Consider the following 288,358-nt stretch of genomic DNA (forward strand, 5'->3'; position numbering starts at 1 on the left):
GCAACATTACTGTGCTGTTAAAAGATCAGTAGTTTAAAAGTCATACAGTTTTTGGAACAATATGAGGGTGAATAAATGATGACAGAGTTTTCATTTAAGAAGCCAAAATATTTACCTTCAAATCACTATTATTCAAATATCTAGCCAGAAACGTGTAGCTTACCAGGGTTCAAACTGTCACTTTATTATGACATTAGTCAACGTATTATGGTCGGTTTTGTCTTACAAAAGTTGGTTTACGCTAATGCTACCTATAGCACCCCATGTGGCAATGCTGAGAATGCCGTGCTTAGCGTTTTAAGTGTTCATTGCATCCTTCTAACACATTTTAGCAAGCTGCGACGAGTGAAATCAAAGCATTTGCATTCATTTACTTGCGTAGAGTATGGTTTAGAGCTTTTTTTTTTTTTTTTTTTTTTGTGTGGACGTGATTTTGAACCTTTTAAATTAGTTTTATGCTCCAAGGGAAGGAAACTCCTTATAACCTCAGATTTCAAGCCACGGTAACTCATATTATAGAAATATAGTATTAATATGACCCTTATAGGCTTCTTTTTATGTTGTTGCTAGTTAACCCAGGACTTTCTTCAGAGAAAGACCTTAGCAAGTCCAACAATTTGTAAACACATTTTTATGAACTTAAAATTACGATAAACCTTTAAACAAAATTTGGATTTGTAACGGACTTTTACACAAAGACAAATACAGGGACACGTCGCCTTGCTCAAGGGCAGAACGGTGAGAGATTATCTTACTTATTCAACACTGACTCAACCTATAATCTTTGTTGTACCAGCCCACATCCTTAACTGCTAAGTTATCACCACCCACTGTCCCGGCCTTGACTGACCACTGTCTTCCTCACACTTTTAGTCAAGTTGTAAAGCGGCATCATAACATCTTGGTTTTACAAAGGATTTTTGGAGTGGAAAAGCAAGCAATAAGACTAAACCAATAGTATTGTTCTGTAAATAGGTCTAATTTTGTGCTCATGTAAAATGTACTACAATCACTAACATTGATTCACCACCCATGAAAAACGGGGGTTGGCGTACGTTTGGATTGGGTTTCTTATGTTTCTTTGGTGAGAGAGAAAAAGGTCGCTCAGTATGAAACCTAATAGGAAGTAACCCGCATCTTTAACAGTAACTTAGCCCCTTTTGAAATAACTTCCATGTATTCCTGTTCACCCTCCTACCTCCTTAGTAGTGATTATTACTCTCTTTCTCCCTCAAACTACTAGGAGACTACTACTACTACCACTACTATTATTACTATTACTACTACTGTTCTACTACAGTAATTTCTTCTTTGCCCCTGAAGCAAGGCTTAGCGACTCCTGAAAGTTCTTTTTTAATTATTTTTTTCTATCTCTTCCTTTTTCCGTCCGCTTCTCACATGCTGTTTTTGAAACAAGCACAAGATCTTTTGTGACATGCTATGTGCTTATGTACGTTAATAAAAGACTTTAAAATCCTTCAGAAAATTGTGGACTTGTGTACGTTTTTTTTTTTTTTATCTGCAACAAAACAGACACAGAAATGTTGAAACGCTGTCATAACTTTAGACTTTGTACCTCAGTTTTATTAATCAGATATCAGGCATTCACTGGCCCTGTTTGTGTATTGTGTATATTTTTAGAAAACAAACCAAAATACTGTACATAGCAGCTATGAAATAGTACAGCTCCGACTGTAGCGTGGCCGCACACACAAGCACACTTTGCATGCTACATGAACATTGCATGAAACACTTTCACAGTTTGCCATTCACAGATCATGTGACGGAGAAAGAAAGTGTGCTATAGAGAATTTGGAGTGTAAATTTGGTGTCAAATGGGGACAAAACTGAGTCTAAATTGAGACTCTTACCACATCAAAAGAGATTCACACACAAAACCCCTTTTGATTGATAGATCAGAGCCTTTTTATGATGGCTTTCGTTGAAAATGGCACAAACGGGGTACATTTGGTACATAATACGTCTCATATATGCTAATTTGCAAACCACAATCCACTTATCATAGTGGATGTGAGAAGGCTGTGTACCAGAGCAGTGACGGTACTGCTCACTTCATCTATGCAAACAGATTCACACGGCTCTTCTACGGTCTCTTAGCAACACATTGCTGGCAGAGTGAAGACAGTTTACATCTCTGTCTTTAGCTTCTGTTGTGATATAACTGAATATAGAGAGTAAAAGCAGATACAGTCATTTTAAACAGCAATATTCTCCCAAAATGATCATCAAACCTTTCCCTTAGATTAATTTAAGTATTTTGGGGCTGTAGCCATTTTTGAATGCTGTAGTGTAACCTAGCAGGATGTTTTTGAAATGACAGTAAAGTGCTGTAAATTTAATTGATTGTCTCTACAATATTGTATTTTGGTCTGTGCAAAAATATGAATATTTCACCTGAACTGATGCCATTTTTTAACAGAACATTTACAGGGCATTATTTTTTATTTCAAATAAATATGGTGTACTTTGGCCTTGAAATTGTACTCAAGGTAAACTTTCACTGTCAAATTTTTGGAGTAAGATTTCCAATATTCAACACAGACACATTATTTCATCTTTGTAGGGATGAAATTTGAAAAGTAATCAATATATCCTTCATTTAATTGCATTATGTAATTTAGTCAGGACAGGTTATAAATGAAGCAGGGAACAATGCCTTGTACACCAAGTTTTTATGGCGTGAGTTGTGGGATGTATGATTCCTTTATGCTTTTGTTATTTTCGGGCGGTCTAGTAATGGCTGCGCAATTAAAAATAATGAACCAAAGACATCACTATGATGTAGTAAAAGCATTGTGCTTGAATGTGTGCCCACATATGCCGCTAATTGCTTTTTCACATTTCCAAAATGGAGCTCATTTTAATCAAATGTCATTTGAAAGCATCCAGCACATGCATGAAAGCAGAGTTTTATGCCAGGAAGCTGACAAAGACAGCCATTAGATGGATTGAGGTAGAATCGTTTTAAGGGCATGGAAAACATACATAATAGAAATGATGGCAATAAAAGGAAAAAATTAAATGAAGCATTTTCACAATGTGGCAATCACTACGTTGATGACAAAAAAAAGCCTAGCAAAAGGGATTCAGTCGGTCTAACTCTGAGAAGCACCAGTTTATAAATGGAGTTTGTTGAATAAATGCCAGAAATCCCACATGTGGCTGCAACAACAGCAGGGAGTAACGTGGCCAACATGGTGATGCGTGAAAATGTTGACAAATCCTATTCGCAGGTCATTACAAACAAGGTCCTATCTTCAATCTGACGAGCACTTTAGGACGATGGATGAAAAAAAAAAATCATTCTTCATACAGAGATTGAGAATCGGTAAAAAAGAGAATAATAATATTGACATGAAATAAAAGGCAGTTCCTCAATGTACCCGCATGGTCTAATGCATTAAAGGGGTCATGAACTGAGAAATCAAAATTCTCTTGATCTTTTAACATATAAGAGGTCATTGTACTATAAAAACATCCCGTAAGTTTCAGAACTCAAACCTTTCTTGTTACTCTAAAAACAGCTTATATTGAAAACAGTCTGCCAAAATGACAGCTTGTGGAATGTGCCACTTTATTACGTAATAGTGTGGCTAAACACAGCCTCTGCAGAGGAAGATCAACGCCTGCTTCTACATCGCTTCCTGTTTTGCTCCACCCACCAATTGCGCATATAGCTTAAATAACGAGAGAGACAAACACAGGTCTATGCAGAAACCAAACGATAAAGATACTCCGAAGAAAACAAGACGCTGTGCAGTGCCAAGCTGTGGAAAAACACAGTCTTTGCATTGCCTTCCTTCTGATCCTAACGTTTGAAAAGAGTGGATGAACTTTAGTTTTAATGAAGTTCCAGGCCGTGTCAGTAAGAACTTGGTCCTTTGTTCACTTCATTTTACCATGGATTTGTTTACAAAAAAAGTACAATTCGACGTGGGATTTTCAGAAAGATTGAAACTAAAAGACCATGCTGTGCCGACTTTATTGGATTCGACAGTAATGTCTCACCACACAAGTGTGAGTATCTGTTTTCATTACCTGGTCACTATTGCTTTGTCTGAGGTCATTTGATATGTATTGAGTAAATATTTATGCATTTTTTTACCTAAATCACACCAGCGTTCATCTATGAAGGATGTACTGTCAAACATACATAACTGTCAATCATAGCAGTGGGTGTTTACTTACGAATCTACACATAAAAACATGACAGAAAATAGCCTATTAACTTCTAAATTATGATGTTTTTTATATAAAAATCTTGAGGGACCTCAGAGAACAGTGCAAAAAAAAAAAAAAAGGCAACTCATGACCCCTTTAAGCTGTGAGAGACAACTTTTTTTTTTCCAATGGGCATTACAGACATGTTTCAAAAACCGCAATTCTTTAGCCAACTTCCTTTTGAGGATTTGTGATTACTTTGAAGCTTTTCCATCCACCCCCAAAGTTCAGTCTCCTTCTCGAGAAAAGAACTGGCAGAAAATCCAGAAAGAGATGCCAGGTATTGTTTCCCAGTTTATGAAACATTTTTGTACAGCTGAGCAGCATTGTGTAGCTACAGTACGGACCAACCACTGTCATTTCACCATGTCGCACTTCTGTATTTTACCCCGTGTCTCAAAGGCAGGGTTTGAAATGTCATTTGTATTATATCAGTGAGCCGCAGATGAGAAAGGAAGAAGAGATGATGTGAGGGGCGAGGTGTTGGTGGGCTGCAGACAGCTCCCGGGAGCCATGGCAACAGCAGTCACATAATAGCTGCTGCTCTGCATCAGGCGGAGATGCCACGGAGAGCGAGGAGGAGGACAAGAGAGAAAAGCGAGTATGATGGATCTGCAAATGAACCCCTGAACAAAGCTGAATCATCCTGAACTGATGGGGCCCCCAAAAGACAGAGTTCAAAATGCCTCTGGTAGACTCTTCAGACCACAAATGACTCTGCATTGTGAGTGTTCATCTCAGAAAGTGGTCCGGAGGTCTATTTTTGTGGCCTCATACTGCTGTGCTCCGACCCAAAAGGGGAAAGGCTGTGGGCAAACCATAGTGTTGATCAAGACCACGGAGTCCCCGCAAGCCCAAGTCTGTGTGAGTCCGGCCCTCACGAGGCATGGTGGCGATGGCAGAGGCCTGAGGCTCGACAGGCAGGTTGTTGTGGTTAAGGTCCATGGTGGACAGGAGGTGCCCAAGTGAGTCCCAGCGTCTAGCCGAAGGTAGGCGTATGAGGGAGGAGTAGCCACGTTCTGGAAACACGGTCACGGGGGCCATCTTGCTGGTCTCGGACTCCTGGTGCTCCCTGGAGGACCTGGATGAAGGTTTGGTGTAAGTTCCTCCCCTGGGGTCCGCCAGAACCTCACTGTAAGGGGGCGGTGGGTCCTCCATCAATACAGCCTCTTCGTAGCAGGGAGGTTTTCCAAAGACATCTGTGTCTGCTGAGAAAAACAAATGGTTCACTAAACAACAGGAAGTACACTGCAAGCTGCACCAAATCTACAAGGTTTTAGTGACAAAGTCCTTCACATTTACGCTTATAAGAACTATTGCCTCTGACCCCAAGATATTGTGGCCCTTTCTTTTTCCAAGTCAGCCCAGACATCATTACATATATGCAATCACACAACTTATCAGATAAAAAACCTCTTCATGAAGTTACCAGAGGACATTAGACAACATAAATGAGGACTCTGTATATTTTATCAGGAGAGGGTAGAAGAACTGAAGCTTTTATCATTTCCTCCAAGGTCACCTCTCAGTCCTAGATGAAAGCTAGGATAGATTTTCTCCTGTGGAGGGAAGTGATAAACCAGCATATTGAGGTCAGAGATAAGAATGTGTTTGGCTGTGACTAGGCAGTGTTTCCCCCCCTATCAGCTGTGCTTTTGCCAGAATAGAAGATGAAAGCCAACCGAAAAAAAAAAAAAATCTTTAGAGTCCTAGGGGCTAGCAGTGCCATGTGGAAGCACTTAGCTTATAGGCTCTTCTTAATTATCATGTGTTCTGATATAGGACAGCAGCAAATGGAGGTGGTGCTTCTTAAACTGCACTTGCAAACCCAATTTGCACAGAAAACTAAATTTTGACATTTTCTGAAGACAATAGGCCTTATTTATCAATCTAACGTAGAAACGAGTGCAGATCCATGCACACAAATCAACTTATGACAGAGTTCACGTGTGATTCATGAAACATTTGTATGCCGCCAATCTCATCATACGAATGATCGCACGTTGATAAATGTGGTGGCAGAAAACAATCGTCATTTGAATATCACACCCCTAAAAACACCCCGGTTTAGAAGCCTCACCCCTAGAGTTTACGACATGGAGAAATGAAACCCCGGCCAAAAGGAGGAAGTAATCTCATTAAAGAGAAACTGATCTTTCTCCAAAAACACCCGTTAACCTTGTAATTGCAAAGAATTAGGCTACATTAATTTATGTAATTTTATAATATTATTATATTATATTTTATAATATTAAAATACTGGTAAATGCACATTATAGCCAATTTAGTTCCCCTCACTCTACAACAAATATTTAAAATTTAACGGTATTTAGAAAAGAACAAGAATGAAAATTAAGTAGTTATAAAATGATATATTAAACTATAAAATATAGTGGCATTCATATTTGTAACATTCATATTCATATTTGTAACATTTGGTTGCTAAACTATTATTCATTATGTAGCCTAAATAAGGCTTTATACTTCACTCATGTTCTAATATCTGCGGAAAATACTTTGCATGGTCAAAAATGTTTGTTGGGCGCTGCACATTGATCTTTACAGCGGGCCTTGTAAAATAAAATTTATGTTTGGTTGACTGCATTTTAGTTTGATGACGAATGGCTGAAATGTCAGGCAACATTAGAACTAATGTTGTTTGTGTGTGTGTGAAGTAGGCTACCTGTGCGATCAGATGGATTAAATCAAATAAAGATATAAAGAAAAGAAATACAATGCATTAAGAGTGTCACAAAAACGAGTGTAGCCAATACTTGTTGCAGTTTTTTCCTTTTTGTTTATGTTAATTATATTAGGCATATAACCTATTATATATTTCGTGTAGTCCGATTTATTTTATGGACTTAAAGGGATAGTTCACCCAAAAATGAAAATTAGCCAAATATTTACTCACCCTCAGGTCATCCTAGGCGTGTCTGTCATTCCTCTTTCAGATGAACACATTCGGAGTTATATTCAACTTTGTCCTGTCTGTTCCAATCTATATAATTGCAGTGAATGGTGCCCCTGTTTCTGAATCCGAAAAAAAAGTACCCATCCATCGCAAAACTACTCCACACGGCTCTGGGGTGTTAATAAAGGACTTCTGAAGCGAAACGATGTGTTAGTTTAAGAAAAATGTTGATTCTTAAAACTTTATAAACCGTTTAGTCCAGCTTCCTTCTCTCGAGCAGGCGCGGTCCCGACAAGGCGGTTGAGAGTATGACGTAGGCGCAGCGAAATGTGCAATGTAAGCTCCAGGGAGAAGCGAGCAAAAATCCCAGTCTCCTCTTGCCTTATATCGAAATACTCCGACATTTTTCACTTGAATCTTCGTTTTAATAGTTAGTGACAGGTGTTTTGTTTTCCTTTCCCCTCTGTGCTTCCGTGTTGGTCACTCTCTCCCAGAAGCTTACTCTCGCGAGACTACGCGCTTCTCCCTGGAGCTTACATTGCGCATTTCGCGGCGCCTACATCATACTCTCAACCGCCTCGTCGGGACCGCGCCTGCTCGAGAGACGGGAAGCTGGACTAAACTGATTATAAAGTTTGAAGAATCTAAATTTTTCTTATATTAATGCATCATTTTGCTTCAGAAGTCCTTTATTAACACCTCAGAGCCGTGTGGAGTAGTTTTGCGATGGATGGATACTTTTTTTTCGGATTCAGAAACAGGGGCACCATTCACTGCAATTATACAGATTGGAACAGACAGGACGATGTTGAATATAACTCCGAATGTGTTCATCTGAAAGAGGAATGTCAGACATGCCTAGGATGACCTGAGGGTGAGTAAATATTTAGCAAATTTTCATTTTTGGGTGAACTATCCCTTTAATCTATGTTTTTCTCCTTGCACAGAAGCACTGCAGGTGCGTGATGCGACGATGTGTGAATCCTCATGGTCTGTGGTTTACGCTGCTATTCACGCATATAAAGCTAAAGCCCTGAATAAAACAAAAAAACAAAAGACATTCTAATCTTACTGGTCAGTGATCGACTAATGAGCTTCGGTTGCCGGTCAGGAAAATAACCTAAATGAACAAAATGTTGTCACTCTACAGTTCTCCACCAGATTTATATGCTGCACGCAAGTTCAGGCTAAAAAAACTTGCGTACACGAGCTGAGACCAGGCGTGAGATTTGAGCGTAGCCACCACTCACGTCCATATTGATAAATTCCAAGTTTTGCGTTGAAACGACCGTACGCCCACTTTTCTGTCATACGTTCGTTTCGTAAGTGAGGCCCACTGTGAATGGTGCTTGCCCATGCAAAACTCTATGCAAAAATGCATAAAAAGTTTCTGAGTGGTTGTTAGAGTATTGATAGGGTGTTCTGGATAGATAACACATTGCTATGTTGTTAGTAGGGAATTTTAGATGGCTTCATTGCTAAAGTTTGCTGGGTTGTCAAAAGAGCCTAAAGGGTGGAATACATTTTTGCCCAGATTTAGAGTTTGGATGTATCAATTCTAGCTGCCAAAAGTCAAAGTCAGTCTGCAGATTTTGGTCAATTAGTCAAATTTTGACAGATTTCACAGAAAATTGTATTATGGGCACAGCCTTTTTTAGCTTCAGACTCCTTGAAGTCAGAGAATATCAAACATGAGCCGATTTTAGAACATACATTGTTTTCATTTGTCATGTGTCTCCTAGCAACAAGGCACATTTCTACAGTATGTCAGTTTGTTGTGTTCAGAACGACTTGAAAGTATGTGTGATCCAGAGTACTTTAGTGTATGATGCCTAGTTGTTGTTTTTTGGTAGCCATTTACAAAGTCAGCGAGAGTTTCATATCTAGTGTTTTAGATGATGTTCAGAAGTTGTGTAGTGAATTCTAGCCTTTTTAGTCTCAATCATATTCTGATTCCTAAATATGGCCATTCATACATTCTTCAAACCATTTGTCCCATGTAGGGTAGATATGGCCAGGCCAGGCGAAAAGTCTAAGCGACGCAATTTGAAATAACATTCATACTCAAAGCACAAACAGAGCAGAGTTAGTTACAAATGTGTGTCACTACTAACTAAACAATAGGTCAGTTCCAGACACTCTATAGTGTTCTAACTTGCTTATAGACGGTTTCAACGGCAACAACATAAACAAACGTTACTGCGCATGCGCGCTTTTGTGGCCCTAACTTAACATCCGGTAGACATCCAAATACAATCAGTAACAACAGCTAAGTCCCTCTAGAGTAGATTATGTTTTGATAACAAGCAAAATATGCTTGCTGCGTAAATCAGACGGACTGAGATGCAGCGATAACTACTTGGACGGACTTTTTAAAAATGCAAATTTATTCTCTGCCAGCAGGAGGCACTTTAAAGCAGGAGAACTAGAGGTTTCCCCGGAAACGGCTGTTGGGCTGTAGTTACACAAAGCAGCGCTGAGCTTACAAACGCTGCTTTATCAGGCATATAACATGCAACATTTTCTAAAGACAGTGTTCCTTCAGAAATACAGTGATATAAAAACACCTGCGCCTCGTTTTGATTTTTAAATGTGCATTACATGCTCATGTTTATTCAACGAAGCCATTTGGAAAATCGGTCAGTTTTTATATCGTGGCGGGTCGCCACAAATAAATAAAAGTATGTGAAACATCCCACAGCACAACAACCTGACTTTAACTTTAACTGTGTTTGTAGCCGGCGCCACTAACAAGCCCGATAAACAAACACAGACCGGAAGTTAACTTCGGTCCAGGCGCGTGCGCCTGATGAAACCGTCTATAACATTAACAAAAACTGCATTTATCTTTAATTCTCAAGGACAATGTTACAGCAGAGAGGTCCTAGAGGTGACTTGGAGTTTATTCATATACAGTATTAATTATATTCTTTGGGGAAAATTTACTTATCATAGATGGTGGTTTGAAGGTATAATATTATTTCAAATTTCTTTATTAGATTTTCTGCATGGAATATCAACTCAACAAATTGAGGGGGGGGGGACAGAGGTAAAAATAAAAAATACAGTTAATTAATTAATTAATAAAGCATGAATAAAAAAAGGGGCGCCACACCTTGTCAAAGGTCTTTAAAGAACTGTGAGTGACAGTCTAATTTTTTTCCAATTTAATACAAGTAAACACTTCTTTAAGCCATGTATCAAAGGAAGGGGGTGAGACGTGCTTCCACTTTAAAAGGATGAGATGTCTTGCTAGTAAAGTAGTAAAGGCTAAAGCCTTTTGGACCGTTACTGAAAGGTTCAAATCTACTGCCAACCCAAAAATGGCCAAAAGTGGATTTGTATCAATATCTATGTCAAATGCATCTTTCAAAGTGCTCAAGAATAAGCTCCCAGTGTTCATCAGATAACTCAAATCCCAAACTCTCTTCCCAAGCACCTCTGGCCTGATTTGCAGAGCCTGAATTAATATTGTGAATCAGATTATAAATGACAGAAATACAATGTTTTGAGTGTGGTTCAAGCTTTAAGAAGTCATCCAATGGAGATTCAGGGGGACGATTTGGAAAATGAGGGAATAGTTTTTGCACAAAATGCCTGACTTGAAAGAAACTAAATAAGTGAGAATTAGGAAAATCTAATCTTTTAGAAAGGTTATTAAAGGATGACAAAATACCACTCTTATAGAGATCATCAATGGTCTTTATGCCCTTATCGAACCATAACCATAACGCCTCATCCATAATGGACGGTGCAAAACAGTGTTTTTTACAAATCGGAGAAAGGATAGAAGATGCAAACCAGTGTGCTTCCTAAATTGAGTCCATATCTTAACTGAGTGGGATTCAACTAAATTTGAACTAAAATTGGCAGGTAAAGGTAATTGAGAGGATATAACAGAGTTCAGAGAGAGGCGTGCTGGGTAAGCCCAACAAGGGAGTTCAGAATTTATATTGTTCCTCCAAGGTATAATATTATACCTAATATTAAAACAGTATAATAAAAATCACTGCAGATTCTTTAAAACTTTAGATTAAAACAAATACAATTTTCTCGTACTGTGCCCAAGGCGTCACAGGGGACATAATGAGCCTGTTGTTGTAAAGTGATACAAAGTCTCTTTAAAGAGCACAATTCTTTCTGACTCTTACTCTTTTCTGAGCTGACTTATTACTCAGACCTTGTTTTTTATGTGTGGTCATCCATCCTGTGTGTTTGGCACAGGTTTAAAGGGACATTCTTCACCCATGGCCAGGGATCCACCAACATTGGCAGTCTGCCTGTCTGCCAAAGCACATGATTAGCCCAGCTCTAATGCTGCTAGCTCAATGCTGTACTCGTCTGCCTACACAACACCCACACAAGACTCACTGTTACCATGTCATACATGAAAGAATGCAGCTCAGCCTGCCCTCACTGTGTGAGGTGTTTTGAGTGGTACAGCTCAAGATGTATGATCGTTGTCACTTGAAACACAACATGCTTAATGTATTAATAAAGGGTAATAAAGGTGTAGCATCCTGTGTTTGGTTATTGGATTTTGCTGACTGCTATATAAAAGATGATAATACTAAATTGTATTGGAAAGGTCGCCAAGTTCATTTTGACAAGTTTAAATGGATTTTAGGTTTGAAGGTTGTAAAGGCATTATGTACTTTAAATGCTTTAACATCTAGCCTATATAGCATTATCGTTAAATAGGAATTTTAATCAGATTATGTCTGATTATTAAGACACATGGAGCATTAAAGTTAAAACAGGCTAAGGGACTGTGCCGAGTTTAGTGGATGTAGCTTAAAATCTCTAGTAGGGGTAAGAGTCAAAAAGGTGAAATTTATTTTAAATAGTACTGTCAAACGACTAATTGCGATTAAACGCATCCAAAATAAAAGTTTTTGTTTACATAATATATGTGTGTGTACTGTGTATATTTATTATTTATATACAAATACACACACATACAATGTATATTTTGAAAATATTTACATATTCATATAATGTATATTATATATAAATATATTTCATATATAAACATAACATTTTTCTTAAATATATACATGCATGTATGTGTATTTACATATACGTAATGAATATACACAGTACACACACATATATTATGTAAACAAAAACTTTTATTTTGGATGCGATTAATCACAATTAATTGTTTGACAGCACTAATTAAAAAAAAAAAAAAAAAAAAACTGTAACCTCAAAATCTTCACAAGTCAACATGATTACAAATGTATTCTCACAGATTCATTACTATGAGACATTACATATTAGAAGGAAAGGGTGTAAGAACAAAATGATAATTGGCCAAGGGCACATTACAGTGTAAGAGAATTTACAACTAATCCGTAACCAGAAGCTGGTTGACATGTTGAAACATTTGTCATATCAAAGGCCTAGTCCTATTTTGAGTTGTATTTACCTATATCCTGCTACAGGTTAATTTTGTCAATATACCTAAGTCACAAACCTCAAATATTGATTTCATGTAATCTTTAGGGAATGGCTTATTGAAAATGTTCTTCTGAACCACATCTTCTGAAAATATGGTTGGACGAATGTAGTTCTTAATTTTAATAGTCCCCATATCTCTGACTGCGGACAAAAATGCATTGGATGCTTGCGCTTGTTTAAACATCCTACCTTCAGGGACAGTCCAGTTTGCCTGAGGGAGAGTGTGTGTTACAGGCAGCTGTGGAGACATCATTTGAATGGGTGGGCAGAACTGAGGGGGCTCCCTGGGAGGATATCCCCCTCCAGTGCACTCCAGAGGCTCCATCTCCAGCGCCCGCAGGCACTGTTCCCTCAGCCTCTCTTCACGCCGTCGCTTCAGCTTGCGCTGGGCGAAGCTGCAAAAGCAGCAAAGCATGACAATGAGAGCCCAGATCAGCCAGAATCCGGCAAAGCACGCCAGAAACGTATAGGTGCCCTGCGACATCACCATGATTATCACCTTGAGGTTTGGGCCCTCCAGGATCCAGTGGGAAAATTTTAAGTCTGATTATGTTGTTGAGTTCACTCACCAAGTCTCATAACTACCATATTTCTACAAATCCTGTAGTTTAAAACCATTAAGAGTCTATCCAAGTGTTTGCTGAGCTCATTTTCTCAAAGTTAACCAGAGGTCAGTTTGAATTGTGTTCCATGAAAATGCAAGATGTCCGATATAATGCAAAAGGGAAACTGAAGAGGCACTTTCCGACGGTCTGCCAAGGCCTCTTTTACAAGAAGAAATGAATATCTGCAGATGCTCTTTTCCTGACAGCTGGTGCAATGAGGGAATGCTAAAGTCTCACAGTGCCTGGGTCTCCTCCTGTGTTGTGATCCTCCGCTGAGCAGATCAGGGCTCTTCAGATCTCCAGAGGACATCGGCAGTCACGCTGCTCAACAAAGGGAAAGAACATAGAAGGGGGCAACCGTCATAAGTTATGAACTTGTCATATTTTCAAAACACAGACCTTTAATATTTCACACACAATGACCCATTTCATAATTAACCTCAGCTGTTCAAGCACAACTCGCACAATGACTTTAGGGGGTAAGTATCAGTTTCGTACATTGAGAGAGTGGGAGTACACATAGTTTTCCAGAAAGATTGTGAGGAAACAGTGTTAACAGCATGAAGTTTCATTTACTGATGTATTTTGAGACACTTTCAACATGGCACCTCTCCGTCTGTTAATGATAGCTGATTTTGTCAATAAGATTAAGACAACTTATACAACCAGCTCTGATCTTGTCAAATGATCTATTAAAGCTTTTTCCCCACACGCATTTACATCTCTATCCAAATAAGATCTTGGTGACCTTGAGGAAATAGATTAAATCTTTGTCCTGCTTCATTGGCATTTTCTTTTTGGTGTTCCTACTGCATGTGGTCATCCATTTCTGACTGCATCAACATACTGCTTTAAAATTGATTCAGTTATGTCATCTTTGGAGGACATAAAAGATTACATGAAAGAACAACTACCAGAGCTGAATTACACTGGAGACAAGTATCGGTTGATAAATAATGGTTGATTCCTAAAATGTTACCTATGGAACCCCCATTTCCTGATTTAGTGTCCGTTATGTTTAACATAACTACATACCTTGGTAGGCATTCAGTTTAGAGGAATGGTCAGAGAACTCTATTAAACACAGGGGTTTTTTTTGTTTTGTTTTTTTACATGAATGAGGAGGAGGCTGTCATCGCCTCTTACTTAAAGAAGAAATGTGATTCTGCCTAACATCAATAATGTCCCCCATTATCACAATGTCATTGATATAAACGAATAATGCATTGCATATATTGTATCTTTAAAAATAGGCTACATAAAAAATAAATAAATAAATACTAGAACCTTCACTATTTGATTAAAATTGTATAATGTTTTATGATATAACCGAAGACATTTCACAAAAAAATAAGAGGACTGTGGTGTAAATTTATTTAATTACAGCATTGAAACAGCGTATTTAATGTTTGGTAAGCTATATCTCCAGTCCTTACAATACATGAACAAATACATAAATAAACAATCCAATGATGCCCGTCGTTTAATATGCATGCAATGATGTGCAGTCTCTCAGGTGGGTGATATTTGTGGAAAAAAATGTGCACAATTGGAAATGACAGATGAACACAGTATTATATATTACGAACAGTAGGGGTAAAAATAAAAAATAAATCAAGAACATGAAAATGTTAACTTATAAACGTCTGCATCACCACTGAGCTTTTATTAGGCGTATACTACATTGTCTTTTTCATAATATCTTTAATACCTTAACCACCTATAGATTACATGGTCGTAATTTTAAACAAATACATATGCCTCTAAGCTCGTACTTACATGATAAGCGTCTTCCAGTCACGACGAGTTCATTTTCAGACGCGTGACACCGTTTCAATGGACTGGACGTGACTCAATCCAAATAAAGTTGCGGTAGTTGTCAGTGGCACAGAATGTTAACAGCAGACTTGTTCGTAGACGAGTGTGTTCTTTCGTGTCTTCACTCATGTTTACATGGATAAACGAAAGCGTTTCGAGTTCCGCGTCATTCCTCGAGGTCGTGATGCGCGCGGTGGTTAATGGACACCTGTAATTGACGCGCGCGCGTCATGAAACACCCAGATTGGCACTCCGCGCGCGATGCGCCGCTGCTGTCACGAGGACTCTGTGTATCAAATTGAGAATAACGGTTCTCCAAACAAACTGACATGATCGCTCCTCCTTTTTAACTGTTTGTAGAACAAAGCGATCGAAGTGGCACGATTTTGTCTGAATAGGCTTGTTTGTTGTGTGTTTAATGAGATCAGTAATCTCTTCGGTTGTTGGTGGTGTGACTATTTAAGGTGTAGGCTACTTAATTATTTTTAAACATTAAATTTCACATGGACGGTTGACCTTTAAAATACATTAATATAAATGAATACAAATACATTCATGTAAGATAAAGACATAGGCCTATGTTTCAGTAACCAAAAACTTTAGGAATATGGAAGATGTGCAAGAACATTCTGCAAAGGAATTAACCATGCCAAGAGCATTCTGGATTGGAAAGAACATTTTCAAGAGCATCCTGCATAAGAGAGAATATGTTCAAGAACATTTTACCTGGGAGAGCATGTTTATGTTGTTCATGTATAGGAGAGAACATGCTCAAGAACATTTTGCATAGGAGAGAGCATGCTCAAGAACATTCTGAATAGGAGAGAACATGCTCAAGAACATTTTGCATAGAAGTGAGCATGGTCAATAACATTCTGTACAAGAAAGAACTTGCATAAGAACATTCTTTATAGAAGAGAACATGCTCAAGAACATTTTGCATAGGAAAGAACATGCTTAAGAACAATTTGCATATAGAAAGCAAAAGCATGCTCAAGAACATTCTTTTTAGGAAAAAATATGCTCGTAAACATTCTGAGACCATTCTGTATAGAAAAGAACGTGCTCAAGGACATTTTGCAGAGACGAGAGCTTGCTAAGTAACATTCTGTATTGGAGAGAATATGCTTAAAACATTTTGAAAAAGATAGAATTATGCTCAAAACATGCTGTGTTTCCCAACCCTGTTCCTGGAGGCACCCCAACAGTATACATTTTGGATTTCTCCCTTGACTGACCCATCCATTTCAGGTCTTGCAGTTTCTACTAATGAACTAATAAGTTTATTCGGGTGTGTTTGATTAGAAATAGTTTGGACGTTAGTGATGGAGTGCCTCCAGGAACAGGATTGGGAAACATTGCTGTATAGATTGCAACAGCAGCCTTTGTTCCTTAAGTATTTTTCCCATTGGGGTTTTATAAATCTCAGAGGTGAATCACAACGTTCTACAATGTGAATCACAATCACTAAATTCCTGCTGACTGACAATGGACACTCCATTAGTACCATGCACAAAAATGCTGTTTGATTGGCTGTGTTATTTACCTGAGAGCAATGTCTGTGTTTAATTTTAGATCTAGTCTCTCTACACACGCTTCTCACTTTATTTAAATAATTCTGGCATGCTGTGGACACCATCAATGCCTGTTCATTTTTGAAAGTCTTGGGCGAAACCTCCTTGAAGCAGTCTTTGTTTTCATTCTGAACAAAAGCCTCTCTCCTTGCTGGCTCTGTGGACGAATAAAAGACATCAGAGTCTGGTTTTGCCTTTTATTTTCAGGCATCACATACACATACATTCTGTGTAAGGCAGTTTAGAGACATCAACCTTGAGCTATGAGTGGTTTCTTTAGAGAGCAGAAACATGGAAACATTTTCATAGCCAAACAATTAATCCTAGACATTTTATCACTTCACCAGCATATCTCTGTTCTGTCCTTGGATGTCTTCCTTGTGTTAAAGATGCAGTATTTTACAGATTGCACTAGTAACCAAATCATGAGGCGTGTTCCATTTAACTGTAAGTGTCCTGCAAAGTGGACTTCATGGGATATTCTGCTGTATCGTGAGATGTCAATCTAAAGGGGGCAAACATGCTCAGTTTGAAGGCACTGCAAATGGCATAAGGAATATGGGAACATCAATACATCACTTCACGGAAGGTGGAGTGGGAAAACTCACCAATGATTTTGCATCTCTCTATCACTTAAAGAAATTTGAATAAAATAAAGGCAGTGAAAATTCATTAAGGCTCCAGTGTACCAGTGCATATTCAAGTTTTTCAAATATGACATTTTATATTAATTATATTAATACAAATGTATATAATAGAAATATACATGGATATATTATATACATGTTTATTACATGAATTTATAGTAATTTGTATTGTATTTATTTTCAGAAGTATATATCATCATAGCTTAAACTCCTCTAATATGGTCATTCAGTGCCTAATATGAATACAATATCACTTTGTATGTTATCTGAACAGTTTTTATTTTCTTTTTCTTTTCAAATCTGTCAAACAGTGTCTCAAGACTTGGATAAAACAACTCAGATTATTTTTACAATGTCTTTATGTACTTTTTAAAGCACGCAAATGTTAATCATGAAAATGTTACAAAAATGAATGGAAGTCTTATGGATTTGGAATGACATGAGGGTGAGTAAATAAGGACAGAATTTGGTCCCACTTTATATTAGGTGGCCTTAACTACAATAAACTTACATTTAAATTAATTATTTGGTACAATGCACTTATTGTGTACATACATGTTTTTACATTGTACTTATATTTTTAAAAATACCTATATGTAGTTACATCTGTAATTAATTTCTGTAATTACATTTACATTTATAATTACACTGTTGACCCATTCCTCACACCTTAACACACCCTTAAACTTACCCACACCACTTAACCTGGTCCTAACCTTACCCATATCCCACCTCAAAGCAGCAAAAGTGTTTTGCAATACAATATGAACACAATAAGTAAGTACATTGTACTTATTTTTTGATGTAAGTACATAGTAGTTAAGGCCACCTAATATAAAGTGTGACCCAGAATTTTCATATTTTGGGTGAACTAACCCTTTAAACAGATAATAATTAACCATTTCATGGATCATATAAATATACAGTATAGGTTTCTAATTACTATGTGATGTATAGAGAGAGAGAGAGAGAGAGAGAGAGAGAGGAATATATACACATATAAAGGACTTACTTGTATATAACATAGTGGTAGAGGTTTCATTTACCACACACTATTTACTCACCAGGGCTTAAAGTTTGAGTCATTTTCTTGCATTATCCCACAGGAGAAAGGCAATGTCGTTCATTCTGAATGGGGTAAGTGATTTAGAAAAAAATGACACCATGATCTCGAAGGAGGCAAAAGGTCACTCTTTCTGATTGGCTGACCTCTTTCTGCCTCGTGTGGTGTGCCCTCAATGACAGGAATTGACCCACAGACGCTCTGTGACGGATCCCATGCCAGCAGACTTAGAGTGTGACACAATTCACCCTTCCTCACAATACAGATACAATCAGTGACACACTGACTCACACACTTGAGACAACAAGAGTCATTGTCCAATGAGTAATAGCAAAAATTTCATTGTCACAAAGGCCTGCTTGCGTTTTTCTCTCTCTGCTTTGGCAATATTCACAGAAATTTAGTATGAGCGTAGTCTTGAGATCAGTGTGAAAAGTAAGCCTGCCACACATTACAGTAGCACTTCACACTGATTTAGACAGTGTGTCTTAACCTTGATTCCTTGGGAGACAAAATGGTTTAATTCTCTTAGAAAGAAGCACATTATTAACTTGTCGAGTAAAATTTGTTAATGATCATTAAGAATTGTAGAGAGTTTCAAATTTTGTCCATTAGTAGATGGGTTATTTTTTGGTCTATAATTTACAAAGGTGACAATAACTGACACAGTTTTCTCTAGTTCTTCATTAATTTGACCTATAATGTAACCTGAGTAACAAAGGATCTTATTTTACATGGTTTATTAATACATGGCAAAATTTTGTGGGATTTTTGTGGGAACTATGATACTTATTTTCAGGCTTTTTTAATGAATAGAAAGTTCAAAAGGACATCATTTATTTGAAATAGAAATCTGTTGTATAACCCGAATTCCGGAAATGTTGGGACGTTTTTTAAATTTGAATAAAATGAAAAGGCATGGTTGCCTTGAACTGAGCAAGATTATCCCCCCTCCCCACTCCCCCCCTGACCTGAACTCACACTTGCACTAAACATTTCGGGCCGGAGCACGCTTACATCATGTGTGAGCTAATGGAGAACCCCACTTTTGCTAATATTCTACCTAACAAATTTGTAATTTATGCCGTGCTTTGATTTTCACTTGTAAGTACAGGTGCTGGTCATATAATTAGAATATCATCAAAAAGTTGATTTATTTCACTAATTCCATTCAAAAAGTGAAACTTGTATATTATATTCATTCATTACACACAGACTGATATATTTCAAATGTTTATTTCTTTTAATTTTGATGATTAGAGCTTACAGCTCATGAAAGTCAAAAATCAGTATCTCAAAATATTAGAATATTACTTAAGACCAATACAAAGAAAGGATTTTTAGAAATCTTGGCCAACTGAAAAGTATGAAAATGAAAAGTATGAGCATGTACAGCACTCAATACTTAGTTGGGGCTCCTTTTGCCTGAATTACTGCAGCAATGCGGCGTGGCATGGAGTCGATCAGTCTGTGGCACTGCTCAGGTGTTATGAGAGCCCAGGTTGTTCTGATAGTGGCCTTCAGCTCTTCTGCATTGTTGGGTCTGGTGTCTCTCATCTTCCTCTTGACAATACCCCACAGATTCTCTATGGGGTTCAGGTCAGGCGAGTTTGCTGGCCAATCAAGCACCGTAACACCATGGTCATTGAACCAGCTTTTGGTACCTTTGGCAGTGTGGGCAGGTGCCAAGTCCTGCTGAAAAATGAAATCAGCATCTCCATAAAGCTTGTCAACAGAAGGAAGCATGAAGTGCTCTAAAATTTCCTGGTAGATGGCTGCGTTGACTGTGGACTTCAGAAAACACAGTGGACCAACACCAGCAGATGACATGGCAGCCCAAATCATCACAGACTGTAGAAACTTCACACTGGACTTCAAGCAACATGGATTCTGTGCCTCTCCACTCTTCCTTCAGACTCTGGGACCTTGATTTCCAAATGAAATGCAAAATTTACTTTCATCTGAAAAGAGGACTTTGGACCACTGAGCAACAGTCCAGTTATTTTTCTCCACAGCCCAGTTAAGATGCTTCTGACGTTGTCTCTGCTTCAGAAGTGGCTTGGTAGCCCTTTTCCTGAAGACGTCTGAGCGTGGTGACTCTTGATGCACTGACTCCAGCTTCAGTTCTCTCCTTGTGAAGCCCTCCCAAGTCTTTGAATTGGCTTTGCTTGATTGTATTCTCAAGCTTGCGGTCATCCCTGTTGCTTGTGCACCTTTTCCTACCCAAATTCTTCCTTCCAGTCAACTTTGCATTTAATATGATTTGATACAGCACTCTGTAAACAGCCACACCTGTCAGTAATGACCTTCTGTGACTTACCCTCTTTGTGGAGGGTGTCAATGTTCGTCTTCTGGATCATTGCCAAGTCAGCAGTCTTCTCCATTATTGTGGTTTCAAAGAACAAGCGATACCCAGAATTTATACTGTAGGGATGGTCATTTATTCAAACTCAAATGTAAATATTCTAATATTTTGAGATACTGATTTTTGACTTTCATGAGCTGTAAGCTCTAATCATCAAAATTAAAAGAAATAAACATTTGAAATATATCAGTCTGTGTGTAATGAATGAATATAATATACAAGTTTCACTTTTTGAATGGAATTAGTGAAATAAATCAACTTTTTGATGATATTCTAATTATATGACCAGCACCTGTATCAGAGAATTATTACGGAGGCAGCTGACGTTAATGAAAGAATTTGCAGCTTTAAATTGCACACTACAATTCCAGTTCATCAATAAGGTGAGAACCAGACCCATTATAAACGTAAATATACTTGATTGAATTAAATTAATTAAAAAGTGTAATAGTATATGATGATAGTAGCGCACACAAAATAGTATCTGTTCCGTGCTCCGGCGCGTTTAGCGCTCACACTACATGCGTACTGCGCCCGAGCCCAACCGAATCACGTTCTGGCCCACCTCTTCCAATCGGGCCAGGGCCGGCTAAACGAACCGCGCCCGAGCGCGGCACGGAGCGATCACACTAGTCAAACGAACCAGGCTTTGGGGGTCAATTGTGCTCAGGCACGGTTCAAAACGCCTAGTGTGAGTACACCCTAAAAGACTTTCAAATCACATGAACCAATATTTTATTTATTACACAATAGAACATAGAGAACATAAATGTTTAAACAGAGAAATTTTACACTTTTATCCACTAAATGAGCTCATTTAAATTTTGATGCCTGCTACAGGTCTCAAAAAAGTTGTCACGGGGGCAACAAAGGGGTGATAAAGCAAGAAATTTTGAAAAGATTCAGCTTGGAGAACATCTAGCAACTAAAGTTAATTGACATCAAGTCTGTAACATGATTAGCTATAAAAGGGATGTCTTAGAGAGGCAGAGTCTCTCAGAAGTAAAGATGGGCAGAGGTTCTCCAATCTGTGAAAGAATGCGTAAAAAGATTGTGGAGTACGTCAAATTGCAAAGGCTTTGCAAATCTCATCATCTACAGTGCATAACATCATCAAAGATTCAGAGAAACTGGAGAAATCTCTGTGCGTAAGGGACAAGGCCGAAGACCTTATTGGATGCCCGTGGTCTTCGGGCCCTCAGACGACACTGCATCACTCTGCACACATTCTGTCATTGACATTACTAAATGGGCCCAGGAATACTTCCAGAAACCACTGTCGGTCAACACAATCCGCCATGACATCTGCAGATGCCAACTAAAGCTTTATCATGCAAAAAGGAAGCCATATGTGAACATGATCCAGAAGTGCCGTCGTGTCCTGTGGGCCAAGGCTCGTTTAAAATGGACTGTATCAAAGTGGAAAAGTGTTGTATGGTCAGACGAGTCCAAATTTGACATTCTTGTTGGAAATCACGGACGGCGTGTCCTCCGTGCTAAAGAGGAGGGAGACCTTCCAGCGTGTCACCAGCGTTCAGTTCAAAAGCCAGCATCTCTGATGGTATAGGGGTACATACGTGCATACGGTATGGGCAGCTTGCATGTTTTGGAAGGCACTATGAATGCTGAAAGGTATATAAAGGTTTTAGAGCAACATATGCTCCCCTCCAGACAACGTGTATTTCAGCAGGACAATGCAAAACCACATACTGCAGCTATTACCACAGCATGGCTTCGTAGTAGAAGAGTCCGGGAGCTGAATTGGCCTGCCTGCAGTCCAGATCTTTCACCTATAGAGAACATTTGGCACATCATTAAACGAAAAATACGTCAAAGATGACCACGAACTCTTCAGTAGCTGGAAACCTATACCAGGCAAGAACGGGACCAAATTCCAACACCAAAACTCCAGAAACTCATAACCTCGATGCCCAGACGTCTTCAAACTCTTTTGAAAAGAAGAGGAGATTCTACACCATGGTAAACATGCCCCCGGCCGTCCCAACTATTTTGAGACCTGTAGCAGGCAACAAATTTGAAATGAGCTCATTTTGTGCATAAAATTGTAACATTTCTCAGTTTAAACATTTGTCATGTTATCTATGTTCTATTGTGAATCAAATTTTGGCTCATGTGATTTGAAAGTCTTTTAGTTTTCATTTTATTCAAATTTAAAAAACGTCCTAACATTTCCGGAATTCGGGTTGTAAAAAATGTCTTTAATGTCATTTTTGGTCAATTTAATGCATTACTGCTGAATAAAAGCAAAAAAAATAAAATAAAAAAATTGATACACACATACATACAATCTAAACAACTAGGGCACAAAGTAATGTATTAAAAAAGGTGTGTTTTTTTTCTCCCAGGAGTTTTACTGTATTTTGAATGCTTCCTATGTTTCCCTTCCCCCAAAATCTATTGTCTTTGTACTAAAAATATTTGCGTAATCTGTTTGATAATTCAGAGTATTTTTTTGAAAGTGCATTTTTACCCACTGCTCGATTCAAGATTACTTGCAGATACTGGTAGTCTTGAGGTGTTCACTGTTTGCTTCAGTTCATGCCTACAGGCCTACAGACTTTGTGCTACAAAATGCAGGATTTCCTCTGTTTCAGCCATTCAGTTGCAGACTTGTGTTTAGATCTTTGTGTGCAGATCTTTGTTGTTCTAGATGACCCACTTTCTTTTAAGCTTTATCTTACAGATGGATACCGTAATACTCTTCAAGTACAATCTACAATTCCCTAGTGACAACAAACCACCCAGTTCCCAATTAAAGGTGGTGTTTAATTTGTCTTGTCTATTCAAAGTACATCCAGATGCCATGAAGAACATAGCCCAGGATGGCAGAAAGTCTGTGTTTTTAAGAGAAAGATCTCACAACTGATTTATTTTTATTTATTTATTGAATTTATCTACTTTATGAAGCTGATTATCACATAAGGTCATATTGTTCTTTGAACAAAGATCGAACTCTGTATCAACATGTTTAATGAAGCCACAATAAAGTTTCTTTTGCTTTTTTGTTTTGTCTGACTTTTATGTGTTTTATAATTGTGCTCACATTTAAGGACAAACTAATCACAACATCACTCCTGGAAACGATCTGTTCCATGAACATCATTATCATTTTTTCATCTGTTCTTTCAAATTTGAATTTCAACATACAGCGAGATAATTAGGCTATTACTTATTGGCTAGCATAATGCTAGCCAATAAGCTTGCTAAATTAGCATTTTTGTTCACATAATTAATGTAGCAGACACTTTTATCCAAAGCAACTTACAAATGAAGAGCACAAGGAATTTACCACAAAGCCAATAGGCATGTTAGCTTAGCTAGCACTGCTACAAAAGAATAACTAGAAAATCTATTTTGATGATCTAGACGACAATATTGTGGATGATTATAATTTACTTTTTGAACAGGCATTATAAGTGGCTACTTCTTGGAGTTCAAATGGCATAAGATTTCAGGGGAAAATTCCAAGTGGCATCCATTCCTAACGTCATTAGATCCTTAAACATGTAGTTCACAACTCAGATGCTTTTCCAATAGTTGTCCCACAGTACTTCATGTTCACTAGTACAACCTTGGTTAGGTACAGCAGAAATGCTTTTCAAATCTCTCATCGTCAACAATCCCCCCTCCCTCTGCGTTCTCGCTAAAGGCCCTCGAGCCAGATGCCATGTCTACACCTCACAGACGGTGTGTGATGGACTCAGTTTCACTCTTCTCCAAATGTTAAAAAATCCAGAAGAGTCTATTTGCAGCATTATTTATTTCTTTTAAATCCCTCTTAAAAATCGTTGCCCAGCAACAGAGGGAAAGAGTGGAGAGGAGAGCGAGGAGCAAGGGAACGTGGACGTGCATGGATGGTTTGCAGCCATGAGCAGCCTCAACCCAACAGGAGATGGTCTAGCAGAAAATGGCACTCACGATTTGAGCTGTGTGTAATGAGGCTGAACTGAGACTAGCGTGCTGCATAATAAAAGTGACATTACCTTTCATTAGGATTGGATATCAAGGTATTGAGTGATCAGATGAAGCCCATCTGCTGTTTATCTACCCATCTGACGTAAAAAAAGAAGGGTATCAAAAATTTAGAGACACCATTACTATCAGGCACTCGATTAGTGTGCAGTATATGGAAGCAGAATAATGACAATAGTTTTTGAAACATAAAGCATGCTGAATTCCACAAATCGAAAAAAAGATGCATTGCAATTAACAGTGCTTGCATTTTAATGCCTTGTATTTCCAGGGCTTGCATTTTTAGGTCCTGAAATTTAACACAGTTGTTTATTTAAGCTGTGAATACACATTTTCATAATTAAAAATTCAACAATTCATATTCACCTTCCAGAATTCACTTCCAAAATATTCAATCTGTTTAAAAATACAATGTATAATATTCGACAGGCAAATTTCGATCACTTATTTCACTTTCCAAATTCACTGCCACAAATTCAGTGGTTAAAATTCGGCAGAAAATTATGCGTTGCACATCCGGAACCGCAGGAATAGCAGTAGAGCACCGATGCATGATCTCCAGCTGCTGTCAGCCGCTCACCAGCAGGTGGCACAAGCGGCTGTTGATGAAGGCCATATGTGGATCAAGTCATTCATTTACAAAAAACTGATTTGCAGAAATGGAGCAAGCCCTAGAAGTTTTGATTATCGGGGCCATCATAAACATGTGGAAACGCTGATTGTGTGTATGTTTAATTCAACATCTTTGCTGTTTCCCGTAGCCTAAGCCTACATATAAGCAGCTTTCTCTACCACAACGGAGATTATAATGCTCTTTTACCCAATGCTGAAGTACAGAACTAACATTACATCTGAGGAAGACATATATTGCTTTCGGTTGTTTAGTTTCTGTAACTTTGTATCATGGCTTGTGTGACACTGTGCTGTAACACTGGGGTTCCCCTCATACGTCACACTCCAGGATTCCCCGACGACGCATAACCTGCCTCAATGAACTAATACAGTGATAAGACCTCAGATCTCAGAATACACTTTATTGATGATTATGCAAACTATATCGACAGTTAAGCAGATGTAGAATATGAACGAACGCGCAAGGTTTCACGCTGTTTCCCTCAGAAATCGGTTAAAGAAAACATTTCGCGGCTCAGTAGTGCACTAACACAATGACAGCTATAAGACTTGTTTGAGATGCGCCTCGCCTGAAATGTAGGCGGCTGCAGTGAGGGGAGGAGTGAAATAAGTGCAGTCAAGACGGACAGTTCTGCCCGCTCGAAGTAGAACAGATACCAACGAGATCAAAGGCGGATATCGCGTATTCTCACTCATGTGCTGTGCTGCTAATAAATGTGATATAATTTCAGTTCTGTTACTTTTATATAAATATAAATACGATGAACAAGACACCCAAAATGCTTGCTATTTAATACGAAAGGCATATTTATCATCCATTTCTACTTTAATATAAACATGTATTTTAGATTTTTATAGAAATATGACAACAATCACATATCTCACACAGAGATCGCACAGTCATAGTGTTTGGGAATATTCAAGCATAATTTAAATACACAATCACATGAAATCAGATTGGTATCAGGAAATCAGGCATGCATCTCGCGATGATCGGTTCTGTGTAGATTTTGCTCATCTCCAACAAGCCGAAAAGACCAAACTTAGGTCTTACTGATGATGCAAACAGATGAGGATTATGAATGCAAGTGGAACTCGCACGTTAAACATTTCCCATAAAGAAAACACTTAACGTGGTTTGTTGCCTGAGTGATAATAAATGTTTAAATTCAGCATCTAATTAATAAAATATATTACTGTATATTATGTAGGCCTACATTTAAGCAGATGATCCCAGAATATGAGCCCACAACCAACAAGTTTCACCAAACCATTTTTTCTCCCATAGAAAACCAAGCGCTATAGTTTTAGGTTTGATATTCGCCTAGGCTGCTTTAGGGACCGTCTGCAAATGTACCTCACAGTACAAAACGAAGTAATAATTTATTAAATTATTTACATTTAATTATTAAATTCCAATAATTTATTCAAATTAATGTTTAATGCTGACTAAGTATATATTGCCGATAACTCGCATTAGACAATAATTTCCCCAAGTATTTTTTAAGAAAAAAATTACAGTAATTCACCAAAATGTTACTAGTGACCAGACTGACTTAATACAGTTGAAATTTTGCCAATATCTTCCTCACTGTACATACAGTATATAATTATTCTTAAGAAATTACTGTAATTCACAAAGTTTTTTTTTTTTTAAATGAAGACAAAAACGTTCATTTTCTGGTTGTCATACACATTAAGTTACAATTTTCATATGCTCAAGCAGAACGTTAATGTTATCTTGTGCTTTAGCAAGGTATATCTGGCTAAAACTAGCTAAAGTAAACCCTCCTTTGAGTTACCCACCGTATTTATTTTTTAATATTTTATAAATCCCTCCATTGAATATTTAATTCCCATTTGGTGGCCTTTTGTGTCCAAAATTGTGCAAAAACATTGTGGGACATGGTTTTCACACTGTAGCTGTCATTGTAAGAAGTGAGCAACTCCGTTTGTTTTTCTGAGAGAGCAACAGTAACTAAAGGGGGCGGGGGTTACCGATAGGTCAGTTGTGAATTGTACATACAGTAAGGGAGATACTGGCAAAATTTCACAACTTACTGCAACCTGTGGAACATGAAAAACCCTTTTGGTGAATTACTGTAGTTTTTAAAACAATATATTTGTGTACTGTACATACCATAAGGGAGAAATTGGGAAAATCTAACCTGTAGTAAGTCAGTTTTGTATCTAGCAACGTACTACAACCGTTGGAACATGAAAAAAACCCTTTCCAGGTATCTTTTATAAGTAAATAATTGTGTACTGTACATAGTTATTGGAATACACAGGTAGATGGAACACCTGCTAAGCATCACTGCCAGTCGCACCTCCTCCGGTGCCCACGGGTCAGCTACAGGGTCATCAGCCAGGAACCACCATTCACCAACGTTTCGCTCCTTTAATCCTGGAACGTCTCCTGGTGGCGGAGCAGTGACAGGGACGTCTCCCTGTCACCTCCTGCAGCTGATGGATGTTAACCTCTGTGGCTGTTGTCGGGGTTAGTTGTTCTTTCCCCAGCTCTTGTCTTTCCTCCTCAGCCAGAGCCAAAAGCTCTCCTTCTCTGCCTCTTCCGCTAGCTCTTTGGTTGCCTTCTTTAGACTCCCTCCGGTCACTCCTACCTCCCTCAGCAGGCGTGTGGTTGACAGCCCCACGAAGCCTCTGCATCCAACCTCCACTGGATGGATGGTGGTCTTCCAGCCAGCCTCCCAGCACTCGGCAGCCAGCTCTAAGTACTTAGCCTTTTTGCGTTCGTGGACGGCCTCCATCCCCCCCTCCGCTGGTATTGTGAGCTCAATGAGCAACACGGATTTTGCCTTGCTGGACCACACCACTATGTCAGGGCGGAGAGATGTAGTAGTTATCTCGACCGGGAAACGGAGCTGCCTGCCAAGGTCGACTCTCATGTTCCACTCCTGGTCAGGGGAAAACGGCCTAAGTATTTCCCTTGGTCTGATGTTTCTTCTCCCCCCGCCTTCCGTAACAAAGCTGATGTAGTTGTGGTTCTCTGCTGATGGTACCCCTTTGCTGCCCCTCTAGTACTTCGGCTAGCTTTCTCAGGACCTGGTCGTGGCGCCATCTATAGCGTCCCTGGGAGAGCGCGATTTTACAGCCTGACAAGATGTGCTGTAGGCTCACGTTAGGGGTATTGCAGAGTGTACAGCCTTCCTCACTCCCGAACCACTGGTGAAGGTTCCGAGGACAGGGAAGCGTATCGTAGGTTGAGCGAATGAGGAAGCTGAGCCTTGCCTGCGGAATCTTCCACAGGTCTGACCAGGTGATGTTTCGGTTGACAACTCCCTCCCAGGTTGTCCAACTTCCCTGTCGACCCTGCGACACGGCTTTGATCCTGTAGCGCTCTTCCTCCATTTTTGTCACCTCCGCTACCACCATCTCCTTCCTCTCTTTGTTGTTAGCCTTGGACCAGAAGAGTGGTGCTTCTCCCCACCCTAGCCCTGCTCTTCCTTTCTGGACTCTGCCGACAATCTCTTGATGTTGTAAACGACTGACAGCTTGGTCAACCTCAGCTTGGGCATTCCACTTCCGGCCTGTCAGAACCTTAGGGTTCGCGTTCCTTACAGCCTGGTCCGCGGACTCTCTCAACTCGAGAACAAGTCTGGTCTTTTCCTGTTTGTATCCCAAACTGATGGATTGGAGCGGCAGCTGGAGGGTGTTCCTTCCGAAGAGGCCCGTTTCAGAGAGGCACCGTGGCAGCCCCAACCACTTTCGGATGAATGCATTGGCTTTTCCATCCATCTTACTTGCGGCGGACGAGGGGATCTCACTCATTTTCAGTGGCCACATCACCCTCCTGTAGAGCGTAAATTGATAGCACCAGACCTTATACTTCCCTGGGAGTTGGCTTTGATCGATCTTTACCAGGCCTTCTGAGAGCTGTTTCATCACGGTTCTCCCCATCTGCTTGTCCGTAAGTTCTGCCGTGTACTGCCTCCCCAGGCTTTGGATGGGTTGCTCAGAGAGGAGAGGGATTTTCTCTCCCCCCACAGCGAAAAAGGTGCTCTCGTTTCTATCTCCTCTTCTGAGAGACAGGCTCCGTGATTTTGATGGCTTTATCTTCATTCGTGCCCACGACATCAACTCGTCCATCCTTTTCAGCAGTCTTGATGTGCATGCTGCTGTCTGAAGGAGGCTGGTGACGTCGTCCATGTATGTCCTCAGTGGGGGTAATCTCTGCCCAGATGGTAGTTTAATCCCTCCAACCATCTGTCTTGCTCCGACAAGGATTACCTCAAAGGCTGACAAGAACAGGATGGGCGAGATGGCACAACCCATGGCAATTCCTACTTCTAGCTGTTGCCACCCGGTGGTAAACTCTTGGAGGGCAAAGCACATCTGTAGGTCATTGAAGTAGGATGCCACAATGTTCTTTATGCAGGAGGGCATATGGAAGAACTCCATGGCGTAGTTTATCAGCTGGTGTGGGACTGAACCATATGCATTAGCAAGATCGAGCCAGATGACGTGCAGGTCTGTCTTTTCCCGCTTGGCCTTCTGGATCTGGTCCCAGATCATTGTAGCGTGCTCTACGCACCCTGAAAAGCCTGGGACTCCCGCCTTCTGGCATGTGGTGTCAATGTAGCCATTCTTAAGCAGGTAGGTGGTCATCCTTCTGGCCAGCACTGAGAAGAAGATTTTTCCTTCTAAGTTCAGCAGGGCGATGTTTCTGAACTGGCTGATGTCTTTGGAGTTCTCTTCCTTGGGGATGAAAACCGCCACAGCTCTTTGCCACTCAGATGGAATGATCTGCTTTTTCCAGGCAGTTCTCATGAGGTACCATAGCAGCTCTAGTACCTTGGGGCAGTTCTTATAGAGCTTGTAGGGGATTCTATTGGGGCCTGGTGCTGATGAAAACCTTGCCTTCTGCACAACTTGCCTAACTTCGCTGAGCTTAGGGGGCGTGATGTTAAACACAACAGTCGGAGGTGCGGGCTTAGGAATGTACCCTGGTGCTCCTAATGGGACGTTCCTTATTGGATCGCTGTACTGTTCTCTGACGTGCTGCTCCAGTTGCTCTCTGGTGGTTCCGAGCTTCCCACTCTTCTTGTCCTCCAGCAGCTGTCTGGCATGCTTAAAGGGATCTGTGAAGAAGCAGGCTCGTTCTTTCTGTTTCCGTTTGCTACGCTTGCGGATACGTTCTGCCCTGCGAAGCCTGGACAGTCTTTGCCTGACCTCCTCCCACAAGGCTTTCAGACCCTCTTTCTCTGCCAGCGTTGCCTTCCTCCAGCTCTTTCGTAGATGTCGGCGCCTTCGCACTAATTGGTCAATTTCCTTTTCCTTCCTTCCCTTCTCTCTTTGGGTGGTCCTCTGGATGGAGGTCACTTCGCCCAACCTGTTCTTGCAGGCCTGATATAGGATGTCCCCAAACTGGTTGAGCTTGTATTCCGCTCCTCCTCGCAAAGCTCCCTCCAGCATCTTGGTCAGGTCGGTGTCCAGTGTTTGCCATGCCTCTGTCTCACTTGATTTTGGCCATTTGAGCTCACTTCTTCTACTTGGTTTCTTTGTCTCTGCTTTTGGCTCTGCCCTGTGTGATTTGGTGGCGCCTGGGTCTTGGTATCCACGTGGGGGCTCTCCCTCCACCAATGGGCCTTCTTCCTCTGTACCATACTTGCCTTCTGCAACGTTGGGTCCATTGTGGTTTTCGACCTGGCTTTCGGTCCCTCTTGTCTCACCTGCTACGGCAGTGCAAGGTTGCTGTTGGCCCTTCTGCCCACACTTCCGCTTCCCTTGGTAGATTCGCAACCCACGGAACGTGGTAACTTTTTCCCATCCGCATCCACACTTCCAGAGGGTCCTCTCTTCGTTTCCTGGAGTTCTGGTGTTAATTTCTTTGTCCGCTTTCTCCGGTTTACATTTGCAGCAACAATACACCTAAGCGGTTTTGAACTCATTTTTTATGTCGATATAAAGTGGTTGCTTACTGTTAAAACTATTCGTGGTATTGATATCTTTGTAGGACTGTCGACTCTATAGATCAGTGGTAAGGGAAAGCAACGAAAATGCAGTGCGTTGTTCTTCTGACCTCATTTGCATGCCTGTATATAGTTCGCATAATCATCAATAAAGTGTATTCTGAGATCTGAGGTCTTATATCACTGTATTAGTTCACTGAGGCACGTTATGCGTCGTCGGGGAATCCTGGAGTGTGACGTATGAGGGGAACCCCAGTATTATAGCACAGCGTCACACAAGCCATGATACACAGTTAAAGAAACTAAACAACCGAAAGCAATATATGTCTTCCTCAGATGTAATGTTAGTTCTGTACTTCAGCATTGGGTAAAAGAGCATTATAATCTCAGTTGTGGTCAGTGATGGGAATAACGGCGTTATAAATAAACGGCGTTACTAACGGCGTTATTTTTTTCAGTAAGGAGTAATCGGACGAATTACTGATTCCCCCGTTACAACGCCGTTACCGTTACTGACAATAAAATGTAGCGTTACTATATTATATTATTAGAATTACATTTTTCAGTTCATCTGAATGGATGCGCGGTGTAGCTGTATTTGACATACTATAAACTCTAGTGTGAAGGCGCACAACTCGCCGTCGCTTTCTCTCACATACACGCACGCAAAGAAAGATACAGAGCAAGAGAGTCTTTCATAACATGCAGAATTGACGCGCTACATGTAAACGATATTCTTTGTTGTATTTTTCTGTCAAAATAACGGAGTTCCTTTGGAATTCTTTTAAGAACTGCCGGTTTCTCTGGTAGTGGGCGGAACTAATGCGCAAACCACAATCTCATTGGCTGGCGCTCACCTATTATTGTCCCTGTTTTGATTTCAGCAAATTAATTCGAGCGAACGCAGACAATGTGATTAATATTCATAAACCCAGCAGCTCATTAATCCTTAATGCGTTTTATATTGATGACAAATATGCATTCATACTTGGTTATTCTAATTACTAAAGTTCTATCATCATATAATATTAAATTATCATAATATTATATTATAAGGCTTGACTGACTGATACTAAGTGTCAGTAGATAAATAGTGTAGATTAATGTGCAATGTTTTATAATAATAATTTATTCTTTTTAGTGTCCATTTCATTAATTTAACATATTTAATATTGGGGACATCCAAAGTTATTTGACATTTGAATTTTTTTTTTAAAGTAACACAATAGTTACTTTCTCTGGTAATTAGTTACTTTTAAAATGATGTAACTCAGTTACTAACTCAGTTACTATTTGTGAGAAGTAACTAGTAACTATAACTAATTACTTTTTTAAAGTAACGTGCCCAACACTGGTTGTGGTAGAGAAAGCTGCTTACATGTAGGCTTAGGCTACGGGAAACAGTGAAGATGTTGAATTAAACATACAAACAATCAGCGTTTCCACATAAGTTTATGATGGCCCCGATAATCAAAACATCTACTTAGCGCTTGCTCCATTTCTGCGAATCAGTTTTTGTAAATGAATGACTTGATCCACATATGGCCTTCATCAACAGCCGTGTGCGCCACCTGCTGGTGAGCGGCTGACATCAGCTGGAGATCATGCATCGGTGCTCTACTGCCATTCCTGCGGTTCCCGGATGTGCAACGTTGAATTTTCTGCCGAATTTTAACCACTGAATTTGTGGCAGTGAATTTGGAAAGTGAAATAAAGTGACCGAAATTTGCCTGTCGAATATTATACATCATATTTTTAAACAGATTGAATATTTTGGAAGTGAATTCTGGAAGGTGAATATGAATTGTTTAATTTTTAATTATGAAAATGTGTATTCACAGCTTAAATAAACAACTGTGTTAAATTTCAAGACCTAAAAATGCAAGCCCTGGAAATACAAGGCATTAAAATGCAAGCACTGTTAATTGCAATACATCTTTTTTTCGATTTGTGGAATTCAGCATGCTTTATGTTTCAAAAACTATTGTCATTATTCTGCTTCCATAGCAGTAGTGGCCCACTAAAGAGTCCAATTTGGTTCGGTCTGTCTGTTGCTCTCATTTTCTAGGATAGTTAGGATAGTTTTCTAAAATGAAAAATCTGTCATCATTTAGTTATGGTTCTAAACCTTCATGAGTTTCTTTGTTTTGTGGAACAAAAAAGGAGATATTTTGAGGAATGATGTGACCCTTCGGCGGCAATGCACGCATAATCCTTCGCTCTGCTCACTTTATCAGAAATTGTATATATCTTGTCAGTAATTTTTGAACCACTCTTTATTTAGCTCACTATGAGTACCCCAGCAGTCAAGGACAGCCGGAAAAAAGAGAGTGAACAATCGCCAATAAAGAAAAAATTCAATGATTCCACCATCTCCAGAGAGGATCGCGACGCTGTTATAGCTAACAGTATCAAGCTAGCGCTTAAAGAGCAACAAAGTACTCTCGATTCGGTAGTGGCTTCGACTGTAAGAGAAGCAATACACTCTGCACTGACCCCAGCACTCCGTGATCTACATTTGGATACACAAACGACCAACGATTCTGTAAATGAGCTAAAAGCAGAAGTTGAAAAGCTAGCCATCGCAGCGAAACAGACACTTGACCGGGTCGATTCCATTCAAGCAGCTGCACATAAGAATAGGAGGACAGTCACAAACATAAGAAATCAGCTGGAGCAACTCACCGTAAAAATTACGGACATTGAAGATAGGAGCAGGAGAAATAACATATGACTGGTGTTGCCGGAGGGGGCGGAAGGCTCCTATACAGCTGGCTTCCTCAGAGCTAATATTTCCAAGTGGATCCCTTCACTGAAAGGCTGTGACATCAAGATTGACCGGGCCCATCGCATGTATGACGGAAGGAAAAACTCAGATCAGCCGCATGCTCTCATCTTCCGTGTACTAAGATGGCATGACAGATCGGCGATCCTGAAGGGTGCTCGGCAGGCATATCCGGTGAAATATATGCAGGACAATGTCACGCTACTATTTTTTTCCCGACTTTAGTCCAGCCACAACTACCAAGAGAAAGAGCTTTAATCCAGTCTTGAAGAAGATGACAGCACTTGGTCTCCAGCCCTTCCTCACCTATCCGGCGGTAATTAAACTACGGCACAAAGGTGAGCAGATGATGTTCGACTCTCCTCAAAAGGCGGAGAATTTTGTTACTTCACTGTCACTGAAGAAGTATTCTGCAGCGCTACAAAGCAGCGGGAAGGCATCGGCTACCGTCTCCATCCTCTCAGCTCAACGAGGGAAAACTAACGATGAGGTCTGTGGTGATCCTGGTGATGCCCTGAAGAGGACAATAACAAGGTGGCCATGAACACTTATTAATTTCTTTTTGGAATCTTGCTCCTGCCCTGTACGTTCGTCCGCTGATTGGTAAATAATAATGATTTATTTTCTTTATTATTATTATTATTATTCTTTGGGCTGATGGAGAGCAGGTTCAATTACTACACTTTTGGCTCAGTGGGCCTTTTGGGGACATGTCTTGCGTTGAAGTGGACTGGTCATGCATCAACATTTGTTTCTGTTGTTTATGCAGACCTACACTCTCGGTAATGTGCGGTCTGCTTTGGTTTTTATACACAGTTGTTTGTCGTTCCTTGTTCTTGTTTTTTTTTTCTATGCCCTTCAACAGACATCAATACTTTTATTTATTTTGCTTGTCATTGAAAAGGATTATGCATCTAGGTGGATTGGTATCTAGGATACATACTAATGTTTACATGTCACTGGCAGTATGGCATTGCTTTTGTTTCTTTTCACTTAAGACAGAATGTTGTGAATATCTTACCATTGAATGTGAATGGCCTAAATTCTCCTATTAAGCGTACCCGGATGTTAGAATATTTGCACCGTAAATCAATTTCCTGTGCCCTGATACAAGAGTCTCATTTAAAACAATGCGATGTGGCACGTTTTCAAAACAAGTATTACAAACTGGCAGCCTTCTCTTGTGCTCCTAATAAAACTAAGGGGGTGCTTATCTTAGTCGATAGGAAGTTACATTTAACTATTGATCATACCGGGAATGATGATGAAGGTAGATTTGTTTTTATATGCTGTAAAATACATAATGACAGGTTAGCACTGGTCTCCATTTACTGCCCGAATGAGGCAGACAGTGCATCTTTCACAAATATTTCCAATATATTATTGAGCAGATTGATTGTCCTTTAGTGATGGGTGGTGATTTTAATGCAGTTTTAAATCCTGCACTGGATAAATCTCACCCTGATACTACAGCTAACCCATCCTCTAAGTTATTGAATAAATTTATCACTGAACTTAATGTAATCGATCTTTGGAGAATCCAGAATACTACATCTAAGGACTTCACTTTTTTTTCTTAAAAGGGTGGAACGCCTGATGGGAGGACCTTTCAAAATTTTGAACAACACATCCTTATGGCACAACTTTAATTTTTTATGTTGAAATCAGCCATTTTTCCAGCCCTCTTGGTCTACATTGGGCAGAAACACATGCGGTGACTTGTATGATAACCAGGGACTCTGCTCATTTCAAGAACTAAGAACTAAGTTTTGTTTACCAGCATCATCATATTTTGTCTTTTTTCAGTTATGTTCTGCTCTCAAGGCCTATGGAGTTCCCTGGGCATCCCCTATTTCCTCTCATCCTATATGGGATTGGATCGCACCACCCTCTGGTCGGCCATCTATTTCTTTAATATATAGTAAACTTAATGATGACAGTGCAAAGTCTCTTTCTATTAAATCTATCTGGAATCGTGAATTAACAGATTCTGATTTATCGGTCGACTGGGAGAGGGTGTAGTCTAATCTAAGCTTAATTTCTAATAACTTGGCTCATCATCTTATCCATTTCAAAGTCATCCATAGACCATACATAACTCCTTACAAGAGGTTTAAACTGAAACTGCAATCGACTTTACATCACTAATACTGGAAGATTTGAACGAAATTCGGATCAGTTCTTAAAGACGAGCTTTGATGTTGCCTTGTCTAAATGTGTACAACAGTTTTAACATTTTGTTCTTTAAAGGATAAGTAATATCAAGAGTGCTGTTGTTCCATTGTTATTGTGCTATTTCAGACGAGCCCGGTCTCATGAAAATGTGTATAAATAGTACTCCAAATAAAACCAGAAAATTGTGGTATTGATACGCAAAAATTGACTTTGGCATGCATATGATACATACGTATTTGACGTGCATATAATACTGCATATGATACACAGTTTTCGCGTACAATATGATATGCATCTACCCCACAACCCTAATTCTACCCTTTGCGTATCATATGCACGCCAAAGTCAATTTCTGGGTATAAACAGTACGCCAAATCGAAACATAAACTCGTGCTATTGATACGCACTTTCATGAGATCGGGTTATTCAGACCAACAACAACAACGACAACAACAACACAATTGCGAGGGTCATATTGACTTAATGAAAAAGTAAAAAAACAAAAAAAAAACAAGGATTTAATATCGCAACTTACACAATATTGTGAGTTATTTTTGTTTTTCCTCCACCATAGGAAATAGTTCCAAACAAATTCAAAACAGAATTGTGCAAGAACTGAACAGTTCATTGAAATGACTCACTCATCAAGCCCTTCTGGTGTATTGATGTAACCTGCAGAAATTGTCACTGAAAATAACCAGACTGACAGTCTGTCTCAAACACACAAACACAGGCAGCGCAGTGATATAAACAGTGAAGGTCTCAGTGCTCTTGGAATGCTGTTCAGAACTGGAACTTAAAGGTCAGACCAGAACCTTTTAGATATGAACTTTTGATATGCCAAGACGGTGCAAACATATTAATATCAAAGAGAGAAAGTGCAATGCACAATACGGCAGAATAAGTCTTGTCTTCTAAATAAAACATCCAGTCATCAATTGGTAAAATCGTCGCATCACTGCCGCTGCCAGAATCTCCGGTTTGCCATAGAAACAGTCCGTTTCCTAAGACGCGAGGTTAGAAGTACACATGCGTATTGGCTGCAGTCTGAAATACGTTTTAACACTATTTGAGCATTAAAAAACAACATTTAAGGGCAGTTCATGACTCATTTTGTAAATTAAATATATCACTTAAATGTGAGTGTGGCAAGCAGTTTTTGAGATTTCTGGATTTCTCCATTTAAGCAGATGTGACTTAGTCTTGGATGCCTGAAATGAAGTGAACAGACTTTCCTTGGGGATAAGAACAGCTGGAAGTTTAACTCGGGCAGCTGACACGTGTGTAATAAAAGTTGCATGCTTGTCCAGTGTCTGCCATTTCTTATTTCCAGAAGTTAGGAATCAATAAACTGTCTTTGCATTTGTTAAAAAATAGAGTTGCATATGTTTTAACCCACTTGCATTGACATATCTCTTAACCCAGTTGCGTTCACATTTTCCTTTACCTTTTTTTTTGTCTGAATAAATTTGCTAATGTCAGACAAATAAGATGGCGTTAATGGTACAGCAGCTTGGACATTGCTAAGTGAAGACAGATAGATTTTGAATGAATTCAAATATGAAGTAAATTGAAGAGCTACACAAAAACTAACCAAATAAAAATTTATTGAAGTTGAATACTACTGCAGAAAAAAGGAAAACAAACAAAATTCTGTTTGATACACAGAAGACCTGCATGAGAGGCCATGCGCAAATGTACAGGCTTCACAGGCCAGAGACAGACAGCAGAAACTCAACAGAGGGAAAATGAGCATCAGTGCTTTGACAAGAAAAAAACATTTACTCAACAAACTCCTTCACTGTCATCACCATCATCATCAATACAAATTTACACCAAAGTCTATAAGCAACATTCCAAGTGGCATGTCTTTTATGCAACTTAAAATGGACAAATTTAAACCAGAAACCTGACATTACTTTATCAGTAAGGCTGTGTACGAATATTAAGCAAATAAAAACATACACAACGATGGCAGTAACCTGAGTGAGAATCAACTATTGAATTCAGCAAAAAATTAGTATTCAATGTGCAATCCAGAAACCTTTTTTTTTTTTTTTTTTTTGTATCACATACAAATAAGGCTTCAAGAACAGGGACAAACAGGTACAAGACAAGTTTTCATCGCAAAAAAAAAAAACACATTCTTCTGGCCTTAAATGAAAGGGCTATCGATTTCTACATACATATTATGCAAAAGAAAAGAAAAACGGCTGCTTCAAAATAATACAGATGTGTTAAAATCTGTTTTACAAAATTACAATTAAGTCACTATCAGCAAAACAACTCAATAGTAAGTGAACATAACAATGGCACATTGACAAATTAAACCTCCTTTTGAAATAAGAATGGCCAGATCCTCCAGTTATACACCATTCTTTACTCATATTAGCACATTATACACAGTTACAAAAAAATATTTGATTCTATAGCCCTCAATGGCATGTTGTTTGCTAATGGAACATGATGCTTAAACTGGCACCATACACTTTGAGGCTTATACGATGTAGGAATAATCTCACATGTTTATACTCTTAAAAAAAACAAAAAACAACAGAAGTACTAATATGACAGAGTTCATATCACAGGGTCTGTTTTTATTTTTGACAACTGAAATTAATTAATAACACTGACAAAGTTGGCTGGAAGTTTGCCATTTTCATTTTGACACAGACCTCTAAAGCACTGGCATGTCTACTTCTCAGTACAAGTCTTGTTTTGTAAGAAATTTTGAGTTTAGCTCCACCACTGCCTTGAGGTAAACATGAAATCTATGATATTGAAATGACTGACTTAAATGGCATTCACTAGTGGTTATGGTAAAAAACATGGGCACATGCAGTGCAGGTAAAAGCGCACATACACTCAGACATACAGCATTTAGGCACACGTACTGTACATACACAGTTATAAATTCGCAAACAGAAAATATCAGTGCATTGCACAAAAGAAACAAAAAATGTTCAACTGTGACAGAAATGATCACTTCACAGTGTTAAAAGCCTGGCTCAGGAAAACATAGAGTCAGACTAAGTTCCGTCTCGCTCTAGATTCAAAATGTTATCATTTTATACACATGTATATAGTAGTTATACTTAGAAAATCCATTATTGCTAAATAAACAAAATTAAAAACAAAAAACTAAATCAAATTTACAACTGTACAGTGCGGTAGAGTCTGGAATGTATTTAGTTTATCCAAGAGAATTAACGTAAACTGCAGATGGATGAGAAATGTGTTGACAGTCAAGGAGCCACCATTAGCTGATGGTGCTTCCATGGACTTCCTGTTTTACAGACCCTTGAGTTGGCAGGTCACCGATGTTACGCATTCAGCTAGGCTTCAATACAAAGTCCCAAAGCTTTTGCGAGTTACTACGATGTCCAACATAAGAATTCACAAGTTTTGGAACAATTTGTTTTTTTACATCCACAGGGCACAGCAATATTTGAGGTAAAACGACAGCAAAGAAAAGAGTAAGTGTGTGCACAAAATGCTAAGCTAACTCAAAAATATGTCCTTTGAATAAAAATCCCTAATGAGGAGTACCTTAATACTTCAAAAGGCACCTTCTATGAAGATGGAGGACAAAAATTGAACTGGTTTGGTCTTAAGTGCATCAATCAAGATCGAATGTACAACAAAGTTCCCAAGACATCATGTTTCCAAACAAATGAAAATGTAAAGAGCTTATTGTGATTGCAGGGGATACATAACACAAAACAAAACAAAACACAAAACATTTCTTTTTGGCAAATTAATTTTTGTTTGTCCTATATATATAAAAAAAGCAGCAATTAAATTATACATAGCCCATTAAAATTGCGCACATCTGCTTTTAAAACATTAAATAACATTTCTAATGTCTATTAGCACGTTGAACTGTTAAGCGATGATGACGTGTTGAGCATCATTTGAGTATTACGCCCGTTTCACACTGGATGCATAAGCAGAGCGATAGCAGAGCGAAAGCTGCGCATATGAAGAGCGGAAACAGCACGTGCTCATTATGCTTTCACACCGACATCTGAAAATCAAGAATGGGCAAGACGAGTGTCGTCAATTGTTTTGCCTGTTTTAGGTGGACTCCTCTGACCACGCTTGTCACATGCTTATAATGGGCAGCATACTCTATATGGTATGTGTGGGTCATCACAGCAAATATAGTTTATAGTAAAATGAATCTTAAACTTAAAGGGTTAATTCACCTAAAAATGAAAATTCTGTCATTAATCACTTACCCTCATGTCGTTCCGAACACAAATGAAGACATTTTTAATGAAATCTGAGAGCTCTCTGACCCTGCATAGACCGCAAGGATATTACCACGATCAAGGCACAGAAACATAGTAAGGACATCGGTAAAATAGTCCATGTGACATCAGTGGTTCAACCGTAATTTTACGAAGCTACAAGAATACTTTTTGCGCGCAAAGAAAACAATAACATAATTTATTCAGCAATTTTTCTCCCCAAGTTACCGTCTTCCATCATTTTGTAGAGTACCCCAGAACGTAATCAATGTAATCAGCATTGTTTACATTCAGTAGAAAGCGCACACATGCTGAATTATTTTACCGATGTCCTTACTACGTTTGTGTGTCTTGATCGTGGTAATATCCTTGCTGTCTATGGAGGGTCAGAGAGCTCAGATTTCATCAAAATATCTTAATTTGTGTTCCGAAGATGAATGAAGGTCTTATGGGTTTGGAACGACATGAGGGTGAGTAATTAATGACAGAATTTTCATTTTTTGGGTGAACTAACTAACCATTTAAGCTATACCTCTAATCATTTAATCATTTAAACATGCTTTGAGGTTTGGGCAAACAAACTCCTTGCATTTTCAGGGATTTAATTTCCCCCCTCCGCAGTGCTGCAAGTCATTTGATGACTGTGTGAAACACAGTAGACATCACTTTTATAATTTTATGGTAAATTTGTTCATTTTTCATGTCGTGAACATGCATATTTTGGCCAAAAATACTCTGTGAGCAGTGAAGCAAATATTTGCGGCACTGCTGCATCTGCTCTGCTACGCATTGCAGCATCGCCTCAGCGTCCAGTGTGAATGTTCAAATCTGTTAACATGAGCGCCAAGAAAATATATGCGCTGCTTACGCTCTGCTTACGTGTGCAGTGTGAAACAGGCCTTAATTAAAGTCTTCCGGTCTTCAGAGCTGGAATGACAAATTACTGTCATGTTGTTACAGTCATGTTGTGAAATATATCATAAATGGAAAATAATGCCTCATGATTCTCATTTTGTAACGTATGGGCCACACAGGACTATAATCAGGATGTTTTTCCTAATTATCCAGAGAAGAATTAGCAGGAAGACGCACTGAAGACTTTACAGATGAGTGTCGCATATTTATAACATGGTACAACTGTCTGCAGTTGTTATTGTACATATATGCACTTTAGTCACGTCTATTTGGTTTTCTAGGTATCTCTAGCTAAGTAACCTTACACATTTGAAACTTCTGGTAGAGAATTTACGATGTTAAAATTTCCCTCGGTTTTATAGTTCTATTTTAAAATTCCATTAATGCACATTTATCACTGTTTTATACAAATGATGTCATTTGATTGTCGAGATTACCATAAGAAAATAAAATTCAAAATATAAATATAAAAATATCTGCAAAAGCAAATTTCCTTTGTTCCCCGCGTCTAAAACAAATATTCAGAGTGCATACTGTACATGTGTGTGAAATCGTACAAGAACAAAAAAAGAAAAAAGCGCAAAGAGGCTGCAAGACATATTGACGAAAATGTACAGGATCGGTTGGGTCAACCGGGTTTGAGACTTGAGCAGTGTTGAACGATCTGTCCTTTCCATACGTCACACATGATAAAGGACAATAACTGGGACCCTTTTTTCTGTCCTTTTCATTTCGATGACTTTAAATAAGATACACTGCATGGCTATATAGTGAAAATATACATTCCAATGTTTATATAGAGCTATCTTAAAAATACAAATGTGCAAAAACTGTAAACAAATGAGATCCTCAGTGGTGTAGGGGAGGAGCCAGGCCACGCCTTCACAGCCGTGTGGGCTCCTCCTCACTGTCGCTGCAATTTCCACAGCAGTCCTGCGGGGGCAGCATAGACACATGCATAGTCAAACACAGACATTTTCACATACCATTAAAAGTATCATCAAATCAAAATGTATAAAACACACAGTCAGCCTAGCATTAACAGAAAATAATGTTTTGGTAGTGGGTCTTAAATTTATTTATTTATTTTTTGAAAAAAAAAAGCACAAAGCCTTCAATGTCCAGCCCAAACTTCCTGTTTTGATAGGAAATATTTCAACACAACAAAATAGCATTCGTCAAACCATTACATGATGTTTCTACAGTTTCACAATGACAGGCATACTTTTTTATCTGTAATAGAAATTTGTGTTTACATTTACGTTCCAATTAAAGAGTGCCTCAAAGTGTTCCAAATAAAACTGAGAAGCAAGGCAAAAAGCTCTAAATAGTTATACATTAGTAATCAGAGTATATTACACTAATCATTTCATGTATCTGACTAAGGCCCAATCCTTACCCCTACATTTAGTTTTGCATATTCACGTGAAGGGGTAGGGGTGTCTTGAATCTCTTTTGGTTGGAGGCGTAGGGGTAGGGGAAGGGCCAGATACCCTTTAAAAAGAACATTTTTCGGGACCACAATTCAAAAGAAGAGGTATGAGAATTATCTCAGCATAAACCGGCTACATTGGCAACATGGCTGCCCGAGAGAACAAAAAGACCAATAAATGTAATCATTTTTGCCATTAATAAATATTTTAATGGAAAGTAATCATTTGTTTCATGTTACATTCAATTGTGTGTTCATATTTACGGTCATGTCATTCAAAGAAATGTTTGCAAAAAAACGCTAAAGATGGCTAACTTTAAATCATTACACAGTAAATTTCCCGGTGTTAAATCAACCAGTTCCCATATGTACACCAAGCAGTGTTGATTTAACACTGGGGAATTTACTGTGTACTGACTGCATGATTGTGCCACAATATATTTTCATGTCTGATCAGGGTGAGAACCACTATAGACATTGAGGGGGGCTAGTATTCCACAATAATTAGAAATCGCTAAACCTTTTTCTCAAATATGGTCAATTCGAGAGAGAGAGATGAAAGTTGTGTGTACACACGTCTGTGCGTCTCTCTTTACAATGAGTCAGTTTACTTCAAAACCAGCAATTTTATCCTCTCGTTGCTGCGTATCCTCGCAGGGCAGCATTAACAAGTTTCTTTGCTCCGAAATGTGTGAGCTGTGCAATTTCCAATATTTGTGCGTGTGTGTATCAGCAAGCAGCGCATTAATATAGAATGGTAATTAAAGGCTTTAATGCACACCAGTATAGGTGTGTGTCTTGTAGAAGCTAGACGATGTATGATGACGTGTAACTGTATAGTAGTGGTGTTCCATTTCTTAGGGGAATATTTTCACCCCTACCCCTTCACACTCTGTTTCAAGGGACAAGGGGAAGGGGTAGGCATAGGGGTAGGTGAAGGGATATATAATAGAATTGGGATTGGGCCTAATTATACAGCAGGAAGAGGGGGAAGAAAACCTGCACACTGATATTTTATTTCATTACAAGAATCGCCTGCAAAGCCATATACGATTTCAGTATCAAACAGGATACAAAAAGCTTCAGATACACTTTGGCTGAGCTGAACCAGATGCTGACAACCTCATTTACTAATGGAACAAACAATAATGCCTTGGAGAAAAAAGACTGCATATAAATAATAGAAGGATGTGAGGAAATCTCACCTGCCGGCCGAAGAGTCTCTGCAGTAAGCCCTGTTTGGGTGGGGGTGAGGGTTGACCTCTCCAGTCCAGGTCAGGGGGCACAGTGCCATCCAAATTCAAGATGTTAAGTTCTTTAAAGCACTCTGTCTCTATCATCTGAATGGATCAATGAAATAACACACTCAGAATTAAAGTCAAACTAATATAGGGAGAAATGGTTCTTGTTGTCACAGGGGCAAGTTGTGACCAGGTCCTAGTATAAACTACTGTACAAAGGTCCTAGTAACTACTTTGAAAACCCTCATAAATTAGCATTTTTATGAATTCTGTCCATTGCTGTGATTGTAAACCAAGATCAAAACGATTAAAAACAATTTTGTTATCAGAAAATAAACATATGAGATGAAAAACTAAATTTAAACTTGGATTACTAACTGAAATACAACTAAAACTAAAATAAAAATGATGACAACTATTCAGATGCATTTGTAAAAAAACAAAAAGTACAACAAAATTACAAAAACTAAAATTAAAATGAAAGCCGAAAATATAAAAATAAAAGTATTTAAATAATATTAAAATAACAAATTCTAACTAAAATGACAATGTTCCTATCACCCTTATTCATATTAAAAGTAATTGGTAACACTTTACAATAAGGTTCATTAGTTAACTACATTAGTTAACATTAACAAAGATTAATAAACGCTGTATAAGTGCAGTTCATTATTAGTTCATGTTAATTTCAACATTTAATAATACATTATTAAAATCTTGTTAACATTAGGTAATGCACTGTGAACTAACATGAACTAACAATGAACATCTGTATTTTTATTAACTAACGTTAGCGAAGATTAGTAAATACAGTAACAAATGTATTGCTCATGGTTAGTTCATGTTAGTTAATACATTAACTAATGTTTAACTAATGAACCTTATTGTAAAGTGTTACCAAGTAATTTATAATGTTAAGTTAGATATACATTTACCTCACATTCTAATATCTTGAAACTATGAATGAAATGTAACTGACACAAAATTACTGTTTTATTGTTTCAGTTTTTTAAACCTTTGAGCTGGTAAATACACATTTAGGGCTAGATTTACTAAACTGGGCAAACTAGTGTTAGAGTACAATTCCATAAAAGCGCTGATGGGAGGGGAAAATTATGCGGGTTGTTTACTAACAATGCACAAACTAAAGAACACAGACGCAGCCAGATCATTTTCATAATGACCAGCACAATCTACCAAGAGCAGTGCAAATTACCGCCTACTTTAAGACATGCTTTTTTGGGGCGTTAAATAATGGCGCAAATACCAGTAATTTGACAAGCGCAAACGTAAGTAAATCACGTTGCATGATTCATTTTAATACTCTCCTCCCATAAATTTCACATCTGAAAGGGAAACTCCTAGAAATGCATATTCAATAAGGTTAGGTACAAAAATAACTGTCCACGCCTTTTCAGCGCTAATTCTTCATTGCGCATCTTTAGTAAATCCTGACAGTACTATTTTAACACCAAAAGACGGATTGCGCTGGCGCAAGCTGTTAGTAAATCTGGCCCTTAGACAGTAGTCTTTCAGCCATTGTGTTGCTTCTCATGCTGATTTCTAGGTGTTCCTGTTCATTTTATTTTGCAAGAATGCATCTAATGTAAAGGTAAGAAACACATCAGATCAGGGTCAGGTTAACCTAAAACCAGACAAATTATACAAGGCAGTTAATTTCATAATGGCAACATTGCATGCATGTCAAGAAAAAATATCCCATATTTGCATTGATAATGTGTGCAAGCAGACTTCAGTCAAAGTCAACGTTAATTTCCGTTTTATTGCATGCTGGTCATAAATCGTCAGTCAGGGTTCAGGGTAAAACATTTACTGAGGTTATTCTGGGTAGTGATCTGACCTCATTTTGCCAGGGGATGGGAACGCTTCCAGTGGATACTTTGCTGTAGAAGGAGTCGTCTTTGGGCTCCAGCTCCACCCCTTTCACTGTGGAGAACTGTTCGATGTCCAACACATCCTTACAGTAGATTGCCTGAGGCTGAGACAGACATAAAAGCATGTCATGCTATGCACCTGGTGCTTTCATAAGACAAGAAGCGATGTCTGATTCATGAACAAATCACATTTACACAAATGTGTTTTATCAATAAATGTAAATCCAAGGAAAAGAGCGACTCGTACATTATTAAAAATGTCTATGTTCCAAGACATGAATGGGTTTGGAACAACATGAGGAAATTATTTTAACAGTGAACAAGCAATAGTAATAACAACAGTAGCTGTGGTTGATATTCCCAATAAAATTAGCTCAAATTAGAGTCTCAGAAGATACTTACATCTGGAATAAAGGGTGCTTCGAGCATGCCTGCTGCAAGCCGCTTGAAGTTGATGGAACGAAAAATAGGGTGGGCTTTCACCTCTGTGGCTCCGTCCCCCTGACAGCCAGGCCTCTCATTAGGGTCTTTGGCTAGCAGCTAAGAAAAATAAAATAAAATGCACACTTGCTGAAATAAATCATCTTTAACACCTGTTTGACAACTGTTAAGATGTTCAAAATTGTTTTTATTTATTTGTTTAATACCATATTAACATCATAAGCTTTAATACAGACAAAATTAAAAAACACAATTTATAATTAAGCCTCTTACAACAACAACACATAACAACTATATAAAATCTTTCCTTTCCACACAAGTGATTTCCAAGATGGCAGCCGAGCCACACCTATGTGTGGATCTCGGTGTTTTTTCGTGATGTTTTATGTCTTTTAAACTCAAATGAGTATACTCTCGAGAAACATGTCATTATTGTCTATACTGGGATTATTTTAATAGCGGATAAGGCTGAATTTTGAACTTAAAATCTGTACATTGACCACCTGATAGCCCTACTTGCTAGCCACCACCTGGATGCTCTACTAGCGGCCTGCAGCTAATCACCTGCATGATCTATTGCTAGCCTGCTGTTGGAACTACTGCTGTTAGCCTGCTGTCAGCTGCTTGCTAGTCGCCTCTTGGATGCTCTGTTGCTACCCTGCTACTGGTGGCTCTGCTGCTACCCTGCTGTTGATAGCTTTGCTTTATAGCCTGCTGCTGGTAGCTTTGCCTGCTAGCTACCACCTGGATGCTTTGTTGCTAGCCCCGCTAGCTAGCCACTACCTGGATTCTTTTGCTGCTGGCCCCACTAGCTAGCCACCACCTAGATGCTCTGCTGCTAGCTCCACCAGCTAGCCACCACCTGGATGCTCTGCTGCTAGCCCCACTAGCTAGCCACCACCTGGATGCTCTGCTGCTAGCCCCACCAGCTAGCCACTATCTGGGTGCTTTGCTGCTAGCTCCACTAGATAGCCACCACCTGGATGCCCTGCTGCTAGCCCCACTAGCTAGCCACCACCTGGATGCTAGCCCCACTAGCTAGCTACTACCTGGATTCCCTGCTGCTAGTCCCACTAGCTAGCCACCACCTGGATTCCCTGCTGCTAGTTTTTGTTACTGATAGCTCTACTTCTAGCTTGCTATCTTGCTTGCTAGCTATCACCTGGAAGCCTGCTAGCCTTCATCCTATAGCCCTGACCTTTTGATTCCAGGCTACTGTTCACCCGTTAGGACTGTCTTCAACTAAACCTGGTAACGTGACATCATGCATTTGTTTATACTCTTTATACTTTTACAGTCTAGCCCTATACCAGATGAATTTAACATGCCTAAAATGAGAAGTAGTATACTGATACAGTTAAATTATGGTCATTTCTCAATTTCATCTACAAGCCATTATGAGATGTACCGCCAGAAATTCAACCTGTGTAACCAACAAAATTGTTCACAAATTAACAATATCTTGTATCTTCAGAACTTATTATTGTTAAATGATCATTTTACTGTCTCAGATTACTCCTTTTCTCAGTTTATAGAGGACAGTGGTAATGATAAATATTACCCAGTCAAACAAAAACTACGTTGTTTGATTATGCTTTTATTGATGTTATCTGGTAATGTTCAGCCCAATCCTGGTCCTGTTCTTGGTCTTCTTAATACTTTGCAATCCTTAGCCACTCCTTCAGATTTTAAAAGCAGACATGGCCTTGGTTTTATACATTTGAATGTTAGAAGCCTAGTTCCTAAAATGGATATGGTTAGAATCTGGGCTAATACAACCAATGCTGATATTATTATTATCTCTGAAACCTGGCTTAAAAATCTGTATCTGATGAACTTATTTCTATTGAAGGCTTTAAAGTTTATAGAACTGATCGGGTTGGCAAAGGAGGTGGGGTTGCCATATATGTGAAATCTAAGTTTATAAGCTCGGTAACCCGGTCACTAACTATAGCTAAACAGTTTGAAATTCTGACCGTGAAAGTGAATATTTCAAAAGATGCTGATATTACAGTAGTTGGGTGCTATAGACCTCCATCTGCTTTAAAGGATGCTTTCCAATCTATATCCGAAATATTATATGAAATTAATGTCTCTGAATTTATTCTTATGGGTGATATGAATTGGGATTGGCTGTCTGGGAACTCTGATTGTTTTAAAGACCTATGTAATGACTTAAATTTAGCGCAACTTATAAATGAACCAACAAGAATAAATCCCAAAGCAGAAATAAAATCTAGTCTCTTAGATCTAATTGTAACAAACTCAGTTCATAAATATACCTCAACTGCCGTATTTTGTAATGACGTCAGTGACCACTGTGCAGTTGCGTGTGTAAGAAATACTAAAATCCATAAAGTAAAACCGCGCATGATCCTAAAAAGACATTTTAAAAGTTTTGAACAACAGGCTTTTCTGCATGATCTGTATCATAGTGAACTTAGCAGGGTGTCTTTGTTCTCGGATGCTGAAATGGCATGGGATTTTTCACTCAAATTTTATTTCTATTGTAAATAAATATGTACCAATCAAAAAGTTTAGGATCAGTGGTAAGGACAATTACTGGTTTTCAGACAGCCTATCAGAGCTAATCTGTTTGAGAAATAAAATGTGGGCACAGGCCAGATTTTCCGACTCTTCTGCTGATTGGACTGCATTTAGAACTATAAGAAATAAGTGTACTTTGATGATTAGAAAGTCCAAATCTGAGTTTTTTTTAAAGTCAACCACAGAAAACTTAAACAATCCTTTAAAGTTTTGGAAATCAATTAAATCTTTGTCCGGTGCACGTGTGACCTCAAACTTCCCAGAACAGATTCGTATTGGTTCAGATGAAATAAAAGACAAAGCAGTCATAGTCAATCAGTTCAATAAACATTTTATTCATGCTGGATTTATATTTAATCAAATCGTAAATAAATCTGTCCCATGTCCTGCTATGTCAGTATCTGAAAATGTAAATCGGGAATTGTTTAATTTTAAACCGATTTCAGTTTTAGAAGTTCATAAAGCCCTTAGAGACATTGATCACAAAAAGTCAGCAGGTACAGATAATCTGGATCCCTTTCTGTTAAAAGTGGCAGCTGATATTATTGCTGAGCCCATAGCGCATATTTTTAATTTGAGTCTTCTTTCTAACTCCATTCCTAAAAGTTGGAAAGCAGCCTATGTTCTCCCTTTACATAAAGGTGGAGACCCATCAGAATTGAATAATTACCGTCCAATATCAAAACTTTCTGTTTTGTCAAAGATCTTGGAATCATTTGTGAATGTACAGTTAAAACAGTATTTGACTGATAAAAACATTTTAAATAATTTTCAGTCAGGGTTCAGGAGTGGCCATAGCACTATTACTGCTGCTACATTAGTAACAAATGATATTATTGGGGCCTTAGATAAGAAGCAACATTCTGCTGCATTATTTGTTGATCTTTCTAAGGCATTTGATTCGGTTGATCATGGATTGTTATTGATCAAACTACGTTCAGTTGGTTTAAGTGAGAAGGCTGTTGCATGGTTCCAGAATTATTTTGTAGATCGTACTCAATGTGTTTATGCTGAAGGTTGTAAATCTGATTTTCTTGAGATAACTAAAGGTGTCCCTCAAGGATCAATTTTGGGACCCATTCTGTTTTCCATTTTTATAAATGATTTGGATAGAGATGTTCAAGCCAAATTACATTTATATGCTGATGATACAGTGGTTTACACCCAGGCTTCCACCATTTCAGTAGCAATGCAGGAACTTCAGACTGCATTTCAGGCATTGCAATACACATTATTGAGTCTAAAACTGGCCTTAAATACACAGAAAACAAAGTTTATGGTCTTCTCAAAAGCTCGAGCACAGCTACTCGACAATTGTGGCCTTTTGTCATTAGATGGGAAATCAATTGAAAGAGTATCTTCATACAAGTACTTGGGGATATGGTTAGATGATAAGCTTTCCTTTAATGAACATATTACTGCTTTAGTTAAGAAACTTAAAGTTAAGCTCGGCTTCTATTACAGAAATAAATCTTGCTTTACCTTTAGTGCTAAGAAGAAACTTGTGGAAGTTACTTTTCTGCCTGTAATTGATTATGGAGATGTATTGTACATGCATGCTGCATTTTCCATCCTGCGTCATGTTGATTCAGTTTACCATGCATCACTACGATTCATAACAAATACAAAGTCCCTTACCCATCACTGCATTCTTTATGATTTAGTTGGTTGGACATCACTTAAAATTCGTAGACAACAGCACTGGTATATCTTTATTTATAAAGCTATACTTGGCAAACTTCCACTGTACCTCTGTAACCTCCTCTCTGTTTGCTCTGGTACTTATCAGCTACGTTCCTCAAAGTGGTTGCTTTTAATGTCCCACGAGTTACAACTGAATTGGGAAAAACTGCTTTTTCTTATTTAGCACCTTGGGGGTGGAATAATTTGCAAAAAAAGTTAAAGTTAGAAACCCTTATGTCCATAAATGAATTTATAACTACTGTAAAGAGTGTTGTGATGGAGACATGTTCTTGTTTTTCTTGAGAGTTTTCATTGTGTTTTATATTTTTTTTATTTTTAATATTTTTGCATTTCTTTTATTGTGAAAATGTAATTTTGTGTTTGTCATGTATGCATTGTTGTGATTTGGCTGCTACCTTGGCCAGGTCTCTCTTGTAAAAGAGATTTTGAATCTCAATGGGACCTCCTGGTTAAATAAAGGTATAAATAAATAAAAAAAAAAAGAAAATTCCATCGTCATCTGCTAAAAGAATGTAAGGAAGAATGTAACCAAAAAGTTTCAGTTCCTATTGACTTCCATTGTATGGACAAAAATGATATGTTCACCTGACACGAGGGGGAGGAAATTATGACAGAATTTTCATTTTTGCATAAACTATTCCATTAAGATGTTCAAAATGAGTTCTGCAAGCATCTCAGAACAATACAACCAACTAAAAATTTAACATTCCTGATGTTTCCATTTTGCACATTTCAAAGATGACCTTGACAGAAAAAAATGCTATTATTTATTATTTAGATCAGTAAATTGGCATAACTTGTAATTAATAATTGGATTAGATAATGAATAATTGTTTGGATACTAACCATTTTACAGAGTGATTTGGCATCCTCTGTGAACTTGCTGGAATATTCTTCCTCCACCTCTTTCACTAGCCGCTCCACTTCCTCTCGCTTGATTTTTTTCTTGCGCTGCTGAAAGGGTGATTGGCCCTCGATCATCTCATAGAGAAGACAGCCGAGAGCCCACCAGTCTGGACTGAACGTGTAACGCTCATTCTTCACTACCTCTGGGGCTGATTGGGCATAAACATATTCAGGTTACAATGATTGTTCCAGCTGCTGCTGATATTGTTTAGATGTTATTAAAGGCAAATACATACCCATGTACCCCACAGTTCCCACCCGTCCTTTGATTGTCTGACCTTCTGGTACATGCACAGCCAGGCCAAGGTCTGATATACGTATATGACCTGAGGTGAAACATCACAGCTTTGTTAAATTACTTCTTCCATAAGCAAGCTTAAATGATATTTGTCAGTGGTTAGTTTTACTAATAACTTAAGTTAACTTTTAAAAGCAACCTTTTTTTGTAATTTCATATGCCAAAATCATATATTTGAATTATCTTCTTTTGAAAGATTTTAATTAAATGTAAGGGTTCCCACACTTCGATCATTTAATTTCTATGATTTTTCCATGATTTCTTCAGTGGTTTGACAACCTGATAATGATTTATTACTATAATTCTGCTGAAATCAAACTTGATGATGAAATATATTCATTTATATTACAAATATTTGTAAAATTCCCTGCTATTTCTAGGTTTCCATGAATGTGGGAACCCTGCAGCATGTCCTGTAATTAATTTGATTAAAATTAATTTCAATCTAACTAGTAACTAGTTCAATAAATTGACACATATAGCTGACTGTATGTTATAAATGTGGATGTTGAATTTTATGGCTCAAAAACAATATTATGTACTCTACCCCCTCTTGTGGCAAACATAAGTGCTACAGTTTAGAATGTGACATTCCATGTGACACTGCTTTTCTTTAAAGGGATAGTTTACCCAAAAATGAAAATTCTGACATTAATTACGCACCCTCATATCGTTCATATCGTTGCTGTCTATGGGAAGTCAGAGAGCTCTCGGATTTCATGAAAAATATCTTAATTTGTGTTCTGAAGATGAAAGAGGGTCTTACGGGTTTGGAACGTCATGAGGGTGAGTAATTAATGACAGAATTTTCATTTTTGGATGAACTAACCCTTTAAGAATTTTTTTTAACCATTGTCATACCAATTAGTACATACAGTAACCAGTAAATTTCATAAGCAATCACAAAGAAAACTTGCTGCTAACCATGATCGTCCAGTAGTATATTTTCTGGCTTCAAATCCCTGACAGAACATGAACAAAGAAAGCAGGTCAGTCAACAATCAACAATCAAAATTACACAAAAATAACATTTGTAGTAGCATTTGAATAAAATCAATACTTTGGTCCCACTTTATATTAGGTGGCCTTAACTACTATGTACTTACATATAAATTAATCATTTGATACAATGCATTTATTGTGTACATACATGTTTTTACATTGTACTTATAGGTATTTTTAAAAAATATATGTAGTTACATCTGTAATTATATTTATAATTACACTGTTGACCCATCCCTTACACCTTAACCCACCCTTAAACCTACCCAGACCACCAAACCTGTCCCTATAACCTTACCCATATCCCACCTCAATAGCAGCAATAGTGTTTTGCAATACAATAAGTACATTGTATTTTTTTTTTTTATGTAAGTACATAGTAGTTAAGGCCACCTAATATAAAGTGTGACCAATACTTTAAATTATCAGTATTTTTTTGTTGTTGTTGTGAACAATCCCTTGTAAACCACAATTCAGTCTGAATCTTTTCACCTGTATACTATCCTCTCACGATGGAGGTCTTCTAACCCGCAGCAGATCTCAGCAGCATAAAACACGGCTCTTCTCGTCAAAACCTGCCTCTCCCATGTGGTAGATATGGAACTTCAGGTCCCCTCCGTTCATCAGCGTGAGCACCAAACACAGGGCATCTTTCGTCTCGTATGCATATGCGAGACTCACCTCCATGGGAAAACAGAAAGGTACATTGGTTCAGTTACAAAACAGATTTCCCATATTTGATACAGCCTGTGTGGGAAAGTGTCTAAAAATGGAGGATAAATTAAGAAAAAATCCAGAGAATAACCGCCAAACAAAACAACTCAAAATAGCGTGCTCGAGGTCAGGCCTTTGGATACACAAACCCCAAATACAAAGTTATTATTCAATCAAAATAGGGGTTACTATCAGATATTAAGGTTTTGAAAGACTGTTGGACATCATCTTTTTCGGTTACTGTTTTTTAAATAAAATGTAGGATTCTGAATGTAAACATTAAATAGAAACAACAGTAAAACTACAATCTCTCTACATCATATATTCATGCCTTAATTTGTCTAAATTTGAAGATCCAGAATGAGCACTCAGATCTCCTGTAATCCCACAGTAAATGACAAAAAGCAAGGGCCTCTGTGAGCTAATCAGCCCAAAAACAGAAGTCAGAACTACAGCGACTTCACTTTTTTTTTTTTTGTAGAAAACATGTGCGGAAGAGATAGAAAGATAATGTTACACTCCAAAACACATGCAAGATCAAGTGAAATAAGGACTTCAGATGCTTACAACAAACCGACTGTTGACTTTCTCCAGAATCTGCTTCTCATTCAACGCCATGGACTCTCCTTTCCTCTTTTTGATGCGTTTCTTCTCCAGCTTTTTGCAGGCGTACATCTTCCCTGTGGCCCGCACCTGGCATGCACAGACCTTGGGTGCAAAAATAAATAAATAAATAAAAGCACAGTGGGAGAATTGGGGGGGATTTATTTCTAACTTTCTTACATGAAACTAATTTATTTTAATTGTCATACAAATGTGATGAGGCTAGTTCATGCTTTTTTGGGGGATAGAGGGAAGTGATTTTTGATCAGTTTGGTAATTGTTTTTGGTTTGTTGGAATTCATTATCTTGCCTTAAAAATGAATAAATACATATATATATTTTACACTGTGATATTTTTATTATAATTACACAATTATTTTTGTTGCAATTCTTATTTTCAATGTTAATCAGGATAAAAAAAAGCACTATAATTCAATAATGAAAAAAAAAAAAAACATTATGAAAAAATATTGAGAAAATCATAGAACTAATGCAAAAAAATAGCTTATATGACTCTGATATGTTCCCTAAAGGGATTGATCTAAAAGGACCTTCCACAGGGCAGCGGAGAGTAATAAAAATACTCTCGATGCGATTAGCTATCTGGTAGGGAAATCAGAATTGGAGACTTGCATTCTCTATATCTGCCAACATTGAATGGCAATGTGTATGATAATCTGAAGGATTTATGTCTGATAGCGTAACAAAAATAGGATATTAGCCTTATGAACCCTGGAGTAGACAGATAGCGTTTGATTTAGTGGCATTCCAGATAATAACTAATAACGCCTCAATATGTTTCTGCCATAAACAGAGCGATGCTTAATCATTTCAGACTCACCTCGCCAAAGCCTCCCTTTCCCAAAACCCTATACTGACGGAATGTGTTTTTTGTGACTGGCTGTCTGTCGAGGAGAGGAAGAGAATAATAAACAAAAGTTACATTTCATAAGAACGAACATGACCCTGTCTTATTTAATTATAACATACTTTAACAGTAGAATAACTTCCTGTTGCCTTCACAAGAATCTCAAGAGACACTGACGCACAATGTTAAAACGCATGGTTTTAATCTAATTAAGACCTTTTTTTGCGTATTCAGTAGATGGCTAGTGTACTACACTTAATGTGTACATGAGAGTGAAAGTATTTGTTCCGGCATATCATATTCTTCTCTGTAAAAGGTCTAGATGGGAATTGTCCAGGCCTGGCTTAGACTTTCAGTCAGAGGACATTTTTATGACTAAAAGTAAATAAATAGCAAGTTCAGAGTTCACATCTGGTTTGTATAAGCTTAGCTTCATAAATAAATCATGGCACCCAAAGGAATAATTACACTCTACTTGGCGGTGAAGAAAAACTTCTTAGCTACATACAATTTCTCTCATTTAACATGCTTATGAGAGTTCAGAACTACAGAAAATCACTGAGTTCGTACATTATAAAGAAAACCAAAAAGTTCAAAATGCATTCAGGCGCTGTTTATACCTCTCGAGCCATTTCCACTGTAAGAAGCGACTGTAGTACATACTATCGAGGTAGTCTGCGAAGGGGGCCATGCTCAGGAAGTCATGGATCAGTCTACAAGAAAGAAAACATTGAGATAAAGTGTTACTGCACAGTGAAAAAACCTAACGCTCACATACTGATTTAATTAATCGATTTGCATGAAAATGCTCAATTTTGTTTCACTCTTCAAAAATGTTGTCCTGATGCCATGTGTTTGTCAGACAGCGGCAGTGTAGGAGTATCTACTAGTGCCATCTAATGGGATAATAAGAGTGTTTCCTGTCTAAAAGACTCACTTGGTGCACTCCATGAAGAGCTCTTTACATGCCTCCTGTTGCAAGCGTTCTGCACACTTAGTCACCATCTCCTCTGTTACCTCAGGGACATAGTCCTCTGACTGCAAATGGAAGAATTAGAACATGAAAATATCCTTTAAACACAAATAAATGCTTACATGCTCATGAATTATGCTATGAACAAAGCAAAAAGGAAATAAAAAACAACTGCATTTAAATTATGATATACGACACATTACATAGTTATCTTTATAACAAACTCTAAAATGACCAGCTGATTTAGGTCTTTCCTGTGTTTCTCATCTCAGTACCTTCAGGTTGAGGTACTTGTCTTGGAGCTCCTGTCCACACTCCTTCCTCTTCTCATCTGGCGCTACTTCATACTCCGCCTGAAATGATGGAGAACAATTAGCTGTAATATTTGTGATATCTACATTCTTCATTATTTATTAACTTGTGATGACTTTACATTATTATCATTCAGTAAAGGCTCAATTTCAGTTCAGCTTTGTTTTAGTTTACAGAGTGCTCTATGTCCTATCTGTAACTGCACAAAACAAAACAAAACAAAACAGCCATATTGTACATTTCACAGTCAATCCAAAATCATGACAAAGCTGTATAGATGACTGGATTTCAAACCATTTAGTCGATTTCAGCATAATTTTATAACTTCTTAATGTTCTGAAGAATATAATGATCCATCAAAAGCAAATGAAATCACTAGCAAAACTACATTTTTCACTGTATCACAAACATTACGTTACATAACCTATATGAGGGAACATTTCTACAAAGCCTTATTTTCTGATCTGCAACACTGAAGGCTTTACCACCTGACTAAAATGCATACCAATCAATTACTCGTCTTGATCATTTTCAAACATGCAACTGACTGTGGTCTCAGTCTATGAAAAACATGCAAATATTGAAGGAGGGACCAGATTTTGACTTGGGCCAGGTGCAACCACTGTAGCAATCACATAGCAATGTGCTGGTAACCACCCACAACACCCTAGAACTGTGGCAGAGGCATGCACCACTCATATTTGCTTCAGAATGCATGTACAATCTGGAGTAAGCTGTAGTCTGCATTCCATATCTGAAATGGCATGTCACGTCAAAATATTTACAAATAGAAGATTTGCCTTAAAATGCAGGATTTTGAAGGGCAGAACTGGCCACAAATTAGCAGTTTGCGATGCTTTTTTGTTTGAATGTGATTTTATCACCAAGGACAAGAAATTCAGACATTTCTTATAAGTTAGACTTGCTAGTGGGCATTCACTTGAGGAAGCAGTGTTGCAGATGCGACCCCAAAATTCCTGTACAGAGTTGGGACATCCAACTTCTGAATAGGGTGAAGGCAGAGAAACAAATGGAGGCAGGCAATACTTTTATAAACTGTATTAGAGGCTAAATGAATGCCAGAAGAAATCTATGAGCGCTTCGATTCAAAAGACATTTGCAAATAGGTTGTGTGGATCACTCCGCTGTGGCGACCCCTGATAAAGGGAGCAAGCCGAAAGGAAGGGAGAGAGCTTGAGAGTCCACTTGACCGAAAGTTCACTTTCTTTATTATGTCAGTGCTTGTTGACTATGTACATGCATTTTATGCCTTTAACATTTGGTTTTCTGTAATATTTGAATTTGAATTTGATTTAAAAATGTAATTTAATTTAATGGACTACCAGTTAAGAACCACTGATTTAGAGTGACATAATGCCGATATACAGGTAAGAAAATTTATGTAATTTGCAGTGACTGAGATTTACACAAAATTGTTGAAATGAAATAACTGCTTATTTTAAACTTTATTAAATTTTCACTTTCTTCACTGGGTCAGTGCTATACCTTAATTTTGACTATGTATGCATTTTATGCCTTACAAACTGAAACATTTGTTTTTCTATGATATTTGGTTATGAATTCTGCTGGTCAACTTTAAAATTTTACTAGCTTGGCCCATTCACACCAAGAACGATAAGCATATAAATATTTGTAACGATATCTTTGTTAGTGCCCACACTTACAGACAATAACGTTCTGTTTATTACAAAAGCTCGCTTCAGTTATGGCATCTGTTGCTTTAAATGAACAAGCTCTTTCCTGTCAGATGGATTCTGAGTGACTGTTATTATTTTTATCGTTCATGAGCTGGAAAAAAAAAAATGTTCTAAAAGTGATTCCAACAATATTGTTCCTCTGTGTCCTTATCATTATATTTGTGTTGTAGACTTCCCTATTCTCATAGAATAAAAATTATTATTAAAGTTACAGTTATCGCCCTTGGTGTGAACAGCTTTTAAGGGCTATTTCTAAAGCCAGAGCTGTTCCATTCAATTAGAAACAGTTACACTTTATTTTAAGATGTCCTTGTTGCAGTGTAATTATACATTTAAGTACTGAGTAATATTAATTAACTACATGTACTTACTATATGGTTAGGGCAAGGATTCGGGTTTAGCTTAGGGTTACTTGCATGTAATTATGCACAATTAATTGTTATTATTATAGTGAGTACATGTAAAATCTTTAACAAGGACACCTTAAAATAAAGTGTTACCTTAGAAACTTTTTAAATCATTTTAAAAACCTTCACAAGTCTACATAAGCCCACCTAAACACCACATTGACCTAACAGGGTAACAGTGTCAAGGTAATTCCTATAGTTTGGAAATTGCTCTAGAACTACCCTCAACTTGCTAGTTTCACTATATCCAAGGCGGGTTGTTCTTAAAGAGAAGAAACAAACATGTTTTGTCTTTAAAGTGAAGAATAATTAGTGGTCTGCTTCTCACCACAGAATCCAAAAATTTGACACAGCGCCTCAACTCCGGCCTGGTGTCGCAGAACTGCCGGAATAGCAAGCATCCGATTGGCTGCCTCTCACAAAGGCTGTTGTAGTCTTTCTCTGTGGAAATACAGCAACATGAAACACAGTGACTAAGGGCTTTGGAAAGGTGGAGTTAAGCATGCACACACTCTCTCACACACACACACACACAAATGAGTAAATATCATTTGAGACAATCGATGAATACAATAAAAATCAATAGCACTTTCCTTTCTTCTTCTCGCTTTGGAAAGGAAACTGAAGAGACAAAACCATTAGTTGACCACAACGAAATGGACAATACCATCGACAACATCCTAAAAATATTAAAGACACACCACTAGATTGGTAAAGCTGTTCCTTTTAAGCCAAATTCAAAGAAAATGCACAGTAATTGCGTACAGATTAGTGGGCAACCCGAGTTTTGCAATGGCAGATACTGATATCTAGAACAGCAGATTTGCTTGAGATTCACTGAACATGACGTCGTGACCCAGCACAGTACCAAAACCGTGAAGCATAACCTAAGTGAACAAAAATGTCCATAAATATCAAACACTGAAATGTATTCATATTCTCATAAAGTACACAAGGCTCAGCAATATTCAGAAATGATTGAGAACTGAGAAATAATTGAGCAGTAAGCATTGAGAATATGCTCAGTATGCCAAAGTTTTATTGTTTGCATAAATATAATTTTAATTTAAGTAAAAAATAATTTTACTTTCATTTAATTAGAAATTGAATACAATTATTTTAATAAAATAGTAATAATAATAAATATATCAAATTTAAATTTACCACCACTTAAGAACCACTGATCTAGTAATTTAAGTTCAGAGTGACTGAGATTTACACAAAATTGCTGAAATGAGTGATCAGTTTCAAATACAAATTACTCAATAAACAAAACAAAACAGAAATTCAGCCAAACAGACACGATTACCAGTAAATAAACTCAAAATGGCCAAGATTAATTGTCCTGATTGACGTAGAGCTCTGTATAACAACGTGCAGTAAACGGTAAAACTGTTTTCACAACAAACCAGTGTGTTTATTATTAAGACGATACATAAATAATATCATAAGACACACAAATTTTCAATATCAAGCAGCAAAAAATAGCTGGACGCGGATGAGACCGGAAGCTAGACCCATAGAATTTACAAATGGCCACGCCTATTTTTATGGCAAGAAAAAGGTGGATAGCCTAATGTGCAATTAATTCAGCCTTGCAGGAACGTAGCTGGTGAGCCACACACCTGATAGACTGGTTGAAATGAGTGTGATTATGAAGAGAGAATGCACTGAAGTGAACAGAGTGGGAAGACAGTGGCCAGTGGCTGAGATTTGCATTTGCTGCTCAGGTATATGCAAAGAGACAGTAGGATTTACACAGAGGCAACTGGGAGTGTGTGGACCTGCAGCGATATAGAGGCAGTGTGTAGGAGGCTGGTATTGATAGCAATGCCGCATAAATACATGGAGAGCTTACAGCTACTTCATAACGCTGCTGGCAAAAAGCGCAAAGCTGTACTGCAGATAACAATCAGCTTTACTGCTGTTGATATATGCTTGTTTTAATTAGAGAAGATGAGATCTCTTCAGAGAAATATTTGTCCTCAGCATTACTGTGCTGGTGGCCACCAGCATGCATTGTGTTTTTGATACTGATGCCCATAACGAGATGCTGGCGTCTCTTAACTAACGTTAGCTTAGCAAATGGATTCTCATATTTCACTACACAGTGTCCAAATATTTTTGGGGCCACTGTATTTGATTGTGTCATACAGTTTGATGTCATAAAAGGTAATTTTGTCACACAATGAACGTAGTGCATGATTTTGTTCAGTAGTTTACATCAACGGTTTCCTGATGAGTTTCAAACGGCCTCAGTTGTAGCCAGAAAACAGAGTGATTTTATGGTATTAATAATTGATCATGAAATGAGGCCGCTTTATCTTCCTCTCCTCCCCCCTCCCGGGGTGGTCTTTAACTATATAACAACACTTAAAAACCTTAAAAACAAATCAGGTTTGACCCCCATGCACATTTTATGTAAATGATTAAATGAGCAGCAACATGGTTTCATTCAAATGGTCATAAGGCTTTCAGTGTACAAAGTCATCGGAAGAGATGGAGAGATTGGCCTTTGGAAGAGGGTCTCACTATGTCACTATTACTCCGCAGAGGGGTTTAATTAACCTGTTAGTAAATGGACAAATGAGTTAAGAGATGGGAGTTAAGAGTTAAGAGAGAAGCGCTTCATTATAGTCAACATGGAATCCATTTTAATTTAGGCCCAGTTTCACAGACGGGGCTTAGACTAAGCCCTAGTTCAATTAGGACATTTAAGTAATTTTATAAACATGCTTAGAAAAAACACTATTGGGGTGCATCTTGACACAAAACATAGGCACTGATATATTTGATGATCAGTCAGTGCAAGTTTATTTCAGTTGAAACAGCTCAGACTTATATTTTAGTCTAGGACTAGGCTTAAGCCTTGTCTGTGAAACCGGGGGTTAATGTATTATTAGGGATGTAACGATTAATCGTGAGCCGGTTGAAAATCGATTAAAATATGTGACGATTCAAATCGTTTGAGATGCTAAACAAATCGCGATTCAATTAGGAATAGGAGTTTATATGAATGCATGTCTGAGGGGAACTTACGGTCTTTAGAAAAGTTTAGATGGTATTTTTTTCTGTATAAAACATATTAAAGTTCATAAGTACAGCGCTGCATTGTTTACAGCGGAAACCAAGGAAACGCTTTAAGTGCCACCTGCTGGCAGAGAGTGAATCTGCATCTCATTCAGCTCGTCTGCTGTTTCTGTTTTTTTTTTTTTAAATGTATAGTTTCACAAAACTGAAGTCAAACCATTCTGTTTTTGCTTCAAATTTCGAAATTATACAATCTAATTTAGATTAAAAACTGCTCATGTTGCATGCATGCAGCATCTTTGTTTGGATCATGATTAAAATGCAGTGGTTGCCTCTCATTTTAAATGGAAAGAGCACAGACAAAGCCTTATTTTGTTTATATGAAGAGATTTCTTTTATGTGTGTTAGTTATTTATCTGATTTGGGGCTTCAATCAAAACCAACAAAAGAGCAATAATATGCAAGTGCTACATTATTATATTATTATAGTGTTATATTTCAATTTCACAAAGAAATGTGCAGCATTTTGTCCAAGCAATAATAAAAGGACACATTTAATTTATAATTTGTCTTAAATCTCATGTTGTAAAAAAAAAAAAATCGTGTATCAAATCAAATCGTGAGTTGAGTGAATTGTTACATCCCTATGTATTATAACAATTCATCACTGCATTTTATTGTAAAATTGCCTTTGTAATCTTTCGTCAAAATGTTATACCTAAAATGACTTCGCCAATCCAATAAATTCCAGATTAAATCAAGTGCAACTCTACATTTTTACTCAATGAATATGGAAATGTATCATGGTTGACACATGGTTGACATGTCCGATGCCAGAATTTTCATGAGGGCCTTTCACATTTACAAAAGGTTAGCAATGAAAACAGAGGTCATTTGCAAACAGAATCTTAAAAGTACTATAACAAAAACAGCCCGTTTCATTCTACAGGCCAGAAAGAAAAAATATGATGTAAATGTAAATTCAAGCACAAAAATTAGACAAGACTGAACAAGCTTAGAAACACTGTCTTGCGTAAAGATATGAAAAATGGTCTTCTGAATTGTATCTATCTGCACAATTCATTCATGTTTACATATTATTGTGATTGCTATATAAAGCATTTCAGAAGAATCCATCAATTACAGTCAAACCATTTTTGATGCAAGAAACCTTTATTATCTAAAAAAAAATCTAAAGATCAGGCTTTAACAATAAGGACTGCTCGATGGCTCGGGACTAGGGTTGTAATTTTCACGGTATGATAATCGTCTCAGAAAATATCACGGTTTCACGGTGTATCACGGTATATATTAGTTATCAGTAACAATGACTCTTAAAATAATAAAAACAAGTTATTTGAGTGAACAAATCCTTTATTACAACAAACTTTGTCTCCCTTCTGAAAAAAAAAAGAAAAAAATATTTGTTTCGTTTGAAAAAAACAAATAAAAAAAATAAAGCTATACACCTTATGTATATCTATAATCACACTTTAACATTTTAATTTATGTTTTATGTTATCAAATGTTATCAAATTAAAATGTAAAAACTTTTATTTTTGGCAAAGTTCTGCACAACAGAGGTATACTAAGTTAAAACATGATATTTCTTAAAAATAATGTTTAAATAAATTCATTATAAAGAATATTATTATCGTTGTTATTAGAACTCTGAAGTACATTGTACAATGCTAATATATGACAATTTCAATCGAACGTTTATTTTGACGGATTGTAGCAGACCTTTGAGTTTCAGAGTGTATTTGACAATGGTTTTTCTCAAATAAAACTAGAAAATGTTTAAGTTTTCTCTCAGAGCAGCTCTGCTGATGTTCATGTTTATGTAGACGCTGAAAACACCATTAGTGTCATGTGTACTTCAGTATGTAGTAGATAAAACGGCGCCACTCAGAGACCTGCAGAAACAAGCAGATTATTTATATAGCAGTCTCGTTGCGCTTCACAGACACATATCAAATCTACTTTTGATTTATCCATCCATCAGATTGCGCATTTTACATGACATCCTCGTTATACTATAAATTCCATGTTCATGACTGCACCGGGATTCCCTCTGCAACACGGAAATCATACGGCCTTAATTTATAACTTTTTTTATAAATGCGACACACCTTCATCTGCACGGAGGGATGGTTTCCGCGAATTTGAGCGAACATGCTGGATGTATGGCCTGCTTTTGCAGCCACTTTGCGTCCACACTTTTTGCAAATTGGATCCATCCTCAAGGACAACCCTGTGTCCTTTTTTTTTTTATATGCGAAGTATTCCCATACTGCAGATTTTAACTTTTTTTTGGCAGGGATGGAGATTAGATATAATATTTAATTCTGTCATTTTTTCCACTGCACGTGCGTTTAAGCAGCCAAGTGAATGCAGAGTGAAGCAGCCAAGCAGAAATAAGCAATATGCAAATGTTTACAGTATGATAACCTTGCATGTTCAAACCGCGATAAACCGCCATACTGGTATATCGTTACAACCCTACTCGGGAAAGCATGAAAGATACTCAGGAAAACTGATGGGATCATCATCACAAAAGTTTAGTATTTGCATGAGTTAAAAGTCTTATCGATTTAAATATTTAAAAATGCGATTTAAAGCAATTTTAGACCATTCAAGCACAAGAAATATGTGTTGGAAAGGTCACACTTTTTTGCCCTACCCTACCTTTTTTAACCGAAGTACACAGACAAAAAACTAACCATGCGTGACCTTTCCAATGTGATTACGCAATGTGTGAAGTTGCGCATGTGCTTTGCAGTGCTAGTGCAAGACCAGCATTTGTGGTTTAAAAAAGTACTTTTTTTTTTTTAGAAAATATCCATTCGTTTCACTAGATAAGACCTTATGTCTTGGCAAGGTTCATGTTGAGCCCTTTGAAGCTGCATTGAAACTGCAATGTGGACCTTCAACCCGTTGGGTCCCATTGAAGTCCACTATATGGAAAAACATTCCTGGAATGTTTTCCTCAAAAACCTACATTTCTTTTCGAAAGAAGAAAGAAAGACATGAACAACTTGGATGACATGGGAGTAAGTAAATTATGAGGAAATTTTATTCTGGAAGTGAACTAATCCTTTAAAATGCTTGTCTTGGCCAGTATCCTTGTAAACAGGATAAAGTTATGTCTTAAGTAAATGTAAACAGTTTGCAGAGTTATGTGTATTCAATGCATGAATCAGGCCTTTAAGTGTCAATAGCCTAATACAGCACATGTCTGTCATTAATGTTCACCAAAAGAAATAAAAAGAAAGAAAGAAAAATAACTGTTCTACCATATTTACTTGTGCTATAGCTTGTAATTGGTTTATTTGTTCTTATTTTATTTCTGATTGCTGACTTGACTTTAATATAGTTTTTGCTGTGGTATCAAATTTGGAATTGAGAAATCTAATTTTTGTTGTCATGACAACCTTATTAGAATACAAAGTTACATGGGTCAAAAACAACAAAAACTATTTTTTATTGTTTTTTGTACCAGAGTGTGTGAAAAATTGCTATTAGACAGAACTACAACAAGGTCAACATCATGTTAAAGCTCCAAGAGCACTAAGTGATATTAGATTTTTATTTGTCATTGTTTAGCTAGTGGGGGCAATTCTGTCATAACAAAGTCAAACATACAGCCAGGGAAATATACAGTCAATGTCATAAACCTGAATTGAAGGCTCATTAACAGTTGCAGTGGTGGCTCACAACAGCCATACAGACAAAAGCCCACTGGAGCCTGACATGGAAACCATGGGCCCCATAATGACTGTTTGGAATATGTGCCTTGGCATGGATGCGTGTTGAGTTGTTTTTGTCAGAAGTGAAAATCAGTTAGCCTTCCTGACTGTGTGCAGAGAAAGTAAAACCCAAGATGTCTGGGTGGATTAGAGTGTGCTTCTGGGCATGTTGTCATTTGCCATGGGAGGTTGTTTTTTTGTTTCCTTGCATTTAAACACGAAAACGGAGAGCTTCCTGAGGTTAGGTTACTTTATTCCAACCAACCCAAGCGCTTTAAAACAAAGAAAAGCATCTAAAAGTCTGCTGTAGTCTGGTCTGAAGCACCATGTAGATACCTCTAAGCTTAGGAATCAATGACAATAAAATAGACATTTTCTCATATAAACAATTGAAACATGACCTTTGACAAAAGTCAATGCAGACATGTTTTCTGAATTCCCTTTGGGTCTGTCATCACATTTTGACACACAACCGGGTGAAAAATTCCCAAGGCTTCCCTGAATGACCTTTTTCAAGAGAATACCAACGGATTTCAAGCACAACAATTAGACAAGACTGAACAAGCTCAGAAACACTGTCTTGCATAAAGATGTGAAAAATGGTCTTTGAATCTTTGTATCTATCTGCACTGTTCAATCATGTTTATGTAGTTGTGATTGTTATTTAAAACATTTCAGAGGATTTCAACAATTAGTCAAACAATTTTACTTCCATAATGATATATTTCCATGTGAAACAAACAAACAAACAAAAAAAATACAGCAGGACTTGTTTTTATCCTTGAGGACTGGATCATGAAAATAAGCAGTTTATTATGGAGGAAGAAAATTTTGTTTCAGGAATTGTGTCATATAGTTAAGATCAAGTTGACCCTGAGAGCACTTCAAAATATATATGACAATTTATGTCTTTGTAGTGGTCACACTTATAATAAAAGCTACAACTGATCAAATTACATATTTGTCATGTGTTATATGTATGGGCTTTGATAATATCATAACTGCTTATTTAATAACGTGCGAGTATGACACTCATCCTGGAAAAAAAAAAAAAGCCTTGAGAACACATGCTTTCACTGTGTGAAGACTACAGAATGTGGTTAGAATGCCACTGAAAACAGTTCATTGTATTATTTATGCAATTGCGATTGCAGTAAATGCATTTATACCACCTCTGAGCTGAATTAAACAGTCTGTGTAAATACATCTACTGTAAATGCCACTTAAGATGCAGCTTCTATGCCACCTCTGCAGTGCAAAATGGATTTTATTAATACTGATTTCATTTGATTGGTAGCAGCCTTATAGCATCTAATTATTCTAATTGAATTTATTGATAAAATATATTAAGTTTAACATAAAAGATGACATACATTTAATTGCCTTTATTGAAATAAGCTATTTATGAGAAAAGCCTTTGAAAGTGGATCGGGCCGAGCACCAAAACACACTTGTCACCAGTAAGGGGCGGGTCCCCTTGTGATAGGGAGGTGCCTGTGTTGCATAACATGCTCGTGAACTTTGGGGGCGGGGCAATCCTTTTGGGTAGTGGTGTGTTTATTTTGGTGATTTCAAATATCAACAGCGTTTTTCAGAAATCACTTACTGCACCTTTAATGGAAAAGTTTATTTCTGTCACTGCTGTGAACTAAGCACCTCTCAAAACATGAAGAATATTAAAATCTTTATGAATCTTCTGTCCACAACAGGCCTAAATCAGCTAAGGGACCAGTATAAAAACACACTGAGCAAAATAGTAATTTTTTCCCACTTGTCTGGGCTAGATGTCATACTAAAGTTGTTTCAAATTCTGTGCAAGTTCTTAATATTTTGATAAAAGACTACCAAGACAACAATTTTTTTCTTTAAAACAGTGTGCACTACGAATAGCCTACTACATTGAACATGGGTTCAATTCTGATGTGTGTTGAAACTGCAGACAAACGACTGGTTCTTCATGATAATAATGGTCATTCATGATATTTTGTTTATGAGGTTGTTTTGACACTTGGGATATGAATGTACATCACGTATTTTGTCGCAATTTACTGCGAGGCATTTTATCAAACATAAAAACTGTAAGAGAAAGCGGAGTCATTTAGGCACAGACTTGTTCATGAGGAACATTTGATATACTGTAACACTGTTGACAAAGTGAAGAAAACTTGAACGCACTGATCTTTAGCCTCCCTCGAAGCAATGTGGCAAGACATGACGCGTTCACAATGTAAAATGATGAAGAGAGGTATTATTGAATGGGGACATTAAATGGATGGAAACCCCAGGCATGAAAGGTTTAAAATAATCAGAGATGCCTAAAGGGGACCTTTATTTCTTTAGCTCTTTTAAGCATCCTTTTAAGCATTTTCAATGTTTATATTGTTTGGGCCTTCATTTGTGGTTTTGCATTCAAGTTCCTGCTTCGGACACCTAAGGCGAATCCAGTGTGATTCTCATAAAACTGAAGAGGCACCACAGTTACATGAGAAATTGGATTATTCACAAAAGTGTAATAGAATTGGTCACAGTAATAATTCTAATAATAAAAAATAAAAAAACTTCTTGGAATAGCTTGAGAGAGCAATTATAACAAAAGAAACAGGAAGTAAGTGAGCACAACATTGAGATCTGCGAAGGGCACAGTGCACACACACCAAGTGTTTCACTTCCTGCCCAAGTGTAGTTGGTAAATATTCTTAGGACTGTTTCCTTTTGAACCAGTTTCACCAATGAACTCTGGTTAAGTCAGGTATTATGCTAATGCAACTGGATAATGGGAAACAGAGGAAGCTTTCTTCAACATCAAGAATCAATGTTTTCCCAGAGTAGACTCTTGGGCGGCTCACAGCTGATTCCCATCTAAACCACAACTCAGCTGCAGAATCTGGTGACATTAGGATGAATTAGGCTCCAAATTTAGAGGAAATTATATGATTGAATTTAAACTAATAGGGACTTTTTTGCACTGTACATGATTTTTGTGGCATTTACAAAGAAAATCTTACTATTACTGCAGCTTTGCTTACACATGGGCTTAGGGTGTGAACCATCTTCAAACCCTAAGGAGTAGTAAATATGAAAGGTAACTCATCCCACACTGTTTGTTACAACCATGAATGATAATGCAAACCACACACAACGTCCTAGAACCGTCACACACTTTTGCACAGCCATGTAACATTTACATTTTCAATAGCAAATGCGAACATCTTGTTGCAGCACCTATCTGAGTATTTTTAGTCATTTTATTTAGATATGAGGAGAAGTTTTTGGTTTGACAACAGAGGGAAATACTACATTTCCCTGGCATTGCACATGCTCAAGATCACACCAGCAATGGTCAGGAAGTTAAGAGTGCTTGGGTAACACCTCAGGTTTCTTCCACAACCATCCTGCAACAACATCGTTCTATGACTGACATTACCACCACCATCTAAGCTGTCAAAAAACAAATCTACTGTGACAGAATACCAATATCATGACCCTAACAATCATAATAGGTTTTGTTTTTTGTCTCGTCAGATCTATTTGAATTGTAAATTTCCTTTCATATTGAACTGACAGAGTTAGGAGGTGCAGAAGTGGGGAGAGGAGAGTATGCTGATGCAGATTGCAACAGTAGATTTGGTAAGAACAGCTATGTGATTTCTAAAGGAAACTGATTCAGCAAAAGTTGGTCACAAGGCACACACAGGCCTACTGTAAATAAATAAGTCTAGACGGCTTAATTCACAATGCATCTGCAAAATGTATCTAGTTTTCATTTACCGTGAAATCAAAGACAATAACTGCACAATTCACAGGTTTTTTTTCTTGAGAAGGGTTAAGTGACTGACATAAAAAAAAATGACAGTTAACTTCCTCTTTCTGGCCCAGCCACAGTTTCCTCTCCTCTACAACAGTCGCACATTTACCCCGTGTACTTTGTTGCTGACGAAGGCATGAAACTCTGTGGCCAACCTACATTCTCAACATCCCAGTTTACATTTATTATAACTTCAGAATTTTGGGCAATATTGCAAAAGTATGCATAACATTTTTAGTGATTGAAAAACAGCTGGACTAATGTACTACCCTCAGAAGGAGCAAGAGAGACAAAAGAAGATGGGAATGTGTTTTTGTGTGGGAACCTGCATGCTATCCTCTGCATGTGTGAGACAATACTGAATGAAAAAAAAATGAAAAAACTCCCCTTTCCCAGCACACAAATATCAAGATATCACTTGCAAAAATACTTAAAAATGATGCTACAACGTTCATTTACACAAGTGAATTATCATTGTAACAATGGAACAACCATTTGTGGTGCCAAATACTAAGATACTAGATGGTTCACTTGTAATAATATGAATGGAAGAAATTGCAAAGTGCAATATGGCTAAATAAGTCTAAAAAGAGCCAATTGTCAACTGGTAAAGTTGCATCGCGATTTCAGCTTTTCCGTGCCAAAATGCAAGACCTCTTCAAATAAAAATGATTAAATAATAACTAGTGTGATGCCAGACTATTACTATCTGTTTGCTAAGGTGATCACAGTGTTTTTAACATGTTGCTAAGGTATAGGTTTAGTAGTTGCTAAGGTATTCTGGGTGGCTGCCCAAGTCAAAGTCGCTTAGATATGTAGAGATGGCTTGGAAGTTTATGGAATTTTTTCACTGTATCATTATCTCACTGTATCGTTCTCCAAAAAAACAATATAATTTTAGGATTGGCGTTCCCTTGCATACTGGCATTTTGCGCTGCAATCTCATTTCAGATTTTATATGACACCATTAAAGGTGTCTAATGAACTATTATGCTTGTTTACATTTTCAACTTCCTTAAGTTCGTAATATTGCTATTTTTTCAATGCCGCATATAAAACATTTGCAAATTTATAAATAACAAATAGTTATTCTCTATATCACTAAGCACTGTTCCTGAACTCCCTCAAACGGCTAAATTGCAGTCCACACGTCACAATATCCCTCATTTAAATAATTCTCACCCAAGGCATATGCAAAAAATAAGAGGAGGCGAAGCTTGGTTGAGTTGTGTTAATAGTGTGTTGTCGCCATGTCCAAAAGACGCTGTTTCTCAGATCTAATACACTGATACGCAGCTGTTTACGCTCACAGACATAACGACTGTGTTTATGTAAGCTTTGCGTACATTTGACAGTTAATGTGTCTGCACTTAGAAAACCATATATTAGAAGGCTTTTTAAAAACATAAGAATTAATAAACTTATGATGATGAAGATCTGCATCTTGCGATAGAGATGATAATCAAAAACAAACAGATGATTTGTTTGTTGTTGGCGGCACGAGCTGTAAAAGCACAGCCCTCTTCTGGAAAGGGGGGAAGGGACCAGCAACTCATTTGCATTTAAAAGACACACAAAAAAAATAATGTTTTTGCCTACACTAGGTCTGCCCCCGACTAAAGATTTTTCTAGTTGACTAGCAGTCGTTCATTTAAGTCATTAGTCAACTAACTGCACGTTTATATTTATTTAAATACATATATATATATATATATAAGGAGCCTTTAATATAGAGACTATTCTGCACTTAAGCGCAAGCACAAAGCTTGCCGCTAAGCACCGGCAAAAGTAATGACTATGAATGTGTTGGAAAAAAATAGCAAGAACATATTTTAATTATTTATTAATAAAGTAGTGTTTTCTGAGTTCGTATCTGCTGCAAAGATGAAGTTGATTATGCTGATTCGCCATTTCTGCAGTACAGCGGATGCTGTATGGATTACATAGTCATAGAGCTTTTGTTTTTGATTTAAATAGGTTTGCTTTAAAGTAGACATTTCAAGCTTTCTATATATACACACATATACACACACACATCAGTGTTTCCCCTTTTTCCCGACATAAAAATAAAGGGGATTTAATATTGATAATAACATTGAAGACATTGTATGATTATTCCTTAAAGATAAGGTTTTAATAGTTTACATTTACATTTATGCATTTAGCAGACGCTTTTATCCAAAGCGACTTACATTGCATTCAAGTTACAGTTTTTTACATTTTTATCAGCTCTTGCTTTCCCTGGGAATCGAACCCATGATCTTGGCATTGCTAGCGCCATGCTCTACTATTTGAGCTAAAGCTGTGTAGTAGTAGTAGCCTATTACGTACAGTCTACTGAACAAATATTTCTGCCCAATGTCTTCAAGTGAAACCGAACATTTATTTTGACGGGTTGCCGTGAATTCCTTTACATGTCTGTGTATACAGGTGCTGGTCATATAATTAGAATATCATCAAAAAGTTGATTTATTTCACTAATTCCATTCAAAAAGTGAAACTTGTATATTATATTCATTCATTACACACAGACTGATATATTTCAAATGTTTATTTCTTTTAATTTTGATGATTAGAGTTTACAGCTCATGAAAGTCAAAAATCAGTATCTCAAAATATTAGAATATAATGGTAGAAAATAATGGTAGGGTAAACACTGCACATACATACATATATATATATATATATATATATATATATATATATATTTGGGGTGTAACGGTACACAGAATTCACAGTTCGGTTCAATATGACACAGTGGTGTCACGGTTCGGTTCGGTACGGGCGGGGGTAATTGGTTATAATTGGAAATATTTCAGTTTTAAACCATGAAGGTGAGCCAATGGATATCACACAAGCAACTTGCAAACTTTGCGCAAGATTAATTCACTACGCAGAAAGTGAAAGTAAAAACAGAATGACAGACAATTGATTTTTATTGATGACTGCAGTGTTAATATTTTAATTATACTGTAGGCCTAGAATTCATTGTATAATAGACCCGTTTTAAAATACCTTTATTAAAAAACATTTTAATCGAGGAGTAAATAGCCTAATCTTTTGTTATCCTCGCAGCGCGTCAGTTATGATTTTGCCTAATTGCAGGGCAAATTAATAGTAATCTTAATTTAATAATAAAAGTAACTTGATAATAATAATAATAGGCCCAATAAAATAAGAATGTAACAGGCCTACATTAATTGGAAATCCCAAATCCTCTTAAAACTGTCAATAATTGTTGTTTTTGACATTATCTCTAGCTATCGGCGAACAAAAGATCTTTCGACGCACCCCAGCAAGGGGAGGTTATCACGGGGCAGACAGCACGTTGCCTGGTACGTCGTTTGGGCTGCCTTGTTGAGTGCAGTGGCACTGAGAACCTTATATTTCACATACTTTAAGCTCTTTTATTTTCCAAATGTAATAGGATTAGTCCAATGAATCATTCGGTTTGTAATGCATACCGAACAGAAAGCCTCGTATCGAATGGTTCAATATGAATATCAATTCGTTACACCCCTAATATATATATTTCTCATGTCTGTGTCTCATGTCTTTTTTCTTTATTTTACAAAACCAGTGTTTTGTTGATATTGTGACTATACACAAATAAAAGTAGACCCTTGACAGGTTTTAATGGTGTATTACTCTCATGTGTATGAGCAAAAATGACAGCGTATTGTAAGTTGTTTCCACTGTTACCAGGAAAAAAAAAATGCCAGTGATCCCGCCGGTGCCTCCATGTCATTCAGTAAGCACGCTAATAGCTTCCACACTCTACACAATCACTTGGAAATCTGCCTAATAGTGCACATTTATCCAAGTTACCGTTATTTATCGTAAAGTTGCTATTACTTAAATGTTTCAATTTCCATATTTGAGATAAGCGAATTCCTGCCCACTATGCTGCAATTACCTCAAGGACCAACTGTTAATAATTTGTCTGTCACAGACATTGACATTTTTTTCCTGCGACAAACCGACTAATAAACTGTTGGTCAAATAAGCCTCTTCTTATCAACTAACGTTTAGTCAGCTATTAAGAGTGGCAACCCTAGCTTCCACCCAAACAGAGGCAATTACAGCATGGAATAATAAATGATCCTTGGGGTATTTTGAGCTGAAAATTCACAGACACATTCTAGGGATACTTGAGATTTATATTATATCTTGTAAAAAAAGTATAATAGGACCCCCATGAAAATGACCAAGAATCTAATAATTACAGAAATAATAACATTTTTTTCTAAATGCATGAATAGTGTTTCTACATTTGCTCATATGACATGAGTGACATATATCAGCACATACATGACACGTGTGATGCAAGCATAAGATGAGTACCTATAGTCTGACGTAACTCCTCGCACAGGCTTATGTGAGGGAACTGAAGCATCTGTTTCCATTTCTTGCTCTTGCCTTTTCTGTTCCCACCCCCTCCTGCAAAGGAATCGAGCAAAGATCAAATTAGAGGCAGGAACTGCATACAGGCTCTAAAATGCTATTAGATTACTATCTTAACACAGGTGGGCTTTGGAAGACAGAATGGGATAGGAATACGTTTATATCATCCTATAATGTAAGTAATATACAGGAGATTGTTTAATTAAGGCACTTTTGAAAGCTTGAAAAATAAGACTTCTTTAAACTGTTTCATCAATGTTAAAACATTTATAAGATTTATCAAGTGGATTCTGGTATGATGTGTGATAGTATGGATGTTTGATATTGTATGATGGTTATGAAAGCTCTCCCTTTTAAGAGAAGCTTTGGTCTGGCTAACAAACCAGTTAGCCATTGAACTGGAAATAAAATGAAATTGACTGTTTCTGAGATTAAAATTGTTAAATACAGACTATTCTGGTAATGACGCTCAATAAACCTACTCACACATGATGTAAAAACCATTAAATAATTTCTTTCTGACATCCAAACTGTCATTATGTCATCTAGTAGAGATGTGTCATCATAACCAAATAATGTTGTTTCAGAAAGACATTTGCTAGAATGTTTTATATATATATATATATATATATATTTGATAACTAAAGTATAATGATGTACAGTGCATTATGTTTTATGATATATAATATATACATTAAAATACATACGGCTCCTTAAAGCACACTAACGTGATTGTTACTTTAAGCCATTTGTGAACATCACTTTTTTACATTACATACTATATTACAGTTCGCATGCCATCATGAGGGCTCTTTAAGAGGCTGGAGTAAATAAACCTGATTTTATGCAAAATGTCTATTATATTAAATTGCAGCCATGTAAAGTGTTTGTATCAATGACAAACTCTGCCAAGAACGGAAGACACACTTGCTAAAGGGCAACAAACACATGGCTATCAGTGATAAAATGCTCAAAATGTTTTCAATTTCATATTGGCATATTCCAGTCTAACACGAGTTGGCTTAAGATGTAGTCCTTGTTGTTTATCTATGTCCAAGTTGTATCTAATACTTCCCTGGATTGAATTCAGAAAAAGAATCACGCCAATGCCATGAGAATGTCCCGCTGGCCCCCGCCAGCCCAAGCTAACGTCATCAGGACAGCTCTGGCTCCCTGATTAGAATGACTGGCCCAGGTGCTGGGCCTGATGCGCTTGTCAACAGACTGCGCGGGGAAAGGTCAGGAAGCGATGCTGCGCGCGGGACACACTCGCTGGGAATGGAGAGGACTCTTGTGAAAGCTGCAGCCAGGTGTTTGCATTGTTGCTAGGCTATGAGGTGATTTAAGGAATAGATTCAACGCTAATGGAATAGGATGGGAGGGTGGAAGATTCAATGATTACAAATGTACAGGAGAAGCTTGTGACTGCAATCTGATAAGAGTTCAAAACACGACTATATGTTACAACAAAGACTTTCCCACATGAGAGACACTAGATGAGCCCAGCTGTGAATCCTCATTATCTTACATAATCGAAATCTGTTGTGCAAGCCCAGGCATTGTACCTCAACTTACCTCAAAGATATAACTCACAAATAATTAATACGTAAAATCAGGCAGGAGTGGGAGCTAGCAGGAAGCTAACACCATGGTGTGCTATTTGCAATTTAAACAAATGCTTTGCAGTTAAGAGATTATGATGGTACGGGTACAGTAGCAAACCCCCGGCATTATCGTTGTGGGAAGTTGCCAAGATGCAAATGGCTTAAGAAATGTATTGTCTATGCAGCATCAGTGCAGAGGTGAAGGGGTTTCATTCACTGTATGCAAAACTTGCCTCCAGCACAGCAACAAAAAGGCCCCACTTCCATCAAATTATTCACAATATAAATCACCAAGAAAATATAGAACAGATCATATAAAACTGATGACAAACACTCATCTTCCTTGTTCTGCTGGAAGAGCTCTTACGAGAAAAAAATGGAACAAGCCCTATAAATTTCTGACAGGATTGTGACATGAAACACTTCCATTGTAAAAAAAAAACAACAACACATGACTACATCCTGTCGTGTTGTTAGGAGAAAGGGTGTACAGAGAATAAAATGGAGAAAACACGAGTCAAATATTTGTTGACATTTAATGTGCGGTCAGATTAGCGAAAATTTTTAAACACTTTCAAACCAAGTAGCTTTCTGTTGGTCAGTGTGGCAAATTCGCATGACCAACTTTAACATAGCAAAATCTGTGTGAGGAACTTTTTGCCTTCACTCAAAAACTCCCAGTCAGACAGGATTTCAAATAGGAAAATTTTGTTAATTGTGACTGCACATTTATGCACTTTAAAGTAGAAATGTTCCGATACCGATACCTAGGCTCAGGGTATCGGCCGATACCGAGTACTGATCCGATACCTGAGTGTGTATCTGGTTATACAGCTGTATGTACTACTAGACCTGTATGAATTGATGATTTTATGGTGTGCTTCACCATAGATAGATAGACAGATAGATAGATAGTCTGGCGAGTAAACAAAAAAATATAATATATAATGTTTGGAAAATGGCACATCTATTTAAATATCTAAAAGCACACTCTTAACATCAGTCAGTCAAGCATTATAAATGTATTATGACAATCGAGTATTATTTAATGATATAACTTTAGCAATTAGAATTAAAACTTGGTAACCATGTATGAATACAGTCATTTTAACTGAACTGGTGGTGGTGCCTTTTTGGTCATTCGGTGCTTCTGTAAAAAATGAGGGGGGCAGCGAACAGTGTTCAGCGAGTGACAATATCTGTGCTAAACTTATACATAGCCTCCAACTCACACACTGACGAGTAAAATCTGAGCATTTATTAGCCAGTGGCTTATATTATACACTATTTAGTCGCATATGAGTGATTTACTGGCAATGTGCTAGCATGTTTGTATTTCTTCTTCGCTGCCCTAAACAACTTCCTGTGTTTGCATTCTGAGCAGCAAAGAAGAATTGATTTCCGATTTGCAGTGTTAAAGGTGCAGTATGTAGGATTGACACTGAGTGGTTGAACTAGGTATTGCAGTCCAAATTCAAAATATTGGAGACGTTTTTTTTCCCCCGGCCCCTCCTCCTCAGACTTGACTCACACGCAGGTTGCCAGATTAACGACATCAACAGGAACGAGTGCACATGACGATGAATACAATTACGCTGTGTTTTACACCAACTGGCAACCCGCGGTGCCTTAAATACAATTGGGTAAACTGGCAGTGGGCGGGTTTCACAAAACATAACAAACACAGACATTCCGGGCCAGAATGCACATTTTCAAAGGAGAATAACTGACTGTAGCATTGTTTTTCAGATAAACAAGTATGTTAAGTTAGCATGTTTCTTAAATATCTGCAAACATATTATGGTATTTTTATGCTTTAGTAGAGTCAAAATCCTACATACAGCACCTTTAAGCAAAGCTAGCGCGCATAACTATAGGTCTTGTTTAAAAATGGTATTGGATCGGTACATGGGTTCAAGTACTCGCCGATACCGATGCCAGAATTTTTTTGTGGTATCGGTGGAATTTCCGATACTAGTATCGGAATCGGAACAACCCTACTTTAAAGATGCAGTTCGCAAGTTTTGCCTCTTAGTCACTATCTCTGTTTGAAACAGAGTCATCTGAACAAGTGTCATCTGAACAAGTAAGTAACATGTCTGCCACTTTTGTTCTGACCAACTGAGAAAAAAAGCATTACAATACATTGCGCTACCAATGGTGATAAATCTAACGATCGCTTAGCTCATATCACATCAAACCATGCAAATTATTATTATTGTTATACTTTGTACTCAAAATGTTAATATTAACAACATCAGCATTGCGTGACTAAGTTACGTGTATTTAGTGTGTATTAGCGTTACCTGTAGACTAATGGTGACTACGGGTGAATTTCCAGTTGTCAATGATGATTGACACATGGAACTTTCTGGATTACAATACACCATCAAAATGATCAATTTAATTATTCCAGCTGCTGTGAGAAAAGGCTATTAGTGATCCTCCACCTGCAGCATCCTCACGTTCGATATAGCCTACAGTATATAGTTTTGATATAGATATAGTTTTGAACACTGGCTGGTTATGTACTTACTACTTGCCCAGAAACTGATTTTGAATAATGTTTAACCAAAAAAAAGGTTACCAACAGCAGCTTTAAATAGAAGTCTATTGAGCAAAATTGCAACAAATAAAGTGCATTTCTGTCAATTACTTTGTCTATTTGTTTTTACAGACTGAGATAGAGTTCAAAATTACAGCAAAATTGCAGTAACCATTAGAATGTTGAAAACTTCCTGAGATCCTTCACGCCTTACTAAGATGCTGACATGTTTCCCTATATAAAATAAAAATGTATGAAGTGCAACATAAATATACAACCCTCCATACTTAGATATGCTGATATGCTAAATGTCATCTTAAAACGGGAAGAGACATGTTAAGCAATCATACAGCGGTGACTAAACTGAAACTAGCTTTCAAAATTTTAAAAAGTCTGGAGAACTGTGAACAACTGTAATATGTAATACATTGCCTACTGCATGTAGTATGAAGTTAACAACTGCTGTTTTGTGATTTGTCACCAATGTATGCTTACATGTCTCTTACACTGTTTGAAGGAGACTGTATAATTTTACTTAACATTAACTATAGCCACTATGATCTTGTATGGACCTTATGGTAAATTTTCAGTAAGTCTGTACATACTGCTTAAACGTATACTAAAACAAATGTAGCAGCCCAAGTGTGCCGCCTAAGAACATTCGAACACGGGCGAAAGAAAATACAGCAGGATTCCCTCATGTTTGAGAAATACACCTGCCGAAAAAAGTATAAACAACTGAAACTCCCTACTAGACAGATTTTTTGACAATGATGTCTCAATATCTAGTAGGTAGTTTACAATAAAAAAAAAAAAAAACACTTGAAAATCAGAGGGTTCGTTAATTCAAAAGGTTCAGTTAATTCAGGCGCTTATCTCCAGCACACAGACACTAAATGACTGTTGTCAATACATAACACTGACTACAATGACTATCGCTTCTCCTTTAAATAGAAACTTAAGACTGTTCACAAAAACGTTGTAAAATCCAAACAAGGTTTTGACAGAAACGCAGATGGGATTTCTTTTTCTTTTTTTTTGATTGACAGGTCCATCTTCTTTTTTTTTTTTTTTTTTTTTTTTTTGCTCAAGGTTAGGAACACAACAAAGCAAGCTGCGAGCAACACCATAATCAACGTGTAATCCTCAGGTCTGATCCAGTGATTCGTAAATTAAAAAAAGCATCATAAGGCATGCATTTATTGCATTGCTCTTGTCATTTTTGGCCTAACTTCCTTTGGGGGAATCCCCCATCGTTTTGAGACAGATAGCACGGCGTTTGAGGATCACAGCTGTCAAAAGTGACAATGATCAGACGAGCTGTCATGTCTTACCTTCTCTCGCCTTCAGCAGAACAGTGTTGGCCACGATATTCTCGAGCTCCATGTTTCCTGGGTTGCAGGCAGGCACCGCAGGCCCAACCTCGTCGCCGGGTTGGCAGTTTATGTGTGTGTCTGTGTGTGTCCTCCCCCGCTCCCCCCCACGGCGGAATATTATTAACCCTGAATGACTCTCCACTCTGCCGTTTCGCTCCTCTGATTCCCCGCCCAGAAGCTTCAGATTTACGTCGATCACAGAGCCTACTATGGCAACGCCTGAGCTTATGCATATTAATGAGACATGCTGACGTTGCTTGGTAACCAACCTCTAGCGTCCCGCTTGAACGGTCCTACGGCTCTGCTATGGCCAAAGCTTAGCTCATGAATATTTATAAGATTATGCTGACATTAGGTAGTGCTTCCTACTAATATCTCTGTATAATTCTTATCTGATTTGTGCTCTTATTTCTTTAAGGCTTCACAAATGACCTAATCCTTTAATCTAACGTCTATCATTTGTTATAGTAACAGATCAGATATATGTAGTGTCTTGATTTCACATGGTAAATCAATATTTTTAGTATATTTCATTTTTGTATGGATGTATTTATTTAGTTTTATTTATTTTGTTCTGTATATAAATAGTAATATTTACAGTAACTGTAATAGTCATTATTGTTGTCCTGATCATGTTTGTACATTTGCTTTGTGTAACGTTACTAAAAATAAATCAAACAATTTATAAAAACATCACGTGATCTGTTTAATATTCATGCTAGCAGGTCTTCGCCATAGTAGATTTCATCGTCACAATCCAGACTGCTAGTTTAAAAAACGCTGTGATCTTTGTACTTGTTTTTTTATTTTTATAAAATGCTATAATGTTTACGAATCCCACATAAACTGTTTATTATACGGTCTAGTATGATAACAATCGTTGTTTATAAGCCGGTTGCTGTCTATTTATCAATGTCTATCATGTCTTTTCTTTGATGATAAACAGATGCACATTTTTTCAGACATATGGCGTGCCACAGCACATATGATGTGCAGCTTTGAACTTGTATTTACATGAACTGCAGATGATCAATGCAAACGAAATAAAACTGCTTACTTGTGAGTTTTCCGATGCTTAGTTTATAACACCATCTAGAGGTAAAACTGTTATACTGATTATTAAAAGCTAATAATCTAAATATAAATGTAACCTAAAGTCTAGCCTGAACAACGTGTTTAATGTCCTTAGCTCTATTGATCTGCATTTTCTGTTCGCGATTACACCAAATTATTTCACCATCACTATCTGACAAAGCACGTCTCTCTTTTTTTTGTTTTTGTTTTGTTTGTTTGTTATGAACAATTACTTACTGTGCACTTCTTTCCGACAGGTGGCGATGTAGGATGATGTCGATTTGTTTTATCCTTGGAGAAGAAGTCGCTGCTTCCGTGGTCCTCAAACACGCGTGTTAAAGATTAAAGGCAATTGTTAACTGGTGTTATACAATAATGGGTAAAACAAAAAAATCTCGTAATCGTAGTAAGTTTAGTTACAATAAAAACAAAAAGAAACTGAAAAAGAAGATAAGAAGAAAGGAGAAACCGCACATAGAATGGTAAGTTCAAGTACATACTACATAGCAAATAGAAAGGACTCTCTCGCTATACGAACAACCTTTTTTATTCAATTACTTGTTATTTTACTGCCTATTGTTGTAAAAATATTAGGTGCGCTTTAATTGTATTGAATGCGTACTTGTGAACTTAAAATCTTAAAAGAATATTTAAAAAATATATATTATTATTGCAATAATTAATGGCCACTTGAGTGTACCTAAGAGAGTACGTTACACTTTCATGACACACAAAAAGACACTTTAAAAAAAAAAAAGTGCACTTTATTTAAATCGTGTTATAATAATCTTTTGTCCTGCTTTAAAGTATACACATTTTTTTGCTGACGAACATCCTTTTAATTGGAGTGTGTTGATATTAGATTTAAAGTTAATATATAAACTTTAAATTGCATCTTCGTGATTACAAATGTATTTAAATGCATGCCATAAACGTTTAAATAGAAATGAGATCCAGTGTATATTTTAATTTACCATAAATGATTGTCTGTACATTAGGCAGTACAGCAGTTCTTAAATTACATATAACAAGATATATTTGTATGAGTAAAATTTTTAAAAAGTATGCTCAAGTGTAGGCCTACTTTTTATAAAAGTTTACTGTCATTTGAAACATCTATGAAGTTTGTCACAAAATGGGTTGATTAACATTTGCTGATTTGAAGTCCTCAGATACGTAATGCTTGGGATGAACACAAAACCGTAAAGCAAAATCTACAAGAAATGGGGCTGTCACTTGGGACAAAGGGTATGCTTCCTATTAAAAACAAAAAGGTAAGTACTAACTTGAATCACTATGTTACGATGTATTTATACAAATCCTTTCTGCTTATGGTAACCTAATGCATTTAACTGGTGTTTCAGGATATGGAAAGTAAACCAGCAGAGACAAATGTATTGAAACCCTACGTCATTGAAGGTATCTATCAAAACTAATTGTTCTCAGCTGGTTTTGAAATCTGTTATCGAAATTTATAAATGTTTTTATGAGCTGCATAATATGATTTGGTGTCTAAATTGCAGCAATGGAGGTAGAGGCCAGTCTCCGTCGTGAGGACAGAACCACATGCTCCACTGACATAATTGAATATGTTCAATACATGGTGAAGGAACACAATGAGGATTATAAGGTAAAAGAGAGCCGTATATATCAATGATCCTCCCAGACATTAAAAAAACACTCTTTTGTTGGTTCTCACAACTGATTGTGTTTTATTGGCATTTCAGGCAATGGCAAGGGATGAGAAAAACTACTATCAGGACACACCAAAGCAGATTAAACGGAAAGTGGAATTATACAAACGGTGTCATCCTGAGCAATATGCGGCATTCATTGCATCTCTGCAATCTCAGAAGTCTACGTGATGTCACAGCAAAGAACTGATGTTTTAATCTGATGGTCAGAATGTCACCTTAGTGTCTGTCAAGTGTGTATAACATTTTCAACAGTTTATTTCTAACATGACAACTTTCTTTAAGAATGTTGACTTTTAAAATGACGTATATATGAATTTAATGAGCAACTTGAGTATCTTCCGAAGTATAAAAATTACACTTAGTAAATTCTGACTTATTGATTGGTAAATTTAATGCGTTTTGGCGAATTAATATAATACACAGGAGTGAAAACAACTCTCCAATACAATGCAACACAAAGAAAAAAAATCTGAGTTCAGTACAAGTTAAGCTATCTCAAAAGAATTTTGAGTTGTGTTTTTTAAAGAGAGTTATTGTGGTTATAAATTTACATTAAACATGTATTTTAATGTTGTTACAAAAGGTGCAGTCACATTAGCAAACTATCAGCAGAAAAGGTCCATTGTTTACCGTCAGTAGTGAAGCAGTGCACAAAGAAGTCACTTTTTAAACCAAGCAGCATTCTGCTGGTCAGTACTCCAAATTAGTGTGGAGAAATGCAAACCCAACTTGTAATATGCATGCGGAAACGTTTCAATCTTATGCAAAATTACATGCAGGTTCCTATTGAAATGACAGTTTTTCACCCACAAAGTTTCATAGAGAAACAAGTAACTGTGACTGCACCTAATTATTATTTTTTTTTTCCAAGAAAATAATAATGTTTTAAAAGTATAGCCACAGGATTTTGTTGGGAAAAAATATATTTTCTGCATTCAACGTTATTCCAAAAATGCTGTTGATAGAGCTGAACCCAGAACATTGATTTAAGACACAATAATTACAGAGATTTGTTCATATTTGCACTGCAGTAGTGCTTCTGTAGGCATCGTTGTTGCTTCATCACAGTTTCTTAGAAATGTCACATGCTACATGTACATGCTAAATAAAATGCGCATGACTGGTTTTGAACAAGAAGTCTGAATCTGTCAGCAGCTGTTATACAAGTTACATCAAATTATTAGCCATACAGTTCCTTTCCAGGATTATCAAATGTGTAAGAATTCTGTTTAATCAGCATTACAAAACCCTCACTATAAGACTAAAAACAATGCATTTGCATTCATAGAGGCCTTTCATTTAGATCTGGGTTAAGCCATATTTTTCTAGAGACGGAATGTGAGATGAATTTCATATAGGCCTAGTTCTCTCTCCATACCACTAGCTCTTGTTGATGGTAATTCAAACCACTTGCATAAGCAGACCATATTGATTTCACAGTGAAGAGGCCTTATTTTTGTACAGCTGTGCAACTTCAAAACAAAATCTCCATTTGAAACCTAAATCGCAGTTCTTAGAAAAGAGAATTATCTGAGGTACCCACTGTCAATAACACAATCTGGCATGCAAGGATAAATTGGGTTAATCTTAAAATCCACAGAGAAAGAAAGATGACATTTTTTCAATAATTAAAAATAAATTTACATTATATATATATATATATTGATATGGGAAATGTGAGCATTAATTTCCAAGCAAAATATAATTTCCTGTTTCTTTCTGCGATTCACCAAGTTGACTCCACATGAGTTAAAGCATATGTAATGTGCTCTTTGTAATTCTGAATATAATAATCCTAGTAATGACAAGTGAGATATTGTACATTATAACTAGCAGCAATAATGCCCACAGTACTCATTTTGAAAAAAAAAAAGTGTTTGTTCAACTCCTTCAATGTCACAACATTAGCATTACCATGACGTAAGTTCTCCTTGCACGATTCCAGGATGAAACCAATACATCGAATGCTCCCTCATTCCTCAAGATCCCTTTGCCAGTCTTTTCTGGCACAGTAGTGCCAACCTTCAAATGGCAGCTTGGTTTCATACCAATGTCAGAAGCAGGTCTTGGAACTTTTGGAGGCCGCAGGTTCTGCTTAATCCTTCAGATCCTGACTGAGCAGCCAACAAGAAAAGCTTCCTCTGATCAGCCACTGAGCTCAGTGAGAGAGCCTCACGCAGCTCCGGGACGCTAACAGCATCGGGCTTATCCTGGATGAGGGTATAAAAAGCATTTTAGTTCAGATTCACACTGAAACATAAACAAGGGAGCCTGGTACTCTATTAAAGAGATGAATATCATCAGAGAAAAATGAATATCCAAATCCGTATGACTTCCTTAATTTGATGTTTGTCTTTACAATTAAAGTCAGATGGGTCCAGTCAAAACACTCTTCAAAATAGGTTGAACTATCAAATCAAGTGACCTTTATTTACAAGCAGCTTTACTGTAAACAATAAAAAAACCAAAAAACACAAACAACTAAGAAATACATTGGCTAAAGATCTAGGAAATCAATCTGAAGCCTTTCTGACATTACAAACAGGGTTAACGTTTAAACCAAGAACTGAGCCTTTGGTTACCTGTTTGTTTCCCAAGACCACCACTGGTAGATCAGTGTCTGCTTTAAGTAATCGATGGAGCTCGTCTTTGGCCTGAGGGAGCCGGCCTCTATCAGAGGAGTCCACCACGTACACCAAAATATTTGTTCTCCTTAGGTAATCCACCCAGTACATTCGCAAGTCTTCACCACCTCCAACTGATGGGAAAAGAAAATCAAAATAGGAAATCATAAATCAGGCATTAACTGATTCATTATTACTTGTAGAGCAAGAATTAAAGTATCCCACATGAGAAATATGTGCACTTAATTGTATTGTATTTGAATACTAGTAGTGCACTTCAAATCTTAAAAGTTAATAAAAAAAAAAACCCTGCACTTGCAGATAACATGATAATGAAATAAAAGGCAATGTAAGTGTACTTAAGAGAGTACACTTTCATTAAACTATGTTTCTTAATACACCACAGCATACTTTCATAGAGTACAATTTGTAATGGAAAAATAAAGTCATGTTTTAATAACATTTTGCCGTGCTTAAAAATAAGTACACTCTTTGTGTTGGCTAACATGCTAAAGCACACTAAAAGTACTTGATATTAATTTGAACTAATGTATTATTTGATCTTATGTTTACGTTAATATATTCTAAATGTACTCAATAGCAATTTCATCATTACAAATATATATAAATACAGGACATATAGGTTTCAATAGAAATTATATTAAAGTATAGTTTACCATAAATGATTGTCAGTACATTGAGCATAACACTTTAGCCATATTACAAGACACAACTGGCAAGAAAATGACATATAAAGATATAATGATGTACATAATTCTACTTGAACACACTCTCACATTTTCTAGATTTTTCTTAGTTTTGTGTAAGGGGATGCGTGTTATTTTGCTATGTCCCATCCACTGCTCATTCAATTTGATTGAGAGTAGAATACAGTCAAATCATATAATTAAACATTTTTGTCCTCTATTAATATTTTGCTAATTTTTTGTTAAACTCAATTTGAATGTATCAATCCTTTGGTCATATAAATTATATTTTTATTTAATAAAAAAGAAGAGTTTGTCCATGTCCCTTGAATGGTTATCCACCCTGTCGTGTTGGGAAAGCCACCCATTTAAGAAAAGGCCATCCCCTTTAGTGACATCAGGACAACAGATTTTTTTGTCTCTTCGTTGGCGGGAATTTCAACGGCTGAGGTGAATAAATTGGTGACTTTTCAATTGACAAATTTTCTTGGTCTGAGTTTGCTTACTTGCTTTGCCAAAGCTTAACATGTCCACCCTGTCTGCATAAAATATGCCAGAAGTGATTAGAATACAGTATTTTCAAAATATGTAAGTTTAAATATACCAAATTCTCTTCAACAACCAGTCTAAATATTTTGCTAGTCACAGTTTGTTGTCAGCTAATATAGAGGGGTGAGAACCAGAAGGGCGTAAGTGACAGTTTTGGTGAAATGGAGATATATATATATATATCAAATGAAAGCTCTTAATGAGCTCTTTCTACTGGCAAAAGTACTGTCATCCATGAGTGTACAAATTTTTATTATAAACAATTGAAATCAGTACACAAAGTCAGATCAAACTATGGTAAAATTTTTGTTTTGGCTTCTGGTTCTCACCCCTCGATATGCTAATTGAAGCTCTCCACCAATGAATGAAAATGAAAATGAATGGGGGTATATCAATCTGATTGTTGTAATTATATTATTTATTATTATTATATTATTTTTTTTAGAAGTTGAATAAATGTTTCATTTTCATACTGTGTCATGATTTGTGTGTTCTGCATTATGTGTCCACACCATCATGTGCTGGTCCACCCTGCCATCTTTATATACAAAAATATTTTAAATAATAATTCAATCATATCTGTATAATCCAGTATGTTCAATAGCTAGATGTGGGGGCAATAACATGCAAACAAAAAACTGCATTAAAATATCACAGTTTTCTCTAAATAAGAAAAAATACATGTGCGAATTGTATGAGTTTCTCTAAAAACACATGGTTTACATAAAATCTTTTATGTATTTATAATTTGAAAGCAAACAAATAACCCTGTTTAGAAAAGGGACATCATACCTTTCAGAAAATATAATTTGCATCTTAATTTTGCAATGAAAACGTATTTAACAGTAATGTGTATGTCCATGACAGGTTTATGCTTTGAATAATGGCCCATAATTATCTAAAAAAAAATGTGTGGGAGCTCAGCTAATATGCTTTTATAGTACTTGAGTGTCTACTGTTTATGACGTGACATAAAGCGAATGGGAAATTAAAACCAAGATTTTTGAGAATTGTGAGGGTTGAAAGGCACTCTATGGTGATACTGACCCGTATATTTTCATTTAATTGTAAATAACATGCAATTAAGTGTCAGAAAATATTACATTCAGTATGCACATAAGTATATTCTTTTAAAGTATATTCTTTCAGTAACAGTACTCTTTTTAAAATTATGCTAAATTGTACTTCTTCCTCACAAAGGTATGCAAGTGAACAGGGTGGTCTGGCACTGATCCATACTTTCCAAGAAGTCCAGCTGGCATGCAGGTGTGTGTAGGCTGATGAAGTTGAAGCCGCGTGTGGGTCGGCAGCCCCTCCTGGAGCCTGCTCCACTCAGCTCCTGCAGAACGCTGCTCTTACCAGCGCCATCCAACCCAAGAACAAGCACCTGCTTCTCACTGCGCTCCTCCTCCTCCTAAATATATACATGTTCATGGAAGAAAAGGGAGTGAAATGAGCAATGGAACAGAATTGGATTTACACTAAAATCATGCACTAAAATCCCAGCACCGCACTCTGCTTAAACAGACGTTTATCCAGAGTGCGGTGCTGGGATTTTAGTGCAAGCTGCCGGAATTAATTATGCAATTCCATGTACAAATAGTCAGAGACTTGCCATCATTAATTAGGTTGTGTAATAACAGACTGACTGTTACTTTGGCTACTCTGTTGCACTCTACATCAAATGTTACAATATTTTGTGGCACATACAGTACAAATGTTTGCATTATTGCAAATTTATATTCAAAATGAAGAATCCATATAATTTTTTTCGACTTTTTTGATCAATTACCTTTCATGATCTTTCTCTAACAAATCGTTCAGAACAGTTTGACTGATTAATTGAAATGAACTGACTCAAAAGAACAACTGAACATCACTTGCAAGCAATCTCTTCCAAAATCAATACCTAGCTGCTGACTGAAATATTACAGAGCTGCATAACTGAATATTTATACTCACTATAGAAATTTCCATGACTTTAAGATATTTATTCATTTCCATGACTGTTCTAGCCGTGAAAACATAACATTATGATATTTTCGAGTATTCCATGACCTTGGGAAGTATGTGTTATTCTAAATATCGTTTTCTTTTTTATTTTTTGATGATAAACAATACGTTTGCTTCAGTTTTGGTGGGGTCTTTCATGCAGATGGGTATTGCACTTTTAGTGCGAAATATTAAAAAGCATTACAGATAAACAGAAATTATATAAAGATGCAATAAGACAAGCAGGGTTACTTTTCTCTATGCTATGATTTCTCAAAAAGTAAATTTGAAGTATAATCTGTATGCACATGAGTCATGACAGGCATACAGTAAGTACAGTTCAATTAACTGAGAGTTCCTTCGACGACTGCCTCTACCTATCAGTCACGCGCATCATAAAAAGAGAAACTATTTCTTTCGTTTCATACTCACCTCTCGGAACGTGTAGTAGTCTGACTCTGGTGTCCATACCCGTCTTTTATAAAAAAGATTGAGTGCGATAAACAGCGCGGTCCCGACCGCAGCCATAGCAGCGCTAAACGCCACGGAGATATGACGCAGTACAACCATGAGCGCACCTGAAGCCAAATGCCGTGTTCGGTGCGCGAGCTCCCGTTTTTGCTCTCCAGTGCACGTGATCCGCCCTGGCTTGTTTTGAAAAGCACGCGCCCAGTTTCCTTACAGCGGGTGACAGACAAGGGGCGGAGAAACCGTCATATTTTGAGATTACGAATGAAAGATGGTAACATAGTTTCGCATGGTAGGTCCTAATATAATAATAATAATAATAATAATTATTATTATTAATTGCAGTTTAACTTAACATATTTGCTGTCTGTAAATTTTGTTGTACCGTGGTATATGTATAACACTAAGAACGGTGTATACTGAAACATTTTTGCTTTGAAAACAAATTGCAAAACAAACTAACAAAGAGACAGACAAAAGAAAAAAAAGTTCAAATCGTCTAAAAAGTCATCCTCTCCTGCTCGCCGTTGGAGGGCGCTGTTTAGTTGAAATTTGGAGGAGGATGACTTCCCCATGTTGACCAAATGCCTTTACATGTTCTTTATTCTTGGTAGAAATGCCCATGCAACTGCACACTTCTAGATTTTCTTTGGTTCCTTTGATTTAGAGTGAAAAGCAATTAACATACAGCTACAGAAATACATTGATTATTTTGCATTGTCATTAGTTAAGGTAACTTTTATGTCTAAAGGATGATTTAAAAATGCTTAAACACACAACCATCCTAGTATCAAAGGATAAATTATTAAAATGTTTATATTGTGCGCGTTTATGCTATTTTGTTGTTTTATTTTCATACGATTGATATATATATATATATATATATATATATATATATATAATTTTTTTTTTTTGCTTGTAAATCTTTCTTTTTCTAATAAATATATAAAAAGTTTCAAACTCATGAGGGAAATATTATATTTTGCACTTTTTCCTATTCATTTGTGTTTTCCTATTCATTTGGTATTTATGTGTAGAATTTATAACAAATAATCATGCCAAGCACTTTAAAGAACAATCGAGCTGAGTCAAAAACAAAGTGAATTTGACAATTTAAAAAATGTATTTTATGTATTTAAAGTGCACTTTGTTATAATGTTAAATTAAAAGTTTTACTTCAAAGTACATTTTTAATCGTTACAATTTAGTAACATTTTTTGTGCTTTGTGTTGATTAACATAGGCTACTAAAGCACACGTAAAGTACTTGATATTAATTTTAACTGTAATGTGTTTAATATTACATTTAAAGTTAATATAGGGCTATTCTAAATATACTAACAACTTTATCATTATAAATGTGTAATTACAAATATATTTATATACAGGACATACACGTTTCAATAGAAATTCTTAGGAATTTTAGCCTACATCATGATTTGTGAGCATTGTATTAAGTAAACTGAGTAATTCAATAACAACACAGTTGTTTTTATGTACAGAATCTGCAAAATGTTAATTATTTTACCCAAATAAGAGGGATCCTACAAAATGCATGTTATTGTTTATTTAGTACTGACCTGAGTAAGATATTTCACATAAAATGTGTTTATATATAGTCCACAGGAGAAAATAATAGTTCTGCAAGGTGTATGTACATTTTTAAACTTGTCAACTATTCCAGGGCTTATTCAACCACTCCTAAAAGTGGTAAATGTCATCACTATCACACCTCAGTATCAACACACTGAATATTAAAAATCCACTTAAAAGTTGATCCTTATTCCAGGACATGTGATAAATGTCCCTCAAATCCCTAATAAATAGGAAGAACAATTCCCATCATTTAAAGCATACGGAATGATAAAAACCTGTCTTGGCTTCTAACGATTAGTCTGTAAAGTGCTCTGCTACTAGATTTTATTTATTTTTTTAGTATTTTTATTATTTATTTGTTATTTTTTGTGCTCCGCTACTAGAAGGGCTACGGCCATCACCTGTATGACGTAATCCATTCCAACCGCAGCATAGCGACCGAGCTTGACTACGGGGGAGAACCGCACACAGTCACTTAAAGGAAAAGACAACATTTGGAAACAAATGAGAAAGAAACGCGCTACTTTTAAAAGAAATTGCCGAAATGCCGTGGAAGTGATATGACTGCATCGACAAAACGAGAAGATACGGAATACGTGTGTGTGGAGTAACTGTTTGCGTTGCCTATATAACGAGCTTTTGGGCTAACAGGCTAGCACAGTTGTCGCTAAAACATGGTGGGCAGACACTGAGTGAAAAAACCCTCTAGACGCGCTCAAATACTTGTGGATAATGCTGGAGAATTAATTCGTTTGCTGTCTTTACTGCTCGGAGTGAATTTTGTGGACTTTGAAATTGCTTTTTGGTTTAATTTTCTTGGAGGAAAACTCTCGAGCACGACCTTTGAAAGTTTCGCGTTCTGACGTTTCGCGCAAGTTAACCATCCATCAGGCTCCGTCAGAAAAGATGATTGATTGATGTATTGCGTACTTGACCAAGAATGCACAAGAAACGAAGAGTTTCTCACCATAAGCGCAACTCTTGCGGCAAAGTTACCAGATTCAGAGCATCACACCCTCATCCATTCATTTAACCGCATTCGCTCTTGAAAACAATGGCCAATGTATAGGCTGCAGGAACTGAACTGGAATAATGGAAACCGTTTCATGGATTACACGGAATATATCTCTGTGGCTAATTAATGGCACTTTCCTTATGCGTTAGGTGTAAATTTGGACTAGTCCATGAAAAGCAACACATGGTTTGCTTTCAAATCAATTTAGAAGACTTACAGAGAAAATTACATGGAGACTAGTTGGTCATGCCAAGGAAGGAGTTACCATTGCCAGAGGGTTGGGAAGAGGCCCGAGATTTTGACGGGAAGGTCTATTATATAGACCATATTAACCAAACCACCAGTTGGATTGACCCAAGGGATAGGTACGTGATGAGTACTGCAAGTTCTGGGAATGCATACTTGCTTACTCAGTATACAGATGCATGCTGAGTCCATTACTCATATGTGCAGTTGTGAATCTGTGGTAATTCAAATCCTCTTTGTTTTGTAATACAGTTCACTTCTCAAATCATATAACACGCGTCAAAGCACCTAAAATGGATGCATTTTTGGGTGCATTTCAGTGTTTTTTTCGATGTTGAAATATTGCTTCGTTCATCCAGGAACCCATGATCAGTGCCAGCTTTACCACTTAAGTCCTCTTGGACTTTAACACAAAATCTGTGCAGGAATGCCTAAGATTATATTAGAATGTTTTCAAGCTCCAGTGGCTCATGCTCTGGTATGTTCAGCAGTTGTGCATCGGGTGTGTTTTTCCTTTTCTCCTTTTGGTTTTTACCAATGTAGTTATTTACAAAGTGCACAGAAATGGAAAGGTTATAGCAATCAGACTGCATATTTTTCCCCTTTGTGTGGTGCAACAGGTTTGCCTGTAGCCAGGAAACCAAGATGGCAGAAGGTTGTAAACAAGTACCTGGGACACATTCCTCAGCATGAGCGAAGCCCACAGCTGATCCCTCAAATCCGTTTCACAGCAAGTCAAGGTGCACGATGGGTTTAAAGTGCACCCGAGCTGTGCAAACTTTAACAAGAATGGTCAAATAGTTTTCAGTGCATTCCACACTTGTCCATTTGTTACAAGAGCTGTGTTTTTGGTCAAAATGAAATGGGTACTCCACATAAAAAACGTTTTTATTTGCTTACCAACATGTTGTTCGAAACCTGAATGACTTTATTTTGTGGGACACCAATGAAGATATTTTGAAAAATGTTTCTGTGTGTGTTTGTATTTGTGTCCATGCATTGAAAGTCAGTGGGGACCAGTGTTGCTTTGATCCCCAAAAACTTTAATTTTGTAGAGAGAAAAAAAAAAAACTTTTTTTTTTTTTTCTTCGAATATCTTAACTTGTGTTTCACAGAAAAAAATCAGCCATACAGGTTTGGAATGACATTGGGTAATAAATTAACGATTTTTTTTTTTTCATTTTATTTTGGGGTCTGTAAATAAATGAATATAATATAATATAAAGAAAAGGCCAAAGAAAAAAATAAAGGAAACTGTGATGGCAGAATTTTTGGGTGATTTGAAGCCGACTTGTCAGCGCCACTCTTTTTTTTTTTCCATTTCCAAGCAGAAAACTCAACAGCTTTGAGCTGAGCAACTGAAAGGAAACAAAAGCCGAGGCAAAACAGACGTTTCCACGCTCATGCCTGGTCGGCTGGTCTTCTTGCACAGTGTGGTGCATCAAAGGCGCTGATTAAAAATGACAAATATTTCAAATCCTGACCCAAAACTGTCAGCGTACCCACCTCCCTCTATCCCCCAGCATGCATCTCTCAGATGGCTGGTTCTTACTGCTGAGCAACAGTTAGTTGACAGGGTGTTCTAATGTTAGTGGCTCTACTTGGTAATGAGCTCCCATTTGACAACCTACCTGTGGCAAATGCCTGGAGTTGCTGAGGCGTTGACTGCCCTCCAGACATTAAATAGTAATAATGTGCTGCTTGGAATATGTTATTAAATTTTGATTGGGTAATTTATGTGTAATATTAGTGTTAGTGACTTTCATGTAGTCATTTTTTTAAGTAGCTGTATTTTATTTTTAAGTAATCTTCCTGGTTCTCTAATATTATCATACAACAATATGTCATTTTTGTAGAAGGAAATACTTGAAGGCCTAAATCAGTTTTGTGTTTTGCCAGACTGAGGTTATGTTACATGTCATTTGTTTACATGTTAAATTTGTTCCTAATTTTCATCAGTTTTTGTAATCATGCTGGCAACTGTCATCTTTGAATGGAATAACCAGTTTTCGATTTTCCTGGTTGAGAATGTAGCCAAGAATTTAAGATTGCAAGGAGCCAAAAGTACAAACTGAAGTATCAGTAATTGAAAACCGATCACTAATGGTTACAACTTTTATTTAGCCCATTGAGAATGGAGACATTGGTTGTGGTACCATATAGGAGGTGTTTAATCACAGGATTTAAATCTAATCTAAATCCTGATTTTATATATGTGTGTGTATGCATGTTTATATGTATATATTGTACAGTGAATAAGAAAGAAATATTTAAGATTCTGTGTTTATAGGTCACTAATGAAATTTGTGACATTGATCAAAGGTCAGGGTAAACTAAACACTAAGACATGTAATGTACGTGTTTGACGTTTCACTTAAATTCTTGATCAAATAAAGGCAGTATCAGTAGTGGTTTCAGAATTTTGGATCCACTGCTTATGATAGAATTAGAACATCAGAATCATCAGATGCCACATAATTTGTTTTGTTGTATTTGTATAGTTGCGAACTTGATGTCTAACCACAAAAATGCAGAGAAAGCATTCTTGCGGCCTGCCCTCATGTACCACACTGGGCGGAACTGTTTTGTTTTGCCTCGGTGTGACATGCTGAAAACATGCGCTCAGGTAAATGGAATGTTATCTCGCTCTCTCTGGCCGTCGTCGGGGTGTAGCAGCGCGCTTTTATTGTTGGACCTTGAGCACGGTGTGCTGCTTGTTGGAGCCTCATAAATGACTCGGGGAATTTATGGAGTGCGCTGAATGAAAGTGTCTGACTCATCAGTTAGCTATGTCCTGTGTTTGCACTCGACTGTGTGCTTTGTCATTTTGCATTAGACCATGGGTCCTGAGTCTGACTTCATAGGGTTTGCTAGGGCTTCAAGAAAAGAACAGGAGACCTTTCTGCAATTCTTGTTTTACATAATTAAAAATAAAAAAAAGCAGGCCATTGCACCATATTCATTCCGTTCCTTCCTAATCATTCTAATGCACAAATCTGAACAGCATGCTTTGGGATTGGGATTTTGAGCTTTTGAGTTCCCTTGGCTCTTGTCCATTTTAAGATCTCAGATACGCAGGCTTAAGCTCATTCAGACGAGATGACAATGAGTCTGGAGAATTATGGCATGAGAGAAAGATGAGTGTTTCTCACTATAGCCATGTTCTTTGTTGTGTTGCACAAGTTTCTTTTCTCCAAGTTAAATTTAGAACAGGCCAGTGGGGGTCTCTCAGCACAGTTTCATTATTCATAACATGAAAAAGGAGCTAGTTCAGTTTCACCCTCTTTGAAAGTCTTGAATCGACAGGGGAAGGCAACAGCATGCGCTCACTTACTGCAGACAACTGTAAGATGATTTGAATGAAACTGCGTGCCTTGGAACTGAATATATAGAATTCCAAGGCGTTCCATATATATAATATACAAAATTGAGATAAAAGTATCTCGTATACTTTAACCAGCCGCTTAAAAGTCATTGCAAAAATGCCTCCGAATAGTCCTGAGAAAATAACCATTTGTTTGCCACTTGGTTTGATATATATTTTTTTTATTATTTCTTATGTTATAAATTTATACATTATGTGTGGCTTAATGTGACTTATTTTTTTTGTGGAAAATGGTTTAATCCTTTAAATATGCTGCACAAATCAGATTTAATGTGGAATGTTCCTGATAATCTGAGAAGCACAGAGCTGAATTCATTGCGTAACCCTGCTGCTGGACGTAACAGCATCAGAAAATACTCCTCATAAAGTCTGGAAGTGGAAGTTTACATTCCTGCACTGCACAAAAACAATGCCTAAACCTGTAATGTAAATCTTTTGTGGTGGTTGAACAACTCATAACAGGTTAAGAATTTTTATTTTTTATTTTTTGTAAAATAATATTGTGCACATGGTACAAAAGCAACATCTCTGACAAACCGTTAAACCACACTTGGTTGGTTCAAGGTGAATTGGTCAGTCTGTAATCTCTAGGTTGTTTTTGATAAACAGATGAATCTCTCAAATACTGTCAAGAAAGAAATATTGCGAGAAGTTGTTCTCATTACGGTACCATACAACGTTTGGTGCATTAAATTGTTTAAAAGTGTGTTATAATGTTATGACAGTGCCTATTTAAAATAACTGCTGTCCGATTAAACCTGAAAAAATGGATCATTTTAAACAGCACAATTTCCATTTTTCAGGGATTGTACAGTACCATAACTATTTTATACTAAACTAAAACCCTAAACTAAATTGAACAATGAAATTTTTCTATGGTATTAGTATTAAGAAATTTTGAAATTTCATTTGAAGTAATAGTTTTCCTTGATCAGTTGACCTAATTGTGAAATTATCCTATCAGTAGGTGCCTGAGTCAGGAGTATAGTAGGTAATTTAGGACAAACATAATACATTTATTTATTTATTTAAAATTTATTTTATATAATAAAAATATATATTTTTTTCAACTCAAAGCTTAAAAAACATTTTGTTCAAAATATTGTTACCTGATGCCTTTGGTTAGCATCCTGATTAGCATCCTTATATCAGGTTAGTGATAAACCTCCAACCCTAGGCTCTTTAAATTTACTCTAAAATTCAAGTTCTTTCTTTTTAATTGATTAGTCTAGCTAGCGAGTGCCAACAGAACTCTCCACTGAAGTTCAGCCAGACTACTTTGTTAGCATTAGCGAACGCCTGCTAATAAAAGTTTTAGCGTTGCTGTTTTTGGCCAAGTGAGTGTCCCCATTGCTCTACGGTGATCCAAAGCGCTGGGCTTGGAGAGCCACAGTGTGTTGCCTCAGAAACCTCCAGGCGATGGGTCAGCAGGACCTGTGGAATGCCCGGCTTGGGTTTCCGGCTATTGTACTCGGCCAGCACACTGGAGGTGAATAGCCCGACATTCCTCTGATGCCCCTCCCCCCCACACACATGCTTGTGCCACGCTCGAATTCTCAGTGATATGCTGGAGTGATATCCCACAGAAAATAGGCATGAAGTGTGGAGGTCCAAAAGCACACTGTCTTCCTTGTGATTGTCCATTGACTGACAGTTGGATTCCCTGTTTGATTTTCCAGGCAGACTAAGCCTCTGACTTTTGCCGACTGTATTGGAGATGAGCTGCCTGTGGGATGGGAGGAAGCCTACGACCCCCACGTTGGAGCCTATTATGTCGACCACAATACCAGTAAGTTGAGCAAGATTCAGCCTGCCTCACGCATGCACAGGAGTATAGAGTGTCTGATATGTGATTTTGTGGGTTTAAAAAGATTAAATGTCATATTTAATTTGACACAAATGAAAACAAGGCTTTGAGAGACAAAACAGAGTTCATTCAGTGGCCCTCATTCATGAAACACGACTAAAACAAATTTCTTTGTAGCAAATGGCCAGTTTTTTTGCTATTTTAACTGAAAAATTTGGACACACCAAGTGTTTAATACACAATTATAGTATTATACACAATTATAGAATTTATTAATATTTTGGATTAGCTTTTCAGTTTTAATTTTTGTTGAAGTTTTAATAATTTTATGTGATTTTATTGTTTAGTTTTTTCTTTTTTTTAAAGTTTCAATTTAGCTTTATATTAGTTTTAGTAATTTAGCTAAATTTGTTTATTTTATTTCAGTTAGTTGCAAAGAGAACATTTCTCATTTTTCAAGTTTTTTTTTTTTTTTTTGTTCAGCTTCAGCATTAAAGAAAGTTAAAAAGAACAGCGTTTATTTGAAATAGAAATCTTAGCAGCGAAAACTGTTTTCAGCAATAATAATAAGAAATGTTTCTTGAGCACCAAATCAGTATATTAGAATGATTTCTGAAGGATCATGTGACACTGAAAGCTGGAGCAATGATGCAGAATTTTCACCTTTTCCATCACAGGAATTAATTACACTAAAATATAAAAAATAAATAAAACAAAACAGTTGGGGTAAGAAAAATAATCTTGTTTTCTGTTTGACATAAGATTATTTTTCTTACCCCATTGGCAGATTATTTTGCTTGTTTCAAGCAAAAACTCACTTAATTTTGACATGTTTTTCTGAAAACAAGACAATAGTTTTTACTTGTCTAGAAAATCCTTCTTGATTTAAGAATTTTTAGATATTTTGGCTGGAAACAAGACTGAAAATCTAAGTAAGAAAAGCATTTTTTGCAGTGTATAATTTGAATTACATTAAAAAATTTGAAACATTAAAAAACTTTTGGCTGGTAGTGTATGTAATCCATTCATTTCAAGATATGTTTATCTCTCCTTTCCACAGAGAGCACCCAGTTGGAGGATCCGCGGGCCCAGTGGCAGCGGGAGCAGGAGCTCATGTTGCGGGATTATCTGAATGTGGTTCAGGAAGCGTTGAGTGCCCAAAAGGAGATCTACCAGGTCAAAGAACAGCGACTTCACCTCGCCCAGCAGGAATATCGGCAGCTAAATGATGCTTGGCGGGACAAGTCATCCTCACAGACTAGCTGTAAGACTTGAGACTCTATACCTGTGTCTGTCACTTAAAGATCGTTCTTATTTGTGACCCTGGACCACAAAACCAGTCTTAAGTCGCTGGGGTATATTTGTAGCAATAGCCAAAAATACACTGTATGGGTCAAAATTATAGATTTTTCTTTTATGCCAAAAATCATTAGTATATTAAGTAAAGATCATATTCCATGAGGATATTTTGTAAATTTACTACTGTAAATATATAAAAACGTCGTTTTTGATTAGTAATATGCATTGATAAGAATTCATATTGACAAATTTAAAGGCGATTTTCTCAATATTTTGATTATTTTGTACCCTCAGATTCCAGATTTTCAAATAGTTGTATGTCGGCCAAATATTGTCCGATCCTAACAAACCATACATCAATAAATCTCAATTACGAAAAATTGACACTTAAGACTGGTTTTGTACTCCAGAGTCACATTTATGAACTATTTGACACTGATTCTTGAGACATGGGATAAAACAGGCTATAAACATGTTTGTATATTAAGGAATTCATTTGGATTAATCTGTTCAGCATATTTAGAATTATTCTTCTTTAACATTGTCAAAATTAGCGTTAACGCATATGTTTAATTTTTCCAGTTTATCGGCATTAAAAATATTTAATGCAGTTAACGCAGGGGCGGAGCTAGTGTTAGCCACCCCACTGACAACTGCTTCTTCTGTTTCTTTTTTCTTGACAAGAATTGCATTTATTTAGATGCAGAATGTCTTTATGACCACATCAGTCGGGAGCCTTTTCAGACATGCACTCCACTTTGCCTCAGCGCCAGGCGCTAGTCAAACAAACGCGGAAACGTTACAGGTGTTGAGGGAGCTTCAGTAGAACATCAGATGAGATGTTGTCAGGCCATATGTCAGTAAAAATGATTTTTCCAGTCCTGTTAGCCTTTATACTGTGCTCGTAGCGCGTGTTCTTCAATTGCACACACAAATAAGTTGGTCTGTAACTTTTGGTGCTCTAGCGGTTAATAAACAGAACTGCGTGCATCTTGTGGAAGAACATTGTAGCCAGAGCTATTTCTCTCGGTTTATGACAAACCAAGCAGGTGCCAGGTTACTCCTCAGCGGTACCTACCCGAACCAGTCTAAAATAGTCTGAATATAAACACTTATTATAGGTGTACAGCAGTAATTCAGGACAAGCCAAAAACACGGTTTGGAAAATGTGTACTCGCTTATTACATAAATTTTGAACACAAAAAAGTTACAGACTGCAGCCTTAAAGCATGAATGAAACTACAAGCATGCGTGTCAGATTCGCATCATGTTCAGCAGCAGCAGCTCTTAAAGTAATAGCAGCCAAATAACCTAACCCAGCTGTTGTGATGCCCGTTTATCAAAGAACAAAAGAAAAAAGTGAGTTTATGTGAAGATTGTTTTAAGTTCAATTAAATTAGAAGTTGTTATTTTTTAAAGTCTAATAAATGTTAAAATTGATAGCTCTCAATTATACTGTAATGTTGAATGGCTATAGCTAATGGTTAAATATTAGGGAAAAAAAGAACAATTAACTAGAGACATCAGTAGTATTGGTATCAGTGATACTCGCCTTCAGTCGAAAAAAAGATGCCGTTAAACAAATATTAAAAATATACTGTCTTTATGTTGTTTCTACATTAATTTGAAGATTGAATGTTAAATTATTGCAATATAAAAGTATATTTAAAAACTTTAGAGTTAGGTGGGATTTAACAAAATTAATTTCAGAAAAAATGTGAGATTGATTTGTTAATTTTTTTTTTAATCGATTGACAGCACTAATTATAAATGTAGAGAAATCTTAAGGATGGTTTCAAACTGATTTAAAACAATTCATTTATTCAATCAATTTAACAGTTTTTCTATGTCATATCTGTAGTCTATAGTAATTAGTTTTTTTTTTCACTGTCAAGAACTTTGTCACAGTTTTGATAACATAAAGAGAAAATCAAGTGTGAAGATTAAACGTTTTGCCCCATGTCTCAAGAATCAAAGAACACTCATAATTAAAACCAACAAATCATCTGCGGAGATAATAATTGATGGGGTTTGCAATCTTGAATTCACTTTAAAATATTTGTGTGACCTCACTCTGCAAACATCTTTTGCAAACAATTTTTTTATTTGAAATAAAACGCTATTATAATGGATGTAGATTTATGACACAGTCTGTAGCATTATTAGTAGTATAAATCACTATGGAATTCCAGAGCTGTGCCGAGTGGTTTTACAGATAAGATAAAGCCTTTGAACTCTTATCTTTCCTACAGTAAATTCCAGATCCTCATCAAGCAGTAAATATGACCCTGAAATCCTCAAAGCGGAGATTGTTACAGCAAAAAGCCGGGTAAGAAGCTCTTCCACCTAACATGGAGCTTTTGATTATTTGCTGTGAATGCGCTCTTGTTTATGTAAGACACAAATTGGGTGTTATCTTTACGGCACTCCGTACTTCATGGATTTCGGATATGATGATAAGAAGCGAGATTACGCTTAAAGCCAAATGTAAGATGTCTTGTAATTATGCAAGTGTCTCATTCATTCACCTGCTCACTTTCTCTCTCTTGCTCTCTTTTGTTCAGGTAAATAAGCTGAAGAGAGATTTGGCCTGTATGAGGCAAGAACTCCTTTATAAGGAGCAAGGCTTTGAGACATTGAAAGAGTAAGTGTAACCTGACCTCAATGCATGATCACGTTCCAGACAGCTGATCGCTCCCTTGTTTAAACTTATTCCAATCTAAAACCACCTTGTCTTTGTGCAAGACAAAAACATATCATCTTATCTCTTGGCATTTTATGAGCCCATTGTCACTTTATTGTGATGGAGCAATTTCACATTTGGTTTGTCTGTGGTTGTAAAAGTTGATATTTTTACTATTTTTCAGAACATTATGCACCTCAGTGTGAAACTATTCATATTTCATATTGTTTTATATCATGGTTGATGGATTGTCTTAATGGCTAGTCGACTAGTCCAGTGATTATAAATTGGTGATTCTTAAATTTGTTTGTGAGGCCCTGTTTACACTAGTGCGTTTTCGCTTTAAAATGGCATTTTAAAATGGAAACAATACTCGTCTACACTGGCGTTTTCACTGCGTTTCAGAAACGATCTCCGTCCACACTACACAACCGAAAACATGTCACATGACCATTCATGCAGGTGCAACAATGGGCATGACTTTATTGTTTACATGGTTGTCAGGGATACACATAGCGATTGTGGGCAGCCATGCCATCATTTTCAAAAGTCTCCGTTTTGGTCCGTTTACACTGAATAGTTTTAGTTTTACACCCCGTTTTATTTTTCAAACTAAAATGGGGTGTACTGCGTTTTCGAAAGTTTTTGATTGGCTAAAAAGATCCCATTTATATGATTCATCTGTTTATGAATCAGTTTACAATCTTGAGGTTTTAAGAGTTGATATCGTGGTCATTCAAATGAAGACCGCAATTAACTGGAAAACAATTCTGTTGACGGCATGGAAAAACAATACTATAATGCAAATAATACAATTTATGCTTACTATATCTTTGGTTGTTTATGGCAAAGGCTGTCCATTTTGTAAAACTATTTTGGTTCTAATCTCATATTTTGACTTTTGTGACAGTTTTACCATAATAACTGAATCTCTGAATATTCATTCGGAAATCATTTACCTTGCACAAAATTCCTGATTGCATGGATTCCCATTGAAATGGCTGGATTTCAGCCTCAGAAATTTGCTAAATAATGGTAATTGTAACCACACCTTTGATAAGCTCCGTGAATTAAGAATCCAGAAAAAATAACCTAAATAAACATGTCAAACCTCAATATTAGACCAGTCCCTTACTGAATCACTAGTCAACCCTTCTGACCACCCCTGCTTCATATCAGGAGCTTAAAAATGTTCAGTCCTTGTTTTTCCACCTGTAATTACTCAAGATATTTTTCCCGCAGGGCTGTTTAGGAAGCCGTTGACTTAAAGTTTTGGATTGGGCTCTTTTTGTATGTGAAAGGGCGTTGAGATGCTGGGCTGATTCCTGTTGACTGCCTTTCTTTTCGTTCTCTTGCCCAGAGGAATGTGGACTAACCTGTAGCTCAGGTCTGCACATGACTTACCGATGACTCGCTTTACATGCCCACGTCTGCTAAACAGAGCCCCCCCCCTCCCGTATTCTTTCCTCTGGTGGAGCTTGTCATTCCAGGAAATCGCAAACAAAGCATTCAACAGAGATGTATAAGAAAGTTTCTCTGTTATTGCATTCTGTGGGACCTCATGCCTCGCTCAGGTGACAGCGATTTCAGCGTCAAACTTTTGCACGGAGTGAATCCTTGTATTATTTTATAGGGGTGTAACCGTACACAAATATGATGGTTCGTTATGTACCTCGGTTTTAATGTCACGGTTCGGTATGATTTCGGTACAGCAGTGGCAAAAAATAGTACTATTTTTTTTTTATTAATAAACAGTGTTTTCCTGAACAAGTTGCTCTTTCTTTAAATACATTCAGTTATAGTTAAAATTTTCCTACTGATAAAAATCTACCTCAGCTTATGCTTAAAACTATAGGGAGCCCTTTTACATTGTAAGGTTACAATTAGGCCTAACAATTTAAGCCAAACTTAAATTTAATTGATATCTATTTTTAATAGGATTTAAATGGATGATCAACATTCAACTTTAAAAAAAAAAAAATGTATGTAAACATGTATATTGCACATAAAGCAGTTTTTAAATTGACTTAGGCTATAAATAATACAATTTCTAGGTTATTTGTTAAAATATATTTAATTATACACTGGCTGCCATAGCATGTTTCATAACAGATTAATTTAAACGTACGTTAAATAATTAAGACTGACGGGTTTAGTAAAATATAATGAGTATATGGTGTAATATTTTGCAAAATGCTCCTCTCTAGACTTCATTTCTCTAGTGAACTAACGAGCTGTGGACACTGATGACTTGCTGAGGTAAATGAAATGCTACGTGACATTTTATTTCCACGCTGTTTTGTAGATGACTTTCCGCGGTTGAAACACTGATTGAGCAATTAGATGAGGCATGAGATATTCAGTCATGTTTATTCGCATTAAAACTAGTAGTACAGAGGAAGGAATGATCGCGTTCACTCGTGCTCCGCTCTGCACAAGTCTGCGGCGCGTCCCGGCTCAGACACGGGAACCGGAGCTGATCGCGGCCGCTCGAGTCAATGCTTGTGTTGGGTTTATAACAGCACGTTTCTGAACCATCCCAGAAGCAGCTCTCCAAGGTGTTTATACAGCGACCTGTCATGCTACATCAAAGATTGTCAAAACACCATTTATTATTTGAATTTCCTGAGGGAAAAAAAAAATACTGTATTCATCCGGTACATATGCGTACCGAACTGAAAGACCCGTACCGAAACGGTACGAATACGTGTACTGTTACAACCCTATTATTTTACTGTTCTTGGTGGCTCATATTACTGCTATGGTGGTTTGGTAGTAGCCATAACTAATTGCTCAGAGTATCAATTGGCTTCAAATATGGAGAAGCATTTTAGGACAGTTCTCAAACAGAGATACTTTGGTAGTCATGCATGTGATTGACAGCCAGTTTCAGCAGGAAGTATGTTAGGAGTTTGATTTGTTTTCGTGAATTCATATGGTTTGTTTCAATTAACTGATTCTAGGGCTGAACAAATAATCAAAATAAAACTGGAATCACAAACCCAGGGATGTTGTAGATCCTTTTCACTGGGCACGAGTCCCTTGTAAAGAATCGCTATGCCCCAGTAAAATATTATTGGTAAATCTTTGTATGTCATTGGAGATTACTTGAGAATCACTTTTTCTGATAATATTTCGACAATCAAGTCATGTGTGTTTTTTTCAGCTGTTTAGAGCTAGTGATCTCAGATTTCTCAGAATGATCTAATCGGTCGAACAGGTTTGCAAAATGGTTTGGAATTTTTGGTGATTCGGTGTGTTTCATTAAGACAATACAATAAATATTGTAGTGCAGTATTTTAAGTGCTTAATTGTTTATTTTACAATAAAAAATTCTTTTGTTTTATGCTTTTATTTAGTAGTAGTAATCATCATCATCATTTTATTTTACAATACAAAAAATGAGTCATGTTCCGAATAAAGTGTCTCTGAGAGTTAAGCGAATTCTAAGTGTGATGTGAATGATTCAACTGAGTAATCAAAAGAAACTTGTTCAAAAGAACAATTGGGTTGATTCACAATTATTGCAAATTGACTTTTTTGTTTTACTTTGTCTTTCATCAGAATTGATCACAAAGTGTCCAGTGCCACACAAGGCTACAAACTGCATGAAGCCCAGGCCATCCTGAAGGAGGTGAAGACCATTAAAGATGCCATCAGCTCTGGGGAGAAGGAGAAACAGGAGCTCATGCAGGTAAAAATGAAGCTTGATCTCTTTGAACTTTAATTCAGTTCTCAGTATATTCTATGAGCCGTGACACCCTGAATGAAGCATTTAAACATCGCCTAGGTCACAAAAGGTCAAAATGTTACACCTTGACAATGTTCTGGGAACACATTCCTGCATTCTTTCATCATTGTGGAGAAATTTTTGTCTCAGTTCCAGGTGTACATATAAGCGTAGAAAGGCCAGTGATACTGTATAATGGCTAAGTACACACTAGAGAAGTAGACAAACAATCTATCCAAATAAAAACCGCAGTGAAGTGCTCTACTCGCTGCATAATTATAGCCAATCTGATTGTCACAATAAGCTAATGTGTTTAAGCAGATAGGAGTGGTTGAGTAAGGTGGGGCTTTTTGCTGAAGACAACAATCACAAACACATACTTATACAGATATTATTTGTCTTTTACCCCCACAAAAATGCGTATAAATATTTGACATAATACAGTTGTGTATATACATATAGAACCAGGACACTCAAACTTTTTCAAGCTTTTCAAAAATGTTCTATTCATATCTGATTTTTGTTTTTGATGTGTTGGGGGATTGGGGTCACAATATTACTGTTTTTATTGCATTTTTAATCAGATAAATACAGACTTGTTGGGCATAAGAAACATTCAAAAAAATCTTACTGACCCAAACATTTGAACATAATGTACATACTGTACGCATGTACTACTGTGATATCTTTAACTGTGAACTTTTAACTGACTTTTTTTTTTCATAAAATAATAAAAATGATCCAAATTTAAACTTTAAAAAAAAGAATTTAGATTAAAATGTATCCTCAAAGTAAAAGAGGATAGAATGCAACTCAATCCAAAATGTACACCACGTTATGTGTTTCAGTAATGAGCAAGTTTATTATTTGATTATAATAATATTTCATGTAATGTGACAACGGGTGAATGTGAGGATCCGTTTGTTTGATCTTAGTGTTTGCACTAGCACTGCGGAGTGTGAACTGTGAAGTTTCCTTGTTTGCATAATGTTTTGTTAACCTACTGCTCTTGAATATAGGCCTAAAGAAAATATTTGGTTATGTACTCTTTGCATCCTTACCAAAATGTACAAATCAGGTTTTACTGGAGGCTTAAATTTCGTCAAGTTTTCTTGTGTGTTATGTAATTGGACTCATGCTTGTAGTAACGCAAATTCAAAGAAGCCAGTGAAGACAAAGTGTTTTGCCTCCCTTATATATATATATATATATATATATATATAAACTAGGAACTTTACAATGCATTTTTAAAAGGAGGTTGAATATATAATATATATATATATATATATAATGAATATATAATTGCGAACACATACAAAAGTTTGGGTTTTTGAGAGATGCTCACCAAGGCTGCATTTCTTTGAAAATACAGTAATATTGTGAAGTATTATTAATATAGTTTTAATTAATAATATCTTTCATATATTAAAAAATTGTGTGATTTGCAAAGCTGAATTTTCAGTAGCCATTACTTCAGTCTTAAGTGTCACATGGTCCTTCAGAAATCATTCTGATAAGCTGATTTGATGCTCATTTCTTATTATTAAGATTTTTTTGTGGCAATAAAAGTACTAATTTTTTTAAATTTTTTTAAAACTACTTTCTGACCCCAAACGTCTGAATGTTATTGCACATTTGGCAGATGGAGTCTTCCCAAATGTCACTGTAGTGTTTAAGCTTTCAGAGAGCAGCTTTCCTGTTCTCAGTGAGCCTAAGCTGACCTCATTTTTCATTGGGTATTATGCCTTCTTGTCTTTCCTTTTCTTTGTCGTCTTTTATTTATTTATTTATTTATTTCCAACTTTTTCCTCGCACTGTTCCACGAGCATATGGAGAGGCAGGCGGTGCTAAATAATGCATGCCCCCCGCTGCAGCTGGCAGACTTCTTCAGTCATGCGTGTGCTTGCCCGTTACGTGCTCACTCATAGCTTTGTGTTGCTTTCTTGCAAATAAACTCTCGTCCCTGTAGTCTCACTGCTTCTCGTTGCTCATCACTTAATAATCACACAGGTAACTTCAGTTCTAACACAGGAGGTGTCAGGCGACTGAATGATGCTTTAAGCCCCTGTTGGCAGTTGTTATCTCAGAAATGTTCTGAATGTGCTGTCTGCAAACAATATCTGTGAGAGAACAGAAAATAGAGGTCAAAGATTTTCTGACCTCACTTAAAGGTGAAATATTGCAAAAAGGGACACATCACAGGCTGATATCTGATTATGGTGTTTTTTTTTAGAAATTGGCTGTGCTGAAGGATGGTTTCCAGTTGGAATATGGCTCTCAGTCTGACCTGTGGGCCAGCAATCCGTCCTTGGCCAACTCAAACCTCTCTCTGCCCCGCCTCTACTCAGACGCCGAGTCTCAAACAGACGTACCTGCTGAGGTGAGAGACAGCTTTCAGAGCTAGGTTTTACATGGATGTAAATGATGAATGACTGTGGTTTCATTTAGTGGTTTCACAATGTGCTAGTCATTTGTTGGGTAAAATGTCTTTTAAAATTTCAGAGATTTTTATTATTTGTTTAAATTGTTATTCTTTTTGATTTAGTTTGTATCAAACTCAAATAAACTGGCTGAGAAGGTACGACTGAGCCTGAAATATGAGGAGGCAAAAAGAAGGTATGTGTTTTACTTCTGAATTATTAGTTTTTAACTAGTGGTCAATCAAGTTTTTCAATCAGTGATGAGCAGGAGGACTGATGGTGGATATAATGTGGGGTGTATATGTATATATATATATATCTATATGACCAAGAGATTTGATGCCATATTGAAAATCTGGGATCCAAAATGTAATCTAAACCCGGAAATAAACTCAAAGTAAAAAAAAAAAAGTAAAACAAAGAAATAATAAGGACATTAAAAATATAATGTTTGAATAAAATATATAAGCTTTTGCACAATATTTGAGTCACTTATCAAATAAGCAAGAAGAAGTCTCTCATGCTCACCAAGGCTGCATTTGTTTGATCAAAAATACAGTAAAATAGTGAAAAGTTACTTGTACAAACAATTTATAATAACTGTTTTGTATTTTAATATATTCTGAAATGTAATTTATTCCTGTGATGGCAAAGCAGAATTTTCAGCAGCCATTATTTAAGCCTTCAGTGTTACTTGATCCATCAGAAATCATTCTAACATGCTGATTTGGTGCTCAAGAAACATTTCCTATTATTATCAATATTGAAAGTTTTTGCTGCTTTATATTTTTGTGGAAATCATGATTTTACTACCATTCAAAAGTTTGTCAACTTTAACTTGTGAGTATGATTGTAAGTAAACAATAATTAGTGCTTCTCTTTAGCATCGCTAGATAAAAAGTGACAGTATAGACATCTATAATGTTTCCAAAAACAAAAAAAAGCCGTTATTTTGAACTTTCTGTTCTAAAACTTTCTATTCTCTCTGAATTCTATATACTTTATAATTCCCCACGGGGGCAGTCGTGGCCTAATGGTTAGCGAGTCGGACTTGTAACCCGAAGGGTGTGGGTTCGAGTCTAAGGTCCAGCAGGGATTGTAGGTTGGGGAATGTCCAGCGCTCTCTCCACCCTCAATACCACGACACTTGAGACCCTTGAGTAAGGCACTGAACCCCCAACTGCTCCCCGGACGCCACAGCATTGGCTGCCCTCTGCTCCGGTGTGTGTGTGTGTGTGTGTGTGTGTGTGTTTGTTCACTTCTCACTGCTGTGTGTGTGTGTGCACTTGGATGGGTTAAATGCAGAGCACAAATTCCAAGTACAGGACACCATACTTGGCCACACGTCACGTCCTTTCTTTCCTTAAAAAAAGTATGATGGTTTCCACAAAATTACTAAGCAGCATCATCATTTATATTAATGACAACCAATAATTGAGCAGCATTCAGAATATTTTAAAATATATTAAATATAGTACTGTTTTACTGTATATTAAATTAAATAATGCAGCCTGAGTTATATATATATATATATATATATATATATATATATACACACACACACACACACACACACTCACGCACGCATATATACATGCATACATATAACGCTGAATAGGATTTTGAAATCAACCAATTGCTATGTTTATCTATGACAATAGTTTAATGCTTAACTTTCTTTGCATTGAAAAAGAATTTATTTATTCATTTTGCTGCCATCAGGATTGCAAATATTGAGGTCCAGATTGCCAAACTGGATAGCGAGGCTTGGCCAGGCCTTCTGGACCCAGAGAGAGATCGCCTGATCCTCATCAATGAGAAGGAAGAGCTGCTAAAGGAACTGCAGTATGTAAGGCCGTGCAAGCGTGCACCCAGCGAGGCAGAGAAGATCGAGTCTGAAAAGAAGCGACTTGAGAAGGACCTGCAAGCTGCACGGGACAACCAGAGCAAAGCACTGACTGAGAGGTAAGATGGATAACTAGGCCAGCAGAGTTCAATGTATTTGGCTCTGGTAGTATTTTTTTTTTTCAGTCATGTGGCGGAACCATAGAATCAGAATGCAAAGGTTACTACGATCTTCGAAGAAATTGATTTTCTTTTTTAATATTTTCCATTTATTCTTTATTTTAAAGTATTTCTTCAGCTATAAATAAATGAACAAACAAATATATAAAATCCTTTATCCAGCCATTACAAATTATTGTAAAAGTCATGGGAGATTCTTGTAAATTTATTAGCCAGAAAGTGTGGGAACGTGGATCGCCTGTGGCAGAATTTGACACTGCAGTCTTTTGGTTTTGATCTTTAACCAGTAGAGTACACCATCCACTTAATATACTACAGAAATAAAGGTCTGACCTAAAGTTTTTTCCCTTTCCTTGACAGCATGTTAGAACAATTTACCTGAAGCTTAGATATCCATTCTGATGTGGACAATAAAGGTGTTATTACTGCGGAAACACAACAGGGCACTCATCTGGGACACTACAGCTGTGCTCTCAACACATTGGTGTCAAGGAAAATCTACTAAATAATAATTAATCAAACTCAACTTTGAAAGCCTCTTTCAGGACATAAAAAAATGTTCACTAAAAGCTTGGTGTGCAGAGACCACACTCACAAAAATATTTTGCATTATGCAAAACGAGGAGCACAGCAGTCACTTTGTCCATCATTTACTTTACTGCAGGCTCCATCCATTATAACTGCACAATTTGGTTTTGTAAATCTATAGCTAAAATGGCAGAAGTTGAACGTCATGTGTGCAAATGATTCATAATCATCTACTGGTTTACTGCTTGTGGTTTGTAGCGAGTCTTGCACTTTTAGAAGAGGCACCTGTGTTTTGAGATCGAGTTGCCTAGGTGAGAGAACCAATTAGGCTTTTTTTTTTTTGCCTGACTCACTATCTTTCATTCTCTCTCTTTCTGTTGGTCTTTTTCTCACTCGTTCTCTCAGTTATTTGAACAGGGTCCTTGTTCTCTACTCTAGATACTGTATTCTCATTTAGCTTGGCGTTCAGGGTTCTTCCTGTAACCTGAGCGGCACAAACGCTGGATCTAGGTTGAACACAATGGGTGCCTTCTTCAGCGCTGTCATTTAATAACAAACCAACATCATTTTATTAGACCCACAGGAAGACTATAGAGACATTGTGTAATAATATTCAATTACTTAATACATATTATTTAATATTAAAAAAAGACATGTTGATGGTCAAAAGAGCCCATCACATAGTCTCTTCAATATTGTCATATTACAGTTTTCAAATCATTGTCCATGTGAAAACTGTTAAGTGCTTGAAAAGTAAGTGCCTACTTCTCTTGTTAAAAACACACTTGGTCTGTTCCAATTCCTAATCCCAATAATGAGCAATTGTCACAAAGTTCTATCTGTTGCTTTGTTCAGGTTAAAGCTGCACTATAGAAGAAACAAACTAGTGAAGGAGCTGGAAGAGACGGTGAGGTTGGCGTCTTCCCTGGACACCCAGCTGAAAAGGTATTCTCCAACCCTGACATTTAAATAAAATAGACTATACAAATGACACTCATAATATTGACTATATGTTTAATTTTTCTGTCTGTTGGCTAATCGGGGTGTGCCAATGTTAATTATTCTATACGATAAACTGGTAAATAAATACATTCATATTAATGCTACTCTTGTCAATAAACAACAAACAGCTGTTATTAAAATGTAATTTAAAAGAATTATTCAAATTCTGTACTGTTTTGTCTAAATAAAAATGCAACATTAAAAAAGTCAAATCAGTCATTTTAAATGCTAAATTTGGACAAATTAAATTTGTTAAATTGGACATTATAGTTTATATATATATATATATATATATATATATATATATATATATATATATATATATATATATATACAGGTGCTGGTCATATAATTACAATATCATCAAAAAGTAGATTTATTTCACTAATTCCATTCAAAAGTGAAACTTGTATATTATATTCATTCATTACACACAGACTGATATATTTCAAATGTTTATTTCTTTTAATTTTGATGATTAGAGCTTACAGCTCATGAAAGTCAAAAATCAGTATCTCAAAATATTAGAATATTTACATTTGAGTTTGAATAAATGACCATCCCTACAGTGTAAATTCTGGGTATCTCTTGTTCTTTGAAACCACAATAATGGGGAAGACTGCTGACTTGGCAATGATCCAGAAGACGAACATTGACACCCTCCACAAAGAGGGTAAGTCACAGAAGGTCATTACTGAAAGGTGTGGCTGTTTACAGAGTGCTGTATCAAAGCATATTAAATGCAAAGTTGACTGGAAGGAAGAATTTGGGTAGGAAAAGGTGCACAAGCAACATGCTCATACTTTTCATTTTCATACTTTTCAGTTGGCCAAGATTTCTAAAAATCCTTTCTTTGTATTGGTCTATTCTAAGTAATAAGTAAGTAATATTCTAATATTTTGAGATACTGATTTTTGACTTTCATGAGCTGTAAGCTCTAATCATCAAAATTAAAAGAAATAAACATTTGAAATATATCAGTCTGTGTGTAATGAATGAATATAATATACAAGTTTCACTTTTTGAATGGAATTAGTGAAATAAATCAACTTTTTGATGATATTCTAATTATATGACCAGCACCTGTATATATATATGTGTATGTATGTATGTGACCCTGGACCACAAAACCAGTCTTAAGTCGCTGGGGTATATTTGTAGCAATAGCCAAAAATACATTGTATCGTCAAAATTATCAATTTTTCTTTTATGCCAAAAATCTTTAGTATTAGATATTAATATCATTAGATATTAATTAAAGATCATGTTCCATGAAGATATTTTGTAAATTTCTTTCCAGAAATATATCAAAACTTTTTTTACATTTTGAATTAATTACATTTTTGATTAGTAATATGCATTGCTAAGAACTTCATTTGGACAACTTTAAAGGTAATTTTCTCAATATTTAGATTTTTTTGCACCCTCATGTTCCAGATTTTCAAATAGTTGTATCTCGGCCAAATATTGTCATATCCTAACAAACCATACATCAATGGAAAGCTTATTTATTATTATTTATTCATTTTACTTAAGTGTAAAATTTACACTTAAGACTGGTTTTGTGGTCCAGGGTCACACACACATATAAATATATATATATAGATGTAATATTTATAATATTATCCACAAGTTTTCCGGGGGGCACTACTGTAAAGAAGAACGTGGGTAAAACTTCTGGTGAGGCGGAAGTAGTATACCAGTGGTATTTTGTGTGCTAATTAGCGAAGAGGCTAAGCCTGCATCCCAATGTGCATACTAGCCATCCTGAATTCAATGTGACATTAGTAATTTTCAATACTATTTAGGGCAGATAGGGTGGATGGTATGCACATTGGGACGCTTTTCCACTGTCGGAGCCAGTGCTTTAAACGGGCCGGGCGGGGTTAATAACCTCAGACCTGTTTTACAATAATAAGTGCTACATTGACTAATTAGTTTGTGTCAGGATTGATAACTAGTCACACAGAAATAAAGTGGTACCGTTATTTCACAAAAGAAAGACACACACAGCCTGTTATTCAGCTGAGTCTGTTTCTGTTTATTTGTAGTCACAGACAGTTTAGGTCTACATCACATTTAGAAAGAATGATCATTTCTTATCATTTTCCATTAAAAATACGTCCATGAGTAGCTTTAGCACTCTCTCCAGTCCAAATACATTGTTATATTATCAGTCAGAAAAACAGGGAGCTCTCGAACAAAAATTAGGTTAATGATTTATGACATATGCAGAGCTATATATGAACATCAGGTATAAAGATAGGTGACTTATTGACAGATAAAATATGTAAATAAATAAATACATCACTTGTCTGATTTTTCAGGTGGTCGCATTTACTATGTTAATGCGTGCATAGTCTTTTGCATCGCATATTTCTGCTTTGTTGATAATCTACATCGGATCTCACACAGAAGTTATTTCAAACACTTGCTGCAGTCTGAAAGTGTGTTTTGAGCTAAAATTATTTTTTAAGTCTTTAATGTTTATGTTAGCTGGTAACTATATGAAATGATCCACGGCGCTGACGCTCTCCAGACGCGAAGAAACTCCGACAGTCCCGCTTGTTTACTTCGAACCGGAAGACACTCCCACTTTTGACGCAAGGCCTCATGGGGCGTAGGAAACTTGTGGATAGAATAATTTAAGTTACTCACTCTCATGTCAAAAACAAAACAGAACAAAAAAAAAAAAAGTCCATCCATTAAATGTAAGTATTTTATTGTGCAGTTTTGAATATCAGCAGGAAGGGGAAGCTGCATGTCATAAGAACTTTTCCTCATTTATATATGATGTAATGACTTTGCAATAAGAATGCTCAAACTTATCCAAAGAATCAGATTTCTGAAGTTATAAAACGATGCAACCGAACGCACTTGGTAACTTAGTAACAATAGCTTTGCATTTACTTTTTATTTTGACTAATGCCTAATTCATCTTCAGCATCTAGTTAAGGCACATCAAAGGCATGTTGTATGGAGGAACAGTCCCTTGTGTGTCTAATGAGCCTGCCATGCCTTAATTAGCGTGTTTGCTTTAAAGCAGAATGCATTTGATGTTAAGACTTGAAATAGGGTAGAATAAGATGATGTGGGGGGAGAAAGAAGCGTGAACCAGAGTTGCTTTCTGAATAACTTCCCTGTTCTCCTTCTGTCCCTCCTGCGGTGTCTTTCCATCGACGTCAAAATTCCAGTCTGTCAGCCAGCACGCTGTCATGTTCCTCAGGCAGCAGCCGTGGATCGTTGACCTCCAGCCGAGGATCCCTGGCCACCTCCAGCTTGGGCTCCACTTCCTCTCTCAGCTTCACAGACATCTACCTGGAGCAGCCTGAACTGGGTGACCCTGACTTCCAGAACAAACTGGACTCTATTTTGCAGGAGGGAAGCACCTCTGGCTACAGGCCCTCCAGCTCCATCACCACCATCCATGAGAACGAGGTCTCGTCCTCCTCCAGGCAAGTCGGCAGTGGGCCGGGGATGGGCCAGAGAACCCAAGTACTGCGGCTGTCAGAGACACCTCACTCCATGAGCTCCCTGTCCCCGCGTTCCTCGCTGTCTTCCCTTTCTCCTCCTTGCTCACCCCTTGTTACCGATGCTTCCTTCCTGTCGGGAGAGGCCTTCTCTGGTCCGGCTTCACAGTTGGATTTAGATCTGCAAACCAGGCTGATGGAACTACGGTTAGAAGAGGACCACCAACAGGGTGCAGTAGAGTCTTTGAAAGGTACATGGCTCTTTCCATGAACAAAACTTTATTATGTATTACTGTATGTATTTATTGTGTATTATTATGTGTTACTGATATTATTATGTATTACTGATAGTTGCCTTTTAATTCTTGCCATGTAAAAGGTTATTGTTTATAGGTAAGTTAACTAAAGGATTAATCAACTGATCAGAAAATAATCTAGCCTACAGGTCAATCATAAAAGTAATCATTAGCTAAATCGAATAAACTGGAGAAAAACAATAGATTATTCGATTATTTGACTAAGAAAAGTAGATTAATTGTAAAAATTAATGTCAATAAATTTGTTTTCTTTTTTGAAAATGTTATAAAAGAGAAAAAAGATAGAAAGAAAAAACTCACATGAAACCAATATGAATAAAGAGTAAATTTCTAGAAATTCTGTAAAAAATTTTCTTGCCAGAATAAGATTTTTTAATTTCATCTGAAACTAGAGAAACCCTCTGAATGTCTAGTACGATAGGGTAGATTTACAGCTCACTCCCAACTAGCCCAGAAGGTGAACTCACTTGAGATCAGGAACCTAACACCCATCCAGAGTGACGTGGTGTCACATTTCTACTCACCCCTTTTCTGTGCCTGCAGATGCTGTTACGCAAACAAGGATGTCTGGGCCGGGATCGAAGAAGGCAGGAGTAACGTCAGCAGTGTCTGACGAATCAGTAGCAGGCGATAGTGGGGTATATGAGCCCTCAGAGAAAAGGTAGACCTCTAGAGTTTTGTTATCAGTTACGTTTTTATCACAGACCCTGATTCGGATAGTAAAATGGTGCTGTTCATTCACACAGGTCGGGGCTTCCTGTTGAGCAACAGCTGGGTTATGATGACGGGAGCTCAGCAAGCAGTGCTCAGATCAAACTCGGCCTGAAGTATGAAGCGAAAGACAAGAGGTTCACAGTGTTCGTAATGCAGCTCTCCAACTATAGCGCACTCTCCCTGCCAGCCAACCAGAACATGTGAGGATTGCGGTCTCTCAGCCAGCTTCATTTAAAGTTGATGGAGACATTAATTTTAATCAGCAGGATGTAATTTTGATGAAGCATCTCTGCTAGGGAAGTGGGCTGGGTTTTACAAATGGAATTAACCCATTCAATAGTTGTCAAAAGGTAATATAAAATGGAGGAATGGATTCACAGATGCTTTGCAATTCTTTCTCAAATGATTCTGGATCAGTCCATAAAAATAATTAAATGTGACTGAGATTTAAAGGGATAGTTCACCCAAAAATGAAAATTCTGTCTTTAATTACTCACCCTCATGTCGTTCCAAACCTGTAAGACCTTTGTTCATCTTCGGAACACAAATTAAGATATTTCTGATGAATTCCGAGAGCTTTCTGACCCTCCCATACACAGCAAGGATCCTAACACGATCAAGGTCCAGAAACGTATTAAGAACATCGTTAAAATAATCCATCAGTGGTGCACCTGTAATTTTACAAAGCTACGAGAATAGTTTTTGTGCACAAATAAAACAAAAAAATAATGACTTCATTCAACAATTCGTCTCCTATAGCGCCATTTCGGAGAATATCACATACGTAAACAACACCGTACGCAGATACGTTGTTCACGTTGTTTATGCTTTGATCTGAACGTAAACAATGTATCTGCGTACATACGTTGTTTACGTATGTTATACTCTCCAAAATGGCACCAGGGTGACGCGGAGGAGACGAAAACCTTGAGAATTATTTTGGAATTGAATCTCAACATTGTATTGAATCATCTGATTCCTAAACCCATGGTTGTTTTTCCCCACACCCATTTTTTGGAGTTAAAACGCTCCTAGTTGAGAACCACTGATCTATGACTGGCCTGATCTAAGACTTGTCCTGTGCCCATCTCTCGTACAAAAGCCAACTCTGATTGGAGTTTCTGTTGGATTTGATCTATTGCAGATATGTTCGTGTGGTGGTACTGCCGTGCTCAGAACCCATTCGCTGCCTGTTCCGCACCCATGGGGCTCTGCCGCAGGATTCGTTAGAGTTTAAGGAAGCGTTTAGCCTGCAGATGTCCTCCACTGCTCTCAGACAGAAGACTCTACGCATTGATGTCTGTAGCACCAGCAAGTCTGGTCGAGAGGACTGTCTAGTAAGTATCTGATTTGAGAAAATAAACAGAGTGATGATGCCTAAATACAGTCATATAATGGTATGTGAATATAGGCCTGGGTTATTCAGTTCTCGTCTTTTTTCTCTTGAAAGGCTGGTGCTCAGATCAGTTTGGCTGATGAAGAGTATTCAGAGGAGTGGTGCACCAAGTGGTACAACCTCCTCAACTGCACATACATGCCACAAATGGATGGAAAGCACAAGGAAAGAGAGGTCTCTGTTCAGCAGGAGCTGGTAAAACGAACACACACACACAAACAATCCTCAACTCATTTTACCTCATCACAGCCAAATGCCTTTATAATATTTCTTGGAATCGGTCTTGCCAAACTGCTAAGCTTATTGAGGAACAAGGAGCCTTCATTAATATTATATTTGTTTCTTTCATCATTCAGATGAAGAAATGGGTTCTTTCTTCCCCAAACGGTCCTTTCTGGTCTTTAATACTGTTGATGATCAAATTACATAGAATTATTTGCTTCACTTTTTATCAGCTGTTTCGAATTTACAGCCTGTTCTGTTAAGATGGATTAAGGAAATATATTTGCATTTTACTGTCACTTTCCACGAATAAGGTACAAAATAAGGCCTGGGGCTCTCATGATTTGAGTGTTACTTTCTCAAAATTAATATTTAGTTTGATTTTAATTGTTGAATGCAATGGAGAAGGTCAAGACCTCCGAGTTGGGACTGACCAAACTCACCATTCTAATATATATTTTAATACATTTCATGCTAATGCTTTTAAAACAAAAATGGGACATGCATTTTTACCCTATTAAAGTACCCTAAAAAAGTTGCTCATTTACATATAATCGTTTATCAGATGCAGTTTTTCCAAAAGAACTTACAGTTAGATAAAAAGGTCTAGTAAATTTCAGAAAAGCCATAATATAGTATTTTTTTGTTCTGTTTTGTTTTAAATACATGATCTTCATCTCTTGATTTATTTGTAGGCTCCCAGCACCTCAGACGGCACTGTTGCATGTCTGGAGAACGCTCCGCTGGAGGACTGGTATGTTACCTGCCGCAACTTGTATAATAAGCTTTAATCCTATTTAGCACAGCTGTCAACTTAACAGTATGTCAGTGTGACTCTGGGTTTCATATCACATCCAGTATCCCACCCAGCATCCACACGAACAATTAACAAGCTCTTTGGATCTCATATTCCATCTCTTTCTTTTCCAATCCCTTTTTTCCTATTGAATGACCTCCTTTCTGCTGTCTCGTGGGAATTCATCACAGCGTGATGGCACACGATGACTCACTTTTCCTGATGTTTGATCTGCTCCGCCAAAATTACATTAGTAACGTAAACAGGATGAATCAACTAATCCAAGTGCAGTGCCTGAGCAATACTGAGCGGCATTCTTCTCTCATGCCATTTTCTGGACTCTTTTGTGGTTGCTTCTTGGTAAATTAGCTCACCGTGCCACATGTTGATTGGCTGTAGGGCAGTCTCATGATTATAAACAAAACTGCACTATAAGACCTGATTGTTTCAGACGACGATTCAACCACAACCACCTGTCATAGAACTTAAAAACAAAAACAGGAATGTGGCATGGCTGCATTTTTCAAGAGCATTTCCACCCTTACTCACACTTGTTTCTGAAATGTTGTAGACTAGATAAATAAAAGTGTTGCTCTTTTAGGAACATTACGGTTTGACAATAACTTTTGGTTTAATTTGGAGCACTGTGACTTTCAGTACTGATGGTCTGAAACAAAAACATACATACATTTTTCTATATGCATTTTCTATTTCACTTAATTTCTAGCGATTATTGTCGATTTGGTTGCACAGATACTATTTAAACTAAACTGAGCTAGACAATGACATCTCTGAATTCAATAATGAAATGCCTTTAACTGAAAATTGAGTGTTTAATCTTATCATTATACATTACTGACACTCTATCCTCCAATTTGATACTGTTAAGTGCTTTGACACAATCTGTATTGTTAAAAGCGCTATATAAATAAACATGACTCAACTTGACTTGACTTTGACTATATATTAATTCATTTTTATATAAATTTAATATTTTCAATGTGGATTCAAGTTTGTTTAACTTTGAATCCGCTGCATTGACCAAACTAAAAGTGCTTAGTTTGGAAGCGGTGCTTACGCATTGCTGCATTATCCTTGCCCCTTAAAAGTTTTTTTTTAAAGTGAAAATTAAATTAATCAACAGAGAAATGACTGTAATTATTTGGACAAAATAAACCTGAACTTTGATAGGAATTTGGTCTTAACCTTAACTATATAGATAAAATCCATAATAAACAATTTGTGGCTACTAAGATGGATGTAAACAAAAAGTAACACTGAAACTAAATGAAAGCAAAACTAAAAGTAGTAATTTTCATATTTTCAAAAACTTTTTATGTACCGTTAAAACTGACTGAAACAAAACTGAAATAAAAAAAACAACAATATGCATGGGAAAATTTAAAATTTTGAGTCATAATAACCCTGGTGTTAAATGGTATGTGTGATATAATAGCCCCGCAGAGGCTTTGGAGGGTGACGTGTTTGTGGATGAAGAAGGTAGTGATGGTGAGGAGGACGAGGAGTTCTACCCCGACGACTGCCAGTGGGAACAGGAGGAAGAGCCAGTTAAACCTGGACCAAAAGCAGTCATAACGGAAAAGGTGACATTGATGATTCATTTACATAGAACTTTCTCATTGCTTTTATGCAAGTTTTGTGTACCTTTTCAATGAAACTTGTTGACAGGCTCTCTTTGCCTTGTTAGGTGAATAAACAGACAAGTGTGGATGGTCTCCCGCATTCTGCTTCGGTCGTTCGTCCCAAGGAGCGGCGACATGATGTCCATCAGCAAAACCCTTTTATGCGAGGAAACACCATCATCCGGTCCAAGACATTTTCCCCTGGACCTCAGAGCCAGTATATCTGCAGGGTAAGAACACACACACACACACAAATGTATGTACATGCTGATAGTGGTATTAGAGCTCAGATTTTTTTACCAATACCCACAATCATCACGTCACCAGATCAACCGCAGCGACAGTGACAGCTCCACCCTGTCTAAGAAATCTCCCTTCGTCCGGAATGCCTCAGAGAGACGCAGTGTTCGAATGAAGAAGGTAACATAAAAATATTGACATTGACATCTACTCATTTGGGAAACAAATTGTACTATTTAAAATTTGCCGTGAATTGCCATTGCAAATATAAACCTTTTTTGTTCAGTTTGGTGTCTGATAGACCTCTCAGTCTAATAGCTCAAAAAATGCTTTACATTTGATGCATCATGGCTTCTGCTGATCTTATGAAAACTCGTTCTAAAGAAAATCGATAATCTCAGTAAACACGCTTCAAACACGGCCCCCTAAGCATAAAAACTGTGTAGTTAATCTCAACTCCATATCAGGGTTAGAGTCAAATTCCACTCAGGGATCCACCGAATGTTTTTTAGGAAACTGAATGCATTTCACTAACCCTAAAGCCAAATGTTTTCCTTAGAAAGGGGAGTTAAAGCTTTTTAGCAGAAGTTTAATATTTAATACCTACATTTCTGTACTGACCTGAGGTCAGTGTTAATGAAGCGCAGTCTCAGAGTGATGAAATGGGTTTGCTGAGCACCTTTACAGGCCCTTAAATAGTCTAGAAAGGTCAGGTTTGCTCTCACTGTGCCTTAGGAGACACATTAATTTGAGTGTATTAAAGACACTAAGATGTTGGAAGTTTGCATTGATTTGCTTAATGAGGACTTTACAGAGAGCTTCAATGATTTATAGTACAGGCTTTAAAGTCTCCCAAGTTATTTATAAATGAAAATCACTTGTCCCAGTCTACAAAGTTGAGGTAAACAGTGTTAACCAAATGGCTGTTGTTGCCAAGCAGTATTTGTTTTCAACATTGTTTTTTCACTAAATGAACACACAGATGAATGATACTGAATACTTAATTTATATATGCCTATATAACTATACCAATACCGTGGTCAATGAATGTCTGGGAATGTATAAGTTCAAAATCTAGCCTAACATGAAAATGAACAAAGTTATAAGATTTTAAAGAATTTTCATCACTGGTCACAGACGTTTAACTCCCCATTTACAATACAGCAATAAATAGCACAAGACACAAACATGATCCAAAAGAATCACTGATCGAGTTTTCTCCCCCACACAGCCACAGATGCAGGTCAAAGGTCTGGACGGGCTCCTGCGCACCTCTCTGGATCTGGAGCTGGACTTGCAGGTCACTCGCACACGGCACAGCCGACTGAACGAGGAACTGCGTGTGCTGCGGGAGCTTAAGGAGCAGTTAGAGAGCGCCCGGCAACAGGGCCAGCACATCCTTCCCACATGGGTGCAGGAGGATGAGCGCTTTCGTCTGCTTCTCAAACATACAGAGAGACAAGTGAGTCCCACTGGATTTCCAGAACTAACAAATCCACAAACGGCCTGTCATCGGGGCCTCTTAAACAACATTCCACCATCTGATTTTGTGTTGCCACTCTCTCCTTAGACCCATGAAGAGCAGCTACAGGAACAGAGGGTAGAGAAGATGATGCGAGCAGCAGCCAAGGATGTGCACAAGATTCGTGGACAGAGCCTCAAGGAGGTTCCTGGGGTCCAGTCCTTTAGGTGGGAATCTGTTGCTACCCATCCAGTTTGACCACTGTTTTTGAACTGATCTTAAACATTGTTTTAAGCGTAGGTTATTGAAGGAGGAAATAGCTCAACAATTGTTTCCTATAGAGTTTGAATTTGCTAATGTTGTTAGTTACCCTAATGGACCCCGTCAAAGATTGTGATGATGTGTTTCCACAGTTATTTAAAAAAAAAAAAAAAAGAATGTACATTTATAACACTATAATACTGTTGTATTACCTTAGCATTAAATTACAGAACACTAGTTAATGCTGCTGAATGGGTGTTTCAAATAAAATGGCTAAGGGAGAGATTGCAAATTTGACATCTCTTTGGCTTTTGATGGCCAGAATCAGTCTCTTAATATTTTTTTCATCCTTTTGGAAAATGACAGAAACAATATTGTATTTTTTTTTTCTTTTGCCAATAGAAATGCAAAAATTAGATTTGTTGTAGTTTCCATTCATCCCCATAGACTTCCCAGAAATGTGAAAAGGGTCCATTAGCATAAAAACACGACATGCACAAATATTGGGCTAAAATAATACATTTTCAAAGACATTGATCATTTTTTAAAATGATTTATGATTTACTTAATAGGATTTCTGTATATATTCAGCTTATTTTCCAATGCAAAATTCTGTGAATGTGCGAGACTTGAGACAGCTGCTATAGGGAAATAACCTGAAGGAAAACAAAGTGCAGTCATCGGTAAAACTACAAATCAGTGTTTTTGTAAATACGATAATACATTAAAATAATATAGTAAACAATACTAGTTTGCTGTATAAACAGCATAACAAGCTTTGTACAGCTGCAAAATAACTGGAAGGGAATGACACTGAAAGCCCTGCACATTCAATTAAAAAAATTAATAGCCATCACATCTGGAGTGCATCTTTAAAATTCTTTCTGGGTAGGCAGCTCGATATGGTTTTGGAGCAGAGCTAATATTAAGCAATAACCCTTCCATTGTTTTTTTTTTTTTATTATTATTATTTTTTATCTGACTTCATTCAGTTTCAAGCTGCACTTACTTGTTGTCTGCTTTAATCTGTCATAGAGAAAAGATGGCCTTCTTCACCAGGGCAAAGATAAACATTCCTGACCTACCAGCTGACGACGTGTAGAAGATATCCATCTTAAATGCTGTTTCCATGGAGACAAAACTGACGTCTGGCGGTATTATGAAGAATGAAGAATGGTGTGACAGGAAAATGTATGTTGGGCAGGAAAAATGTAATTTTAAAACACTGGGTTTTATCTCTCAAAACTGAAATTGTATAGATCCGTGTTTTTTTTTTTTTTTTTTTAGATAGATTTATTTTTTAATTTCACCATGTTCTGTTACTAATAAGAGTATGTCTGTATCTGTACTAGGTATTTTACTGGTCATTCAAAAACACCAGTTCGTCTTTGAAACGAGTGTGAAACATGCTGCTCTGCTAATTGGGCAGAACTGCTTACTGTAACTCTTGAAGATGTGAAAACAGATACTTAGGGTACTACTTCTGTTCATACCACAAGGGTTCAGGACAAAATGAATGGGCATAAATCCTGCTATTCCAGTCATGTCCCTCTAAAACAAGCACATCTGTCCACATTTATGTTCAACAGTTGTTGTTTTTTTTATTTTGCAAATGTGTAAACGGTTACAGATGTTAGCAAGCATGAATCTAAAGCATGAGTTAATTAGACCGGTTAGTAGACTAAATTGATTGCTAACAGTTCTCCTTGTTCGTTTTGTTAATTGCACATGCAAACAAGACACGTTAGTTCAAATGTTCGTAAAATAATGTAGAAACTGCACTTAGTTCCACAAACTCTCAGGTAGAATATCAGATAGTTCATGCACTTTAATAGAAAAAAGGCATCAATATAGAGAATAAAGCAAAAAAGCACATTGTGAACGCTAAGATCGTACTATCCCGTATACTAGCTCTTGTTGCATCTTTGGAAACCTTTAAGCGTCTTTTTAGGTTATATGAACTTCCCATTCTAGTTCTTACAGTGGCATGTTCTCATAGTGTTTCATTTCTATTGGTTTGGATCTCTTCTAGTCTAATCTAAAAAAAAAAAAAAACCCTCACAAGTCTACAGGTTTGCTCTAGACTACAAACTTGGCTTTTTATGTGACTAATAAGCTACTGAACACAAACAGTAGCATCATTTCATTTACATCAAAGCCAATATCTTAACAAAACTTATTTTAAGTGCTACCTACCAGTACTAGAAGAGTCTTTGGTGTGTTGAATCTCAGAAAATCTTATCATATTTCATTCCATAAACAAAAGAAAAATAGGAAATTATATTTGGCATAAGATTTGCATGAAATCAATAAAATGAATTGAAATGTAAGATTATTTTGATGAAAATCAAGCACATTTTGTCTAAATTCTTAATACTGTAATGTGAAGGAGAAACTCGTTGCCGTTAGGCAGTGTCATATGCATTACTGTAATGAGAATGATTTTGTTTTCTCTCTCGTTACCATTTTTTTGTGATGTAAAATTAAGTACTATCATAATGTATAGCAAATTTGTTCTTTGTTGTTTTATACATTAATGAGAAAAATGCCTTTCGGTAGACTAGTACCTGAAAATAATCCAATCAAATCAAAATCCAAAATCCTTAATGGCCATAAAAAAGGTGTCAGTTTTTGTCATTTCTAATTGTTCGTCTTTTGAATTTGGAGAAAAATATGACCTGGATAGTTTTTGTGAGATTTAAGAAAAACGGTGTTGAAATTTGGAACCGTATAATTGCTGTGGCAAGAAAACGTCAACACATCTAAGGCACTGAAAGCTGTGAAGGCACGCAGTTTATAATTCCCAGCTCTCCCTGTAAACACTTAATAATGTATCGCACGCCACTGCAGAGATTCGTTTGTGTAACATTTGGAGACTCCTCATACAGAGGGAGTCACTGGTGATTTGCATTATGTAAATGAGCGCTCCCTCTATGCTAATCTAATATTGATTTTCACTAAACTCTTCATCTACATGCAAAATGTTCTGTTAAATCCAATTATTTGAAAGTATCTCGATAATAGATGACTATGAATGTTACTACCATGTCATTAAAACCCCTTTTGAACAATAGCTTTGCATCACAGGCCAAGATGTTAGTCTGAATGTAGCACTTTAAAAAAAAAAAGCCCCAGTTGATGCGACCCTTTATTTGATACTGATTTGCATTGTACATAATGTTGACCTAATTTAACCAGTTATGAATGGTATTACCTGCCCGATTTCATGGATTTTGCTCACATTTAAATGTTACGTGAAATCTCCAGTCGATCTACACCTTGTTAGGCTAAGGTGTAGTTCATGCTCTTGACATCTTGGTTTTGGATTCGCTCAGTTTCCCTGCTGGTATGCCTTCCCATGTACAGTACATGTATGTTCTTAATGAGGATCTCCTGTGCTTCAGTATGTTTTATTTTTCCTCAAGGAAATATTGAATGTACTGTCCTTGGTTCAACCTCAGATCAACTAATACGTCATAGGAATTTTAGTAGCAATATTTCTACTCTCATTATATTACATAAATGTACCCGTATGGACTAAGCGGGCAATGATATGGTCCAAAATGATACCACAGTGTTTGAAACTAGTGTGAAGTCTGGTACAGATGGTCCAGAAGCCCTCCTTCATCTGCAATGCACATATGCATATGGCCGAGTCTCTTGCTCCACCTAGTGGCATACAGACAGTGAATTGAACTTGTACTAGCACTCTTGTTATGAAACCCTAATTTCTTCTCCATTGTGATTTTGCCTGAAATTGGTTTAGGGGATGGAGATTGCACATTTATTTTGATGGCGTCGCATTATAAACGACATCTAAGACCCAACGAAATGCTGTCCCAAAGCTTTTAGCCAAATATCTAATTCAAATAGAAGCGTCATATAGCTTTCACTTTAAAGCCACTGAACTCTGTTGTTTAACTTAGTTTATGAGAGTACAAACATTTCTTTGACTTTTGTTTCTCTTCTTTAATGTATTATTTCTGCAGATTAGACCCAGTTAAGACAGTACACTGCCAAACATAGAGTACATCCCAGCTTTGTTTGTTAAGCTGCTGCGTGATGCACATTTTTCTCACATTGGCATTTTTAATTAAGGTACTTTATTATTATTATTATTTTTACCAGAGCTTTTCAGATTTACAGTTTTTATGAATTTACAGTTATTTGAATGTGAGAGAAACAATAGGTCCCCTTTAAATTTGTACTGTTTACCTGGAAACACTACAGTTAGTATATCTCATTCTGAGAGTACTCGAACAATAGACAATGTCTTATGTTTTCACTGGTCGTACAGTATCTACCGTTCACAGTATGTGTTGGAGACAGTTGTCTTGATTGATTAGGTGCTCTTTAACTATCAATTCTGAGGTTCATAAGGACATATTATTTGGCTTTTTTTATTTTTTATTTGGACGCATGGTCCAATCATGCATAAATCATGTAATACTTGCTCAATCACAAGGAAAAAAAAAAAAAAATGCTGTCAGTATCTGATGCTGGTAGTCATGAATGATTCATTTGTTTATTGTTCACAGTAGGACTTTTATTTAGAAAACTCCAGTGCATTTAATTTTTTTTTTTTTTTTTTAATCTTGTATTAATGATGAAAAAAGAACCTGATCTGATCACAGAGATGGTTTGAGAAGTACAGCTTGTATTTATTGCACTTTTGTGATTTGGGTGTGCTGTCTTTCTTTTTTTCTTGTGAGACTTCTGAAAGCTGTGAATTTTATCATCGACACTGTACTGTCAACCAGAATTGTAAATATATCACCAGCACAATAGTATGTTTTGTAGTTTCACAACAAATATAAAAAAAAATCCTTTCTTCTAATCTGTATAATGTTTTGTGTGTGTTTGTATGTGTACTGTCACATTCCTAATAATAGATTTACCTGTACAGAAAACTTTGAAACCAAGATTTTCTTCTCATTCCAACTATGTGCAGTTACTTCCAGTAAAATATCAAAAAGGCAAAATATGTGGCATTTTCAGAAAATGATTCCATTTATGCTATAAAAATGCATACTGATGATGGTACTGTTGGCCCATATATAAAGTTTGTCCAACTTGCTTATAGGTGCATGCCAAACACTCACACAATCTCTTGACCATTACATTCAAGTTAAACTACATAAATTAATTTGATCAGATAGATAGAAAAGATAGACCCCCTCGCACCAACGCATTCGCATTCTGCTCTGCCAATGATTGAAAGGCTTTAGTTTTGGCGGGTGTTTTCCCACAATCCCGCAGGGCCGGAAGCAGCGCGCTGTGTGTGTGTGTGTGTGTTTAGAGTCGCTGCTAGCTGTCCAGCTGCACAGCGGCTTTACATCTACATATAACGACTATACTCGTGCCAGGTAACTAGTTATTCTGAAAGTTTGCGTTTTGATTTTTGTGTAGTATCGTTTCATAGTCTCGCTGCAATACAAATGTTATCTGTTAATGTGTTTGGAGTCAGCAGAGAAACAGATGCTAACGTTTTAAGCTAATATCATCCCTATCCAGCAAAATTATGGTTAATTTACTTTTATATTACCTGACCGACTTCTTATTTGAACAGTAAAGATGTTTAATCAAATTAGTTAATTGCCGTTTATATTGGAAATTCATTGCAAGATAACGTTACTTAGGTAGTCAATTGTTAGAGTTGTGAATATTAAACTTATATGGGTTAATATGTATGAACGTTTAGTTCATATTTATGGTTATTTTAGTATTTCCACGGCCTCATGAGGTTTACATTTGGAATAAATGCCTTTATAGACTCAAATCTAAGCTAACGATAGTTGTTTGTTTGGGTTTGGAAGCGTTGCGGTTGTTAATATAAAATTAATATTCAGCAGTATTTCATCAATATTCACCTGCTTTTGTCGTATTTCCACTATATAAGTGAATTAAAAATCCTTTCCCTGATAATGGACTCAAATTGAGTTTGCGAACATTGTATGTTCTTTTTAATATGTCCATGCTTACGAGAGTTAAATCTGAATGAAAGCCATGTTATTTTTGATTCAAACCTCATTAATCTAATTGCTCTTCCTGGCAGAGTTTCTTTTGCCTGTGAGAGCTTCAGGATCGCTGGGTTACTTGGTCAGTTCCTCAACCTTCATCATCATCATGCCAGCCGCACTTGCAGATACCAGTCAGATTATCTGTGAGGTCTGGGCCAGCAATGTGGAGGAGGAGATGAGGAAGATACGACAGATCATTCAAAGTTACAACTACATTGCCATGGTGTGTGTGCCTGTGTTGATGATCCATTATGGTCTGCTATGGTCTAATAACATAAGAAATGCCCTATAATAATTTTAAAGTGACCATTCAAACAGCGTTGTGTCAAATAGCGCATCTGCCGGTCAAAAATTAGATTTTTAGATTTTTATTTATTTTTAAAATATTTTTGAAAGTAATCTCTTGTGCTTGCTAAGGCTGCATTTATTTGATCAGAATACAGTAAACAGAGTAATGGTGTGAAATATTTAAATTATCTGTCTTTAATGTTTTAAAATTTAATCTATTCCTGCAAAGTTTTTGTCAGCCAGTATTGTAGACTTCAGTGTCACATGATCTTTCAAAAATCATTTTAATAAGATGATTTGCTGCTTAAATATTTAAAAAAATATATATATATGTTTTTGTGGAAAACATGATTTTTCTGTTTTTTGACATAATTTTTTTGAACTCACCCCAGATGTTTTTTAAATGATCATGTGACACTGAAGTAATTAATGGCTGCTGAAAATTTTTGCCATCACAGGAGTAAATGACTTTTTAAATTCATTAAAATAGAAAACTTTTTTTTTTCACAATATTACTGCTCTTACTGTATATTTGATTAAATAAATGCAGGTTTGTTTCCTATATAAGTGATTCAACAAAAATATCAGCAGCATATTTGTGCTTTGGACACTGTTGATTTATAATTATTATTTTATTTTTTTGTACTTCAGGACACTGAGTTTCCCGGTGTTGTGGTTCGTCCCATTGGAGAGTTCCGTAGTACTGTTGACTATCAGTACCAGCTCCTGAGGTGTAATGTGGACCTTTTAAAAATCATCCAGCTTGGCTTGACGTTTATGAATGAAGATGGAGACTACCCACCTGGAACCACAACATGGCAATTTAACTTCAAGTTCAATCTGACGTAGGTGTCCAGCGTTACTTGCTTATCCTTGTATTTTTAGGTTTAGCCAGTAATGGTACTAGTAGTGATGGTGCGTGTTGCTTGGTCCCATGTTTTGCAGAGAGGACATGTACTCCCAGGACTCCATAGATCTCCTTCAGAACTCTGGGCTACAGTTTAAAAAGCACGAGGAGGAGGGCATCGACACACTCTACTTCGCAGAGCTCCTCATGACATCAGGCCTTGTGCTTTGTGAAAATGTCAAGTGGCTCTCATTTCACAGGTAACACAGCACTTTTTTTTTTTTTTTTTTATAATCATTGCTGGGTCAAAGACTTGATGCTCATTTTTTTGTGCAGATCTATTAATTTATTAAACATGTAGTTCATGCATATAATAACTTTAATACACCTCTTCTGGGATGTTTTTAATTTCAAAATTTTATTATTTTTGGGCTAGATCTGTCCTGATATCCTAATAAAGATAAAAGCCTCATGAAATTGTTATAAAGAAAATGTATTTCTTATTTCTTGACAATTATTTCTTAATAAAAGTGCGTGTGTTTAATTAAAAAAAAACTTGCATATGCTAAATCGAAGTCATGTGGTGCACCAACTTGCAGAGAAAAAGAGAGGAAAATAATATATATGGGCCATTCTACAGAATTGGTCCAGAGTCAGAGTTGGAAATGTATTAATCTTTTTTTCAAAAAATTTGTATGTATGATATATGAAATTGTATAATATTCAACGTACACATTTCTAGTAATTGTGCAGTTAATTCTGATATTGTATTTTCAGAAAGTTTTGGAATATTTTCCTCTCCCCAAATTTGTCACTACCGAAACACGGTTGTAATAATAATTTAATTAGACTGTTTATATTGACCTATTGAGATTTTGCTTACATCTACATTGTAAAAATATTGTTTTTGGCTTTTTTCTTTTTTTTTTTTTAAACAAAATTTCAAGGGTAATTTACGAGATTTGTTGTATTTTTTATTTAATTTTTCTATGTAAAAGGTAGAAAGTTAATCATACTGATTTCTAAGTTAAGGATTCATTAGTTTGAACCAAAAACTCATAACATCATAGTTGATAATTCAGTATGCTTTATTTTTGACAAAACATCCCATGTTTCGTTACTGACTGCACATTTTCAGTAGTGACAGTAATGCTTTTGTGGCAATTACATTACAGAATTTCAGCTTGCATACTAAAACATACTAAAAAATGGCATAACTGTACTAAAATTGTTTATTTCCCCCAAATATGAGGATTGTGTGTTCCCTTTTGTCACTACCGAAACAAGGATGACATGTTTTGGTCGTGACCATTTTATGGGATAACACCAAAAAACTACCAAAACTCCACCAAATGTTTGGGTAGTGACTGTTTTGGTAGTGATAATTTTAGTGATGATAAAGACTTTTGAACTTAGCTCAAATATGCTAATCAGCACATGGTTAGCTAGCACAGTTCTGAGCAGTGGTACACACATAAAAACTAAATGTTATGGAATAACTCCCAAAAAAGTGTGCTTAACTGCAGAAAAAAAGGTGTTCGGGAGTGACATTCCTTAAAGCTACAAACTTTTTGAACACATTTACCTCAAAATGATGGGGCCTATCTATGAGAGAGAGGGGGACACAGGAATATTTCCTAATCATAAATTTAGGGGTGTGGTTAAAATCAGTTTCAGCCAATGGACTAAAATATACCCTGTTTCGAACATGAAAAATGTGTGACATGTTTCATATATAGTTTCATAATTTACAGAGAAAATTTAGGTTTGACTTAGGTTAGGTTTTGGGACAGCCACCTCCCAATTGAAAGTGCCCAATAATGTTTTGTTTTTTGTTTTTTTAATCAATTAAGCTTACTAATATTTTAAATATTATTTGGGGTTTCAATAGATAATAGAAGGATCGTAGTTAACATCTAAGATTTGAATGCTTAAATGCGTTTTTCGGTTACACCAATTCTGTAGACTTGCATGCATATATATATATATTAGTGGTGGGCCGTTATCGGCGTTAACGTGCTGCGTTAACGTGAGACTCTTAACGGGCGATAAAAAAAATATCGCCGTTAATCTATTCTCAAAGTTGGGTTGGGAGCTGGGTCTATACTACGCAAGCTATGATGACTTTCACCTCGATATTTTAACGCGGATGTATACCTAGCCGAATTGCACTGTAGGGGGCGAGAACGAGTCTTCGAACCTGTGTGTATGCGTGCTAACATGGATGCAGCTATGAAGCCGCCGGGTTTGCTTCAGGGAAAATTTATTTTTAAGAAGCTTCCCAATGGAAATCGGCAAGTCATTTCTATCTCTACGTTACATGGTCGCGCTCTCTGTATCGCGCGCACAGCGGAGTTCCGCCCCGGTGCGCACGTACAACCTGATATTGCCAAGTGCAACGTGTTCCTGGGTCAACATATTTTGTTGACCCTGGAACAACATTTTAATCCAAAAATATAATCTTAACCATATTCCTACACCTAAACCTAACCTTACCCATGAGTAATCCCTAAAATCTGAGGAACTGATAGATGAATTACACTGATGTACAAGCACCAAACACTGATTATAATCCTAAACTTCACAAAAATTATAAACTGGTTCTTGAAATCTGATTGGTTAATCACAATGTTGTTCCAGGGTCAACAAAGATGTTGACCCAGGAACACGTTGCACTTGGCAATATCAGGTTTGGCGGTGCGCACACACAAGTGAGCACACTCCCACTCCTATTTGTAAATATTAAGCCGCAAAACGTCTATCTAAATATGACTTCTGTGTGTCTCTGTGTTAATGTATGGCACAGACGCGCGGGTTTGTTCACTACTCATACAGAAGACCGCGTGACGCTTGCGGCGATATTAACGTCTGTCGTCTCACTAAATGAGGACGTAAATACATGAACAACATCTCCAGAACTGCTCTGAGAGTCACTTCATGAGCATTCGAGCGTTTCATTTGAGAAAAACTATCCTCAGGGCAACCCGTCAAAATAAAAGTTCGGTTTCACTTGAAGACATTGGGCAGAATGTAATAGGCTACTACTACTAAAACTATTAAAACCTTATCTTTAAGGAATAATCATACAATGTCTTCAATGTTATTATCAATATTAAATTCTTGATGACTGCTAGTTGTTTACTACTAGTAGTGAACTTATTCTGATCTACTTGGCAGAATTCAAATGAGCCATTTTAATCTAGATTAATCTAGATTAATTCCAAGATTATATATGTATATAAATATAATATGGGTGATATCACAGAGCGTAATAAAGTCTCTTAAAATATTACAATTTTAAAATATTAAGAATTTTAATGACGTCAATTTAAAGGTGCCTTCATATTAGTGAAATGTTTGTAGAAATTTGGCATGCAAAAAGTCCATTGTCAATAGTGTAGTGATGTATGAAATGCTGCTAACGCGAAAGTCTTTCAAACTAGTAGAGATACAGTATGTATTGAAATTTTTTTTTTTTACAGAAACACAAACTAAAAATGAAAGTTTTAGTTTAGTCATCAATCGAAAAAAATAAAGTTTAGGTCGTAAATTTGGACTCGGTATGATGTTCAGGGTATCATTTTCAAAGATGATAAATCATTCGAAGTCAAGCTCTTTGGCTGCTAGCTACCTCTCAATATTTCGGTTGAACAATTTTGGCATCATTTTTAGCCACAGGTAAGGGTCCACACTGCTGACATGTTTACCTGTTGTACCTTATCCATCTTGTGTGCACGAAATCGACACGGAGTCAAAACACATCATTGACCATTAAATGTTTATGCCCTTCAAACTATTTTGGCCAAAAACGATGTTTTGACAGTTGCTTTGGAATATAAGTCGCTTGCTGCACATTTTAAATAAAAAAAAAAACATGACTTGTATTCCAGAAAATATGGTACATCTAGTGTGTTCTAAATGTTTTTATGTACTTTTTCTGTTCTCACTAGTGGGTATGATTTTGGTTACCTGGTGAAGCTGCTCACAGATTCCCGGTTGCCAGAAGAGGAACACGAGTTCTTTCAGATCTTAAATCTTTTTTTCCCAGCCATTTATGACGTCAAATATCTAATGAAGAGCTGCAAAAACCTTAAGGTATGAAGAAAACTATAACCTGAGAGATATATAATGTGTTATCTACTGTTATTGTTTAAAAAAAAATAATAATTGGTGATTTTTGCTGTGTTTAGGGTGGACTTCAGGAGGTGGCAGACCAGCTGGAGCTAAAAAGGATCGGCAGGCAGCATCAGGCTGGATCAGACTCACTGCTCACTGGAATGGCTTTCTTCCGCATGAAAGAGGTTAATATTAGCCAAATTAGATCATAGCTGAATAATGGGATTTTAGCTGATCAGTCCTAACCTTTAATCTGCTGTCCTGTTTTTTTTTGTTGTTTTGTTTCTTCAGTTGTTTTTTGAAGACAACATTGACGATGCTAAGTACTGTGGGCGGCTCTATGGCCTGGGATCCGGTTCTTCTCAAAGTCAGAATGGTATTTCAAGCTCTTCGCAGGAGGAAACCAACAACAAGCACTGACCAAAATCTAGTGGATGACTTACTTGTTTTAATCCCACCCAGCAGATATTGTTCTTTACTGTTCTCTACAAAGATGACTTCAAATGATTCATGCATTCTTAAAGGGACATTGGGAAATGCAAAGAAGCTAATCTCAGATTCTGTTCTGCTCTGTAGTCCATCATATTGCAAAGTTCCAGGACTCCAGATGTGATCCTATTTCTTCCATCAGCTGAAAATTGAAAATTTTATCTTGTTTTACAGTATTAAAAACACCATTGTTTTAAGCATGGGACCAGCGCTTGTGTATCTTATGGCTTACAAGACTCCAGGCATTTTAATATTCTCAGTCCTTTTTAGAAATGTTTTGATATTTTCTAGAAAGGCTCAAGATTTATTCATTACTGAGATAAGAGGAAATGCCCTCTCACTACTGGTACACGACTATGGGGTTGTGTTTTTAAAATATGCCAGCATGTATGTATATTAAAATCTAAACTTTCAAAAGAAACCGCTATCTTTTTTCTGTAAGGAATACATTTTAGATTCAGGTTTGGGGCATCTTTGGGAACACGAGTCCACTGGTCCTATGTAACAGTTTTAAATGTGTTCGTCTCACAATCTTGACTGTTTGTGGTACGTGTTTTTATTGTATCTGTTGTTCGAGGCAGTTATGTATTAAAATGTTTTCTATCGCCACAGTGGTCTCATGTCTACTTACAAGGCATGTGTTCTGAAAACTGACCCTTTGTTCCAGCTTTTAAAGTCAACATGAAGTGGAAATTTACCCTTCCGTTTTATGAACAATTCATCTGTGCATGTTTCTTTTGGGCTATTTTTGAGCTCATTTTTCGTAAAACTTTGTGAAATGTGATTTATGCTAGACTTATCAAATCATTTAGGGTCTAATTAAAACCCCGCCCCTTTTTTTATGAACAACTAAGCTCACTTTCAGGTCTGCCAATCAACTGCTTTTTTTCCCTCAATCTTTTTGATTCAAATGTACACCACAGTACAGAGAAAGAGCTGTCATTGCAAAAACTACATTTACAATTTTTGAATCTTAATTTTAAAATAAAATAGCATATATAAAACTGGGATGTGTTGATTAAAAAGCTAGTCAAATTACAAAAGTGTAAAAAAAAACTAAGTATTTTATTTACAACTTTGTGTAATAATTATGCACATGCAAGCATATTAATTTAAAATCTTGGCACACTTTAAGAAAACATTTTAAATCGAAGACGTATGGCTGACAAAAAACATTTGGTAATCCCTGAATTACAGGATCTATTGCTTCAGTAACAACAGTAAATTGTGTGGGATTTTTTTTTTTTTATTACATACATTAGTCAAGTGAATTTTACATATCAAACAACAGTAATTGCATATCAAAAGCACTAAGTGCTACAACTGTTATTGTGTCAGTATCTTCCAGGCTTTACAGAGCGATTCTGTAGTTCCATATTTGTGCAACAAAGTTGTTGCCTTGGAGTAGATGTGCTGTGGAAACGGAGTAAGATGCTTTCCCATGTGCAGCAGGACAATACAACATTCCATGACATCTGGAAATGGGTATTTCTAAAATGGGAGGGAAAATGTAATTATAATAATATGCATCTCATGTGCAATTATATATTGATAACAACATATGTGACCCTGGACCACAAAACCAATCATAAGTCGCACGGGTATATTTGTAGCAACAACAGATTTTTATTTTATGCTAAAAATCATTAGTATATTAAAGGGATAGTTCACCCAAAAATGAAAATTGTCATCATTTACTCACCCTCAAGTATGTTTCCCACATTCTTCAGAATATCTTCCTTATGAAGACATTCATACAGGTTTGGAACTACTTGAGGATGAGTAAATGATGACAGAATTTTCATTTTTGGGTGAACTTTCCCTTTAAGTAGCTAATATCTTCATGGAACATGATCTTTTTGTAAATATCAAAACTTAATTTTTACATTTACATTACATTTAGTAATTTTGCAGACGCTTTTATCCAAAGCGACTTACAATTGGGGAATACATAAAGAGATTCATCTTAAAGAGGCAAACAGACAGAGGAAGTGCTCGTAATAACAAGTCTCAGGCATTGTTCAAATAAGTACAAGCTAGAAAGGGAAGGAATAAATAAATAAAGAGAAAGACAAAGTTTTTTTTTTTAATTTACATTTTCTCAATTAATTTTTGATTAGTAATAGGCATTGGATAACTTTAAAGTCGATTTTCTCAATGATTTTTTGCACCCCATTTTCCAGATATTCAAATAGTTGAAACTCAGCCAAATATTGTCCTATCCTAACAAACCATACATCAAAGGAAAGCTTATTTATTCAGCTTTCAGATGATATATATATCTCTCTCAATTTCAAAAAACTTTACCCTCATGACTGGTTTTGTGGTCCAGGGTCACATATAAGAAAAAAATTTGTTATTGATAACAATAATAAGAAGTTACTACTAGTATTGATGATGATGATGATGAGAAACAGCAGCCTTAAAATATTATGTAGGGGTGTCCCCGACTAAGGATTTTCATAGTCGAATCGGAATTTTCGAATCGTGCCAATAGTCGACTGATAGTCGAATCATATATTTGGGGGCGGGGCAAATGCTCCTCTGTTGTGACGGATTAGAAAGCGAAACTTTAATCTATAGGTGAAGTTGGATTTATTCAGCACATTAAAATATTTATTTAAAGCTTCTTTCTTTTAAGATTGTTATTTACAGCATTATCATAATAGGCTGTATGTTAACTTATTGGGAGAAAACCGGTAGTTCGATGTGAAATCACACATTGAGCACCCCCATATAGCCAAAATGGCATGATCATTACACCCCGCGAATATTCGACTGTGAGATTGGTGCTGCGTCCCAATTCGCCTACTTATACTATGCCCTAAAAGTATGTACTCTTTTTGTGAAGAAAAAGTACATACTTTTGAGTATGTAGCAGAATAGTAGGCAAGCTTTGGGACATACTACTTCGTCATAGCTGCATCTTTAACGGACGCTCTGTTGCTTAGTTACGTGCATCCTGTAACTGTTTAAACTGCCCTGTCAATCATCTTGTCACAGTTAACATCATCCACATTTCGTTTAATTTGATTTCCTTCCGTATTGGAGAGAAATACAGAAGCACATCGCGGGTCTTTCATGCCGAGAACTCTGCTCATGTGTTTGCATAATGATGTATTTCAAAGTTAATGACCAAACGTGTCATTATAAAAGTTCACAGTGTTTCTGCAGATTAAATATAACGTGGATAACATTAAATAAATATTTTTTCATCAGGTTAGACACTGATTATTTATCACTAAAATCCCTTTCTCTACCTGTCTGTCGGTCGCGCATATCTGCCATGTTTGTAGTTTTTTAACACTTTTTATGCGTGTTTGTAGTTCTAATCGAATCCTCGTCCACCGCGCAATGTGTTGTGGGCAATATTAGCCGTTAGAGTGTGCATAGATCTGCACTTCGAATTCTAACCGGAAGTAGTAGACCATCCGGGAATCTTTGGCATACTTTTTTTAAACATACTATGATTTGGGACATACTAATTCTATTTTCGAATACTATTTAGTACGGATAGTATGCGAATTGGGACGCAGCATGGGAGTCGAATCAGGCTCCTCGAATTGAAGCATCGAATTGTCACTATTCAGGGACACCCCTAATATTATGCATGTTAAACAGAGCCACTTACTTTGACAAGATCAGGAATAGCAGCGAGCGCTTTGTGGTGTTCAGCAACCTGGGCAGTCAGAGTAGAGAGAGTTTCACTGCTTAAGAGAGACAAAAAGGAGCTGTTAGACATTTCTTTGAAGCACCAGAATCAAAGCACAAACGATTCAAAGGGTATAGCCTTAGACATACCTTTTCCCACTCAAAGATCCTCCATGTTCCTCTGAAGTTTCAGGTTGAGAAGTACTAAGTGCTTGTGGGCTCTCATGAGAGTCTTTACACTGATTGTGCTGCTGAATGAGGCTAGTGACTCTCCTCTGAACCTCTGCTATGTTTCTCTGGGTAGCCTGAAGATTGGCGTGAGGTTCAGAGAGAAGAACCTTCCAGAAGCCCTCAGAGAAAATGACACCAGATTGAGCTTCTCCGTTACAGTTTGCTTCAACTTCACTGTGGTTCTTCTCTGTTAAACCGTGACCATTGCTGAAGGTGTTATTGGTCAAAGCTGATGTTTCAGCACTGTAGTTCCACCATTTCTTATACATGAGCTGATAACAGACAAACGCCTCCACACTTTGAGAAATTACCAAGCTTCTTTCATCAGTTGGGGCTAGTTTCTGTTTGTAGAATGTCACAGACTCCAAACCTGCATTAAAAAAATATCATGATATCACGATATTTCATGATGATATATTATATCATGATATATTTAATTTAGCTTGAAGCAAGGTTTTGATGATATCCAAATTTGCACTTTGATACCATTGAAATATCATAATTCTCAATCCATTTCAATATTACAAAAAACTAATACTAGCCTAACAAAAGTGTACTCAAACTGAAAACAAGTAAACAGTCAGTGATTAAAAATTACAAAATCGAGCACTAGAAATAAGAAATACTACTTAAATTGTATGTTACGCTGCATAGTCTTCACTGTAAATGTGCCCATCCCTAATTTGAACCGTTCACTTTAAAGTTAATTTGGAGCGATTTCATTTAATCTCAAAACACAATCATATTGACTTCTCTAACCTTGTGTTAGAAGCAGCTGGCACACCTCCGTCATTAGCGTGAAGTGTCCCACCTCAGAACCTCGAGTAAGAGCTCGCAGTAGATCCTCTAGAACAGATGGCCAATCACACAACAGCTGGCTCAAAGCACACAGTGTCACGTCCAATGAGATGTGAAATAAGAGCTGAGAAATAAAAGATAAATGGAAGATCAGTAAATTTGATGATGACATCCAAAAGATATCTTACTTATTTTTTCTAAATCGGTGTTGTGTCTGAAAAACGCATTCTGGTCAAAAATGATCTAGAGACAAGGATGAACACTATAATAGATAACTGAATGGCTGTAATGCTAACATAATTATATACACTACAGTAATCTAGTGTTGTGAAGTGAAAGTGAAGTTTCACTTTGATTTGATGGTCACTTTTGCACATTCTGTTGACTAGAAGTAATACTACACCTACATGTCTACTACTATAATGTCTGTTGGGTGACCATTAAAATAAAGAGTTAGCAGATTGTTAACAGACAGACAGCCTAGTAATACTCTGATGAAAGTTAGTTGACGCATAGATGCAACATTACTTATAGTCAACACAATGTTCTAAGGGGACCATCAAAATAGAGTGTTACTTGAAATTGTTTTACACAATATGAACACACACACAAAAAAATGCAAATAATGATATATTTATTTTAAATTATACAATAGCTAAATTATATATATGGGGTTATTAAAACAATGTTTGTATTAAAATATTGTAAAGATGTTGCTCAGTTCAATATTATCATCAACTTGTGTGTAATTCATTAAATAGAATATAATGTAATATAATAATAATATTTTATTATATACAGATGTTTCTCAGTTTAATATCAACCATTTTTATCTGTAATTTATTAAATAAAAGATTTAAAAATATTTTTAATTATATTATTCTGCATTATAACATACTGATATTATATAATATTTAGTGCTGTCAAACAAAATAGTGCTGTCACATCCAAAATAAAAGTTTTTGTTTACATAATATATGTATGTGTGCTGTGTATATTTATTATGTATATATAAATACACACACGTGCATGTATATATTTCAGAAAAATAGGTTGTGTTTATATTTTAAATATTTATTTATAATATAAATTATATGAATATAAATATAGACATGTCAATATTATCAAAATATATACTGTATGTGTGTATTTACATATACATAAATATACACAGAACATACACATATATTATACAAACAAACTTTTATTTTGTATGCGATTAATCGTTTGACAGCACTAATTATATTATATTACATTATATCCGTCAGTCTGCAGTATGAAAAGTGCATCTGTTGGCATCTTATTTTCACACATACTTGCTTCAGAGGAACACTAGTGGTGGCAGGAGGATTCTCAATGGCTCTCAGCTGTTGATGGAGCGTTTTCACTTTGACCAGGTCAGCGGCTGCCACCCCAAACTCACTCTGCCACACTCTGTGCACCGTGGAGAGGAAGTTCTCATCACAGGACTTAGACCAAGTGTGCGAAGAAGCCACACTCCAGGTGACCACACCTGTATCTGCCAGTCTTTGAGTGAGAATCTCATTAACACAGAACACCAGTCTGTGACCCTATGAAGAACAGGAGAGAAAAATGCTTCATAATATTTATTTTCTAACATAAAAACCTATTACTGGCAAAAGAAAAATGTCTAATGTCAAGAGCAAAACCTACTGAAGGAAAACCTGCATAAATAAAAATAATATAAAAATAATATTCATATCAGTGTCAATTTAGCATAGTAATTTATTGAATATATCTAAAAACCAACAGCGAAGACAGCCGAAAACAAACCAAAAGTGAGTCTTGCATCCTCAGGATTTCCTGTGCTGCAGCCCAGTCCTGGAAAAGCATCAAGTCTTTGGCGCACCTCAGAGAGAGAGAATGTGCAAGCTCACTTTCTCCTGATATCTGCGCCAGATTAGCCGCAGTCCTTAGCGAAATCACATCACCCTTCTTGGCAATCACTTTAGCTGCATCAAAGCTCGAGTCTGCGGCAAGGTAACTGACAGGTGAAGAAAGAAAATACTTTTTTAGTCAGTCAAATTAATTTGATTTCATACATTCACTCCCTGAATGTATGTACCTTTCCCACTATACCTCTCTACATGTATATTTTCTATTTTCACATACGTGATTGTGCAGGGCTCATGATGACCAACACTTGGAGTAACTCTATTGAACTCTGATATCCTTGATCCAGCTGTATTTTTTTGCCAATTACCTCCTTTTTATAGCATTTTTTACTTATTGTGATTTGTTTTAATTGAATGCAACCTAGGGTAACTAATACAATATATACACACATCCTGGACTGTATACAACAATTAAATTATATACATACTGTATAATATTAAGATCTAGTAAATGTTAAATTTACTGTAGCTGCCTGACATCTTACGCACACCTCCACATAAATGTTTTTATACCTCTATGTTGTTTTCACTTACCATTTTGCTGCAGTAGCATAATGGCCATCCTTTTCAAGCACTGCAGCCCAGCTCATGTAGAGATCTTTCAGCACAGGGTCCTCCGGCTGGAGTCTGGCTTTTGCTAAAGCTATGGCCTCCCTGAGGATTTAATGTAACACAAACGTTACCTTCTGCTCAGGCCAAACACCACTGACAAAACACAATTGCCTATTGTGATGTTTCGAACCGGTAGAACTGGTGGCTCTTCAGAAGGTTGATGGCTTCATAGAGTTTATGGATGGAGACGAGATGTGACGCTGCTTTGAGGAACTGCTCGTGGTGGCAGAGCTGTTTCACGTACGCCTCTACAGTCCTGGCCCACACTTGATAGCCAGCTAAAATAAAAAGGAGAAATCTTTAAATGAATGTGCCAAATTTATAGAACCTATAGACCTTTGTGTCTATGCTTGTGTGATTTTTTTGAAAAATATTTATACCTATTTTTAACCAAAAGTTTGAAGTTTTAATGGCTTGAAAATGTAAAGTGGTGTAACCATACATGAAGTATAAAATCTAAAGTAGTAATTATTAATAATAATAATAATGACATTTTTGAAAATGTGTGTACAAACCATTATGCGTGTAATTCAATAACAAAAACAAAAGTAAAAGTAAAAAATCATGAATTTTCTTGGGGTCATTCCACTTGACATTTGAAAACTTGTACAAACCTTGCCATATATGTAAAAAAATAAATAAAATAAATAAATGGTTTACATATTACAAGAACACGACATGTTTGTTACACCACAATTGCTGGTCAATATTTTGACATTTTTAATAAAAAGTTGATGCCAAGTATTTTTCAAGAAATTATAATTTTTTTTATAAGACTTTTTTCTGTATTATTAAACTTTTTGACATTTCTGACATTGTCTGAATGCCAATTTAAAAAATTTGAATAACCCCAAAATTACCCATTAATATAAAAATATATATGAATTATATTTTTATTTATTATTTACTTTGTTTTTATAATTATAGATATTTTTTACTTTACAGATAAAGCAAAACTTTGTTCAACAGCCATTATACTGCCAGACATCTTACCCATTGGAGCTAAACTGAGGAGATGGTCAGTCAGTTCTCCTTTCTCCACAGCAAGATTTATCGCTCCAATCAGATCTCCTTTCCACAGCCTCAGATACACCATTGAGTCATAATGACCAGCCTCTATGTGGCTCTCCTCTGTTCAAAACACCAAATCAGTGACTCCATGATTCACCTCATATCTTCAGCATACTAGCAGATACTGACACTACCGTACACTGGGTTCAGCCGTTTCTGTGCCTGACTCACCTTCCTCCTGAAACATCCTGTAGAGGGCATCCCTGTCCGTGAACAGGCCAAGCTGAATATGATCTCCAGATCCTGGAACACATGTTCTGCTTTGCCCTGAGGAGCAGAAGGGAAAGGAAATACGCTATGTACATTGTAACTAATTTTGTCATTTTGTCACTGCAGCAGTTCAATTTGAGTTCTAAATGAGAAGACAAGCAAATATTTCTTATAAAAAGTGCAGGGCCAGTACCATTGTGCATGATATCTGATGGCATTACTATGGTAATGGATATATAAAAATGAATTGATTTCATATTAACCATTTATGCAACTGTTCAAATGTTTGGTATCAGTACAATGTTTTTTTTTTAAGGAAAATAATACTTTTATACAGCAAGGACAAATTAAACTGATCAAAAGTGACAGTAAAAACACTGAAAATGTTACAAAAGATTTTATGGTAACACTTTACAATAAGGTGTCATTTGTTAACATTAGTTCATGTATTAACTAACATGAACAAACAATGAACAATGCATTTATTACATTATTTATTAATCTTTGTTCATCTTAGTTAATGAAAATACAGTTGTTCATTGTTTGTTCATGTTAGTTCAGATTGCATTAACTAATGTTAACAAACACAACTTGTGATTTTAATAATGCATTAGTAAATGCTAAAATTGACATGACCTAAGACTAATAAATGCTGTAGAAGTATTGTTCATTTTTACTAATGTTGTTAACTAATGAACCTTATTGTAAAGTGTTACCGATTTTATATATATATATATATATATATATATATATATATATATATATATATATATATATATATATATATATATATATATATTAAAAATTAAAGTTTTTTTAAAACGCTTTTTAAAAGTTTCTATTCATCAAAGGTTTGCTTTTTGTAATGGCTGCTTAAACTTCAGCATTGTCACCACAGGACCCATTTACATTTTAAAACAGAAAAGTTATTTTAAATTGTAATAATATTTTACAATATTGCATTTTACGAGAAATTGAGATTGGAAAGACTTTTAAAGACTTTACATTTAAAAAAGACAAAAAAAAAAAAAGACAGTCCATCGTTAAACATAGAATCCCATTGTAATGCTATGGTGAAAGGCCAAAACAACATTTTACATTTTTTGTTAATGTGTTTCTGACATATCTTATAAATTGCATTTGATTTATCTTTCAGCATTTCATTTTAAACATTTTACTTAAACACCAAGCCTTTTCTGAGACAAAGTATCTCACCAAGACAACTGCAGTATTATACCTAAGTAAACATCTCAGAGATGTATTCATTTCAATTTAATAACTTAGAATATGCTTATCTTCAAAAGATGGGTAAAGATTTTATATATACACACAAGTATGTTCTTAAAACTTATGTTGGGCTCCCAACTTACCATGTGAGTATCTTACAGCTGCAAGTGTCTGACAGTCCTGTTGAAGTTCCTCTTTGGGTCGGTGATCCATAGAAGTACTCAGAGGGAGAATAGAGCGTGGCTTTCTCTTTTTTAAAGACAGATCTAAAATAAAAATTAAAAATAAAAAAGTAAACTAAATACCATAATAGCCTTTCCAATGTTTTTGATTTTAATGACATGTAACACCATACAATATTTATTTTTCATTTAATTTATTAATTTACATTTATTTAACATTAATTTATTAAATAAATAAATTGATAAAGTTAACTAATAAATTATTAATTAACTAATATTACTGTTAATAACCATAGTACTAATTACTATTATATATATATAATAATAATTAAAATAATAACCGGCCATTACAGTTGCCAAGAAATGCATCAACAAGCCGCCATTATTATAGAATATGTCGTCACAAATGTATTTATTTAGTTGCATTTTACAATCAATTCAGAATCAACTATCCATTTCATAATCAGTTTTTCTTGCATGATGCATGTTTAAAAAAATACATTATATAAAAAAAAAAGTAAGAATAAGTTGCGAGATAATGTCTGTATGTAGTCAAGATATTTTTCTCATTACAAAGCAGAGACTGACCTGGTTTCTCTCTTTTCTTTTCATCTTTGACCTCCCTTTTAACTGCATGACTGAACTTTTCTCCATTCTGAACCCTCTCAGTGCCACGTGTGCCCACACTGCTCTCTCTGGACCAGCCTGTGACCCCAATGATAAAGGTTATTCATCAGACGACACCCAGACAACCGGAGTGACATTTCAAAGACTGCGCTGGAAGCACAAAAGTGAGAGGAAGCGGAAGAGACAGCGAGAGATGAAAGCAAGAAAGATGGGCCGTTACCCGTGACGGATGGACCGTCTGTGTTCTCCCTCTCTTCTTCCTCCTCGTCATTGTCTGATTGGCCCTCTTCTGCTCCACTGCCTGCTGCTCCTTTAATTTCTTCACCTAAAGGCAATTCCCTTTCTTCTGCCTTCATCCCTCCTTTTTCTGATGCCTTCTTTTTCTTCTTGGACTTTTTCTGCGGTCCTCTCTTTTTCTCCATCTCAACACGTTTCTTACCTGATGAAAACATTAAAGGTATGTGTACAGTTAATGATTCAAATTATTTATATTTTATATGTATATATTTTAGAGCTTTTGGCTCCATTTCATAAAAATAAGAAAAAAGAAGCAAATGATAAACAACATGACAAAAACAATAGACAAAATCAATAAACTTTTGTAGCTTCAATTTGTTTCAAATTTAAGAAATACTGCAGAAATTGAATAATCAAAAACTAAAACACCGCATATTCTTCACTTCATAAAACAAATATGAATGGATTTTTATTAAACATACAAAAGTGATTCAGTCAAGAGCAGTGAGTGTGTTTCTCTTGTTTGTCTTTTGTTGTTTGATTAACATTAATGACACAAGCAGAAGCAGATTTATTAGGCTCTTGTCTCTTTAAGATCGAATGCATGGATCCAATATACTGATTCGCATCTGATTTAAGCCAACTGTTTACCTTCACTTAAGATATAACTGTTTACGTAAATACCCCACACATTTTAGACATACCTGTGTGTATTTGATCATTCAAGTGCAATAAGACCCAGAAAAAGAACTGAATACATAATCACATACTGTTGGTCAAGGTTTCAGAGAGGCAACTTTCTGTGCACGCTTTGGCTTGAGCACCTTGTTCATGGCTTACTGCGCTTAATAACTCTATTTAACAAGCACTTCCTGCTCTTTATTTTCGATAATGCATGTTTTCATATCACTCAATATCGTATCAATATCTTTTAATACTGTGCTACGCTGCTATATTTACATTCCGTGAAATAAACAAATGTCCAGTGACACACACTTTATACCATGGTCACAAAGGATATTGTCAAAACGCTTTAGTAAATGATGATAAAATGTTCATTTCTAGGGCAAATTATTCTTTTAATAAACATTTAATTCAGGACCAGCTCTACTTGTGTATATATACTGATGTTAAATATAATGGTATACATACTCTTCGGAGGTGTAACGTGTTCCTGCTTGGATATGGCCCATTCATGGAGGGTGAAGTCATCTCCACCGGTCCAGACTAGGTCTGGGTGAACAGTGGACCACTGCACGCACAGTAGTCGACCCGAGTGACCCCTGTAGTTAGTCACTGGCTCCTCTTTCAGCACATCCCACACCTGTGAAAATCATTAAAAATTATTAGTTTATTAGGACAACCCACATAAATTTAAAATTGGATAATCCATTAAATTTCCAGATAAAATAACCTTGATTTCCATGATATTACTGGGAAATAAGTAATTTTTCTTTTTATTTTTAATAAAAAATTAACTTGCCTGAGCAGTTCCATCATAACTCACTGTCACCAGATGGCCATCGTGATGGGGGCTCCAGGCTAGGCTGGTGATTTTGTTGGTGTGACCAGTGAGAGTTCTAAAAGGTTCAGTCATCAGCACTGGACTCTCTGATGGAGTTTCTGTAACAGAAAAAAAACAAATGAGAAAAACACACATTTATTGGCTATGCTCGGAATACCATACTACAACCTGAATTCCGGAAATGTTGGGAGGTTTTTAAATTTAAATAAAATGAGAAGTAAAAGACTTTCAAATCACATGAGCCAATATTTTATTCACAATAGAACATAGATAACATAAATGTTTAAACTGCTCATTTCAAATTTGATGCCTGCTACAGGTCTCAAAATAGTTGGGACGGGGGCATGTTTACCATGGTGTAGCATCCCCTCTTCTTTTCAAAACAGTTTGAAGACGTCTGGGCATCGAGGTTATGAGTTTCTGGAGTTTTGGTTTCCAGGTGCTGAAAAGTTGTTCTTGACGTATTTTTCGTTTAATGATGCACCAAATGTTCTCTATAGTTGAAAGATCTGGACTGCAGGCAGGCCAATTCAGCACCCGGACTCTTTTACTACAAAGTCACGCTGTTGTAATAGCTGCAGTATGTGGTTTTGCATTGTCCTGCTGAAATACACGTCATCTGGAGGGGAGCATATGTTGCTCTAAAACCTTTATATACCTTTCAGCATTCATAGTGCCTTCCAAAACATGCAAGCTGCCCATACCGTATGCACTTATGCTCCCCCATACCATCAGAGATGCTGGCTTTTGAACTGAACGCTGATGACACTCTGGAAGGTCTCCCTCCTCTTTAGCCCGGAGGACACGGCGTCCTTGATTTCCAACAAGAATGTCAAATTTGGACTCGTCTGACCATAGAACACTTTTCCACTTTTAAATGAGCCTTGGCCCACAGGACACGACGGCGCTTCTGGACCATGTTCACATATGGCTTCCTTTTTGCATGATAGAGTTTTAGTTGGCATCTACAGATGGCACGGCGGATTGTGTTTACCAACAGTTGTTTCTGGTTTCTGAGTATTCCTGGGCCCATTTAGTAATGTCAATGACAGAATCATGCCGATGCTATATTTTCTGTCCAATTTTATTGTGTTACTTTCAATAAACGTGGTTATTTTATTGGCTTGTGATTTTTAAATTCAGTATCATTAAAATCGAGTTAAATTAAAAAGTCTTTCAAAAATGACTTAATATTATTTAATAAAATAATAAATAATTATTACAAAGCAGTTTCGGTTTCGGCCAATAATGTTCTTTTCGGTGCATCCCTAGATTTTTATGTAAAAATAAATGTTTTCAGGGTGATATAAGACCCCACTGTGAAATTATCTTGGTAATTATGGCTTCTTGCCACATACGTAATTTCATCATATCTTATTACCTCAGGACGACTCGCAGTACCTGCTGCAGCAGTCTGTTATCAGTTGGGTTGTTATCATTAAATAACAGACCACTAGATGGTGCAATTGATTAATCATAAATGAGAATTGCCATTAGCCGAATAAAATTATGAATGAATGACGCATAGTAGTTCTGCTCTAACCATGGACAAGTTTTTGAAAAGACAACAAGTGCCAGGTAAACGTAAAGTAGATGATGAATCTACTTCAAACATCACAACTACAACAAAGAGAAGAAAATATGATGAGGCATATCTATACAATTAGATTTTTGTGCAGAGGCGAGTTTGAGAAAATCTGTTGAAAACAATGAATACTGTTACATAGTTAAAAATAATAATAATAATAAATGTTGAAGCTGCATGCTTTACTTGTAATGCTTCTACTCTAAAAGTGAATAGTTCCTTATTTATTTATTTATTTTTTCCAGTAAGTTGTCACACACTGAATTTGTGTTAATTACCATTAATGAATTACAATGTTTCAAACAAATCCTCACTGTATGTGGATACTAGTAGTGGTGCGTTCAAGTCATGTCGGATACATCGTATTTACGAGTTGAACGCACATGAATGCCACCACAAAGTCGTTATTACGAGTGGGAAACTCGGAATTTTCTTTAAGCCCCGAGTTTCCGAGTTGGGGGCGTGTCCGTGAAAAAACATGTCAGACGCAGCCAAAGAAGATATGCAGCGTCGGTAAAGTTGTTGAAATTAATAAAATTATTTTTTTTTTGTAATGTGCAATAAAACTATATAAGTTACATATACAAAATATTATATTAATGTATAATTATAATAGAACATATAATTATTCAGTTTACATCACCTTCATTAATTAAATAAAAACGGAAAAAAGAAAAAAAACACAATGATGCACATTCTTCTTTCAATATTTTGTAGATGTAGAGTTTAAAAAAAAAGTTGAATTGTGTAGAAAAGTTAAATCGCCATATTTTTCCGACCAAAGGGACTTGAACGCAACCGACGTCGTAATAATGACTTGCTAACTTGTAAGTACGAACGTCCCAGGAGCACTTGAACGCAGCACAGGGCTGTAAGATTCCGAAATTTTTGGAATCGAGTCTGATTCTGATTCCTGGTTCTGGAATCGATGGGATTCAATTCCGAGAATCGATTCCTCTGTTGTTTTCGATTCTTGTTTTTTTAGATCGAAGGAACCTAATCTCACCATGACTGCGGGATATAAAGGTCGTAGAAAGTATCCTTCTCATAGTATGAAGCTTTATTTGTAAAAAATGACGATACATTTCTATAGCTATGATTGATTTTTAAATAGTAATTTTGCCTGCTTTGCCAGTGAAATTAGTCATAGTTCACTGCTCAGCAGGGACATGCATATCGCATGAATTGAAAAAGACACGAAGTATTTAAAATAAATGTGCACAGTTCAGCTGAATGATGAAGTTTACTTTGACTGTATGCTTTGGACAAAATTAACAAACTGTACATTGAAACAAAATAACCAGAACATTAACAATAACACTGATAGAGCTCGTGGTTTATCTGTCAATCAGATGCGCTCTCGGCCACTGATAGGCTCGTGACGTTTTCTTTTAGAATCATCATTGGCTGATAGAAATAAAAAAAAAAAAAATAGTATTTTAGATGGAAATAAGATCCTCAATCAGGTCATGATCTATTCTGTCGTGCAGCGCTCAAAATTGTGGACAACATAAGCCAGTTCCACCGTAAAATAACCCCCGAATCATTTTTTTTTTTGAACTGGTTCTAAAACCATCCGAAAGAACCTTTTCGTGGAAACGAATCAGACTTCTAATCACTTTTAGCGAGCATGAGGCGAAGGGTAATACAAATATAAAAATTAAATAGATTGTTTATATATAAAAAAGAATCTTTTATCTCACAACTGTAATTACGGCTTTTATCGAGCATGAGGGAGGCGAATGGTGCTTCTCAAACGGAAGGCTGCATCCTCAAATTCTGATGATCTCAGTACCGACTCGTTTTTCTTTCAGTTTATTTTCGTGAATTTAAATGTGTGCAGCCTTCGTAGGATGCAGCCTTCCATTTGAGAGGCACCCATAGATAAGCTTTGTCGAACTGAAAAAAGCTCTGAATGAGGAGTCGATTCCTCTTGACTCTCGATTCCCAACACCTCGGAATCGATTCTTTTTGGAATCGATTCCCAGCTCTAGTGGATACCCGAAGCTGTACGATACATCTTAGTACTTTTATAGAAACAGGAATAAAACGGATCTTGCTTGGTGTGTTACTTTGTAAACAACATAGTAAATCATAATTTATAGCCTATTTGTTACATAAAAAAATTATTTCTATGTTAAGACTAGAATAGGCTACTTATGGCAAACATTTGTACATTCATTCTAATTATATCCTATTGCAAATACACTCACAATAGTATAGTAAAAAAATAGTTATTTGTAGTGTAATGAGACTGGAGCCGCCTGGCAGAAAATTCCTTGACGCAAATTCGCATCTGTTGTGAAGTGAATTTCACGCGCGAATGAAGGGAGTAAACTAAAAATGTTCATGCGTGAATAGCGCGATTTATTCACGCAAGTCGCGTCTGGTGTGAACGCACAGTAGACATCCCTTTTATGTTACAGACCTGATGTCAGTTAACTTAATTAGTTGCTAGATGTTCTCCCAGCTGAATCTTTTCAAAATTTCTTGCTTTTTCAGCCTTTGTTGCCCTCGTGCTAACTTTTTTGAGACCTGTAGCAGGCATCAAATTTGAAATGAGCTCATTTAGTGGATAAGTGTAAAATTTCTCAGTTTAAACATTTGTTATGTTATCTATGTTCTATTGTGAAAATAATATTGGCTCATGTGATTTTAAAGTCTTTTAGTTTTCATTTTATTCAAATTAAAAAAACGTCCCAACATTTCCGTAATTCGGGTTGTATCATACTAGTCTTACTATACCCGTAGCATTTTCTGTATGCATAGAATAGCTAACAAAGATAGATACGAGAACAATCAAACAAGGATGACGAGCTGATTCTCACCTATGAGGCTCTTTAGGTCATGGACATAGACTATGGCATTACTGGAGCCGGAAGCCAGCAGATACTGAAGCTCATTCTGAGAAGAGTGTTCATGGTGCCAACGCAGTGAATTAATGACCTTATGATGCTGCTGCACTGTGCACAAGAGCTTCAGCATGGGAGCCTTCAATACCTCTATGGACCTAAAACAAAAACCCTTATGGAGTGAGACACTTGACACAAACCTTTTGATTTTTGATATAGTACATAGGGGGGCTTCAGAATGTGGTTTGATCTAGATTATCACTCATCTAGACTAATAAATGATTTAGAGATTGATAAATATAATTAATCAATTTATTACTTGAGGAAGAGGAAACAGTTTTGATCAACATTATTACCCATCTTCATTTCCAATGGCCAAAACACTGCCATCCGGCTTCCAGCTGAGGTCTGTATGGGGGGGGATCTTGTGCTGAACAACAGAATAATATTTTATTTAGAAAAATATACATAAAGACGGATATGAACAAATTATTTTTCACCTTACTTTGATGTTGTTGGTGTCTCGGATGAGTTTGTCAATGTTACTGGCCTCCCCTGAGAGCTTCCAGGGGTCGTGCTGGAAGATGACCCCCTCTCCAGCACAGCTGTATAAGCTGTAGGACGGCTTGTCTCCTGATTCCCCTGTGCCACACACATACATAATTATTAGCAGCAACATCACTGTTACTATTTTTCATACCCCTCTGAACAAACAAAAGCAATTATCTCCACCCCCTTGAGCATCGGAGATGGATACAGTGATGAATGTGTCATTTCTCAGCGGTGAGGTGAAATTAAGTTTTCATTCCTTGATTATCCAACAAAATCAACAGAGGGAAAGCAAGCAATTTGTCCACACTCGCTCAATTGCGGAGTGCATTTAAAAGGAGCTGGGCATCACTTATTGCTGATGGATTGTTCTTGGTGCCATTCCAAGTTCATTGTTTACTGGCCCATGTGGGTTTGTGTGTAGTTTATGAATTAATTTACCAAAAGACATGGGCGGCACAGGAGGGCCCCATGAGAGGGTGTAGACGGTTCTGCGGTGGTAAGTGCTTGAGATTTGAGGTGGCCTGTGTGTGAAAACAAATAATGAAATTACATTTAAATTAAATCAAATTCAATTTAATCCAATCTTATAAACAATATCTTGCATATTATAGGTTCATTTGGATGCAAGATTACGTAAGAAATCACAACATTTCATATATACAGACCAAAAATTGGTGAAAACTGATCTGTTGTTCTTACTTGTTAGAGTAAACCTCATAGATGCCCACTTTACCATCATCTGTACCAAACGCCAGAGAGCCCTCTTTTAGTGGATGCCATGCCAACTGGAACAGAGATGGGAGCAAAAAAGGAATTTATGGCCTTGATTTCAAACTAACTGACTGAGGGAAATGTAACTGTCTTAAAGACATCTGACTCACGGCTGTGACTTTAGATTTGACCCCTTGCCAGAATGTCTTGATGTCATATTGGTTCTGAATAGACAGGGTGTTCCACACCCGGATCATGCTGTCCCCGACGCCTAGAGCCAGGCAGCCGGTGCCCACTGGAGAAAAGCTGAGACAGTACACAAACCCACCCAGAGTGGGCAGAGTCCAACAGCATTCCAGAGATGCCAGGTCCCAACACTTAATCTGAAATGACAATAGATTAAATGGTTTGAATCAAAGTCTATGAATGATAATAAACAGACAAAAATAAAAATGGGCGAGGGCGACCCTATTTTTGTTTGTTTGGAATAATTATGATTTTTGCAAGTCATTAAAAAATAATAAAACAAATTGTAATTATAGGTAAATTATTGTTTTTAATTGTTTTATATATGCAAAATATAATTTCGTATTTTTTCCTACTTTTATATATATAATATTGTATGTAATATGCAACACACACACACACACACACACATATATATATATACACATATACATGCACACACATTTCATATATACACTACATTATAAATTTCCTTCTCACATATTTATATATAGACCATGGTACTGAAAGATTACCACATTTTGGTGAAAACAGTTTATAAGTACATATTATGGGAGGAAGGTCTCACCTCTCTGTCCATTGAGGTACTGAGCAGAAGTTCTCGGTCTCCAGAACGAAACGAGCTCATGTTGAATACGATACGGCTGTGATTCTGTCCATCTGAGGAACTGCCCAGCAGACTCCACTTCTGCTTGCCTGACTTCTTGAGATCCCACATTATGATCTCACCGCTGCATGCCAACATTCACAGCGAGTCAACTCATGTTCCTTTACAAGAAAACATCTTCTGACACAAAATAACCATTTGGCATCTCATCTATACAACCATACCCGAAACAGCTGGACATAATCTGTGAAGGTCTCCCTTCAGGCCAGTGGACAGTCAGCCAGAGTCTTTCCTTCACCGTTGGATCAGCTCCTGCTCCTCGTCTCTTCAGGAAGGGAAGCTTCAGGGTCATTACACCTGAAAGGAGACACACTCTGACCTAAATGACCCTGCACCTGAAAGCTAGTATAAACCAGTGTGCAAGTTTTGGGCAATGAGTCTCTCTCGGTCACCTTTTCCTCTGGCTGTGCTCCATATCCGCATGGTTTGATCTCGACTACCTGATGCCAGGTAACACCCCATTTCTGCTCCTTCGGTCACCCCATTGCTTCCATCTATAGAAAGAGTCAATGACATGTCATTTATCATTTTGTCTTCTCTATTATTTCAGGGGTTCCTAATCTTTTTGCCAGCTGAATCCTTTTGATGCAAAATGTACTTGAAGTCCCCCTGAGATTTTAAATTAATATTTCAATAATTTGACATTCTTTCCGTTGTTCACAGTTCTTCATCAGGCTTTTAAAAAAATATATTTTTTATATGTCTATATAGTATTTATCAACATTTATTTCAGTTTTGTTTTAGTTATTTTAGCACATCAAATGAAAACTCTTAAAAATCTCAAAAGAGTTAACTGAATAAAAAAAGTTCTCTCAGAGTTAAAACCAGCACAATCTATTTGAGCTGTTCTTTACTCTGAATATGCAGCATAACTTACAGTACTATACAGTGTTGGGCAAGTTATTTTCAAAAAGTAATTAATTACTATTACTAATTACATCATCAATATTGTATTTAAATGACTAATTACTCTGTCTGAAAAGTAACTTAGTTACTTAAGTAACTTAATTATTCAAATCGCTAATTAGGCTACATCTTAAATAATTAATAGACATTAAACTTTTTATTCTTTCAATTTGAGTCAAACATAGAATAGTTTAGCCTTTTAGCTTTATTAAAAGCTATTTATTAAATTTTAGCTTTTAGCTGTAATACTTAAATATTTTTATAAAAAAAAATGTAACCTTCTTTGGTTAATAGAAATACTCTGAAGAACAAAATATATGAATAACAAAAAAGCTTAAGAAAAGTTAAACAATACATTTCAGTTTGGCAAGATGTTCAGGAAAAGCCCAACTAGTAAAATCCGTACAGGTTTATGTAAAAATAACACGTTAACTAATGTAGGTAAGGTAAGAATAAATTACATAAATGATCTTCTCTGCTGAATAAAGCCGTGTCAGATAGCACTGTTCTTCTGAGGTTAATTCCTCATAGCAGGACTTCTTTCAAAAAAGATGAAATTTAGACAAATCTTGATTTTTTTTTTTAATCTATTTTTTCTATCTAGATGAGGGTGTTTGCACGCAGGTGACTGCATATAATGAGCTCAGATACGGGAAAGACTGAACTTCGCTTTAGTTTCATAAGGATTACATAATCAAAGAATATTCGTTTTCGATTTGAATTCGTTCAATTTAAAAGTAGACACTTCAAGCTTTCAGATACGGGAAAGACGGTACCTCACTTTAGTTTCATACGGATTACATAATCAGATAATATTTGTTTTAGATTTGAATGCTTTCAATTAAAAGTACTTCAAGCTTCATATACGGGAAAGACTGTAGCCTACCTCGCTTTAGTTTCATATGGATTATATAAGCGAATATTCGTTTTCGATTTGAATTCGTCAATTTAAAAGTAGACACTTCAAGCTTTCAGATACGGGAAAGACTGTACCTCGCTTTAGTTTCATATGGATTATATAATCGAATATTCGTTTTCGATTTGAATTCGTTCAATTTAAAAGTAGACACTTCAAGCTTTCAGATACGGGAAAGACTGTACCTCGCTTTAGTTTCATACGGATTACATAATCAGATAATATTCATTTTCAATTTGAATTCTTTCAATTAAAAGTACTTCAAGCTTCATATACAGGAAAGACTGTAGCCTACCTCGCTTTAGTTTCATATGGATTATATAATCGAATATTCGTTTTCGATTTGAATTCGTTCATTTAAAAGTAGACACACAAGCTTTCTATAGACATATTTCTCATGTCTCTGTGTCAAATATTCGCTGAGTTTGTGATGCGTAGAAAGTTGCTCACGGAGACCTAGACGGCAGAAAGTGCACCCTGTTTGTTTTGTTTATTCTGCAAAAGCACAATTTTTTGTTGTTATTGTCAGTGTACACAAATAAAAGTAGGCCCTTTTTAGATTCGATTGATTTTAGTCTTTTCTGTATCTGAGTATTTAAGGTTTCTCTGTGAATCAGGAAAAACTGAAAGTGAACGCGCTAGGGCGCAGAGGGTTAAAGACGCTGCAATCAATTTTATCTTTAGACGGTAAATTTAGATTTCAAATTCAATATTGATTTTAGAACTGTTGAAATTATTTACTGTATGTAACGCAAGTACTTTATTACTTTACCCAGAAAAGCGCTACATAAAATGTAACTAATTATTACACCCAACACTGGTACTATATACTTTTTAAATTAAAAATGCAGCCTCTAATTTGATAATAATGATTTTATTGGACGTATTACAATTTCAATTTTATTTAAATTAATTGTGCAGAACCATTTGTTGATTTCAATGTTAATAAATTAATTACTAGGTTTTCATCAACTCACAAACCCACTGCACTTCCCTTTCCCATTTGGCAAAGGCAAGGTTAGCTCAGATTTTGAAATGTCATTTGTGTGCGACTCAAAAACTTAATGGTAATAACTGACTGAGGCAAAATGGACCATAAAGCATCTCTTGATTACCTGTGTTGTCTTCTGACCGCCCATATAGAGGCTCTTCTCTGGGTTGAGGGCACCATGCCAATGCGTGAATCTCATCATCATGCCCCCTCAGCCGATGGATCACCTCCCCTTTCTTACTGATGTCTATCACCACTATCATTCCATCCTTATACCTTTAAGAGGAAGCATAAACAGTTAGCATGCACCGAGTCTAGAGATCTCTATGATCACAACACATATTGAATAATTATACCACAAGCCTTTACCCCACTGCGATGTAGTTTTCCTCATGTGGAGAGCAGGATAAGCAGAAGATTGTTCGAGGTTCGGGGAAGAAACTCTGGGTGTCATTACTGCTAAACCAATAGCACACCACAATGCCCTTTTCATCTCCAGTGACTAGAAGAAGTTTCTGCAACGGAGACCAGTGGACTGCAGAGATGGTGCTCTGTTCAAACATATGGTATGTCAGTCACCATGATTTTCATTTGTTCATAATTTCTATATGTTTTATGCCTTGAATACCTTTTATAGAATACTGCAGTGTTTATTATAAAAGGTTTATTCATGCACATCATTATTTAAATCATTATTTCGGAGAAAAAACAAGTCCCACCATACACTATTTCTCGTTCAAGAAACCATTTCACTTGGATATTAGTCACAATAATAAAAAAGAGAAGATGATCACAATTTCTGTTTTATGACGATTTTAACACTGTTGTTGGGAACTATGCTTAATTAATTAAGCAGCAAAAGCAGTTATGAGTTTATGACTGTCATGGACTTATACTGTAAATGAGAAATGTATTCTCATTCTAGAAGCTGTTTCTCTCTCATATGCGTCACAATAGGGATGATTTTCAGTAGGGATTTTCAATAGGGATGATTTTCTGTTTAATGCCAGCCTTAACGTTGTTGCAAAATATTGTCACCTCACCAGTGTTACATTTTATAGCAGAATGACAGAAGATGTTGTCCAAATAACTTGTGATATGGATAGAAAATTAGAAACAAATTATGTTTTGCACTGTATGCCATCAAGTTAGTTTGATTTCACCTTGATTTTAGTAGTGATTTCATGGCTGTTACAGTATAGATGCAAGTTGTTTAATGAAAAATATAAATAATTATTTATAAAATTACTATTATAGTTACTCTGTACTTATAATTGCTTATACTCATTTAACAAAATGTTAAACATACTGACAAAAATTACATTTATTTCATTTGGAGGCAATGAAACTGTTGTCCGGGCAAGTAAGAATATTATTGTTGAGTCCGGAAGTTACACTTTTACCACTGTAGAAAATGGAAGAAATAAAACTGTAATATAGCACAAAACGTGATAAGGGAACAAACTGTGAGCCAGTCACATCACTTTAAGAAAGACAGGTAGAATATTCACTCACTTGGTGGACATTGTGCTCTTTCAACAGAATTTTCTGCTCAGCATCCCAGATTTTGACTGACTTATCATCTGAAGTGCTAGCACAAATGTGTTCTTGTCCATCATGGGAGCAAAATGCAAAACCAGAAACTCGTTCAGTATGCCCAGTGAGTTCGCCTGCAGAAGGAAGGTCTGATCAGATCAATGTGAATTTGCAAAAAGTATTATATTAAAGCATCCTGACTGAGCTCATACCTGTTACTGCTGGGGATGCTGCGGTCACATTTAGCAGATAGATTTTATTCTTTGCTCCAAAACCCAGCGCTCCTTTTCCATTTATGTCACTGCAACGTGAACAGTACCAGTTTGGAGACGCTGGCAGATGTCGTTGGTGCATTATTAAGAGAAAATGACCGCTGCATCAAGATCAGAGGATAAATTCACGGATAGTGACAGGGAATTCACTTCTCACATGTACTCATTCTGCCGAAAACACACCGGCTGCCGAATATCAGCAGCGTGTGCTGTAAAAATTATACGGAACGCGAGAAGGGACATTGTTACCGTAGAGACAGACAAATCTTTGTTTAAGACCGACGTATTCAATAGATAGGTTGGTAGAAATATATATCATACGCCTTATTTGTAATTAGAATATTTTTGTTGGAAACGATTTAACCAATAATAATAAAACGTATAACTTTGAACTCATTCTGCAGTGACATTTGCCGTAAAGCAAAACGTCGTAACATATTCAACCGATTCTCTTTTCCGAGAGTTTGTTCATTCAGGTAGTTCAAAACAACACTTCAGCGATTCATTTAAGTATCATTTTACCAAATCTCGAGACAGTCCATGATTTCGCAGAATGGCATATTACCTGCTCTAAACCTCTAAAAACAGTAAATCCATGTAGGCACTTACTGCCGTTTTTCGATGTATATTGTAATTTAATGCGTCCCTGTTCAGTTGTTGCAGCCATAACTTAGCTAATAACACAACGCAAAGTCGTTATGAATCTAAATATATATTTGCATTGACACTGAAAAATACAAAAATTCACTCACATCTTTTACATTTCAGTCGGATTTGCCAACGAATAAATCAGACCTGGGGTTTCGTTTCAATGGAGGTGTCGGTTCAACCTCTTCTTCTTCTTTGGTTCAACCGACTCACTGAAAAGATCCGAATCAAAAGAACGATTCGCAGACGAATCGGACATCCGTGATAATCAATATGGCGGCCTCCTTGGTGACATGGGCTGGTGAGTCAAACCAAATATAATTTATTTTTATTTACTTTTATATATGCATTTCCGTTCATTTGGTTTTAACTGGAAATTACATGGACATTGTTTATAGGTTTAGCCGCAATTGGTCGTGCTTGTCGACATATTCACTCTAGGTAAGAAAATCACATGCAGTTTCTCTACAATGTAAAAGGACACCGACTGAAATCTAATATAATCAGTGTGACTGTGTCTTAAAACATACTTAGCTACCTAGATAAACAGCATTTTTGGTCATCAATGTGCTGTTTAATGCTAGGTTTTGAGACGCTGGCTGCATATTTATTGTTTTACAATTTGTCTTGCTCCATTTAGGTTGCTTGGCTCTTCATCTACGTTATCACAGGTGTCATGTCTTCACACAAGTACAGAGTTAAACAGCAAACACTGGGAAAGGAAAAATCTGATTGTATATCCACCACAACAGAAAGATGAACCATGCAGACCTGCTGTTAGTAATTCATTTAATTTACTTTTGCATGTAATGAAGTTCATTATGGGGTTAAATTATTTGGGGTTTGACTTGTTTTTTGTTTTGTTTTGTTTTTTTGTTTATGTATGATAGGAGATTTATCACTGCAGACGACAGATTAAATACAGCAAAGACAAGATGTGGTACTTGGCTAAGTTGGTGAGTAATGGGCTATGTGTAATGACTCTCATTTATTGATAGTTGCACTTTAGTAAGTAACACGGCATATGCATAGCGTATGGAGTAAAAATATATAGTTGGTTACATTATTTTTGTGATGAATATTTTTACAGATCAAAGGTATGTCCATTGACCAGGCACTCAGTCAGCTCGAGTTCAACGACAAGAAGGGAGCTCAAATAATAAAAGAGGTAAAAATACAAACAGTGATATGACAGGAATATCTGTTGAACTGCTCAAATAGTATTGATTAAAATATGTATTTTGCAGTAAAAAAAAAAAATACAGTGCCACACTTTTGAAGTGTGTTTTGAAATCTATGGTGAGTTTTATATATTTGTTAAAGGTAATTTTGGAAGCTCAGGACATGGCGGTCAGAAATCACAATGTGGAATACAAATCAAATCTATATATTGGTAAGTTGGATACCTGCCAAACATTAACATAAAAACGATTAGTACACTTGTTGTCGTTTTTCTTGTGGAGTAATTTTTTTTATTTGTGCATTCAAAAAAAGTGTTTTCAACATTTCAACCTGCTTAAATTATCTTTTATTTATCGGCCAGCTCAGGTCCCCCTCGGTTGAAATCGTATCGTGGGTGGGGGGCTACATTAACACATTTGGAGGGGCATTGCCAGCAAATGCCCCCTCATGGTGCCAGTTGTGTCAGCGCCACAGTCCATAGGGTTTAAAAAATTAAATAATCCCAAAAATAATTTGCAAGCAATTTTGAGACACAGAAAAAAAAACATTTTGATGTGTTTGCAAGCTAGCCCATTTAAAATTCAAAAAGTTTTGAGTTAAACGTTCTGAGACTCAACCTCAAAAAAATCATTGGTGGTTTTGCTTAAGACACAAAATCAATCTACATTTAGTGCATGAAAAGGCAATATTTGATGTGTTATATGTTATGAATGCTTCTTTTGTATTTTATTTTGAATAATGCATACAAATTTCTGGATTGAATGTCATTTTATGAACATGGCTCTTGGACTTCCGTTTAAACCGTTAATTGTAACATCTGAATTATGTTTTCTTTTGGTCTGACTTCAACAGCTGAATCATTCTCTGGCAAGGGAAAATACCTAAAGCGTATTCGTTATCATGGGCGTGGAATGTTCGGCATCATGGACAAAGTGCACTGCCACTACTTCATAAAGCTTGTTGAGGGAGTCCCGCCCAAAGTTGAGCAGAAGACGGGATTCGACCAGGCCAAGGAGTATGTGGAGCAACTGAGGAACCGAACAATTATTCACTCGCTATAGTTCAAAAAGACTCTTGATGTTTTGTTAATGTGCTCATGTAAATAATAACTGAAGAATAAAGAAATCACACCAAGCACAGCTCTTGTTTTATCCTGTGGATCAAAGATGAAAGGGCATTTTTAAAAACCAAAACAATAAAAGTTTAATACAGTTAATTTTTTCCCCTATGCATTAAAATGTAAAATAATGACTATTATACATTTTTACCATAATTTAGAGGGAAAAAAAAAAAAAAACTGTCATTCGGTGTAACAGTTTATTTATTAAAACATCTTGTCAGGTGTATTTAGAACAGGAATCATTAGATGACATTAAAACACTTTATATAATGATCACATTGCAGATCCCATAAACTAATTGTTTGACATTTTTAAATCTTTACAAATCCTTGGCACTATCCTTCAAACCACTTGGTTTTACCCATTTGTCAGCAAGTTGTTTTTAAGCACTTAAAATATAATAACATTTTGTGTGATCACTTATTCTTATATATTTTAGTAAGTACAGGTCAGAAAGAGTACACTATATTGCCATAAGTATTGGGACACCCCCTGCTAATGAACAGGTTTGACTACTTTGGTTATTTCGAAGAGAACAAATCTTAAATGTTTAAGCATATAATGATATTCTAGGGAATTGTGTGCTTCTAATTTTATAGCAGACCCTGTTTCTATTCTAACATGACAATGCCTCTGTGTATAAGGGAGGGTTCAAAAAGAAATGATTGATTTAGTCAGTGTGGAACTTGACTGGTCTGCAGAAAGCCAATACCTAATCCCAGTTGAACACCTCTGGTGTGACTTTAAATTCAGACTTTGAGCAAAAAACTCTTTACCAAACACCAATGACTTGTACATACACTATCTGGACAAACATATTGGGGGAAAAAGCACTTCCAAAACTGTGGAAACAAAGATGGACGCATAATTCATGTACAGTTTTGGAAGTGTCTACAATGTCTGTCAAGTCAAGTCACTTTTATTTATATAGCGCTTTTAACAATACAGATTGTGTCAAAGCACTTAACAGTATCAAATTGGAGAATAGAGTGTCAGTAATGTATAATGATAAGATTAAACACTCAATTTCCAGTTAAAGGCATTTCATTATTGAATTCAGAGATGTCATTGTCTAGCTCAGTTTAGTTTAAATAGTATCTGTGCAATCAAAACGACGATAATCGCTAGAAATTAGTTAAGTATCCCCAAGTGTCCCCAACTGAGCAAGCCAGAGGCGACAACGGCAAGGAACCAAAACTTCCTCTGTGACAGAATGGAGAAAAAAAAAACTTGGGAGAAACCAGGCTCAGTCGGGGGACCAGTTCTCCTCTGACCAGATAAAACCTGCAGTTCAGTTCCAACCGCAGCATGTCAGATTGTGTAAAGGGCTTAATAATTTATTATTTAAAAAATTATTTAAAAAAAAAATCCTAAAAATAATGTATTTATTAATTTTTCATATTTGTATATTATTTTTTTTATTATTTTTTTTTTAAATGTATTATATTTCTATTTTTATATTGTTGCAATTTCTAACAATAATAGTATTATGTAGTTAGTTTTTTTTACTATATATATATTTTATTTATTTATTTATTATATTTTTGTTATTTTGTTATATTTTTAGACTGTACCCATATGTACAAGTCATTGGTGTTTGGTAAAGAGTTTTTGGCTCAAGATCTGCATTTAACGTCACACCAGAGGTGTTCAGCTTGGATTAGGACTTGGCTTTCTGCCGACCAGTCAAGTTCTTCCACTCTGACTAAATCAATTATTTCTTTTTTAACCTTGCCTTATACACAGAGGCATTGTCGTGTTAAAGTAGAAAAGGATCCTGTCCAAACTGTTGCTTTAAAATTAGAAGCACACAATTCCCTAGAATATCATTATATGCTTAAACATTAAGATTTGTACTCTTGGAAATTACTAAAGTAGGCAAACCTATTCATTAGAAGGGGGTGTCCCAATACTTATGGCAATATAGTGTATGTTGTTTCATTTTTACATAGCTTTGCCATAACAGAAATAAACTATATATTTGAAAATGTTTTCAAATAGAAAGCTTATTATACACAACATTAAAACCACTGACAGGTGAAGTGAATAATATTGTAAATGACATGTCAAGTGGTTGAAAATATTAGGCAGCAAGTGAACATAAAGGTCTTGAATTTCATGTGTTGGGAAAATGATTTGATTGGTCAAATAGTGATGGATAGATGACTGGATCAGAGCATCTCCAAAACAGCAAGTCTTTTTGGGTATTCCTAGTATACAGTGGTTAGTATCTAACAAAAGTGGTGCGGAGTGAGAGCCTGTCTGGTCACACAGAAGAGCTACTGTAACTTGCTGAAAAATTTAATGCTGGCCATGACAGAAAGGTGTCACAATGCATTGCAGTTTGCTGCATATGGGGTTGCACAGCAGCAGACTGGTCAAAGTCCAAACAATGACTCCTGTCTACCACCAAATACCCCAGATCAAAAGCCAATGGGATATATGGGATGTGGTGGACTGAAAAATCCAATATGGAGGCTCCACCTCGCAACTTGCAGGACTTAAAGGATCTGCTCTGCTGCTAATGCCTTGATGCCAGAAACCACAGGACACATTCCGAGTCTCGTGGAGTCCATGCCTCAGCGCATCAGAGCTATTTTGGGACCTTTACACAATATTATCCATGTGGTTTTATTGTTGTGGCTGATCAGTATAAATATATAAGTGTGCATATATAAGAAGTAGTTGTGCGCCCACAGACTCAAGTATTGGGAAAAACTGTCACATAAGCCCTAGATTGGCAAGATTGATTTAAAAAACAAAAAACAAGAATATTATTAAAGGGATAGTTCACCCAAAAATGAAAATGTGATGTTTATCTGCTTACCCCCAGGGCATCCAAGATGTAGGCGACTTTGTTTCTTCATTAGAACACAAATGAAGATTTTTAACTCAAACCGTTGCAGTCTGTCAGTCAGTCATATAATGGCAGTCAATGGGACCTATGGGTTTGAGTGTCAAAAAAACATACACAGACAAAACCAAATTAGACCCTGCGGCTCGTGACGATACATTGAGGTCTTAAGACACGAAACAATCAGTCTGTACAAGCAACTGAACAGTATTTATATCATTTTTTACCTCTGATCCACTGCAATGTCCAACTGTCCTGAGTGTTCACAACATTGGGGGTATATAGTGATTGCCGATAAAATCACCCAGTTTTGTACCATTCCGATGAAGTAGCGATTTTTAAAATTGCCAAACAACACACCAGAGAGTTAATAGAGTCTTCATTATTAGTCAGCAGGGCTGGGGAGTAATGAAATACATGTAACGGCGTTACTATTTAAAATACAAAATATGAGTAACTGTATTTCGTTATAATTACATTTTAAATAGGTGGTAATCAAATTACAGTTACATCCGAAAAGTATTTTAGTTTACCAAAGTGATTGCTTTGAATTTTAATGTAATTTCTTAATTTAATATTTATGTAAACAGTTTGGGGATTTTAACCAATAAGGCAACTGATTCTCCATTGGAAAAAAAAGAAAAAAAGAACTGCATGCAGCAGCCTGTTCATTTAGCAACTGGTAGTGAGAGTGCATACGCTCATCATGACACAACACTGGTGATTATCTGAAAAGGTCTTTTTAAAGCATTATCCCTCACTTTCAACTCAGGAAGTCCCTAAGTGACATATAATGAACATCCAGGTTCAGTCATGTGACAATGTGTGCATTTTTGTTGCCATGGCAACATTTCCAAAATGGCGGCCTGTCTGGTTAGCATATGTTGCAGTATCAGCAATTTTTAAAATGCTTGTTTTTGTTACTAAAGGTATGTTTCAACCCATGCAACAATTATAATGTTTTAATAACATATCCTAGATTACTCTTAACCATTTCTTGAACAAATTGATATAAAACAAGTTACAAAGATATTGTGGTGACATGTCACATCGGGCTCTTAACCTTATAAAATTAGTTGGAATTTTGATGTGACGTATTTGTCACTTTAAGAAAAATGGTAAAAATGGTAATGAGCTGCTCAATTAATTTAGCTGATTCAGTTATTTTAGTGTTATATATATTCTGCTGCTCATTTCAAAGCATATTTTAACAAATCTACGTGCATGTTTAACCTCTTAACTGTCACCGTCCACCCTGTGGGACGCCTACGTTTACTTCACTATTTTACAATTAAATCCTAATCTAATCATGACAAACTATATATCGTTGGAAAGGTCTAAGACTCCTAAATAGGTATTTTACCACTTTTTTTGTTAAAAAATTATGTAGGAAAAGTAATAGATTAATTTATGACAAGAGTGCACCTGAAAAATCTACATCATAATAGGAGTTCTGACCTTTGTCACAGAAAGTCTTCTTTTTTGCCTTTTTCTCTATCACGCTTTAGAAATCATAAGAAATTATATATTAGTTGAAAACTTAAAATCTCAAAATTCATCCTTTGAAACCCATTTTAAAATCAGACATTGCATTACCATGGAAATGGTACATCAAAATCATGTTACAAAATGTTTTCATTAGTTCATAGTTTCATAAGTTTGAATAGTGCACTATAATGTCTATGTTCAAAACTGTGAGTGACAGTTTAGGGGTTAACATGTTTACCTCCAGTGTGAGGTAGCTATTTATTTTTATTCAGTTTACACATTTTCGAGATAAAAAATAAAAAAATCTAAAAATTAATTTCTGGTTAAACCATATACCTGAAAAGGTTGAATTTTGATATGTTACAAAAGAGTTGTTGTAACATTTAATGGTCACAGTTATGTGGTTTTGAAATATGTTGTGGCAAAGCAAATAAAATGCAAAAACTGTATTACTTCTGAAAAAGGTTTTTGTTTTATCTTCCCAGATAAGTAATCATTTTGATATGTTGTGGAAAAGCAAATAAACAGAAAAAACAAACAAAAAAAAACTGTTATTTAGCAAAAAAAATGATAAAATATTTTTTTTTCAATTGAGAAATAAACGTCCAATGTGACATATATGTAACATGAAAAATTGATCATAAATGCCCAATGTGACATATGTGTAACATTACAAATCTTCCACAAAGAGGGGTTGTATTTTAAAAACAACAGCAGAAGCATGTTATAAGTGGTCCATTTGGTCTGTTTTATATGCCCCATAATTTTCCTATAAGGAGAAATTGGTCCGGGTTCTTATGGGTTAATTGAAAAATGACACCGAATTCTCCTAGATTTCACACTTTGAATTCAGTTAACAGATCCATACGAATCATGCATGAAATAAAAGTTTATAAAGTCAAACGATAGCTTTGTGTGTCTTTATTCATACGAAATGTAATAGAATAGATCATCTTTGGCGAGGTAATGCGAGTTCATGAATTGATTCGTGCACAGATGATTCTTTTGAGTCAATCTTTTAAATTAATCATTTCTTTTGTTTAACGAAACCAGTGTGAATGGCTCACATTAAACTGGATAGATCTGGGGTATGTTTACCAAAAGCATCGTTAGCGAACTGTGGTTGTTAAATTACACTGAACTATAATGACATTACTTGCGACCGTGTAGTTGCTTTGGGAAACGAGCCCTGTCAATTTTGACTCAGCAATCGCTTCTCCATAGAGAGGATTATGAAGTAATCACTTTAGGTGCCTCTATTATGCCCTTTTTAAGGTTGCTAATATTGTTTTATGAGTCTCCTAAAACAGGTTTACATGCATGCAAGATCAAAAAACACTTTAGTTTTCTCAAAAAAAATAGATTTCATTTGATCTCATTTCTAAATGATTCGTAAACGACTCGTGCGAAGCAGTTCAAAGAATCAGTCTCTCTAAACCCCTCCTTTCTCTGAGCCCTCACTGCTGTGATTGGTCAGATGGCGCAGTCCTTTGTGATTGGTCTACCGTGTACAGCGCGTGTCGGAAACGAATCGCCCATTGCCACAAGTTAACGGAATGACTGGAGACTTGTCAATACTTAGTATGGATCGATTGTACCTTACCAATTCGAGCCAGAGTCTGATGATGAAATGGTCGAAGTGGCTGATGGACAAGAGACTGATTCGCAAGCATGACTGGAGCAGGACTTTCTCAGTAAGTGTCAAGTGTTAACAAATTTGTGGTAATTATAAGATGTGATAGCAAGTTGTTCGCGACGTAGAATGTGGGCGGAGATTATGCAAATGTATTACTTCCTGACTTGCAGCATAACAGAATAAGATTCGAGTTTCTGAAGACTCCTTTAGGCGATTGCCAGCCAACTCTTTAAAAAAAAATAATATTATAGACAATAACTTCATTTATTGTGCACTGTCGGCTTCACAACTTCGCAGATAGTTTATGTTCACATACAGCTACACACTGCATGAAAGGTAATATTCGAAAAGGCATAATAGGGGCACTTTAAAGTTTGGTCCATTCATTAAACAAATCTATTGCATAACTTGGAGAACTGTGCCAGTTGTTTTGGCTACTTTTATGATATATGTTTGGTGTGTTTGGATTTGTTTTGAAGCTTGGAATGCAGCATGAAACACCACAGAATCCCATTCATTGTATTCAAATTGAATTTATATTGATTGGTAGATTTAAATGACATAACATTTTTGTTGTTGTTGTTCATAGAAATGCTGTGGAAAACTGATGTTGTTAAAAAAAATGCAAAGAGAAAACAAAAACAAGACATTAAGTTGATATGTTCCTTTGTGTTATATAGCTTAAGTATTTCAAAGTATTCTAAAGTATTTCGATTAAGTTACTAAACCTGAGTAATCTAACAAAATACATTACTGATTACTTTTTAAAGCATGTATTTTGTAATCTGTAGTGAAATACATTTTAAAAGTAACCTTCCCAGCCCTGTTAGTCAGAAGAAATCAGTGGAATATTCTCAAATCATTACGGTTATCAGGTTTTACACAAGAAGGAGCAAAAAACAAACCAAATACAAAAACATTTTGTAGTCCACATTTTCAATTAAGCTTAGATTTATAAAGAAAGAAGCACTTTTACAAGAGGTATTAAATTCTTGGATCCTGATGTATATTGGGTAGGCCTATGATTTATTTGAATATGTAACACTGTTTCATCTGCACAGGGAGGAATGCAATGAAATTTTTATTTTCAATAACTGGATTTAATTCATTCGAAATGTTTGATGCCAAATTACCTTAAACCCTTCCAGCTCCGGTTGTTCTATCTGAAACAGACAAAGTCCTTTATCCTGTTTTGCAGTGTCATTATTCCTCTCATTAAATTAGGAGGGTGAAATTGAAGCAGCTCCTTAATGGCTTATAATTTGAGGGAATGGCGTTGCTTTGCGCATTGTCCTCCATCAGCTGAGACCTAGTAAACAGCACCCCAACTGGGCTCCAATCTGATCATAAAAGAGTGTTCTAGCTTTCTAAACCCAGTAAGGCCTTAGTTTTTGATATCCCACCAGATAATCTTATGAAATATGAAATCAAATATTAAAATGTGCTTAACTGTATTAAATGTACACTTTGTGATGTATTTCAAATCTTAAAACTATATATATATATAAAAAAAAAAAAAAACTGTACTTGAAGGTAAAATAATATTAATGAAATAAAATGCCACTAAAGTGTACTTAAAGAAAGTCCACTTTCATGACGATGTTTCTTAATACACTCAAGTAAAAGTTTAAAAAGTGCACCTTGTAATAATGTCAAATTAAAAGTTGTACTTTAAAGTCTTTTGCTATGATTTAAAGAAGTACACTTAATGTGTTGACTAACTAAAGCACATGTAAAGTACTTGCATATAATTTTATCTGTAGTGTATATAATGAAAGCATGTGAACATGTTTAGGTTATATACTGTAATGTGCACAGTTTATACCTGTGCATATATACATGTGTACAGGGAATTTAGGAGTCAGAATGAGACGACAGAGAGAGGCTGCAGCACAGAGTCAGTGTACGTTATATTAAACCGTTGCACACTTGTTGATAAATGACTGGAGGAATGCCTGTATAACTTCATCTTTATACAGTATGCCATCCTAACATTGCAGTATATTATTTAATATTACATTTTGAAGTTAATATTTTTAAATCTACTAAACTGCAACTTCATAATTACAAACGTGTAATTACAAATACATGATATAGATGTTACAGAACAGAAATGCCATATTTTAGTTTACTTTAAATACTTTACAGTACATTCAGCAGCACACTTAACCATATTTCAAAGACAACAGAAAAAATGACATAATTATAAAAATTTACTGATGTCCTACATAAGCAGGTCGAAACATCACTCTTAAGTTCAACTAATTGCATTTAATATACATTTAAACAATACATTTTCATTTAAGTGTGAACATGCAGTTAAGTGTCTGAAAACATTACATTCAATTTGCACTTAAGAATATAATGCATTATAAGAATATATAATAAGTCTATTATTACTTTAATAAGTAATCTTTTTTAAAGTATGCAAAGAATATTCTTCATTTTCACAAGGAACATCATAGAATTTTAAACAGTTTTGGACTTGAAGAAAAATATACACTCACACTATCCTGGTTGTATGCTGGCTATATAATGTGTACTACAGTGTTGTTCAATTTCCACCACTGGGACTTTGAGGTTTCTTGCTGCAGGCATATCTTGCCCTTTTACACTGATCTGGTTTCAGACTTCTTGACCTTAATCCATTAAAACCTCAGCCATCGCTAGAGGGACGCAAACCTGGATAAGATGAAGATTTCAGTGCTGAGGCGCTCAATGTTGTCACTAATGTCCCCATAGTACCATGTGGCTCTTGTTAGAGAGCTCTGCTCCTGAGGCCTGCAGTGTGATCTCAAATAAAATGCTATCTCCTGGCCCCAATTTCAGTGGACAAGTGCCCTCAATTTCAGGTTAGAGCCCTGGTCTCCCCCCTCACTCTCACTGCTCAACTCGCAGCACTACAAGTACCTGTTATGTCCACGTTTCTCTAAGTATAGTTGGAAACCCAGCTAAAATACATATTGGCACCATGTCTGTATACAGCCTGAGTATGTCACTTTGATTTGTGTTGTTTCAAATAAAAATGCACTCGTATTTTTGTATCACTAATACAGCTGCTCATACATCATAACAGAGTGCAACAGGGTTCACTCAATTTTTCAGCTTCCTTGGTTCCAGAAGTATTTTTCCCACAGGATTTTTAAAAAGTCTTTGTTAAAAGCCATGTTAAGTTATAGAACCAAACCAGTCAGCTATGAGGTAAATCACACAGTGCAACCTTTGATCTGAAGCAAAAAATCTGAAAATTAGTCAAAAACAAAAGGTATAAGACTGTGTACTTAACACCTTTACTGAGAAAAAGACTACAATACCATGAAGTATTGTGTATTGCATAATTTGCAATTTTGCAATGCTTCATGGGAGTAAACGCAGATCCTTGGCAGCAATTTATTTGTCACAATTCTCTGATTGGTAGAGAATCTTTGCAGAATTAAGGGTAATGTAGTTTTACACCTGTTTAAGTCGATTATTTAAAAAATAATAATGTGGGCTGATGGCCGACAACATGCAACTTCATTGCTCACAGTAGATTTGTTTTTAAAGGTTTGTAAGTTATTATAGGGTTGAAAATCAACGAAGACTTTTGCTTTGCTTTTTTCCCCCTTCAGCCCTTCAAATCGAATTCTGTTCTAACCTTCCCCCATTTACTACCCTCACATATACACAAACATGAACTTATGAGTGGAAAATTGTCGAAAACATAACCAGGTGCAGAATAATGTTGTGTTGACCTCAGGTTAAATTAAGCAAATCTATATAAAAAACTGTAAACCTCTATAAACAGATTGCTTGTAAAACTAAATAGTATCATGAACTCAGTTCTTATTTTTGAATATAAAAAAGAACATGCTTATATTCTTTCAAGCAGGATGTTTTGCAGTGATTTCATCACTGATTTAGAGACTTCACAAGACATGAAATTTAAATGTCAAGACAAGGGAATAGCCTGATCCATCTCCAAACTTTTATCTGCATGAGGAACGATGATAAATAAGACATGCTTAAAGATGAGCAAATGGAACTCAGCTGCAAAGACATTTTGTTAGACTCAAACCAATATTTAGGCAATTTATTTTCTACACGCATAGCATTTCACTTAAGTGCAATACATACAGCATATGGTTCAATGTAAACCATGCATCTAAGACAGATGTATTGTGATTTGCCATTGGAATCGAGTGTTAAATTGGAGTTCTGTGGCTTTTAGTCCATTTCTGTTAGCTTTGAAGTCATCTATATGCTAATGTAGTCCTAAAAGTTAACCATTTTTTAGCACATTTAAAAAGTCTTTGACTTCCACGAAAAACAATGACTTATCCTACATATTAAAAAGCTATTTCCAGAGAAGAGCTCTCTAGAATTTACATGTCCCTCTTGCTAATACCATCTGCCTGTCAAATCATGGATTGTGGCTATGGTGTAAACTAATCTACTGGGTATTAAAAAATACACAGCTATAATCTGCCTTGACTTCCTTTTAAAAAGACTAAATTATTTGTAATGTATAGATTTATGGTTTATACAGGACAAAGAATCTCTTTGCAAAGAAAACACTCTCCACTGTTTTCAGAGAGTGCCTGGAGAAGTTCATTTATCAGCCTGTGGGGGGATAGTAACAAATGATTTCAGTTTACTAATAAAATCTGTGGCAGATACCACTTGGTCCAAACTGAAAAGCCCTATGAGATGTTTTGCCCTTGAGACCAAAAATAAAAGCTACACCACAATTTCACTTTTTTCCCCTAAGCGTTCTTTCTTAGAAACTCCACCAAGCTTTATTAATTACCCCACACATTTACCTATTTTAAAATTATTTTTTATATAAAATATTTCAGTTAAATTTTTGCCCTTATATTTCTTTTTGTACTAACATAAAGACTGTGGAAGCTTAAATAATGATCCTACCGATCATGTACATTAATGTAACATCCTCTGAAAGGGTTTGCTTCCTTGAGTGCCACCAGAGGTCTCTATCCACAGAATTCTGACACTACCACACTTTCACATCAGACTATAGGTGCATTCATGCCATGTCATAATTACCGTAATTGCAAGATACGAACTTGTAAAAAGCATTCACGTCCTCTTACGCCCGTTTCACACCGCAAGCGTGAGCTTCGCGGCAGCATCACGTCAGCGTAACTACAGCGTCACTGCAGCATCAGACTCGCCAGAGTATTCACACTGGAAGCGTTTGTTCAGCGTCACAGCAGCGGCTCCAAAACGACATATTTCTTTACAAAGACAACTATAAATTTGTTTTTAGAAGTTGGTCAGTTATAAACTTGAAAGTTTTGAAGTCTTGGGGATTAGCGTGTAAATGGTCAACAACAAAAACATCTCCTATCATGTTGTTTCAGTCATACTCAAATATAGAAAGTGCTGTTTATACTGTTTTTTTTAAAATTATTATTATTTTTTAATAATATATACTTTTACCCATATCTCCATTTCTTATAGAAGCTGTCAATAATGAATGAATAATGAATTTATTATGTAGGCCTACTGTATATACTCCATTGTAACTTAAGATCCTGAGCAAGATGAATTGTTCGTTGTGAGTTTGATAAAATGCTTTAAGTTATAATTTGCTTATGGCAATTAAAAATGAAAAACAAGTTAAAATGGGTAAATATTCTACACATATTTTTAATTGTTCATTTTCTTTCCTGACATACTCCAATTCGTCTTAAAACACACTAGACATGCTTATTCTGTGCATTTTTAGCACGTTTTGTGTGAAATATTTATTTTGTCCATCAAAAGTGTGCTGTCACTTTAATTGAGCTTGAGCGGCGCAGCAAAAATAGACTCGGCGCCGAAACCATCGCTGCAGCGCTGCTCACGCGACGCCCTGCTCGACGCCACGCTGCTCCTGCTCCCGTGTGAATGCACTCATTTGTTAACATGGGCGCCGAAAAAAATATGCGCTGCTCACGCTTGCGGTGTGAAACCGGCGTTAGAACTCGTAATTACAATTTGTAAACTGAGAGCTACGACTTGTACCACATGACCGCTGTACCACCTGACCACTGTGCTATGTTTAGGTGTTGATAGTGTTACCATAGAAATGCATAATTCAGAGTTTACGGATGTGAACAGCTCCGAGTAGAACGTCATGTGTTGTCATCTCGAAATTGCGGTAATTATGACATTGAGTGCTTTCTGGAACCAGAGATAAATGAGCAGCATTTCATTTTGTTTCCATCACTCAAGACATAAGTGCTTGGTCCCAGTTTCTTATCCACTGACAAAGGAACAGTAAATTTTCTTCCAGCCTTTGGTACATGCGTTGATTTCTGTACACGTACACGGTCTCCACACTTGAAGGGTGGTGGTTTAGCTCCACGTTTCTGATCCGTAAACTGTTTCATCTTTTGTTGAACTTGGTGCACACAGTCCCGCACACCCCTCCATGCTTCCTCTCCATCAGTTGTGAGAGTGTTCAACTTAGTGCGCATCTTCCTCCCTCTTAACAGTTCAAATGGTGACGCTCCTGTGGTTGCGTGTGGTGTCGCAATTTTGGAGGAAATCTGGGACCGCTTGCTTCCAGGAATGTTGTTGCATTTCAGCTACTTGGATACAGTCCTTTAAAACACGATTCCATCTCTCCACAGCACTGTTTGACTCCTCTTTCGGCCAGGAACTCAGCGAATGCTGCCTGTAGACGTCGTCTGAGGACCATTATCACTGACTAAGGTGAGTGGATTACCTTCTCTCGCAAACACAGATGCAAGAAACTTTGTAACTGTATCTGTTGTAACATTTGAGGTGAATGCAACCTCCGGCAACTTGCTATAATAATCCACCATCGTAATAGCAAATCGACAGTCATGTGTGGATTTCTCAGAAGGTCCTACAATGTCAATTGTGACTTTCTGAAATGGACCATCTGGCAGGTCCACTGACTGCAAAGGAGCTGGTCATGTCTGTGCAGTTTTGTCACAGGATTGACAGGCTGAACAAGAAGCAACAATGGACTGTACCTCATAGTCCATACGAGGCCACCAGTATAATTCTCTTAGCCGTTATTTAGTTCGTACTACCCCTTGGTGTCCCTTGTGTGCCAAGTGAATGCATTTAGAGCGCAGAGCAACTGGCACCACCAGTCTCTGTCCTTTCATGATGTACTTATCATCCATAGCCAGTTCATGTCTGATCTGAAAATATGCTCTGATCGTTGGATCCAGTTGGTTCTGTGTTTTAAGCCAGCCTTGTATGATTTGGGCATACAGCTTGGACAACTCAGGACAAGATTTGCATGTCTCACAAAGTTCCTTCATAGAAATGGCTCTTGAAAGGTCCTTCGAAATCTGCAATAAGGCCTAGCTCTTCTCCCTGGCCAACATCAGAATTAGGAACTGGAAGGCGTGATAAGCAATCAGCTACAAAATTCGATTTACTTGGTCTGTACTCCAGATTGTAGTTGAAACAAAGAAGTCTGGCCGACAATTGAGCTATCCTCATTCCTGCTCTGTTCATCCCTCTAGTGGCCAGTAACGTGGTCAGCTCTTGGTGATCTGTCCTCAGTGTAAACTTCCTGCCCCGGAGGTAAATTCTCCAATGTTCAACTGTCCAGACACACGCCAATGCCTCTTTCTCAAGTGTTCTGTATTTTCTTTCAGCTGGCATCAATGTACGAGGAGCAAAAGCTATTGGACGTTCTGTCTTATCTGGGTGCAGTTGAGTGATGACACCTCCAATGCCGTAATCTGAAGCATCAGTGGACACAAACGTTGACAAGGAGGAGTCAAATAAAGCAAGGACTGGGCTGTGGACTAATAGCTGATTTAGCTCTCGAAAACTCGCCTCAGCTGCGTCCGTCCATGTAAATCCATTCTGAGATGATCTGAGTATGTTGCGCAGGGGATCTACTACCATTTCATAGTTCAGGATGAACTTGCTAAACCAAGATGTAAGGCCCAAGAAGGACTGTAAGGACGGCAGGTCTGTTGGCGCAGGGGCATTTGCAATGGCTTCCACAGAGTCAAGGTTAGGATGGAGTCCCTCTTTTAAAATGTCGTGACCAAGATACCGAATTCTGCTCTGACCTAATTTGCTTTTCTCCAAATTGAGTTTCAGACCAATGTTGTTGAGTCGAGTCATCACTGCCTGTAGATTAGTGTCATGGGTGGCTTTATCTTGGCTGTACACAATCAGATCGTCTAAGTAGTTCCGTACCCCTGGTAAACCCTCAAATACTGTTCTCATCATTTTTTGAAATGTGAACGGCGCTGAAGCCAACGTAAAGGGAACCTTTGTGAATTGGAATAATCCATCATGAGTAATGAATGCGGTCAGGTTTTGACTCTCCTCATGCAAAGGTAGCTGATGGTATGCACTCTGCAATTCAGTTTGGGAGAACACTGTAGCACCTTTAAGCTCTGAAAAATACAAATACTTTGACACATCCAGTGGATCTGGCTGCTGTATTACATATTTCTAGCACGGGTGAAACATAAGAGGCTGATGACGTAACAATCCTGTCTCCCACAATGGGACAGTTTATGGCTTTAATTAGGTTCATGCCCAACAGTGGTGATCCAATTTTGACCACATAGAAATTTGCAGTGGTTTCAACACTACCATGCGACACAGAAGCAGTGAAACAGCCTAATGTTGACTTGAGGTCTTGAGGACTTTGAGGAATTGTGAACTAAAGGACTTGAGGTCCTTTTATTTCACAATTAGCAAAATGTTTCACGAATAGTGACTCAGGCAGAATGGAAACATTTGATCCTGTATCAACAATTAGTTCAACTGGTATTTTGTTTCCCTGCGGTGCTTCTAACTCAAGCATCTAACAAGCAGCTTAGTCAGTTCTAGCACCATAACTTCTTTCACTTCTTTGTCAGATGCAGATTTACATACCTTTGCACAAGGTCCTTTTTTTCCATAATGATGGCTTGTGGCAGATGCAGCAGGACAACTTGGTGCGTTGGCCAAGTGAGTATTAGATCCACAGCAAAAACAGCGTCTTTTTATTTGAAGTCTGTGGCTTCCCGTATTGTACTAACATGTTTTCACACTTTTGTTTACCCCGTCTGAAACTTGCCTTTGTCCTCAAGATGAACTTGGGCATGAGTTGAACCAGTGGTTGAAAGAAGTGTAGCATTTTGTACCGCTGATTCCACTTGAAACGTTAACGCGCATTCCAATGTAAGTTCGGACTTAAGTAAAAGTCTCACCGTGACCAGAAAAGCCCGTTCAATTAGTTGGTCTCGTAGCATTTCATCCTCAATTTCTCCAAATTGACAATCCACTGCTAAGTGATGCAACTCCGCTATGTACTGATTTACGGTTTCATCCGAGCGCTGTGCCTGCTGTCTGAATTTATGCTGTGCAGCAACGTTCACTCTTGGTGTGAAATGAGCATCAAGAGCCGCCAAAGCCTCATTCTAAGTTGTACCTCCGTTTGGCAGTCTATAGAAAAGTCTCTGGCCCGCCGTACCGAGACAATGTAACAAAACTGCATGAATTCTGGCATCAGGCCATACATCACCCAGTGCTCCAATGACAAGCTAGTAGTTTCGGAAAAAAAATGTCCATGTAGAAAATGGTATGGCAGGCTCTCCTACCATTGGAAGAAAAAATGCAGGCATGGGTACAGATGGGTACAGACATCGTCGCCAGATTTCGTAATGTCTAACTTGTATGTAAGGAAATCACAGGACAGCTCATCTGACAACATTATCAACCAAACGGTTTATTATTCTCTTTCTTAAACTCTCCTCCAGCCGAACATTCACTCACACAGTCTCTAGCGGACTGATCCAGTATTACAATTTATAAACACTAACACAGGACATAACATACTGAGGCACAGAGTCCTTCTCAGCATTAAACGCTACAATGAGACAGTGTAGTAATTCTGCATGGCTATTTCACAATTGTTTCCGCCCCTATAGTCGTGCTGCAGAAATACTACTAAAATTATAATTTGAAGAATACTTTAAATTTGTCAGGGTTATGTTCTGTTTTCCGCTTCATAGTGTTTTCAGTGTTCCTGTCATTTGTCTGTTTGTTGCGTTCAGTTCACCTGTTTTCGAATTAATTAACTCTTTAGTCCCTCATTTGGTCTTGTGTGTATGTATACTCCTTGTGTTCCTGATACCCTTTGTCCTGTCTAAAGCAATGTTAAGGTGTTGTGTGATCCCTTTTCCCGAGTGTTCCAGGGTGACTCTGGAATTAAAGACTGTTCCTTTGGATTATTTGCCTTTGTGCACTACTTATACTGCAACCACCCGTGACAATTGAAACATCTTTTTATTATATTAACTGACTTTCTGTTAATGCAGTACACGTATTAAAAGAAAAGATAATGCCTACATCTCCAAAAATCTTTTTTTTTTTTGTCTTGTATTACATAATGAAATTGAATGAGCTCTTTTCAGTTCATTTTCAGCTAGTTATTTTTTCATGAATTGAAAAGTGTACTAAGGATTGTGGGTGACAGAAGGATGCAAAAGATACACCTAAAGCATCCTTCAAAACAGGCCAAATGAAGGATGTGAAACAAAGCCTGTCTACTAAGAATCCTTCAATTTTGAGATGTCCTTGGATGGAGTTTGATGACGTGACAGCCTAGATATGTACCCTTACTAGGATGCATCCATTCGGTTGAGAAGCACCCTTTCTCTATATTTGACCCCTGCCTGGATTTCTTTCTCTCTTTAAGGCCCTGATATACTCAAGGCAAAGTTATTTTATGTTCTTCGTTTAAGCATTAAAAAATAAGTTTAATATTCCTTTGAAGCATATACTGTTACTGAACATCCTCATGCTGCCAATGTCAGTGTTTAGATGAATATGTAAAAATGTGCCGCGGGCTTTCCTCTCAATAACAAAATAGACACGCAACAGAATGACAGCAGTGAGAAAACAGCAGTTAAGAAAGAAAGAATCTGATCATAGTGATGTGGATATGTTTACATGAGCTCTGCAATTCAGCACTCTAGTCAAGTAAAGTCACATCATGTTTATTTATATAGCACTTTATGCAATAACAGTTTTACTGTATTAAACATTAAAAACAATGTCAATATTGGTTTCGATTAGAATTACACTATTTCTACTATAAAGCAGCTCTTTAGTGTTTATGTTTTAACTCACAGACATCTGACCTCAATGAATTCAAGAGTGTAAATGAACCAGAAACTATTTCCACATCAAAGAGGGCGGAGCCTCAGAGCATACCTTCCTATTACGTAATCACCACAGACCAATCGTAGTTCGAAAGCATTTACCAGACGAAGTAACCTTTTCCAGGAAAGTTTGCTTTGGCAAAGGGTTTCGAACTCCCGAAACAAACTCCAAACAAATATTGTTTTGGCCCGATTTTGTTCGAAATAACCTCACAGTAGTTCATTTTTAAATTTTGCTTAATGTATACCGGAGCTTTATGAATTACCTTGGACTGACTTCTCATGCTTTGAACTCTGATTCCCTTTATGCCCCTGAGATTTACTGGACTTTGTGTTTCTTATGCTTGATGCCCATGGTTATGTTGTATCACCTCGCTGCTTCCAGTGTGTTTGCGTTCATTGTCATTCTAATATCCACAATCAATAAACTGCACATGGATTCTAACTCTCAAGCAGAAATGCAGAAACTATAAACAGATGTCTCCTCCTCATCTACTATGCTCTCCTCTCTTATCAACAAATGTGCAAACTCATGTCACTCAGGGAGGACCTTGTCAAATTGGTGCAAGCACTCCAGCCACCATCCCATTTGAAGTCACTGAGCATGCCTAGTTTCAATAACGATTCTTCACCCACTGCTAGCCTTAGTCCTCCAGGTCTATGTACTATGGGATTCAAGTCTTGCTTATCCCTACCCAATAAGTTTGATTGAACTCCAGCATGATGTTCCTAGTACAACTACCTTCCTACTTTCTAGCACAATCACACACATCTTTACCCCTCGGATGAAGCGAAAATACTGTTCTGAACATAGAACAATGCTGAACATACTTTCCAGAAGGCCAACAATTCACTAAAAATTTTTTTTATTGGTCTTATGAAGTATTCTAATTTGTTGAGATAGTGAATTGGTGGGTTTTTGTTAAATGTGAGCCAAAATCATCACAATTAAAAGAACCAAAGACTTAAACTACTTCAGTCTGTGTGCATTGAATTTATTTAATACACGAGTTTCACAATTTGAGTTGAATTACTGAAATAAATTAACTTTTCCACGACATTCTAATTTATTGAGATGCACCTATACATACAGTATATAACAAAATATTTTGCATGTAACTTATAGATTTAGCTTTATTTAGTTCTAATTTATTTTAATTTATGTTAATGCAAAATAATTTGCACCAAATACAAAGATGAAATTGCATTCAGTTTAGTTGATATATTTTGCAAGAAAATAGTGGAAAAGTAAAAGTTAATTATTCTGTTAGTAACCAGTGTGAACAAGGTGAGGGAAAATTATACTATTATTGCATACCATGGTCACTGATCATTCATTCATTCATTCATTGGTCGTTTTTCTTTTTTTCTTTTTTAATAAATTTTTTATTGTTGTTTTGACATTGTTTAACATACAGAATAGCGCAGACAGACAAACAATCAGCTTTGCAACAGCAAGTAAAAGAAAAAAAAATAAATAAATAAAATACAAGTATAGAAAAATTATAATAAAAATAGTTAAAAGTATCAGTTAGACTGAAGAGTAGGCTAAATGACAGAAATACTCAAAACAAATATTTAAAATCTAATATGCTCCAAAATATACTAAATACTATACATGCACTAAAGATTATGTAAAGAAATATATACACATACAAAAATATTGACATACAAACCAGTGGAACAGCGCTGAAAGAAGTCTATGTCAAAAAAGAGCCAATCATATCCCAAACAGGGAACCTTAAACACGACTACACGCACGCACGCACATGCAGGCACACACACACACACACACACACACACACACACGCACATATACTTATTAGAGGAATAAAACATACACTTCCTCTTCATGTCAGACTCTAGGTGTCACTGTTGGTATTTGCTAAAATTCTGTCTACAAAATCTTTAAGCAAATAAGAACATCTTTTCTATTAAAATTTTTAATGCAGAGCAATAATAACAATATGTTTTAATATACCACTGCAATGTCAAACTGAACTTGGTAAAGAGAAGACTGGTAGGTAAAATAACAGGCTATCATTATTTCAGTTTCAAGTTTTTATTGGTGCTTGATTTTTTCATTAATCAATATATTTATCTTGTCACTTATTTGTCTTAGATCATTCTCCTGTTTCCCCACTTTTTAAAGGCCATCCTTTAAATTGTGGTAAGGATATCACATTTTGCTATGTCTGTTGAAGGCATGGATGTCTAAAATATTTCTTCAAATTTCTTCAGTCTAAAACATTGTTTTAATAAAACACTTAGTGATAATGTCACTGTTACCTCAGTGTGTCATGCTGTACTGTTCACTGGAGTATTAAACTTGTGCAGAAACAAAGTATGAACATTTCATCACCCTCAATGTTTTATTTCAGCTAAACTTTCAATGTAAGTGCTGCAAAAGTTCTTTTATATTAACATTTCGCCTCTATCCAGTTAATGAAATATTGATTTGGGAATGTATTGTAAGCCATGGAAGTTTTTAAAGTGGTTAGTGCTTTAGCTAGGAGCCATTTTGATCCTCTATTACTTTCTGCTGTGCCCAACTCCAGAGTGAGTTGAATGTTCCTCGGGCTGGAGGTATTTTGGGGCTATTGTACAGTAATTAGCAGAATCCTCAGCTATTTTGAGAACACAAAAAGGCTATTGAAAAGATTCATTATTGATAATGCTCTAAGTTTGATCTCTTAGCTGTAGTGACACTTTAAAAGTTTTAGACTTGATGATAGATGTGAGAGAGTTTAGGTTTTACATTTTTATTTAAAGGTATACTTAGTTACATATATTCATTTAGCAGACAATTTTATTGAATAGTTTTTGTTGGTAAGCTTATAATGCAATAAGCATAAAATACATTACATTTTTGGTAACACTTTATTTTGATAGTCCACTTTGGACATTCTACTAACAGTAAGTAACTTTGCAACTACATGTCAACTAGCAGTCATTAGAGTATTAGTAGACTGTCTGCTTAATATCTTCTAACACTTTATTTTGAAGGGTCCACAACATACAACATACTGAGTATGAGAAACTTTGCAAGTATGTCAACTTATTCTACTAACCCTAAACCTACCCTTCTGAGAGTTAGTAGACATGTAGTTGAAAATGAATGAGAATTAGTTGACATGTAGTTGACATGTAATTACAAAGTTACTTATAGTTAGTAGAATGTCTAAAGTGGACTATCAAAATGTATCAACATGTTTTTGGTATTAATCAGACACTTCAAAGGTTGAGAAATATGACCTCCCCTCATCTGACTTCTTCAGATATCTCTATTTGATTTATTTTCAAATTGTCCTAATGCTTTTGGCTTAAATGCTTTTAAAGATGATACTGACTTTTCAACAAATTTTATCACGACGTCTCCCCTATATTTGATGCGTGAAAATCTGCTGAGGAGACATCTTTTCTGGTTCTGTCTGGTTCAGTCTAAATATATACAGTTACCTGTTCAATATGGTAATTATAGCTAAATAAAATGTTTTTGTGGAGGAAAAATGTTAGGCCTCACTTATTGTTTAATGGGACTCATCTCTACCTTACACCTGGAAAGAATTGAATGTAACATCTCTAGGAACTTGGCCAAATTTGACAAAATGTGGGAAAAATTACAATGTTTATAATAACAGAGTGACTATGTGATCAATTATTTATTTATTTTTTTTTATTTTTTTTAACAATCTAAGTGTCAGGAATCTGGTCTGTACTTCCATTCACTCACCACCAGAGGTTACTCACTCACCATCATTCATCACACAGATCACACAGCTGTCACATATTACAATTGCACTGATTGCACACACAGCTCTCACTAATCACACACTCTATTTCTACCCTGGACTTTCCTTCTGTCACTGCCGAGTATTGTATGCATTATCGCTGCCCTACAGAGCCCCGTTAGTTTTCCTAGTCTTGCCTTGCCTCGCCTAGCCCTGCCTGGACTATCGCTGACGTTTTGCATTACCTCTCCTGTCTCGCCCCTTTGGATACTGTTCGCCGATCGTCGACCCACGCTTGTCTTTGTTTACTCTTTGTCTCGCCCATGTTATACCTGTTTGCCATTGTTTGACCCTGCCTGTTATGACCACGTCTCTGCTCAATAAAAGCCTGCATATGGATCCGCATGTCTCATGTCTCGTCAGCCCGTAACACTAAGCACACTTAAAAATATGTAAACATGCAAATTGGCTTGTGCATAGCATTTTGGCGGTGTTTGTGTTGGAGTCAGCAAATAATTAATGTAATTTGAAAGAAGTAGTCACTGAATGCATTTTGTCAAAGCAATAAAAAAATATCCTCAGTTCCCTCATAGAATGCTGATGTGCTCACTGAGTGTAGAGGTTTGAAAAAGTGACCTAAGTATTGAGAAATTGGTTCTAGTGATTGTAAAAAAAACTGCAAGTAAACCCTATGTGGCATTCGAACCTGCAACGTTTCAGTTACCAACCCAGTTCCCTTTAAATCAACACAGGCTCATTAATTTTACTACAACAGCTAGACAAATATAGAATACAAATGGCCATGAGTCATTTGAGTGTGCTAAACTAAGTCTTGAGAGCCTTAAGATCCTCACTTTAATGCAATGATACCATCATCACTTAAGCAAACTGATTCACTGCAGACTGTTCATGAATAATTGGAAAAAGGCATTTACTTAATTAATTTCAGTGCTGACATTTCTCACTACCCTGCAGTGATTGCTCAGCTCTACAGGTGTTCCTTCACAATGACTAAAATCATAATCGCTTTGAAAATGTCACACAACTTTGAAAGGAGGCAGTGGGATCTTAAGAAACTGATGCTTCATAATTGCTTATAGCCCCAATAGGATAATTTATAATAAAGTATTGCTTTCTTCTTTCTTCTCCTTCTTTAAAATGCATTCTTCCAGAAACTAAGCAGCATTTGCTGAATGTTAATTTGTATAACTTCCAGAGATCAAGTCTTTTGTAGTCATCAGGTTCTGAGACTTTGATTTATTTTTTGTTTAAATTTATACAATTATTTTTCACTTGTATCAAGTATTTGAAAACTGAAGACCATTTCGTATTTTTCTTATTTAATGCCATGTCCCATGTCAGGGACTGCTAAGTCAAAATCCTTGTAACAGCAATTTTACCTTGCCAATGAAGTCCTATTCAGATTCCCATTTTCTTTGTCTTTACATTATATAATGTTATAGCTCTTTTCCAAAACCAAGTGAGCTAGCTTGCTACAGTATCTAGACCACAGACACCTTATTAGTATTCTTGAGGTGTTTGTTCATAACTTTGTAAATAGACACTAAATATACACCTAGGAATAGGTCATACTTTGCCCGCCACATTTGAGAACATTTGAATAGGATACTCGATTCACAAATTCTTTTAAATATTTTAATATATTTTGATGGTAACATACTTCTAAGCTAACAACGTGATACTGTAACAAGCAATAAATATATTATTATTATTATTCCACAGTTTGTCCCAATGCAGTCAGTGACTGCATTCTCCATGGAGGATACACATGCAATTTGGCAATAATAAGGTGTTTTAGAAGGCAACATAATGTGCCTGTATTTTGCACCAGACTTTGTGTTGGCAACTACCAAAAGAAATACACTTAAGCGTACTTTAAAAAAGTACCTATTACAGAAATAATATAGGCTACTGCAAATATTACTAATTAATAATATTACTCTCGGTTAGTACTTAAGTATATTAAAGTATATTACTTTACTCAAGTACAAACTGAATTTAATGTTTTTGGACAATTAATTGATTGCATGTTATTTACAATTGAATGAAAATGAAAATGTATTATAGTTTAATTTTATATTATATGTGTATATTAAAATATATTAACTTTAAATATAAAATAAAAAAACACTACAGTTAAATGAATATAAATTACTTTACATGTTCTTTAGTATGTTCAACCCATCAAAATATAAAAAGTAAACTTTTAATTTGACTATTACGAAGTGCACCTATAAAATTTACTTAAGTGTGTTAAGAAATATCATCAAAGTGTACTCTTTTTAAGCACAAATAAATGGCCTTGTGTTTAATTAATTATTTATTAAATTATTTGCAAGTACAATTTTTTAAAATATACTTTTAAGATCTTATGTACATTACAAATGCACATTCAATACAAGTAAGCACAGCTTAGTCCCGGTTGCTAAAATGGCTATCACTTTATTTGTAAATTCTTTGCATATAAAACACTTCTATTCCCTATGTACGAACGAGCAACACAAGGTGAGAATTTCATGGACATGACTGCTCATGAAGCAGTAAGGACACAGCTGCTGACTTGCTAAGTGCCAGGACAGAGTCAAGGCTACACAGTGATGACTCTTGGGTATCATTAAGGCAGGTGATTACAGAGCTCAGGGTTGAAGAAAGCCCTGAGTAAAACACTCAGATTGATCCAACTCCCCTCTCTGACACACACTCTCCCTTTGATCAACATGACATATGGGGCAGGGTGCACAAACACACGGGAGTCACCAGGCATCAGTTATATTCAAGGAGGACATTTATGATGAGCACTTTTTCAAAATGCTGGGACCTAGTCGTAAATGTTTACAATCAAGATATAGAGATATAATCTCAGAGATTTCACCCAGGTAGTCGGCTGGACTTTGGATCATTGTGCCCTTGGGTTAAAGTGACTGTATGCAGAATAAAAATGGACTTTTCTTAATTTTTAATCACCTATATGATTTTTCTATATGAGTTTTCAGTCTAGCCTTCTATTATGTAAATTCTGACAGTATCATTAGTCGGTATAAACCCGTATGACTTTCTTTCTTCTGTAGAGCGAAAATATCTTTTGAAAACCACTGACATATATAATTTCATTGCATGCATATAAGAATGACTTCATACTAATTAATTAAGCACTCAGTGTAACCGCCCCTATGCATTTTCTTAAATCAATACAAAGGTTGAGTCAAAGGACACTTTCCCTAGAACTAGAGTGAATGAGTTAATCATGAATGTAGCCTTTTAACATTCAGTGAATCTGCAAATCAAGTAAATGTAGTAAGAAAACCTGCAATTATCCTCACTGTATCATTCATCTTTATGGACCTTTGGCCAGACAGTTGCATCCCCTTTTAGCCTGTCTGTGATTATTAATCTGTGACCCCCCCACACTTGACCCCTGTGTATGTGCTAATGGTCATTTATCAAGTTCATCGTAAACAGCTCTGCCCTCTGGGAGGACTGCAGTATACTCATGCACATATGCTAATCTTTGTGACTAGGACAACAGGATATTTGCCAACTGTCTTTGTCCTTCTTTGTCATCATCCAGTGTAGGACATTTCAAGATATTAATTGCTTTGTGTCAGAGTGGCGATGTATGAGTTTATATCTGAGCACACTGAATTATGCTGCTTTCACTGTGCAGCTGAGTTAGACTAGTATCCAAAAGCAGATTACCAATCCTCTGATTTGAAATAGATTTAGCACCCGCTACATATTTTGGACAATTTTGTCATTTCTGATGCTGTTTCATTGCTCACTTTTTTCTTTTTGTGCATGGTCGTCTAATTTGATGAACAAATGTTGATTAGGTAGAGTGGGAGAAAGCGCCCCCTTAAGGACTGCGCTTATTTATTTATTTTTTTTGTGAAACAAAAGTTAAATTTGTCCAGAATAGTTATTGTAGTTTTAGTGACAATGACATGAATTATAAACCAAATCTGAAAAATGTCAGGAGTTTTCATGTTATTAGATTTTTAACAAAAATTACCTTTGTACCACAGGTGGGGTAAAATGCCCCCAGTTTTACGAAGCAATTTGCTTTATACATTTACAGCAAAATCAGAGTACAGGCAGTTTTAACTTAAAATAAAAAAATAATATAATCACTAATTATACATAAAAAATTATAATAGCCTATTTGAAAAATATGGTTAGCTGATGCTAACTGTCTAGCTAACTTGAAGTAATTTTTCAATATAAAGTCCAATTATTTTTGTTCAACCACCTAGTTAGAACACATTAGATGGAAAAACAAAAGATTTGATGTTCAGAACAGAGTAACATGCCCCCTGGGTGTGTTTTACCCCACAGAGTTAAAAAAAGCAAACAAAAAAATGTCATTCTGAAAATATAATTATATTTTTCTTAAACACACTCCCGATCTACAGGCCTTACTATTCTAATACCATATATAACTGTGATGTTCTATGAAACAACAAGCTTTAAAACTTTTTTTCCCTTACTGCTGAAAATGAGATCACTTACTGTGAAATCCGTTTTCTCTCAGGTACATCACCAGTGTAAGCTTCATGGTGAATACTTCTACATCACTCTTATCATTGTAGTCCATAGTTAGAACAAAAATGTATCTTGACTTTTCTGGTTATTTTAGGAATAACAGTAGGGAGGGGGTCATTTTACCCCACTCTACCCTATGATGTAGATCTATTATGAAACAGTACAAAACTGAAGGAACAATAGTGTTCAATAATTGTGGCTTCACCATTTCTACACTTTAGTAGAAATCACAAGAATTAAATTTTTTTTTAAAGTAGCATCTTATTGAGGTATTTCGTTGAATTGTAGCTAAAAAAAAAATCTTTATGAGATCACTATGCATTTTTTAGTTCCAGTTAACGCTATGCTAAGCTGAGCCAACTAAATTCACAAAGATAGGAGCTGTGTCTGAAATCGCATAATGTCTGAGTAGGTACTACATTTAATGAGGAATTTACCTCGTGACCATTAAAATGTAGGCTACAAAGTTATCCCTTTGTGTTTACCGCCCAGGTGACAAGCTTTTGTACCCCTGAAGGTACAATTTTTGGCACAATTTTTTTTATGACAGTCTATGGCTTTGGAATGACATGTGGTTAAGTAAATGATGACAAATTTTCATATCTAGGTGAACCATCTCTTTTAAGCAAGGGCTTACACAACCCCCTGCCGGACTCTTTACTCCCTTACAGTTCCTTTTATGTGTATTTTATTTTGTCAAATAAAAGTCACGTCTCCGCAAACCTGCTGTGCCTGTCTTCCATCCCCACCATATCGTGTAAATGCTCCAACAAGTAATGCTGCATTTTGTTGCCTGTGCAGGATTTGGCTGAAATACTCTAACGATTTCTTGTCACAACTGGGCAAATTTTTCAACAACAGCAGAAAAAAATAAATAAAAAAAACCTAGAGAAATGCTTTTGCCAGCATAAATGAGATTTGCTTGGAACAGAAGTTTCTGAATAGGAACAAATGCGTTGTGTCCCTAGAAGCATCATATCATGTGTCGTACTTTGTGTTGTATGTAGCATGAGGGAATAGGTTCTTGAAATCGAGACTCTCTGGTGCTGATCTTTATGGAGTCAGCAATCTTTAAGTCTCATAAAAACAAGACCTTACCTTATAGCCGCCAAATTGAATGGTGTCAAGCACTTCAGAATAGCACTTTACCTCAAAAGGCCCATTTTGACACCCTTGAATTGATCTTGCTCTTGCCTAATGGCAACAGCATTTTTAGTGTATACTGCAGCAGAGAATTTAAGTGTTTTGTCACTCAACAGGAATCCTGTTGCCAAAATGACTAGCAAAAATGACTTTTCCCCTTCCTACCCCCCCACCTAAAGTCTGGACTGAGTTTCTCAAAGGCAAAATGGTTCACCTGCAATTTGCTGCTGTAATATTCATTAATATGCAGGGTGCGTTCGGGCTTGTTTGTCCTGATGAGTTTTAGCAGTATATTCCCCCAGCACTTGCTGAAACAGAGCAAGGACTTAACAGCTGCCGAATACAGGCGGCATGCAGTCATCCACTGTGAGATTCCAAATGCAGCACAACACGCTCCGGGGAATTACTGCGGGTGGATGAGAACTCTCACCTCCAGCCTCTCCTCATTACCTTTTGTAATAGAAACGGCACAGCACCAGCTAGTCCAAGATTTGCCAGCCTCTTGCCCCACCATGCACAAATGCGCACAAGAGCTAAAGATAATATTTACGATGAAAGCAGCATGGCTGATTTGTCAGAATTTTGACACGCCGCGGTGAAAAGTCCAGTGATGCTAACTCGGGCGGTCCTTTTCAGCCTCTTGAGACAATAAGCTGTCACTAGCTGTTTAGGCTTCGAACAAAAACAGGCCTCACTTTAATCTGTTATTGGGGGCTTGCCAGCTTGTGGCAAATTCATGCAACAGACAAGCAAATCATGCAAAGTGTCAATTTCAGATCCCTAGAGCCGTAAGGCCAGTGAGCTGATCACAACAAGTCATAGCTGATTAAATATCGACAACGGAAGTGGCCTCTGAATACCATCTGGGGGGTTTGTGTTCAAGAGGTGAAAGAATTTAATGAATAGACAATGCAATTTGGAAACAATGTTGCTGTTGGCTAAAAGATGATCTTAAATGCTCAGGAAAAAATGGTCAGTATTTCAGCACAAAACCACCTGCAATCTTGTAATGCTGCCCCATGAGTATTTACATTTGTCATTGTCATTTTTAGCACAAACATCTTCTTTCTATGCAAATTAATCTTATTATAGGTTGTGGTTTATTTACTAAACTTATAATATGCCTTGCACAATTGCCATTTGCGCATTTTGCTGTATTTTATTTAAAAGAAACGTGTTTACATTTTCTGTTGAAAAAAGCAGCAGTTATTTATCAGATAGCAGTCTACCTGATTAGCATATTTCATTGAGTAGCTTAAAATAGTTAAAAATTTGTATTTAATTTTTATATATTATTAAATACATACTAATTAATCTCGAAATAAAATAAGCCTCACATCATTTAGGGCAGAAGTAGTTAGCATTAGTTGCTGAATATCATAGTTACTCTGCAAATTTGAGCCAGTCTGAGTTAGCAGAATTCACAGAAAATTGCATAGCTAGGATGGGCACAGACTCTGAGTTTTTAGCTTCAGACTATTAATCCATCCAATTATGTTTGAAATTTGTAGCAGTTTTTAGAAATCATATTGTTTCATTTGTCATGCGTCTCCTAGCACAGAGCAATATGTTTCTGTATGAGTTTGTTGTCTTTGAAATGAAAGTCTGGTAGTGTGTGATTCTCAGTTGTTTAGTGTATGGTGCCCAGTTTTCTCCATCTTCTCCATGTATGTTGCCCAGTTACCATTTCTAAAGTGGCAAGTATATACAGTAATGTCTGTTTTACAATCTGTTTCAATTTTTAAAAGTTGTGTAGTGTGTTCCAGTCTTTACTTGTGTGCAACGGCATTAGCGGGCGTGGGGGTATTTTGATATATCCCATACTCTTAAAAGTAGTTTGCTTATCCAGAAGTTTTTCTTGCGGTGACTCAAATTCTACGAAAACTCAATTCACTTTGCATTTCAAATGCCCAAGGTTACTGTCCCATTTGTGGCTGTTGTTTCATAAATCAGTGGGTAATGTAATTGCCTGAGATCGAGGTATGCAGCCTATTAATTTACTGTACTCCTCTAGAGGCACTTAAGGTGGCATTACGAATGTTGGAAATGTATTATCTCAAGAAGTCGACTTGCCAGAGATCCAGTTGCAGCCGAAAGGAGATAAATAAGGAACAAATTCTCTACACATCTGAAAGAACCGAGACTAATAATGTTCTCCTCTTGCCTGAGACTACCATCAAGAATCCCCCTTTTATTGCCCTTCAAACAGTAATGTGCATGTGCATCTGGATCACATTCTAGGCAGCCCCATTAGGAGGAAAATCCTCTGTCTTGGTCACTTATTTGTTACACTCTATAATTTTGACATGTACTCTGCATTATGCACTGAGTGTTGGATGACACTATGAAACCACCCTCTAACAGCTATCACAGGGAATTACAGCTTGGCTTACTGAGATCCAACAGAATCTTTCACAGCTGGACCATGAATACTGACATACCCTGCTAAAAAGAATAGCATATGTTGTGTTTTAGATGCTGGTATCCCTGCCAGGTTGCTTAACTAGCCACTATCAGCTTTACAGAAAACCACACTGGCAACCACCAGTTTTGAACAGCTTGGCTATCTATCTATCTATCTATCTATCTATCTATCTATCTATCTATCTATCTGTCCGTCCATCCATCCATCTATCCATCCATCCTCCCTTCCGTCTGTCCTTCTGTACCATTTTTACAAGGTTGATACTTTCAAACAAGGCCTTGTCAAGCAATGTGAATTTTTGTTCTTTTGAGAGTTTATTAAGAAGACTTAGCCTAATAAATGTTACAAAGCATAAATCTTGTGCGCTATTGAGGCTTAGAGAATAGCGCTTTCTTTAGTAACTTGTAATGTCAGAGGTTAGCAATTGCTACATTTGAAAACAGCAGAGTCTTTATTTGTAGACCAGCTTGTAGGTATTCAGTACACAGTGGAAGACACTTGAAATTGGCCTGGGCACACTTACTTGTGTCTTTTCTTAACATCTTCTGAAGAAAAGATGTGGTCATGCATGAGTGAATTTCTGCACTGGGTAAATGGTTCTCGTCAGAGTCCTTTCAATTACATCGACTGTAATGTGGAGACCCTAGTGACCTACACGGAATCCTCTGTGATTTGGTACGGAAGTGTAACGAGAGACACTGAGAGAAGACCTTGATGGAGTACTCTGCTGATCACCGAGCAAGGAGTAAAGTGGGAATTTCTTATTCCAGGAGGAGATCATCAGAAAATCAATGATTTGGAACTGCAGGCAGCTGATGAAATTGCATAATCACGCTAAGTTTCTCCGTGGGAGATTCGGCTGTGACTTCTGGTGGAACTAAAGAACAAGAACACACAGTCTTGTCTTTGAGCTCTTTCACTTCTGTCATCTTTCGGGAGAAGGCCAAAGTTTCATCGCCTGTGGCAAAGACATTCCGGCGTTGCACATGCCACAGTTGCCCCGGGCAATGACGGACATGATCTCAAAAAGCAACATAGTCCCTGGGAGAGAGAGTACAAAGAGTCAAGAGCATTCAAATTTCCTTGCCGTTCTCAGCAGCACGGATAACTGACTTCTGGGTTAAATACAGCAGTTTCCATTATAATTACACGCTAGCTCAGTTCTTCTGAAGCACTTTAACTGGACAAAGGCGCCTTACCTGTGAGGTTCGTGTCTTGCTCAGTAGACTTAACTTGTACTGTATTGAATAATGAAGTGGGATAAGTGACTGCCGTTTCCCAGCTCTCCATGGCTGAGTGCTTCTCTTTCCATTCCTGTACTGCTACTGGCAGCAAGATGGATATCAATGGAGCAGCAGGTTGGTCAAAAGCCCTGTGGCTCCAGACACCACTTAGATATTCATCAAAGGCTTCGAGTGCGAGCAAGATGAAATACACTAATTTGAGCTGTTCATCTGTTTGAAATGAAAACAAAAAGGCCTCTCAGAGCGTACTGACACAAGATGACCCTCGCTGTCATAACTGTTGAGATATTATTCAGCTGAGGGATGTCTTAAACGAAAGTAGAGGAGATTTCTCTTTGAGATTTTGATTAAAAAATCCTTTGCTCTTACACAGTCCATGCAAACATATTGTGCTGATTTTCTGTTATTAAAAAGATGACAAAGAGAATAAGATTTTTAAAACTACATAATCAACACAAAACAAGATAAAATATATATTATGCATATAGTATATAAATGACAGGTAAAAACACTTTAATCATTTCATTTGAAAAGGTTACTGATGAATTTTCAGGAAATCATCTTTTTACAAAGTACCAGTGTATTTGCCATAGACGCTGTCATAGCGGTCTCTTAAAACCATAGGTTTTGAACACTTTATATTTATTTAAACACACTCAACAGTGACACAATTTAATGGCACAAAAATGATTCTGATGTCATGCATTGGGCATTTTTGCCTTCATTATATAATTATAAGTCCTAATGCTGTTACAGGCCTAGTAGCTCGGCTGTTTTCAAAATAGTGTAGTTTTACAGTAACAAGATACAGTTTCCAAAAACTTAATGGTGTAATGCAAATGGAATGACTGTCAAGAGTTATGATTAGTTTAGTTCTCATTTCATTCTTGCGTTTATGTTTCCTGTATTTCCTTTCTGTCTAGTTTTTTAGTTGTTACTATGGTTATATGATTTACACCTATGGCTTGTTACGTTCCTCATTTAGCCCTATTGTATTTATACCCCCTGTTTAGTTTAGTCCCTTCTTGGTTCTTGTGTTTGAGTTTTGTGGTTAGGGTTAGTATTATGCTCTTGTGAATCTCCTTCATATTTTGGTTTTATTATTTTATATATTTATTTATTTTTTAAATTAAAGATAATATATATTAATATATTAATGTTAATATAATTCTCTTATATGTGTTTGACTACCACACCAATACATGACAATGACAAAACACAAAATTTTATTTTCGTTAGCTTTATGGCCGAGCAAGCTGAAGCAATATTCAGCCTCTCTCATATTTATCACTGGAAAGTCATAGTGAATTTTCTTTCATTCATTTTCCTGAAATGGTTTGAAAGGAACATTTTGAAATTCACAAATTTAAATTGGGTTTTGGTCCAATTACAAATTTGACAGTGATGTAAATAACTGTAGAAAAGATTTCAGACTGGAAGCCTTTTATACAATCTATACACTGCACACAGGAAAGCATCTGACCTAGTAAAGGCTTCTAGATAATGCTGTATGAGTTCTCCACTACATCAGTGGTCACCAAGAACCAGTTTAAGGGTTAAACTCACAGTGCATGAAAGTGTTCCAATACAGTGGACTCAGAGTGAACTTTATTGACAGCCACAGCGTGCAGGAGACCATAAAGATGATTTCAGGTTGTGATGGTGACCTCTGCACACTACAGCATGAATACACAAGGTGATGGGAGGAAGGCTGGGGGTCTCACTCAATCACCTTCTAATGGCAGCTTTGTAGCCCCTGCTTAGAGAGATAAACAGAGAAACCGCTCATGACAGCCTTGAGCTTTGAGGGTAGCCAGGAATAAATCAAGCACATAGTTTATGGGCTCATTATCAGAATACTTCAACAGATTAGGATGACAAACACAATGTCCTGAGTTTGAACCTACCTAATGTGTTTACAAAAGTTGGACCTGGCACTGGCAAACAGAAATAATATTTTTGTTTATCCTATTTCAACAAATATTACAGAAAATAAAATATGCACACCAAATGTTTTTTTTGTTGTTGTTGATAAAGTTTGTTGTTAATTAAAAAACTTGGCACAAGCTGATTGGTTCATGCTGCATATGCAGCCAATGAGCTTACTGCCTTGCATTTATATGGCTGGCTAGCATTCACAAGAGATTCCTGCAGCACGCTTTCAGAGTTCCTCTGAAACCCTCCACCTTTCCTAGGTCCACCTGTATTGATCTGCTACGGGTTATTTTATATGCTATTTGTGCAGCAGCAGTATGTCTTAAATATTCACGGCACCGTATCGCCATATGCATTGGCAGTAGCAAGTTCCTGTACTTGCTTGCAGCAGCAGCAATAATCTACAACTACAGCAATAACCAACAGCAGCAGCAATTCAGCAGCAGCGTAGCAGATCTATTCCGCCAAGACCAAATACATTAATGTTGTCATATCCATCACCATGCTAAAATCTTCAGAGAGTTGTCATGATTGAAATAAGAGTGACATGTACCACATTATTTAATCAGATAACCCTCATATATAACATACATGAAATCACCTCATAACAGACCTATACAGGTTGACCTGGGAAAGGTAAAGGGTTTCTGAAGCACGCTGTAACTGCTATAACAAACACTAGCCAAGGTGCTGATGTGAAAAGAAATCAGTCAGCTCTGTCATGTAAGTAATGATGTGATTATATCAGATTGAGTTAGAACCTATCGGCCTGCACCATCTAGAGTTTTATGACAGAACTTTGCATTTCTGTCATGACAACTCTCTGAGAGTTTAGCATGGTGATATACATAGTAATGTTAATGTGTTAATAAACTAAGTTATGATTGTGCTAATACTGTCAAAACACACAAGGTTTATGTATAGACTTAGTTGGTTATGTCTGAAATGAAAGTAAACAGCTGAGAGAAAAGGATGCGTGACCGTATATTTTAGATGCATGCAGGTCTAAAAGGGACAGTAGCCTACTAAACATGCTGCCGGCTGTAATTAAAGGGATAGTTCACCCTAAAATTTTATTTCTGTCATTATTTATTCACTCACATGTTGTCCCAAACCTGTATTAATTTATTTCTTGTGCTGAACACAAAAAAATATATTTTGAAGGATCTGGGTAACCAAACAGTTGCTGGTCCACATTGACTTTAACAGTAGGAAAAAAAATATACTATGGAAGTCACTGTGGACCAGCAACTGTTTGGTTTTCCACCTTCTTCAAAATAGCGTTTATGTTTAGCAGAAGAAGGAAACTCATTCATGTTTAAAACAACTTTTCAGTGAGTAAATGAAGGTATTAAAAAAACAAACTAAAAAAACACTAGCCTATTTTAATTTTTGGGTGAATTATTCCTTTAATGTTATTCCGTTTAATCTTCCCCAGACATGAAATTATCCAAATGATGTGTCATTAGTAACCCTTTGAAATAATCAATAATTTTTTGTTAAAAATTTTATTTTTGGAAAAGTGTGTGAAAAATTGTGTTTTATGGTCTGTCACAATTGTGACCGGTGGGATAATGTGTGTACTGAATTAACATACTTCTGCAGTCATAAAAATTGTTATATATCTTAGCCTAGTTATTTTTGTAACGGTACATGGTTGTAGATACACACAAAGACGAAGGAGTAGACGAAATAAGTATTTAATAAGCATCAACACACATTTCCATTAGAAAACATTAATCCAAGACGAAGACAAGGGGAGAACTGAGGCTTATAAGGGCAGGGAATGAAGGAACAAACAAGATAAATACAAAACAAGTGATCTAAATGAGCAATGATTAAATAAACGAGAACAGGAAACACTAAATAAGGGCAAATAAGGGGGCGGGCACCTTGGAGGCTGGTGCAGGACAGGAACAGGGAGGAGCCAAGGAGAGCCTCCAGGGCAGATCAGAGAGCCACGGGGATACGGCCCCCCACCAAAATTTTCTTGGGGAGACTTAGGAACTCTGGGGGACCCTCTGAAGGAACGGGCACTGAGGGGTGCTCTGGAGGAGTGGACACTTGAGGGCGCTTGCGAGGAGCGAAGCTGACCACCACAGGAGACTCAGGGGACAAAGGAGGCTCAGGAGACGATGGGGAGCTGGACGGGACCAGCGGAGGCAAAGGAGACTCAGGAGACAGGAGCCGAGAACTCCGGGGGTAGTGCAATATCCATATGCTCTGGGGCTGGAGCCGGCGGGCTTGACAGCGGAGAGGCCGGCGGGATTGAGTGAGCCGTGAACGGTGGCAGGCATGACTTCGGAGCCACGGACGGCGGCGGCATTGACTTTGCCGCGGACGGTGGGCTGGAGCAAGCTGCGGTTGGCGGGCTGGTTCTGGATCGGGGCTGAAGACTCTCCAGACACCAGAGGATCCCTTCCCTTCAGCTGAGTCCGGTGGTGTCTGGGAGGTCCATGGGGCGATAGTAGTTGGCCCTGATCCAGAATAAAGAGTTCAGTGTTGCGTCGTCGAGCCCTGTCCACACGGTGATCCCGCTAAACTCGTGTGCGAACTCCCCCAGTGGGAGATCCTTACGGGCCAGGGCGGCGAAATGTTCAGCGAACTCCATAATTTGTCTTGGTCTTGGATTCTGTAACGGTACGTGGTTGTAGATACACACGAAGACGAAGGAGTAGATGAAATAAGTATTTAATAAGCATCACATTTCCATTAGAAAACATTAATCCAAGACAAAGACAAGAGGAGAACTGAGGCTTATAAAGGCAGGGAACGAAGGAGCAAACAAGAAGATAAATACAAAACAGGTGATCTAAATGAGCAATGATTAACTAAACAAGAACAGGAAATACTAAATAAGGGCAAAACGGAACTAAACAGAAACAGACACGTGACAATTTTAAACTTATTTTAAAATAATGCATAAAAAAAACCTTATACAACATTGATAGGAACACTGAGATAAAAGACAAAAAAATACAACCATCAACTATTTCAAAATTGTTACTTTTTTTGTAAAATATAACATTAAATATTAAATTTTTATATTAGCGATATCAGTGTTACAACATCAATATTGTACATTTTTTGTAACATTTGAATTTTTAATTTAGTGCAATATTTTGTCATTGCAACATTTTACTGCAATTTTCACTAACAACTGCAACTGGATTTATATTGTAAACCTAAATTCACTGTTATCAGTTATTAAATCAGTTATTAACAGTTAAATTCACTGTTATTCACTATTGTGGCCATCAACATGTTTACTCATTCTATGACCACACTTAACAAAACTGAATATATGTGAATTCATATATTAATACTAGACACCTTAAAGATAATGTGTACCAAAAATCTTTGTCATATCTTTGTTAACATACTTTACTAGCCTTTCGATTTGGAGTTTTGATGCAGTTATCATCTTCTCAAAGTGCAAACAGGAAATAAACTGCTCTGGTCATGTGACAATCTGCACTAATCATGTGAAACTGCACATATTTGAGACGCTTTATTTTTTCGTATTTGCAGCAAGTGCACTAAAACATCAGTCAGTAAGGTTTTTAGAGCTTTACAAATGAAAACCTTTTTTACAATGGGATTAAATGTGTTAATAAAACATCAAACACAAAGAGAAAAATCACTCACTACTCTTGACTGAAAAACTTTAATACAGTTGCTTTAATAGGAATCAGTCTATATATAGTGTTTTATTTTTATATTTGTTCATTCAGTTTCTTGAATGCTCCTGCTAAATACACCTATTGTAGCCTACCTGAACCACTAAACCACTGTTTATTTTATTTGTATATTATGTGTATCTTTGTTCTAATTTTTTAATAACAAAGATAAAATAATGACAATGATTTTTTTTATCTTCACCCACTTTGGCCTAAATATCCGCCATACTTTTTTATATTTTGTTACCTTGAAAGGCTTTGTCTTTGTAATAGGGAAATTAGTTTGGCTCTAATGCTCAAACAACTTGCAAAATAGAAAAACCAACATGACAAAGAATCGTGATAAAATCGTGATATTTCTAAAAATAATTGTGATATTTTTGCTATATCGCCCACCCCTAGCCGAGGTGGACCAAACCCATACAATTACCCCCCAACCTCCCCTACAGTTAGATTATGGAACACTATTCTCCAGGGGTGTAGTCTGTGGGGGGATAGGGGAGGAACCCCCCCCCATCATATTTACATCATATAGTTAAGCAATATCACACGAGCAATAGGCTAAGTGCAATGCCACATGAGTGCAAATGTGATACTGATCTTATACAACAATTCAGTTAATATTGTGTTATTTTAGTTATTTTAATATTTGGGTTATTTTTGTTCAGTTTTGCCAATGCAGATATAAAGACAAAGCAGAACTGTTTGCCTCCAAGTAACACAGCAGCATTTCATTTCTTAATGCACGTTTTGAACGAATTGCGTGAACCATTTGCCGCGTTGAACCATTGGCTATAGGCGCGTTGGAATTGGCTATAGGCGCGTTGGATTTGAAGCGGGGCTGCACAGACCGAGCAGTGTATGACATCAAAGTACTGCGACAGCGATCCAGAAGCATACTTTGATGTCACACACCGATCAGTCTTATGGTGATGATCCGCTTCAAGTCGAACAAGCCTAATGATTCAATGAACCATTTACAAAGAACCATTTACTTCACTCCAGAATGAATCAGCCATTTAAACGAATCGAATAAATAAATAACTCGATGACTTACGCTGCCTTCATGTGCTATCGAAATTATCGTAAATACGAGTTTCCTAATCGGAAATTGGACATGAACGGCCTCTCAAGTCGTATTTACTACTGGGAAATTTGGAAATAATTTTGATAACCGAGTTTCCGAGTTGGGCGGGTCATAAACTTTAAACACGTTGGAGGTGACAACCATTGCTGCCGTCAGTGCTGTTCTCACAACAACTACATCCCTTTGTCTTGTTGCTAAGGTAGTGTATTTATAGGCTAGATATGAACGATCATGCGAAGCATGTTGTATGTTTTATAAGCAGTGAAATAAGCATTTATTTGACCGAAATTCCAGAATTGTCAGCGAACTGCATGTATAGCACGGTGAATGTTTATATGATTGTCAACCAATGGGATGATACATTTTATTCTTTCCAACATTAAAGCACAACTAACCACGGAATTATCTGCTCAAGTGAACCAACTCGTTGTTCATCACCACCAGCTGGCACGACTAACGACACTGATGGAGGAGCTTGTTGACGCGCTTCGGAGTATATGTCTCTCATCTCCAGATCCGGCACTTAGTCAGCCGAGCATGAACGCATCACCTCCTTCCACTCCTTCCGTTAACCCTCGCCTGGCTCTCCCAGATAAGTTTGACGGAAATCCTATGAAGTGTAAGCAGTGTTCATTGTTTGTCAATCAACAACCAGCAATGTACATCACCGATACCAGTAAGATCTCCTTTGTGTGTTTATTACTCACTGAAGGCTTAAGGCTTTAGAGTGGGCAACGGCTGTATGGAGGGAGGATGGGTCAGCTTTCCCTTCATTTCACATGTTCCTCCAACGCTTCCGAGAAATATTTGATCATCCAGAGGGAGGTAAAAGCGTGGATGATCAACTGCTTGCATTATGCCAGGGCAGGAATACCGCAGCTGAATATGCTTTGTCATTTCACACTCTTGCCGCACAGAGTGACTGGGTTGAAAGCACACTTAAATTGCTCTTTCGTACGGGACTCAGCTTAGAGCTTCAATCAAAACTAGTGTGCCGGGATAAGGGGAGAACCCTCGACCAACTCATTGAACTGGCTATTCAGATTGATAATTTGATTCGTTCCCTTCGCCCTACCAGAATGGTACCAGCCAACAATCCTTTTCCAACCACCGCCTCCTCTCTCGTGGAACCCATGCAGCTCGGATACACTCACCTGTCTCCAGAGGAACGAGAACGCCGAATTCGCCAACATCTCTGCCTCCATTGCGGCCAGGCTGGCCATCTGAGGGCTTCCTGTCTCACATGACCGCCTCCTCGTAACTCCTCTACGGTGAGTCCATGCATTCAGGCACACCATTCCAGTACTTGCATAAAAGTACCCATAATACTGTCTATAGAGGGAGATAACATATCCACATCAGCTCTGCTGGACTCAGGGGCAGCTGGAAATTTCATGTCTCACGAGTTTGTTCGAGAAGATAAAATTCCACTAATCCCTTGCACTTCTCATTTGGCAGTGGAGGCGCTAGACAGACGTCCTCTCAGTGAAGGAAGGGTCATACACAACACCGTGGACTTGCATTTGGAGACCGGGAACCTTCACATTGAGAGCATTCGCTTCTACACCATCACCTCACCACATAACCCTGTAATTCTCGGACTGCCTTGGTTACGCCAACATAATCCACTCATCTCCTGGAAGGAGGGTCAGATCATTCAGTGGGATCCTTCCTGTCAAGCCAATTGTCTGATCGACAATCCAGCAATCCCCGTTCAGACCATTACGCTCACGGATGAACCAGTTCTCCCTTCTACACTTCCCTCGGAACACTCCGACCTCATTGAGGCTTTCAGCAAGTCCAGGGCATCGGAATTGCCTCCTCGTCGTTCTAGCGATTGCGCCATTGATTTATTACCAGGTGCAGCACCACCCAAAGGTTGCATCTTTCCTTTGTCACAACCCGAGTCTGATGCCATGAAGAACTACATCAATGAGGAACTTTCAAAAGTGTTCATCAGATCATCAACATCACCTGCATCGGCTAGCTTCTTCTCTGTTAAAAAAAAGGATGGTGGCCTACCCCAGACAGCAAGCAGTGTCGGCCCAGATCCGGTCCACATCTTGTCCGCATGGAGTTCACATGAGCCAGATGTGGGCTGATTTGAACACCTGTCTATCAGCTAGAATTCTGACCCTCAAAAACCTGTTAGTCTGCTTTTAAAATGTCCACCTCCACTCCATTTATTATCCTAAATTAGATGCACCTGTTTGAGGTCGTTAGCTGCATAAAGACACCTGTCCACCCCATACAATCAGTAAGAATCCAACTACTAACATGGCCAAGACCAAAGAGCTGTCCAAAGACACTAGAGACAAAATTGTACACCTCCACAAGGCTGGAAAGGGCTACGGGGAAATTGCCAAGCAGCTTGGTGAAAAAAGGTCCACTGTTGGAGCAATCATTAGAAAATGGAAGAAGCTAAACATGACTGTCAATCTCCCTCGGACTGGGGCTCCATGCAAGATCTCACCTTGTGGGGTCTCAATGATCCTAAGAAAGGTGAGAAATCAGCCCAGAACTACACGGGAGGAGCTGGTCAATGACCTGAAAAGAGCTGGGACCACCGTTTCCAAGATTACTGTTGGTAATACACTAAGACGTCATGGTTTGAAATCATGCATGGCACGGAAGGTTCCCCTGCTTAAACCAGCACATGTCCAGGCCCAACTTAAGTTTGCCAATGACCATTTGGATGATCCAGAGGAGTCATGGGAGAAAGTCATGTGGTCAGATGAGACCAAAATAGAACTTTTGGTCATAATTCCACTAAACGTGTTTGGAGGAAGAAGAATGATGAGTACCATCCCAAGAACACCATCCCTACTGTGAAGCATGGGGTGGTAGCATCATGCTTTGGGGTGTTTTTCTGCACATGGGACAGGGCGACTGCACTGTATTAAGGAGAGGATGACCGGGGCCATGTATTGCGAGATTTTGGGGAACAACCTCCTTCCCTCAGTTAGAGCATTGAAGATGGGTCGAGGCTGGGTCTTCCAACATGACAATGACCCGATGCACACAGCCAGGATAACCAAGGAGTGGCTCTGTAAGAAGCATATCAAGGTTCTGGCGTGGCCTAGCCAGTCTCCAGACCTAAACCCAATAGAGAATCTTTGGAGGGAGCTCAAACTCCGTGTTTCTCAGCGACAGGCCAGAAACCTGACTGATCTAGAGAAGATCTTTGTGTAGGAGTGGGCCAAAATCCCTCCTGCAGTGTGTGCAAACCTGGTGAAAAACTACAGGAAACGTTTGACCTCTGTAATTGCAAACAAAGGCTACTGTACCAAATATTAACATTGATTTTCTCAGGTGTTCAAATACTTATTTGCAGCTGTATCATACAAATAAATAGTTAAAAAATCATACATTGTGATTTCTGGATTTTTTTTTTTAGATTATGTCTCTCACAGTGGACATGCACCTACGATGACAATTTCAGACCCCTCCATGATTTCTAAGTGGGAGATCTTGCAAAATAGCAGGGTGTTCAAATACTTATTTTCCTCACTGTATATGCCAAGGCTGAGAAGTGCGAATTTCACCAGACCAGCACACCATTTCTGGGCTATATCATTAGTCAGAGGGGAGTGGCGATGGACGAGAAAAAGGTCAGAACTGTTCTAGATTGGCCGCAATTTTAAAGGAGCCACAACGTTTCTTGGGATTTGCACATTTCTACCGGCGCTTCATCAGAAATTTCAGTTCTGCGGCTTCTCTCTTAACCTCCATGACGAAAAGAAATTCTTCACATCTCAAATGGTCTTCCATGGTTGGAGGCTTTCACGGAACTCAAATCATGTTTTACATCTGCTCCCATTCTCCATCACCCTGATCCTGAACTTCAATTCATAGTCGAAGTGGACGCCTCAAATACTGGCATCGGAGCCATCCTCTCACAGCGACATGGCTACCCACCTAAGCTCCACCCTTGTGCCTACTTTTCCCGCAAACTCAGCTCAGCCGAACAGAACTATGACGTCGGAAACAGGGAATTGTTAGCCATGAAATCGGCTATGGAGTAGTGGCGACATTGGCTAGAAGGATCAAAACACCCCTTTGTTGTTCTTACTGACCACAAAAATTTTGAATATCTACGACCTGCCAAAAGACTGAATCCTAGACAGGCACGATGGCCGCTTTTTTTACATGTTTTGATTTCTCTATCACATATCGTCCCGGTTCTAAGAATTTCAAAGCTGACGCCTAGTCATGCCAACACGACTGCTCAAGCCACAGTAACCCCAAGGAAACCCTTCTCCCAGAGTCATTAATAGTGGCACCAGTCCAATGGGACATCATGACAGAACTTGATCAGGTCAATTTACAAGAACCCTTTGATTTGAGGACATTTTGAAAACTGAATTAGCAGCAGTGCGCAACGAAGTCGGCTCTCACATGACTACAATCCAGAATATGTGCTCTAAAGTTGACTTTTTAATCGGGGAACAGAGAGAGCAGAAAAAAGTGATCAACGAACACACTAGGCGTCTGGATGCCCTCAAGCAACAAGTGACTGATCTTGACCGCAAGACCACAACAGACGCAGTAATCTCCGGCTACTAGGACTACCTGAAGGGGCCGAGAAAGATTACCCAATTGGCTTTTTGAAACGGTCACTGCCGATCTGGATGCCATCACTTGCGGGCAAAGATATCGAGAACGAACTTGCGCATTGAGTTTACTCCAGAGCTTCAACTGATCACTCCAAACCAAGAGTGTTTCTCTTCAAACTGTTACACTATAATGACAGGAATTTGATTCTAAATGAAGCAAGACGCCATGGTCCTGTAAAAGCAAACGGTGCCATGTTGAGCTTCTTCCCCGACTTCTCTACTGCGACAGCAAAGAAGCGGAGCTCCTTCAGTACAATACGGAAGGAATTGAAAGAGGCAGGTCTGCAGACCATTCTTCAGTATCCAGGTACTCTGAAGATCGTCATGAAACACGGCGAGACCAAACTAATGCACTCACCGGACGAAGCGCGCCAGTTCCTAAGCTCGATTCCCGCTCCTCATTCTCCTAGGATGGACGTGGCATAAGGGTTTGATAATACCGAGTGACTCGAATTCTGGTTTACTAATCTGGAACTTCGTGTGACGGTCGTCTGCTGGCAGTTTCTTCATGTGTGCTAGGAAACTTGGTATCACTAATGTACAGTTTTCATTTTGCAATGATTTATGTTTGCTTCCTCGTTATAGAGAGTATACATACCTCTTTTTTTTTTACCCCACATTATTACTCGTGTGAATTCAAAGTTATTCTGTTCTCTTATAATAGGGCTAATGGTGGTGTTCTAGAGAATTGCACAGGCTGTCATGTTACTGTCACTGACTAAGACAGGGGAGGGTGGCAGCCTGGGGTTTGTTTTCGCCCCAGTCTGTAAAAGTTCTATGGGGTGGGCTTTCTTTATGTTAATGGCTTTTTCGATGAGGGAGGGATGGGTTAAAGACAGACTTGAGATAATTGATTTGCAGTGCTATTACTTAATCTCATTTGTTCAGTTCACTTATTTGCTTGATAGTAATGACTGAAATTAATATACTAAATTGTAATGTCAATGGTTTAAATGGCCCCCATAAACGCACAAGTTTTTTAGAACTTTTGCGACGAAAAAAGTTTGACATTGCTTTAATCCAGGAAGCTCATTTGCGGAAGGATGATGTTCATAGATGCAATAATAAATATTATGAGGTGGTCTCTTTTGCTGCAACTGACAATAAAACTAAAGGTGTTTTGATCATTTTTAGAAGAAATTTAAATATTTCCATTTTAGACAGAAATGGTGATAATGCTGGCAGAATAGCTTGTATGAAGACTATGGTTGGGAATAGGAAGATAGCATTTCTCTCAGTTTACGCACCATGTAGTCCAGATCCAACTTTTTTTTCTGAATTATCTACCTATCTCACTGATCTCACAGACTTTGAGATAGTAATGGGAACAGATATGAACGCTGTAATGTCCAATGAACTTGATAGATCTGGTGACAAGTTTTCTTACTCCCAGACTGTTTCTACTGAGCAACTTAATCAACTCAATGCCTCTTTTTCATTAATAGATGCATGGCGATTATTCAACCCCTCCCAAAAATCATACACATTTTTCTCAGCTAGATACAAATCATATTCACGGATTGACTACATTATTACTTCCTCTTCCTTGACCTCAGTGCTACTTGAAGTCGACATCTTTCCCCTTTCTCTTTTAGACCATACCAGTAATTTTTTGAAACTATCAATTACCCAGTGACCTTCGCGAGCCCCCAGATGGAGCTTTAATTCTAATTTATTAAAAGATGAGTTTTTTTGTGATCAATTCAGAAGTAAACTACGTGAATTTATTGACATCAATAAAGGCTTGGTAGATGACCCACGGATATTGTGGGAGGCGACAAAGGGCTTCATAAGGAATTTTTCAATATCATTCGCTTCCTTTCGCCAGAAAATTAACCGTAAGAAAATCTCTGACCTGGAATCCAATCTCCGATCATTAGAACAGGCAAACCAACACACCTTTTCTGATCGTACGGCAGCTAAAATTGAAACTGTTAGGAAAGAACTTAATTTATTCTATAGAGAGAGAGACAAATTTCTTATTCAAAGATCCAGACAAAACTATTATTTTCAGGGTAGCAGACCTAGCCATTTACTGGCTCTAAGACTATTTAATAGTGAAAAATTTGCTAATATTACAGCGGTGAGATCTCAAACCTGTGAGGTTCTGACTGACCAGAAGTGCATAAATGACACTTTTCGTTCCTTCTGTTGTGATCTATATAGTTCCAACTCTAAATGTGAACCCACATCTTACACTTATTTTTTATCTACTTAATCTTCCACATCTGTCAGAATCAGACTCTGAGTCTTTAGCTAGGCCTTTATCACTTATTGAATTAGAATCATCGATTAAAGTTATGAGAAAGGGGAAATCCCCAGGCCTAGATGGCATACCAGTTGAGTTCTACTTGACCTTCTGGTCCGATTTGGGGCCACTTATGTTAGATATGATGCAATATTCGATTGATCAAGGATCCTTTCCACAAAATATGAACATGGCCATTATATCTCTCCTATTCAAAAAAGATGAAGACTCTACTTTATGTTCTAGTTACCGCCCAATTTCTCTAATTGGTACAGATGTTAAAATTTATGCAAAAGTTTTAGCCTGCCGCCTAGAAGGCTTTATGACTAAACTTGTTAATCATGATCAAACAGGGTTTATTAAATCTCGTTCTGCTTCAGATAATCTGTGAAGACTACTTCACATAATCTCTTCATCTGAACAGTTGATTTCTCCCGCTGCTATACTCTCTTTAGATGCAATGAAAGCATTCGACCATTTGGAACTATTTGTGGGCAGTGCTAGATCACCTAGGTTTTAGCTCTAACTTTATAAATATGATTAAAATCCTCTATGCTAATCCCTCAGCCACCATTCTTACTATCCAGATAAATTCACAATAATTTCCAATTGGAAGAGGCACCCGCCAGGGTTGTCCTCTTTCACCTTTACTGTTTGCTTTATCTCTAGAACCTCTTGGTCAAGCTGTACGTCAGTCAGAACTTATACTTCCTATATCCGTTAAGAACACTTCACATCACATATCTTTATTTGCAGATGACATATTGCTATTTTTAATTTAATTTTTTTATTTCTATCAGTCCCCCACGTTTTAAATTTATTTAATCAGTTTAGTAATCTATCAGGGTACAAAATGAATTGGACAAAGTCATATCTGCTCCCTCTCAATTTTTGTGTTGGGTCTGCAAAATTTTCTGATTTTATTCCAGTGGTGCATTCTTTCACATACTTAGGTATAGATATCTATCCGTCCTTGCAGGATACTGTCTAAAAAAATTTGAATAAAAACTTGGCTAAAGTCAAATTGGACGCATCTTCCTACTTCTTTCCATGCAAGAATATCTGTTGTTAAAATGAACATCCTCCCCCCCGTTAATTTCTATTCCTCTATGATTCCTCTACCCCCCCACCTGCTGGCTATTGGAAAAAACTCGATTGAGTAATCTCTCAATATATTTGTAATGGTAAACGCCTCAGAATTAAATGATCTACTTTACAGCGTAACAGATCAGATGGTGGCTGGTCCTTTCCAAATTTTAAATTATATGCTGACTCCTTTACTCTTCGTGCACTGTCAGCCTGGTTTAAACCAAATGTGTCAACCTCATGGTGGGTTATTGAAGAATCTTCTGTTTCTCCACACAATATAGAACATTTGGTTTTTGCTGGTGTCTTACTTAGACAATGTAAACTTTGTTTTGGCCCTGTCATAACACATTTTATTTCTACTTGGAGAACGATGACCAGGAAGATAGTGGCAAACTTGAGGTGGCATCGTCATTCACCTTTGTTCCATAATAATAATTTTTTATCATGCACAAACCCATTTTACTGTCCACAATGGATTAAATGTAAAGTAAATTCTTTTGGTGACATTTATGATGACAAAGGCCTCAAATCATTTCAAGATATAAAGGCTGTTTTTAATCTACCAGGAACCTCCTTTTTCATGTATCTTTGTATTAGGTCAGCGCTTCGCGCATATGGAGTTCCCTGGGATGCACAATTGCCTGTACATCCCTTGCGAAAAGTAAATTTGTTTGATGATCTGAATGCAAAAAATTAAATATGCAAAAAATAAAAAAAAACAGGAAGGGGGCAAAAACCTTTTCACAACACTGTATATATATATATATATATATATATATATATATATATGCAGGTATTCCATTCTTCCCCAAACCTTTAAAAAACACATTTAAGGTCAGTAACATTTGCTTCTGCTCCAAGCATTAATGAAAACACTCTTAACAGAACTATGTGTCAAAGGATTTACCAGAAACTCTACTATTACAGCTCAGTGTCATCTAAATGACGCACTTATTGGCACAGAACAAGCTTCACAGATGTGGCCACGCTGTAAGCATATGACATTGAGCAACATGATATTTAATGACCTCTCTGCAAGGTGTTTAAAAACCTCTCAATGCATATTACTCATAAATAACTAAATGTTTTATCTGTCACTCTCCAGTCATTTATTTATTCAGCCATTACTTTGTCATCCTCTGCAAAATCTCAGAGCAAATCAGCAAAGAATGTCAAAGTGCCCCGGCTCAATGTGAACTGCGGGGGTGTGTACGCACCATGAGCAGTGAGTGACTGGCAGCGGTGTTTGGACAGGTGCCCCTAATTGGCAGGTGGAGCTCTCGGCCGCAGCTGTGGCTGCTGGGACTAATGATGAGTCGGGATGGACGGGCAGCAGAGAAGCTTCTGGAACGTCCCTGTCTACTTGCACAGTGACAGAGTTGCCGAGAATGATGTTGTTTCAGGCTGATTAATTTGAGTGGCGGGTCCAGTTGCAAAGAAGGAGTGTAAAGTTGGGGTGGGGGAGTGGAGCTGTGTGGGCTGTGACATTGTCCTTTATTATCAGAGAACCTTAGCAGCAGCAGCCTCAAGCAAATGAGACAGTCCCCCTGGGAAGGATGGCAGTGGAGAGCTTCACTTCGGCATGTCATATTACAGCTGCTGGTATGAAAGCCCTCCCTTTGTGACAGGTGAAAATACACTTACATGGGCGTAGGTAGGTTCAGCGGTTTAGGTGGGCCCAAAGTCTACTGTGACCAACATGTAGGTCAACATGAAATCAGAATGGACCCTATTATTTATTCAATGTTAATTCCAGGACTTTTTGTGAATACCTAATGGGTGACTTTTGTATTGTAAATGATTCAAAGGTGTCTTTTTTCCTAATTTAAGCAGTCTCCGTGATTAAAAATGTAACTTGTTCTACCTTTGACTTTCCTTTTCAGATGATGCCACAAATTTCTTATTTCTTTAGCCCATACTCTTCAATCTTTTGGCTTCATCATGGTATGTAACATATCTACTTTGCACAATCCAATCAATCCCAATGGACAATATCAATGTCCTATTTTAGTTTGAAAGGAAATGGGTGTCAGAATTTGGAAATAATTTTCATGTTGATGCCTGGTTTTATATGAATTTGGTGGATCTTAAATTAAGGGCATTTTTGGCTCTGTGGGCACAAATCACTGGAGAATTCTGTAATCTTTTAATTTCCTAACATTTCATAATATTTTTATAATTTAAAACAAATTACATATTGATTGGATAATAAAAATATTTTGATGTCAAGTGACATTTAACACTCTCAATGTGTAACTATTTAACATTTCAGTGAATTGATGGGAATTTTTTATTAATATATACTGATGTCACATTTTATTAATAGCCTATATACTGATGTTCGGGCAGGGCAGGAACAGGGAGGAGCTTAGGAAGACCTCCAGGGCGGGTCAGGAGTTTCAGGCGGCCATGGCATATAAAAAAAACAACAACATTTGATTTTCATGCAAATCTGAAGATTTTTTCATAAATTGTTTTTTAAAATTTTCAAAAGTTTCTTGAATAACAGATATACAGTGCGACCATACCGAACACCTACAGTGAGGAAAATAAGTATTTGAACACCCTGCTATTTTGCAAGTTCTCCCACTTAGAAATCATGGAGGGGTCTGAAATTGTCATCGTAGGTGCATGTCCACTGTGAGAGACATAATCTAAAAAAAAAAATCCAGAAATCACAATGCATGATTTTTTAACTATTTATTTGTATGATACAGCTGCAAATAAGTATTTGAACACCTGAGAAAATCAATGTTAATATTTGGTACAGTAGCCTTTGTTTGCAATTACAGAGGTCAAACGTTTCCTGTAGTTTTTCACCAGGTTTGCACACACTGCAGGAGGGATTTTGGCCCACTCCTCCACACAGATCTTCTCTAGATCAGTCAGGTTTCTGGCCTGTCGCTGAGAAACACGGAGTTTGAGCTCCCGTCCAAAGATTCTCTATTGGGTTTAGGTCTGGAGACTGGCTAGGCCACGCCAGAACCTTGATATGCTTCTTACAGAGCCACTCCTTGGTTATCCTGGCTGTGTGCTTCGGGTCATTGTCATGTTGGAAGACCCAGCCTCGACCCATCTTCAATGCTCTAACTGAGGGAAGGAGGTTGTTCCCCAAAATCTCGCAATACATGGCCCCGGTCATCCTCTCCTTAATACAGTGCAGTCGCCCTGTCCCATGTGCAGAAAAACACCCCAAAGCATGATGCTACCACCCCATGCTTCACAGTAGGGATGGTGTTCTTGGGATGGTACTCATCATTCTTCTTCCTCCAAACACGTTTAGTGGAATTATGACCAAAAGTTATATTTTGGTCTCATCTGACCACATGACTTTCTCCCATGACTCCTCTGGATCATCCAAATGGTCATTGGCAAACTTAAGTCGGGCCTGGACATGTGCTGGTTTAAGCAGGGGAACCTTCCGTGCCATGCATGATTTCAAACCATGACGTCTTAGTGTATTACCAACAGTAACCTTGGAAGCGGTGGTCCCAGCTCTTTTCAGGTCATTGACCAGCTCCTCCCGTGTAGTTCTGGGCTGATTTCTCACCTTTCTTAGGATCATTGAGACCCCACGAGGTGAGATCTTGCATGGAGCCCCAGTCCGAGGGAGATTGACAGTCATGTTTAGCTTCTTCCATTTTCTAATGATTGCTCCAACAGTGGACCTTTTTCACCAAGCTGCTTGGCAATTTCCCGTAGCCCTTTCCAGCCTTGTGGAGGTGTACAATTTTGTCTCTAGTGTCTTTGGACAGCTCTTTGGTCATGGCCATGTTAGTAGTTGGATTCTTACTGATTGTATGGGGTGGACAGGTGTCTTTACGCAGCTAACGACCTCAAACAGGTGCATCTAATTTAGGATAATAAATGGAGTGGAGGTGGACATTTTAAAGGCAGACTAACAGGTCTTTGAGGGTCAGAATTCTAGCTGATAGACAGGTGTTCAAATACTTATTTGCAGCTGTATCATACAAATAAATAGTTAAAAAATCATACATTGTGATTTCTGGATTTTTTTTTTTAGATTATGTCTCTCACAGTGGACATGCACCTACGATGACGATTTCAGACCCCTCCATGATTTCTAAGTGGGAGAACTTGCAAAATAGCAGGGTGTTCAAATACTTATTTTCCTCACTGTATGTGTGTGTGTGTGTGTGAGACAAGGCCAATGCATTAAAACCGTTCAGTTTAATCAACGTTCTATAGACCCTTTTTGTGCCGACGTCACGATTACGTCACCGCGCTAGCTGGAGGCAAAACAAAGGGAAAACTGGAGGCGGCCCATTCAAACTAGCGCAGATTCGGCTACATAAGGAGCTTAAAATATCATCTTGTTGTGATGTTGGATGCAAGAATCTATGTAGTACAGGCTCCAATTTGAAATTTTAACGCATACCTGCTGCCACTCCCAGACAAAAAACCGACGACAGCTGTGTTTAAACGAGATAAAACGAGCGGACTGGACAGAAACGATCGTCAAAAATGCTCACATTTGCAGCGCACACTTCTTATCAGAAAAGGTTAAATAAAGCATTGTCTTTTGTTGTTATGGATTATGGTTTGTGTTACGTGTCTAAAGATTTCTTATGCATCTCACAACTATGAAATAATGTCTGTGTGCTTGTGTGTAAAACAACAAACTGACGATTTATATGCTTAATCATCTGTAATTATTGTGATTGATAGTGGCTGGACTTTCTAAGAACTTAGTAAGAAAGAATAATCAAACACAGAAAGTTCAAAATTAATTTCTGGAATTTTTATTTCTAGAAACTATTCACATCTTCCTTTAAATATACTGTATGTAAAGTATTGTAAATTTAACTTGAATAATTTTTGGCCATGATACATACATCTTCAAATAATATATCATCACATTGAATGTTTAACTTTTTGTATTTTGGCCCCGTTCACTCTCACGTAACGTTAGCTGTAAAAATAGCCTGCTGAAGTTGAAATATATGTACATCTTCATGACTAGATAGACACAGGTGAGTTTCACTTTACTACTCGTTAGGTTTCTCTAACGAGTCACTCATCCTGAGGTAATCCTGTCAGATCGTCCATCCATGAGCACAGGGTCGGCCAATCTGACTTTGTCTGTTAAAGTTAACTTATTTAAATAACAATAATGATCCTGCACATTGAGTGACCTTACATATGCAGGTAAAATCGGATTTTCTCCAGCCATTGTTAAAAAAAACAAGGTAAACAAACTTCATAGCTAGCATTAGTGAAGCGGTCAGTGGAATCTTTCTGCCTCCAGCTAAGCCCCGCCCACAGAAAAACGTCACATTGTTTACTAACAGAAAAAGGGTCTATTAATGTGCTGCATTATTTGATGTGCTTGCGCGCGCACACACACACACACACACACACACACCACTTGCACACAGAGATGGGAGATTGTGCTATGCAAAAAAAAAAAGTAACATTCAGAAGCTCGTTAAATTGTCAGCGCTGCCACGCAACTTTTATTAATTGATACTAAATCGCTACATTATATTTATCAGCAAGATGGAGTAAAATCGCTGTTTTTTTAAAACTAAACTCAGCTTCATGTTTTGTAGGCTAGAGAGAGTCCGACGCAGACAATTCACACACACATCTCTCTCTCTCTCTCAAAATGGCCATATTTGAGACAAAAAAAAAAAGTTTGAGTAGTTTGCATCACTGGATGTCGGTCATTTAACATTTCTATCGTAATTTAGTTGACTAATATTAATGATTTGCAGCTTCATCTTACCTCGCTCTCTAACGCTTCGCGCTCTGCTTCTGTGAACAGTAAACCCCGCCTACTTTGATTTGATTGGCTATCTCAGTAATTTTGACATTGACGAGCGCTGATAGACCGCTGAGGCGTTGATCTGAAGCGCCTATGTGCACATCCGTAGACTAGCGCAAGTTATTTCTCACACTTTAATAGTATTTATAGCTCCTAACAGGCTGTGTAACTATGACCCACATAGCAAATATTTTCTGGCCCAGCTCCGGGCCACACAATCACTTTTCCCTCGGCCCAAGTACCACAAAGAATGACGGCCCTGAAGTGGCCCAGAACTGGATTAAAGACAAGGGCCACACATGGGCCATAACCGGCCCGAATCCCAGCCAGTAATCACCCTTAACTGGCCCTGAACTGGGCCAAAACATGTTTTATTACTGGTACCAATTCTCCACCTTAAGTAAACCAGAATCCCCAAATCTGAGCCACAACTGAGTCTTATATAGCCCAGACCCAATACAGAATATTAATATTTGATATAATTGTATTGTGTATTACTATAATCGCCATTATTCATTTTGTGAAATGTTTTGGTAATGTACACACAAACTATGCCAATTAAACTGAATAGAAAATCAGCCTTAAAATCCACAGGTCATGTAACTGTGCACTAAAAAACATATTGCATTGAAAATGTTTTATTTTTTATAAAGAACAAATCAACCAATAAAGAGTGAGTGTATAATGTATACAGCAGGGTTCCTCAAATCTTTCCCTGGAGGGCCAATCTGCCGCAGAGTTTGGCTCCAAGCCTGATCAAACTCACCTACCTGTGATTTTCTAATGATCTTGAAGACTCTGATTAGCATGCTCAGGTGTGTTTGATTAGGGTTAGAGCTAAACTCTGCAGGAGTGGGCCAGATTTGAGGATGCCTGGTATACAGTCTATAAGAGAAACGTAACAGACAGACCCATGTAATCAAGAATTTATTGCAGAAATGTCAAAGAGCAGTTAAGCAGTCCAAATTACGATACACTGCAGTCACAGTCCTCTTAGTGCGGGGAGCAGGGCATAAAGCACTGAAAACTATATCGATACCAACCTGACCTTCTTCTGGAACACCATGACTCTGGTCAGGGCCGGATTATCCATAGACGGGATTGGGCGAGTGCCCTGGGGCACCAGCCAATAGGGGGGCACCAAGTGATTACGATAATGACAAGACCTTTAAAATATTTTTTCATGTTTTGTATATATTATTTTGCTGGAAGAGATACAGATGCATAGAAAATGAACAGTTAATGATACAATATACAGAGAGAATATCAAATATATGCAAGCATATAAAGAATTGTGATTAGGTCAGGTCACAGTGTATTTGCCTCCTCCCCCCAGTCAGAGTCGAGCATATTTATTCTCAAATGGATAGGCAGCATCGACTTGGCGGTTGTGCGAAACGTAAAAAAAAAAAAGAAAATATCACGACACATAGCCAGGGCTATACAGTGCGATTGTAAAGTACTGCGTGCGACTATCAAAAAATATTTAGGAGCACCTGTGCGACTAACCCGATCAGCATAGGCTATTTGTGTTTGCGCTGAGAGGAGCTTCAAAGCTTTCTACTTGCGTGTTTGTGCAGCATTGAGTAATGTATCGCAGACATGATTCCTTGAATGCAATGTTAATCAAGATCCACTCACTGCTCAAAATACTTTTGTTCATTGCTGAGTTATGCAAGCTCACAAATCCTCTCGTTATAACAAACAGAGTGTAGACAGGGTGTAAATAAGAGATTCGTTGTGCAGTGTAGAGCGCTTCCTTGATTATAATGGAGTTTTGTGAGATTGCGATGAACTGAAGTGAGTAACAGCTTTTAAAGATTATTAAAGGAGTTTGTAAATGTGATATTAAATTAATACAACAGCTCAATAAACAATAAGTTATATAAAGTGATGTACATTGTATGACTTTTAACAATATTGCCTCATTTTGCTCTATTTAGTCAAGGAACAGTTTCAAACAGTCACAGCTGAGCCGCTGCGCATCTCCATTCAAAGACAGCCATGTTTCATTTATGAATGAACCTGCATTTTTAAATGAATCTAGTGAGTCAGTGATTCAATTACCCATTCATAAAGACAGTCACTTGCTTCGTTCCTGAATGAATCAGCTGTTCAAACGAATCAGTTGAATGAATGATTCAGTAAAAAAAAAAAAAAAAAAAAAAAGAGACTTACCGCCACCTGCTGACAGTTTTATTTGTTTAAAGTGTCCTTTCCGTTATTTAAATCACTTCAATCAAACAATAGTTTAATATTCAAAATGTTATATTTAAAACATTAATCTCACAACATTGTTATGAATTTAAAACATCCATGCCACCTCTGAGCCTTTTGTGTTCTTCTGTGCCACCTTTGTAGTGGAAACTAATTTTGTTATATGATTTCTTTTGATTAGTAACTTATTCTATCTGTTCTTATTCTATTTTTTTTATTCATTTTTTTTTTTTGAAATTTTGGAAAAATATAATTTTTTTAATTTGACAAATGACATAGCCTACCTTTAATAAAACTAGGGGAAAACAGGGTTGGGCTCAGACTGCATCCCTTCCTCACTCCACCACCCTGCTGGAAGAATGCACTTCTGAGATTCCCAATTTTGACCGCACATTTACTGTTTTTATACATGGATTGTATAACATCAAATGTTTTTCCACCAATGCCAATTTGTAATTTTTATAGTAAACCATCATGCCAAATAGAGTCGAAAGCTTTTTTTAAATCAACAAAACATGTAAATATTTTTCTTTGTTTGCCCTTTAAATTTTTGTTAGAGTGTGGAGAGAATAGATTTCACCGCCGCCACGAGCTTGCAGAATCCTCAGCATACTCATAGAAGGGGCGATCTCGATAGGCTAGGGCGGCAAATTGTGCAGTGGTTTCTGACATGCTGTGGGGAGAAAAAACAGGGAAAACAAAACTTTCAAAAACGAAACAAACACTGGGAGAAAGGGCGCCGCTCACTTTTTTGTTTTAGGTCCAGTATTCTGTCACATCTATGCTGGAGTAAGGAGAACACAGGAGTCGATGAGCACAATCAAACCTTCTTTTAATGAAACACAAACACAGGGAACCATGAAGCACGGAGGAAAGATAAACAATACCAGACATCAGACATGGAGAAAACCAAGGCTTTTATAATAAACATAACGAGGGGACTAAAGGGACACACCTGGAATCAAATCAAACTAAACGACGACAGGAAACAGGAAAAACCAAATAAGGGCAAACAGGAACACACACGTGACAACTGACAGGTTTTAAGGGTGGAATAAGGGGTGGATTTTCATGCTTACGTTTTTCTAAAATCATGTTATTGTACAAATCAAATCATACAAATACATGGGAATTTGCCACTAATTTTCCCAAATTGTAAAATAGGTGTGACAATGTGACAAAGTAACTAAAAAGGCAAATGACAATAAAGTTTTAGACAAAAACTGTATTAATATGTTCTACATTTAACAAAAATAAAAAAGCTGATTTTTTTGTTTGTTTTAAAATCAACCCCTGGGACATAAAAGTGCTTGAAGTTGAAGAAACACTCTCACACTGTTGTGAATATTTACAGAGGTCTCAAAGTGAATTAGATGTTATTTTTTTATGATTGCTAGGCAAATTTTTGTATGATCCTGCAAATTATTTAACACAAATTTGTAAAGTGATAGCAGATATTGCATGCCACTGCACACTTCTCCATGACTGTACTCTCTCTTGCTGATGTTTTAAACGTAGACGCATGTTGAAAACCAAAGAGAATTTGCTTTGAGTGATACTGCGACTTTCATCTCCAAGCTGTTTGTACTGGATCCTGTCATGAGTGGAGCTGCGAATTTCATTAATGCGTGGAGGCGTACTTCAAGAGCGCACTGAGATCAATGCAACATTATTCATAATGACAATAGCAGGCAACGCTTGTGCTGGAGCAGAAAACAGTCTTGGTTTTAGGTGAGGAGTCATGCTACATGCTGCTGTATTTCTACATATTCTTTGAAAGTCTCTGGTGACAAAAAGTGACATTTAAGCATTTATTTTTGACTTGTGAAATCTAGATAATAGCATATGCTGCGCTGTCAATGAATGTTACTGTAAATGTGCAATGTTTTTGACCTAAAGCGTGGTTGGACTATGTAGCCAAACAATGGCCCAACAGTTTAAATTCAAATAATTAATGGCAACAAAATGGAATTAAAACAAAATTAATGTTTTGAAGTGGTTTTGACCAAATTACAACAAATAACCAACACTTTGGCAAGACCTGAAATATGCAGATAGCAGTTGATTTAAATCAAGGGCATTGATTTAAATATTACAAGCACAACATGTTTACACGAACAGTGTCATATTCCTGTATCAAGATCCCAATTTTTATGCATTAGCTTCAATACTGGAAGACAGTAAGATTGTGTGTCCAAAAGAATGAAGTAATATTTTTGCAATGCTACATGTTTTCTCAAACTATCTTTACTCCTTCAGTTAGCAATAATTCACTATTTGCCTCAAACGTTTCTTTCTACCTGTAACATAGCTAGCACAAAGCAGACAGACTGGCTAAACCGACCTTCTGCTAAAGACAAAAAGACATTGGTAGGAAAGCAGTTACAATTTGAAATTATAGACATTTTAAGAAATAAATTATTTACCTGTTGAATGTGTTGACAGTCTGTGTAGCTGAATGGCTGAGCTCCAGAAAAGCAGTATTGAGCCTTTTATATATATAAAGTGTAGCCTATTAGGGTTTTACATTAAAACAAGAACAATGTTGTGTGGATTGGGTACTTTTTTATTGACATGTAATATTGTAGCAAACATGTCAGTTATTAGCTGAATACATTAAAAAATGACAATTGACAATGAACATGAATAAATACACAAAGACGTAAAACAAAAAATAGATGTGATGAAGACCAAGTTCCAGAAATATCTTCATATGCCTTTAAGTCCATCATTATGGTGTGACTGAGTGACAGTTTATCTGCAGATGATGAGGTTGTGGGATGTGATGCATCTGAAATACACAACTGAGTTTAGAATTACAGTGTGTCCATTTGTTTATGTAAAAACAATTATGTTCACGAAGGCCAAAAGTAGCAAAAAATGGACAGTATGTGAGCCCTTCACAATCTTAAAAGAAAAAAAGTGATATAAAGTCATGGGATAGCTTTATAAAACCAAGTAATAATTAAAAAAATTCTAACAGTATGGATTATAAATTCAATATCTCTGTTACCTACTTAGTGTAGAAGAGGAGAGAAGTATCCTCAGCTGAAAAGAGCTGCTCACACTTACATGTGACCAAAAAACTAAAAAGAGCAAAGAACATGTTTGTTTGGAAAGCAGTTAAAATTTAAATATTTTAAATTTTATTTAAATTTAAAAATGAAATCATTTACCTGTTGAGAGTGTGTTGACAGTCTGTGTAGTTGTATCACTGAACTCCAGAAAATCAGTAATGAGGTGCTTTGACAGTTACAGATTTGAAAAACAAAAGGGCGGGAATTAAGAACCCTAAACTCTAACACAAAGAACCATTTCTGCAAAAAAGGGTTCTTCAGGATGCTATGGTTCTAAATATAACCATTACTACATGTAAAGAACCATCTTTTTTTGGAGTGTAGATGTGCTCTCTTTGATAGAAACCTGGCTAAAACCAGATGATTACATTATTTTAAACGAGTCTACCCCCAAAGATTACTGTTATAAACATGATCTGCATCCATAAGTTAAAGGGGGAGGTATTGCTACAATTTATAGCAATATTTTCAGTATTTCTCAGAGGGCGGACTTCAAGTAAAGCTCATTTGAAGTAATGGCGCTTCATATAACATTATCCAGAGAAACAAGTATTAATAATAAATCCCCTGTGATGTTTGTGCTGGCTACTGTAGGCCACCATGAGGGCACCATACAGACTTTATTAAAGGGGTCATGGATGCAAAATTCACTTTACAAGTTGTTTGAACATAAATGTGTGTTGTAAGTGTGTGTACACATCCATCCTATAATGATAAAAATCCACCCAGTGTTTTTTTTAAAATCCCTATTTTAAAATCCCCTCTCTCAAATCAGGCTGTTCTGAGATTCCTGTCAGAATGACGTAGTTCTGTACAGACCCTTCTCATGATAGTTGATTGACAAGACCAGCTTACCTTAGACCCACCCTGAGTGTGCTGAGAGGTGTGTCGACTCCGGTGCAGGGGAAGACAAGATGTCTCCGATTAAGTGATTGAAATGTTTAGTTGTTGGATGTAATAACGAATATAGCAGTCGTCATTTACTCCTGACATCTGAGCCGCTGAAGACACAGAGGGTTAAGGCTGCTTTCCTTTTGAAGGGAATGCACTGATCCCGATCTACATAATTGCTCCTATGTTTGCGAGAATCATTCGTGATCCAGCTTGATCTACAGAAGAAGTGAGTTTAAGGGTTTTTTATGAATCTTTGCAAATCGCCTTTCCTAATAATGTGCTAGTTAGCCAGTTTAGCGACTGAAGTTTACAGTCTGCTCGTCACTCCACGGAAGAGAGGTGTGGGGTCAGCAGAGCACATTAGCATTTAAAGGTTTTAGCTTTCCTGTAGCTCAACTAGTAGAGCATGGCGCTAGCAACGCGAAGATCATGGGTTCGATTCCCAGGGAAAGCAAGAGCTGATAAAATGTAAAAACTGTAACTTGAATGCAATGTAAGTCACTTTGGATAAAAGTGTCTGCTAAATGCATAAATGTAAATGTAAAGCAACATGGACCAAAAAACAGCTCGCTGAAAACAGAGCTGATTTTGACAGGGTAAAAAAGGTATTTTTTACACTACCATTGAGAAATTTTAACCAAAGTATGTTATGATTCTTTAGGGTTTAATGAAAAGACTATATCAACTTGTGTAAAATGGGCATCCGATGACCCCTTCAAAGAATTTTTTTATCAGCGTTAGTGCTAGCTGCAGATAAAGTCTTAATTGTTGGTGATTTTAATATCCATGTTGATAATGAAAAAGATGCATTGGGATCAGCATTTCTAGACATTCTGATTCTCTATTGGGGTTAGACAACACGTGTCAGGTCCTACTCATTGTCGAAATCATACTCTAGATTTAATACTGTCACATGGAATTGATGTTAATGGTGTTGAAATTCTGCAGCAAAGCGATGATAGCTCAGATCATTATATAGTCTTGTGTAAACTCCATATAGCTAAAGCTGTAAATTCTACACCTTGTTACAAGTATGGTAGAACCATCATTTCTACCACAAAAGACTGCTTTGTAAGTAATCTTCCTGATTTATGGCAATTTCTCAGCATATCCAATAGCTCAGAAAAACTTTATGATGTAACAGAAACTATAGACTCTCTCTTTTCTAGCGCTTTAGACACAGTTGCTCTTCTACGCTTAAGGCTATGCTGATGATACAGTCTGTATACAGATCAGATGGTCACTGATGGCTTTTTTTCGACAGACTGGACTACTGTAATTCTCAATATGCAGGTGTGAGCCAATCGCTGTTGTAGCATTTGGACCAATCAGACACACAATTTTGCATTTGATTTAACAAATCAATTAGTTATTAGATTAACAAATGGTCACAGACCCCTCACCCAATACACATACCCGGAGCCAGTAGGACTGTCAAGGACCCCTTTGCAAATTAACATGCTCTCAGACAAAGAGTCATAACCCCCCCCAGTATTTCCAAACTCCCGCTTGGAAATTCAGTGACTTTTCTCACCTTAAAGCGCTCACGCACAGTGCCGCCCGCGGCTCTTCTGCAAAAACTCTACTGCCAAATCTTCGGACTGCTGCCCATGTGGAGAGCCTGAGCCGGTACCGGCGTGCCCGGTGGGCTCCAACATATCTCAGTCTGCGGTTCTGTTAGATCCTAAAAGGATGTGAGCTAGAACTCTTCAGGACACTTAAGTTTTGTGCCAGGCTTTGCGGCCTTGACTTTCCATTCAACCAAAGCTCCTCGGACCTCAGAACACAGAATAACATCTTGTGGAATTCATCACTCTTCAACCCGGAAGAACGTGATCGCGAGTCCAAAATCTTGAAACCATCAAGACTTTTCATCCGAGACTGCATTCCAGACACACGTCAACAGCCATGGAAGTGCAAGTATGGTACATCTAACTAAACTAAACAGAGGTTTAGTAATAAGTTATAGACCCCGTTATAAACGGCGCTGATGGTTTTACTCAGGTGATTAACTGAATCTTTCCATAACTGCATTCTGTTTTCTCTAATGGCTTCATTCATCCACTTTAGCTCCCCTTTTGTATATACGCGTGAGTGTATGTTTGTTTGTTTGTTTAGATTAGTTATGTGTGTTAGCGTTTAGTTAATAAAAGTTGTGTGCACAAATTACATGAGTTTCTGGTTCTGCCTTGCAAATTAATGTCCCTTTACGATTTTGACCCTCGCTACATGCTCTAATGCATTAATACTTAAGAAAGTATTTTCTGTGGCCACGAAAATATCCTTTCTTAGAGTTGATATGAACTTACACTGAATGGTCGCTGGACGACCAGATCAGTTGATGGCAATTTAATTCTGCTACAGTTATCACTGTCAGCCGATATAAATAATTGTAATTAATCATAATTAATTGTAATTATTTATATACAATTCCCTTTTAAGATAATTTGCTACACTGTTAACTCGCTTACAACTAGTGCTACTGCTAGATTACTGATGGGTGTTCGTAAACACCAGCATATAAATCCTATTTTAGCTAATTTACATTGACTTCTAGTTCACTAGTTCAATTTTAAACTACTTATCTTAGTATATAAAGTCTTACACAATCTGGCACCCTCTTATTTAACTGATCTTTTACATGTACACAAACCTCAAAGGAATCTAAGGTCATCAAACCAGATTATTTTAGACGTCCCTAGGACAAGATTAAAACTGAGTGGTGACCGGGCATTTTCAGTGGTGGCCCCTAAGCGTTGGAATAGCTTGCCTTTATATCTTAGACTTTTACCTACATTGGGTTCTTTTTTAAAAAAAAAATGAAATTGTATTTATTACAGTTAGCCTTTGGCTCAACACATTGACTTAAAGTGGCTCTCCTTTTTTATGATGTTCCTGTGATGTTGGTGATGATGTTTTTTTAGAGGCTATTGTACAGCACATTGGTCAACCCAGTGTTGTTTTAATTGTGCTCTATAAATAAACAAAACAAACAAACAAGCAAACTGCATTCGCCCGGATCTTGTCTTTATCCAGATCAGATGGTGGATCCAGCACCTAGAGACGACCCCTACAGCCCTGAATGTCAGCGGAGATCAGGAAAACTAGATGAGAACCAGAGACAGATCCCCAGTGAAGACCTTGTCTCCTAGATGGCCATCGGGAGAAGACTTCAGGAACTGGATGAGTCCTCAGCACAAACTGCTGGTTCGTCTGGTCAGAGGAGAACTGCCCCCAACTGAGCTTGGTTTCTCCCAAGGTTTTCTTCTCCATTCTGTCACCGATGGAGTTTTGGTTCCTTGGTGCTGTCACCTCTGGCTTGCTTAGTTGGGGACACTTAATTTCCAGCGATATCGTCGACTGGATTGCACAAGTCCTATTAGAACTGAACTGAGCTGGATGATGACATTACTGAATTCAATGATGAACTGCTTTTAACTGAAAATTGAGTGTTTACTATTGTCCTTTTGCATTGATACTGTAAAGCTGCTTTGACACAATCTGTATTATTAAAAGCGCTATATAAATAAAGATGACTTGACTTGACTTGAGGAATAGCGGAGGACAAGGGGGAAGGATGGAGTTTCAGGCCATGAAGTAACAATGGGCTTGGATTACGGAGCAAGGATTATGTGGGCAAGAGGAACCAGGGGACGACCAGCCAAAGAGGAGCCGGGAGAGGTCTATTTATACACTAAATTTGATTTCATTTACAAAGCCATTCACCCACATCATCTGTAAAAACATATTAGTTCACTGTCTGGCGATGTGTTTATGCTGACATGTAATTAAAAAAAACACTGTTTGTTTTTCAAATCTTCCATCGCTTGCCATTTACTGGCTGTTGGCTCATTTACTTTTGCGTTTTGCGTTTTATGTTTTGCGCTTAAAAAATATGAAAAAATTTCCAGCATGGGCGTCGCTAGGCCATTTTTGCTCAGCCCCCCTAAAAATCTTGCGATTCTTCCCCTTTAAATTTCAAATTAAAACGGCAGCAGACTTCGGCTCCTCCCCATCTTTCTGCGCGTTCTTCAATCCACAGACTGCTGTGGCGCAGAGGAGAGGACAAGGTGTGTGTTTATCGATAGATTGTTATAATATCTACATCTATGCAGTTCTTTGTCATAAATACAGTTTACAAAAAGTCATGGGAGAGCAATCGGTTTCCAATCTACTGTAAAGTTTTCGCTGCATTCACCACTCATCACACCACAGCTGTTTCCTTCAGCGAAAGCCCTTAACACATATGATGACTTTATAAAACGATCACGTTATTGCTATTTTCATTTGAAAATTTAGCTTTCAATATAGAACATAACATTACAGTGCATGTGGCATTAACTACCATACTGTTATGCATAGAAATGATTAACGACAGTGACTGACAGCACTCAGTCAGTGCACTCATTTTAATTGCATATCAGAGTGATTGACAGAGATTGAAACATTGTGTGTGTGTGTGTGTGTGTTTTGTATTAATTTAAAAAAATAATTTTTATTGTTTGAATTGAATTTATGTAGAACGTTTCTACAATTTTTTGTACAAATTTTCAATCAATTTTTTTGTAAATATTTATTTTTTATTATTATACCCTCATTGGGGGCTGAGCCCCCCTAAAATGAAAATCCTAGAATCGTCCCTGATTTCCAGTAAGGGTGTATAGTGAGCATTGATTCTCCTTGGATTTCTGTGCACTGTGGAAGGATTTTGCAACTGAGACAGCCATTACAATTGCTGATATCAAGATTTTGTCTGGAGATCAGCTAAAAATATTTAGAAGGAAAGAGGAAGTGTTTTATCCATGTACATATAAGGGACATAAATGACATTAAATAATAAAAAATAATAATTTTAGTGGTAATCCAGAATACATCTTGTAACTCATGTAACTCATACAGCATTATTTTAAACCATATATTTATATTTATTTAATTTTTTCTGAGAGTGTGGATGTAAAGCATGCAATAATTATTCATTAACCTCCTGATAAGTGTTCCTGTACGAGTATCATTAACATTTCATAAGATGTTTTTGACTTTTGTAATTATATGCAACATCATGCTCAACTTGTTTCCCCAGAGAAAACAATACAATTAAAAATATATATATTTCTCACCCTATGAAGTCATGGGTAATTGCATAAGACAATTAGAGGAAATTCTTGTGCTTAGGGCGAAACAGATATGTAATGTGACTATAATCGTTTATAAATTATGAAGCTGGATGAGCATGATTAGAGCATCATACAAACATCATCTCTGATATATGATGATCTTAACTTGCTTCTGGTTAGACATTAATTTTTTTCATTTAATGCATCTATTGATGAGTATTCGTTTTTGTACATAATTGTCACCACTGGAAAAGTAACACGTACATAAGGACTTATCAAAATTCTTTATGTATGCAGTTAATAACTAATAACTAACAAAAATTTGCTTGTACGCTAAAATCAATTAGCATATTAACAATATTATCTATGGTGTATGCTTATGTTTAAGATGTCAGTCTGAATTATTTCAACTTATTTTTTCAAAATAGTGTTTAACAGTATAATTCCTGATGAAAAAACTATTACCTGCAGAGAAATCTTCACCAATCAGAGAATCAAAACAACTCCCATGAAGCACTGCAAATGACGTGATAGTCATTCTCCCTTATTCAATTTTCATTCACAATTCTTTGTAGTTCTTTCCCCCATTACAGCTGTTAAGTACCCAGTCTTGTAGTTTTTCTTTTCATCTTATTTTCCAGTGCTTTGTTGCTTTAAATTGAAGCAGCAAAACCCTGTCTACTTGATTTTGAAACCAAGTGGTCAGCTCAAGAGTCATACTCAAAATCATGTCAATAAAATAAAAGTGTTTCTCTTTGTAAAGTGGCAGCTGATGGGTTATTGTTGGCATGAATGAAGAGGAAACATCTGAGTGATTACACAATCTCTGCTCAAGAAAAGTGCCACTCGGCAACGTCCTTCCCTCCAGCTGCTTGTAAAAGTGTTTGACCCTGTGTGGCAATGCTGGATGTATTTAGACAGAAAAGAGAAAAGATCTGAGAGCTGTATTCAAGCCTTTACTTCATGTAGTCCATTTTTAAGAAGTTTCTTAAATGATAGCAATTCTGTGAAGTGCCCAGATTCCCTCTTTTCTCTTGAAAGGAACAGTTTATTATATTTTAGAGACCTGGCACCTGGACAGTGACGTAAAAAAAAATCTATCTTTGGCGTATGACAAGACATCCTTTCAGAATATGCTGTATTCGAGCAGTTCACGTCTTTGCAGCTGCAAATAGCACATTCATGATCCTTTTCAGTCATCAAAGCCTCATTTATCTCCCTTTTATGAGAAAAAAATGAACCATTGTTAAACTGCCTGATTGTGTTGCACTCACTTTGTAGATTATCAACAGAAATTACTTGGGGCAAATGCTTGTCACTTTAATTTGCTCTCCAAAAATGCATCTCATAGTTTGTGGCCAGATTAAAAAGTTAATCACATACACAGCCGCAGTTCTCGTTTCATTTAATTGAGTTGTAAAATTAAAGATGCAGGGGCTTTCGATAATACCCCTTGAAGTTTTGCATGCCACTCAAACATATAATGGAATCGTGAATTACAAGCTTTTTTTGCTGATGAAAAACAACCAGATTTCATATGGCACGTAGACAATGCAATCAGCTGCACAAAAACATCAATACCATTGTATGGTGCTGTGTGTGTCCTGCCCACAAATGACCACAGATTACAGGTGATTTATGAAGCATGGGATCTTATAAATGGAATATATACATACACATCCTATTCATATATACTGTGCCCATTATCAAGGCTGCTCGATTGACATTAATCATGAGCTTCTGCGTCCTTCGTATATGCACTATAGATCTGTGTGTGCGGCCAATTCACAGCCCACCGGCCGACTGATTTATTGGTCATTTGAGATAAAGAGGACGTGCTAATTGGTTTAAGCCCACAGGAACTGCAGAGGCGAGAGAGATAGCAGATCCCAGGAGTTTAATGATGTTGTTCAGTGCAGTTGGAGGGTGGGATAGGTCCCTCATGGTAGACTTAAATATGAAATGTGAGATTTAGAGTTTTACTTGAGGGGGCAAATGTATACACAGTATAGATAGAACATTCTAGATCTCTCCTGTATGCATATGTACATTTACCAGCATGCAAATATTTGCAAAATATATGCAAGAGACAAGGTGTTATGGCAAATCATTTAAATGTATGTGAAGTTAAAATAAAATGTATGCAGGCAATAGGATGGTGCAGGGATGATGTATTTTTGTAGGCCAACCTGAATGTGAGCATCACCCCAGTTCTCTCAATAATTTAACTGGGGTTTTCCAGGGAATTTCGAGTCATTTGTTGAATTTAATGGGGTAAAAAGTGACTTTGGGATGATGAAACCATAAGTGAAAAATGGTAAATCACTTTCAAATTTTAGGACTCAGTCCTGCACCACTCTATAATTTATATGATGAAAATGTGTAAAATTCTGAATTAAAATTTAAATATTTATGGAGTTTAAAATAGTCAAGGTGGTAAAACAGTGTCTGAATCTGCTACAGCAAATAACATCTACGAGAGGATCCTTGTAAATCAAAATCATTACATTTCTTAAAAATACATTGACCTTTTTATAACGTCAAGATTAGTTCAGATTTTCAAATTTCTAAATTACCAGCCCAAGAAAACATTAATTTATAAATATTTATGATATATATAAAAAGTTGGAGTATGATTACAATAAATATTAATTTTAGAATCAAATCTTCATTAGTTAACAACATTAGTAAACATTAACTAAGAATGAACAATACTTCTACAGCATTTATTAATCTTAGTTAATGTTAATTTCAGCATTTACTAATGCATTATTAAAATAATAAGTTGTGTTTGTTAATGTAACGGGTTCAACGAGATGTGAGGCGTGCGGATCCATTTGCAAAGTTTTATTAGTCAGAGACATGACAGGCAGGGTCACACAAATGGCAAACAGGTATATAGAGTGCAAGACAGAAGAGTACTCAAGTGAACGGGCGTGGTCTCCGATCGGCGAACAATATCCAGAGGGCTAGACGAGAGGGGTAATCCAGGTACACAAGCAATAAATCGGGCGGGGTGAACAGAGTCCGAGACAGCAGGCAAAGGGTTAATCCAAGATACAACGGCAGAAATCAGAACACGAGGAAACAGGCAAGGCAAGACTAAGACAACTAAGTAGACAAGACTAAGACAACTAAGTGGGCTCTGTAGAGAAGCTATCACTGGGGGAGCGATAAATGCTAGACAATACAGGAACTAAACAAACACAGAATGGCTCGGTAAAGCAGCTATCGCTAGGAGAGGGATAAATGCAGAACTAAACAAAGAGCTAAACATAAACACAGAATGGCTTGGTAAGGCAGCTAACACTTGGAGAGTGCTACACGCAGAACAATACTCAGCAAACTGTGAACAGAAGTCCATGGTTTATATAGGGTGTGTGATTGCGTGATAGCTGTGTAATCAGCTGTGTATGTGTCATCAGTGCAATGGATGATGGGAAATGCAGTCCAGTGTGATGTATGGCGTGAGAGTCAATGTGGTGAGTGAACGGAAGTTCATAGACCGGATTCGTGACAGTTAACATTAGTTAATGCACTGTGAACTAACATGAGTAAAAAATGAACAACTGTATTTTCATTAATTAACATTAACAAAGATTAATAAATAGTGTAATAAATGCGTTGTTCATTGCTTGTTCATGTTAGTTAATACATTAACTAATGTTAGCAAATGACACCTTATTGTAAAGTGTTACCAACGCATTTGTGGTGTAAGTAAAGCATGTTAACTTTAAATGATGGTTACACCTTTTAGTAGCACTACATCTGTTTCTACAGTGTGCTGACATGAATAGACAGCACAAATTTGGACATGTAAGTAACTTTTCAGCTATACTCTTAGGTTAGAGTTAGGGTTAGGATTAGTAGAATAAAGTGACATGTACTTGTAAAGATACTTATAGTAAGTATAATGTCTACTGGGGGACAATCAAAAAAAGATATTATGCAGGCAGTCTACTAATACTCTAATGATACTCTAGTGGCTGGTAGTTGACATGTAGTTGCAAGTTACTTATTTGCAACAGATAGTCGCAAATACTTTACTTACTATACTATATTATACTTGCTTATAGTCAACAGAATGTCTAAAGAGGACATCAAATTAAAATGATTTTGATTTATCATATCTTATAGGCAATATTTGTTTATAATATATATATATATAAAACATTGTACTTTCCACTCAGTGGCACTGAATATTGATGTATATATGTCCTGACCTGCCCTCCATATAGATGAGATTGAGATGACATTGTTGGGTTCACAGAGACCTATTACAAAGCCACATTCAGGTCCACTCAGACAGCTGAGAGACTCATTATCAGCTCAAGCAGCTACTGGTCCTGCATCTGATGCCCTCTCAGCTCAAAACAACACTCTCCTCCATTTGTTATATGACTGTCACATATATATATGCTTTCTGTTTGGTTTTTCATTATAGAAGGAAAAGTGTTTCTTGATTCGGAGTCAGAGCACAGTAATTACCACTGTGCTGTTTTTGAATGAAGGTCTCTCTAGCTCTGCAGAGTAATTGCCTTCAAAACATGTAAATACATTGCATTATTTATTAGCTGAAAACTGAGAGACATTAGCCGACAAATATTTGCAGAATTGTTATTAGGTTTGTCGGCAGATGTATAATGATAGAACAAAACTGTCCAAAAAAAAAAAACATACACCCATTTAGATGCTGTTTGCTATGTCCTTTTATTAGTTTGAGTACTTTGAAGACTAGAGAACTGTTTGATGTTTGTGCTATTTGTTTAGCCAATTTTACCAAAACAAATCACTCATTTTATTGCTTGCAGCGGCTGTCATGTTGTAAAGAGAGAGAAAAAAAAAACATATGATTACAAAACTTTTCACCGTTTACAGCACATTTGCAGAATTGCTTTCTTTGGACAGCACCAGGTGTGAGCAGAACGTACAAACATACATTCATAATTCACACACAAATGATTGGATGGTAATGGCCAGGCCAAGAGCAGATCAAGGTGGAATAGAATATGATATGAATAGACAGCACACACATGAGACAGATAGAAAAGAAGAGAGAGAGAGAGACATAGAAGCCTGGACACATCAGAAATATTCGAAATGTTTGTTGAGAATGGGTGGGGGTAATTTGTCTATCAGCATGCCAATGATTATCTAATAGATTTACCTCTAATATCACCTGCATAAAAGGTTTCTCTTTTATCTCACAAGAGCTTTGAGTGTATTATTGTATAGTTTAATCTCAATATCACAGGCTAAGACAAACAGCAACAGAAAGGTAAATCTATGAATCAATAGTAGAATAAAGTAGGTCTAAAATACGGCTGTTCTAAAAGGAAGCCCCAACATGTACACAATAATAATAATAATAATAAAGGCAGTAAAAGATACAATGTAAAAAGTAAATAATAAACAATAAGCAATAAACAAGCAATGGTTCAGTTTTTGCTGAAGTGATTATTTTAACACATTTATTCAACTGTTCCTCAAAAAATATCTAACTATATGAAAGATATTTTGCAGATTTTGACAATTTGCCCTCACAATACTGCTCCTATAAAATGACCTGTAATTTCACTATAGACCTCCAGGGACCATTTGCCCCATGCTCGGCACCTGTCAGAGGAGAAATAATGCAAGAAAACCTCAAACTTATTATGCTAATGGTTCTATACATTCAAATAACACTACCCAGAGGATCACGAGTGATCCATTGCCCTAGCATATGTCGTTCTGTGCGATTCACGATGAAAGTGCCAACCTGATGGATTTGCCAGTGAACTTTCGGTTTCCAGAGAGTGTAACTCACTCTTTTTATTTCATTTTACCCAGCGCCTGCCATGTCAAACCCAAATACTATTATGCTTGTTATAATTCATTATTACTTCACTGACAGAGGTCCTGCTCTGAAGGTGACTTCATTACATTATAGGTTATTGCCTCATATATCATACCTATGGGGCCACAATTTTTAGGCTCTGCTAGGTGCCTGACTGTGAAATTGACTGCTCTCTATCAAAAAGTAATTAAATTAACCTACTGGTTATGGATAAAACAAGAGGGGAGAGTGTGAATCCCATGGGCTGGGAAAGGTTTTCCTCTGTCTGGATGAGTTCATAAGGGTCATGGAGTTTCATTTTTTGGGAAGGGTAGAGAGAACGAATAAAGGGAAGGAAATGATGGGGAAAGGGTTTATTTCAGTCTCAATCACAGATTTCATCAGAATTATATATATAAAGTTTATATAAAGACTTTTAAAATAACATTTTAAAATATTGTTCATCCAGGGCAGTTTCATAAAAGAAATGTCACTGTGGAGATTTATCCTGGACCACTAAGTTTTTCATGATATCTTTTTTTTTTTTTTTTTATCTGAGTTTGGAGGATTCTGCTAAAGCTTCTGCAAACTTTGGATGTTAACTTGTGTTTGAATAATGCAAATATTTGAATAAAGAAGTGAGTTTATTATTTTTCATTAGCTTTTATTCTCTGGATTTAAATGAAACTTTGTAATTGTCACCTCTCTCTCTCTCTCTCTCTCTCTGTTTTATTATATTTTATTTTATATTTTATTACATTTTATTTTTTCAAGTTAGTTTCAGTAAGGTAATTTTCAGGTGTTAGCCTCTCAAAAATCACCATACGATAGCCAATACATGACAATGTTAGTTTTCCTTTGCTGTAAACAAAATCTAGTGCATGAACTTAGCCATAAAACAGGAAGAAAAAAAATTATCTTGACAATTATGAACAACAGGATAGACGCATTACATCTTATATTATCAACATCATAATCTAGGTACTAGAAGGGAACAGCAAGATCAAGTTAGAAAAGTGGGTCACACTTTACATTAGGTGGCCGTACATCAAAAAATAAGTACAGTGTACTTATTGTGTTTATACTGTATTGCAAAACACTTTTGCAACTATTGAGGTGGGACATGGATATGGTTAGGGACAGGTTTGGTGGTACGGGTAGGTTTAAGGGTGGGTTAAGGTGTAAGGGATGGGTCAACAGTGTAATTATAACTGTAATTACAGAAATTAATTACAGATATAATTACATATAGGTATTTTTTAAAAATATAAGTACAATGTAAAAACATGTTTGTACACAATAAGTGCATTGTATCAAATGATTAATTTAAATGTAAGTACATAGTAGTTAAGGCCACCTAATGTAAAGTGGGACCGAAAAGGGTAACAAGCCAGTTGTGTTACAGCTGTTGTGAAGAATATGAGTCAGCTGGAGGAGCTGAACTGAATGAAACATACTACTGTAAGTTCCTATTAATTAATGTTCAGGTTCCAGCTTGCATGTTGATGTTTAGTTTAACAATGAGAGAGAGACAGCAACTGATTCATTAGCAAAGTATCATTTATTTAATTTTTGTTATTATTAATATTATTATTATTTTTAAATCTTACTATTCTTATTTAATTTGAACAATATTATAATAATTAACAATAATGTTTAAAAATACACACACACACACACACAAACTTGGTTCTTCAGTGGTTCTTTGGGGTGGTTGAGGTGCTATATAGCACTGCTCACTAATAAAAAACTGTTAAGCCCAGTGGTTCTTCAGCGGTTCTTTGGGGTGATGGTATAGCACCACTGCCATACAAAGAGTCCGTTAAACCCCTGTATAGTTATTTAAATGTTCTCTGACTTTCTCTTAGTTTCTAGTTTGGTTGCTGCAAAAACAACATTAAAATACAGGTAATGTGGTTCTCAACCCTTTTGCCCCCAAGGCCTGCTATAAGGAAATATTCCATACTGTAAGAAAATCCTAATTTTACAGAAAATAACTGCTTTTTTCTATTTTTTTTTTTTGGAATTTGTAGTCAAAATTCTGAAAATGTTTCTCTAAATTAACAACTTGGCTGTTATTTTAAGAATTATGGCATTAATGGCAAATTACAGTATGACAAATTACAGTAATTCATATTTTATATTTGGAAAAATTACAGTATTTTTTCTGTTTTCTTAAATTACATACAAATGTATGTAAAATTACAAAATAATCTGCAAATAATACAATAACAAAACCGTTAGACAATAACATGGTATTATAATGGTTTACCGTATTTTACAATAAAATGCATATGGTAAGGTAAGACATTAGGTTTGCTGACATGTTATTATAGGGCAATGTTTTGGAAATGTGAAATGAGCGCATGTGGTTGAAATTGCAAAACGTCCAACATTGCTTCCAGCACTTGAAGAAGATATAATTTTGGACTGGAATAATGCAAGAATTAAAATAAAGTATTTAGTGTCAAAATAAGTCCTACTCATTAAAATTTTGCTCAGATTGGTTGTATAAGATGAACGTTCATGTCTGACAAAGCGCTGTAAGTAATCCAAATACATCATACCAATAAAAAAAAGGTCGAGGAGCATAGCATCCCACACAAGCAAATTTCCACCTCTTCACCTCAGCTCTCATTATTTCAGCGTATCCTCCACAGTCTCACCTGCTCCCTACCTTTCTCACCTTATGGTGCTCTAGTGGAACAAACTTGGTGAGAGATGTGAAGGGAAAGGAGAACAGATGGTGAGCATCAAAATGATAATGCAGAGTGAAGAATGGCTCCAGAATTCGTAGAGGCAGCATTTCTATGTACGGAAATGAAAACCGTTTTGCATTTAGGTCTTAACTTAAGCACATTGAGGGTGTGTTGTTGTTGTAAGAGCCTTCATCTTTATTATATGGCCAGGTTTTCATTTTTTACTTTTTTTCCTATTGGGCATGGAGTGTTAACTCACTGTTAGAGCCAGCTAAGAATATTTTTATACTTTGTGAGCTCTTTTCAAGCCGAAGTAAAATTATCAGTGGATCAAAGAACATCAAGTTCTGCTTTATATGTATTCAAGGGGCCTCTTTGTTCTCGCACCTAGAATTTTTATTTAAAAAAGTAGCAACGTGTCTGCTGAAATATTACCAGGCACCTTTGCAAAGAGAATGACAAATAACCGAGTCAATAAAGAGAAGAGGAAATTCCATAGTGAATGTCTGGAGTGAAATATGACCATGTGCATGCAGTAGAATTGTGGTGTTTGGCTCTTATCAGCCTGTTTCCTAACTAAACAAAGACACACAATTCTTTTGAGTACATAATATATCTTTTTGTAGTTTGCTATTATTGGGATGTTACTGATTTCACTGAAATAAGTGAAAATGCAATCAGCTTCATAGTCTGTTGAGGGGACATGAAATCACGCTTTTTCATGATCAGGCCTTTTAATGTAAATTTCTAGCAATTATGATGAACCAAGTCATTTAAAATCACAGAATAATGTCTACTGTAATTAATGGGGAAGTTTTGAATGATGAGAAGGCAGTGTGTAGAAAAATGTGTTGCTTTAAAAAAGCAACACATGAAAGAAAATGAGGAAATTCATAATGAACCCTCGCGATCATTTAACAAACGAAAGCAGTTAGGAAATGGTTCGTTTGAATGTCAAAGTCAGCTGAACACTGGCTTGGAGATGTGAAGGCGTTCAGTCAGCATCTTTTTATTGCTCCTCTAGGATGCTATTAATCTGGCCCAGCATTACTGCTCACTGAGAACCTCCCTGTGGATAGTGCGACCTGCATCAAGCTTCATTTGGTTAAATGACATACTGGGAGGATATTACACTCTGCTATTGCATTTCACCGGGGCACACCACTGACTGTAGGTTCTTTCTTCATGCCGCCAACCCGTCATTAGCGTGTAAATAAGCTGGGGTGAAGAGTTCTAAGGAACGAGAGTGGTTTGAAATCTGTTTGAGTCCAGGAGGAGGATGAAATTTTTCTGCATGGGTTGGCCGAGCTCATCCCAGACGTCTCAGGAGATGTGTAGGTAGCATTGTTGAAGCGATAAAACAGGAAATTGACATCAGCCTGTTCCCATTGCCGTGTCTCTGGGCTGCAGATAGCACAAAAAAAAAAAACCACTAGTGCCTTCGGGCTCCAGATGTATAAAGAAGCCTGTATGAAAGATTTTATCAAGCGAATACTCCTTCAGCCACAAACCTGTGCAGAAATTAATCTACTGAAACTGGGAATGCAGGCATGTTCTAAGTAAAAAAAACAAAAACAATGAAGGACAAAGAAGGCACTGCTGTTAAGTTTTTAAGGTGTTTCTAAACTTCACTATTCAGTATAAAGGCTGTTATTCTTAACAGAATCTAAAATGAAGACAAACATTAGCAGAAAACCATGCATTACCATGGCAACACTATTTAAGAAATCACAAATAATTTCACAATTTTACATCAGCATTGTTTATATAGGTTATACAGGTGAATATAAGTGTCACAAACTTGGCCTCTGTAGCCCTCCCTGAACACCACCGGAGGGCACCATCACCAGAGTATTAGTTCTGAACTGCATCTCCCACAATGCCCTGTACCTGAGACTGATTGCTGCACAGGTGTTTCCCATCTCTGTGCCCTTTATAAGCTGCAATCCAACGCTTTATACGCAACTTCAGCACCATAGCCGCACCGTTAATGTTGTTGCCTAGGGGAGGCAAGCGCCATCTCGCCTGGTCCACAGCAGCATCAGAGGCTTTTCAGCAACTCAAGGAGCGTTTCACCTCTGCACTGATACTTCATCACCCTGATCCTGAACTCGAATTCATGGTTGAAGTGGATGCCTCTACCACAGGCATCGGAGCCATCTTGTCTCAATGTCAGGGTAACCCTGCTAAGCTCTATCCTTGTGCCTATTACTCCAGAAAACTCAATGCTGCCGAAGGGAACTATGATGTTGGGGATCGAGAACTGCTAGCCATGAAAGCGGCCTTTGAGGAGTGGAGACATTGGCTAGAGGGCGCCAAAAGACCTTTCATTGTACTTACTGATCACAGAAACTTGGAATACATCAGGTCAGCCAAACGTCTCAACCCCCAACTTTCATATCACTTACCGCCCTGGCTCAAAGAATGGGAAAGCTGATGCCCTCTCAAGGCAATTTGACTCCACAACATCCTCGAATGCCCCCAACGAACCAGTCATACCCACATCTCTTATCCTCGCTCCGGTACAATGGGACATCATGACCGAGATTACCGACGCACTAGCCAATGATCCCACGCCACCTGACTGCCCACCGAACTTAACTTATGTTCCTGCTAATCTTCGACAACGAATCCTACAGATGATTCACGACTCTCCCAGTTCTGGTCATCCCGGCATCACGGCCACGGTTCATCTAGTTACCAACCGGTTCTGGTGGCCATCATTACAAAAGGACGTTATCCCTTTCATCCAGCACTGTGCTACCTGCAATATTACCAAATCTTCTCATCAATGCCCAGCTGGTTTTCTTCAACCTCTACGCATACCTCAACGCCCCTGGTCTCACATCGCCATCGACTTTGTAACTGATCTTTCTCATTCCAGGAATCATACCACCATACTTGCAGTCATCGACCGCTTCTCTAAAGCATGCCGCCTCATTCCTCTCACCAAGCTCCCCACAGCCTTCGAAACCGCAGAGGCTTTGATGGAACAGGTATTCAGATTCTACGGACTACCCGAGGACATTGTCTCAGACCGTGGACCACAGTTCACCTCCAGAGTCTGGTCTGCTTTCTGTCAGTAGCTTAACATAAACGTCAGCCTAACCTCCGGCTATCACCCAGAATGCAATGGCCAAGTGGAACGACTCAATCAGGAATTATTCCATTTCTAAGAACTTACTGCCACAACCAGAACGACTGAAGTCGTTATCTGCTTTGGGCTGAATATGCGCAGAACTCATTACGCAAGCCTTCTACTGGTCTTACACCTTTCCAGTGTGTTCTTGGTTTCCAACCTCCACTATTCCCCTGGTCAGGGGAGCCCTCTGATCTGCCCGCTATCAATGATTGGCTACACCGCAGTGAGGAGACCTGGAATACCGCACACGTTCATCTCCAACATGCTGTACGCCGGGTCAGAGAACAGGCTAACCAGGTCCTCCCTACGCTCCGGGTCGGTGGGTGTGGTTGTCCACCAGAAGTCTTCGTCTTCGTCTCCCGTGCAAGAAGCTCAATCCCAGATACGTGGGTCCTTTTAAAATCATTCGTCAAATTACACCAGTTTCTTATCGTTTAGCACTTCCTGCCAATTACCGTGTATCACCCACTTTCCATATCTCTTTGCTCAAGCCCGCCGGTGGTCCGAGAGGGGAGGGGGACCAGGAGGGGGCCACTGAGGAGAGCACCCCTCCCATCGTGGTGGATGGCGAGGACTCGTACAGAGTCAGGGAGATCTTGGATTCCCGACGCTGAGGCAGGGTATTGCAATACCTCCATAGACTGGGAGGGGTACGGTTCTGAGGAGAGGTCCTGGACCCCACGCTCACGGATGATTTCCATCGCGCTCATCCCAACAGACCCGCTCCTCGACCCCGTGGAAGGCCTCGGCGTAGAACTGCCCCTCGCTTCAGGAGCCGCTCGCAGGGAGGGGGCTCTGTCACAAACTCGGCCTCTGTGGCCCTCCCTGAACACCACCGGAGGGCACCATCACCAGAGTATTAGTTCTGAACTGCATCTCCCACAATGCCCTGTACCTGAGACTGATTGCTGCACAGGTGTTTCCCATCTCTGTGCCCTTTTATAAGCTGCAATCCAACGCTCACTCATTGCAAAGTCTTGTTTGGCCCTGGCTAACACTTCTGAGCGTATCTTGTTATTTGTGATCTCCTGTTTATGACCTTGGACTGTTTACCTGACTCTGTGATTCTCTGCCACCTGCCCTTGTGATCTGATCTCTGGACTGTTTGTTACTTTTCCTGTCTGCCGCCTGCCTCGACTTAAGCCTGGTAATCGTTTGAGTTTGGATCTGTCTCTGTCACCCCTGTCGTCGTTGTCTGATCTTCGCCTGTTTGACTCTGCCTTTTAATAAAAGCTGCAAATGGATCCCCATGCTTCAGACCCATCATTACAGTAAGAATGAAAAATTATCAATTTTATTGGTTAAAAAACATTCTATGGTAAAATCTGTTAATTGGTTAACATTAAGTTTACAATAGAAGAAAGTAATTTTATAGAAGCCTCATTCCATGGGATTTAACTTTTATGGATTGTTTTTGAAGTGGACTGAATGAGAACTTCAGCCAGCTGATGCCATAGGGAGATCCAAGCTGGACCCTTCTAGAATATGTACATACTGAGCTATGGTTGAGTGGGTCTTTTGAGAAATTGAGTTTCACAATTTGAGTTGAATTACTGAAATTAACTTTTTCACGACATTCTAATTTATTGAGATGCACCTGTAAATACTATGAAAAAACAAGTGTAATTTCTACATTAAACAATTTAGTTCAGTCAAATAAAAAAGTAAACCATATTACTCAATTTAAGCTTGTATAAATTAAAGTTTTAATTTATAAGTATATTTTACTTGGAATTGTTTGTTTACAATAATTCAAGTAAATCTCAACATGATCCTGTTCTCATCATGCACTAGGGCATGAATAATTAATAAGGTTAAATTTTGCAATGTTTTATGGTTGCGTTTGTTAGGTTCAGTATAACTTGTTTTGTGACATCTGGAGTTTTTTTTTTACTCAATGACCCATTCATACTCAATCCACTGATTGTTACCATCATTGTGTGCCAAGTATTGAGGTCTCTGTGTTCATTTGAATAGTAACTATATTGAATAGATAGATTTTAAAAAGGATAACAAGCTGTCTGCTTGCTTACTTGCATGTTTGTAAGGCCTTTGTTTTCGTCTGAGCCACCAGTTATTCCAGCTCCGCAGAGCTGCCTTTGCCCTGGCTTCTTCTTTGGCTTCCTGAGCCCACCTCCATCCTGTGGACTTGGCCCTCCATTTCAGCATCCATTACTTCAGTCTTCAGTGTCACATGATCCTTCAGAAATCAATATGATATGCTGATTTGCTGCTCAAGAAACATAATTTTCTCTGTTGAAAACAGTTGGGCTGCTAAACATTTTTGTTGAAACCATGATAGTCTTTTTCCAGGAAACTTTTCAAAAGAAAATAATTTAGTTAAATTTTTTTCTTTTGCCGACAATATAAAAGTCTTTACTTTCGATCAATTTAATGCATCCTTGCTGAATCAAAGTATTTGTGTCTTAAAGAAACAAAATCGTACTGATCCTAAATCTTTGAATGGCTGAGCATATTTCATAGTGGAATAATGTAATGAATTTCACATGGTCTATACTGCAAAACAAAACCTCTTAAACTCCTAAATTTGTGTTGTGTAATCATGATTAGATTTAATTTTATGTGGTGTTATTTAAAACAAACAAAATAGTAATTTTAATAGTCATTAAAAAAAAGAAGAAAAACTAAAACTTTAAAACTAAATTCTAAACCAAAATATAAAAAAAACTAAAAAACTAGTAAACCCAGCATGCTCAGCACATGTGGCTGCATGTTGATATTACATAGCTACAAGCTTTGTACATGCCATAAACCCACCAAAGTTAGTCATAAAGATCTCATTTAGATGGCCATGAACGTCAAGTAACATGCTTGTACCACTACAAACCTTCATTATGGATAATTTATGAGCAAATGATGAATGTAAAAGTTAAAATAGTGCTACAGTATATTTGACCTTAATGTGTTGTGATTTGCTCAAATATTTATTTCTGCTTTCCATAAATTATTCACCTAATGCTTTTATTTTGTTGTCTGTTTACGTGTCTTATTCAATAAAAGATACAGGGTGAACCAAAGGCAATACGAATCAATCCATCTGGTTTCTTGCAACACATTCTCATTAAAACCACTCAATCGAATTGAAATATAATCTTTTTCAAGTGCAGTGACATCAAGAATAACAGCCAGCCTGCAAGGTTATCCAGAGGGCGGGAGGGTACAATCGCTTGACTGCAGCCCTCACAATGGGAGGTGAATGGTGAAGAATGATTCTTGTCTCGATGGAGCCAGTGTGGTGGCAGACAAGAAGGGCGCGGCCTCTTGGTGCCCTGGTGTTTGCTGCAGACAGTCAATCAATAATCAAAGGCCATGATGGATCTATGAAGGGGCCTTGAGTGTCGAGAAGGCATGGATCATGCAGTATTTTGTCCAACATGAGCGAAGATAAAGGCGAGAGCTCATCCTTGGGCTTAACCTCAGCATCCATCACCAGCCCAGTGGCCTCATTAACATCCTGGGGAATTACAGATTGGTCTGTCTTAACCAGGGCCACCTCCCTCTTCATCGCTTTCAGGCAGAGAGAGATATAATCAGTCGCCCAATCTTGATGTCTCCAAACTCCCCAAGCCACTAATTTTAATAAAGCATATGCAGTAGAGATTAAGAGACTGGTGTATGGAGCTGATGAGGTCTGATTGTCTGAATAGAAGTCTGTATACTTGATGGATGACGGATGGCAGGATTTCTGCCATGAGGATTGTTATAAGATTCCACAATATGGTAAAAAAAAGTTGAATGAATCAAATACATTTTGTTTTCATTTTAGGTTTGGCCCAGGTCAGACAGTTGGAACAAAGTGGGTAAGATGGGATGGTTGTCATGCTCATGATCGCATGGGCCATAAAATTAAAAGTTCTCTTTTGAGGGAACTTGATGCGTTTCATGGTGTTGGCACTATAGACAGCTTTATGTGAGCTGGTGTTTGAAGCATATGTGGAAATCTTGAATGGCTACTGCAGTGATATGACATTACTGGGTGCACTGGCATACTATAAAATTCCACATAAAACGTCATCAGCTTCTTAGTCTTCAGGAAGCTGCTTTGTCTACGTGTGAGTGTGTGAAATCTCTTGTTATTAGAAGAAACAAAGAAAACTGTTTCTAGCAGCTTTAGAAGGTGCATTGCTGTTTTATTATGGGAGATGGCATGCATGCTTTGTGTGTCATCTGTTTAGGAGTGGAGCATATTTGGTTGGCTCTTGAGAAAGCTGGCTGCCCTTACTGTGATCGTTTCACGGTAAAGAAGTTCTGCTTGGAAATTTTGCCGCAGTGAATGGGAGCCAGGTGCCTGGACCTTGCACCTCCAGGTGTCTGCACAAAACAGTGTGGCGACTTCGATCATGGGGATCGCAAGTAAAGCTGGTGGAAGAGTTTAAGATGGGTATATCTCTTTATCGGGCTTCATCCACTAGCTCTGGTGCTGTCAGGCTGGATACGAGAAGATGTTCCGAGTTGAAGAGCTATTTCTCCTGTGGTGTGGCTGAAGGCTACTTTCCTCTTGCCCTCAAAACCATGCCAGACTTTTCATATTACATGGCTGGATACTTTCCAGACAGACCTCGTATTTTGCGACTGGTGGGCAAGGCCTACGCAGCATTGGGCCAGTGGGGGCCTGCAGATCATGGCAGTACTACAGGTCTACCAAGCTGATGTATTGAAAGACCTGGACCTAGGCGAGGGACTGTCTCTGGACTAAGTCTGAGCCACAGATCTTGCCTTCTCTGCCACAAAGCAGACGGCGTGTGCCTTCAGCCGTTTAATGGCAGCTACAGTTGCCACAAAGTGGTATCTGTGGCTGAAACTTTCAGGGATTAAGGAGAGGGAGAAATATATAGTTCAGTCACGAAACTCTAGATGGCACAGGCTGATGGATTGTTAATGTAACTGATGATATTCAGAGAGTTAAATGACTTGGCGCAAGCTGATTGGTTCATGCTGTATATGCAGCCAATGAGCTTACACTGCATTTAAATGGCTGGCTAGCATTCACTTGAGATTCCTGCAGCGCACTTCAGAGTTTCTTTCTGTCGTTATTACGAGTGGGAAACTCGAAATTTGCTTTAAGCCCCGAGTTGGGGGCGTGTCAGTGAAAAAACATGTCGGATGCATTGGATGCAGTCAAAGACTAAAGATATGCAGCGTCGGTAAGGTTGTTGAAATGAATAAAGTGATTATTTTTTTGTAATGTACAATAAAATTAATAATAATTAATAATTCCTTACATGCTTATAGCACTTTTCTAAGCACTCAAAGCACTTTACATTGTCAGGGAGTATCTCCTCATCCACCACCAGTGTGCAGCATCCACCTGGATGATGCGACGGCAGCCATAGTGTGCCAGAACGCCCACCACACACCAGCTTACTGGTGGAGAGGAGACAGAGTGAACTATATAAGATACATATACACAATATTATATTATTGTATAATTATAATAGTATATATAATTATTCAGTTTACATCACCTTCATAAATTAAATAAAAACGGAAAAAAGAAAAAACACTGATGCACATTCTTCATTCAATATTTTGTAGATGTAGAGTTTAAAAAAAAAAATCGCAGAATTTTATGTAGAAAAGTTAAATCGCCATCTTTTTCCGACCAAAGTGACTTGAACGCACCCAATGTCTTGATAACGACTTGTCAACTCATAAGCACGAACGTCCCAAGAGGACTTGAACGCAGCAAGAGTAAACCTTCTTCACTCTAATTTCTGTGCATTATTGCGTTTGTCAGATTTACATTTTTAAACTAGAAAACATACTAGTTGTAAAATTAAGTGCAGTTTATTCACGTGAGTAATTACTAAGCATGTCTTGTTCATACAACAGCAGTAGCATTAGCAGCAGCAGCAAGCAGCTTTCCTAGTTCATGTAATAGTTATGTGAGAATACAACGTCAAGGGTCGCGGATTTTAGAACAGTAAAGTGAACTGGGGATTACCTTATTTGCCTGAAATCTCCAATTCTTTTAATATCTTCTGTGGGCATTCATTTCTACATTAATCGCGAATTGCTTTCAGATGCACACTTCACTGGGGTCGGTTTGCAGTTCGCATTTCACAGTTTTAAGTCAAGGTGAAACCGTATAACTGTCTTTCATAAACATCTTTCACACAGTTCGTAGAACGGGAAGGAGGAGGCGGGAACTAGCAAATATTTAAAGACTTTAATAAATAAAATAAACAAACACAAAAGTAAAGCAGCAGCCCCTCGTGGACGACTGCCGCACACAAAACACAAGTCCAGGCCTGGTCCTCTCTTGTCTTTCACTGTCGTCGCTCCTCCTTTTATCCTTCCGGAGTTCCTCCGTGGGACTCGAGACCGGTGAGTGGCGCAGGTGTCGCTTATTATCATTAACTCCACCGGCCTTGCTCCGTTCCCACGGCTCTCAGCCCCGCCCCACTCGTCACAACATCATACTGTCATCAGCCTTACCTATTTAACCATAACAACTTAATGAGCAACAGAAAATAATATACCCGGGGCCTGTACCATGATGGTAGATGAACAAATTCAGAGTTACAGGATTAGTTTCGAGTTGACAAAACCAAACCACTCCAATCCGGCTTGGTTGGTACCGTGATGCTTATCATCAACTTTCTTTGTTCACTCAGGCTTTGATCCTGAGTTTGTGGAGCATGTGCATATGAATGTGCGACGTCAGTGGCGAACAGCCAATCACAAGCCTTGGCTAAAAGTTAAAGGTTTTGCTAAAGGTTAAGAGATTGAAGAATATGATGAATTTAAATGCATTTACAATGAAAAAGTACTTGTTCATGAAAGAGGACAAATAAAATAAATTATCTTGCTTTATCAGTGCAGTCACAAGTGAAACTTAAGTTTATATTGTTGGAAATATACAGTGATAGAGACTCGAACATGTAAGGTCACAGTCATTTTTAAAGTGTTATCTATTGATTCTACAACTTAATTATATTATATACAATCTGTATATATTAAGAATCATTTAAAATAAATGATTTATAATAACTGTTAAACTAAAATTGCTTGTGTGTAATGGATTAATAATAATATAAATCATATTATTAAATAAATCATATAAAATAACTCTTAAGTAATTATCATTAAAGCCAGACCATTTTTTTTTTTTTTTTTAGTACTAGTGACCTTTAATTTGGAGCAAAATAAACTGGGGGAGTGACTTTTTTGTGTCAGACATGTATCAGTTTGCTCACATCTGATTGGTCCAATTTCAGTTTGAGATCTAACTCAGAACATAACCTGCCCCGGAGCAGGTTAGCTGTGGAGTGTAAGTTACTATGGCAATGAACGCAGCTAAAAGCCAAGCTACTTTCATGGTACCTAAAACCCAGAGTTGGCGCAAGCTAAACTGAAACTTACCTGGCTAGCCAGCTAATCCGGTTTCATGGTACAGGCCCCAGCTCATACGTGTACTTGTGCCGCATTGCAATGCACTGCAGAGGAAATGCTCATTCTTAAAGAGGCCACATCTCTATTTTACTCGTTACCTTGGTTCAGCTATAGTGAAGAGTTTATTATGAAAGTCATGTTTTAGTGATAGTTTAAAGATAATTAATCAGGAATTCGTTTAAAATATAAAGATACTACTACTAATAAATCCTTTCCAATCAGTAGCCTATGTACAATGTAGCTAATAGTAGGACACTCTTAAAATGGAATTGGGCTTACAGCAATTATAGTACTTTCATGGAGTGGAGCAGCAGTATCATTGAATTCAGATCGCATTATTAGCGAACTGTTAATAGCAGCATGCATAGTGAATTGAGTCAAATTATTACTGTTGTTTGTAGCAGAGGCAGCAGAAAAAAAAAGAAAAAAAAATTGGAGTAGGATTTACTTGGAAAAAAAGCTTGGAAACTATTTTCACTCAGAAAAGGCTAGTAAATTTACAAAAAAATTCCAAGTAAAAGACTAAAAATAATTATTAGTAGCTTTAAATATAATTTTTTAAGTTAAGTTTACTTGGGAATTCTCAGTAATTTTGCTTAAGTAATGCTTACCATGGAAATGAACTCATTCACTGAAAAAAACAATAATTACTCAAGTACATTTCACTCAGTCACAGTTTATAAAATTTTCTCAAACAATGTAGCACTGGAAAAAAAGCATGCTATTAAAGCATGTGGTTCAATTACAAACATATAAGTAAGCGGGTAGACAGCTTGTTATCCTTTTAAGATAACATATCTACTCAATATAATTATTACCCAATTGAACACACAGACCTCAATACTTGATACACCATACACAATGACGGTAACAATCAGTGGAAGTGTTTGAGTATGAATGGGTCATTTTGAGTAGAAAATGAACTCCAGGGGCCTGTTCTTCGTACATCGCTAACTCCGTTAGCTGGATTTGATTGTTGCCGATTTCACTTGATCTTGGATCGTTTGGTTCTTCAAAGCTGATCCCGGAGTTGCTGTCATAGCAACAGGTCCATAAGCTTAAACCTGCTCAGGAGCAAGCTTATTTCATGTAAACAGGATTAGAATGCATCTTTTTAAGCAGAATTGATACTTAAAATATGTCCCAAGCACTGCTACTTTATTACAAGAGTGTCCTACTGATCCAGGGGCAATAATTTAAAATAATCATTTAAAAATGTATTTAAAATACATTTAAAAAATAACGTAATAATGTTGTGTAGTCCATAATATAGACACAGCTGGTTTTACTCAATGAAAGATTTATTCGTCATAAAATATTTACATCATAATTGTATTAGAGTCGTCGGTAACACTTTATTTTAAGGTGTCCATAATATGGAGTAATTACCTAGTTAGGTACTTAGTAGTAGCCATTGTATTTATATCAAACAAAATGTACTTACCATGTAACTAAGTTATGGAACAGCCTGTACTTACAGTTTATAATTATGTACATGTAATAGGCAGCTACTGTTACACATATGTAACAGGCCGAATCTGTTACACAGCTACTTATGTAACCAAAAGATTGTTACATATGTGTTGCAGACTTTATACAACATAATTATAAATGTAAGTGCACAGACATAAGCTACTTAAAATAAAGTGTATCAAGATTGTACTTAAGTGTACTTCATGGGCATCTATACTGTACACCTTATCCAGCTGCACCTTAGTTTGATTTAACCCACCAGTACACAGCTTAAATACATGTAATATCTTTCTAATTACATTAAAATTACATAATATTACACAGGCATAATAAGCTACTTAAAATAAAGTGTATCAAGATTGTACTTAAGTGTACAAGTACCTGTGTAACAGACTCGGCCTGTTACATGTGTAACAGTAGCTGCCTATTACATCTACATAATTACAAACTGTAATTACAGGCTGTTCTATAACTTAGTAGTATACTGTTGTACTAACATGAAGCAAAATATATTTACCATGTAACTAAGTACTTAATTAGGTAATTACTCTGTATTATGACACCTTAAAATAAAGTGTTTCCGAGTCTTACACACATGCTATACAGATGTAGAGCCGTGCATTAATTTGAGTGGTGACATATTATGGGAGTGGCTTGATGGAGCGCAGGAGATGCAGATAACTTGATCTTGACCCTTAAGAAACTTTAATTAATGCTGTTACGTAACAAATCCGTTTCAAAGGTAAAATTAAATTAATTGTTAATTACTACATTGAAATAAAAATGTAAAGCCTGTACAAATACTAGAAATCGTGAATATAAATAATTGAGAATCATATAAAAAAAAATGTGAATAAAATAAAAACAGTGCACATTTCATTTATCTATTATAACACTTATGTAGTTTTGTTCGCTTGGCTGTTTCCTTACAAAAGTCCAGAAATCTGTCAAGTTTTTGGTCAGGTGTCTTTTTTTAATTATATGATGTCATTACGTTGCTGTCTTGCCGCCAGCCAATCGCTGCATTGCTGATCGTGGTTTTGAGTATCGATACATCTGCCCTTTTAAACCAACCCATGAACGCGCAATTATCTCAGATAACTCAATCCAGCCATGCTAATCATCAACAACAGGTGCGTTCGAAGAACCGAATTATCCAGATCACGATTAGCGCGATGATATCATCTTGGATGTGTCATTTGTGCCGCCCAAACAGTCAGGATGGCTACCGCCATAACAGGAAGCACTGAGGTCAGGGGAACAGTCCCTGTGACGCCAGTGCTGAGGCTCAGGCGATGTCAGCTGCTCGCACTGACATCAGTGGTGGGTCCATCACATTGGCAATCAGTCCTGGCCCAAGCTCCGCATCTGCAGGAGCTTGGGTACTATAGCACCCCCAAAAAAAATCCTTAGGGGAAACTTGCTTGGCAGCCGTGGCGTGACGAGGCTCTGACGTGATGGCCGTGGCGTGGCGGCCATCTTGGCCGGGGACTCAGGTGTGGCATTAGCAATCGCTGGAGCAGCAGGTGTGATGTTAGCAGGCCTTGGAGCAGTAGGCGTGGCGTTAGCAGGCTTTGGCTTGGCAGACATGGTGTGAGCAGGCTCTGGTGTAGCAGACATGATGCGAGCAGGCATGGCGCGAACAGGCTCTGGAGTAACAGGCATGATGTGAACTACTCCTGACATTACGTTCGGGACGTGAAAATGCTCTGGTGCAGAGGGTACAGCACAGTTGCGGGGCCCCTCATCCGCAACTTCCACAGTAAATGGTGATCCAGCCAGCAACAAAACAAAGTCAATATATCGTTCCAGTGACCAACAAATCTTACCTCCTGGCAAACTTGAAAGAAGGGGTTCGTCTAAACCAAAACGAAAAATGTCCTTAAGCGTCACGTCATTAAAATCCACACAGTGAGAAAGTCCTCCACATAATCCTCTATAGCCCTGTTTCCTTGACGCAGGAAGAGGAGGCGTGAAACTACTGGGTTCATGGTTTCGTTTGTGTATTCTGTAACAGCAGTCCACTGGAGGCAAGTTTAAGAATCCAAGTGCAGTTTTATTTACAAAAGTACAATCCAAAATCCAAACAAACGAAGACTTGACTTGAAACATACTTGACTTGAAACAGACTTGACATGGCATGAATAGACTTAACTCACCGACAGCGGGTTACAACATCAATACATGACAAGAGACAATGGCAACAAGATGGCTTACTTATAGCAAACAATACAGGTCACATGACAAGAACCAACCAATGAGAGACAGGACACATGGCTAGTACAACCAATAAGAACATGACACAATGAACAAAGGAACCAACAGCATGAATACATGAGGGCAAGGGAAGCATGACACAAACAAGGACCATGACTAAACTCCAAAATAAAAGACATGAATACATGAACGTGAACCAAAACCCTTACAGGTGCCTTCTTTATTTTTTTTGAAACAATATAATTTGAAACAAACAAACAAACAAACAAACAAACAAACAAAAAAAGTGGAAAAACAAGATTTTGGCTTGATGTTTTGCTTTTTGGTTCATGAGTAGAAAATAGATAAACTACCTAAAATTTTGTTTTCCACATGTGGGCTGTCATGAGACGCCCCTTTCTGCCAAATGGTCAACCAAAGCTGAACTTGTTTTACTGTACTATAATCATAGCCGCGGGAACGTCGCATTTTGTCACTTGGATGAGTTAAATGCAGAGCACAAATTCCAAGCATGGGACACCATACTTGGCTACACGTCACTTTCACTTCACGTTTTCACTTTCACAGCTGAACATTTTCACAGCTGAAGCTGCAGCCTCCTTAGTTACCTCCTAGGCCAACAGATTTTGCTTTCACACCAAGCATTCCTATAGTGTCAACACCATGATGCAGCATCATGTTCTCTTTTCAGGAAACATTTTTTTAAAACAGTAATATTGCTTTTTATGTGTCATTTTTATTGGCTATACATAATATAGCTATGCATTCTATGTTATTTAGAGTTATAGAAATTAAATTATGGCCTCTCTCTAATTTCCATACCATTTCTCACATTTAGCTGCAGTGCAAAACATGTCTGATCATCACTATTCAAACAGTCACAATCACTACGTCTGCTCATGGCAGTAAATAAACAGCTCTGACAAGAACGGCTCGTGCTGACAGCTCCATTGTCTGTAAATCAAATAAACTTTCCCCAACATCTGGACAGACATGCAAATTCCTGTTATTAATATTCTGAGTGGCATACCATGAGCACAACAACTTCTCATGACATGATCGATCTTACTTTCTAGAAAATATAGTTTGTTTACCTTGTTCTATGACAAGCCTATTACAACCTAAATCAAAGCCACTGAATCGAACTTTCTGGATGGTTGGATTTATTTTGTGTCATGTTTAACAATCCAAGATGTGTTTTTAGTAGTGCAGGAATCTCCTGAAGATGTTTTAATGTGTGTGCACAGTGTCTTAAAAGTAAAAACAGGGATTAATGAATACGATATATAATTGACAGACTCTTTATTTATTTATTTTTTAATTATTCAGACTTAAAGGCTGGCTCTAGATTAAGACAAGGGTGAATAACCTTTTTGTCATAATAATGAACTGTACAGATAAACTGCATATAGTATAAATATTTTTTTGCTGTATGATACAGAGAAGGGTTCATTTTGAAATTATTTTAGTGCTTTTTGCACTGAATGACTTTGCACCTTCATTTTGATTGTGTTTTAAAAAAGGGTTATTAATATTAAGTTAAATGTTCGATACTTGAAATAAAATAAATGCTAAAAAATAAATAAACAAACAAACAGCTGCAAAGGAAACATTTTCATGATGCACTAAAAAATTAATAACAGACTAAAACTGAAATAAAAATTGTATTTTTGAATGTAGAAAAAGCATATGACACCATGTGGACGGAAGGTTTATTAATTAAACTGGATAAAATGGGGATTGGTGGGAAAATGTATAATTATATATTGGATTTTCTTTCTCAACGTATTTTTAGTGTTAGAATAGGTGAAGAAAGCTCAGAAGAATTCACAGTAGAAAATGGAATTCCACAAGGAAGTGTGATTAGCCCAGTCCTGTTTAATCTGATGATTAATGACATATTTGAAAAACTAGGAAAAGGAAATGGAGGAATATTATATGCTGATGATGCTGTTACATGGAAAAGAGGTCGGAATATTTCATATATAGTTACGAACATACAAAAGGAAATTCAGACCCTAGAACAATGGGGAATTGATTGGGGATTAAAATTTTCTGTAGAGACATCTAATGTAATGTTCTTTACTAAAAGGAAAATTGATGAAAATTACAAACTATGTCTTTATAGTCAGTCACTAGAAAGAGTTAAAAAGTTTAAATATTTAGGAGTTTGGTTTGATGAAAAACACACATGGAAATACCATATTAATCACGTTGAAACTAAATGTAAAAAAGCCCTGAACTTGATGAGGATGATTACTGGACTCACTTGGGGAGCAGATAGACTGTCTTTAATGAATATTTACAAAGCTTTGATAAGGGCAAATATTGATTATGGAAGTATTGTATATAATACGGTATGCAAAACTAGATTCGAAAAAATCAATAGGATCCAATATCGTGAATTAAGAATTGCAATAGGAGCCGTGAGAACAACACCAACGAGTGCTTTATTAGTAGAATCAGAAGAAGTCCCACTAAAACTAAGATTCATTAAATTGTCATTAACATATTGGGTTAGACTAATAAGCAGCAATAGCAATCCAGCTACATCAGTATTAAATGATTGTTGGGAATATCATAAAAAAGCCAAAGGTTTTGGTTGGAATATAAATAATACAGCAGAACAATTTGGAATTAAAGAATTAGATTTTAGAACTGCAGTACCTTTAAGTGAAGTTTCTCCCTGGATGCTCCCTTTTCCAATCGTCAATACAGAATTACTAAAAGAGAATACCAAGATGATCAAAGTTTTGCAAAATATGGTCAAATATATTTGTCTTCAATATATTACTAATATCTTAAAATATTTATAGATGGGTCAAAAAACAAAAATGGTCATTGTGGCATAGGAATATATATTCCAGAATTTAACAAAAAATTGGGTTATAGGTTAAATAACCATCTTTCTGTTTTTACAGTTGAGATGTCCGGGATAATTACAGCATTAAGATGGATAGAAGAAAATAAACCAATTAAATCAGTCATATGTACAGATTCAATGGCAGCCTTACAAAGTTTAGAAAGTAATATTTCAGTTAGAGAAGATTTAATCATTGAAACTAGACATTTGCTTTTAAATATTAGAAATCTAGGAATAGAAGTTCAGTTTTGTTGGGTTCCAGCACATATTGGCATCAAAGGTAATGAAAAGGCTGATAGGATAGCAAAAGAAGCATTGGAAAAAGCAAGTAGAAATTAATACTTCAATGGGAAAAGGAGAGATTAAAGCCAAGATCAAATGTGAAATAATGCAAATATGGCAAAAAGAATGGGAGTCTGAGATTAAAGCTAAACATTATCATATAAATCAATTAAAAGTAGGAGGAAAAAGGATACATATGGCAAACAGGCGAGAAGAAGTGATATACTCAAGGCTGAGATTAGGTCATACTGGATTGAATGATACATTACAGATAATAGGGAAGAGTAATGGATTATGTACAAGATGTCAAACCAAGGAAGATGTAGAACATGTCTTGTTTAGATGCAATAAATACCATGAATCCAGGCAGAAATGGCAGGAAATGGAAGAAGAAAATAAAATTGAAGATGTTCTTAGAGAACAAGGGATGGAAAGAAATAGACTCAAAGCTTTGTTTATGTTTCTTGAAAATACTGGATTAATCAGAAGAATTTAGGTATGGAAAAGTTAATAATTTGAGTTTATTTTGTTTGAGTTATACATTTTTCTTTTCTCTCCTTAAATAAGTTAAATAAGTGAAGTATCTGTCAAGTCCCTCTACACACTCCTGTACAGTAGGTGGCGATATGCAATAATAAGTTGCAAAAGCCAAGAAGAAGGAGACAAGGGTCGTCTGAACCTGGTCTGAACCAATGAGCATTAAGCTGTGTCGTCAGTCAGTCGTTTCCCATCATGCTTTTGATCAGCGCAGTCGGTGGAGATCAACTGCACGCACCTGCTCAATCAGACACAGCCACCTCGCCGTTTTTTGGCACACGCCAGCATGACATCAGAGCAAGGCGGACGTAACTCGGACACTTTTCTAACAAGCATGCACCTCGCGGTGATCGGTTCTGTGCAGATTTTGCTCATCTCAAACAAGCCAACACTATGCTGCTGTGCGTCTATTTATAGCACATACAGATGTAAACCTTACGCTACCCCACAGATTTATGGGAAGTGTAGTCCCGAATTCATACATCTCCCCGTTACAATGCGACGAAACGTGTAATGTAAACCACAGTAATGCACTTATTTGAAGTTTGTAAAGATGTAAACTTTTGCAATTGCCCGTGAAGTTAAAAGACGACATCAAACGTGACCAACAACCAGCCACGCTGAAATCTCGCTTTTCAAACAGGGCTAATTCCAAAAGGCGCTTCTGTTCTCGTGAATGAAGGGGAGTTCATTGTTCTGAACGAGAATAAACAACTGAATCCTTTCACAAGCCGCTATCAAAGCAGGGTACCTCTCAGTCAATTCAATTCAATTCAATTCAAGTTTATTTGTATAGTGCTTTTTACGATACAAATCGTTGCAAAGCAGCTTTACAGGAAATTAAGTCTACAATATATTTATATATTGTAGAATCTTAATATATTTAACTTATGGCAAAATTGGGTAATTCTGTTGTCTGAGGGGTTGGCATCGTCTCTTCTCAGGTGTTTGGTCATCTCAGATCATTTAAGGGTTGGATCCAGACTGAAGTTTCTGTAATTCCTAGTTACCACGGGATGTTAATCCTGTGGCAGAAACAGAAACAAATAGAGACATAATTAGCGCAGCTGCTGTTCCATCAAAGCAAAAATGATTTGTTCAACCCAAGCTAAAGAATAATAATGTGCATTTGAGCAGATATAACTGCAGTACAAGATTATATATGATGCATTATGTGAATGCTTGGATAAAGAGATGTGTCTTTAATCTAGATTTAAACAGAGAGAGTGTGTCTGAACCCCGAACGTTATCAGGAAGGCTATTCCAGAGTTTGGGAGCCAAATGTGAAAAAGCTCTACCTCCTTTAGTGGACTTTGCTATCCTAGGCACTACTAGGTACTACTGTGTTTTGCGACCTTAGGGAGAGGGTTGGATTGTAGCATGGTAAAAGGCTTGTTAGGTACGCAGGAGCTAAACCATGTAGGGCCTTATAGGCAAGTAATAATATTTTGTAACTGATACGGAACTTAATAGGGAGCCAGTGCAGAGACCGTAAAATTGGGGTAATATGATAATATTTTCTTAACCTGGTAAGGAGTCTAGCCGCTGCATTTTGGACTACCTGTAGCTTGTTTATTGAAGATGCAGGACAACCAGCTAGCAGTGCATTACAATAGTCCAGTCTGGAGGTCATGAATGCATGAACTAGCTTTTCTGCATCTGAAACAGGTAGCATGTTTCGAAGCTTGGCAATGTTTCTAAGATGGAAGAATGCTGTTTTTGTAACATGGGAAATATGATTTTCAAAGGACAAGTTGCTATCTAATATAACACCCAGATTTTTTACTTTAGAGGACGTAACAGTACATCCGTCTAGTTGCAAATTGTAATCCAAGAGATTCTGAGTACTGTTTTTTGGACCAATAAGTAATATCTCGGTCTTATCCGAATTTAATAGGAGGAAATTATTGGTCATCCAATCTTTTACATTTTTAACACAATCTATTAGTTTAGATAGTTCAGAAGTTTCATCTGGTCTTGTTGAGATATATAGTTGAGTATCATCAGCATAACAATGAAAACTAATCCCGTATTTTCTAATAATATCACCAAGGGGCAACATGTATATTGAAAATAGCAGAGGACCTAGGACAGATCCTTGTGGTACTCCATACTTTACTGGTGATAGTTGAGATGGCTCCCCGTTTAAAAAAACAAAGTGGTAGCGATCGGATAGGTAGGATCTAAACCATCTTAAAGCCTGCCCTTGAATACCCGTATAGTTTTGTAATTGATCTATGAGTATGTCATGATCTATAGTGTCGAACGCAGCACTAAGATCAAGTAAAACTAGCAATGAGGTGCAGCCTTGGTCTGACGCAAGCAGCAAGTCATTTGTAATCTTAACAAGTGCAGTTTCTGTGCTATGGTGAGGCCTGAAACCTGACTGAAATTCTTCATAGAGATCATTTTTTTGCAAGAAGCAGCACAATTGAGCAGACACAACTTTTTCTAAAATTTTAGACATAAACGGCAGATTTGAAATGGGTCTGTAATTTGCCAGTTCACTAGAATCTAGTTGTGGTTTCTTAATAAGAGGCTTAATAACCGCCATCTTGAATGGTTTTGGGACGTGACCTAAAGATAATGATGAGTTAATAATATTGAGAAGCGTTTCTTCTGCTACAGGTAACAACTCTTTCAGTAGTTTAGGGGGTACAGGATCTAATAAACATGTTGTTGGTTTAGATGCAGTGATAAGTTTATTTAGTTCTTCTTGTCCTATAGTTGTAAAGCACTGAAGTTTTTCTTTGGGAGCTGTGAATGAAACTGAAGTACTAGACGGTGTAGAACCTACATTTGTTATTGTATTTCTAATGTTGTCTATTTTATCAGTGAAGAAATTCATAAAGTCATTACTATTAAACTATTATATTTAGATATATATTTATAGTATATCTATATAGAAATTTATAGAATATTTAGATCGGGTGGCGTCTGTTTATTTGTTAATCTAGCCACTGTGCTAAATAAAAACCTTGGATTGTTTTGGTTATCATCTATGAGTTTGTGGATATGCTCTGCCCTGGCAGCTTTTAGAGCCTGTCTATAGCTGGATATACTGTTTTTCCACGCAATTCTAAAAACTTCCAAGTTAGTTTTTCTCCATTTGCGCTCAAAATTACGAGTTTCTTTCTTGAGAGAATGGGTATAACTGTTGTACCATGGCGCAGTACGTTTTTCTCTAACCTTTTTCATATTGAGGGGGGCAACAGCTTCTAATGTATTAGAGAAGATAGTGCCCATGTTGCTAGTCATTTCGTCTAGTTCACGTGTATTTATGGGTACACAGAGCAGTTGAGATAAATCAGGCAGGTTATTTGTGAATCTGTCTTTGGTGGCTGGAACAATAGTTCTACCCAGACGATAACGCGGAGCCATATAGTTAATATCGGTAATATGCAGCATGCACGATACAAGGAAATGAACAGTAATATCATCACTTTGAGGTACGATATCTATATCAGTAAGATCAATTCCATGCGATATAATTAAATCTAGCGTATGATTGAAACGATGAGTGGGCCCGGTGACGTTTTGCTTGACTCCAAAAGAGTTTATTAGGTCAGTAAACGCAAGTCCTAACGCATCATTTGTATTATCAACGTGAATGTTAAAATCTCCGACAATTGGCGCTTTATCAACATTAACCAATAGATCTGAGAGGAAATCTGCAAATTCTTTTAGGAATTCTGTATATGGCCCTGGCGGTCTATACACGGTAGCCAGAGCAAGAGATAGGAGAGATTTCTTTTGCGTATCTGACAGTGTAACATTAAGTAGAAGTATTTCAAATGTGTTAAACCTGTATCCTGTTTTCTGAGTAACATTGAGAATATCACTATATATTGTAGCGACACCACCGCCACGACCAGTCTGACGAGGCTCATGTTTATAACAGTAGCTTGGTGGAGTAGACTCATTTAGACCAAAATATTCATTTGGTTTAAGCCAGGTTTCAGTCAAACAAAGTACATCAAAACTATTATCTGTGATCATTTCATTTACAATAACTGCTTTGGGTGCGAGTGATCTAATGTTTAGGAGCCCAAGCTTTAGAAATTGTTTTTGTTCATTTATTTTGCATTTTTCAGGTTTAATCACGATCAGATTTTTTCTAGATCCTACATTAAATTTATATGTTGACCTCACTATTCGGGGAACAGATACAGTCTGTATAGATTGGACAACGCAAGTACTTCTGTCATTTAGGAGGGTAGAGCAAAAGCCATTATAGCAGTTATTTGAGAATTGGCTTACTAGTCAGATGGAGCGTAGCGTCCTGGAGATGTTGTCCGACAGGAGTTCCGCTCCGACTCTGCTGGGGTGCAGGCCATCAGCACGGAAAAGCCTAGAACGCTCCCAGAAAATATTCCAATTATTAACAAAGAGCAGTTTCTGTTCTTTGCACCATGACAATAACCATTCGTTTAAAGCAAAAAGTCTACTGAACCTTTCGTGTCCTCGTCGATACGTGGGAAGCGGTCCTGACACGATGATCGTCGTCGCGGGCGATGTGCTGCGTACCGTCTCGATCAGGCTCCTGAAGTCCCTCTTCAGTGTCTCCGTCTGCCGCAGCTTGGTGTCGTTAACCCCCGTGTGCAGCACAACAGCGCTAACGCTCTCGTCGCCCTTCAGGATCACGGGTATCTACGCAGAAACATCGAGAACATGAGCACCAGGGAAACAGTGAGTGTGCACTTTACCTTCAGCTAACGTAGCACGGACGTGCCGGACGATGGAGTCTCCGACGATCACAGCGTCGTGTTCCGTCTCGCGGAGGGGAGTGGAGCGGTTCCGGGTGGAGATCTCGAAGACCGGAGGCGGCGGAGGGGGAGAGGTCATCACCCGGGGCCTGGCTCGCGTCTTCCGCTGCTGGTGCACCCAGGGTCCGTGGTGTCCCGGCGCCGGAGTGAAGGACACCTGGGAAGATCGCGTCCTGGGTGCACAGGGCCTGTGCAGAGAAACACACGGAGTAGAGGTGGTGGGAGTGTTAGCAGCGCTGTATACTTACCCGGACTTGTGGCGTCAGCCCGGGATGTTTCAGCAGCGGCTCTCCGCTCTCTCAGCTGGGCCTGCCTCTCCACCAGGTCGCAGATCTGCTTCTCCACGGCCTCCAGCTCCAGCTGCACCGAATGTAGCTCGAACGTGTCCTCACCTGCACTCAGAGGTAGACACAATTCCGCCATTTAAGCAAGTAACAGTGAAACAATGGTAATGTGTGTAATAGAGTATTAGCAACGTAAGCGAGATTAGCAGCAACCATGCTGGCGATGCTAACTGGCTATAAGCTAATAGCAGACTCGGGAAATCAAAATAAAACTAGTGATAACAAGGCGCTCTGATTGCTTTTGTTGTAGAATGCTATAGGGGATATAATCACACGTTATAGAAACGAAAACGATAGTGTATAAAACTGATCTTAAGATAGAAAATAGACGATAAGGAATTAACTCGACGGAGCTCAAGCTCAAAACACGCAGTAGCAACAGTGCTATCGTCATAGAAATATGATTTTCAAAAGACAAGTTGCTGTCTAATATAACACCCAGATTTTTTAAACTGTAGAGGAAGTAACAGTACATCCGTCTAGTTGTTATTGTAATCCAAGAGATTCTGTATACTGTTTTTTGGTCTAATAAGTAACATCTCCGTCTTATCTGAATTTAATAGGAGAAAATTATTGGTCATCCAATCTTTTACATTTTTAACATACTGTTAGCTTAGATAATTTAGAAGTTTCATCTGGTCTTGTTGAGATATATGAGTATCATCAACATAAGAATGGAAATCAATCCTGTATTTTCTAATAATATTACCAAGGGGCAACATGTACCGTGTTGACCCGAATATAAGACGACCCCCGTTTTTCCAGATGTACTTTTTGGAAAAAGGCTGTTTTTTTTTTTTTTTTTTCTCTCTGTAAAATGTTTTCTTAAATTATTTTCATATTGCATATTTTTCCTATTTTAATTTTTGTTTTGAAAGTATAGTAAATACTGGTAAAATGTACCAACAATGACATTGAAAAATATACAATTTCGATATACCATAAAAATAACAGGTAGCCCATCTGAATTATATAATATTTAGGCTATCCATCTCATAGTAGCCTACCAAAATTGTATTATCAGTAGAAGTGAAATCTTATTGTAGTCTTCAAATCTGGGTACTGTTTTAAAAATCACTTACAGAGGAAGTTTGGTCCCATCAGGCTAATATGACAGTCACGTAAGCTTTTCTTTTTCTTTTGTTTTCACTTGCGATCTTTACAACACACATTACATTACATATTTCATGGCACACTCGTTTTATGTGTTTTTGGCGCCACCTATTGTTGTGGGTGTATTATTGACATGTCAAAGTCTAGACACCGAATATAAGACGACCGCGTCTTTTCAGATGTATTTCCAAGAAAAAAACATCATCTTATATTCGGGTCAATATGGTATATTGAAAATAGCAGAGAACCTAGGACAGATCCTTGTGGTACTCCATACTTTACTGGTGATAATTGAGATGACTCCCCATTTAAATAAACAAAGTGATGGCGATCTGACAGGTAGGATCTAAACCAATTTAAAACCTGCCCTTGAATACCCGTATAGTTTTGTAACCGATCTAGGAGTATGTCATGATCTATAGTGTCGAACTCGGCACTAAGATCAAGTAAAACTACCAATGAGATGCAGCCTTGGTCTGATGCAAGAAGCAAGTCATTTGTAATTTTAACAAGTGCAGTTTCTGTGCTGTGATGGGGCCTGAAACCTGACTGAAATTCTTCACAGAGATCATTTTTTTGCAAGAAGGAGCACAATTGAGCAGACAAATTTTTCTAAAATTTTAGACAGAAACGGAAGATTTGAAATGGGTATGTAATTTGCCAGTTCACTAGGATCTAGTTGTGGTTTCTTAATTAGAGGCTTAATAACCGCCAGCTTGAATGGTTTTGGGACGTGACTTAAAGATAACGATGAGTTAATAATATTGAGAAGCGGTTCTTCTGCTACAGGTAACAACTCTTTCAGTAATTTAGTGGGTACATGATCTAATAGACATGTTGTTGGTTTAGATGCAGTGATAAGTTTAATTAGCTCTTCCTGTCCTATAGTTGTAAAGCACTGCAGTTTTTCTTTGGGTGCGATGAATGAAGCTGAAGGACTAGAAGCCGTAGAATCTACATTTGCTATTGTATTTCTGATGATATCTATTTTATCAGTGAAGAAACTCATAAAGTCATTACTATTAAACTGTGAGGGAATATTTAGATCGGGTGGCGTCTGGTTATTTGTTAATCTAGCCACTGTGCTAAATAAAAACCTTGGATTGTTTTGGTTATTTTCTATGAGTTTGCTGATATGCTCTGCCCTGGCAGCTTTTAAAGCCCGTCTATAGCTGGACATACTGTTTTTCCACACAGTTCTAAAAACTTCTCAGTTAGTTTTTCTCCATTTGTGCTCAAGATTACGAGTTTCTTTTTTGAGAGAATGGGTATAACTGTTTTATCAATTTGATGGGGGCAACCGCTTCTAATGTATTAGAGAAGATAGTGCCCATGTTGCTAGTCATTTCGTCTAGTTCACGTGTATTTATGGGTACACAGAGCAGTTGAGAAATTAGGCAGGTTATTTGTAAATCTGTCTTTAGTGGCTGGAACAATAGTTCTGCCCAGACGATAACGCGGAGCCATATAGTTAATATCAATAGTACGCAGCATGCACGATACAAGGAAATGGTCAGTAACATCATCACTTTGAGGTAAGATATCTATATAAGTAAGATCAATTCCATGTAATATAATTAAACCTAGTGTATGATTAAAACGATGAGTGGGCCCGGTGACGTTTTGCTTGACTCCAAAAGAGTTTATTAGGTCAGTAAACTCAAGTCCTAACGCATCAGTTGTATTATCAACGTGAATGTTAAAATCTCTGACAATTAGTGCTTTATCAACATTAAGCAATAGGTCTGAGAGGAAATCTGCAAATTCTTTTAGAAAATCTTTATATGGCCCTGGCGGTCTATACACAGTAGCTAGAGCAAGAGATAGGACAGATTTCTTTTGCATATCTAACAGTGTAACATTAAGCAGAAGTATTTCGAATGATTTAAACCTGTATCCTGTTTTCTGAGTAACATTGAGAATATCACTATATATTGTTGCAACACCGTTGCCACGACCAATCTGACGGGGCTCAATGCTTATAACAGTAGCTTAGTGGAGTTGACTCATTTAGACCAATAATCATTTGGCTTAAGCCAGGTTTCAGTCAAACAGAGTACATCAAAACTATTATCTGTGATCATTTAATTTACAAAAACTGCTTTGGGTGTGAGTGACCTGATTTTTAGGAGCCCAAGCTTTAAAAATTGTTTTTGTTCATTTATTTTGCATTTTTTCTGGTTTAATCACGATCAGATTTTTTCTAGATCCTGCATTAAATTTATATTTTGACCTCACTATTCAGGGAACAGTCTTTATAGATTGGACAATGCAAGTACTTCTATCATTTAAGTGGGTAGAACAAAGGTCATCATAGCAGTTATTTGAGAATTTGCTTACTAGTCAAATGGAGCGTTGTCTGGAGATGTTGAATGAATGAATGAATGAATGAGGCATTTATATAGCGCTTTTAATGTGTATTGCAATACACCCAAAGCGCTTTACAATCATGTGGGGGGTCTCTCCTCAACCACCACCAGTGTGCAGCATCCACTTGGATGATGCGACGGCAGCCACAGGACAACGGCGCCAGTGCGCTCACCACACACCAGCTACAGGTGGAGAGGAGAGAGTGTCATAGAGCCAATCAAGTGGATGGGGATTATTGGGAAGCCATGATAGACAAGGGCCAGTGGAGGGAATTTGGCCAGGACACCGGGGTTACACCCCTACTCTTTACGATGAGTGTCATGGGATTTTTAATGACCACAGAGAGTCTGGACCTCGGTTTAACGTCTCATCCGAAAGACGGTTGTCTGTTGTCTGACAGAAGTTCCGCTCCAACTCTGCTGGGGTGCAGGCCATCAGCACGGAAAAGCCTTGGACGCTCCTAGAAAAGATTCCAATTATTAACAAAGAGAAGTTTCTGTTCTTTACACCATGACAATAACCATTCGTTTAAAGCAAAAAGTCTACTGAACCTTTCGTTTCCTCGTCGATACATGGGAAGTGGTCCTGACACGATGATCGTCGTCGCGGGCGATGTGCTGCGTAATAAAACTGAAATAACTGAAATAAAAACTATATAGACAATCTAATAAAAACACTAACAAACACTATCAAATCTACCTTAGTTGTGAAGCTTTAAAATGAAAATAATAATAATAATAATAATAATACAAACAATAAATAATAATAATAACCCATTTAAAATAATAAAGTAAAAAATATATATATATTATAGTATATCAATGATACTAAAATAACATTGAGGTTTTCTAATAGAATATTGTTATGTAACCAAATGAGATCAGTTGCTTTTAATGATTATACCCACCAAATTTAGAACGTTCTAACAATTAAAACATAAACCTAATTAACTAAAAACAAAACAAAAAAAAAACCCTAATAAACCACTAATAATGTGACTGTCCTCGAAGAAACACCCATTGTATTTATTATATTATATTAAAGTCAAGTCAAGTCAAGTCACCTTTATTTATATAGCGCTTTTAACAATACAGATTGTGTCAAAGCAACTTTCCAATATCAGAATAGGAAAATAGTGTCAATAATGTAAAATGACAAGATTAAACACTCAATTTTCAGTTAAAGGCATTTCATTATTGATGAAAGTGATGTCATTGTCCAGCTCAGTTCAATTTAAATAGTATCTGTGCAATCATGTAGACGATATCGCTGGAAAATAAGTGTCCCCAACTAAGCAAGCCAGAGGCGACAGCGGCAAGGAACCAAAACTCCATCGGTGACAGAATGGAGAAAAAAACCTTGGGAGAAACCAGGCTCAGTCGGGGGGCCAGTTCTCCTCTGGCCAGACGAAACAGCAGTTCAATTCCAACTGCAGCAAAGTCAGATTTTGTAAAGGACTCATTTGGTTCCCGTGGTCTTGTCCCGATGGCTGTCTAGGTGACGAGGTCCTCACTTGGGAACTGTCTCTGGGGTTCATCTGCGTGTCCTGATCTCCGCTGACGTTCAGGGCTGTAGCGGTCGTCTCTAGGTGCTGATTCACCATCTGATCTGGATCGGGTGGCAATGGTGATCTCGGAATAAGAAAGAAACAGACTAATATTAGCGTAGATGCCATTCTTCTTATGATGTAACAAGTACATCGGGTGTTATGGGAAGTGTTCCCGGTTCTGGTTGACCTAATTAATTCAGCCTACCAATCCCTTAATCGATTTGAATATTATACTGAACAAAATTATAAACGCAACACTTTTGTTTTTGCCGCCATTTCTCATGAGCTGAACTCAAAGACCGAAGACTTTTTCTATGTACACAAAAGGAGTGTATTACTGTATTATGTGTGAGCCAGGTTAAAGAGATGGGTCTTTAATTTAGATTTAAACTAACAGAGTGTGTCTGCCTCCCGAACAGTGTTAGGTAGATTGTTCCAGAGTTTTGGCGCTCAATAGGAAAAGGTTCTGCCGCCCGCAGTTGATTTTGATATTCTAGGTATTATCAAATGGCCAGAGTTTTGAGAACATAGTGGACATGGCGGACTATAACGCGATAAGAGCTCGCTCAAGTACTGAGGAGCTAAACTATTCAGGGCTTTATAAGTAATTAACAAGATTTTAAAATCTATACAATGTTTAGTAGGGAGCCAGTGCAGTGTTGACAGAACCAGGCTAATGTGGTCATACTTCCTGGTTCTAGTAAGAACTCTAGCTGCTGCATTTTGGACCATCTGTAGTTTGTTTATTAAGCGGGCAGAACTACCACCCAATAAAGCATTACAATAATCTAACCTTGAGGTCATAAATGCATGAATTATCCTAAAAATCCCAATATCTGCTGATTGGCTTCATCACTCTGTCTCCTCTCCACCAATAAGCTGGTGTGTGGTGGGCGTTCTGGCGCACTATGGCTGCCGTTGCATCATCCAGGTATTTTTTTTTTTTTTAAAAAGCGCTTTGAGTGCCTAGAAAAGCTCTATATAAATGTAAGGAATGATTATTATTATTATGAATTAACATTTCTGCATTTGACTTTGAGAGCATAGGTGTCACGAATCCTGTCCATTAGTGATGTGCGGATGGCGGTTGTATAATTTATTTGAAGCAGCGGATTCGGGTGACGTTTGAGCTCATCCACGCATCTCTACTGTCCATGCACTTTAATTTACTCACCACCAGAGGTCACTCGTTCGCCACATTGACTCTTGCACCACACTAACTGTTGCACATCAATCCCATCATCCATTACACTGATGACACACACACAGCTGATTGCACTGATCACACAGCTTACTTAAACCATGGACTTCCTCAGTCAGAACGCCGAGTATTGTATGCACATATCACTCTCGTAGCGATAGCTACTCTACGAAGCTCACTTAGTTGTCATAGTCTTGCCTTGCCTGTTTTCTAGTGTTTGTGATTCTTGCCCATGTTTCCTGGATTAACCCCTTGCCCTGCCGTTTGGACTCTGTTTGCACCTCGCTTAGACTATTGCTCGTGTACCTGGATTATCTCTCTGCCTTGCCTTGTTGGATATTGTTCGCCGATCGTAGACCCACGCTTGCCCTAGGATTACTCTGTGTCTTGCCCATGCCATACCTGTTTGCTGGTGTTTTGACCCTGCCTGTGTTTTGACCACATCTCTGTTTATTAAAGCTTGCAAATGGATCCGCACGTCTCTCGTCTTGTCGGCTCCGTTACAATAGGTCTCAATTTAGATATATTTTTAAGATGAAAAAATTCAGTTTTACAAATGCTAGAAACGTGGCTGTCAAAGGAAAGATTGCTATCAAATAGCACACCTAGGTTCCTAACTGATGACGAAGAATTTACAGAGCAGCCATCAGGTGTTAGACAGTGTTCTAAGTTATTACATGTGGGGGTTTTAGGTCCGATAATTAACACCTCTGTTTTTTCAGAATTTAGCAGTAAGAAATTACTCATCATCCAGTTTTTTTATATCGACTCTGCATTCCGTTAGTTTCTCAATTTGGTGTGTTTCACTGGGGCGCGAATAAATATAGAGCTGAGTATCATCAGCATAACAGTGAAAGCTAACACCGTGTTTCCTGATGATATTTCCTAAGGGTAACATGTAAAGCGTGAAAAGTAACGGCCCTAGTACTGAGCCTTGAGGTACTCCATACTGCACTTGTGATCGATATGATACCTCTTCATTCACTGCTACAAATTGATAGCGGTCAGATAAGTACGATTTGAAGTTTTCTAGTATATTCAAAAGAATGTTGTGGTCGATAGTGTCGAAGCCAGCGCTAAGGTCCAGTAGTACTAATAGACAGATACAGCCATGATCAGATGACAAGAGCAGGTCATTTGTGACTCTAATGAGAGCAGTCTCAGTGCTATGAAATGGTCTAAATCCTGACTGGAAATCCTCACAGATTAAACCCAAATGTTTGAACTTGATCAATTTTATAAGTATATTTACTTTCATACAGTAGTTGGAGAAAATTATTTATGACCTTGTTGTGGCTTTGAAGCTCATGTGTTCTGAGTGTGTAACATCTGACTCTTTAATCTTTTGCTCCACCTGCCCTGTGATAGCTTGCCAAGACAAACCGCCACAAGATGCCACAACACATCCTGCGACAGGACGTTAGTGGGACAAAGAGGGCAGGATGTCTTCTCTGTTTGAGAAAAGCCATGCTGAAATCGTTTTTATATTATAGTGGCATTCACTGATGCATTGAGTCTCCATTTATTCATTAGGAAATTAAAATCATGATGATTTTACTGTAAATACCCCCTTCCCCCCCATAAATGGTTTGTTATCTTTAATCCAATTACACACAAAGAGATAGTGCGTGCTCTGTTAATCAGGAATTAGTGCTAATGCAAAATCCCTAAATGGTAAATATTTTAAGTGTGACCCCATCCAAAAAAGAAAGTCAAAACAAAGGGTTTGGGGCTTATGAGTATATATTATTTTAAGTAAGCATAATTACATTTGAACATTTCAAACAGCATTTCAGTAAGTAAATAACTACAATTACAAAGTGCAGTAAATGGTAAAACTATTTGGATTACAAACCAGTGAATTTATGATTGCGATAATGCAGTATCTTTAAAAGGCTAACCAAATCAACCAAAAAACTCTGTGTCCACAACCTATGAAAGATAATCACAATTAAACCTGGCAGGATATTGATAAAATGAGTAAACAGAAATTAAATGAAAATGCTGTCAATCTAGTGTATGTGGGTTCAGTTTCACAATGCTGACAGAGACAATATCACCCTCACAGTATTCATCCCATTCTGGAGTATTTTTCTACTCTACTAAAGAGAGTAAGTTGGTTATGAAATGCAGTGGCAAGTGGTGACTTTTTTAACCGGGTATACTGAGTGCTAAGATTAAGACCCCCATTTAAAAGTATGCACATTCCTACCTTAGGCTATTTGTTAATGAAATTCATCTCCAATCCTTCTTCTATCGTTTCAGGTTTATCCATAGTTACTCGAATGCAGCATGCTAGAAAACAGCTGATTTTCTGAGTAAAAACCGCCAAATAACGTCCACACATAGTTACGTTATTATACGTAATATTCAGAGCGTGGGGAGATGGGGGATTCCCCAGGTCTATAAGTCTCTGCATCAACTGAATGATTTTTATTATTTTTTTTATTCCCAGTGAATGCTGACAATAACGTCTTCAATATTGTCTATGACCAGATATGTTTTTAGTGGACTTTCAAAATTTGCTTTGCTTGAGAAAGCATGAAAATATACAGTTATGATGGTTTTTTAAATGTAAAAAAAAAAAATTATTATTATTTTTTTCATATAATTTCGTTGGGTTAGTTTTGCATCAAATACAATGTAATTTTTGGCAATCGAGATCTGGCAGCAACAGCGCATTTTTCCACTTGGTCGAGCGCTTCGCGGACAGTTTACCTCTCGCATGAAATCAGCCGTCTACCAGCAAAACACTGAGAACGCGCTACAATCCTGACGAGTCATAGCAACAGAGTGGAGGCGCCAAAGCTGCGGAGAATCCGTTTATTGACGTAGATTTACAGAAAATTACCATTGTTTTTCATAAATAATTTTACATACTTATTCCCAACACTTTATTAAGCTTTAAGTCACATCTCAAATGATAAGGTATCAACTTATAATCATATTTATATTAATTAGCCCGTGAACTCATTCTCACAGAAGGCCTGGGTATGCGGTGCATTTGCAGCTTATATGGACGGAACACCACTGATAAGATGGTTTGACCCTAACAAAACACAAAAGTAGGGACACATCTGGATGGATAAATAGAAAGCAATTATCTGTGGCCACCACCAGTAAAACCATTTTACTTTTGGGGGGGTTGTCTTGCTGTTGCCTCTCCAGTGCATCTGTTCACTTTCATTTGCACCAAAGCAAGAGAAACTGATTCACAATCACTTATGCTTTTCTAACTTAAAAGACTGATATCCCTGAAGTTTAATTGATTTGAGCAGTGCACTTTTGCAGCCATTTTACTTTACAACCAAACAAGATGTCTGTCTCTGAACAGACAAAAATGATTTCTAAATGACTAAATAATGGGACGAAGTTTCGTTTAGTCAAATCTCGAATACCCCTGACATTAAAAGAACAGATAACATGAACTTTTAACACACTTGTGTTTTAAAAGAGATAGCACAAAGATAGCAGTGTGACAGAAAACTCTTAAGAGCTAGGGTATATGGAAGTCAAAGTGTGGATATTTCCTATTTAACCTGGGAGATTATTATTATTATTATTATATAGCTTTCAGACCCCGCATAGACAGCAACACAACTGCAGTGTTCCGAGTCCCAGAAACGTAGCAAGGACATCTGTAAAACAGTCGATATGACATCAGTGGCTCAACTTCAATTTTGCGAAGCTATGAGAATACTTTTTGTGCACAAAGAAAACTAAAATAAGATATTTATTCAACGCATGTGCGCGCTTTCCCCAGAACATAATTAACATAATCAGCGTTGATTGTGTTCTGGGGAAAGCGCTCACATGCGTCATGGTACTTTCCAAAATGGCGGAAGATGGTAACTCGGGGAGAAGAATTGTTGAATAAATAAGTTAAGCCAATGATGTCACATGGACTGTTTTACCAATGTGCTTTCTATGTTTCCGAGACTGGGAACATCGCAGTTGCGTTGCTGTCTACGCAGGGTCAGAGAGCTCTCAGATTTAATCAAATATATCTTCATTTGTGTTTTGAAGATGAACGAAAGTCTTACAGGTTTGGAACGACATGAGGGTTAGTAATTAATGACATAATTTTCATTTAGGGGTGAACTATCCCTTTAAGTCCTTCATTCAGATCAAAATCATTTGACTTTTTCAGGGTCCCAATACTGACCATGTTTTCTCAAATCTCTCCAGGTGCCCCGAATTCTCATTATTTTCTTGGATAAGAGTGTTAAAAATTCTTTTGCATCTCAAGAAGGAATGGTCGGTCTTTCATTTTTTTGAAACAAAGTTTCTCTGGTGTGTCATCTATATTTGGCATACACGGTTCTGCCATCACAACATTGTCACTCATCCCTAAATCTTCACTTTTATGTGTATCCACAGATTCCACAGATTCCAATGTTTTTGAAGCAGGCTTCTCTTTTCATTTTAGATAGCCTTTAATTACCATAGAGATATTGACCATGCTTGGTTTTATTTCGTTAGAGGAAATCCACATGCGATCAAAGGGAATACAATCCAAAACCTTCTGTTTAGTTAACAGTTTGGTTAAATAGTCCATAATAAACTTCTTCCTTCACAAATATTTGGAAAAACACCTAAAGACACTCAGAATTTTCTGAAAATTTTACAGTATTTTCTGTATTCAGACATTTGGACTCGAGCGGCATGATTTTAATGAGTGAATCATGCTGTTCAAGATGCTGGTAGTGGTGACCAATGGGTGTTTAAAAAAAGGACCACTGTGTCCCGTTAATTATTATTGAAATTACAGCAAGGTGCTACATGTTGTTGTATGGACTTGTGTGCACACTATTGGATATTATGAACTGCAAAATTGCTCAATCCTATGCTATTTGTGCTGTTAAAATTTTGGTTATTCTTGTGCCCACAATGAATTGGCAGGTGGACAGCAAGAAGAAGACAGCCGTAATAAACTGTTTGTTGTTATTTTTTTCATTAAGATCTTTCATTTACTTGTTACAACACAGGTATATACAAATCCCCTCACATGAAATACAGGAAAATAATCAGGTGCATCTCAATAAATTAGAATGTCATGGAAAGTTTCAGTAATTCAACTCAAATTGTGAAACTCGTGTATTAAATTAATTCAGTGCACAGACTGAAGTAGTTTAAGTCTTTGGTTCTTTTAAACATAAAGATTTGTACTCATGGAAATGACTAAAGTAGTCAAACCTGTTCATTAGAAGGGGGTGACCCAGTACTTTTGGCAATATAGTGTATTTAGCATGCCAAATATTTCACGGGCATCGGCTATGCATCGGCGATTCCCTCAGATCGCGTCTTTGATAAGGCTGGGCATACAATTCGGGCCGAATTTCAGATTTGTCGTGCGTCGTTTGTTGTGCAGTGTTTGTTCAGGGGGAAATGAGAAGCGATTAGCCTCTCCCGACAGGCAATCGGACGGTCTGATGAACTTCTGACATGTCAGAAATTTTGGTCGCTCCTCTTGAGGGTATTGCAAAATTGAAGTAAAGCTATGAACTGACTGCCCTAAATGCAGTGCTTTTTACCTCACTGCGCCTGCACGGAAACAGTTGGCCTACTTTAACAATTTAAACTTTATTGCACCAAGAAAGAAAATAGAGAGAGATCTTTAGATAAAATAATGTTATCACGGGAAATGTGAATCATTGTCCATCATTTTGCAATCAGTGATAAAGACAAACACGTCGCAAAATTATAAATATTTCAGTTTTAAACCATGAAGGCAAGCCAGTGCATACCACACAAACAATTTGCAAACTGCTGCATGAGCGTATAATGCCCGTGATGAAGTTTTCAAATCCAGTCAATTCATTAAGCTACAGAAAGTGAAAGTAAAAACTGAATAAAGTTTGTCTGTAATAAAGGTTTTATTTTCATTGACTGAATATTCATTAAGCTGTTCATTCAGTGTTCGGAGTCCGGACATAGGCTAGCTAGACGGTTGAGAATTTTAATTATAGACCTATTCATTAATTTTCAGTGAGGACTAATCTAAATTAATCTTTTATTATCCGCGCCTCAGTTATAAATGCGCAATTATTTCGGGGGAAATGAATTGTAGTAGACCTATTGTCACGGGTGCATGGTTGTAGTACAAATATAAATGAAGAACAGGAGAACCAAACAGCATCAACTCACTTTCCCATTTAATAACGTTAAGATCGGGCAAAATAATGAGGGAGAACAGAGGGCTTATAAACTGACAGGAACAAAAGAGCAAACAAGATAATGAAACTCAGGTGGGGACAATGAATGGGCAATCAACTAACGAGAAATGGAACCAAACAAGGAAAACAGGAACTCAGACGGGTTGACTCGTGACAGTACCTCCCCCTCCTGTAAGGCGCGTCCCGCGCCGTAACAATACCACTGGGGAGGGGGGGTTGGCGCCCTGGAAGCCGGTGACGGACAGGGATACAGGGGAAGGCATCCAGGGCGGAACAGGAGACTCTGGGAGGCCATAGCGGGTCAGGGGACTCCGGCGGCCATGGCGGGTCAGGGGACTCGGGCGGCCATGGCGGAGCAGGGGACTCGGGCGGCCATGGTGGAACAGGGAGCTTGAGCGCCCAAGACGGAGCAGGGAGCTTGGGCGACCATGGCGGGTCCGGGAGCTTGGGCGCCCAAGACGGAGCAGGATTCTCAGGGGAATAGCCCCCCCCCCCCAAATTTTAAGGATGAACTTGAGGCCCTTCCGCCTCTGGAAGGAATCAGGTGGGTGTTCAGGAGGGACAGGTTCTAGGGGGCGCTTGAGCAGCGCAAATTCTCTGGGGCGCTCTGGCAGCGCGGAGCTGGATGAAACCAGCGGAGATTCTTGAGGGCGCTCTGGCAGCGCGGACTCTTGGGGGCGACACAGGAGGGCTCTTGTGAGGAGCAGGCACAGGTGGGTACGACATTCCCTCATACTCCACCAAAATCCCTATAGGCACTTGAGTCTCCAATAGTGGGTTTGCCATACTCCCTTTTGGTGGCGGGCTTGCCATATTCCTTTTTGGCGGCGGGCTTGCCATACTCCTTTGCAGCGGGCTTGGGTGAGCCGCGAACGGCGGCTGGGATATCCCCCTCGAACGGCGGGCTTGCCTTACTCTTAGGCGGCGTGTTTGCCATATTCTTTGGCGACGGGCTTGCCATACACTTTGGCGACAGGCTTGGGTGAGTCGCGAACGGCGGGCTTCTCATACTTTTAGGAGGCGGGCTTTGCAGCCGAACCGGCCTGAAATTTGTCCAGCGGGCCTCCACGGCCCCTATCCAACACCGCCTTCCCCGAGCCCAAAGACCCTCGGGGGCCGGAGATAGAGCCCCCCCAAATTTGAAACATTGACCGGGAATAACTCACCCTAGGCGGGGACCAACTCTACCAAACTCTGGGTGTTAGTAGACCTCCACGGCGCCTATTTAACACCGCCCTATCCAGTCGATACCCCCCCGGGGGTCGGAGATAGACACTCCTTCACCCGCCTGCTCCAGGCACCCCAACCCACCTCTTATACCCCTCCTACCCGACTCCGAAGCCGGCCACCGTCCACCCCTCCTCCGAGGGTACCTCTGGAGAACCACCCCGACCTGTTCTCCAGCCGAACCCGTGACTCCCACACTTAAGCCCGGGTTACTGACTCAGCCAACCGTGCCCTCCAGAGAATCGGGCCACTGGTCACCCTGGGAGAGATTTACAACTGGTCACACCGGGAGAAGTTTACCAATGGTCACCCCAGGAGAGATTTACCGCTGGTCACCCCGGGAGAGATTTTACCACTGGTCTCTCCGCATCGCCCTCGGACTTCCAGGGTTCCTGGGGGACTCTGCGAGCCCGACCGACGGAACCACGACTCCGGCTTGAGGGGGGCACCGCGCACACCCCCTCTACCCGCCTCAGGGAACCAGGACCTCAGTCAGAGGGGGCCACTCTCCTGCACCCCCTGCACCCATGGTTCTCCCAAGATTCTGAGACAAAACATTAGACAAATACAAAATAATATGTAGGCTAATTCACTTAGGTTTCTTACAAAATGTTTTATTTAAATGAGTGTAAAATGTTATAAATGAGCCAATTAAAATAAAAATATGTAAAATATTATTTGAAATATATGAACTTGTTTCGTTTTTGAACGAATCTCTTGATTGAATGAATTAGACATCAGATACATTTTAACAGTCACTGTTCGCTACCTTCTGGCATAAGGTAATATTTATAATCGGGGCGGCGCCAGAGAATTTTTACCGCAGGTGCTCAGAGGATGCTAGATTAATGACAGGGGGAGATGGGCAATAGTAAATATGAGCAAAACAGGTTGTTATTATTATTATTATTATATTAATAATAAAATCGCTGTAGGTGCATTTCAGGTTTTTTATGAGGAGTGTAGGAGTAGGCCTATTATCGCGCTTACTTTATGACATGGGGGCGCCCGCGCAATCTTATTTATTTTTTATTTTTCCTGTGGAAAGAACTTAAAATACTTATTCATTTTTGGATACGCTTTCTGTCGTCTCATGCAGTCTCTGTGGATGGAGTGCGTCGCAACAATGAACCGGCTCACAGACATAAACTAAACTGAAACAAATCTATAAAAAGCTTGAAATGTCTACAACGAACTAATTCAAATAAAAAACAAATGTTCTCTAATTATGTAGTCAGTATGAAAATGTGCACGTCCATTAGCCTACTGTGGAGCTGGAGAGTCAGCGCTGGCGTTTGACACTAACTGAGAAAGCACTAGTTTAGTTATAAATAATTAAAATGTCTTCTTTTTCCCCGATGCATTCATAATTATTAGCTATTTTTGCCGGTGCTTTGCAGCAAGCTTTATGCGCACACTTGAGCGCGAAATTTAGGCTATAATACGCCTAAATGCTTATTAAAAGATGGTTTAGTAGGTTATTATATTAATCTATTTAATATAAACGTTCGACTAGTTTACTAGAAAAATCCGTAGTCGGGGGCTGGCCTAGCCTACTTGGCACAAGGAACCGATCCATTTTTAAAAAAATAAAATGCTGTGACATTACGAAATGTGCGACTGCAAATCACGTCACTTAGTATTCCATTGCACGAGTTATGCATGTGTAAGTAGACAAATGTTTTTGTATTATTTAATCTTTCTTAAACTATGGGGGTGCTTTGGTCTTTTTAGGGGTGCTGAAGCACCTGCGCCGCCCATTACAATCATTTGAAGCGTAACATCAGTTCCAAAGATCAGTTTCTCATTTTGAACGTGGCTGCCGCAACATCAGAGTCTATATCCGGACTATAGCGCCCCACCCCCCGCTTCCGCGATCCATGATTACAATAATCCACCCTGGTGATAAAGGCATGAACAAGTTTCTCCAAGTCTTGACTGGAAACAAAACATCTAATTCTTGCAATGTTTTTGCTGATTTAGTTACTGCTTTGACATGACTACTAATATTAAGGTCTGTCTCCAAGATTTTTTATTTGGTTTTTAGTTGATTGACCCCTAGAGTCAAGGTATGCATTCACCTTGAGAACTTCATCTTTGTTTCCAAATGCAATGACTTCAGTTTTTCCTTGTTTAACTGAAGAAAGTTCTGGCACATCCAATAGTTTATTTCATCAATGCATTGGCAGAGGGAGTCAATGGGGCTATAGTCATTTGGAGATAAGGCTAGGCAAATCTGGGTATCATCAGCATAGGCAATTTGGTTCTTTCTCATTATTTGATTTAGTGGGAGCATATACAGGCTAAACAAGAGTGGTGTGAGAATTGAGCCTTGTGGAACTCCGCATGTCATGGACGTCCACTTAGACTTATGCTCACATAATAACCTCTCCCTTCTAAGTATGACCTAAACCATTTGAGTACCATCCCAGAAAGCCCAACCCAGTTTTCCAGTCTCTCTAGAAGTATGTTATGATCAACAGTGTCAAACGCAGCACTAAGATCTAGTAGTAACAGCACTGATATTTTGCCAGAATCAGAATTGAAGCGAATATCATTTATTATCTTAATAAGCGCGGTCTCTGTGCTATGATGCACTCGGAAACCAGATTGAAAATTGTCCAGGTATCCGTTTGAGTTTAAGTAGTTATTCAGCTGATTAAAAACTACCTTTTCAGTAATCTTACCTATGAAAGAAAGATTTGATATTGGTCTATAGTTGTTCAACATTGTGTTATCAAGATTGCGCTTTTTCAGAAGGGGCTTAACAACTGCAGTTTTCAGGGAGTTTGGAAAAGTCCCAGAAAGAAGTGAGGTGTTCACCACTTCTAAGAGATCTGCTTCTAAACAGTTAAGCACACTTTTGAAAAATGATGTTGAGAAGTGTGTTGTAACGGTGGTGGGCCCAGAAAGAGTTCGGGCGCCAGACAGGAGTAGGCCTGTCAATATTTAAGTTAACCCAGATAAGCTCTAAAAGCCACCGGTTACTAGATTATAAATCAAATTAAGTTTACACTCTTTACCACAGAAATAAATAAATGAACAGAATAAAGGCACAGGCAAACGAGGGTGTTAGTTCAGAGTCCCATTATATTTTCATATACACAAAGTATAAATGTCCAACAAAAATCAGTACAGCACTGGAATCTCTTGACACCTTGCCAAAGAGATAAAGGGAGATGAAAAAAAAACAAAAAAACATCTGTTGCGAATATCGGGAGATGCCGGTCCACTCTATTTCCGCATTCAGTTTGACAGATTCAAGAGTCCATTTCTCATTGGATATAACCACCAAAGGAAAAAAAAAAAAATACAAATTCAAACAAGGTTACTACAGAAAACTGTTCCGCTTATACTAGAAACTTATAAACAAACAAACAACAACAACAACAAAAAAATCAATATACTCACACACCAAAGAACAACGAAGGTGTGTGACGAAAGTCGTGTGAGCGAGGGCTGTGTATGTGTGTGCAGACAAAACCAGCCAGCCGTACAGATGAGCCGCTACTCCCCAGATCTCGGCTTGGAACGCTGGTTTGAAAGACGAATTTTAGGACGTGAAGGAAGGTACCTGGGCAACACACACTTCAGCCCCTGAATCCGAACATACCCAGCACTGGTATCCTTAGCTTGGAGAAATCGTTCCTCAAAGCACTCAATCGATTTCCCAGCACCACAAAGCATGCACTCGCGGATCAGATCACCCTGCCTCTTTTACCACAGATACTCGCGATCACCGTCATCCTTCCTTCCCAAAACCACTCTTATTTTTTTCCCCCCTTTTTTCCTCTTTTACCACTCCTTAAATATAATTACCTCACTTCCTTTCAAATTACACTGCTGTTCCCATTCGCTGGCGGAGTCCATGAACAGGACACGTCATGTGTTTTGACTTTCTAGCTCCGCCACAGTGTCAAGATAGCATGTTGACGATGTAAGGTGCTGTACTATTTCTTTCAAAATTTTGCTATCAATTGCTTCAAAAACAGACATAGTCACTTCTTTTTGAAATTGCGGTCGAATCTGTGTGACCTCTGCAAAACTTGATATGCCAATCTCCTTTCTGATATTATTGATCTTCTCAGAAAAGAAGGAAGCAAACTCATTGCATTTACTGTCTGAGAGCATTTCACTGGGAATTTGACTTGGGGGGTTTGTCAGTCTCTCCACAGTAGCAAAAAGAGTGCGAGAGTTGTTTAAGTTACTGTTTATAAGGTTTGAGAAGAAGGTCTGTCTGGCTGTGGCTAGTTCCACGTTGAAAGCATGAAGGCTGTCTTTATAGATGCTATAGTGAATTTCAAGTTTTGTCTTCGGCCACATCCGCTCAGCTTTTCTGCATTGTCTTTTCATACTCTGAACTGCTGTTGATTTTCTCCATGGTGATTTTTGTCTGCCATTCTTCTTGCAGACCCTTGCCGGAGCAATATCATCAATAACATTCTTAACTTTTGAGTTAAATGAATCCAGGAGAAGATCAACAGAGTCTGCAGAAATGCTTGGTGTTAAAGACATAGCCTTCATAAATAGCGCACTAGTGTTCTCGTTAATGCATCTCTTTCTGACACAGACAGATCTAGATTCAGTGGTAACAGAGATCAATATATCAAAGAAAATACAGAAGTAATCAGATAGTGCAACATCCTTAATAACAATGGATGAAATGTTTAGACCTCTACTGATGAGTAAATCTAGAGTGTGTCCACGGTTGTGTGTGGGTCCATGCACATGCTGGATTAGGTCAAAAGTGTTTAAAACAGTTATAATTTCTAATTTCTTTTGCAGTTTTGATTTCTGCATTATCTATGTGAATATTAAAATCCCCTGCAATAGTAAAATAGTCAAACTCTGAGGAAATCATTGATAACAGTTCTGTGAACTCTTCAACAAAGGCTGGAGAGTATTTTGGAGGCCTGTAAATAATTTTCTTTTCCCAAGATGGCGGCGCGAGTACATCGCGAGGCTCTGGGTCTCTCCAGATTTTGCAATTTTGCGGTATTTTTCTTACTCATCTCGGGCCTGTTCGTGCAGAACAGTTGTGCCTTTACATCGTACACCCGTTGTGAGCTTTTGGATATCGGTTTGCGAATTTCCGACACTTTTATGGACAATCTTCGACTCCTTCCTGAGATCGCTAGGACACCCGAGGCTACGCACCCTACCCGGCCGGGCGGAAATGCTCGCAGGCGGCGTCGAGATCGTAAACAAAGGCGGGGGAAGCGCGGAGGACTAAGAGCTAAGCTAAGGCTAACACCACACCGGCTCTCTTTACCCAGCATTTTCCTTGCCAATGTACGGTCGCTAGTGAACAAAATGGAGGAGATTCGACTCAGCATCACACACAGCAAGAAACTTTTGAACTGTAACGTCCTAATCTTCACGGAAACCTGGTTAAACAGCGGAATACCGGACACCGCTATTGAGCTAGCGGGACGCCACACACTCCGGGCGGATAGAACATTAGATGGCTCCGGTAAGACCAGAGGTGGTGGATTGTGCATTTACATTAACAAAGCGTGGTGCACAAACTCTGCTATTATTGGGAGTCATTGTTCAGCTAACCTTGAGTTTCTCATGGTTAAATGTAGACCGTTTATCTACCGCGGAGTTCACTTCCACCATTATAACTGCAGCCTATATTCCCCGGATGCTGATGCCAAGCTTGCTATGAAAGAACTTCACGCAGCCATCAGTAAACAACAGACTGATCACCCGGAAGCGGCTTTTATTGTTGCAGGTGACTTTAATCACTCAAACTTAAAGTCAGTGCTACCCAAGTTTCACCAGCATGTTTCCTGTCACACCAGAGGAAACAAAACCTTAGACCATGTTTACACAAACATGGCTGGAGCTTACGTTGCGACACCCCTCCCCACCTGGGACAGTCAGATCACCTTTCTTTGTTCCTCACCCCAAATATGCACCCCTCATCAACCGTGTGAAGCCATCAGTGAAGACCATCAAGGTGTGGCCTGCGGGGCAGATTCCACACTCAGGAAAGGTTTCTACACACAGACTGGAGTATGTTTGCTTCTCAAGCCACCAGTGGCGCTCACACAGACATTGACTCTTACACCTCCTCTGTATTGGATCATATCAATATCACCATTGACAGTGTTACAACCCAGAAACAGATCACCACATATCCAAATCAGAAGCCTTGGATGAACAAGGAAGTGCGACTCCTGTTGAAGTCACGCAACACTGCCTTCAGATCAGGAGATGCACAAGCCTACAGCACACCCAGAGCAAACCTGAAGAGGGGCATCAAAAGGCCAAGCACTGCTACAAGCTAAAGATAGAGGGACACTTTTCCAACTCTGACCCTCGACGCATGTGGCAGGGCATTCAGGCCATCAGTGACTACAAACCCACCCACTCCACCCCCGCAGCCACTGATGTCAACTTCCTGAACGAGCTAAATTACTTTTATGCTCGCTTTGAAAGAGACAACAGAGAAACTGCCACCAAGCTCAATCCTCAGATGACCACCCACCAATCATACTCTCCTCCACAGATGTCTGCAAGGAACTGAGCCGGATCAGCGCGCACAAGGCTGCTGGACCAGACAACATCCCTGGTCGTGTTCTCAGGGCATGTGCGGAGCAGCTCGCTGGGGTTTTACAGACATTTTCAACCTGTCTCTTGCCCAAGCAGCCGTACCAACATGCTTTAAATGCACTTCCATTGTGCCAGTGCCAAAACACTCTAGTCCGAGGTGCCCTAATGACTACCGCCCTGTAGCACTCACACCCATCGTCATGAAGTGCTTTGAGCGGCTGGTCCTGGAACACCTAAAAGACTCTCTACCATCCACATTGGACTCACACCAGTTTGCCTACCGTAGCAATAGGAGCACAGAGGACGCAGTTTCCATGGCACTGCACTCTGTGCTCACTCACCTGGACAATAAGAACACTTATGCACGTATGCTGTTTGTTGACTTCAGCTCAGCATTCAACACTGTCATCCCAACCAAGTTAATAGCCAAACTTGGAGACCTGGGCATCAATACCTCAATGTGTAACTGGATTTTGGACTTCCTGACCAACAGACCCCAGAATGTTCGATCAGGATTCACCTGCTCCACATCCATCACACTTAACACTGGTGTACCACAGGGCTGTGTGCTAAGCCCGTTTCTCTACTCCTCTTCACCTCCGACTGCAAGCCTGTGTATGGATCTAATTCCATCGTCAAGTTTGCAGACGACACCACGGTGATTGGCCTCATCAGTAACAACGATGAGACTGCCTATAGGAGGAGATCCAGCACCTGGCCACATGGTGCACTGAAAATAACCTGCTCCTCAACACCACCAAAACGAAGGAGCTCATCGTGGACTTCAGGAAGGAGTCAAGAGGCACACACGACACCATCCACATCAATGGAATGGCTGTTGAGCGTGTCTCCAGTTTCAAGTTCCTGGGGATCCACATCTCGGCGGACATGTTGTGGAAAACCAACACCTCCAGCCTGGTCAAGAAGGCTCACCAGCGCCTCTTCTTTCTGAGGACACTGAGGAAGAATCAGCTCTCCTCTGCTATCCTGGTGAACTTCTATCGCTGCGCAATAGAAAGCATCCTGACCAACTGTGTCACAGTATGGTATGGGAGCTGCTCTGTTGCGGAGCGCAAGGCACTGCAGCGGGTGGTGAAAACTGCCCAGCGCATCACAGGGACTCCACTACCTGCCATCGAACACATCCAGAGGAAACGCTGTCTGCATCGAGCTCGCAGCATCCTTAAGGACTCCTCTCACCCAGCCCACAGACTGTTTTCTCTCCTGCCCTCCGGTGGCGTTTCAGGTGCCTCCGGACCAGGACCAGCAGACTAAAGAACAGTTTCTTCCCCAGAGCTGTCTCTTTACTGAACTCTACCCCGTTGATCCACTTCCTCATATATTATTAACTCTTCTCTCCTACCTCACATCTGCCTTATTTGCACTACTGAATGTAAATTTTATTACAGTAACAACTGTTTACTTTTGTATCTTGCACTACCATACCTAAATTGGATTATGCTCATTTGCACTGCCGACTGTTGTTACATTATCAATGCTTACATTAACATTTTGCACCGTATGTCTAATTGTAATACGCAATCACTTCCACTGCACTTTTACACCTTGTTTATAGTAATAGTCATCTGTATATATATTATATTGATAGTACATATCACCTGTAAATTCTGCTTATAGTAATAGCCATCTGTATATTTATTCACTATACATATTCACCTGTAAATTCTGTATATTTATTCACTATACATATTCACCTGTAAATTCTGTATATTTATTCACTATACATATTCACCTGTAAATTCTGTATATTTATTCACTATACATATTCACCTGTAAATTCTGTATATTTATTCACTATACATATTCACCTGTAAATTCTGTATATTTATTCACTATACATATTCACCTGTAATTTCTGTATATTTATTCACTACACATATTCACCTGTAAATTCTGTTTATATTAATAACCATCTTTCTATATATATTTATACATATACTCAGTACATATCCTTGTCCTGCACTTATTCAACCATTGTATATACTGCACTTGCTACTATTGCACTTCTGGTTAGACCTAAACTGCATTTCGTTGCCCTGTACCTGTACTTGTGTAATGACAATAAAGTTGAATCTAATCTAATCTAATCTAATGATAAACAGAATGCGTGGAGCACCTTTTAGCACAATACCTAGGTATTCAAAGGACAAATACTGACTAAATGACACTTGCTTGCATTGATAAACATTTTTAAATAGAGCAGCTACACCTCCACCTATCCTAACAGTCCTGCAGACACTTGTAAAATTAAAGTTAGGAGGGGCTGTTTCATTGAGGACTGTTGCACTGCAGCTGTCTTTAAGCCATGTTTCATTTAGAAACATAAAATCCAGGTTGTTTGTGGTTATTAAATGATTGATCAGAAATGATTTATTTTTTAGTGAGCGAATGTTTAAAAATGCTAACTTGATGGAATTACATTTTGTCTCTACAGCAATCTCAGATTGACGCATTAAAGGCCGCAGATTAGATGGGTCAGCCGTACGGCTTGAGAAGGCCTTAGACTTTCTATCACGTGGTAAAACAGAAATATAGAAGGCTACAGGCACCAGTGACAATTTTCATGAAAAATTCATTTTACAAAATGTCTGCTGCAAGGTGTCAAACCACATGCTGTCAATCATGGTATACTCACTAAATTAATTAGTTTAAACCATTTGTATTATAGTTTTTTTATTTTTTATTTTTACATTTAACAATAAATAGGTCATACCAGTGGCGTCAGCTAAAAGCTTAATATGAAATCATGAGATAAATGAGAAAATTTCTGATAACTGAAAAGAAACAGTGGACTAAACATGGGCCTTTTTTCATAGATCTTTAGAAAATAGGAAGGAGGAAGTCAAGTGATGTCATCAGTGTGATTTTTTTTTTATTCCAAAATAAAATACTTTTGTTAAGAGGTAACACCAGAGACACAACTCCAGGGGACCACTATTTTCATTACATATTTTATAATATTTATTTGTCATTTTGTTTTTTTATGCCATTTACATCATATATATCATATAGTTATGAATAGACTTTTGTATTTTAAATGGTAGAAAATCCTGTTTTTGACCTCAAAATAAAGCACTTTCCACTGTACATGGCTGTGGGGACAAGCAGTTTTGTGGTACTTGGAATTCTATATAATTAATAAAAAAAATAATAAAAAAAATGCCACATTGATGGTTCAGGAAGGTGTAATTGTTCAAATAACATATTGTTTCATTTTAAAATATAAAAAAATTGTAACCCTAATGTGTATTTCAATTGTAATATTTCTGTAAAGTTTAGGGACAGAAAAGTGGACGTTTCTGTAGAATGACCCAATTAATTTCTGTAATTACATTTATAATTACACTGTTGACCCATCCCTTACACCTTAACCCACCCTTAAACCTACCCAAACCTCCAAACCTGTCCCTAACCTTACCCATATCCCACATCAAAGCAGCAAAAGTGTTTTGCAATACAATATGAACACAATAAGTACATTGTACTTATTTTTTTTATGTAAGTACATAGTAATTAAGGCCACCTAATATAAAGTGTGACCTAATATATATAAAAAACCAACAAAAAACTATATATATATATATATATATATATATATATATATATATATATATATATATATAATTAATAAAATTTTTTAAGTTATCTCTGGCTATTGTCCATAGGCTATACGGTGTCATCGTCTTCACAAGCGCAACTCGAGTATTTCACACGTATATTATATTAATGCATTAAAATGTATAGCTAAAATCGTGCGGTGTGAACTTGGCATTAGGAGGAAGACAACTAGAGCAGCGGAATGTGCATTTCTGTGTAATTTATGTTTCTCACACTACAGTCTTCATGAAATGAATATTATGTTATCACAAATTGCTAAATATATTACCTTTTGTTGAATAATTTGGAATTTTTAAATGTCGATTGCTGGCGATGACCACAAGCACCACTCTCACCTGAAACAGGCAGCAGAGAGGCAGCACATCTGTCAGCACAGATGTTGTTTGCCCATCATCCTGCATGCAGTGATTATCTTTTTATATTCATAAAGGGTCAGTTAAGTTATATTACATGATTTGAATATTTTAACATTTTAAATTGTCATTCTTTAACAAATTAAACATGAACTATAACTCAATTGATTGTGTTATTTCAAAGCCAACTTTTCATTAAAAAAGTAACGTTACTTTGTCTGTCCTCATAAAAACACACGTTACACAGTGTAAATAGTGCACACAGAAAATGAACACATTCATTTCTAGTAATAGTATTTTTAATCAGTTTAATGTCAAATGTAAATAGTTGTAAACACACGCATCCGATAATTTATGTTTTGAAGTTTTCACATTAGTTTGCCCTTCTTGTCTTCAGAAAAGATATGGAAATGTTATTCTCTAACTTTTCACATGGTTGATGCTTAACTTGCATGCCATAATTAATATCACGACACAATCATGCCTAACTCGCATGGTCCTTTAGCTTAGTCATTTAAAGCAGCAATTAACTTACATTTTAATCAAATAAAAAGGTACTCATTTTTCTTATTAATTTAAATGATGTTTTCTTCATTTAAAATAAGTAAACAGCGCACAGTTGATCAGTTAAATGTCCATTTTCGCGGATGAAATCAAGTTATGCGTGCTGTATGGAACACTAAGCCTGTACAGAACATCGTTAAGTCAGGGCAGTCCTTTGGGCGGTGCAACTGGTGCAGTCGTACCGGGCCCCGCACTGTGAGGGGGCCCCGTGGCAAAAGGACCCCCCCCCGGAACGCGATCGGACCGAAACACGATCATGAACGGACCGAGGGGGAAAATGTTATATATGGCTTAAATATGATTAAGTACTCATCGGTATCCATGACTGAGGTTCTTGTTTGCACTTCCTCTTTCCTCTTTGGCATTATCGTGGTTTGAGTGTGAAGATTTGCTAGTGTCAAAGCCTGATTCAATGTTCTGGCTAGGGTGCTATGAAATGGATGTTGACATAAAAGTCTCAGGGTCAAGCAAGATGAAGGAGGATATGGCAGAGCAGCACCTTTGGATCAACTAAACTAAATGTGTCATGTGGACATGCAATAGGGTTTCTCAGAGACAATGAAAAAAATGGTAGCTAATTGTGCAATGGAAAGGTTCCATGGATGTTGAAGGTTCTTCATGGAACCATAAACCTTTAATTAAAAAAAAAGTGTATATGATGTGATACTTGTTTAAAAAAGTTTTAACCAAGCTCAGACCTTAGGGCTAAATAATTGGCCTGCAGATACAGTACATGGAAAAATGGAGCATTTTCAAATGGCTTCTTAGGATCTGACATACAATGCATCTTTGTTCTTTAATCTGTTTGGTTGACACAGATTCTTACTCATCTCAGAAACCAAGGGCCATTTGAGCTCTTTGAGAGGGGCGATAATTGGGGCTTGCCTCGGTCGATTCTCATGTAAGAGCACGGAGGTTGTTGATGGCACCCCATCACACTCATTAATTTGTTTAATCTTCAACCTTGCCAGGTCCTTCTCCGAACTTCCCACTTCAGTTGTTTACACAACACTTTTCAGAGTATTTTCCATCCAATTACTTTTGGTGGCACAGCACCTCCTCCTTGTTTTCCCATCCCAAGCTGTCCTTGAGTAGTTAGCTAATTAGTTTTGCAGCAATTACCTGCCTCACTGCTTTGCCACAGTCTTTTTTGTTTATTTATTTATTTTGGTTTAACATACTGTCATACAAAACCAATAATGGGAAAAATGGCATCATTCATTTGCATTCCTTCATCATTTGGCTTCTGGAATTGTAAACAGCGCAGCAAAATGGCTGCCAATCTGGAAGAGAGACGGGTGTTTCAAACTCACAATAGAGGCAGGAGACTTGTATATCTTCGAGGACTCTTATTAACGGGAAATATATTTAGCCATTAGTCTTTCCCCCCTTTTTTCATCTGGGAAGGAGGTCACCATCTGTAGCTGAGACAGAGCCAGCCCTTCTACTTAACTTATTCATTACTGTACACTATGTATAGGCCAGTGTTTCCTGTGCTGCCAAAACAAATTATGCCTTTGGAGAGGACTGCCTGAGGTTTGAACTGAATGTAAGTCAGACAGAAGAAGGGAAATATAAATTTAATCACTGTACTCTTATGCGTATTATAAATGTACTTGAAATTCAGATAGTATATTTGTAGTACAATTGTATTAATGCATTAAAATGTATTGAATTACATTTAATATATTTTAAAAGATATGCTAGAATATTTTTCTAATAAAAATATGCTTAGTTAAGCTTAAACACAAGCAAACCTTTTGTGTTATTTTAGTGTATTTACAGAATACATACTTATTTTACTCTTACTTAAATAATATTTTTGTTTACTTGTGTATTAAGGTAATACAATGATTAAACTTTTAGTGGGTTTAAAGGATAAGTGTTACAAATCCGGTTCGTGGTCTTCCGTCCAATCGCCATCGGAGGTCGCCCTTCCATCATATTGACTCTCGCACCACACAGACTGTCGCACGTCACACTGGACTGCATTTCCCATCATCCATTGCACTGATCACACAGCTGTCACCAATCATGCACTCACCTGAGAGCTATTACACACTCTATATAACACACACTCAGATCACACTCTGTCTAATAAAAGCCTGCAAATGGATCTGCGCATCTCACGTCTCGTTCGACTGGTTACAATAAGTATCTTATTCGTAACTGTAAAAAATGCCCGTAATTTTAACGGTACAAGATTGCAAAAATGCAACAGAAAAAAAACATGTTAATTGGTTAACAGTATGTACCCTTACCCTCATATTCGGTGAAAAATTATAATACAGCTCATGGGACATTTCATGTAATTTTAGAGTAAAATACTGTTAAATGTACAGATTTTGTAAGTACACTGTAAAAAGAAAACTTATTGTAGCTTTTACTGTACGTTACCGTAAAACAAAATACAGCAGCAAAACTTACATTTACGGTAACAAAATGGCAGCTGTGATTGAAGTACTTTACTGCAAAAAAAACCCAAAACAGTAATATGCATGTTTTAACTGCAATTAAATTAAATTTACGGGGAAAACAAACAACAACAAAAACAAACAAACAAACAAACAAAAAAACTGGCAGCTGTGGTTGAGGTACTTTTTCACAAAAAGTGGTAGCAATATTTTAGATTTTACGGCACCAGGTAAAGTTTATGGTAAAAAACTGACAGCTGTGGTTGCCAGTATTTTACTGTAAAAAATATGATAGAAAATTTTACAGTTTATGGTAAAAAAACTGGCAACTTCAGATTTTAGGTTTATAGATCATTTTCGCTTTATGGATTATAATAGCGCCATCACCCTACAGCATGAGAGCCAGTAGTGATAAACAGATAATCTGGAGAACTTTATGTACAAAAAAAAAAAAATAATAATAAAATAAAAAAAAAAATAAAAAAATGGCACCATTTAGACAAACACAGACATCAAGACAGCATATGAATCTCAACAATAGTGACAATCAACAAAATATTCAGATAAAACTCTGAACATTACAAAACAAGCTACTGAAAAATCACAACAAAACAACATTAAAAATAAAAGATGAAGAATAAAAGAAAATGCAATTCAGCTGCAATTCAGTGTTAAAGTCTGTGTGAACCAGAAGTTGCTGCCGACTTTAGGCTTGCTTGAGATGCGCCTCGCCTGAAATGTGAGGGGAGGAGTGCAATAAGCGCAGTCAAGATGGACAGTTCTGAGCTCTCAAAGTGGAACAGATACCTACGAGATCAAAGGCAGATATTGCGTTATTCTCACTGATGTGCTGTGCTGGTGATAAACATGATATGATTTCAGTTCTGTTGCCTTTATATAAAAATAAATATGATGAACAAGACACTCAAAGTGCTTGCTATTTAATTCCATACAAAAGGTGTATTTATCATTAATTTTTACTTTAAAACAAACATGTATTTTAGATTTTTATAGAAATATGACAACAATCACATATCTCACACAGAGATCGCACTGTCATAGTGTTTGGGAATATTCATGCATAATTTAAATACATAATCAGATTAACCAGATACAAAAATAAAACATTTTAGAGGAGAACGCAGCATCACAGTTGTCTAAACCAATGAGCATTTAGATGTGTCGTCAGCCAGTCGTTTCCCATCATGCTTTTGGTCAGCGCAATTGGTAGAGAGCAACTGTGCTGGACTGCGCAATCCGACACAGTTGCCTCGCTGTTGCGAGAGTTTTTTGGCACACGTCAGAATCAGAGCAAGTCGGACGTAACTCGGACACTTTTTTTTTTTTTTGGGGCGTTTTTGCCTTTTATTTGATAGGATTTTATTAGATAGAGAGAGGGGGGACGGGATCGGAAACATCCGCGAGCCGGGACTCGAACACGGACGCCAGTGCGCAACGGCGCTGCCCACAATGTTGACGCACTGCCCACAAGGCTATCGGCGCGTGCGGATGGACGAGACGGACAAGCTCGACACATGCGCAGTACCACCTATTTGACTTGCGCTCTGTTTCAACATAACTCGCGCATGCGCTGTTGTACGTCGGTCTCAAAAGTTACCTGCCTGCGGACGGGGTGCGGCTGTCCGCAAGCCCTCCTGATGACGAAATTTTCTTTCTTTGTAAAGAAATATGTAGCTTTGGAGCAGCTGTTGTGATGCTGTACAAATGCTTCCAGTGTGAATACTCTGGCGAGTCTGCACCTGAAGTGACGATGTAGTAAAAGCTCGAGCTTGCGGTGTGACATCACATGTGACTTGTTTCATTCATACTCGACACCTGAGGGCACACTCGCACAGAAAGTCCACAAGTGAGACTCCAATGACTTTCCAAGAAATGCCTAACAGTGCTGCTCACTAATATTGGCACCCTTGGTAAATATGAGCAAAGGCGGCTGTGAAAATAAATCTGCATCATTTATCTTTTGATCTTACATTCAGAAAATCCACAAAATTCTAAACTTTCATTGAAGTAAAACAATTGAAAGTGGAAACTCACATTATGAAATAAATGTTTTCTCCAATGCATATTGGCTACCATTATTGGCACCCCTAGAAATTCTTTTGAGAAAAATATCTCTGAAGTATATTTCTATTCATATTTACATTTTTTAGCACACCAGGGTGATTATGAACATGAAATTGTCCAACCATGACTTCTTGTTCCACAGGATTATAAATATGAGGAACACAAAGGCCAAATTCCCTTAATCGTCCATCACAAGGAGTAAAAACAAAGAATATAGTTCTGATGTGCAGAACAAAATTGTTCAGCTTCACAAAATAGAAATTGGCTGTAAGAAATTAACTAAAGCATTGAAAACCCCCATTTCCACCATCAGGGCAATAATTAAGAGGTTCCAATCAACTAAAGACAAATTGTTACAAATCTGCCTGGAAGAGGACGTGTCTATATTGTCCTAATGCATGGTGAGGAGGAGAGTTTGAGTGGCCAAAGACTCTCCAAGGATCACAGCTGGAGAATTGCAGAGATTAGTTGAATCTTGGGGTTAGAAAGCTTAAAAAAATATTTATATCAAACAGTCCCTACATCACCACATGTTGTTCAAATGGGTTTCAAGAAAAAAACTCCTGGCTCATCCAAAAACAAACTCCAGCATATTCAGTTGTCAGACACGACTGGAACTATAAATGGGACTGGCTTCTATGGTCAGATGAAACAGTAAAAAGAGCTTTTAGGCAGCAAACCCACCAGATGAGTTTGGTGCAAACAGGGATAAAAAGTATCCCATGTCCATGTTTAAATATACTGCTGGATCTTTAATGTTTTGGGCCTATTTTTCTGCCGGAGGTCCTGGACGTCTTGTTCAGATACATGGCATACATTCTATCAATTACCAACAGATAAAAAATCTAAACCTGACTGCCTCTGTCAGAAATCATTATAATGGATTTTAATTATAATGGACCATGTTTGGATCTTCAATCAAGACAATAATCCAAAACAAACATCAAAATCAACACACAAAAGTGTCACTGAGCACAAAATGAAGCTTCTGCCATGGCTGTCCCAGTCCTCTGACCTGAAACCTGTAGAAAATGAGTGGGGTGAACTGAAGAGAAGCAGCACCAACATGGAGCTGGTATTCTGAAGGATCTGGAGAGATTCTGGATGAAGGAATGGTCTCTGATCTCTTATCAGGTGTTCTCCAAACTCTTCAGGCATTATAGGAGAGAACTCAGAGCTGTTATCTTGGGAAAAGGATGTTGCAATAATTGGGTGCTAATAACCGTGGCTAACGTGAACTAGAGAAAAACATTTATTTCATAATGGGAATTTCCTCCTACTTTCCATTGATTTATTTCAATGAAAGTTTAGAATTTTGTAAATTTTTTTAATTAAAGATCAAAAGGATAAACAAGCAGATTTATTTTCACAGCCACCTTTGCTCATATTTACCAAGGGTGCCAATATTAGTGAGCAGCACTCTATATGGACAAAGGCATCAAATGCAGAATGAAATATCTTGTATAATAAAACATGGCCTGGTTTCACAGATGGGGCTTAGACTAAGCCAGGATTAGGCCATAGCTCAATTAGGCATTCAAGTAATTTTTATAAACATTCTTGGTGTGCATCTGTCAGTCCTCTGTCATGTGTTCCCACCTCTTGTTTCCTTATTTGGTCATGTTCCTGCCTTGTTAAGTGTGATTATTAGTTAAGTCTTGTCCAGCCATGTTTTAGTAATTATCTGTGATTGTCATGTGTATTTAGTTCCTGCCTGTTTAGTTAGTTTTCTTCTGGTTTACTTGTTATTCCCCGGTGTTCCTGTCTGTGTCAACCTTGCCTTGTCTTGCCCTGATGTCGTCATTAAAGACAATTATTTTGAAGTTTATCCTCATCTCCGTGTTCCTCGTTCCTCCCTGCTGTGTGCACCGTGACAGAAGACCAGGGTTTTGAAAGTCTTTTTGTTTGGTTCCTGTCTGTCTGCCCCGTGTCATGGAAGTCGCTGCTCGTCATCCCACCGTAGCCCACAGCAAGGGGGCGTTGGAGTTCGACGGGATTGCCGCGAGTGCCGCGAGTCCATTGGCCCGCGAGCCCCTCCAGTCTGCCGCCGTCCGCGGCTCTCTTCAGCCCACCATTCGTGCGATGATGCCATCCGGGGCTCCCTCTAGCCCCCCGTTCGCGGGGATCTCATCGCCTCCTTCTGCCGGCTGTGGCTGACTCTAGCCCGCCGACCGCCGCTCACTCTAGCCCGCCTGGAGTGCATGTGGCAAGCCCGCCGGTCACCGCTGACTCCAGGAATGTGGCCATGGCCACAATAACCACGTGGCATGGCCTCCAGAGCTCTCAGCTCCGCCATGGCCTCCTGAGCTCCCAGCACCGCCATGGCCGCCTGAGCTCCCAGCCGTCTGTTCCGCTCTGGAGGTCCCCGTCCTGTGTTCCTCTCCATGTCTGTCCGTTTAATGCACAGCTAGCCGTTGATTATCCCCTTTATGCCATGGTCATTTACCAGCATTCACATATTACAGATGTTAACAATATTTGTGCTGCAATATTTGACCGGAACAATAAAATGACGGTTATTTTCGTCTGTATTACTATTCTACTGTAACTGTATGTTGCTATGGTTACCAATGTTTATAGGAAGCGCATTAATATAGAACGTGATTAAACTGACCTGGAACTACCTGTGTAGTTTAACGAATTTAATCAACACCTGCCAGCCAGTCAGAATCGAGTATTCAGACAGACCATGGCATAAGAACTAATAATGAACAATACTTCTGCAGCATTTATCTTAATGTTAATTTCAACATTTACTAACGCATTATTAAAATCAAAAGTTGTTTGTTAACATTTGTTAATGCACTGTGAACTAACATGAACTACCAGTGAACGACTGTATTTTCATTAACTAACATTAACAAAGATTAATAAATACTGTAACAAATGTATTTTAATTAAATCGTATTGTATAGTGTTACCATATAGATGTATAGGCCTACAGATAGGCTGTGTTTATTTGCACCGTTGCATGTGACATTAGATATTAATATAAACATTTCACCAAAATCAAGTTCAAATCTGAAGCTTTTGACCAGCGAATGTATTTTTTGTTGTTGTTCCTGACTTATGTCCCGTTTTCCCCAGTTTTCTGTCATTATGCGGGCGTTCAGTTTTTCAGTTATTTGGCCAAAGTATCATATTACGAAAGATTCAGCGCTTCGCACGAGCTATTTGGCTGTGACTTGACAACAAATGCTAGAGAAACTCTTCTCCGCTCCTCAAAAACAAACAAACAAACAAAAAAAGCATTAGCCTTTATAAATAGTGTGTTTTTTTTTTTGAGTAAAGAAACCGCTGCACTTATTCAATCAACAGTTCCTTATTTACCTTCAGACTGCAAACAAGCTGATGCTCCAAACTGCACGCTGCACTTCATTGATGAAAGAGGCGGGAGCAATAATGAGGTTTGACTGACAGTTTGAGGAGACAATGGCGTTACGAGCTTTAGTGTCTGTGGCGTCACTTACTGATCCAGGATCAGTGATCCGTAGCAGTTATATTTCTGATTTGAGCTTGAGTTTCAGAATGCGTTCTTTGGAAAATGTAACGTTAGCTTTTGTTGACGCTACCGCGCTACTTGTTCAAAAAAAGAGCTTAACTACCGAAAAGCTATTTGATTCAGAAAGCAGTGACACTACCGCCACGCTACTGAGAAATGTAGTTAAACTAGTAGCGTCACTACTTGTAGCGACGCTACTGCCCATCACTGCTAATTACTTTACTTGAGTATCTTTTCGGATACTTTGTAGTTGTACTGAGTATCAAAGATATTAACAACTTTTACTCTCTACTTCACTACATTTTTGAATGAGTATATGTACTCTTTACTCCACTACATTTGAAATGAGTGTTGCAGTTACACATTACATTTTGCATGGCACCTAGATTTTCTGCAGCAATTTATTTCTGCTACAAAAGATGTGATATCACCATCTATAGGGCACTGAAAGTACTATAATACACTGAACAAAATGATAAACGCAACACTTTTGTTTTGCCCCATTTTTCATGAGCTGACCTCAAAGATCTAAGACTTTTTCTATGTACACAAAAGGCCTATTTCTCTAAAATATTGTTCACAAATCTGTCTAAATCTGTGTTAGTGAGCTCTTCTCCTTTGCCGAGATACTCCATCCACCTCACAGGTGTGGCATATCAAGATGCTGATTAGACAGCATGATTATTGCACAGGTGTGCCTTAAGCCCGGCTCACACTGTGCGATTTTGGCCATGATTTGGCCGTCTGAGACAAATTTAGAAAATCCTAAAAGATTCCTATAATCCTAGGCTAAAATCGGTAGTCTTTGATCGTTAGTTTGACATGTTCACCGACAGCCCATTAATGGCTGCTGCCGAAAACCAGTCAGTATCTGGTTTGACCACCATTTGACTCACGCAGTGCAACACATCTCCTTCGCATAGAGTTGATCAGGTTATTGATTGTGACCTGTGGAAAGTTGGTCCACTCTTCAATGGCTGTGCAAAGTTGCTGGATATTGGCAGAACTGGAACATGCGTACGTATACGCCGATCCAGAGCATCCCAAACATGCTCAATGAGTGAGATATCTGGTGAGTATGCTGGCCATGCAAGAACTGGGATGTTTTTAGCTTCCAGGAATTGTGTACAGATCCTTGCAACATGGGGCCGTGCATTATCATGCTGCAACATGAGGTGATGGTCGTGGATGAATGGCACAACAATGGGCCTCAGGATCTCATCACTGTATCTCTGTGCATTCAAAATGCCATCAATAAAATGCACCAGTGTTCGTTGTCCATCACATACGCCTGCCCATACCATAACCCCACCGACGCCATGGGCCACTCGATCCACAACGTTGACATCAGCAAACCACTCACCCACACGACGCCATACACGCTGTCTGCCATCTGCCCTCGTCTTAGTATGGTTTCTGTTTTCAAAACTAATGTGAGACAAGTGTGGTGCTAATCAGCAAGAGAAGGTGCCAATAAAGGTCCGTGCACTATACTAATCAAGCAATACAACTGTTTATTGTTGGTATGTAGCTGATATCAATAATAATGATAATAATCATAGGTAAATACATAAAAGAATAGTGATAATCAAAAATAAACACATTAAAGAATAATCATATACCGGTGCAAAATACAAGAATGATCATACGTAAATGGATAAAAGATAATAATCATAAATGAATAATACACAAATTCGAGCATACACTAAAAGTAAACCCTAAGCAGAGTAATAGAACATTATACAACCTCAGAACTGTTCCATCATTTTCACTTTCAAAAGACTGGGGAGACCATTTCAGTCACAGTAGAAGACCAACACTTGTCCGAGAATGCCGGGCGATGCGCGCTTATCCCACGGCTGAGCTTCCACTGTTTCTGAAAGAAACCCCTTTTATACTTTAAAATTAGGTGCGGTTTAAGAACAACCCTCCAAGTGAGAGAGAAAGCAAACTGGCCAGGCTTGCTCCCCCTCCCAATTGGGTGAACTTTGTTTTAATTACAGAAAAAGATGAGTTATTATTTAACAATATCTCATAGGTTTTGCAATCAATGTGGCGTCAGAATTCTGCACCTTAAGAATGGTTACATCAAAATGGTTACATCAAATCTGCTACATTAAATTAGTTTACACTCCAATGGAAAAACACCAGTATTCAAAAGTAAATGAATAGACTCTCTGTACCTTCCCCAGAGACAGTGGTGTTATTTTGTACCAATTACAACCTTGAAAGTCTTCTCCTTAAATTCCATTCACACACTGTTCATCACACTGTTCATCCGTTGAGCGCACATGAAAAAGGAAAAACACATCAACCCATCCTTTATAGCCCTGTACAGTGAAAACCGGGATCCATCTGTGAAGAGAACACCTCTCCAAAGTGCCAGACGCCATCGAATGTGAGCATTCAAAGCCCACTCAAGTCGGTTACGATGACGAACTGCAGTCAGGTCGAGACCCTGATGAGGACGACGAGCATGCAGATGAGCTTCCCTGAGACGGTTTCTGACAGTTTGTACAGAAATTCTTTGGTTATGCAAACCGATTGTTGCAGCAGCTGTCCGGGTGGCTGGTCTCAGACGATCTTGGAGGTGAAGATGCTGGATGTGGAGGTCCTGGGCTTGTGGTTGTGAGGCCGGTTGGATGTACTGCCAAATTCTCTGAAACGCCTTTGGAGACGGCTTATGGTAGTGAAATGAACATTCAATTCACGGGCAACAGCTCTGGTGGAAAAAGTCTTAGATCTTTGAGTTCAGCTTATGAAAAATGGTGGTAAAAACAAAAGTGTTGCGTTTAGAATTTTGTTCAGTGTATCTTGTGTGTTTTGCCCTTACTCACTCAAACTTGTCAACAAGGCTACTTTACATGAATGCGAGTTCCTTAGCAAGTACTTGTGAATCACAGGGGTTTTAAATATAAGGACTGCAGTTGGCAATGAGGCTGAAACCAGCACATCCAGTGCAAGACTTTGACTTTTTAATGAATTTTTTTAATTTAATTTTCTTTCTTTATTTTGATTTTGAGGTGTTCCGTTTTATTTTGGCTTTAGAAAATAAACGTGATTGCTCTCCTCACAAATCAGCAATGGTGTAATGTAACGAAGTAATAATACTTCGTTAAAGTATAAGTATTTTTGGGAGTATCTGTACTTTACTTGAATTGTTATATTTCAGCCAACTTTTTCTTTTACTCCACTACATTTCCTAATTAAAATACATTTCCCTGAAGCATATTCATTACTTACTACAAAATAGTCAGACGTCAGAAGAACACAGACTGCAGGAAAGCAGGCTGAATCAGTGGTCTGGCGCTTGCAACACAGAAAAAAAAAAAAAGTTAAATTTACGTAATTTTTATTTTGCAAGATTTTGTACGCATATTTTTATTTATTTATTTATTTTATTTTTTTCTAGGTTAATGTCACTTTTTTAAAAAATGTATTTATTTTTTATTATGCAAACAAACATACTATTTACAGTTAACAAATCAAATACAAAATAACCAAGGTCAACAAAACATACATGACAG

At 37.5% G+C, this 288,358-nt stretch overlaps 8 protein-coding genes across 10 annotated transcripts; 4 read left to right on the forward strand and 4 right to left on the reverse strand.

Moving 5' to 3' along the window:
- Positions 1-1,549: 1,549 nt before the first annotated feature.
- On the reverse strand, positions 1,550-15,496 carry LOC131528717 (proline-rich protein 7). Of its 2 annotated transcripts, none has more exons than XM_058758039.1 (3): positions 15,004-15,496; positions 12,809-13,545; positions 1,550-5,447 (listed from the first exon to the last, which is right to left on the reverse strand). In XM_058758039.1, the coding sequence occupies exons 2-3, from the start codon at positions 13,107-13,109 to the stop codon at positions 5,014-5,016; spliced, it is 735 nt and encodes a 244-aa protein (XP_058614022.1). In that variant the 5' UTR covers positions 13,110-13,545; positions 15,004-15,496; the 3' UTR covers positions 1,550-5,013. The 2 variants fall into 2 exon arrangements, with proteins under 2 accessions (XP_058614022.1, XP_058614021.1); XM_058758038.1 differs by having other exon boundaries at positions 1,560-5,450.
- Positions 15,497-37,797: 22,301 nt separating this feature from the next.
- grk6 (G protein-coupled receptor kinase 6) lies at positions 37,798-79,158 on the reverse strand. The gene is given in 17 exon segments (XM_058758987.1): positions 37,798-42,308; positions 44,013-44,147; positions 45,910-46,047; positions 46,346-46,483; positions 51,482-51,690; positions 51,778-51,867; positions 52,764-52,801; positions 53,334-53,405; positions 53,407-53,522; positions 54,123-54,263; positions 55,000-55,063; positions 55,647-55,739; positions 55,964-56,064; positions 56,275-56,352; positions 58,765-58,877; positions 73,365-73,460; positions 78,908-79,158. Coding segments are annotated over 17 exon segments (1,725 nt in total). The 5' UTR covers positions 78,960-79,158; the 3' UTR covers positions 37,798-42,257.
- A 1,131-nt stretch (positions 79,159-80,289) lies between these two features.
- Positions 80,290-82,281, forward strand: nop16 (NOP16 nucleolar protein homolog (yeast)). Its single transcript, XM_058758989.1, has 5 exons — positions 80,290-80,505; positions 81,189-81,297; positions 81,388-81,442; positions 81,547-81,653; positions 81,751-82,281. The coding sequence occupies exons 1-5, from the start codon at positions 80,399-80,401 to the stop codon at positions 81,886-81,888; spliced, it is 516 nt and encodes a 171-aa protein (XP_058614972.1). The 5' UTR covers positions 80,290-80,398; the 3' UTR covers positions 81,889-82,281.
- A 289-nt stretch (positions 82,282-82,570) lies between these two features.
- arl10 (ADP-ribosylation factor-like 10) lies at positions 82,571-88,242 on the reverse strand. The gene is made up of 4 exons (XM_058758988.1): positions 88,025-88,242; positions 86,840-87,014; positions 84,303-84,478; positions 82,571-83,930 (listed from the first exon to the last, which is right to left on the reverse strand). Exons 1-4 carry the CDS (start codon positions 88,160-88,162, stop codon positions 83,763-83,765), a joined length of 657 nt encoding a protein of 218 aa, XP_058614971.1. The 5' UTR covers positions 88,163-88,242; the 3' UTR covers positions 82,571-83,762.
- Positions 88,243-90,087: 1,845 nt separating this feature from the next.
- wwc1 (WW and C2 domain containing 1) lies at positions 90,088-125,288 on the forward strand. Its single transcript, XM_058758986.1, has 22 exons — positions 90,088-91,035; positions 95,981-96,090; positions 97,169-97,372; positions 99,660-99,736; positions 99,972-100,051; positions 103,655-103,784; positions 106,054-106,200; positions 106,366-106,436; positions 107,963-108,205; positions 109,649-109,738; positions 112,990-113,516; positions 114,126-114,243; positions 114,329-114,496; positions 115,441-115,633; positions 115,747-115,887; positions 116,610-116,668; positions 118,167-118,314; positions 118,419-118,583; positions 118,681-118,773; positions 119,825-120,055; positions 120,164-120,282; positions 121,352-125,288. The coding sequence occupies exons 1-22, from the start codon at positions 90,917-90,919 to the stop codon at positions 121,416-121,418; spliced, it is 3,300 nt and encodes a 1,099-aa protein (XP_058614969.1). The 5' UTR covers positions 90,088-90,916; the 3' UTR covers positions 121,419-125,288.
- Positions 125,289-125,535: 247 nt separating this feature from the next.
- On the forward strand, positions 125,536-132,685 carry cnot8 (CCR4-NOT transcription complex, subunit 8). The gene is made up of 7 exons (XM_058758057.1): positions 125,536-125,682; positions 126,372-126,559; positions 127,276-127,469; positions 127,570-127,731; positions 131,422-131,566; positions 131,662-131,772; positions 131,879-132,685. Exons 2-7 carry the CDS (start codon positions 126,443-126,445, stop codon positions 132,005-132,007), a joined length of 858 nt encoding a protein of 285 aa, XP_058614040.1. The 5' UTR covers positions 125,536-125,682; positions 126,372-126,442; the 3' UTR covers positions 132,008-132,685.
- A 645-nt stretch (positions 132,686-133,330) lies between these two features.
- gemin5 (gem (nuclear organelle) associated protein 5) lies at positions 133,331-156,477 on the reverse strand. 2 transcript variants are annotated; one of them, XM_058758055.1, is made up of 29 exons: positions 156,350-156,477; positions 155,538-155,698; positions 155,305-155,459; positions 154,159-154,340; positions 153,914-154,065; positions 151,369-151,470; positions 151,141-151,273; positions 150,878-151,040; positions 150,234-150,446; positions 150,052-150,137; positions 149,791-149,873; positions 149,306-149,442; positions 149,157-149,230; positions 148,777-148,958; positions 144,322-144,461; positions 143,991-144,162; positions 142,822-143,040; positions 142,563-142,679; positions 141,936-142,058; positions 140,527-140,622; positions 140,278-140,415; positions 139,415-139,562; positions 139,207-139,326; positions 138,551-138,761; positions 138,073-138,327; positions 136,718-136,880; positions 135,878-136,328; positions 135,708-135,786; positions 133,331-133,567 (listed from the first exon to the last, which is right to left on the reverse strand). In XM_058758055.1, the coding sequence occupies exons 2-29, from the start codon at positions 155,677-155,679 to the stop codon at positions 133,403-133,405; spliced, it is 4,401 nt and encodes a 1,466-aa protein (XP_058614038.1). In that variant the 5' UTR covers positions 155,680-155,698; positions 156,350-156,477; the 3' UTR covers positions 133,331-133,402. The 2 variants fall into 2 exon arrangements, with proteins under 2 accessions (XP_058614038.1, XP_058614039.1); XM_058758056.1 differs by lacking the exon at positions 156,350-156,477 and having other exon boundaries at positions 135,708-135,783; positions 155,538-155,797.
- Positions 156,452-158,564, forward strand: mrpl22 (mitochondrial ribosomal protein L22). Its single transcript, XM_058758058.1, has 7 exons — positions 156,452-156,546; positions 156,644-156,686; positions 156,886-157,021; positions 157,136-157,201; positions 157,336-157,413; positions 157,569-157,638; positions 158,280-158,564. Exons 1-7 carry the CDS (start codon positions 156,519-156,521, stop codon positions 158,486-158,488), a joined length of 630 nt encoding a protein of 209 aa, XP_058614041.1. The 5' UTR covers positions 156,452-156,518; the 3' UTR covers positions 158,489-158,564.
- The last annotated feature ends 129,794 nt before the right edge of the window (positions 158,565-288,358 follow it).

This window comes from Onychostoma macrolepis, chromosome 21 (genome assembly GCF_012432095.1).
Source record: "Onychostoma macrolepis isolate SWU-2019 chromosome 21, ASM1243209v1, whole genome shotgun sequence".
NCBI classification, from domain to species: Eukaryota; Metazoa; Chordata; class Actinopteri; order Cypriniformes; family Cyprinidae; genus Onychostoma; species Onychostoma macrolepis.

What these genes read in the sequence shown, in the direction of transcription:
- wwc1 (XM_058758986.1), top strand. Translation starts at nt 90,917, where the DNA reads ATGCCAAGGAAGGAGTTACCATTGCCAGAGGGTTGGGAAGAGGCCCGA. An exon ending in TCTCTGTTCAGCAGGAGCTG is followed by an intron (nt 115,888 to 116,609) that starts GTAAAACGAACA and finishes ATTTATTTGTAG; the next exon opens with GCTCCCAGCACCTCAGACGG. An exon ending in TCAAACATACAGAGAGACAA is followed by an intron (nt 120,056 to 120,163) that starts GTGAGTCCCACT and finishes CTCTCTCCTTAG; the next exon opens with ACCCATGAAGAGCAGCTACA.
- LOC131528717 (XM_058758038.1), bottom strand. Translation starts at nt 13,109, where the DNA reads ATGGTGATGTCGCAGGGCACCTATACGTTTCTGGCGTGCTTTGCCGGA. An exon ending in AAACTGGACTGTCCCTGAAG is followed by an intron (nt 5,451 to 12,808) that starts GTAGGATGTTTA and finishes TGTTTTTCTCAG; the next exon opens with CAGACACAGATGTCTTTGGA.
- cnot8 (XM_058758057.1), top strand. Translation starts at nt 126,443, where the DNA reads ATGCCAGCCGCACTTGCAGATACCAGTCAGATTATCTGTGAGGTCTGG. An exon ending in AACTTCAAGTTCAATCTGAC is followed by an intron (nt 127,470 to 127,569) that starts GTAGGTGTCCAG and finishes CATGTTTTGCAG; the next exon opens with AGAGGACATGTACTCCCAGG. An exon ending in AGAGCTGCAAAAACCTTAAG is followed by an intron (nt 131,567 to 131,661) that starts GTATGAAGAAAA and finishes TGCTGTGTTTAG; the next exon opens with GGTGGACTTCAGGAGGTGGC.
- nop16 (XM_058758989.1), top strand. Translation starts at nt 80,399, where the DNA reads ATGGGTAAAACAAAAAAATCTCGTAATCGTAGTAAGTTTAGTTACAAT. An exon ending in GAGAAACCGCACATAGAATG is followed by an intron (nt 80,506 to 81,188) that starts GTAAGTTCAAGT and finishes GCTGATTTGAAG; the next exon opens with TCCTCAGATACGTAATGCTT. An exon ending in GAAACCCTACGTCATTGAAG is followed by an intron (nt 81,443 to 81,546) that starts GTATCTATCAAA and finishes TCTAAATTGCAG; the next exon opens with CAATGGAGGTAGAGGCCAGT.
- gemin5 (XM_058758055.1), bottom strand. Translation starts at nt 155,679, where the DNA reads ATGCACCAACGACATCTGCCAGCGTCTCCAAACTGGTACTGTTCACGT. An exon ending in AGCATCCCCAGCAGTAACAG is followed by an intron (nt 155,460 to 155,537) that starts GTATGAGCTCAG and finishes TTCCTTCTGCAG; the next exon opens with GCGAACTCACTGGGCATACT. An exon ending in AAAGAAAAGAGAGAAACCAG is followed by an intron (nt 142,059 to 142,562) that starts GTCAGTCTCTGC and finishes TTTTTATTTTAG; the next exon opens with ATCTGTCTTTAAAAAAGAGA.
- arl10 (XM_058758988.1), bottom strand. Translation starts at nt 88,162, where the DNA reads ATGGTTGTACTGCGTCATATCTCCGTGGCGTTTAGCGCTGCTATGGCT. An exon ending in ACTACTACACGTTCCGAGAG is followed by an intron (nt 87,015 to 88,024) that starts GTGAGTATGAAA and finishes GTATATATTTAG; the next exon opens with GAGGAGGAGGAGCGCAGTGA. An exon ending in CCAGCTGGACTTCTTGGAAA is followed by an intron (nt 84,479 to 86,839) that starts GTATGGATCAGT and finishes TTTTCCCATCAG; the next exon opens with TTGGAGGTGGTGAAGACTTG.
- mrpl22 (XM_058758058.1), top strand. Translation starts at nt 156,519, where the DNA reads ATGGCGGCCTCCTTGGTGACATGGGCTG. An exon ending in CTCCTTGGTGACATGGGCTG is followed by an intron (nt 156,547 to 156,643) that starts GTGAGTCAAACC and finishes CATTGTTTATAG; the next exon opens with GTTTAGCCGCAATTGGTCGT. An exon ending in GAGCTCAAATAATAAAAGAG is followed by an intron (nt 157,414 to 157,568) that starts GTAAAAATACAA and finishes TATTTGTTAAAG; the next exon opens with GTAATTTTGGAAGCTCAGGA.